Source organism: Podarcis muralis, chromosome 8 (genome assembly GCF_964188315.1).
Source record: "Podarcis muralis chromosome 8, rPodMur119.hap1.1, whole genome shotgun sequence".
In the NCBI taxonomy this organism is placed as follows: Eukaryota; Metazoa; Chordata; class Lepidosauria; order Squamata; family Lacertidae; genus Podarcis; species Podarcis muralis.
The window spans coordinates 88,126,762-88,370,554 of record NC_135662.1 but is presented as its reverse complement, the minus strand read 5'-3'; the positions used below and the strand labels follow the sequence as shown (position 1 = coordinate 88,370,554).

At 43.7% G+C, this 243,793-nt stretch overlaps 7 protein-coding genes and 2 long non-coding RNA genes across 34 annotated transcripts; 5 read left to right on the top strand and 4 right to left on the bottom strand.

The window, feature by feature from the left end:
* Positions 1 to 3,537: 3,537 nt before the first annotated feature.
* Positions 3,538 to 8,442, bottom strand: TADA2B (transcriptional adaptor 2B). The gene is made up of 2 exons (XM_028738319.2): positions 8,111 to 8,442; positions 3,538 to 7,094 (listed from the first exon to the last, which is right to left on the bottom strand). The coding sequence occupies exons 1-2, from the start codon at positions 8,378 to 8,380 to the stop codon at positions 6,102 to 6,104; spliced, it is 1,263 nt and encodes a 420-aa protein (XP_028594152.1). The 5' UTR covers positions 8,381 to 8,442; the 3' UTR covers positions 3,538 to 6,101.
* CFAP184 (cilia and flagella associated protein 184) lies at positions 8,386 to 12,390 on the top strand. The gene is made up of 2 exons (XM_028738625.2): positions 8,386 to 9,929; positions 11,304 to 12,390. Exons 1-2 carry the CDS (start codon positions 8,757 to 8,759, stop codon positions 11,847 to 11,849), a joined length of 1,719 nt encoding a protein of 572 aa, XP_028594458.2. The 5' UTR covers positions 8,386 to 8,756; the 3' UTR covers positions 11,850 to 12,390.
* Positions 12,391 to 14,733: 2,343 nt separating this feature from the next.
* On the bottom strand, positions 14,734 to 66,302 carry KIAA0232 (KIAA0232 ortholog). Of its 12 annotated transcripts, none has more exons than XM_077933531.1 (14): positions 66,155 to 66,301; positions 62,555 to 62,665; positions 51,773 to 51,814; positions 50,056 to 50,137; positions 40,001 to 40,138; positions 35,025 to 35,091; positions 33,263 to 33,347; positions 28,581 to 31,851; positions 26,993 to 27,101; positions 24,869 to 24,973; positions 22,976 to 23,038; positions 22,652 to 22,750; positions 21,531 to 21,628; positions 14,734 to 17,238 (listed from the first exon to the last, which is right to left on the bottom strand). In XM_077933531.1, exons 5-14 carry the CDS (start codon positions 40,046 to 40,048, stop codon positions 17,062 to 17,064), a joined length of 4,122 nt encoding a protein of 1,373 aa, XP_077789657.1. In that variant the 5' UTR covers positions 40,049 to 40,138; positions 50,056 to 50,137; positions 51,773 to 51,814; positions 62,555 to 62,665; positions 66,155 to 66,301; the 3' UTR covers positions 14,734 to 17,061. The 12 variants fall into 12 exon arrangements, with proteins under 12 accessions (XP_077789657.1, XP_028594143.2, XP_028594145.2 ...); XM_028738310.2 differs by lacking the exon at positions 50,056 to 50,137 and adding an exon at positions 63,036 to 63,164 and having other exon boundaries at positions 51,305 to 51,814; positions 66,155 to 66,294; XM_028738312.2 differs by lacking the exons at positions 50,056 to 50,137; positions 66,155 to 66,301 and adding exons at positions 63,036 to 63,164; positions 64,317 to 65,598 and having other exon boundaries at positions 51,305 to 51,814.
* A 3,013-nt stretch (positions 66,303 to 69,315) lies between these two features.
* Positions 69,316 to 119,899, top strand: FAM193A (family with sequence similarity 193 member A). Of its 12 annotated transcripts, none has more exons than XM_028738280.2 (16): positions 69,316 to 70,766; positions 78,742 to 78,828; positions 82,674 to 82,748; positions 90,242 to 90,354; positions 90,893 to 91,141; positions 92,920 to 93,070; positions 93,219 to 93,401; positions 95,518 to 95,772; positions 98,129 to 98,315; positions 99,603 to 99,878; positions 102,524 to 102,800; positions 108,679 to 108,865; positions 111,967 to 112,197; positions 113,122 to 113,911; positions 115,016 to 115,097; positions 119,133 to 119,899. In XM_028738280.2, the coding sequence occupies exons 2-16, from the start codon at positions 78,763 to 78,765 to the stop codon at positions 119,224 to 119,226; spliced, it is 3,216 nt and encodes a 1,071-aa protein (XP_028594113.2). In that variant the 5' UTR covers positions 69,316 to 70,766; positions 78,742 to 78,762; the 3' UTR covers positions 119,227 to 119,899. The 12 variants fall into 12 exon arrangements, with proteins under 12 accessions (XP_028594113.2, XP_028594112.2, XP_028594110.2 ...); XM_028738279.2 differs by having other exon boundaries at positions 78,689 to 78,828; XM_028738277.2 differs by having other exon boundaries at positions 78,684 to 78,828.
* Positions 116,942 to 137,708, bottom strand: ECSCR (endothelial cell surface expressed chemotaxis and apoptosis regulator). Its single transcript, XM_028738298.2, has 8 exons — positions 137,576 to 137,708; positions 131,533 to 131,701; positions 130,087 to 130,134; positions 128,931 to 129,056; positions 126,593 to 126,691; positions 125,262 to 125,298; positions 123,597 to 123,679; positions 116,942 to 121,283 (listed from the first exon to the last, which is right to left on the bottom strand). Exons 2-8 carry the CDS (start codon positions 131,588 to 131,590, stop codon positions 121,252 to 121,254), a joined length of 483 nt encoding a protein of 160 aa, XP_028594131.2. The 5' UTR covers positions 131,591 to 131,701; positions 137,576 to 137,708; the 3' UTR covers positions 116,942 to 121,251.
* Positions 137,593 to 141,773, top strand: LOC144328763 (uncharacterized). Its single transcript, XR_013394072.1, has 2 exons — positions 137,593 to 137,728; positions 139,635 to 141,773. It is a non-coding gene; the product is annotated as an uncharacterized LOC144328763 (long non-coding RNA).
* Positions 141,774 to 143,382: 1,609 nt separating this feature from the next.
* Positions 143,383 to 149,391, top strand: LOC144328764 (uncharacterized). Its single transcript, XR_013394073.1, has 2 exons — positions 143,383 to 143,691; positions 143,835 to 149,391. It is a non-coding gene; the product is annotated as an uncharacterized LOC144328764 (long non-coding RNA).
* On the bottom strand, positions 143,835 to 158,771 carry STING1 (stimulator of interferon response cGAMP interactor 1). 2 transcript variants are annotated; one of them, XM_028738292.2, is made up of 7 exons: positions 155,258 to 155,752; positions 152,535 to 152,784; positions 150,076 to 150,259; positions 149,500 to 149,608; positions 148,139 to 148,377; positions 146,609 to 146,795; positions 143,835 to 144,147 (listed from the first exon to the last, which is right to left on the bottom strand). In XM_028738292.2, the coding sequence occupies exons 2-7, from the start codon at positions 152,780 to 152,782 to the stop codon at positions 143,960 to 143,962; spliced, it is 1,155 nt and encodes a 384-aa protein (XP_028594125.2). In that variant the 5' UTR covers positions 152,783 to 152,784; positions 155,258 to 155,752; the 3' UTR covers positions 143,835 to 143,959. The 2 variants fall into 2 exon arrangements, with proteins under 2 accessions (XP_028594125.2, XP_077789654.1); XM_077933528.1 differs by having other exon boundaries at positions 152,535 to 158,771.
* A 5,763-nt stretch (positions 158,772 to 164,534) lies between these two features.
* UBE2D2 (ubiquitin conjugating enzyme E2 D2) lies at positions 164,535 to 188,491 on the top strand. Of its 3 annotated transcripts, none has more exons than XM_077933529.1 (7): positions 164,535 to 164,801; positions 180,399 to 180,462; positions 181,316 to 181,347; positions 181,428 to 181,505; positions 181,595 to 181,700; positions 186,276 to 186,327; positions 187,634 to 188,491. In XM_077933529.1, exons 1-7 carry the CDS (start codon positions 164,778 to 164,780, stop codon positions 187,677 to 187,679), a joined length of 402 nt encoding a protein of 133 aa, XP_077789655.1. In that variant the 5' UTR covers positions 164,535 to 164,777; the 3' UTR covers positions 187,680 to 188,491. The 3 variants fall into 3 exon arrangements, with proteins under 3 accessions (XP_077789655.1, XP_028594129.1, XP_028594128.2); XM_028738296.2 differs by having other exon boundaries at positions 164,555 to 164,801; positions 186,234 to 186,327; XM_028738295.2 differs by lacking the exon at positions 164,535 to 164,801 and adding an exon at positions 165,234 to 165,361 and having other exon boundaries at positions 186,234 to 186,327.
* The last annotated feature ends 55,302 nt before the right edge of the window (positions 188,492 to 243,793 follow it).

The following is a 243,793-nucleotide window of genomic DNA, read 5'->3' as shown; positions in this document are numbered from 1 at the left end:
AACCTGAAGCACCACTTTAGCTAATGGGGCCTCCCGCTGCTGCTGCGCCACCGGAGCACGATTTCTGTTCTCATCCTGAAGCTAAATTCTTAACCCGAGGTACTATTTCTGGCTTAGAAGAGTCTGTAACCTGAAGCGTATGTAACCTGAAGCATATGTAACCCGAGGTACCACTGTAATCATATTGCTAAAAACTTGCAAAACAAACCACAGTTTTTAAAAAATGCATCAGAAGCAAGAAACCAGCTAGGGAGGTGTTTAGACCTTTGGATAACAAGAGAGTAAAAAGTGCTGAAGGAGAAAAAGGAGACTACAGAGAAGCTGAATGAAATATTTGCATCTGTTTTCAGAGAGATGTAGGGCAGACAAACCAAGGAAAATGATTACAAGATGCTTACGTTTTAAGCCTTATTAACAAATGAAAAATAAAAACAAATCACCAGGTGATCTAGTTCACATTGTGTACTTCGGACTTTTAAAAGCTTTTGCCAAAGTTCCTCACCAGTAAGTTTAGCAGTCATGGAATAGGAAGGGTTATATTATGGATCAGTAACTAGTTAAGAAACAGGAAGCACGCTAGGAATCAATGGGTAGTTCTTCCAGTGGAGGAATGTAGAAAGTGAAGTCTCCCCGCCCCCAAAGATCAGTGTTGAGACATTTGCTTTTTAACTTGTTCATGTGTGATCTGGAGGTTGGGATGAGCAGTGCGGGAGCCAAATTTACTAATGATACTGAATTGTTCAAGAAGGCTAAAACAAAAAGAGATTGTGAGGAGCTCTGAAACCAGGTGAAAGACAGTTACGGTATATGGCAAATCCAGTTAAGTGTAAGCAAGTTTAAAGTGATGCACAATGGGGCAAAAATAAAATCCTAATTTTGCATATATGAGGTTGAGGTCTGAACTGGCAGTGACTAACTAGGAAAGAGATCTTGGCGTTGCAACAGATAGCTCATTGAACTCAATTTGTGGCGGCTGTGAAATGAATTCAGTCTTGGGCATCTTTAGGAAAGGGACTGCCAATATAATAATTTATGAGGTGACCACATTTAGAGTACTGTGTGCAATTCTTACTGCCTCACCTAAAAGAGGACAGTGCAGAGCTAGAAAAGGGCAACCAAAATGATCAACTGCCCATCCTTTGAGGAAATGTTATGACATCTGGGGGTTTTTAGTAAGAAAAGGCAAGTAAGAGTGAGGGTATGACAGAGGTGTGTGAGATTGTGCATCACCCAGAGAAAGTGGATCAGGAGAGGATTTTCTTCCTCTTTCTATATCCAGGGTCATCTAATGAAGCTGAATCAGTTAACCAAAACTAAAAGCCAAGTCAAGCTTACCTGACATACACATCAGGGATTCAGGGCAGACAAAAGTACTTCTTCACAACAGCTTAGTTATTTGCAGTTTGCTGCCACAAGATATAGTGATGGTCACCAACTTGGATGGCTTTAAAACAGGACTAGACAAATCCATGGAAGATGGAGCTATCAATTGCTACTAGCCTTGATGGCTATGTATGATCATCGTTGAATGCGGTATGCTTCTATACCGGTTGCTGGGAACCACAAAGTCGGGAAAGTGCATGACCTGATTGGTCGCTCTGAAAACAGCATCCTGAACTAGATGGGCCTTTGGTCTGACTCAGCAGGGCTCTTGTCTTAATTAGCTGTTGTTGTTTTTTAAATAACAGAACTCAGATTTGTGCGTTGATGGGCCTTTTAAATGTCAGATTAGATATTGCCATGCTTTTAATTTGTCCTTTAGTTGACACTCGTGTCGTACTCTACTCCCAGATGCACCTGCAAAAATTCCTCATACAGCCAACTGGTTTCCAAAGTTCTGCTGAACTCCAAACATTCAAATACATGCTTGAAACTGTTGTGAAACCCTCTTGAAGCTGCTCGCTATTGTTATATGCTACTTGTTCTTTATAATAACTTTTGCACATTATGATGATCACAAAGACTGAATGTGTCTTTGTATATGAATAGGAATGCCCATCTAGGGCTAGCTGTAGTATGTGATAGATCACCCGCAACAATAATGGAGCATAGCCTCTACTTTTAAACATGAAAACATACAGCCCCAAATGATGATACAGGAAGGGAGATGTGTATGGACTTCTAGCTTTTCCAGCTGCTTGGAGTTCCTAGCAAGTGCAAAAACAAGTAGACATACCTCCCTCCTCCCCACAAGTCACAACTGCACAGCCAGAATATAGGCTTCTTCTCAGCTATGTGGAGCATGAAGATTACCATTCCTCCTGCATTGGTCAGAAGCCTGGGAATTGTGCTCTCTAGAAACTGGCTCAGCACTTCCCATGGTGAATGAAATTATGGAGTCTGCCAACATCATGTATGGACAAGGAAATATATAGTATAGAGTAATAGTACCTGGGTAGTAGTATATATTGCTTAAAAATGATTTGCCTCTCATGTGTACAGATACTTTATGCTACATCTGATTAGAAAAGAGAGTGGCAAGAAATGAATTGATAGTTTTAACATCCTTCCCCTTCAAATTGTGAACTGGGCTAAGAGTGTTAACTTGACACATGCCTGTGAAAAGTATGTCTGATGTCTTCCCCGAACTATTTCTGTCAGAGCACTTTTTCCATGGGTTACATTCCCTTGTGGGTGATATTCAGGGAAGCACATGCTAATAGTAGGTACAGCCAGAGCCAAAATGTAGGTATAGTCCAAGGTAGAAATGGTTAGAACAGCCTTTGTATTATAGGCTGCATTCTAAGCCATGAAAAGGGATTTTATCCTGCAAAGTTGTACCATTAGTTAAAGGCTTGTTCTGCACAATAGGACTCCTTCCTCTCCTCAGCAGATTTGGAGGCCCATGGGGAAAGGAAATCTCATTGGATAGGTGGAAGTCCTTGTGCTAATAGGATACGTTCGCTGGATATAGCATCCACCTCTTCTGGCTTGCAAGAGGCATAGTCCAAGTTCAAAAACACATTCCACCTAGATAAAAGCACAAGGGTGTATAGTATAATTTTGGCGAGGTGTAGCCTGGGCAGTCTTGAGACCTGAATGTGAAGGCCTGGAGTTGCATTTGGCCCCTGCAGCTGAGGTTTCCACCCACAATAAGCATTAAAATCTCAATGTTTCTTTTAACTGTTAAAAGCTAATAAATAATTATGTGTTCCTTAAAGGTACCCCTGACTGGGGTTGCGCGCTCATCTTGTTCTATAGGCCGAGGGAGCCAGTGTTTGTTCGCAGACATGTGGCCAGCATGACTAAGCCGCTTCTGGCAAACCAGAGCAGCGCACGGAAACGCTGTTTACCTTCCCACCAGGGTGGTACCTATTTATCTACTTGCACTTCGACGTGCTTTCAAACTGCTAGGTGGGCAGGAGCTGGGACCGAACAACGGGAGCTCACCCTGTCGCAGGGATTTAAACCACCAACCTTCTGATTGGCAAGCCCTAGGTTCTGTGGTTTAGACCACAGCGCCACTGTGGTTCCTTACATGCCCATATTTCTCTATTAGATGTCAGTCACCCTTAAATAATTTTAATGAAACATTAGTTATATTAAAGTATTTATTCACTATAGTTTTGCTAAGAGGCTTTGCATGAATGTGAAAATGCCACACTGTAAAGACCTTTGCAGAAGTGTAATAAATATTAACACATTTAAAAATTGTTCAGATTATCAAATAAGTTATATTTAGCACCAGTTGCTCCTCTTAAGCAACATTAAAAGGGCTGCCAATGAAATATAAGGCTTACATCAACCTTGTCTAGCAGATGTATTGATTAACATTCAGGAAACTACAGTTATGGCACTAGAGCTAAATAAATACATTTAGATAGTGGCACTCATGTTTACAAAGTTTACCAATTTTTTGAAGGGCAGGAATAACAAAACATGTCTGTCATTACTTAGGGTTAGTTGTGCTTCAGTCCTATTGGACTGACCTCTGGATGGAACAGTGCATTGACCATAAAACACTGCATAGTTTCTGACCAGAGTAGACTTATTGTCAAAAACAAAGTATCATAATTAAAGCCACATATAAAATGAGAAAAAACCTTTGCTTTGTCAATCAGAAGAGAACACAAACTGAAAAAGAACACTATTGTTTCCTCAGGGACCTTTGTGCTATTTCTAGTCCATTAGTGGCCGGAAAGTGGAATGTGCAAGAGCTGCTGAGCTACCCATGTATTCAGCTGAAAAAGAGTAGGGGTTAAACACCAGCACATGCAACAGCAGATAAATGGATCTATAGGTGCAGTAGAACGAGATGGCAAATGGCATGTCCTTTCTGAACACTGGATGTGTAAGGAGCCACGTATCAGTGACAGGTTTGTGCTATGCCTCCCTCTGATGTGTTATTCATTGCACTAGGGGGAGGTGACACATTTAAAATTGAATCCACCAGCTGGTGTGGTTTATAAAGTGGGAGAATTCAGAATTTTGTGTAAGGTGTATATCAACTCTGAATTCACAGGAGTTTGAGGAATAATCTGTAATCCTGAATAGTTAAGATTCTGTAACTGTGTTAGTAAACCCCAGTCATCAAGGAAGCTGGTGGTGAAACCTACTTATGGTAGAGCTGCACATGAAGATCAGTGTTTTCAAGGCCCAGAGATGGTTTAGCAGGCCAGAAGCATCCCTTTAGCCCTAGGCATTATCACCACAAGCCAATGAAGCCTTTGATGTGGACAGGAGAGCTTGTAGAAGTGCTTTAAAAAAAAACTTTTTCCATCTACACCATACAGGAAGCTGTTCTTTAGCCACAGCCCCACTTCATAAGTTTGTATAAAGGACAAGGCCCCTGGGCACACAGTCAACTGCCCTAGAATTGGAGAACTGAGAGAGACCATGAAGGTCATCTAATTCCACCCCCTGCAGTGCAGGAATCTTTTGCCCAAAATGAGGCAAATGAGGAGTTTCATGCTCTCCAGACTGAGCTATCCCAGACTGGATTGTGGTAACAGCAAAGTTATACTTTGTCCCAACAACTGATAAATGAGCATTTGCATTTGACACGACCCTTTTCGAGCTTACTCTTTTGATAACTATGCTACCTGCTGCATTAAGAGGCAATCAGGCCTAAATCAGGCCTGCCTGCATAATTTGTAATCCAGGCAGCAGCTTAGAAAGCCTCAATATTTTTGCTTCTTGCCCAACACTGAAAAACCAAGGAACCTGTTAAGATCCCACCCACCTGTCATAGTTTCAAGTGGTGCAAACTTCCCATAAGCACATATTGTGACAGTGGATTCTACTGAGCCAGGTAGTGCATGTAACGGATGTGTGTGTATGAGATTTCTACATGCATCCAGAGAAAACCTTTGTGCATGCAAAGATTCTTCACTCTGTGTCTTTAGTCACAGAAATAGTGTCATGTAGACGCCAGAGCTGCTGGCTAACCACTACATTCAGAACCACAATGCCAGTTACTTGCCAAAGACAAGTCATGGGTTTATATTCAGCTAGCTGGTGGAGCCAGTCTAAAAATTGCCATGTGTACACTCAAGCAAGTGAGCAGATACCCTTTAATGCCCTCTTGCGTTCATTATGCTCTTCTACTGTTGCAGCAAAATATATTGTTTTGGCAATGAACCATAGCTTATAGCTAAGGATCTTCACAAAAAATCTTAATTTCTCTGTGCTTTTGAAGTTTAGTACCCAGGATTTAGTAAAAAGACACATGCGCCCTAATCCTATTCAAGTTTACTCAACAGCAAGTTCCTCTGAATTCAGTCAGATTTACTCCCCAAGTAAGTGTACAGAGGACTGCAGCCTCACTCTGCACTATGTCCGTAAGAAGCTGAAGGTCTCCCCCTCTCCACACAAATAGCTTCTACAGTAGAGGTGGATCTCAGTAACTACTGCCACATTTGCTATACTAGTCAAAGATAAGTGAGTCACATATCCCACAATTATTTTAAAAGCAATTTCCTCCTCTCAAGGAAGCTGTCTGGGTCGCAAAGTACGATCTAGCATTTGCATGATTCAATACAGAAGAATCCAGTTCAGTTTAGGATTTTAAGCTTTTACAAGAGAACCCTAGGTTTTAAGAAAAGGATAAGCAAGTGAAGTGACTATGAGTTCATCCTATTTCAAGGGAGAAAGAACAAGATTCAAGAGGCATCCCTGGATATCCAACCACTTTCAGTTAAGAAGTTCAAAATCCTTTTCTTTAGTACCTTATCCAGGTAACTAGGAAGGCGACTTTTTGATGGAATGCCCTGCCTTTTTTGGAGATGATCTTTAATGATAATAGTTTTAACAGTCACGTAACGTGCTGGACTCAGATTAATAGAGCTACAAAGCACTTTCTCTCGGTCAGATAACAGTTCAAAGCCAGGTAAGTTTTCAATTGCTGCAAATTCCCCCTCTTTCCCATCTTCTTTCCCCCTCTTTGAAGTACCAATATTTTTATTTTCCTTCCTTTTCTCTCGTTTGTGTCTAGCTGCTTCATATTCTGCAGATTCTTCCATTTTTGTTATACCATTCCGCCGATATCGTTGTAGTTCCCTAATCTTGGTTCGAAGTACTTTCTCTTTGTGTAAGTTTTCAAAGAAATCATCAAACTCCTTGCAAGACATAAACTGATAGAGAGACCTTAATTTTAACCGCAGCTCTTTTTCTTCTTTTGTGATTTTGCGTTTTGAAGGTTTTTCTTTATCTCTTCTGTCTTTGCCTAAGAAAGCAGGGACCAAGTTGTAGTCACGGGCAATGTTCTTTCGTCTCTGTCTCTCCTTCAGTTTTCTTACATACATGTCCACATGAGCTCTTTTTAATTCTATTTCAACATCATCATCATCATAGTTTACTGAAAGGCCACTGATTAGAGTCTCTGCATCTTGGTCATATTCAATCTCATAATCGTCTCGAAGTGGCATATATCCCAGCTGCTGCTGTTCAGCCACAGATATATCTAGAGGTGGCAGAGGCATGGTCAGGCTAGGTGAAAGTGGGCCACCAGTTGGGCAGGTGTGATCAGTCACTCTGTTGGGAATAACATCAGGGATGCAGGCCTTCCCAAGGTTACCATGTATATACATGCTTACATAGTGTTCCATCACTTCCTGAGGCGTTCGTGATGCTCCAACATGAGCAGCCATATCTTCCTAGAATAAAATTAAAATTAAATATATGAAGACCTTTAAAATTATAAGATTATCCCATATACAGTATGTAAGGTAAAGGTAAAGGGACCCCTGACCATTAGGTCCAGTCGTGACCAACTCTGGGGTTGCGGCACTCATCTTGCTTTATTGGCCGAGGGAGCCGGCGTACAGTTTCTGGGTCATGTGGCCAGCATGACTAAGCCGCTTCTGGCGAACCAGAGCAGCGCACGAAAACGCCGTTTACCTTCCCGCTGGAGCGGTACCTATTTATCTACTTGCACTTTGATGTGCTTTCGAACTACTAGGTGGGCAGGAGCTGGGACCAAGCAACGGAAGCTCACCCTGTAGTGGGGATTCGAATCACTGACCTTCTGATCAGAGTCCTAGGCTCTGTGGTTTAACCCACAGCACCACCCACATCCCTATACTGTATGTACTAAATGTCAATTTCTAAATAAGAGCAGTGGCATTCCTTCATAAAACTAGAGAGTAATATTTCACATTATAATACTTTTAAATAGTGTTAATGAATGCTAGGGCTTGTTCATACCAAGGATTTACCCCAAACAGGAATGCTAGTTTGTTATATGCACACACCAAGATCAAGTAGTCCCTAACTGGAGCTGTTATATCCATGCCTTTTCCCACTAATTCACATCTTGATACATACACATTAAACTGAAGCTCTCTAAAAGAAGAGTATTAAATGTATCCAATGGTGGCTTTTTTCTTGGGTTCTCAAACTGCCGCCAGGACCCTCTTGAGATGTCTGAAAATTACTCAGCCCACCAGTCACAACAGAGTGACAGATGAAGTCCTAATCAGCTGATAAGTAATGGCATTTTCTAATGATCTTTAACCCATCTTTTTTAATTCTTGCCCACAGTTCATTCGGAAAGCATCGCAAAGGGACGCGAATGAGGCCGGGGGGGGGGCGCCCAGGGCACGCGAGAAGAGCCCCTCCCGCGCCGCGTGGGGCGGGCCGAAGCCCGAGGCGGGAGCGCCCTCTCCCTCACCCAGTTGCCGAAGCCGAACTGCTCGATGGCGTCCAGCAGGAGCTGCTCTTCGCGGCTGCTCCAGCCGCCCTCGGCCTCGGCGCCCCAGAGCGTGAAGCGCCCGCCGTCCACCAGCTGGTAGCCGTGCCAGCGCCGGTGAGGCCCGATCTCCGCGCCCGCCGAGAAGCACTCCGGGCACAGCTCGATGTCGGCGCACTCGGTGCAGCGGAAGCGCAGGGAGCTCACTTCGGCCAGGCAATACACGCAGTACTTCTTGCCCAGCTCCGCCATCTTGGTTCCCCCCGCCCTCAGGAAAACAAAAAGGGGGGAGGGAGACCGGCGCACAGCTGACGTCGAGAGACTGCGCCGGGGAAGAGGCTGGGCAGGCCCCGCCCCCGCCTCGCCACCTCCGCCTATCGGCGCCCGAGGCCGGCGCGGCCAATAGAGCTTCGAGGCTCGGCGTCGCGCTTCCTCTCGCGCCGCCGGTTGAGCGGCTCTCCCCTTCGCCTATCAGCAGCTCCGAGAGGTCCGTGGGCGTGGCCCAGGCTAGCGTGGCCAATCGCGTTTCGCAGCTCTGGTCCGCGTTTCCCCTAGCAACCGCCGTGCCCGCCCACCGAGCGGTTACTGTGGAGACGCGGAGACGCCGCTGCGCGGAGCCGGGGAAGCCATGGAGGAGACGGAGAACATGGAGGCGGCGGGCGGGGACGCGGCTGCCGAAGCCCCGCTCCCCCCGCCCGAGCCCCCGGAGGCGCCCCCTGAACCCGCGGAGGCGCCCCCGGGGGAGGCCGAGGGCCCGGGGGAAGCGCCCGCCTCGGGCCCCGAGGAGCCTTCGCCGGCGGACAGGGCCGAGGCCGAGCCGGGGGCTGAGGAGCCGGGCGCGGAGGAGGCGGGGGCGGCGGCGGAGGCTGAGGCGGCGGGCGAAGGAGAGCCGCAGGAGCCGGTCTCCGAAGAGGCCCCCGGCCCGGAGGAAGCGAGCGAGGCCGCGGGGGCGGAGCAGCAGGGCGCGGGCTCCGTGGAAGGCGGGCTGGAGAAGGAGGAGGAGGAGAAGGAGGGCGGCGAGGGGGAGGAGGAGGCGGAGGAAGGGGCCCCGCCTGACGGCGCCCCCGTCCTGGAGATCCAGGAGGCCGTGGAGCCGCGCGAGGCGCCCTCCGTGTCGGTGGCGCTGCCCAGCGAGGTCTCCTTCGCGGCGGGAGAGCTGCTGGAGCCGCCTCCGCTGCAGACGGGCGTGGACCTGGGGCGCCGCATCAGCCTGAGCCTGCGGGACCTGGAGCTGCGGCGCCACAGCGGGCTGTCGCTGGAGGTGGGCAGCAGCGCCGCCAGCTCCTCGGAGGCCGAGGAGGAGGCGGCGGTGGCCGTGGAGACGGAGGAGCAGCGCGAGCAGCGCCTGGCCGAGGAGCAGCTCCGGCGGCAGGAGCTGGCCGAGCAGTACCGGCAGCTGCTGCTGGAGCGGGCGCGCCTGCAGCACTACAACGCCAAGCTGCAGAGCAAGCTGAGCGAGCTGCTGAACAAAGCCAAGAGCAAGGAGCGCGTCCGGCAGGAGCTGGAACAGCACATCTCCGACAAGGAGCAGCGCTACAGCCGCTACCTGGCCATGCTGGAGGAGCTGCGCACCCAGCAGGCCGACGAGGCCGCCTGGTTCCAGAAGCAGATCGACGACGCCCGCCTCTCCTGCAGCCAGAAGCTGGCCAAGGTCGAGAGCGCCTGGAAGGCCCACCAGGCCCTCAAGATGGAGGTGGCCGTGTACACCGTGGGGCGCCGGCTGGGGAGCAAGCAAGCCGCTATCGACAGAGTGGGCCAGATCCAGGCCAGGGAGCAGAGCAAGGAAAGGGAGATGACCGAGGTGAGACCTGCCCAGAGAAGCCTGCCCAGACAGTCCAGCGATGGATTAGACCTGCTTCTCCCCCTCACCCATCAACGAAAAAACAAACAAACTCCTCGGCCCCCTCTAACCACCTCACTGGCAGGAGACTGGTGCAGCTAGTTAATTCTCCCCTGGAAGTTACGGTCTTATCAGCTTAGGCAGTTTATTATTTCAGGTGTGATGCACAGTTAATATTTGCCCTCCCCTTCCATGCTTTACAACTGCTTCTGCATTCCTGTTCCAGTGGAGGAGGGATAAGGCAATATGGTGTCCTCTCAGCAGCCTCAGGCAGCATAACCAACGGTTTGGGCTGATGGGAGTCATAGTCCATCAACATGTGGACAGCACAACATTGGCTACCCATGTTAGAGCAACGATACCAAAACCAAGTTGTAAACCCTGATAGTAATAGTACAGTGGTATCTCGGTTTATGAGCAGCCCTTTAATGAACTATTTGGTTTACAAACTCCGCAAAACCAGAAGTAGTGTTCCGGTTTGCAAACTTTACCTTGGTCTACAAACAGAAGCCGAACGGTAGCAGGGCACCGGCGGCAGGAGGCCTCATTAGGGAAAGCGCGCCTCGGTTTAAGAATGGATTTGGTTTAAGAACGGACTTCATGAAGAGATTAGTTCGTAAACCGAGGTACCATTGTAGTCAATAATAGGGCCACGGGTAAACAAGGAAAGCCTATGTAGTTATTTCCATCACATGTGCTTAGGCTTATTATAGATAGAAACTTATGGTGATAAAAAAAGTAAGAGGCAACTTCCTGAGCATCTTGTAGTCCGAACTATTTTAAAAGTCAATTTTATTGAGGTTTATTCATAGGTGTTACGGCTGGTAAAGACTGATCCAGAGTTCACATAAGCTCCCGACAGTTCCTATTCCAACCCCAATCACCTCCCATAATAGTTTCTCACCTGGAAGAGTTTCATCCCAAGTCAACTGTTCCACATACAGTCAATAGGGGAGTTGTGGCTGCTTCTATTCCATTCCTCGAGTTTTTCAAATCTGCTTTGAGTTAAATCCTTTGGGTTGTACTCTAAGTAGCACTAAGTCTATGATTCCATCCCAGCAAGGGTTTTGTCTCTTTTTGTAGGAAATGTATATTTGTGCATGTTGTAATTTCCATTTTTAACATTTTAACTTTCCACCATGCCTCTCCTACCTGCTCTGGGGTTTCCTTAAATTCCCTGGAACAGATTTGGGGGAAATGAGACCTGTATGTGGAGGAGACAGGGGTGGGGGAAGTCGTGTGGTAGAGGTGATCCTTGCATTTGCACAACTGTTTAGTTGAATACCAGCCTTGGGTAGGATATCTGTAGACTCACTTCAGTTTTTATCATGCTAGGTTCGACTGGAAAATATAAAGCTGAAACACAGAATCCAAAAGCTTGATGCAAGTTTAAAAGCCATGGAAGAGTTAGCAGAAGGTCTGCACTTAATAGATTTTGAGCAACTGAAAATAGAGAACCAAACCTACAATGAAAAGATTGAAGAGCGCAATGAGGAGCTTATGAAGCTCCGGAAAAAGATAACCAACACAGTGCAAATTCTTACTCAAGTGAAGGAAAAACTGCAGTTTGTGGAAGCAGAGAATCATGGCCAAAGGTCTCAACTAATGGCAGTTGAGGCTTTAGTGGCCCAAAGGAGAGAGATTCTAACAAAGACTAAACAGGCTAGGGACAAATTGCGAATGGACAATCAGAGGCTTTACCAGAAGTGCGGCTTACTTGGGAATACACTGCTGTTAAGGGACTTTGAAGATAAGGTAACTGCTGCTGAAATGCTGAATGAAAGGCTGGAGGTACTGAAACGCCATCATGCTGCGATCTCCCTTACTTGCAAAGGGGTAAAGAAGAAAATCAGAGGGGTGACATCTTTTCTACCGCTCTAAACTTTATTTTAATTGTCAAAAAGAGCAAAGTAGAGTGTGCACTATAAAATATTACATTAAATAGCAATTAGTTGTTTGTCCTTAGAATCTTTGTTCCAGATATTGTTCCTATTTCCAGAAGATAACAGTGGTTTAAAACCAAATCAATTTGTCCAACTGGCTTCCAACTGTCAGTTAAAAGTTTTCACCAACTGATAGTTGTGCTTAGTTTAATTACTTTCAAAAAGTAACAACTTGAAACTATCAGTGCCTTGATGTGAACATATTTTCAATCAACTCTTTAGATTCTCCACATCCTCTTTCTGGGCCAACTGCTGCCTTCTGCACAAGCAGCGTGGTGGGTAACAAACCTTTGCGGTGGGTACAGGACCAAAGGGGGGAAAGGCCCACTGGTGGGATTTTGCAAGGGTTCCTTATCTTTGGACACATGGGTGGGCTTGGGATTTTGATGATGTGTTGGTGTGCTACCACAAAATGGCTGTCCTTCAGCAGCAATCCTACACAAATTTGCATAGCAATAAATTCTTTTGTGTGACATTGATTAAGAGGTCAATATTTATTTGTAAGTTGCTGTAGGAGTCTGTCTTGGCTAAAGAATAGGATAAAAACATTGATAATGCTAATAGCAGCAAGTCATCCAGTGCCTGCCTTGGTACACAACAGGTCAAGTGCATGGAAGGGAGAGCCAGATGCTTGGTTAAAAAAAACTTTTTAAAAAGTCTTTAGAAAAATCTATCTTGGTGTGGGTAGAGAGCTTCATGGATGCTAGGCCTATTGCTCAGGTGTGTAAGGTTTCTGAGGGTTGTGTGTGTTGTGCCTGAAAGATGTTGAGCGATTACACTCAGAATGCAGAAGGTTCTTAGTGACCAAGTAAATCAGTGTTTCCCAATTGGGGGCCACATGGTCCCATGGTGCCCCCCAGGATATTCCAAGGGCCCCCAAGGTATAACCACATAAATGGGGGGGGGGGAGGGGACAGAACCAGGCTAGGGGGCTACAGAGGAAAATGAGAAGTGAAGGGGGAATCATCTTTTTAAATTTTTTATGTAATTCCCCCCCCCCCCCAATTTCTACAATTTACAAAAAACAACCCCCATCCCCATTCACAAAAACTTTTCAAAACCTTATCTTTGAGGTTCTTTAGACCTCATGACTTCCCTCCATTCCCTCTTATGGTTCCTCCTTCTGCATTTCCATACACATACTTCATCAATTCTTCTTGTAGTGTTATCCAACTTTTTGCTGATCGTAAGTGTGCTGTATAAGCCTGCCAATGTATCAATTTATTTACATTATTTTACACATATACAATAAGTGTTTCCCATTCTTTTTCTTAACTTTGGCATATTTAAATTTCACTGGAAGGAGGCTATCAGTTAAATCAGATTTAAAATCCTGCTCACCTTCCTCAGAGTCTCCTTTTAAGTCTTGGAGGCTGTAATTTCTGCCTCATTTCAGCCACCAAGGCATTCCCAAATATTTCCTGCCTACCACCCCATGCCCCATGGCAGCCATTTTGTGAGTGGTGCCCAGAGCGCTCTCAAAATTTAACATGTGTCCACTGGTCTAAAATGTTTGGTGACCTCTGGGTCCACAGTGCGGCAATCATTCTTCCTCCTGGTACTCTTGTTCTTCCTCCTGATCATCTTCTTTGTTGATCATCTTACAACTTTCAGGTAGCTCCTTTAAATTTGATGCAGTGTGCCACTTTTTTGGATCATCAATTTAAAGGGGTGTAAATGATTTATTTTTCCGCCAGTTTGATGGCCACTAGTTTCAGTTCTTGATGATGCTTCAGGGTTTCAGGTGACAGGTTTTGCAAAACAAGCACTGGTTGACCATTGTCAGTTCATGTATGCTTCACAGGTGCCACATTATATCCCCTTTCTACACGTAACATGCAAAATTGATCACTACGTCTTGAGCAAGTGTTTTATCTTGTGACTCGGGAACAACCCTGTGCACATGCTATACTTGTGATATAGCTTAGTGATATACTGTAATGTTGAAAACCAGATAGAGGCCACCCCTACTCAAAAGGTTTCAGAAATTTTTGTCCCATTTGGCTGTTGACTTCTTGGTAAGCTGTTAGAATTCCTTAGTAAATTCTTGTACAGTGGTACCTCGGGTTACAGACGCTTCAGGTTACAGACGCCGCTAACCCAGAAATATTGCTTCAGGTTAAGAACTTTGCTTCAGGATGAGAACAGAAATTGTGCTCTGGTGGTGCTTCAGGTTAAGAACAGTTTCTGGTTAAGAACAGACCTCCGGAACGAATTAAGTTCTTAACCTGAGGTACCACTGTATACTTAAAGGTCTTGTTCCTCTGTTGGCCTGGGCATTTTGGGAAGAGAAGCAGGCACCATTTTTGAGTGCTGTATTCAGCTCTGTGTCTAGGTTATCCTAAGACAGGGGCCAGTGACCTTTTTCAGCCGTGAGCCAGTCCACTGTGCCTCAGACCTTGCGGGGGGCCGGACAATATTTTTTTTGGGGGAAATGAACCAATTCCTATGCCCCACAAATAACGCAGAGATGCATTTTAAATAAAAGCACAAATTCTACTCATGTAAAAACACGCTGATTCCTGGACCGTCCGTGGGCCAGATTTAGAAGGCAATTGGGCCGCATCCAGCCCCTGGGCCTTAGGTTGTCTCCCCTGTCCGAAGACTTTGTTTCAACATAGGCTGTTAAGAGTTATCTCTTTGGGTGGGAGGGTCATGCCTGCATCCTTTGTCTCACCTTCAAGAAAATTGTTGCAGTCTGACCACAGGGATATGTCCCACCACAGACAAGCCCAGGAGCTCTCAACCTATGTAACCTTGCTTCTCATAGTGAGTGGGAATTTTGTACATTGATTATAACAACAGACAAACCAACAAAGCAGTCCTTTTATCTTTTTATTTGGTGTTAAGTAACTCCACAAAAAACAAATTCAGTTACTCTGGTGTATGTGAAATCAGAACAATACAACCACTTGAAGCAAAAAAGTAGAAACAAATTCAGCCCAGGAATGAAAAAACTGATCCTTCAGTGCTATGGATATGCAATGCGCCTCAGACCACAGTGCATTTCAGCATCTCCACTTTTAAATTATCCTTGCAAAAAAACAAAACACAAACTCACACGTCAACCTCCTCCCTGGAAAGCTTCAGAATTTTCTCCATTCAATTATGGAACAAATAAATATTATTTGTTATTGCCCACACATGAAACATGTACATTTTCAAAGGTGTTAAAATATTAAATCATAATGTAACCAACAACCCTTTCACTGAGATCTACCTAAATAAGCTGAGTTTTAAAAAGTGTGGGTTCTTCTCGCCCACTGCAATATTTCCATTTGGTCATTTCTTATTGTAATAATGACTTACTAGTTTAGTTAATCATTATGATTTATCAGTCTCACTCTTTTTGCTTTCATGTTGACAGACAATATTCTCAGTGCATGTGCTATACAACTTTTTTTAAGGAAGCTCCAGAAGAAAGTAAATATATAAAAACTTATCCCGAATCTCAAATAAGAAAAAAAACCCAAACACTCTAAAGATTTGTTGTATGAATGCTAAAATAATGTAGCTTAAAAGCAGTTATTAATAACATTTCCCTGGAAAGTACAAACCAAGCCAATGGAGTAAGTTTCAACAGAAAGGATACATGCAATCTTACAAGGTGTTGATACCCTAGATCTTAAGTCATGTACTATCAATTAAGAAAAGGCAACAAAACTCAAATTTAGTTCAGCTCACTAGCACAGAATAAAAATTTCAAAGCCAGTTCAGCTTAATATTTGAAACAACTATAATTGTTAGGAGTTTCTTGCCTATCAAAATTAATGGCTTAGCATTTTCAAGTCAATAGTAAACTTTCTGCACTTTCTGATGTCTTAAACATGCTGCTATTGTATAGATCTTTTTTTTAAAACTATGAAATGGTACAAACCAATATTGCTCCTCCTGGCTCTTATGATTTGCATAATACGTTAGTAGCACAAGGAGTTGATAGTCTTGCACAGTTACAACTTGACAGATGCATTGACTATGTTAAAATAAACTTTAAGAGCAGGTCACATAAAGCAACAATCACTACTGCAATCACACATGTAAGTCGTCATCACGTTCCCCACTCCCACCCACAACACACAACTTACTCCTAACATTCTCTCAGGACACAAAGATCGCTACAAGATTTACTAAATTAGAACCACAATAGTAGCCAACTGCAGGAGCCACAGGATTTGTTTTGAGTGACACACTAATCCTTCGCCTATAAATTACCAAACACTGAATTCCAAGATTATTTTAGTTATTCAAGCAAAATCTTTGCAGCTTGTGACAAAGCTCATCATCCATTAAATTTATCCATTGGGTTTAACAGTGCAACCCAAACTACACTTACACCTAAGTACCATTGAAGTAAGTGTGCTTGGGAATCAAGACATAGGGTCATTTTGTTTTTAATCATCTACTTTACAGTACTGAGCCCTGAAAGAGATGAACAGAGAAGAAATGAGGGGGAAGGAAGAAGGGGGGGGGGAATAGTGTTTCTTTCCCAGGCCTGAAAAAATCCTTGGCTTCTTCAGTTAGCAAGAACAAACAATAGTTTCAACTGTGTTAGTTTATATGCGAGTTAAGAGGAGAGATCCTAGAATAGAAAACACAGTTTCTGAAAGTCTCTAAAGCACAGCCCTAGTTTTCCTACTCCAAAGTTAGAAGATCTTAAAGACTGGACAAGCCACACATGTTGTCCTCTCACATTCAGAAAGGCACTGATAGATTACAGTGTTAAGTATTTATCTCCCAAATCTTAAAAGCCAAAAGATAAAATATCTGAATAGCTGTGGAAACTGCAATGCTAGTTAGATAGTAATACTGATAAGGCTACAGTTAAAAATAAAAATAACTGCAGCTAAGATGCAAAAGAGCAGTGATACTACCATGACAAATCACATGCACATCCATTCTTGATTTGACAACACAATCTAATCTAGGTCCAAATGGCTAAGGAACTAACAGTTTGGAGGGAGAGAAAAAAAGCCTTCAATGGGACAATGTTCCCAACTATTGAAAATAAAATATCAAGAAGAGAAAGATAAATACACTTCTGAATCCATTAACCCAAAGGGAAAATCAATTCATTGCTGAGTCACAGACCTTCAGGAAGAGTTTTCCATCTCATGCTATTCTTAAACCATACTTTTTTTACTCTGCAGTTTTTATAGCTGAGTTCGAGAGAAAAGCTCTTCACAAGGATCTGCCCATCCATTTCCACCTTCTGATGCTGTGCCTTCAGAGCTGGGGCTGTCACTGGAGTATAGCTTTTTCCTAATGCCATTTGATTTTGTTTCAGAACTTCTGGGATCTGCACACCTTGCTTCATGTACAGAAGAAACCTATAGATTTAAGAAATTAAAATGTAGAATACAGCTTTGCAAAAGAGAATATAAAATTTCCCTTAGTAAATAAACATTCAAACATTGTAGAGTGGAACCTTGGTTCTTGAACGCCTTGGTACTCAAACATTTCGGCTCCCGAAAGCCAAAAACCCAGAAGTAAGTGTTCCACTTTTCGAACCTTTTTGTTGTTGTTTTTTTATAATATTTTTTATTGTGTTTCTTTTCATAATTTTGTACATTCCAAACAATACAGAACAAATCAAATACAAGAAACAATTTTCTGATTTTTTTAACAAAAGAAAAAAAGAAAAAAAAAAAACACCATTGTGCTTCCCCACACCTTCCGGATCTGCATTCTTTGTAACAATAATATCAGCAATTTGTTACCTTATTTCAAACCTTGTTACCACTTTCAATTATTATGTATCCGTATTCAATGTATTATGTCTCAAATTTGATACCTTTAAAATAAACATAATATGTTTGATTCACTTTATCTTCTTTTCTCTTTTATCACTTATTTTGCCATTTGCTTAATCATATTTGCTAAAGCATAACATTTCCAGTAACATGCACTATCTTAGGGTTCATACAACTTATAATATTTTTGCAAATAGTCTTTAAATTTTTTCCAGTCCGCCTCAACCAATTCCTCATCCAAATCTCGGATTCTGCCGGTCATTTCAGCTAATTCCATGTAGTCCATCAACTGCGTCTGCCATTCCTCCAACGTGGGTAAATCTTGTGTCTTCCAGTTCTTTGCGATAAGTATTCTTGCTGCTGTACTGGCATACATAAACAACGTTCTGTCTTTCTTTAACACTTTCTGGTCCACCATGCCCAGCAGGAAGGCCTCTGGTTTCTTAGGGAAGGTATACCTAAATACCTTTTTCAGTTCATTATAAATCATTTCCCAGAAAGCCTTCACTTTTGGGCAGGTCCACCAGAGATGAAAGAATGTCCCTTCTGCCTCCTTACATTTCCAACATTTATTGTCAGACAGGTGATATATCTTAGCTAGCTTGACTGGGGTCATGTACCACCGGTATATCATTTTCAAAATATTTTCTTTCAGGGCACTACATGCCGTGAATTTTATTCCGGTGTTCCATAACCTTTCCCAGTCTTCAAACAAAATGTTATGTCCAACATCCTGTGCCCATTTTATCATGGCAGATTTAACTGTCTCATCCTGTGTATTCCATTTAAGCAGCAAGTTATACATTCTAGAAAGTATCTTAGTCTTTGGTTCTAACAGTTCCATCTCTAATTTCGATTTTTCCACTTGGAAACCAACCTTTTTATCCATTTTAAAAACCTCTTGAATTTGAGCATAATGTAACCAGTCTCTCACCTTATTTTTTAGTTTGTCCTGGCTCTGCAGCTTCCAGTTATCTCCAATTTTTTCAATTATTTCCCAATATTTTGGCCAGTAGGCCTCCATATTGGGCCTTTTTCGAGCCTTGGCCTCCATCGGTGATAGCCACCTCGGGGTTTTACTCTCTAATAAGTCTTTATATTTCATCCAGACTGCAAAAATTGCTTTCCTGACAATATGGTTTTTGAACAATTTGTGAACTTTAACCTTGTCATACTATAAATATGCATGCCAACCAAAAGCATTATCAAAACCCTCCAGATCTAGGACATCAGTATTTTCTAGCAAGAACCAATCCTTCAACCAGCAGAAGGCTGCAGCTTCATAATATAACCTCAAGTCCGGCAGGGCAAACCCTCCTCTTTCTTTCGAGTCAGTTAGTATTTTAAACTTTATTCGAGGCTTTTTGCCCTGCCAGACAAACCTAGATATTTCCTTCTGCCATTTTCCGAAACATTCCACTCTGTCCACGATCTGTAGGGTTTGGAACAAAAATAACATTTTCGGCAATACATTCATCTTTATAGCTGCAATTCTACCTAACAAGGAAAGTTTCAGTCTTGACCAAATTTCTAAATCCTTTTTGATTTCCAACCAACATTTTTCATAGTTATCTCTAAATAAATTCAAGTTTTTGGAAGACAAATAAATCCCTAGGTATTTCACTTTTTTAACCACATTTAATTCTTTTCTCTCTGGAACCCCTCTGTTTCTGTGGATGTCAAGTTCTTGGTCAGAACCTTAGTCTTTTGTTTGTTCAACTTAAATCCCGCCACCCGACCAAACTCTGCTATAAGTTCTAGAACTCTTTTTGTACTGGGTTCTGGCTCCTGTAATGTCAAAACTAAGTCATCTGCAAAAGCTTTCAATTTATATTGTTTCACTCCGACCTCTATCCCTTGTACCAACCGGTCCTCCCTAATCATGTTCAATAGCACCTCCAGGACTGATATAAATAAAAGAGGGGATAGAGGGCACCCTTGTCGTGTCCCTTTTTCAATTTTGAATTCCTCTGTCACCACATTGTTCACTATTAATTTAGCTTTCTGTTCTGAGTAAATTGCTTCTATTCCATTTTCGAACCCCCGTCCCACTCCCATCCCTTCTAAGTTTTTCTTCATAAACATCCAAGATATATTGTCAAATGCTTTCTCCGCATCAATAAAGATTAACACCGCCCTTGTGTTCCTGTTGGTTTGCAAGAGTTCTAAGATGTCAATGATGTTTCTGGTGTTTTCATATAAATGTCTACCAGGGAGAAAGCCTGCTTGGTCCTTGTGAATTACTTCATTTAAGACCTTTTTAAGTCTACTTGCCAAAATGTCTGCAAATATTTTGTAATCCACATTCAGGAGTGAGATGGGACGGTAGTTCTTTAGCTGGGTCTTTTCAGATTCTGTCTTAGGTATCAATGTGATGAAAGCTTCTTTCCACGTTTCTGGTGCCCTCTTCCCATCCATGATCTGGTTGCATACCTCCATCAAAGGTTGTATCAAGTAGTCCTTCAAAGTCTTATAGTATTTGGAGGTAAGCCCATCCGGGCCTGGAGATTTGCCTGGTTGCATGCTCTGAATGGCACCTTCAATTTCCTGTGAAGTTATTTTAGTGTTCAAGATTACTCTTTTGTCTTGAGTAATTTTTGATAATCCATTTGTCTTTAAGAATTGGTCTATCTCAAATTGATTCTGTGGCCCCTGTGCATACAGTTCTTTAAAATATCTGTGGAAGCACTTCCTAATTTCTTCTGGTTTCTGAACCATTCTTCCTTCAATCTCTAGATTTGTGACTGTGTTTAACTTTTGTCTTTTTTTCAGCTGCCAAGCTAGCAGCTTTCCACATTTATTTGCTGATTCAAATGATCTTTGTTTCATCTGTTTAATTTTCCATTCGATTTCTTGATTTATCAATTTAGAATATTGTGCTTGATGGAATTTGATTTCTCTCAGCACTTCTTTTGACTTTGGGTTGGTTCTCAATTTTTTCTCTCCCTGATGAATCTTCTCCATTATTTTGTCTTTCTTTCCATTCCAGAGCTTTTTCTTGATTGAATTTTGTTGTATGAGAAACCCTCTCATGACCGCTTTGCTAGCGTCCCAAATCGTTCTTTTTTCTACTGTAGTGTTCAAATTTATCTCAAAGTAGTCCTTTAACGTTTTTTGGGCCTTTTTCACGATCTCTTGATCTCTTAAAAGGGTGTCATTCATCCTCCATCTGAAGGAACCGGTTTGAGTAAGTCTGAATTCTAATTTCAAGGCGTTGTGGTCGGAGCATGTTTTTGGGCAGATTTCCACCTTTCTGGTCTTGGGTGCCAGCCCTCTAGACGTCCAAATTTGGTCGATCCTTTTCGAACCTTTTTGGAAGCCAAACATCTGACGCGGTTGTCGGCTATTGTTTCTGGGGTGCCTGCGCCAATCAGAAGCTGCGCCTTGGTTTTCAAATGTTTCGAAAGTCGAACGGACTTCTGGAACGGATTACGTTTGAGAACCAAGGTACCACTGTATGGTAATCCTATATACAGAAAAGCTAAATCTCAGTGTTACTGCACTATGATCACACATTTTGACTGAGATCCAAAGAGAGTTACATGCACACAATAGGGACTTTCATGCTCCCCACTTCTCACTGCACCCTCTGGGGCCCATCACATCTATAAGAGGATTCAACATGATGTGAAAAGCTGTGTCTGAAAAGGAAAGTCAGCAACTGCTCCTCTGCAACCTCCAGTGCCTGCTCTCTTCAGGCACTCTACTCATATGAACACTTCTGCAAGCCTTATTTCTCCCTGCCCCTCTCCACAAACTGAGAGGCAAACTCTGAAACGGGGAATCTCCTCTACTCACTGGGGTTCCACATGTGACTTAGAACTGATTTCCAGTTGCGCTGGCTATTGCAAAATATTTGCCAAGCTTACCATATTAAAATCTAGAAGATGTTCTTCACACTGCGATATTTCTTCCACATCTGCAAATTCTCCAATACTGTCCTCTCTCTTGACATTTGTACAGCATTCTTCCAAAGTTGTATTTCAGATAAGGGGGAGAGAGAAAAACAGAATTCCATTAAAAAAGGTTTTATGTTTTTGTTAAAGTTACCTTTCAGTGGCATAGTGTCTTTATTATGTTTTAAACAAAAGTATCCAGTTTGGTTAATTAAGATGTCAAAAGACAAGCAGAACTGCAACAGAGGCTAGTGAAGGAAACAGAGGTATCTCTCATCAGTTCAATTGGTCAAGTGACTAAACAGAACCATGGTTTTAAAATGTTTTATTTCTTACATCTTATTTTAATACAGTGGACCCTATAGTTTCATACCGCTCTGGATACATAACTTTTGGGTTACAAACGTGGTGAACCTGGAAGTGTATACTTCCAGGTTTCGCCATGCACAGAAGTGCTCTGCACGCTTGACATGTGCACAGAAGCGCTCAATTGCACCATGCGCATGCGCAGAAGCAGCACCTCTGCCTACAGACTTTTCGGGTTGCGGATGGACCCCCAGAACTAATTTAATTTGTATCCAGAGGGTCCACTGTATCTTACAGTGTAGTATCAGTTCTTCTGGCTTCTTGTGCAGGCCAGTTTTATGATCCTGCTCATGATGTCCACCAATTAATGACACACAGAAGGCACAAACATAGGCAAGATACAGACATTCAACCCAGGTGGGCTGTTGTGGATAATCCCTTCCATTGTATGTCCTCTAAAGACATCTGAGGTGATCAAGAAGGGGAAAGGCTTCCCTAACTGCTTAGCCACCATAAGAAAAGCAATTCAGTCACAGATTTTGTGGAACAATACCAGTTGTGGAGTGAGGCCTGACAGTACCACACAGTGGGGGTTGCCATATTTTTGTTTCCACAGGAGTCCTCTGCCTTCGAAAACATTGTTAACAGCCAGAGGGGTTCACTGGTGCAGACTTCCCCGAGTGCGGTTGCACCTGTTTGCCACACTGCCTGTCATTCAGCTTTCAAAGGCACAAAACCCTGTAGGAATAAAATGGTAGCAACTCTAGAGAAAAAAGCTGCTTTCTCACTGGCGGTTGCTGAAGCTGTAGACATCCCTTGTGGTCTGCATGTCATGTTCTGCGAAGAGCATTCTTGCTTCTGTGTATGCAGGATGGTTGCTGGATTGCCTGAGGAGACAAGAGAAACATAGGCAAGGTGTTACAAGACATTAGCTGTGACCCAGGTAATGAGTAAATGAAAAACGGTGCCAACACTTAAGAGTCTTTTTATTCTAGATGCCACTGCCTATGTCCTTTTTCTTCAAACAAGAATGCTCTCACCTCTTAGCTCTGCTGGCATCAGTATTTGGAAAGACCCATTGGAGTTAACATTGTTCTGGGCAAAGTACTTACTCATCAAATGTAGAGTGTCTCTCTCCTGCGACGGTTCTGCTTCAATGTAACCTGGTTCTGATCCTGCAAAGAAGAGCACATTACAAGTTTTGCTAGCATTAAGAAAAGGTGGAGTGGATTTTTGGCTTTTATTGAAGTTGGTTGCACTTCCCTTTGTGGGGCAGGTGGGTGTGGACCAGGTGTGCAGCCTGGGAGTCATTCTGAACTCACAGCTGTCCATGGAAGAACAGGTTAATTCTGTGTCCAGTGCAGTTGTCTACCAGCTCCATCCGACATGCTGGCTGAGACACTACTCACCCGCGGACTGTCTCGCCAGAGTGATGCATTCTCTGGTTATCTCCCACTTGGACTACTGCAATGAGTTCTATGTGGGGCTATCTTTGAAGGTGACTCAGAAACTACAACTAATCCAGAATGTGGCAGCTAGACTGGTGATTGAGAGTAGCCACTGGGACCATATAACACCAGTCCTAAAGGTCCTACACTGGCTTCTAGTACGTTTCCAAGCACTATTCATAGTGTTGTTGCGGACCTTTAAAGCCCTAAACGGCCTCGGTCCAGTATACCTGAAGGAGCATCTCTGCCCCCATCATTCAGCCAGGACACTGAGGTCTTCCTCCGAAGGTCTTCTGGCGGTTCCCTCATTGCGAGAAGCAAAGCTACAGGGAACCAGGCAGAGGGCCTTCTCGGTGTATGACAGTGCCTCCAGCTCCCAGCCCCTGAAGACGGTCCAGAAGGATGTTATGGTCGATGGTATCAAACGCCGCTGAGAGATCCAACAGAACTAGGAAACAGCTCTCACCTTTGTCCCTAGCCCGCCGGAGATCATCAACCAGTGCGACCAAGGCAGTTTCAGTCCCATGATGAGGCCTGAATCCCGACTGGAAGGGATCCAAATGGTCCGCTTCTTCCAGGCGTGCCTGGAGTTGTTCGGCAACCGCTCGCTCAATCACCTTGCCCAAGAATGGAAGATTTGAGACTGGGCGATAGTTGGCCATCGTGGCCGCATCTAAAGATGGTTTTTTAAGAAGCGGTTTAATAACCGCCTCTTTCAGCGGGTCTGGGAAGGCTCCCTCACGGAGGGAAGCATTCACCACCCCACGAAGCCCATCGCCCAGTCCTTCCCGGCTAGCTTTTATAAGCCAGGATGGGCAAGGATCAAGGAGACAGGTGGTTGGTTTCACTCGTGACTCTCAAGGTCTAAAATGTCTGTTCTTTCCAGTGTTATCCAATCTTTCATCCAGATTAGACATTCCGTCTAGGGCAGTGGTTTTCAACCACTGTGCTAGAGCACCCTGGGGTACCTTGAATGATGGTCAGGGGTGCCATGGGCAACACTGGCCTCTGCCCCTCTCTCCTCTGGTGCCCTCTCATATCTCTGCCTCCCAAAGGCTTCTACAGCTGTTTGTTGCAGCAGCTCTGGCTACAAACTCCCCAGGTGAACGGTGCCTCTGGGGCTTGCCAGGGGGTGCTTCCCAGGCCTCTGTGGGACAGTGTGAGGAGGCCCCTCTCCTTTGGGCAGGGGGATCAACTGCGGCTGCCCAGAGGACTCCCAAGGAGAGGGGAGAAGAGGAGGCTGAGGGAACACTCCACAAGGGAGGGTGTTCGAATACGGGTGAGGGGCTACCAGCTCTGCAGGCAAGGGGTGACATAACTGGGCTTCTGAGTCTCACAGGGGTGCCGCAGAAATAATGTTGTTGGTCAAGGGAACCATGGACCTAAAAAGGTTGAAAAACTCTGTTCTAGGGTAGGAGAGGAAAACCTTCTGGCCATGGGTGCACGTACTCTGCACATTTTGGGATGCTTATAAGGAACAGATGGAGGATGCTCAGAAGTCGTAGTTTAAGGAATGGACCACCACATCCCTGGTTACCCACCACCCACCCAGATTACCTATGTAGGGTGGCTTCTCCTTCAGCTTCCAGTTGCTGCAGTGGATTTGGGATTCCTGGTGCATGTGTGTGTCTGGAGTTCGGAAGCAGAGTACCTGTAAAGGGTCTGAGAGCACAAGAGTTATCCATCTACCCTTCCTATCTTCCTTGGTGGTTTGTTGTTTGTGATGTGTTGCAATTGGCTGCCAAACTGGAATCTTATTCTGAGATTTGGGAAAGACAGAGGCAGCAGCCATCTGAAGTGCTCCACTAAGAAAGTGTTTGAATTCTTGTTAACACCTTTTTCATAGGTGTAACACCAGGGGCAAGATCAAGTCCTATGTGAGCAAAGGATTCCAACTCGGCTCCATTCCTCTTCAATCATTCCCCCCATCCCTCGGCCTGCTTGTTCGACAGATGTCTTAACAATGGTTTTATGGTCCCCAGTTGTAGCCCCTCTGCACCCCAATTAGGGTGAAAACTTGGCTTCAAGAGAAGCCTAATTGGTGTGCGTGCGTGGGGCAGGTCTTCCTCAAGCAGCTGGGGAGGGAAAATTAATCACTCTTCAGGAGGATCACTCCTACCTCCCAAATCAGGTTTGGAAAGAGCTAAAATGCTTTTTCTAATCTTAATTGTGAGGGCACTTGTGTGGTTGTGATGTGTGAGTGGTTGTGGTGTACACTAGGCCTGGGCGTTGTATCAATACATGCGCTAGGACCGGTATGAGGGACAGAGAGTAATGGCTGCTTCACCTGCAATAAACACTGGGTAAAACCGCAATCGAGCTCTGGCCCTCATATCCCAGAAGGACTGCATAGGAAGGAGGCTTCTTTATATTGCTCCGCTGAAGGGTGTGCGGCTGCCATGCCTCAGTGGAGGAGTTTAATGAAGCCCCCGCTGAGGGACACTCAAGCTGGAGGCAGGGGGCTTGATCAGCTGAGAAGCGGGCTTTCTTGAACCACCCACTTCTCAGCTGAACAAGCCCCCCGCCCTTCAGCTTGCGTGAGCCGGAGCTTGTGTGAGCCGGAGTGGGAGCTTCTTTAAACTGCTCCACTGATGGGCATAATTTTCTCTTTTGGCCTGTAAAACTTACAATGGCACAGAGAGAACAAAAAAGACCCAAGTGAGGAATCAAACAGAGGCTAGATATTTCTATCATTTTCTTGGATTAGCAGGAAGCTAGTTTAAATGGTAACATTCCTTTGTAAGATTGTTCATTTTTAATTAAAAGCTAAAAGTTGCATTTCAGCTGACTGAAGCACAAGTGTTAGTTAAAGCTCAGTATGTCTTGCATGTAGAACCTATGTAGAAGGAAGTAAAGCACGGTTACATTCCATAGCACTTACTCCCAGGTAGGTATTCTGCATAAGATGGTAGTCATGACACAAAATAATTTGGTCTCTAAGGTGCCATACAACTCCGTGAAATACTGGGGCATTCGTACATATTAAAAATTAAAAAGCCAAAATCCAAAATTCCCCATATTTTGATGCTTATACTAGAAATAACATTCACTTTACTATTTTTAAAACATTTTTTAACACATTCGAGTATACGGTCTTTGACATATGAAGGAGAACAAACTGTAAAAAGCAGTGCAGCTATTCAGAAGTCAAGAGGTTTTTTTTTAAAGCATGTGTTCATCAACCTACAAAAAACCTTAGCTATACAACTTCAGTTTTTAATCAGACAATACAGTGCTAATAAAAAACAGTGTTGTTAAAATGTTTATAATATTGTTGTGTTCTCCTGGGGAGACTGGACTTCACAGCCAGCTATAATTTGTAGACCCTGTCTGAAACATCCCAGTTTCCCCTTAGCATGCAGACATCCCTCATGTTTTTCATTAGTCTCATTGTAGCTTCATTTCTGTCAGCACTCGCCACTTCAGTTGTGAGATAGTAGCTAAGATTAAATATAAATGACCATTCTTAATATGTCAGAAACTACTTTGTAAGCTCACAACACTATTGCAGTGATAAGAATGCATGGGAAGTAGGTGAGTGGCAATTTCCCTCCAAATGTATGTTTGGCATATGGTACTTAATGGTTACAAGTTGGTACACGCTCAACTGCATTCACCTTCTATTTCTGCTCAGATATAAAGTGTTCAATTCATTTTAAGTAAGTTAAAAGATGCTGCTACCTTCAAACTGTGATGCAGGAAAGAGTGGTGTATAAAGAGCTTTCTCCCACCAGCACTGCTTCGCTTGATTGTAGCTTATTTTCTGAATATCATTATTCAATACAGGAAACTGTTTTGAGAATAACTGTATTTTAGTTTAAGAGATAAAACACTGCACTAAACTGCACTTCTGCTTACTGATTAATCTGTAGCAAAAATACGTTTAAATGTTGTTTAAAAGTTACAGTTGCAAAGTTTGTGTTTTTTGATAAGAGTGACTATATAGCACCAGTTACACTCATGCAGCATTGACTGAGAGGTCAGTCCCTGTGAAGCTTATTCCCAGATTCAAAGCAGTCTGTTTCCCAAGAAACAGAAGAGAATAGCAGAAGGTATTTGTGCTCAGCCTTGAGATCAACACCTATGTTTGAATTGGATCCCAGTTCACATTTAATCCCTGTTTGGGGATGACAGGTAGAAAGTAATTGTGTGCTGCATTCATTCAGCTGCTCTGTATTTCTCTGGCTTGGGGCCCTCAAAAACCCTCATATTGATAAGAGCAGCCATTTTTTAAAACCTCAAACAGCTAATAATTCATGCTTTAAATTTTAATTTTAAAATATACCGTATATACTCGAGTATAAACCGACCCAAATATAAGCCAAGACTCCTAATTTTACCACAAAAAACTGGGGAAACCTATTGGCTCAAGTATAAGCTCCACACCACAAACCTCCTCGTGGGCTGGAGTGTGTGTGTGTGTGCACGCGCATGTGCACATAGCAGAGGGGGGGCTTCTCTCTCCCCCCAGCCCCTCCCGTCCCCCTGCCTACCTAGGGTGCTGCCGAGAGGCAGAGGCTGGTGGCGGCAGCGGTGGAGGAAGAACTAGCAGCCCAAAAGGGCTGCTTTCAGGCTGCTCATTCCGCCACCGCCAACAGCAGCAAAGGCAGAGGAGGAGGAGGAAGGAGCAGCCCGAAAGGACCCTCACTCGAGTATAAGTCGAGGGGGGCTTTTTCAGCATAAAAAATGTGCTGAAAAAGTCGGCTTATACTCGAGTATATACGGTACTTTAAAGTCACAAATTCAAGCCAGCCTTTCAGTTGCTAGATTATATAGCATGCCTGGAGGATAAATTCTGAAATCTTTTACCCTTCATAAAAAAATTAATCATAACAGTTGCATCAGGACTATACATTTTAGACAGGTTGTCAAATTCTTCCAACAAGCAGGATAATACAAGAATAGAACAATCATTTTAGAACACCTTGGAATATTCACACAGGTTCTTAATATAGTGCAACAGCTATACCCTGCCCAACAGGGTTAGACAGCAGGTTGCAAGAAAATGGTATTGTATTTGCTCACTGAGAGAGGTTTGTTCTCTTAGCAGTCTGGATGCCAACCCTGTCTCTCATGTTCCTCTACTGCTTTCTTGAGTATCTTTGAGTTTACATGTGTGAACAATGTTGAGCACAACCTATTTAACACATTAATGTAATTCATAGCCAACATGCCTTTTGTGATGGCATTAAGGTTCCATTTTTCTGAAATATGTTAGATCTTTGAATTATACAAAAAAATGTACAGAATACATCTCTCAAGAACATACCTCTTTCAGCTGTGCTGAAGTAACAAGATTATCTTCATATGAATTATCTCCACAACTGCAAGACTTGTCTTCCTCTTCTTGTGGTTCTACAACATTGCAACTAGTGCTAGGGTTTTCCACAGCCACCACGTCTTGCAGGTCTTTTATACCACATTCTAAGCAAGAACTCTCGTTTTCCAACAGCAATATTCCAGATGATTCTTCCTGGGAATCCAGAGATGTCTGTGCACTCTTTTCCATTCCACACTTCTTTAATCTAGGAAGGAACTTTCCAGACTCAAGTTCCAATTTGCCATAATAATGCCCTTCTTTTTCTGCATCTTCTTCCAGTGGTTTAAGATCTGCTTGTGGATCATCAAACACTTCAGTCTGTGAAGGGGCAGGGATACTCCCCTCATCTTTCTCTGATTCAAAGTCAGATTCACTTCCACCACATGGAGAAAGTTCAGATGCAGAAATGGGGCGAAAGTGAGTTCTAGGAGAAATTCGTATAGCTCTGTATTGTGTTCTCCCAGCACCACATATTCTAGGACGAAAAACCTCCCTATCAGAATCAGAGCAAAGAATAGATTTGGGTTTAAAGCAAGGGCTGAAGGATGCAATTCCTTCTGGTTCAAATGTACATTCTACATGAAGAACTTGTGAAAATGGATTATTCAAATCAAAGGAAGAGAATGAATATTCAAGACCAGACTCTTCACCTTGAAAATTACCACAAGCTTCTAACAAGTCTTCATGGAAGATAAATGAAAAACCCCTATTTAATCCACGATCACCACACTTCAACTGCTCACTCTGTTCAAATGATACCAAAGGTCGCCATAGCTGTCTGTGACCAGGGGCAAAGCTGTTTCCTGGAGTCATGAAAACATCTGTACCAGCTATTGTAACTACATCAGAAGTTGCACACTGTAGTAAGTTTCCTTTTGGATGGTTAGGCGGCACCACTGCCCACTCTCCATCACTGTTAAAGGTTTTGAGCTCCCCATACACACCACCAAGAATAAATGAACTTTCTTTATCTTGGTTAATATCCCATGGTTTGGAGGGTGTAGTATAATCCCCACAATCCACTTCTGATAAATTGTTTGAAGCAAAAGCTCTTTTCTCCAAATTCTCTTTCTGTCCTTCCCACAGATGATATTCTGATCTTTGCACTGCTTTGTTAGGGTCCTGAAGAATTTCTACCTTTGTGTCATTTAAGCAACAGCAATAATGATTTACATCAGTTGAAAACAGCTCCTCTTCTACACCATCTATTTCTATAATCGCTGCAGAATTTCTGTCTGTCATATTTGTCCAGATGTCTTTAATAACCCCTGAGCCATAGTCATCTTCATGTGGACTGCTGTCACTACACACTTGTGTAGATTCATATTCTTTATCTTCGGCTTTTTGTTCTAATTGTATACCACATATAGATTCTAGTTTTGATTTTTTTGTAAAAACTAAGGTAGGCATTTCTCCTAAAGGTCTAGTCTGTTCCGGGCAGGTTTCCTCCTGCAAAAAATCTACAATTTCTTCATCTATGTAACTTGAAGATACTCTGGGAACTACATAATTTATCTCATCCGAGTTAAATTGAGGGGATTCTTCAAATGGAATATTTAAAGTCTCATTGTCTGAACGTGTTTCTTCAGAGTATGACCATGGACTACAAGTTCTTGTTGATAAATTAGAACAGTGTTCGTTTTCATCAAAGGCACTATTTTTGGTCCATATTAACAATCTAGACTGTGTTTTCCCAAACATACCAACATTGCTACTAGAATCTGTATTTTCATTTCCCAAACTGAATTTTTCTAAAGGAAATGGTAAGACAGAATTACTGCATTGCACTTCAAACACTGAAAAAGAATTTAAACCAGACCCTTCATTAGTATCTGAAAACAGCTCTTGATTGCCTGCAAGCATGTGAGAATTAAGCATTGTGCTGTCTAAAGTAGGAGAAAGTCTAATAGGAGAATCTCCTCCAAAGCTTTCCCCATCTGCATCACCAGAGCTAGAAGACGAACAGCACTCCCAAAATTGAGCTAAATTACTAAGATCTTGTAAGAACCACCCTTCAGCACCAGAGGTGGCTGAATCTGCCCATATTGCACTTTCCCCTTGCAACTCCATTCCATCAAACACTATGCAACATTCTGCCTCAAAATTAGTCCCCTCTTTACTTTTCTGCCGAATCATATTCAAAATCCGACTCTCTCCTTCCATCTTGCCTGAGGCACCAGAATCCAACATGGATTGGTCAATATCCACTTCATAGAAGTGCGTTAGTTCTGACAGATGAACGCCATCTGAGTGTGTATCGTCCTCTGGTTGAGAACACTTTGAGGTCCTACTGAGGCCAATGTCCTCATTTAGAACTGCAGGCATTTCCACAAAATGGCCATCAATGAAAGTACCTGCTGCGAGGTATGTTTTATTAATATTATTGTTGCTAATGCAGAGACCTTGCACCGATTCAGCTAATTCTTCCACAGCCTCCGAAGTTGCATCACATCCATCTTGCCTATTGCGGTACGTCGTCTCCAGCTTGCTTTTTCTACTCAGGGGAACAAAGTATTCAGTAATTGGCTCAGTATACCATAAGGGCTCTTCCTTATATTCCTTCTCATTTCTGCTATCAAAATATAGCTCTTTTCTCTCGTAGTTCCCAGTTTCTTTCCTTCTAATTTCTTTTAATGGCCGTTTACCTCTTTTACAGAGTTGTTTGATAGATCCATTACTGCTGCTGCCACCATGAATTTTTCTTTCAGACTTCTCACCAAATTTTGCCAAATGCCTGCTTTGTCCATTGCGTCCTTTTTTACTCCGAACCTCCCTTGTTTTATGCCTGACTTTAACACATTTTGTGGTTGCCTTTAGTTCACCTTGATTACCACTAGAATTTGAACCTTCTTCACTGGAGCCAGAAGACCAGGATCGCGGGCGTATCTTTCCCTCAGATTTATGTCGGACTTGCTTTTTATATAAAACAGATTTATCTTCAACACTGCTACTTCCAAACTTATTCTCTTTTTCATCTTTATCCTTTTTCTGTGTGGTTCTCTCATGGACAGTGGCATGCACTTTGTTACCATTTCTCTCTTTGGAAATTTCACTTTCACTAATACAATCCTTTGGAGATGATGTATCTGTGCTGGTTGCTGGGGCAGTAGAAGAAGATGAGGAGCTGGAGTAAGAACAAATTTTGGATTTATTCCACACTGTCATAATTTCTTGCAGGCAAACAGGTTTCTTGGAAAGAGGTGGGAATGCTTCATAATACCTGAATGGAGAAACGAAAAAATAAATAAAACAGGAAGAAATTTTATATGCAGGACTTACTGTAGATATGGATTTGACACTCAATCCTTCTCTCATAGCTTGCTAGATGAAAGGGGGATGACGACAGACAAGGGTTCCCTTTATATGAAGGGGCAATTGGAATGTCTCAGACACTCCCATACCTGTATTGCTTGGGGTTTGTGGGCATCACGGGAATGATTACTCATTGTGCCCAGACATCCTGGCTCACTGTACATGCACATGAGTGTCCAAAGTCTCTCTGCAGGAATAGGTGGGCCCTTTCTGCCACCTCTGAAAAGCAGTGCAAAGAGGGAGGCAGAAGGAAAGGTTCCACCCAGTGCTTTTTTCTAGGGGGATGCAGGGGTACGCATACCACTAAACATTTTGTGAATCTTAAGCTTGGCCTCATTGAGGGGCAGTATTTCAATATGAGTAGGAATATGAGAGTACCCCTAAACACTTTTTTTGGGCGGGGGGGGGGAGCACTGGTTCCATCCATGTCAGGAGGGGCACAGAAACACAGATCTCTAGAGTCCCTGGTGCCCAATGTTGTCATCAAGCATGAAGAGGCAAAGAAGCCTCCTCTTCTTGTAAATTCATCTTGTAAATTCATGTTATTTTCCTCAACAGGTTGTTCACTATACCGCAGATCATGAAAAATAAAAAAGTGTCACTGAAGACACCATTTCTGACACAACAAAACTAACTTCTCCAGCAAGGTGAAAGGTAAAGGACCCCTGCATGGTTAAGTCCAGTCAAATTTGACTATGGGGTGTGGCACTCATCTCCGCTTTCAGGCCAAGGGAGCCAGCGTTTGTCCAGACAGCTTTTCCGGGTCACGTGGCCAGCATGACTAAACTGCATGGAACACTGTGACAAGTGCAGAGTGCACAGAAATGCAGTTAACCTTCCCGTTGTAGCAGTACCTATTTATCTACTTGTGCTGAACTGCTAGATTGCCAGGAGCTGGGACAAAGCTCATCCCGTCATGTGGATTCAAACTGCTGACCTTATGATTGGCAACCCCAAGAAGTTCGGTGGTTTAGACCACAGCCACCTGTGATTCATCAAATCAATAGCTTTTCCCTGTTTATTTTTCTCATTCTTAGCACCTTGTTTGGTAGGACTGATAAACTGGGGAAGCCTTGCTGAGGATGAAAACCAATATTATCCTTTGTCAAAGGAAAATATAACTTTCTCATGTATATATTTTTTAAAAATCTTATTTTATGATTACAATGCAGAAGTAAACATTTTAATAGAAAACAAAAGACTGAAACCCTTATATTAACACCTGTATATGTTTAACTGTCTATTTAAAATAGCATTTGGCTTTTACATCAACATACACAGGAAAACACAATACTTCATTTTAAAAGAGGGATACCTACATTTCCACCTGATCCTTTGCTGCAGGAGAGAAATCAACTTCAGGAGGCAAAGAGCCCTCAAGTTTTTTGTGAATCTTCTCCTCTGCTAAGAAATAAAATAAAAACAGTCTTCTGAAAATTTGATATCATACTTTCCCTACCATGCTATATCTTATAATAAGAAACATGCATCATATTAAGTAATTGTATTTACAGTAGTATTATTGCATAGTTTAATGGTTTAAGCACTTTATTTTAAACCTTTCATCAAGTGAATTTTGTCCTCTAAAATTCATCAAATATTATTTGAACACAATCAGGGTAGCCTTATATACATTTGGGATTTAACTAATTTTAATAATTTTCTAAAACATACTCATAAGTTATTGAAGCCATTAAAATATATAAAATTTGTTAATACAGCCTTTATATCATGCAGGGGTGTAATTCAAATCATCTGCTCAAATAACCCACATTTCAAAAAAATAATAACCCACATTTCTTTTACAATATAGTATTCTGTTTGGAGACAAGTGGGGAGCAGTTATGAAAGTAATGGATTAATTAATTTCAAGGAGGCCAGGAAAATACATTTACCTAAGCTTTCCAAAAGCACCAGCTACAGATGCAGATAAAAATGTGTTGATGTTCAGCTGTTTGGTAGATGAGAGTAAAACGTTCGGGGTTTGAGACCGGAACTAAGATGAGAACTCAGTGAGTTAAGAGTATGAGATCACCCAGATATTTCTGGTGAACGACATTAATGAGACACAATGTGTTATTTTTTGAAGCCAAGGGATGGATCCAAGTGGGGTAATGGCTTGCTTTTGTCTGCTCCCTCGTATCAATCCCACAATTGTAAATCTGTATGTATTACTGCAGGTAAAAGTCTAGCTTAAAATGCAATCTAAAACAAGGTCAAGTGTAGGCTTTAACCTCTGAACCTAACTCAAGTGACTTAATAGATCCTTTGCTATGAAAAGAGAGAATGATGATGACCATCAACTTAAATCTCATTGATTTCAAAGGGACTAAAGTGACAATTTATTCTGGCTTGCCTTCCCAAGCTAAATATTTAAGTGTGTTACTGTTATAAGTATTGTATTTTCTTAGTTTCAATATAAACTTTTTCAAGTGCATCTTCAGACTTTTATCAACCCATTAACAACTCTAGAAAGCTGGTCATTGACTGGGGTAGCCAAGATAGACAGGGATGTTCCAAATTGTAATCCTGCAACACCAAGCTGGTCTCCCACGGATTACATTCTCTTGTTATGGCTTCACAATGTTCCTTATATATAGTGGGACGGATCTTAATATATTAAGAAATGTCGCACATCATGACCCAATATTACAACTACAGTCCTTGAAGAACTTCGGTGCAGTTATCATAAAGAGCCAATAAAGTGGATTGTACTATTTCAGGCTGCATTGGAGGCTCACATGACTGAATGCTCCATCACAATAAAAGTATTCCTGTGCTCAGCAAACCAGATAAAAGGCTTGACTTCAATGTCTAAGACTGGGGTAAAGGGTGAAGCACTCTTAAACATGCGAGTTCTCACTAGCAGCCTGAAATGGCAGACACCTTACAATTTGAGAGACCTGGGTTTTGTTCTAGCCTAACTGAAACCATCGAACTGTGTAAGGTACTGACCTAATGCATCTAAGAATGGTCTAGCCCCACTGCCTTGTGATATTTTATATGAAAGTGTGGTTTATAAATACTTAAATAAAAATAACAAATAACTCTGAAGATATGTAGTCCAAATGTTTTTCTCACCTTGTTCACTCTGGAGATCTTTCAACCTGCAGCAGAGCTCCTCCACTAAAGTCTCAATCCCAGAGCTCTGTGTAATAATAAAAAAGCTTACAATGACCACTTGGCATTTACTTAATACATTTCAAGTACTGAAAGTGCTTCATATATATTGTCTCCGTAAGAGTCTCAGCGCGTATCCCCCACTCCAAGGTAATGCTGGCAAAGAGAATAGTGGCTTGTATCTAAGCCAACTAGTTAATTTTTGGTTGCAGTGTGAGTAAGCAAATTTCCCCATCTTTGCTCAAATTTGGAGCCACTGGAGCTGCTTTTAAGGAACTAACTGGAATCTTCAGCCAGGAATCTCAGTGGAATGTGTAAAGATAGGTGTCAAACTAAAATGAAATGGAGCGGAGGGCCATGTTACCTATCCAAAAGATCCCCAAAGAACTCTAATTTTAAAACCAAAAAAGGTCACTTCAATAGCTACACCAGATCTTATCCCAAGTAATATAACAACAACAACAACAACAACAACAACAACAACAACAACTTATTTGTACCCTGTGCATCTGGCTGGGTCTCCCCAGCCACTCTGGGCGGCTTCCAACGAAGATTAAAAATACATTAAACTGTCACACATTAAAACTTCCCTAAACAGGGCTGCCTTCAGGTGTCTTCCAAATGTCAGGTAGTTGTTTATCTCTTTGACATCTGATGGGAGGGCGTTCCACAGGGCGGGCGCCACCACCAAGAAGGCCCTCTGCCTGGTGCCCTGTAGCTTTGCTACTCGCAATGAGGGAACCGCCAGAAGGCCCTCGGAGCTGGACCTCAGCGTCCGGGCAGAATGATGGTGGTGGAGACGCTCCTTCAGGTATACTGGGCCGAGGCTGTTTAGGGCTTTACAGGTCAGCACCAACACTTTGAATTGTGCTTGGAAACATACTGGGAGCCAATGTCAAAAGGCAATCCCAACAAATCTCTAATTTTTGAAATATTAGTGTTATTCAGAACTATAGATACGGAAGTACAGTGAGGGATAGTGGCCAACCAGCTGCATTTCACTTGATCCTTACACCTTGTCACCTACTGCTTATTTTCATTAATTGTTAGTCTACCAGCTGAAATGTATTTTCAATCATTTATTCAACCCAATGCTCCAGCACATGTCTAGCCTTTGGCACAACACTCAATGTCCCATGCTCTACTACTATGGTGAGAAACCACGGGCCCATGCGCCTAAACAGGAACACATACCCCAGATGGCCTGCAAGACGGCCACTGGCCAAACAACATCCAGCTGTCACTCACCTGACATCAGGTGAAGGGCAAGTAAAGCCACAGCTGCATAAGAACAACCAGGAGCCTTAGAGCAGTGTTTCCCAACCTTGTGCCTCCAGCTGTTTTTGGACTACAATTCCCATCATCCCTTGCCACTGGTCTTGCTAGTCAGGGATGATGGGAGTTGTAGTTCAAAAACAGCTGGAGGCACAAGGTTGGGAAACACTGCCTTAGAGAATGCTCCTGATGGTTTCTTTGCACCATGACTTCAAATGATTCAATTTGGCTCTGAATGTAAACTGCACAACTTTTGAGCAGATCATGGAGCTACCCAAGAGCTCTGATCATCACCTCTGTCTTACTGAAACTCAGATTGTAACTATGCCCATCATATACAACCTATTTACCCTCCCCTCCCCTTGGCCTGCTGCAGTCAAATGGCAGCTTGATTTCAAGTTTCCAGCACCCTCGGGAATGATTTTGCTTTGAATGACTGCAAAATCACTCTTCTTCACCTTTCTCAGCACACCTCCTGAAAGGTAATGCTGCAGGAGTTGCATGGCCTGAAAGGTAAGCTAGCAAGGCTTGACTGGTAGGAACCTGTAGCTCCTGATTACTCAGAGCTCTCAGAAGAAGCTTGTGAGGAAAAAATGGCTCCAGGGCCTAAAAGCAAAAGGCAGGAAACCTCGTAGCAGCTTAGATAATAAAAAAAGACAGAGGGGGTGTATTCATAAAATAAGACAGACTTTAGCAACAGACTGAGCAGCTGCTTTGAAAGCAAGATTGATATGTTATCTAATCAAATAGCTAATGTAGCATAAACAGCAAACGAGACCCTCAATACCAGCTTAAGCACCCAAACAAAACTGAAAGCACTTAAGGTAAAATGGCAAATGAATATTTAGATTTAAAATTTGCTTCTCAGCTGGATAGAGAAAAATTTGAAAAAATTTAAACTACATGGGATTCTGGAAAAAGAGGAGGGGGAGATATGACTGATTGGATTTTAAGTTGGTTAGACAGTTTGAATATATAACCCCCCATCACTCTCCATGACATTGAAAGGGGACACAGAGTGGGTGCACTAAGAGCAAGTAACTCAGAGGCACCAAGAGATATTGTTGTCTGCTTTGAACGCTACCAAACTAAAACTCTTATTTTAAATGCCCTACGCAACTATCCAGAACTTAAATACAACTCATTCAGTGTAGGGGCATTTCCAGATTTATGCCAGAAACTGGCTCAACAGAGATAATTCAGATGTCACACCACTGAGTTGAAGGCTGCAGGGATTTCCTACTGATGGGGGGTTCCCATTGAAGTTGTTGGTGCAAGTCAATGGCAAACACATTGCTGCCTCTGATAAACTGCCTCTACAAAATATTATCCATGAACGTAAAATTGCAATCCCCAAAGTGGCTGCAAGGAGTGGAACTAACCTCCCCTCCTCTTCCTCATAGTTCACGCACAGAGAGAAAAAGAAAATGCAAAGCTCTGCAGCAGACTCTTCGTTCACACCATGGCTCTTAGGCCTTTGTAAAGCACAAACGATTAAACCAAGCACTTAGCCATCAGGCTTATTATGACTAACTCCCAGAGGAGGAGAGGGTGTGGAGCAAAAGATCTTTCTCTGCCTCAGCCCCCCTTCTGTTCCTTGGTGTGCTAGCATAATGCTCTCCACAGCTTCCCCTATTCCAGCCACAGATAGCTGGATGCACCTTGAACAGTTTGCTATGTTAAAAGTTGAAGTTTTCTGTTCTTATTTTTCTCTCCCGTTGAGAGTTTATTGTACAGTGCAATCAACCCTCAAGCATACTGCTGTGTTCTTTCTTCCGCCTTCGACATATTGGATAAGCACCATTTGTTCTCAACCATGGTTATAGCACCAGCCACTGTAAAGGTAATTTCATTAAATGCTAAAGGTTTAGGCTCTGCTGTGAGGTGCTCCAGAGTAGAAACGCTCCTGAAAAAGGAACATCCAGATATAATTTTGATACAAGAGACACACCAAAAGAAAAACAGCAAAACAACTACAGGGGTGTGGCCATAATGACTGCAAAAATAAATAAATGCCCATTCACTATTCAGGACTCCATAGCGGACCCAAAAGACAGATACCTCACTAGGGTCTGAGAAAGTTTAGTTCCCTAAAGCCTGATGAAGCCTTCACTAAACTTTTGCATGCCAATAATTTCTGCAACCTCTGGCACTGCCGCCCCACTGACAGGGAATTTACATTTCACTCGTACATGTATGGCCCATTTGGACTGTATCTTCATATCCAAAGATATTTGGTAGATCTCTGGTATAAAGTGACAAAAACAGATATAGGAATCATCCCAGTCTCAGATGATGCCCCAAATTCTATCTCTATAGCAGTGGACTCTCTAAGCCCAAGTTCATTTCGCTGACATTTGATTCTCTCCTACTAACCAACAAATTGGCTAAAGAAAGTCTTCATCAAGCGCTAAAGTTTTATTTCCTATAAAATGCCATCCCGGACACTAAAATATCGAGCCTATGGGATGCCATGAAACCCATCATCAGAGGGCAAAGCCAAAGCTAATCTAGAAGAAAAATAAATAAAGGGAACTTGCTTCTTCCAGACCACACAAGGAAATACGGCACTTGGAAATCTTGGAGTAGCAGAGTTGTCAGACTTTATCATCCCAGGACCCAAGGAGGTCTCGGGGTCCCATGTCTTAGGCTATGCTATGAGGTTTTTCAATTAAAGCATATTGTGCACATTATTAATGGTTCATTCTCAGGGGCTACAATTAGTATGGGAGAGTGATCTGGGTCTCTGGATAGAGCAACAAGTATGGGAAACAATGTAGTCCAAAACCCCACTTAAAACAATTTCTGTAAGAATACAGAAAGCCACACTGAAAACAGTGTTAAGATGGCATTGGACTCCACTCCACCTGCCTAGAATTGGCAAAGGGTACTCTGATTTATGATGGCGGGGTTGTGGTCGCATTGGAACACTGCTCCATATGTGGTGGGATCGCTTCATAGTTCAGAGATTCTGGACCCAAATTTTTGAAACTATCTCCACCATCACTCCTATCCTTGGAGCCTGGTACCAATTCACCCATCATGCACAAATCTCTTGTGTCTGTGGCCTCCCACTGGAAATCTGACTCACCTCCTTTCCGAGAGGAGTGGCCAGCAAAAGTATGGGACATTGGGACATTGGAGAACACCTGACACATAAATGGAGAGTCATTAATTGTTCACCAAAAATAGACCACTTTTTCTCCTATGTTAACTTGTCCACACAGCCCACTAAACCCCCTGCTCCACAGATAAATAGGTGGAGAGGCTTTGACTCACCTTTTTCTTTTGACTCACCTTTTTCTTTTTATATGTGATAAATATATACAGCATTGCACTCTCAGTTGTTTCCCAGTTTTCCCCTCACCTCTGTATTTTCATTTCATTTTTCTATTTGTATTTTTACATTCATTATTCTTACTGCGTTTTATATGTGCATTTTGCATGAAAATGGCAATAACAATAACAATAATAATAATAATGAAGTTTCTTGTTTTTTTAAAAAAGATTAAACTTAAGATTTCATATTCAACTAGGATATTTTGAAGGGAAGCTTTCTATAACTGAAATTTACCAACATCACAAAACTAAAATTTATCCACCCCAATACCACATTAAGAACGAGAAGTTACATAGAATTAAACAAGGATGCTAATTCTTACTTCATCAGAAGCAGAGCGAAGACACTGAACAGCAGCCTGTTTTTTCATTTCTTCTAGTGTTAGATCAGAGCATTTTTTCTTACTCTTTCCCCATTTCTTGTAAGCTCCTTTTTCCCAACCCAGGAAGATGTCATTCTCCTAAAAATAAATTAAAGCGAAGAATAAAAGTTAACAGCAGTATTTGGCTCCATGTTGTTTGCAAGACGCTTAAGACTTTTGTACAAGGATGGCACAAATACCGTGGTGAGGAGCAGAAGCACAATAACTATGTACACGAGATCCATGATCCCATTACTTGCCCTCCTGACTCTTAGCTTTAATTACAGTAGATCCAACCAACTAAATTTTCCAAATACAGCTTTACAATAAAGATTTAAAAACACAAGAGAATAAAATGTATGCATCAAATAACATAAGCAACACTTACAACAGCGCATGATAGAGCAGCACAAAAACTTAGGCAACACTTATTCCGCTAAATTGCCTCGGAGTGTAAGCACCTAGGTGTCCTAAAAGCATGCACGACGAAAGCCTCACTGAGGAAAGTATTCCAGAACTGGATTGCCACCACAGAGAAATCCATTGCCTGGTCACTACTTGACATAGTTGTGAAAACAGAGGTACCCAAAAGAAGGTTCCCTAAAGATGAACTACACAGGTTGACTCAAAAGGAGACAGGTGGTCTATCAGATACCCTGGCTGTAAGCAGTGAAGGGCATTAAAAAGAAACAGATTAGGAGCTAGTGCAGAGATCAGTACCATCAGTGCCCCCAAGGCCTGGTCCCAGTTGGCACACTCAGTTGGATTTTGCACTAAATGTAATTTTTCAATTGCCTTCAAAAGGCAACCAAGCATATACAGTGGTACCTCGGGTTAAGTACTTAATTTGTTCCGGAGGTCCGTACTTAACCTGAAACTGTTCTTAACCTGAAGCACCACTTTAGCGAATGGGGCCTCCCGCTGCTGCCGCACCACCGGAGCACGATTTCTGTTCTCATCCTGAAGCAAAGTACTTAACCTGAAGCACTATTTATGGATTAGCTGAGTCTGTAACCTGAAGCGTATGTAACCCAAGGTACCACTGTAATGCATTAAGGTAAAGGTAAAGGGACCCCTGACAATTAAGTCCAGTCGCGAACGACTCTGGGGTTGCAGCGCTCATCTCGCTTTAAAGGCTGAGGGAGCCAGCGTTTGTCTGCTTAAGCAGACAGTTTTTACAGGTCATGTGGCCAGCATGCCAGAGCAGCACAAGGAAACACCGTTTACCTTCCCGCTGGAGCGGTACCTATTTATCTACTTGCACTGTGTGCTTTTGAACTGCTAGGTTGGCAGGAGCTGGGGACCGGACAACGGGAGCTCACCCCGTCGCGGGGATTCGAACTGCCGACCTTTCAATTGGCAAGCCCAAGCAGCACAGTGGTTTAACCCACAGCGCTACCCGCGTCCCCATATAACGCATTACAGTAGTCTAATCTCTAGGTCAGCAAAGCAGAGATAACTAAAAGTAGGCTCTGTCCCAGGAGCTGGCACACCATCCAAACTGATAAATGGCACCTCATGCCACAGAGGCTACTTGTGCCTCCAGCAACAAAGCTAGATCTAGAGCACCAACTGATAAACCTGCTTCTTTATGGGAAGTACAACTCAAAGTGTTGCCTACCAGTACTGACAAGTCACCCACCAACAGCTCTTGTCTTATCTGAATCAAATTTCAGTGTATTGACCGTCACCCAGTCCATTACTGGGCCCAGTTACTGATTCAACATTTCTACCACCTTATATGAATCTAATGTAAATAGATTCACTCTCAGGGGTCCTCTCTAGTACTGGACATCACATGAATGGATACTTAACTGCAAGTGGTTGAAATCTTGCTCCAAAGTTGACTGAACACCTGTAGTCGTGTTTACCACACGGCGGTGAAGGCAGCAAAGTCATAATTCACCATGTCCATCACACCCTTGATAAGTGAGCTGGCAGAGTTGTTCCGTGTAGTCCAGAGACTAGTTAGCCCAAATTCAAGGAGTGGACTCCTAGAACACATGGTAACTAGCAGCTACTATCTTGCAAGGCACTTTATCCCTGATATATGTAGCTCAGTCAATAGAGCATGAGACTCTTAATCTCAGGGTCATAGGTCCATGCCCCACGTTAACCAAAAGATTCCTGCAACGCAGGGGGTTTGACTAAATGACCCTTCTGGTCCCTTCCAACTGTACAATTCTGTGATTCTATACTTCAAGGACAAAATCTCTAAACTTCATAATGACATGGATGTTATTATTATAGCAAATCCAATCAGGGTTCCAATGCAGCGTCTGGCCCATTGTTATGGGAGCATTTCTAGTTGATGTGGCCTGAAGATGTGGACAGATACTTGGAGAAATTGAGCCAAGCATACGCCCTCTGGACATTTGCCCTTTCTGGCTCCGCTTCCCCCTCCTCCAGCCCCGCAAGCTCCCAGAGCGATGCCAAAGCTGCACGCAGCTTCGGCATCGCTCTGGGTCCTGTTCTGGGGGCTGGCGTCGGGGGAAGCCCGAGCTTCCCCAGCCCCGCGCCTGGGAGGGGGAAAATAATTTTCCCCCCTTTATTCCCCCCCCCCCCCCAAATCTAGGTGCGTCCTATGGGCCGGTGCGTCCTATAGGGCAAAAAATACGGTGATAGAGGGCCAGGGGAGTGTGGCCCTGTTACTCTTATGAACTTTGATACCAATGATAATAGTAACCTCCCAGATTCATTGTGTGGGACTGGAACTGGTGGCACTGTATTACAGTTTTTCCATTCCTATTTGTGCAGTCAAATCCAGAAATAAACACTGAAGGAATGCTCTTTGACCCCCTGGCACCAGCGTTAGAAACTGGTATAGAAAAGCTAGGAGTCAAATGGCTTTTGGGACCTGGGCTGTGGGCACCAAAACAGAATGTCTTGTCATTAGTGGGGTGTGTGTGTTGACAACCATTTTTTGTTATTATTTTGCTAAGTATGAATTAATACGCAATTCACATTGTTAATATCCCAATTTTAGCAGAAATTGTTAATACATTTTTAATTTGGCGTTGACAATAAAAATATTGGTACCATACTTCAGTTTTCAAAACATTCTACTCTTTATTGTTAAACGCCTTAACGTATTGTCTATCCTTAACATATACTTGGAGCACATACATTTCAGTAGTCCTTGAGTGTCAGCAGGCACAAAAATGGCACCCAGACTTTTTGAGCTCACAAATGGAGAATTTAGGCACAAAATGCGCCTGGCGCCCTGCTAATTTTGAACCCTGCCTGCAACTTGTGCTGTGGGGTTCTAGATGGCACAATTTTGCCCCCAATGTTATTTAACCTCAGGACTAGATTGCTGCAATGTGCTCTATGTTCTTGGGCCTGGTCTAAAAATTCCAGCTATTGCAGAATGCTGATGGAGGAAGGCAGTCAACATTTGCACTGCTGCCCAAATGCTACTGGGACAGATTCAAGGCACTTGGTGTTGATATACAAAGCCCTGAACAACTTGGGTTCACAGCACCATAAGCAGCTGAGCATTTATACCCCAGCTGGATCACTGAGATCATCTATAGATGCACTGCTAGTCGTTCTCATGTTACGGAGGTCTGACTGTCCTCAGCTAGAATGTGGGCATTTAGTGTTGCCAGTCACATACTGCAGAACACTCTTCCACCCTTTAAAGCCTTGAAGACTTTTTATGCCAACAGAACTATGCAGCTGTTTAAAACACCATAATGATTATTGTGTACTCTTTTTAATGGAGTGTTGCTTTTTCTCATTATACACTGCCCTGCTGTTCTATGATGTATGTGTGTGTGTGTGTGTGTGTGTGTGTGCATGCTAACCCAGGCTTCCTCAAACTCGGCCCTCCAGATGTTTTTGCCCTATAACTCCCATGATCCCTAGCTAGCAGGACCAGTGGTCAGGGATGATTTGAGAAAAGGTTCTTAAGTCCATGTCAAATAAATGATCAACATCTTAACTGAACAAGGAAATCCATTTGAAGAAACTGATTTGGTGTCAATTGGGGGCTCAAAAGTAATTCTAAGTGTCGAAGCTGTCAAGTGTGTTAGAGAGGCATTTACAATAGGACTGAAAAAGTGTGAAGAATATGTCATGCTTCGTCTTGATCAAGTTCAAAATACAATTCATGAAGTTATTCCAAGGAGCAACCTTCACATTTTTAATAGAACAAAAAGCACCAGTAAAACAAAGTCCAAGATTACTAACTTGCGAAAAGACTCCAACTGGTTCTGCAGAGCATATGCCATATCTGAAGTACGGGATGGTGACATTGACGCTTTCTTTTCCTATGAAAAGCAATTGTACCCACCCTCCATTTCAGATGATGGAAAACTCTGAAAACCAACCAACAAGTCTGAAATTATAGACTGTATTCAATCAAAATGTGATGACAACTTTAATCACAGCAAACCAAATGTAATAGTTAAAATATTTGATGGCGCAGCTGTAATCCACAAACGTAATCTGGGCAATGTCAAAACATTTTCAGAATACTATGAAAGTGTTTTTAAATCATATTTCAATAATCAACTGAAGGATATTTCACGACTAGATATGGTGTTTGATAGATACTCTAGTAACAGTGTGAAGGCAGATACTTGAGAATCAAGAGGAAGTGACATCAGTATTCAAGTCAAAAACTACAATTCCAATGCAATTTAAGCAATTCCTACGTGTTAATGAAAACAAGCAACAGTTGTTCCAGTTGCTAGCCAAGAGAATGGTGTATAATGAGCGTCCAGGAAAACTTATTGAGCTTTTTGTTCATCTTTGATGCTGTTAAACTGAGTAAGAGGGTGATGAAGATTTTATAGTCATACAGTGGTACCTTGGGTTACATACACTTCAGGTTACATACGCTTCAGCTTACAGACTCCGCTAACCCAGAAATAGTGCTTCAGGTTAAGAACAGAAATCGGGCTCCGGTGGCGCGGTGGCAGCGGGAGGCCCCATTAGCTAAAGTGGTGCTTCAGGTTAAGAACAGTTTCAGGTTAAGAACGGACCTCCGGAACGAATTAAGTACTTAGCCCAAGGTGCCACTGTATTTGCAGGGCATGGGCTTGATGATCCTTGAGGTCCCTTCCAACTCTACAATTCTACGATGGGGGGGGGGGGTAATCCTGATGTCTATTTTGCTTTAGGAGGCTTAAAAGGTAAAGGTAAAGGTACCCCTGCCTGTACGGGCCAGTCGTGTCCGACTCTGGGGTTGTGCGCCCATCTCACTCAAGAGGCCGGGGGCCTGCGCTGTCCGAAGACACTTCCAGGTCACGTGGCCAGTGTGACATCGCTGCTCTGGTGAGCCAGAGCCGCACACGGAAACGCCGTTTACCTTCCCGCTAGTAAGCGGTCCCTATTTATCTACTTGCACCCGGGGGTGCTTTCGAACTGCTAGGTTGGCAGGCGCTGGGACCGAACGACGGGAGCGCACCCTGCCGTGGGGATTCGAACCACCAACCATGCAATCGGCAAGTCCTAGGCGCTGAGGTTTTACCCACAGCGCCACCCGTGTCCCCTTAGGAGGCTTAGTTTGGTCAAAATTGAATATAAGTTTTGAGAGCTAATGCAAAATACATTACTTCTGGCAAATGAGCCACCTTACCCGCTAGAGGGTCATGAACATTTGTGTCCCGGGCTTCTTAGACTCGTCTACCCATGTACTTACTATCTGAAACCAAAGCAGCACATTGGTTGCCAGATGTAATTTGTTTTTCAGCTTTCCCACCCCAGTAGGTAGAACCCAGTGGAGCTCCACAGCATAGAGGCCATGGAGGTTAACAGTACTTCCCTAGCACCACTGCTTAGAATTGACCACCCAGAGAAGAATGGAACCACCATAATACATTGCCCCCAATTCCCAGAACAAACAGGCTTTCAGAAGGATACTATGTTTAACTGTACAGTTGTACCTTGGTTGGTTAACATAATCCGTTCCGGGAGTCCGTTTGACTCCTGAAATGCAGGAACTTCCTGCACTCAATTGGAAGCCATAGAAGCAACGTTGGACATTTGGCTCCCGAAAAATATTCGCAAACCGGAACATTAACTTCTGGGTTTGCGGCGTTCAGGAGCCAAAACATCCGAGTACGAAGGCGTCTGATAACCAAGATACGACTGTACTGAAAGTGGCTCAGAGGTACAGGAGAATAAGCATGGTCACACACCCTCCTTGTTTGTTTCTCAGCATTAGTCATCCATCAAGACAAAGCAAGTGGTGTTTGTGCCAAAACTATATCTGAATTCATTTCAATCAGATTTCAGGTCACCAGTCTCATCCAAGAGTATCTGGAACTCCATAACAACCTTGCTCAGGAAGGGAATACAGTGGTACCTCGGGTTAAGAACTTAATTCGTTCTGGAGGTCTGTTCTTAACCTGAAACTGTTCTTAACCTGAGGTACCACTTTAGCTAATGGGGCCTCCCGCAGCCGTCGTGCGATTTCTGTTCTCATCCTGAAGCAAAGTTCTTACCCCAAGGTACTATTTCTGGGTTAGTGGCGTCTGTAACCTGAAGCGTCTGTAACCCAAGGTACCATTGTACTAGCAATTGGCTGGTGGTGGTTAACTTCTTGATCCACAAAAGCTTCTTTAGGTGAAGTTTTATAGTTACTTCCTTCAAAGACAGAAGCACTCCTCCACAAAGTGAGGCATTCGTCTCGTCTTTTACCTAGCTGGCCAATCCCTCCCTCCTTGATATAAAACAAGGGGGAAAGATCAAGCATACAATAAATTGGTCGCCCTGTCCAAAGAATCTTGTCTACACCCCAACAGCTGAAACTCATCTGAAAATACTTTGATTCAAATAAGTGCTGGACACATTTATAATCTGTACTCATCAACAGCAGCAGCAAAGTCATGGAAGATATGAACAATTTCTGCCTCAATGCACTTTGTATGCACATCACAGCATATCAAAGGTTGTCATCCCCTCTGACATTATCTTCCACACCAACATTTCAGTCTACTTAAGTTCCTCCCTCACCACATTCATACACACCACTAGCTGCCATACCCTCTTCTGACTCATTCTGCTCCTCTACCTACTGTCTAATTTCCCTCCTTCCCTCTGAACAGTTATCTCAACTTCTGGCTGCTCTCCACTGATATGGTACACTGTATGTATACTCCTCAACTTCTCTGCTGTCTTCTATACCATCAACCACTTTCTCCACTGCAACTTCCTTCATTCCTTTTTTTAAAAAACATATTGTTCTCAGCTGGCTCTCCTCAAGGGATTGCTTGATCGAAGTCTTCCCTGTGGGAGGAAGTTTCTCTTGACACAGTCGATGAATACCTTCAAATTTTATGGCTTTTCAGGGGCTCTTAATCTCAGGGTCATGGGTTCAACTCCCATCTTGGGTAAAAGGTTCCTGCATTGCAAGGGTTTGAACTAGATGGCTCTCGTGGTCCCTTCCAACTCAATTCTTTGAGGTTATCTATATGATGATGGCACACAGCTCTTCTTTTCTACCTATGATCCTTCTTCCATCCCATTCCACATATGACTGCCCATCTGTTTTTTTTTACTAACTGCTATCTTTTTACTTACTTACATCTAACTGCCATCTCAAACTTTGTATACAAGAATACGATTGTCTTACATCCAAAATTGCTGTCTGTATCCACTGGCATCAACATTCACCCTGTTAAACAGGCATAAGCCTCATCTTTGATCACTAAACATGATGAACAAAAAGCAGACGATTCTATTTGTGTTAAAGTGCTTCTCTCTACATAATGCAAAGCAAAAATTCATCCTATCCTCTTCACTCTAGTCCAAATAGTTGCAGGCTTCTCTCTGAACCTTCTGGTCACATATTAGCCCTCTATCAAAAACTTCAAAGTGGAAGAGATTTGCCCCTCTTATTGCTCAAAATACATGATACCCCTTCTCCATTTACTACACTGCAATCCCATCCCTTTTCACAACATACACACACATGTATCTACCACATCTTTAGTTTTACAAACTTCCCTGAGTCTTCCATTCTATCCTTGTTCCCACTTACATCCCTACTGGGACCTCTACACTCCAACTCTGCCAGCAAGGACTCCATTGGTGGCTGCCATATTTTCTCCCCAGATATCCCCATGGAATGATGCTAGATTAGAATACCCAATTATATTCTGGGATGAAAAAATTGTGGCTATCTGCCACTAGAAGCAGCTGTGCCATGGACAAAAATGAATGGGGAGAAGGGCATCCCAGTGTTATCAGGGTGGCATTTAGACTATTGCTTAAGGAATTGCTGGTTGCGTTCACATCAGCACTAACATTCTCAGAAGTGTTACTTCATAATCTGTAAAAAGGTAAAGGACCCCTGATGGTTAGGTCCAGTCGCAGACGACTCTGGGGTTGCGGTGCTCATCTTGCTCTATAGGCCAAGGGAGCCGGCATTGGTCTGCAGGCAGCTTCCGGGTCATGTGGTCAGTATGACCAAGCCACTTCTGGCGAACCAGAGCAGTGCACGGAAATGCCATTTACCTTCCCGCCGGAGCAGTACCTATTTATCTACTTGCACTTTGACGTGCTTTCGAACTTTTACGTTGGCAGGAGCTGGGACAGAGCAACAGGAGCTCACCCCATCGCGGGGATTCGAACTGCCAACCTTCAGATCAGCAAGCCCAAGAGGCTCAGTGGTTTAGACCACAGCGCCACCTGTGTCCCCATATTATATTATAGCCATCTTCAAATATATATAGGGCTATCACACAGAGAATGAAGCAAGCTTATTTTCTCCAATGGATTCAAGTTACAAGAAAGGAGATTCTGACTAAAAACAGGAAAAGGCTGGCTGTAAGAGCTGTTTGACAGTGGAACAGACTCCTATGAGAGGTGGTGGACTCTCTTTCCTTGGAGGTTTTTAAGCAGAGGTTGTATGGCCATCTGAAATGCATGATCTAGTTGAGATGCCTGCACTGCAGGGGGCTGGACTAGATGACCCTTGGGGTTCCTTCCAACACTACAATTCTATGATTCTACAAGGATTACACGTGGGGTGAATTTTAATAAACAGAAATATATGTGATCAAGCACTGGAAACTCAAGTTTCCATCAATGGAGAAATTTAATTTGTTTTAAATATGGAACTTAGAATGGCTTTCCAGTATATTATTTTTTTTTCTCGCTGTCTTTTGCAAATTGTGGTAAGAAAACTATAATTAAAAAGAACTGGCCAACAGTCAGGCAAAATGCAAGTTTTAGTCCCGCAACATCTTTCCCACTCTGGAAACCTGTTACTTTTGGTTTTGAAATATACTACAAAAACAGTATAGCATAAGCATATTAAAATAGATTTTTTTGACAAACAAAAATCAGTAAAATAGCAACAGATGATAAAAACAATTTAATAGTTTTGAGAAAGTTTTAACCAAGTGAAAGAAAGTGGATACCTTAACAAACCATAGGTCTTAAGAGGTTTGCACGCAAGAGTGAGACTGGATGGGGTCTAGTTGTTAGTGTTCAGTCTCTCTCAACTCTACAGGAGTGTTTATGCTATCCAGGTGCAATACAGGGGACCCAGAGGCATGGAGACGAGGCTGGAAAAAGTGTTCCTCAAGCAGCTTTGTCTGTCAACTTTGCCATGTTGGCCCTGAGCAAAGCAACACAAGTCCTAGCTCAGAGGTCACGGCAATGGCCTTAACTTTTGTTTTCCTTTAATGTTATTAAGCTCCACTGTAGGAGACCTATATTACTTTTGAGCACCAGGCTCTGCAAATACAAGCTTGCAGAGTTGAGAGACTAGGTGCCAGCTCCTAGACCAATAGTGGAACCTTGTGGTTCATACTCCTGTGTGCAAACCTCTTAAGATTTATGCTTTGTTCAGGTAGAAAACGGGCAACCAGCCACATTCTTATCATCTAACCGGAGACCATTTATAAATCACATTTTCAAAATGCATTATTATTCATTCATTCATTCTCTCTCTCTCTCTCTCTCTCTCTCTCTCTCTCTCACACACACACACACACACACACAATAACTACTAACGTAGGCGACTATTACTCCCATACTGAATATGCCACACTTGCCTACATTCTGGCTCTGGCCTGTCAAGTGTCCATTTGCTGCCACTGCTGGTATCTCCCACACCATGAAGGAAGAAATTGTGATCTATTTGGTAAAACAGTGCCAACATTTTACTTGAGGCTAGCAACATACAGCACCAGTCTTAAGGAACAAATAAAAGGCATGAGGAAAGAACGGCATACGGATTGTGCCAAAACAACTGCCAGCCAAACTGTTATCCAGGGCCTTTTTTTTGGTAAATAGACTGGCACAATCCTGGCCAAACTGGTAAAAGTTCTATTTCGGAACAGTATGGCCTGCACCAACTGACTGCCATGTTAGTAATGCCTGCCTGCTATTCCTGCTGCATTTGCTGGTGCCATTGCAGGAGCATTTAAATCCTGGTGCCCAGGATGCGCCCTCTTCCTTTCCATCATCACCACTGCTCATGTAATGCCCTTGTAAGTTCTCCTTTTTCAAGTTGTAGAACAAGTTTAAGTTTGTACATGCAATTGGGTTATGTAGATAGACACATGGACCTCTCCTATATTCTTCCACTGACTGCCAAGTAATGGGTTCAAGGAATACACGAGTCAATTTTCAAAAAGCTGCAAATTAAAGCTGCAAGTAACAATGAGCCTTTTCTGGACAACTCTAACACCACAAATTCAATGAACACCTCATGCCAAACAGCAACTAAGAAAGTTTAAACATGGCTTAATGTATAAATTTGAAAATAATAAATATGAAAAGAAAAAAGGGGAAGCGAATTGGGACACAAAAGGAAATTAAGGAAGGGACTAGGCAACAAGAATTTGAGTAAAAAACAAACAAGCTCCAGCCTTTGTAGACAGCACCTAAAGGCTTCATCTATCGATTAGGACTTAAGCAGATGATCCACCCTTTGCAGATATTTTTGGGGGGAGGGGTGCATTTGTAATGTGGCTATGCAATCAAGGTGGGGAGAGCTTGAGAAGCACCTCTGCTACTACAGAGACAGGGATATGTGGTTCCAGATCAGGGACAGCCTTGGTTAAAAAAAAGGTTGTTCAGAATGGTTAAAATCTGCCCTTTCTTATCCCTCCTCCATCTGTAAGATTTGGGTTGCCAGTCAATCAAACCTCAAGTCTAGTGTAACCACTCTGTACCCAATATTTGCTATTCAAATGGGAATCTAAAATCAGTTAACACATCTAGAATTTCAAACACGTGTCACACAATGAAAACATGCATTCGTTTTTCACTCAAACAATATCCAAAATATGCAAATACCTGTTCCTGCAGGTCGTAGTCATAACTATCATGCAGTAGAAGACTGAGGACATAGCGAGTATAAATCATGGCATCAATGCCACATTTTTCTAGCTCTTGTCCCAGCCAGGTCTGCACGGGGCCCAAAGCATGAAGCAGAGACATTTCAGAAACAGGTACAGAGCCCAGACAGGAGCTTGAGGAGCTTTCAGATGGCAAACCATCCACAACAACTGTATAGATTGGGTGCATGAATCTAGGTGACTGTCATCCTTAGAACGTGATGCATTTTCTGTAGATGATATTCCGTAGGAACCTGGAGATGGTTATTTTTTTCACTCCAGCAAGGAGGAGAGAAGCTTGACTTCTAGGATAATCATTTATATTTCCTGGCAGTTATCAGTCTAAAGACAAGACCCACTCTTCAGGCATAACCACTGAGTACACTAAATCTTAACAGGAAACACATGTTTATGTGCATTTTTCTACCTTAATTTCACATTGACGCCAGATGTAAATCCCCAGCAGGACCTATAAATAAGAGGAAAAAAGAGGCTGTGATGCATATGAAGAAAAAAATCACAATTTAAGCAAAATGCATGAATGTATAAAGGGAACAGAAATGTACACTTATGAAAAAAACAAAGCCTTGTTATAAAAAGGAACTGAACTGAAGTGATCATTACAGGCTTGAAAACTAAAAAAATAAGTTTTGGGGAGCACTTTCAGCTGAGAAAGGGGAACCTTGTCTCCCTTTCCCTCGCTCTAGGCAAATCTTCCGTTGATCTTGATAAAGCAATTCTTTGCTCAGGGGCAATTAAATATTTTGAAATGCAATCCACCTGTAAAACTTACTCAGCCTCTGAGCACTACTTTCCTGCTCTAAAAAAGGAGTGGTAAACTTTGAGTGATTTTGTATTTCATTTTTAACCTTCCCTCTTACTGGATTCCAATCCCACAAGAGCCAAGCTTGTCATACATTACTAAATTAGCATATCTGTTTTGGTAATTATGACTTTTCCTGCTATTCAGTTTTGTTAAAATTTTTATTATTAACTTGCTTTTGGAAATACTTGGGCAGTCATAAGTGGGCAATAATAAAATATTTACATTGAGAATTCTGCAATACACTGAATTCAAAGGACTGGTTTGTTCCTTGCAACACCTGTAGTACTTAAGGCAACAGACTACAATATTAAAATAAGAAATATATCACACATTTTGATGGCTCAGTTGGTTAAAGCATGGTGCTGATCATACCAAGGTCGCAGGTTCTATCCCCATACAGGACAGCTGCCTATTCCTGCACTGCAGGGGGCTGAATAGATACCGTAATCTGTAGGGTCCCTTCCAACTCTACAATTCTTTTTTTATATATAATTTTATTTTTTATTTTGACAAGGTAATAATAATAAATAAATAACAATAAAAATGTGCACCCCACCCCTGAGACCATCCACTGTAACTACCCAAACTCCCAAAATTCCAACACCTCTTGCAATGGTTTGACCCCATTGCATTTTAACAGTACAAATTCTACAAATACCTTCCAAAGCTCCTCCAAATCATTTCTCCTGCATATTCCCCATCTTACCTTAATAGCGCATGTTAATTTATCATTTATCCCACACCTCTTTATACCATTCTTCCATTTTATAATCACCTTGCCCCTTGTGCAGCTGTCAAATTTGTACCTTCCACCCCATCGTAAACTGATAATAATGCTACCTTGGGACTTTCGGTCAGTTTTAACCCAGTGATTTCTGTTATGTCCTTAAACACACTTTGCCAAAAAATTGTACATATTTGCACCCTCACCACATGTGAACATAAGTCCTGGCATCCCCTCTAACATAACACTGAATATTCCTTGTTTATTTGATTTAATCTGACTGGTGTTAAATAACATCTCCAAATTAATTTATAATAATTTTCTTTTATCCTTATAGACAACATTTTCAAAGTGTGTTTTCCCCAGCTTTGACTATTTATCTGCCCTGTTGTCTCCTTATCCCCATTACAAAATTTTACTTGTTATATTTATTCCTAGATACTTTATTACATTTCTTAATTTTATATCTATTTTTATTTCCTTCAAGAATTTTCATTTTTCATCATCACAGATGAAGGCTTCTCCTCAGATTGTACAAATCTTTCACCTTTTACAACTCTACAATTCTATGATTCTATGATCAGCTCTTCCTCCATTATACAGTAAGATGAGAGTAACAGAACAAGTTGATACGATATGGATATAAAAACAGTCACTTCTAAGAGACACAAATACAGTAGATAGATTTAATCAGGAGATTGTGTTGTTTTTTTCACATTAATATCATTTCAGGAGCACAATATGAGAAACCTTTAAATGTTTCCATACAGGATTATATCTGCTTCAGGCTTTAGAAGCCAGAAAACAAATAAAATGAGAGGCAACATTATATAAAAAATGAAAAATGTAAGGAATTTGTTAAGGAGAAAGAACAGAAGGCATTAAAAATACTCCAAGAGCAATTAAAGGTACTTGAGATTGGTGAAGAAGTCTCACCTTTGGCTTTCTTGAGACAAGGGGTTTTTTTTGGCTTTGGACAACAAAACAGGAATTTGTCGGCTCATGTAGATAATTAAACAAATGTGTTAATACTAGCAATAAAAGCTTTAGCTGGAATGATGTATACTTTTGTATACATCAAGTAATCCAGTCAGACAGGCATTTAAACAGTTAAGCCAAATATTATATAGAAAATTGTCTAATTCAAAATCTTTTAGAAGTCACATCATTGCTTAAAAATAAACTATATTTAATTATTTCAATTTTCCCACTCACCCACAGAATAGACTAAAAGTTTATCTGAGGTTCTATGGCACATAATTGCCCCCCGATGCCCGATGAATCCACAAACTTTCCTGCAGTGGGAAAGAAAAATCCCTGAGCCCCAACTCTGGAATGCAGAAGTCTTATTAAAAGGGCTCCAGCGTGCAGAGTACACACAGAACGCTCTCCTCCTTTCTTCTAGCCTTTAAACTACTGCTCTCTGAAAAGAACATATAGTCTTGTCTACAGCTCCCAACCACAATTTCTTCCTCTGTTCCTCTAGAAAAAGAACAGAAAGGGAGAATACAGATGCTAGCAACTGCTTGGGATGCCCTGCTGTGCCCACAAGCGAAGGGTCCTGGCAGGGTCCCTGGTCCCCCTGCCCAAGTGATTCTAGCCTAGAGAGAGACACGGAGCCTAGTAGTTGCTCAAGTGCCGTGCTACACTAGCAGTTTTCCCTATCCTCTCTCAACAGGAGTGTGGGGCAAGGACAGCTGCAAAGGACATGATCTGGCACTAAGGCACCTGCTAGCCAATTGGTACATTTAGGTTAAGGCTAAAAGGCATGATCTCCATGTCCTTCAGAGGCCAGCAGCTGCCTAAGTGCTCAGCCATGTGCTCTACAGCTGTCCTTGCCCGCTTCCATCTCTCAACAGCAAAGGAAGAAGGACAGCTGCAGGGCGCATGGCGACTGCTAGCCTGAGGGGACTGGGGCTGAATTGTGCAGCATTTCACAGAGGAATCCGCTTTTCTTGTCATCCCCACAGATTTGCCTTTGACTCCATCTCCTACAAGCCCGTGAAAGTTATATGGCAGTAGATCTAATGGAGGAAGAGCATAAGTAATGCCATCTTTCTTACATGGCTTCACAAGAGTAAGAAAATAACTGTATAAATGTATAAATTTTGTGGTAAATATATATATATATTCTTTTAGTAAAGGGTTTTCTTATCGAAAGAAGCCATAAGCAGAGAAAGTCAGGGCTAGTGGTAAACTGTGTAAAGCAACTTTTAGTATTTTATTTTACATCTATCTGGCACAAGGGTGGGGAATTAGACTTGGTGAGTGAGCCAGATCATTATCTCCCACATAATGATCTCCTGATGTCACAATAACAGAAAGTGATCCATGTTTGCCCAGGCAGAGGATTGCTGGAGTTTGAATAGCTCTCTGTGATGCATAGCTCCCTGCGATGAAGTGAACAGGTTCATTTATTTATAAAAATAGTTGTAAGCCTCTATATTATAAAAAATATATCAAAGCAATAAAAATGCAATCTGGACACCCCCTTGTTGTTCTTTTTATGTTGAGACCTGGATGCGCTCCAGACCCAAGAGTTAACACATAAATAACACAAAAGTCATTTTAATCCATCAAAAAGGGAATTAACGTGCTGTCTCTAAGGGAAATTAGCATATTTACTAAATATACTGAACAAAATCAATGGGCAGCACACTAACAAAGGGCTTAGTTTAGAAGTCTTGTTCCTAAAGCATGCCTGAAAATACAAAGGGTATACTAGAAAGAGGGGAAATTGGCTGAGGGAATGAAGCTGGTACCAGGAGAGTTTAGCAGTAGGGAGAGAAGAGGCGGCTGTTGGAGGAATAAGGAAGGTTTAGGCAGTGGAGCTTTGGAAAAGTTTTTAGGCGAAAAATGGAAAAAAGCAGGTGACAGATTTTGGGTTAATGGCTGAAAGTGAAAGATTCATTTTTGCAGTAGTTGGTTAGAGAAAGGAGACATAATACCTGTCCAGGTTCAGTGTGTTGAAGTTGAATGTCCCTTTTCTGGCAGGAAAAGGGAGAAGGAAAAGCAGGGGAAGAAATCTGCAGGAAAGTTCCTGAGAACAGATGTGGGGTGCTGAAGTAAAAAGCAAAGTCTCTTATGTTCAAGCAGGGCTTGAAAACTAGCATAAAGAACACATTTCCTATCTCCCTGAAGAAGGTATCTGAAGAAGTGTGCATGCACACGAAAGCTCATACCAAGAACTAACTTAGTTGGTCTTTAAGGTGCTACTGGAAGGAATTTTTTTTGTTTTGACTATGGCAGACCAACACGGCTACCTATCTGTAACTGGAACTATGGAAGGCACCTATCTTCCTGGTAATTAATGGGTGTTAAAATATTTTGAGGCGGTGCCAGCCTAGAAGATCTTGGTCTAAAATGTTTGATAAATGGCTTCTAAAGATTTCTTCAGGTGAGTAGGGGGCAAGAAATAAACATATATTTTGGGCTCTACTAGAAGAAGCCTCAGGTCATTTAAAGTCAGGTCATCTGTGACATCAGGTGTAGGCCAGGTGGACACGGCATTGTCAAAACAGCCTCCTGAACGAAATGGGAGGACCTAATTAGGCCCATAGTCCAGAGGCTCCTCACCGCTGATCTTGAGAATACCAAAACCTAGTTAGTAGCATCTGTACCAACATTTGTTCTCTAGCAAATATACTGTTTGCTTACTTACATTGGTGATATAACTAATATTTCCCAATTATTTCTACCCTATCTCAAAGACTCATAATGGACTACAGTAAATACACAAGGGGGCCATCTCGCCCTCAGGGTTCTGGGTTCCCACCACCACAACACGGATATGTGATGTCACATGCACACACCTGCACATAGTGCATGATATCAAATGTACTATGTGCAGGCGTGTGCATATGTCATGGCAACTCCGCACTGTGGAAGCCGGCAGTGGTGACTCTTCTTCCTCCTACTATCTGCAGCTAGCAAGTCATCCTTTTACATGGGGAGGGGCTCGGACACAGAGGTAGAGAGACACTGCATCTGAGCCTCACCCCCCCCCCCCTGCAGAAAGGGGGTGCCTCACTCTCTGGCTGTGGAGGGAGGAGCTGAACTGCTGCCTGCTGGCTCTTTCCATTGACACTGTGGGTGCCCAAGCACCCACGATCCCCTGGAATTGGCTCCTATGTAAATGCACATTTACAACAATCTTGCCAAATAGGTTTCAGCCCAGTGCAAAGCGTATTTACTTAAAACATTCTAAAATAAATTTAATAATAATTGCTTCTAAGTTATATTCTCATAAACTAAGCAAGTATTGCAAATAACAATTATTTGTACAAGTAGGATTAAAGCTATCCAGCCCAAACCACATATTTATGAACAAATAAATTCCACTCCAGCAAAAACAGGGCCAACTTGCCTAGACTGCACTCTTAGAATGAGAAAAGGAGTAATTTCATCTAATTTATCCATGCTCCGTATCACAGGGTTCTCAATATCCTAACCTAATGTATTGATACACATTTCTTTACACAATATTGGAAAAATAAGCTCTTGCGCTAGGCAACATTGCAATTCTAGCTAAATGTGGTCCTGAAAACCATGCACTCAAAGCTGGCAGCTTTGTCCATAAGTAGAAAAGCATTGTATCAGAGTTTCCTGTTCAATAACTGGTTGCAGGCACCTATGCACAGGTCCCAACTATCCACTCACTTCTTATGTGAAAAATCATTTACCAAAACATAAAGAATTATGCCCAAATCTCACACTACAGATTCAGATATACAAACAGTTAAGAGTTTGCCCACTTCCTTACTTCTTTGTGTTTGTGTTCCAGATACCAGGAACCAAAAAGTCCAACTGTCTGGCAGAAAAATGGCAACTAGGCATTCTGTTCTGCAGGTGTAACCCTGGTTTAAGGAGCCATTTGGTGTACCTCCAGATCTGTGTTAGAAACTCAGATATATAAGCTAAGTGCCAAATGGCTCCTTAAACCAGGGTTACAGCTGCCAAAATGGAATGTCTAGTTGCCATTTTGGGACAAGATGGCTCTAAGGTCTTATTTTTCAAAAGATTGACTGACTGTGATTATCAGTTAAACATCTGGCGAGGTTAAGAGCTTTGAGAACTTAAAGAAGAAATCACAGTTAGTCCATCATTTGAAAAGTAAGATTTTAAGGCCATCTTGCCCAAAAATGACAACCAGGTATTCCGTTTTGGTGACTGCAGCCTTGGAATAAGGAACCATTTGGCGTCCAGCTTATATGCAAAATGTGCCTGGTGAATTTTGAATGCTGGTCAGAGGCAGCCATTTTCAGGCAGAAACCATGCAAGGAGGGAGTAAGGAAGATAAGACTGGACAAATCAGAGAGCAGGAGAGATCGGACAAATCAGTTCTGCTGGTTAGCTACAGCCATTTCAGGAAGAAACCATGGAAGAGGGGGAAGATTGGAGAAATAATGGATTAGAAATGTCCCCATAGCAATCAATTGAAATTGTAGAATCACTTTGCAAACGCTCACCTAACAAATGATTTCCAGGGAACGCATTGCGTTTGATAAGCGGGACCTGTGTGTATAAAGTTCTATAAAGGTTCCAGACACAAACTGATTATGCTCCACATAGCTCTTAAAGATTTTTCAGAGTGTGTGAATGAGAACTACAATCAGCATTTTCACAGGAGAAAGAAGCTTCCACCTTAGTTTAGTAGTTGTTAGTAGTGGTTTCAATGCAAACTGTGCCTGCTCTCTTGGTTAACACCCAAAACGAACATCCCAATTTTTTTCCACTACCAAGCATTGAACAGAAACTTGAAGGAGAGAGCAATTTCAGATCCTTCTTTAAGTGACATTTTGTTTTCCCCATATTTATTTACCTACTTAATTTATAGAGCTGCCCCACAACAGAAGTACTCTAGGAAGCATTTGGGATGTAGTGGTTAGATTGTTGGACTAGGACCTGGGAAATCAGGGTTCAAATCTCCACTCAGTTATGAAGCTCCCTGGGTGACCCTGGGCCAGTCACAGTCTCTTAACCTACCTCACAGGGTCGTTGTAGGTATTAACTGATGAGGGGGGTGAACCATGTATTCCTTGAAGAAAATATGGGACATACATGCAATAAATAAGCTCTACTACTTAAGAAAGCTGGACAGGCCAGCCAGATGGAGATGTCAGTCGCCAACCTGGCATCCAGAGATCTCCATAAGGTGACAATTGGACATGCGTCAGTCACAAAATGCCGTTGTCGACTGGAGGGATTTCTAACACTGCTTACCAGTACAGAAATCAACCTTCTCTGATTTTCAGTGAGGAAGTGTTCTAGATTTGGTGCAAACCCATTTTAGAGATCTCACACAAGGCCATATTCTCAAGTTATATTCATTGTGCTAATTGCTGAGTGTCAGAGAGATCAATATAAAAGCTTAACTACAAGTTAAAATCACATCACTAACCAATTACTATTTTCTGTGGTGGAATTAGCTAATCAGATGAGCCACAAGAGCACACACGAGAAAAAGAGCAAACTGAGAACCATGCAGTCATTGAGCAACCAGCTGAGTAGGAGCTACCTGTGACTAACGCACAGAGGGCTGCTTGACTTAGGAATACAAGGAAAATACACTGTGTGCAGCCTCCAAGGAACATAGTTAAAGCCAAACACATATTGGGAGGAGGATGGCAGAACACATATATGAGCTAGATAAAATAGGGAATCAGAGTGGCAACGTTAGGGTCTTCAGGTTGCTATGTAGTCAAGTTGCTTCTACTTCTAGAATTGGGGAGCATTGCAAGTTCATGACTGAAGCCACATCAGCTATGAAAGAATCTAATGTTGCCTTTGAGAGGCCAATGTCACTGCAGTTTCTGGAGAAAACAGGAGAAGCAGTGCATGTCAAGCCAGTCGCACAACCACAAATGTAGCAGCATATGCGTTACCTGGGACACCAGAACTTACAAGACAACTATCAGGGCCTTCATCCACCCCTGCTTCCACTACAGCCTATTTAGTAAGTGTATCTGGTAAGATCCTCAAGATCTAATCTCCCTGGTAAACTTGCAGAGGAGTAAATGGGGTGGAGGAGGAAAGACAACCCAAAGGATTGGAGGAAAGCCACTTTTCAAAAGGTTTGGGTTTTTTCATTACAACTATGTATAAGTTAGAGAAAGAAAGATACTAGTGAAAACTATGGTTGAAAAGTTACCTAAAACTGGAATGTAAAAAAGCTAAAATCGATAAAATAACTGTTACCCAGTCAAACACTTGAATTTTTACACTTAATATTAAGATATTTACTGTTAATACCAGGGGAGACTGTTAAAATACTTATGCTATGGAGAAAATTGCTCTCTAACAGGAGTCAGAGAACTATCATTAATCAGTAGGAAAAGCAAAAAGTTCCCTTATTTAGGTCATTTTCATTAAATCTTTCGGAAGCACATGGATCAGATTACTACAATTACAATTTCTAAAGCATGATTCTGCACGCAGTGGTGGACACAAAAGGAAAGTTGTTTGTTTGTTTGTTTATAGGAGACTAAGTCTTTGCTTGCCTGCCCTCCCTCCCTTTAATAAAAAGGGAGAGATTGGTGGGGTGGAGTTTTTTGGGGGAGGGGGCTTCTGTGTCGGGGGAAATGGAGGGGAGAAGATTTAACTGGTTGCCTTCTGCTGAAATGAGAAGTTGGGTACTGTGTGAGAATGGTATGGCGGGTGTTTGCTGATAAGCAAATGCATGTCTACTCACAAGCAAGCTCTACTGGATTCAATGAGGCTTACTACCAGGAAAGTAGAAGTTTAGATGAACTCAGTGGGGCTTATGCATGCATAGATTCCGCTTAGACCTCCAAGTGGGGAAGTAGATGCAACTTGCCTTGTAAATCAGCTGAACTATTCTTAAATTAGCTGAAAAAAATATTTAAAATATTATATGGAAGTTTATTAATATTTTTATGAAATCTCACACCTCCTTACACTATAAAGCCCTCAGCTGCCATGGGGAGGTGCAGCAAAGCTCTCCGCCACCCCAGGGAAGCGCAGTGCACCCACTGCCATCTCAGAAAGGCACGACGGTGGCCCTCAACTACTGTGGGGATGCCCGGTGAGGCCCTCCTCCGTCACGGGGATGCCTGCAAAGTCCTCTGCTTCCACAGGGAGGTGTGGTGAGGCCCTCCGCCGCCATGAATAGGCATGGTGAGGCCCTCCTCTGTCACGGGGATGGCCAGCAAAGACCCCCACTTCCATGCGGAGGCGCCCTTCTCCCTGCGGCGAGGTCCGGCAAGGCCCTCCGCTGCCGCAGATATACCATGATATATCAAGATATTGTGATGTTTAGTTGGCAATATATTGTGATATTGAAAACCAGATATCGCGCAGCCCTAATGGCGTGTAATGCACATCTCTGCTTTCAGGCCGAGGGAGCTGGGGTTTGTTCACAGACAGCTTTTCTGGGTTATGTGGCCAGCATGACTAAACGTCTTCTAAACTTCTGGCACACAGAACATCATGACAAGTGCTTACAAATAAAGACTTTGCTTGAATGATTTTTACAAAATGTAGTTGGCTATTGATATTTACCTATCAAATTTTTAAAAAGAATGTAGTATTTTTCATATATATTCATATATTGGGTTTGTTTCCTTTACACATTCTTGTCCCTTTTCCCCCTTCTTTTCGTCCCTTTTTCTTTGTACCACTTTATTTCTTTATAATTGAAAGCTTTTCAATAAAATATTAATACTAAAAAGCCCTTCATCTTCTGAGTAAGGCTGGCAGTCATAGTTCATAATCAGTAAGAAGCAAATGAACTTTAAAAACTATGTGCTAGCTATTTCATCATAGGAGGTGGGTGGAATTAGAAGTCTGCTTATGCCAAATATTCCTGAGCAAAACTTCCGCCTGGATATCAGATATATGCAGGCATATGACTTTGTGGAACATTCTATGTGCTCAGAGATCTTCTTTTTAAAAAAATACAGGTTTATTATTTTTTGAAACAGGCTCTGGATCAAAGTCTGATTAAGGGGGAAATCACATTCATATTTTTAAGAACTTAATATCACTTCACTTAATACACATTACTACTCTTCACTTTTCCAGCTTTGAAATATTCTATCACAATGCCCCTTCCAGCTAGCACAAGAGAAAACACTTCTACACTATGTGTGGTATTTGACTAATTTAGGACTATTTATTTCAGTGGGTGTACTCTGAATATGACTTAAGTTGGATACTACAGTAATCTATTCTGGATACTGGACCACACTGCCCTGCATAGAATCATAGAGTTGGAATAGACCACAAGGGCCATCGAGTCCAACCCCCTGCCAAGCAGGAAACACCATCAGAGCACTCCTGACATATGGTTGTCAAGCCTCTGCTTAAAGACCTCCAAAGAAGGAGACTGCAACTAGACTTGAATGCAATTCCATCACAACATGATTGGTGCTGGCTTCACTGTAAGCCTAGAAGTATGAAGGGCTCTTTTCTTCATTGCTTGCTTATCTGCTCCATTACCTTTTCTTCCTTCGTCTCTGATGTTCAGTGACACTGACATGGCTGAGGGCTTGGGAATGATGTGCTTTATTTCAGTTGTGGCATTCTCTTTCTTCCCTCCTTCAAAAGGGTGTTTCATATATGTAAGTAGCAGCTCATATACATGGGCTTTCTGAAGGAAACATACTATAAAGTTCTGTGAAATTGACACAGCTACCCACCTAACTTGCCAGTTCCATCAGAGTGAAGAGACAAAGCAGCAACCAATCACATGGCAGTTGACCACAATCATAAGGAAGCAGCAGGAAGCAGGTAAGGGAGCAACATCAATCCTGTCAATATTGATCAAATATTAACTTCCCTACATGAAGTAGACATTTAAAAGATGAGAAGCACTATTTTCAAACATGGATATAAAGAAAGTGGCAGACAGAGGATTAAAAATGCATCTATTTACATTCACTAAGTTTTACAGTGTAACACAGTAAGGCTGAAATACAATCCTAAATCCTTCTTACTATATGGACAACAATCATTTAGAAAATGTTATATAACTTCATGTTAAGTCCTATTTCTGTCTTTCACAAATGAATACCAGTAGCGCAAGAAAAAAAATCAAATGTGCTTTTTTAAATGGGCTCATTTAAACCCCAATGACAGTAGTAGAAATTATCAGCATTCAGCTTGCAAATACAGGCGTACTTCATTTTACTGAGCTCCTTAGGAGGACCTGGGTGCAGCTGCAGGCAGCCTGTCTGCTTCCAGGAGAAGGAAGTCCTCTCTCTGCTGCCACCACCCCTCTTCTGGCCACAGGAGTGGCACTGGCTAGGGCTGGAGCAGAAAAGGAAAAAATGCACTTTATTGTGATACGTATTTGTTTTATTGTGGTGGTCTGCAACTGAACCCACAATATCTCCAAGGTGTGCCTGTACTGCTGTACTGTTCTGCACCGAGTTAGGAACTTCTCTAGGGAAAGGGAAATTTTCTAATCCTTGGAATTTAGTGAAATATAAAAATATAAATTTATAACTTTTTTAGATCCTATATTCCTTTTACAACCACAGGTTTCTTTTCACTTGTTTCTAATGGAAGTCTCAAATTGTAAGATACAGAACAAAATATGCATTACTTCCTGTTCAGAGATTTATTACTCTGATGTAGTAGGATATTCTGCATATGCTCAGGAAAAAAGTGCTTAATTCCTAAAAGAGAGACAAACATCAGGGCTCCAGAGTGCCTGAAACCTATGCCATCCATCCGGAAATGCTGCTCCTCGACTTAATTTGGTATGTTGGGACATAATGCAGTTGACTACTTGGCCTCTTAAGGCTAAGTCCCTGGTGCATACTCATCATAGATCTATTAATCACCTTCTTATCAATCATTTCCATGTGATTTACACATAAAATGGGGGGGGGGGATCCAACAAAAAACAGTAAATTCATTTAAAAGAAGACTAAAACTATACTGCTTCAATATCAGAGCTTGAATCCTGGAATATATGGAAACAGATTCCAAGACTGAATCCTAGAACAAGTTAATCTATCAGAGGTAAGCCTATTATTTTACACTAGCATTTAGGGCTAAGCAAGTTCTGGTTCAGTTTGGGATAGGGATGGTCTCCTCACTACAATACCCTAATCCAGAGGTTTTCAACCTTTTTGAGTCCATGGCTCCCTTGACACACTTTCTGTGGCTTCCCTGTGGGGAAACACACTCTAAGCCTCAGAAATCCAGTTATGTCAACCCTTGCTTGCAGAGCTGGGAACCCTTCGCCCCTTTTTGAACACCCCCTCTTGTGGAGTGTTCCCTCAGCTTCCTCTCCTCTCCCCTCTTCTTCAGAGTTCTCTGGGCAGTGGCTGACGCTGCCATCCCCACCCCCCCACCCCAAAGAGAGATGCCTCCTGGGAAGAAGATGCCTCCAGCCTTAGCGGCCAGATGGAGACTGGCTGAAGGTGAACATGAGGCCACCATCTTACTCACGTTGGGAGGCAGCAGTGGGCACCGCTGGGCCTGCATGGTGAAAATGCTCCCCTTCAGTGCTGGGCACTCAGCTCCCAGGCAGGCACTGCACACAGCAAGCGCAAGAAAGGCCAGCACAGCACCTGCCTGCCTGCCCAGCCTCCCACTTGCTCATCCATTCCTAGCAGCAAGGACTGGCGGGCTGGGTCCCCTCACCCACTTGCCTGCTTATTCCAAGGCCGCCCCAGCACCCCTTCCCTTCAGGGATACCAAGAAAAACTCCTCCTTTGAAATCTCAGAGCAGAAAGGAAATACCAAGTATTTTTAACTTTTCTTTTCAATCCCATATAGTCTCAGAATCAATTACGTTCTCCTTTAAATTATAAGATTAAAGTGTTTTCAAAAATATTCCCATAAGCCTCTTCACCCTCTTCTGCAGAGCAGCCGCTGCTGCCCTCTCAACTTCCTCATATGAATGCCGAAGGAGCTCTACCACAAAAAGCAGCAGCACTTTTTACAGCATACATTTTCATCAACTCAAGTCATATGCTGCTCATTTCACCCATACTTTTATGTTTAAGTATGCCAACCATTTGGGTGTATGACCTGCAATTTAGCATTTGCAACTTTAACTTTTTCAAGCCACTGACGATGCCTGTTCACTCAGAACTGAGCCTTGCTCACAGTTACTCCCCAGTAAGTATGCCTAGGAGTGGCAGCCTACAGATAGGTTTGCAAGGGCAGGTGAACTACTAATACAGTTGTGGATTTGTTTAAAGGGCCAGACTAAACACATGCTTGATTTAAACTATCGGTAAAAAACGCTATCGGCTCAAATCTCGTTTTGAAAACCAATATACCGGTAACCCAAGCCATACATTAACCAGAGTTTGAAACCAAAATGGCTCTGGCGGCCTTTCAATCAACTCCTAAAGAAACTCAGTAACGGAAAGGTGGGAAAGTTGGCAAGGACATTAAGCTTCAGAAAAGCTTTGGAAATTTTACATTCAAGCCGGTGAGGACCTTGTTTGTGGCCCGAAGCGGAAGTCTATTTAGAAGAAGGTAAACTCAAACAGGGCAAGTCCGTCCGGCCCTTGGCGAGACCCCCCAGCCGACACCGCCCTCCCGGCCCCGGGGTAAGGCTGCCCGGCTACCCTGCTTATACGCCTGTCCTCCTCTCCGGTTTACTTGGCACGAGAGCACAATAATATAAGCGCAGCAAACGTAGCGGCAGGTACAGCCGAGCAGCGACGAAGTAACTTGAAAGTACTTTTTCCAGCAGCCCCAAGCAAGGTCTGCAAGATCAGCACGAGCGGGGGGGGGGGGAGAGCAGTCAAAATGGGCCTCTGGAGCCTCCGCCCCCGTCGCCCAGTTCGACTCCGCAGTGCTAAACCGGGAGGGAGGAGGAGGAGGAGCGCCTGAACAAACTCCACAGGGGCGTCGCGGGAAGCGCGCAGGAAGCCCTCCGCTCCGGCGGAGCAGCCGGCCAACATGGACGAGTCGCCGCCCGCCCGCCCTCTCGCCCCCCCCCCGCCCCACTCCGGCCTCTCGCCCCGCGAGCAGAGAGGGCAGGCCCGGCTGCCCGGCCGTCCACCCTCCCGACGCCGCTCGCCCGGCGGCCCGGCCCTCCCGCCTGCCCTTGGAGCGGCGCCCGCGCCAGACCGCCTGCGGGAGCCGGCGCGGCCCCGGAGCCCTGCCCAGCAGAGGCCTCCGGATCAAGTCGCGAGGCCCGGCCAGGCCGGTCCCCCCCCCCCCCGCGCCGCGCCGCAGGCCTCGGCCCGGGCCCCGGGGAAAGCGCGGGGGGGGGAGCGGGGAGCGTCGCCCCCGCCGAGGCGCCCCTGGCCCAAGGTCGCGCTTACCTGCCAGGGCCTCTGGCGCCCGTGCCGAGTCAGGCGGCGGGACCGAGCCGGAATTTGCCCGGAGAGGCGTTACGTAAACCGGCGCCGGCCCCGCCGAGGGGAGGGACAGGGAGGGCTGGGGCGGAGCGCCCTCTCCTCCCACTGCGCAAGCGGGAGGCGGTCAGCTGACGCGACGTCAGGATCCTTCCGCCGGCGCAGTTCGGGAGCGGGGGGGGGGGACGGACTCTTCCTCCTTTACCAGAGAATAACATTCCCAGAATGTGTTTGGTTTTGGGGGGGGGGGTCACAGCGACACGCTGTTATAAAATATTTGGCTTTAAGACTTAAAACATTTACGGTTCACCATGAAGCGTGCCTCTGTGTCACATAAGAAATAAATACATTTTATACTCCTGTACTGTATATTCTACTCTCCTTGCACTCCCACTTTCCTTAATTTTTTTCAGCCCCAATCCTCTTCCTTTGCAGGTTGGATTATTGATCGAATAATTATTTAAAATGGTTTATGAACTACTTAATAGTTTAAAAAAGATATTCATGTGATGAACAATATTTAAAAAACCAGTGTCAGTGAAACAAAAATACCACCTAAAGCCACTAAAACAGCAGTATAGAAGCAAATTAAACAAAATTTTGAGAGATTCAAGTGCATAAAGCAGAATCCAATCACATGAGTTAGGAAAAGCTTGGGTAAAAATATAGGTATTTACAAGAAATGTGAAGCATTTCATATGTTCCTGCTATATTTTAGGGCTGAGGGAGGCATTCCATAGAGTAGGGGCAACAGCAGAAAATGCCTATTTTTGGAGTCACCATCTTATGTTTTTCTGTAGGGTGTGCTGCCACAAGTGGAATTTATACTGATTAGCTAAGTGATCTTCCAAGTTTATATAGGGGCAGGTGATATTTCAGGAAAACTGGTTCTGAGTTGTTCAGGGCTATATATGGTATATGTTAAGATCTTGAGCATGGCCTGGCAACTTACTGGTAGCCAGCACAGTTCCCTCAGCACAGGTGTCATCTATGTGCAACTCAAGAACCTGTCCACAGCATTCTACAACTTTGTCACAGATAACTTGGTTCTGCTCCCCACCCAACATAAAACCTGCCCACCCTAAAATAAATCATGGCCATCTGGGCGTAGCCAGAATTTATGGGGGGGAGGGGCAGGCTTTATGTTGGGGGGAGCAGAACAAATTTATCTATGATGCTATTGGTCAGTTAGTTAAGTATTTTTATTTACGTACTTGATTTGTAAGCCCATGCTATCTGCCTTCAAATCATGTGTGGATGACTCACATCAAGGAGCTGAGTATCCTATACTTGGCAACTACATTTGCATGTGTTAATGTTTAGGTCAGGTGTGAATAGGTCAGGATATGCCTGAAGGCCTTACAGGAGAGAAGGCTGGAATCAGGCTTGTCATCAAGGTTCATAATGGTGGGTTTCCTGTCATATTAGCCTTTTTATTATGTCAACCTTTTTATTAACACCTATAACAGAGTAAGAAAATGCATGAGCCAGGTTCCTTGGCAAACCTCATGGTTAGCTAACGGAAGTAGAATCTTGATCCTGTGTTTTGGGTTTGTCAGGGTGGGGTTAGGGTTAGGACTATTTTTACCTTTGTTGATTGACTGACTTTTCCCTGGACTTGAAACACTCTGCTTGCTTATTCTTTCCCACACATTGCAGTAGATGTTCTGCATCAATCACTACACTAGTAGGGCAGTATTTTCCAACTCTGGTGAGCTGTGTTCCGCGTGGTGAGCTGTTCTTTTCTATTCTGTGTTCCATGTATTTGCTTATTTTCCCCTATTTTCTTTTTGTGTCTTCCCACCTTCCAATTGTAAGCCTATGGACAGGTCCTGTACTTTTTTTTACTGATCTTCATTGCCACTTGGGAAGCCTTTTTTGCCTAAAAAGTTAGATATTTAAATAAATAAAATTGAATGATTACTAGAGTTCTGGAATAATTTTGAACTATTTGATTTATTTTCTAGTTCTAATCTACAACACCTCACCCACACAGTGGCAGAGGAACCCTCTCTGGCACCTGGGGCGGGATACCGAGGGGTGGGGCGAACCACCCAGCTGTGCACACGCGGCATGCCGTACGGACTGTGCACGCATGGCAGCTCGTATGATCCCTGTGCAAGAGGCAGCCCATATGGACACTCGCGAGCAGCAGTCCGTACGGATACCACATGAGCGGCGCCCATACTAAATGCATGCATGCCCTCAGCTGCTCTACAGCTGGGGGGGCAGTGGGTCATCTTGTCACACCGTCCCCCCAGAGTGGTGCTCAGGGCAGCCCACCCCCCTCCTTCATACGCCCCTGCACCCACAGCAATAAATGCTTAGGTGGTTTTGGGGGAGGGGATGAGATTTATGGGGAAAGTTCAGCTACTGTCCCATCTGTTGCGTGGGAGCCAACAGGCAGCACGCTTGGCTAACAGCCGAGAGAAACCAGGGACGCAGTGAGCTTCTTTATCAGTTCATTTATTTAGTATCAATGCAGAGTACTCCTTCAAAGCTGAGCTGTTGCCCAGAGACCCCTCCTACTTATGGTGGCTGCCAAGGGGCTCCCTCTACCTGTTTGGTTTTCAGCTCTATGCACTGGATAAAACGCCTGGTTCTGCTAGCTTGCTCCTGTTATAAGAATTTTAAGGTCTTATATATATATAAAGTAAATGTTCATAAATGTACCAAGCAAGCATATACATAAATGTATAGACCACATGTCTGAGACCCACAGAAAAAGTCCTGAAACCATTTGTCTCTTCCAAATGACCTCAAATATTTCTCTGCAAGGTTGAAGGAAATGGGAAGCCTCCCCATTGCCTCTTTGCTCACAAATCCTATCTCAAGGGCACATTTAAGATATGAATAGGGTGAGCCTGTGACCTGTATTCAGGGATTGGGTAGTTATCATAACAAAAGTGTGGCCAGGATGCCCAGGTAATCCAATCAGGTAACCTGGCAGGCAGGATAAAAACAAAGCACTCAGATTTCTGTAGTCCGCCCCTTTTCTGATTTACGTATGATGTATTGGAGGGTGGTTTGGGCTACACCCCTTCTGTGATGTACGTATAATATATGGAGGGGTGGGCTGTTCAAAAGTCTATATAAGGGCTTGCACACCTTTGTCCTGGGTCCCTCCTGCCTCCTGTGTGGCAGTGAGCACCTTGTTGCAGCAGTTAATAAAGATCAGGCTTATAGCTGCTTTGCTTTTGTATATCCTGGTCTGGTCTGTGTTCATTTCCTGACCGGTTTGAGCCTTAAAAGATACACTCTCTCCGAAGGTCCAATCTTCCTTAAGAGGCTGAACCCCTTGAAGGGACCCCTCAATATTCTTGTTTCACTCCAACTCCTGGACGCATCTTGGGGTGCCCCTCACCTCCTCATCTGACCAGTCCCTGACAGCGGCTTATTCATTTCAAGCATTTTTAAATTAAAGTTTTCCATATTTGCATGGAGCTGCTGCCCCCCCCCCATGTCTTTTAAGCATGACAACCATTTTGTGCTCACAGCAGCCATCGTGTCACCGGCGCCCAAAGACTCTCAGGATCCCAAAAGTGCCCACAGGCCCCAAACACGTTGGCGGCCACTGTCTGAACTCTCTTTTGGAGACCAGGCTCGAAAGTCTGTTGTGATCTTGAAAGAATTAATATTCAGAGCAACTTGAGCACAACAAAACGTACTTTTGCAACACCTGGAGGAAGTTTTCTCCCCTTTCCTGCCCACTTTTCGTTTCCTTGGCCTATGTTAACTTGCGCTAAAAAATCATCCAAACCCATTAAGCCAGTGGTGTCCAATCTGTTTTCAGAGACGGCCAAATTTGATGAAGTGAAGGGCTGACCAAAGTTGACCTTTTTTAGGTATTGAAGTTGTTGAGGTTTTTAGGATTTTACCCCAGGAAATAAGCTGCCACAGGAATGGGATTAAACTGACTGGCGGGCCGAATTAGGCCCCTGAAACGGACTTTGGACATGCCTGCATTAAACCGTGTGTCCTTGCAGTTTGGTGTCCAGTCATGTTGTCCAATATCTTTGGTTCTAGTAGGGTCATTTATTAAAAGTCCATAAAAGAGATTTGGCGGGGAATGGCGGTAAGTAATCATCATCGTCGTCATCATCATCATCATGATAGTCATCACACCTAAGTCTCTAGGCGCGGGAACTCTAGTTGACCGTTAAGAGTAGCTATTACGGTTTGACTTCGTTTTCACACGAGAGGGGGGGGGCCCTCCTTCCTGCGAAGCCCCTCTCGGGCTCCCTGCCCAAGCCCGCTTCCTGGCGAGCCGCGCGGCGGGGTCGGTTGGGGCCGGTTTTGAATGGGGCGATGCGGGCGTCGGGAGCAGCCAGCCTCGGCCAGCCCGCGGACACATGAAAGCGAACGGTTCCCTGTGTCTTGGCTTGGTTAGCAGCGGAGAAATCCTTCCCGGGGCGGCAACGCGGCCGGAGAGCCCCCGGAGGAGGAGGAGGAGGAGGGTAGCAGCCTCCAGCGGAGCCGGCAGGAATTGCGCCGCCCTCCCCGCCTTCGTCGCAGTCCCTCGCCGGGCTTTCTGGCCTAGTGGCGCGCGGCCGCTGGAAGGCAACCCCTGCTGACTGAGGTGAGCTCGGCGGGGCGCGGGGCGCCGGCGGGCGGGGGGAGGCTCCCGCTGCTCGTCACGGGGCGCGGCGCCCGCTTTAGGGCGCGGCCTGCACCATCTTCTTTGTGTCAGCCTCCGTTTCCCCCTCGCAGCTTGGCGGAGCCGAGGCGGCTTGCGAGCGGCCTGGCGTAGCTGTCTCCCTCCCTCCCTCCCATAGGCCGCCCTTGACTTTGGGCCTCCGAGGCCTCGCCTTTGTCTCCTGCCGGGGTTGAGGGGCAGCGGCGGGGAGGGCGCCGTCGCCTTGTACCCGGCGCGCCCGGTCGCCGCCTTCTCGGGGCGGGAGAGCGGCCTTCGGAGCCGCCTTCCTGAAACCCCGCTGCTGGGGCTTTAGCGCCGAAGGGGCGCGAAGGAGGCCGCGGCGCTTGCGGGGTCTTCGGACTGGGCTCGGTCCCTTGGCTGCCCCTGAGGAGGGTCGCTCGCTTCCCGAGGCGGTGCGTTTATTTGAAGGGGCCTCTTGCTTCGCCCGGCATCGGCACCGCTAAAAACCAGGTAAAAACTTCCTCGAATCCCAGAGGAAGAGACCCGCGGCTCCCTTTGCCACAAAACAAGTCTTGAGGTTCGGAAAACCTTATGGTCGAAAGACTCGCTTTGGGGTAAAATCTTCCAGCTGGCAGAGGCACCGGCTCCTCTAAAATCGGGAGTAAAATAGGGAAGTATGTAAAGCCCGTACTTAGAAAAGAACGCGGGAGCGGCCTATTTTCCCTTTGCTCAAATTATTTTTCATCTCTCATTCTTGGTGGGCAGGTACTTTCCCCCTTACGTTATCAGTAACTGTTACTTAGATAAATTAAACTTACATGCTTACATATGGAAAGTAGGAAAGGAAGTATTCTGTCCTGAGAAGACCGTATCTGTGCAGGCCTGGATTTATTTGTTTTTGTTTTTATTTTTGGTGGATGAGGAACGCCTGCCTGTCATTCAGAGCAGAAACTCCCAAAGGGTTGTGAGATAAAGGCTTCTGTGAACCTCCCCCAAGGGGTGCTGCCTGGTATATCCCTGCCTGGCTTGGCTGTGTTTGCCCCCTTTCAGTCAGTGTCCTCTGGACAAGTAGTTTTTTCTGAGTCTATATCCACAGAATGCAATTCAGTCAGTCTTGACATGGACACAGCAAAATTGCATGATTAACAATCTTCTACTTATCTGCATGAGAATTGGGTTATCTGCATTTTTCAGTTTTTTTCTTCTACTAATCAGATGATGGTCAGAGCAGTGATTTCTAGAAACAAGGTGAAAGCTTCTCTTGGAGCGCAGAATTCATAGCTAAGGGGAAACCTTTTTACATATTAGAGTGAAACATGTTTCCAATATTAATTCAGATAACTGCTTCAGCCGTCAAAAAGTCTAAAATATTGATCTTGCATTTTGGCAGGTTTCCCCCTTTATGCTAGAGAGGGGTGAGAATGCAGTTTGCAGTGTATAGACCAGTGAGCAAGCTTTGGGAAAGATGGTCTGAGCTCAGTGGCTAAACTGCTGACAATTTGGAAGTGCTTTCAGCAGGTAGAAGTGAAATTGCTGGTGGCTGGCAAGCACAGGGATACTTCATGAGAGACAGTACGTTCTGCTTCCAAAGTTTCCCAGGTCTCTTTTCCTATATGCATATAGAAAAAGTGTTACTCTGAATGCTATATGCACGTGCATTGAAGAGTGTAACTTTCTTCTGTTCATATTACTACTAAATTGGAAATCAAAGTGTGGGTTACTTATATCACCACTCAAGGCTCTAAAATTAGGGAATAGACTAGCATAGCGATGAGGGGCAGTGATAGAAACAGTGGTTTGGAGCATGAAATGCTTTGTTGTTTCCAGATCTATTAAGTTTTCTTCTAAGGACATCTAGGATGCTGATTACAGATGTACAGTATTCAACAAATAGTAGTATCTTTACATCTGCCATATCATGGCAACAGTTCACATGAATTTTTACAATGAAGTGTTCATGTGCCTAGATCCTCTCATGCCCCTCTTTTTATCCATATCTCTAAAAGAGTGCAGGTGCTTCATATGTGGTAGTTGTCCTAATGTGTTCTTGTTTTTGTGAACACGTGTTGCAATGAAATATGTGTATTATCCCTTTCAGTTTCCATATGCCCTAGAAAAATGTTCCAGAAAAAATGCTCACATTTTGTGACATTGCAAGCAGTATAGGGCATATTTCAACCAAAGTAACTAACTATAAACATATTCTCTATCTGTTTAACATCAACAATAAAAATGGGTTTTTGGATAACTAAACTGCCTCCACAAGAGCCCTGACATCATCTTCAAATGCTTTTTATGCACTTGGATTTGGTCGTGACTGTCTATGTCTTTCTTCTCACTTTGATGCTGTACATCCTTGAGTTCTTCTAGCATTCTTGCAGTGTAGGTGGCATTCAACATCTAAGGATTGATGGATCTTCAACCAGTCTGACCACTTCTCTCCACAGAAGGCTGAGAATGTTTGCTTTCCCTTTTGTATTGTGAATTTTCCAGCATTAGATGCCAGTGAAACATCTGAATGCTTTTTAAAAAAAGGTTTTTATTAAATATTTTCATTGGTTACGAAATTACGTACATCATCTCAATCTTCAGATCATAATGTACTTTCTACAGATTAGTCATATTTGATGTGAGACTTTAATGTTGTATGCAGTATAAGGTTGGGGGAAGAGAGGGGGTAGTAAACTTTCATTCTTATACATAGTATATGTGTGAGGTTTCTGTGTCAGCTTTGTTTGGGTAGGTTATTTTTATTCATTTATTGGTTTTCACTGGCATTGAGAGAGGTTGGGGGGCCCAGGGCATGGATGGTTGCCTTCAGTTGGCTGCAGTGAGTTTTGTTTGCATGTATGGGGGGCGCGCAGAGAGGAATTGTTGGGTAAAGTTAGCCATATTGTTTTGTATGCTGTCAGTGAGTTCTTCTTGTTGCCTTGTTGGGCTGTGTGTGTAATAAAGGGGAGCCACACCGGGCTGAAGGTGTCCTCTTTTATTTGTCCCCAGGTCAATTTCAGTTTGTTGGTTAGCTTTTCTAGTAAGGCTGATTTCCATACAGTTTGGTACCAGTGGTTCATGTTCAGATCCTTCTCTAGGTGACATTTCGCTTTCCCCATATTTATGTACTTCCTTAATTCATATAGCTGCCCCATGGCTGAAGTACTCTAGGAAGCCAGTGTGGTGCAATGTTAAAAACTGGGATGGAAAAGCTATTTGCCACATGGCTTCTGGAACCTGGATTACAGGTGCAAAAACTGAATGGCTAGTTGCCCCCCCCCCCTTCAGTGCAATGACACTTTCTAATTCTTTTTTCATAGAGAATTTATTTGGTTCTTTTTGCAATTTATGGTACTTGGAGGATTGTAACCAGCCATAGCAAAACAGGTCATATAGAGAGCACAGTGTAACTTAAATTTAGGCATGTATAGGAAGTAATACCCAGTGAACTTCATGGCTGAGTGGGGATTTGAACTCTGGTCTCCCAGGTCCTATTCTTCCAGACACTCTAACCATTACACCACACTGGATCTCACTGGAGAAAACCTTTTCTTTCAGTTTGCAAAATCACAGCTTCTCTGATAGGTGGAGCTACCAGTGAGGGACATTGTCTCATTCTGTCCATTCATGCCTACACAGCGTGATTACCGGTATTTTCAAGGTTCTAAGGTTTTTATTTCTGTAAAGAAAAGTACTTCCCTTAAATGGTGCAGGAACACTCATGCAAATCTTTAAAAAATAATAATAAGGTGATGCACTACCATTTCTAAAAATAAATAAATCCTGCATTATGATATCCTTTAAGACAGGCGCGTCCAACTCCCAAGAGACTGTGATCTGTGAGCTTTTGGGGAGGGGGCAGAGAGAACTAACAATAGATGCAACGGAGGAGGGCGGGGCAGATAATTTTTTTCCCCTACAGTTTTTTTCCCCCTACAGTTTTTTAAAACACAGGATCAAAAAGCATCCCTGTGGATCTACCTGTCGATCACGGTCAACCGGTTGGACATCGCTGCTTTAAGAGATGTGGTGACCACAATTGCACACAGTATTCCGAGTTCAGCTGCCATGTCCTTCTTTTTTCCGGTTCTGTTTTCAATCCTTTCCCTAATGATCCCTAAAATATAATTCCTCCATTTTACTGCTGCCACAACCTTGCTCAGCGTCTTAATTGAGCTATCCACTCAAGATCCCTTAGATCTTGGTTCTTGGTCAGTCACCATCAGCTCAGACCACAATAGCATATATGTAGTGTTAGGATATTTTGCCCCAGCATATTTCACTTTACACTTTTTAACACTGAATCATATTTATCATTTTAATGCTCATTCACCCCTTTTGGAGTGCTTCACAGCAACTTTTAGTTAAAAACTACCCTGAACAACTTGGTGTCATCAGCAAAGGGCTAGAAAGATGCTCTGTCTCATGCTGCAGACACGGGTTCAAAAAGCAGACAACACACATCCAGTAAATCTCACTCACTATCACAAATGGGCAGGACCGAAAGTAAGAACTAGACCAGAATGGTTATCTTATATATTTCAAGATATAAGAATATTTATTCTATTTACACTTCTCCCTCCATACCAAACACACCATTAGATACACAAAATCAAACTTCAGAATGGGCAGCTACACAGGAAGGGGACTGCTTTCCCCACCCATTCCCCATTCTTGTAGCTAAATTGTAGATGACTTTCAGTAGATTTTCTTATTGTAGTATTTTCATATGAATTCATATGAATTTGCATGTTCCAAAAGTGGCAATATTGGCCACTGGAAAGGTGAGATCTTGACCAGTTCAGAGGTACAGTACAGTCGTATCTTGGTTTTCGAACAGCTTAGTTCTCGAATGTTTTGGCTCCCAAACACCACAAACCTGGAAGTGACTGTTCTATTTTGCGAGCTATTTTTGGAAGCCAAACTTCCAATGCGGCTTCCGATTGAGTGCAGGAAGCTCCTGCAGCCAATCAGAAGCCGCACCTTGGTTGTTGAATGTTTTCGGAAGTCGAATAGGCTTCCGGAACGGATTCTGTTCGAGAGCCAAGGTTTGGCTGTAGTATTGTGATAGTCGTCTAGTTATCCTAACACTTTGCACAACTAAGCATTGTGCCACCACCTTCCATGCTTTTATCTATGTGAGGTGTGCTACATTAGAGATGCCTGATTCAGTGAAATAGTTGGCTGATTCTGTTGAGCTGCTATTGTAGTGAAGATACCACTGTATAAGTCTAGGCAGATGGAGATCACACACAGCATTGCCCATCTTAGAGGAGAGACAAAACACACTATTTATATGAAATGTTGTGTCCAAAATGAGAACTTGAAGACAAATTCTCTTACTTGTTTTGTATCATGTAGCATCAACCCAATGTAAATTGGACATGGTGTGTCATGGTTGATTCTATGTCTGACAGACTGGGTTTCAGTTTGAATTCACCTGTCCGTGTGGTTAATCTCCCAAGAGCTGAACTAATGTCAGTATTGAAGATACAGTTAGTTGACAGGGTTGATCCTTAATGTTAAGGCACTCAATTTTATTGTCCGTTTAGGAAGGCAGTTAATATAACTGAAAGAGTCTCCTCTTGACATTCTATTAATGTTCCATCAAGATTTGATTTTTTAAAGCATACTTCTATGCAACACATAGAAGGCAAACTGCATCATCACCACTCAGTGTTTGATATTAGCCAGGAGCCAGGTGTGTTTTGTGACTGGGAATTGTCTGATTGTGAGCAATTTGAGAAGTCTTGTCGCCATGTATATGACTGAGATTCAGTGTTAAAATTGCTGGTGCTGTGGGCGCAGGAGGAGAAATGCCTCCCTGCCCGACTCTAGAGTAGGAGAGATTGCTGCTGCCTTCTGCATGCCGCTTTGCCACCCCACCCAAACATGTAAGTTCAAATCTAGTACAATACTTTAAATAACATATATTATATCTATATCTATACATTGTAAATACTATTTTTTCAAATGACTTAAGATTTTCACCCTTATTGCAGGAGCTGAGTCCTATTTATGTTTGTGGTGTCCAATTAAGAATTGCTTTTAAAAATGTGGTATTAACAATGTGTCACTTATATGAACTGTGTATTATTTCATGTGTTTCGAAAAAATAAACAGAAAGTGCAACTGAAGTGGACAGGGAGGGGAATTGTGACTAGACATTCTGTAAGCTAGGTAACAAATGGCTCCTTAAACCGAGGTTACAGTTGCCAAAATGGAAAGTCTTGTTTTTCAAATGGACTGGTTATGATTGATTATCAGTTAAACATCTGGCTAGGTCAGATGACAACCTTGAGCTACATTAAGAACTTTGAGAACTTAAAGAAGAAAAGTTACTTTATCCAGGGACAGTCTATGTATATTTTCTTAATGGTGACCCAGATCATTCATAGCATAAGAGTATTCTTCACAACTGTGAGCAGGGCAGTGGGGTAGGGTAAGTGAAGACAAACTACAACAATTAACTATAATGTTCACTGTTCCTGCTCAGGCTGCACAGAAAAAGCATTTTGGTCCCTGAAATTCATTCTGATTGCAGATAAAATATATCTGAAAGAATTTTACAGGATGATATTTGTGGGTAAAAACAGTCAAGATCTAATGATCCCCAGATGATGGAGATGTCAGATGCTACCCAGGCATCTTCACTTAGTCGCAAGTGGCTAATACTCAGATGCAAAATGCACCTGGCCAATTTTAAATACAGTGGTACCTTGGTTTTTGAACAGCTTAGTTCTTGAACGTTTTGGCTCCCAAACACCACAGACCCGGAAGTGACTGTTCTGGTTTGCAAACTATTTTTGGAAGGCAAACGTCCAATGTGGCTTCCAATTGAGTGCAGGAAACTCCTGCACTTGGTTTTTGAAACCAACTCTCTTGTTCTGAAGAGGTGCAAATAATTTCTTTCTGTGAGCAGTCATGATACATGCACCATTTTGCATTCCATAATAATGATGGTGATGGTGATGTTAAAAAATAATATTTATACCCCACCCTTCTGGCTGGGTTTCCCCAGCCACATTTCTGCTCTCTTAGATGCGGCACTCACACAACCACTATTTTGTGTTAATGCCATGCCCCCACTATAGCTGCCATTTTGTGTTATGCCAAATACCTCAGAGCCATCATATTTTGACAGGCACCCATAGTACTTCCTCAAAATTCCAAATGTGCCCACTGGTCCAAAAGGGTTGGCAACCCCTGCTGTGGCCACTTGTATTTCCTTTCTTTAACATCAAGAGAATGTCTGATGTGACAAATTACATTAATGTTGCCCAAAGGGCACAAAATAAAGGTAGAATTGATGTCAAGAATACATTAAGTTTTGGGTCTGAAGGTGAAGGCAGTGCAAAAATATACCCTTGAAACAATATATAATACTTCTGATCTAGCTCATTTAATAGTTCTATCAGCACCCTAGCTTGTAAAGCAATGCAAGATAGAAAATATGAAATAGGGAAGACAAAACAACTTCTTAGTCTAGTTTAAATCCATCAGTTAATTTTATTGGAAAATAGCATAAAATGGGAATTAATTATATATTTATTGTTATTATTTGTTTAAACCATTTACATCTTAATTTATGCCAGGACAGGATACGTCATTAGATCTCAAAAGTGAGGCTTGCAAAGTTTCCCCATCTTTTTATGACCCATTTCTTGGATTTGGCTAAATTATTTCTCATTTGTCCTTTAATAATTACTCAAGATGTTTAATCTTTCCATGAGAAAAATGCCAATTCCGAGAAAGGACCAATAAACAAGATTTATTATTTGGATTTGTTGGTATGATAAGTTTCTGGAATATAGTAAAAATGCTAGTTGATAGAACAAAATGCTTTAATATATTTTAGTTAAGGCTGTTTACATAAGACTATACACTTACTGTTATCTTAATTGTTAGGCTAGGAGTAACACATGATTCCTGTAGCGAAGATACATATAGTAACTTGCTTCAACAGTATCACCAATTGGAACAGGAGATGGGTCAAGTTGCTGAAACATGGCTTGAATATCAGAAAAGAATAGATGATTATGTTGATGAACAGGTAAGCAAATAATATATATTTTTATATATATATATATAATCTTAATCAGAAAGTTCAGGTGTTAAAACAAATTGTATACAGGTATATGTAAAGAGATGCAGATAATTGTTAACACTGTGTATAGGTGTACTATATTAATATGTTTGTGTATGTGCACAAATCATTTTATTTTAGTCATTTGCCTAATATATATTTGCTTTTGAAGAAGATGACAGGGAGCAAGGAAAGCCAGCAACTGGCTTCCAAAAAACTGGAGGAATTGGAGATGCAAGTTATCACTTTGTGGCTTGGGGTTGAAACTTTTCTGCTATCAACTGTTCTCATGAAGTGTTAAGTGAAAGTTGTGTTTGTGGCACGGGGAATATTTGTACATGTGGTTTTTGCTGGGTAGCCATGCAGGTATATTATTGCTCCCAGATTAGCAGGACTTGCTACATGTCATAAAACTGCACCTTAAAATTTTTATAGTGGCAGCCCACTTACTCTTTGTGTTGCCTGCCATGGTTGCTGCAGACAGCAGCATCTTGTAGAACTGTGATGTGTAATACACCCCTCTGCCTTTTTACATGTATATGGAAAGTTTGTTTGTGTTACCATGAAGCATTTTCTATGAAAAAGTTGATAATGAGAGTTTTACACATATATGACTCTTGAGATTGTGTTTTAAAGGGGTCTCTGTGTGTGTGTGTTTAGCTTTGTTTATTAACCGCCCTATTCTTTTATGGAAAAGGCCCTTAGGAAGCCCTGTTTCGGCCAGTGCATATTGAGCATTAATAAAAAAAATGCATTGCTTTTCAACATCTTTGAAACTGTTTCCCCTACACGTTCTTTCTGTTGGATTCTTTGTTTATCACATGTGCTGTAATAGGAAATGACAGATCTGAGATGGATTAAAGCATTTTTGTTTTTAATTTGTACACTTATTTTTACCAAATTAATTTAAGTGTTACATACTGTGTTTTAATAATCCGTACATGATACCTGTATTGAGTCTTCAGTATTGTGTGATAAATAGAACTTTTAAATAAAATACAAATTTTTGAATCTGAGAAAGAAGTGTTACAGGTGTGTAAATAAAATAAATACCTGAACTTCACAGTTGACCTAGGTCTCATTTGCAAGAAGAACAAGTTGCAAGATGTTTTTTAGCTATTGAATTAAGTTTAATATACTAGTGGAGTATATTACACCAGAACCAATAAAGAAGAGAGTTAGTATGGTTAGAATGCTAGACTAAGGTGCAAGAGACACAACTTCAAAATCCATGTAATTTCTATTCGGTTAGGCTAAAATCAACAGCAATATGGAATGTTCTCTGAGATTTTATAGTCTAGAATTCTTTCCAAAGAGCTCTTAAAATCTTCTAGTAAGATTTGTTTGAGCTAAGAGCATATAGGGCTAAGCTACTCATGATGGGATGGATCTGTCTCAGGCATTTGACTTACCGTAGATTCCGGCGTATAAGACGACCTTTTAACCCCGGAAAATCCTCTAAAAAGTTGGGGGTATGGGTTCAGTGGGCGCCGAGCTCCGCGCCGGGAGGAAGCTGCCTGGTGAAGTGGCCCAGGAATGCTAAGCTGGCTTCACTGGGCGACTTCCTCCCGGCGCGGAGCCCGCTGCCCACTGCCGCTGCCCAGCGAAGCTGCCGCAGCAGCAGTAAATGGCGGCCTCTCTTCCACGCTGGGAGGAAGCTGACTGGCAAAGCTGCCCAGCGATGCTGCCCAGCAATGCTAAGCTGGCTTCGCTGGGCGGCTTCCTCCTCGCGCAGAGCCCACCGCCCACTGCTGCTGCCCAGCGAAGCTGCCGCGTATATATCTTCTAGCTTCACAGTATCCACAGTAATTCATTTATATTGTGTTAAAGTTCAGAAATACAGGTTTTTAAATACTTGATTAAACTGTTTAAAGCATGCATTTTTCATAGTTTCCTCAAACAGATCTTTTATGTATGCATACTCTAAATACCTCAATTTATAGTACCTAGCAATTTGACATTAACATAAAACTATTATCTTTTAGTGAATAAGTTCGGATAGTTTCAGAGAAGCTTAAAAAGACTAATAACAAAAGTTTTTATGTGGATTTAAGCTATTTTGAAGGATACAGAGCTCTGCAAAAACACTTCTGGTCTAAAGCTTTATGACCTGAATAAGGTTATAATAAGAATACAGAGTCAGGCCATTGGCCTATTTATCTCTTTACTGTCTCTATACCAGCGGTGGGTAGTCTCTAGCCTGCAGGCCTCTTTATTATCAATTTATTTAGTCGATTTATATCTCCCTTTCCAGTCAGAGTCCTCAAAGTGGAACAGTGTTTATAAAGCACAACCGATACACCAAGAATCACATGCTCATAAAACAACTATCAGTCCTACTGAAGCAGAAGTTGGCATCAGGTGTTCCTTCCTATAGGACAGATGGGCCTGGGGTTGTTGAGAGGAGGGAGTACTCTGACTGGAGCAGGCCCTGACATTGTCTTTGACCACCTGCCTCCCTATCTTCTTCCCTCCCACTGGGCAGGTGGTTCTTGTGAGGGGCAGGGGGGGGGCGAATTCAGCCCATCAAGCTTCCCCATGATATTGTTTTGCCCAAGTCATGCCTGCCTGTAGCCATATGAAGTTGGGTAGAGAACAGGTAAAGCAGCAGCTGTAAAAAGCATGGGCTCCAAAAGGAAGAATCAGGAATGCATGACTCTGATTTTTCTTTTGTACTTGGGATTTGAATTTTGTGCTTTTTGATTCAGGTGCCTTATTTTCTCTCTCTTTTCAGAATGGCAGAAAAAGGTGCCATGTTATAACTTCAGTTTGCAGCTTCAGATGAAAAATTGGGAGTGATGCACTCCTGGTACATATTTTTAGCCACAGATTTAAGTTACAGTCACCTGACGCTATATGCAGTTGGGTCATTGCCAAGTGGGTGGCCACCTGTCAAAGTGGCCCATATGGGGTTGGCCACTTGTGCTCTACACTGACTGGCACAAGAGTCTGGAGATGCTGCGTATTGAACCTAGGATCTTAAGGTTTAATTTATATATTGCTAACAGGATATCGATTCCAGACAGCTTACAAAACCACAGATTTTAAAATGTCATATAATCAGCATTCATATATCTATTAGCTTCATTGTTCAGATGTGGACTAAGAAGTGGAGGGTTTTTGACATTCCTTTTGCTTAAAAACATGTGTCAGAATGATCTCCGCTTTCCCCAATCCCAACATTCCCCAGTGTGATAGATTGGCAGTTTCTTTGAATACTGCTTTCATTCTGCTGGTGAATTTCCTCAGAATATTCAAGCCCAAGCCTGAAGAGAGAGGGGGTTTTAATGGATTGAGGGATGGGGTAGTTACTGCCACTGACTTCCCTTCAGCCAAGGAAAATAACAATGCTGATGGTTCTGTGGCTCAGGGTTGAGCGAGCAAGAAGCAATAATTTAGTGGGTGTATGTTGGATTTGTTAGGATGTGTACCATCTGAGCCCTAGCCATCCACTTTGATCTTATAAAACACTGTTTATATTTTATTATAAGTGTTCTATCTAATTGTGCTAGCCATGTAATTGTTTGTATAGGATATTTGTTGCCAGCTTTTCAATTTTAAGTTTAGCCTTGTGTGAGCTTGAAAGCAGGTTTCTACATTAGAAAAGGTAGGAACCAGCTCAATTCAATGTAATTCAATAGATCACCTCCATTTTTTCTGCATCTACGTACCATAACTTTTGTTGATACAAATCTTATGGCTTTAAGCTGCTATATTAGTCAATAATCGGGATATAAGCATGTATGTTCTGAGTTGGGTAAAGTAGAAATCAAGCAGTGTTAATCAGTGAACTTAGCTTAATTTTGTTCCAGGTGACAGTGAAAACAAAAGAACCCTTTCTGAAAGAAGACTGGGAAGCTTTTAGGAAGAGGCATTTCATAGAACAGGTAAAACTATATACTTCCATCTAACACAGCTCAATTCAATGCATGTTTACTCAGAAGTAAATTTCACTGTGTTTGGTGAATCTTGCTTCTAGTAAAATGTGAATAGGATTGCTGCCGTAATTGTATATAAAGAATTGGAAGAGCCTTTCTGTGCTTTTCAGCAGTATTAATTTTTCTTCAAGTCTGCATATTGTATGTGTACTATGCAAACAGCCACCACTGAAAGTGTACTTAGAGCATAACTGTCCTCCTTAATTTGTTGTCCATTATTTTAAATAAACTGAAAATGCACAGATTCCCATTAACCTATTACAGTGGTACCTTGGGTTAAGTACTCAATTCGTTCCGGAGGTCCATTCTTAACCTGAAACTGTTCTTAACCTGAGACACCACTTTAGCTACTGGGGCCTCCCGCTGCCGCTGTGCACGATTTCTGTTCTCATCATGAAGCAAAGTTCTTAACCTGAGGTACTGTTTCTGAGTTAGTGGAGTCTGTAACCTGAAGCGTCTGTAACCCGAGGTACCACTGTACAGTAACAGATTCACTTAAATGAGTTGTATCCTCTTGACAAAAACTTCAGAATGGTTATCTGACTTGTAACTTGACAACAGAGAGCACTCGGGTGGGTTCTCCCAATAAGCAAAATTCCTAACGATACTCCTCATATTTCTATTGAATCTGAATCCATAATTACTAGCCTCAAATTAAATAAAATTTTTGCTTAGGATACTGAAGTAATTCATTTAAAGATAATAGTTTGGCAAGCATTGTTTTCTTAACAAACAAAAATGAGAAATGCATGTTGAGGTCCAGTGAGTCTTTTTCCCCATTTGCTGCTGTAGCCCTTTGTGATCATCCTCTTGTAATGCTACTTTTTGTTTTTCCTCTTGTATTTTCCATCTTATTTCTTCCATAACTGAATCTGTTTCAGTCTCCTCATAGATTGCAGTCCTCAGCGTACATTTCCAGAAATAGGCTTCATTTGAGCAGAGTAGGACTTGCTTCTGAGTAGACTTGCATAGGATTGGGCATTTATCACCTGTGGAGATGAATATCCTCTCAGAACGGCTTACAACCACCCCAGTCTATAATCTGTATCTCTTGCTCATTAACCACCCCAACTGTCATTTGTGTGTCAAATCACCAGCATATTATAGACCTCCTTGGTGCCAGGTAGGGCCATTCTTTATTCAGTCCTTTAACCACATAAGAAAGCAGTGATTGATTGAAGTTATTGTTTTGTAGTGCTTTCAGAAGTGATCTGGTCTGTGATAAGCTGCATCAGAAATATTGAACTGTAATCCTTACTCTTCAATGTTAAATCTTTTCTCTTGATCCAAAATCTCAATAGGTGGTGAAATAGTTATGGGAGTATGGCATCAATTCATTAAGATGTTATACTGTATTTTTCACAAAACATGGAGAGAAAGTTGCCCAAACATGCAAATCTCCAAAGAGATGAAGAAAAAACATTCCATTTTCACAAAACCACAGGAATCACTTGTCACAAACCTTTCTAAGTGCCTTAACAGTATGGATTTATCATACTTGTTCATCAAATTAATAATAGGGCACAAAGCAACTGATAAGGGAGTTGGTGAATCTGAGTGCACAGGCCTTTGCCCCTTTTTTTCTTTCAAGTGTACTGTAAAGGATTCTCCCAATTAGATCTCCAGGGATTTTCTGTTAAAAATCTTTTTTTCTTTGTCTTCTCACATCCTAAAGCAAATGGAAACATCACTTACAAGCAAGTTTCTTAAATCTATCAGCATCTACTGCTCAGCAATTTTCTTTAGCATTCAGGGAGAGAACCCTGGTTGTCATCCTAGCGTCCTTTCCAGAATTCATAATAATGGGGTGTTTTTTGTTTTACTGTCACAAAAGGAATTGCATGCGCTTTGTGCAATCAGACATTTGTCCTCATGTTCTTTGATGCTCTTTGATGAGGTTGAAAGCTCTCCTTTGTAAAACAACAACAACACACCCAAACAAAACCAAGCTGGTGAAACAGTAGGCACGTTCTGATGTAATGACTTGAGCCCACCATTCTGTTATTGAAATGAAGTTAGTAAATGCTTTAGCCTGCTTACTGCAAGAACATAGACTTCTAGTCAAAACACCAGGGCTCAGCTAAACTGCTTAACTTCCATGATCTTCAGATTGCAAAGGAATACATGTGGAATTCAGTTTTGACTCCTGAATGAAATTCCTGCATTTTCAGAAAGTTGCTGTGGAATTACACCAACCAGCTTGCATAGTTATGAATACAAAGGACAGAAAGCCTCAGTGGACAGTAGTAGGTCAAAGCCTCTTTTTTGCTTCTTGAAAGAAATGTAAGAATTTTTTGTAAACCATCCAGTACCTCGCTTTGTCTTCAACTGAACACCTTCTTCAGTTGCCTTGCAGAACTCTTCATACCTGACAAGAATTTCATGTGGTACTGAAGAGTGTTCACTCAGTACATTGAGTGTACTCAATGCATCAAGAAAAGCTGCCAGTTCTCTGAAAACCATATCAGGTATGGGGGTCTCTGCTCTGTGAGTAACTTTCTGAAATGCAAGATTTCAAGCTGACAGGATTTGGTGCCAATGTTTGCATCAGCTGAAATACATATTTGGAATAAATTATTTCAGTGCTCCTGCAACCTGTATTCTAGTTTCCATGATTGCATGGATCTTCTATATTCTTCAAGATAATTCTGCAAAGCTTTAAGGCTATTTGGATATGAAATTCTGTAAGGTGGATGAAAATTACATGTATATAAAAATGCATGGGTGCATTTTGCAGTCGCAAAGCCACATGACTTTTATAGGTCTGATCACACCCACCTGTAGTGTACCTTTAATTTGTAATTGTTACTGTCTGAGAGGTTTCTTTACTCACAGTGATTCAGTAAGCCTGGTGTGGCTGGATATTTGAACAAAGAATAAACCACAACATTAAAATGCAATACAATTAAAATTCAACAATAAAAATGGTAAAATGCAGCCTAAAAGCTTTCTAGAAGCAGAAAAATGAAACCAATTAGTTCATTTTAAAAGACGTTTAAAATATTTTTGGCTCATTTTGTCCCTGGCAAGCTGGGAACGTAAGACCTATCTGCCTAGTTGGGATTGAAAGTTTGTTTGGTGCTTGAACCCAGTTTTGTTGCCAATGCTCAGAAGAGTTTTCAGTCATGTTCTTGAAGATGAACAAAAGGCTGCTTATGTGAAATGACATATAATTGAGGGTACCCACATAAAATATTGTCAGACTTCATATTTTTATGTTAAATTACCTCATCAGTTGGTTTCCACCATATACCTTCTGACAAACAGAATATATTTTAGTGTGAAGGCAACTTTTAAATAATTACATTGGAGTTCATATTTTATGTATTACAACACATTTCTTCACAAAGGGACCAAACTTCCAGCCATTTGTGTTATAATGTATAGTGGTATACCTTATATCCTAGGGACACTTACTATGAAGTAAGTGCTATTGAACTCAGTGACTGGGTAGTAGATTCCTGCCTTGTTGCTTCACAGTAAAAGTATGTTTCATTTACAAAAGCCCATCTGCTGCTGTGGTTGGGAAAATAGGTGTCATAGGTGGACAAAACGTATGGGTTGTTCTGTTCTTGAGGAAGCTAAACCCTGGACTCTAAAAGTGATTCTGAACTCTCAGATTTTAAGCTTCTATCATTATCTTAATCTAGTCCTGTAATTGGTTGTTTTTACCAGACCCTCTTTGGTATCTTTTTATGCTAATTTTTAAAATTCATTTTCAATAACAATCTTCCAATTAATGACAGATTAAATCAAATCAATCCAAATTACAATAATAACAATACCACCATTTATATATTTCAATTATTAATTATTATTTTTTGGTGGGGGGACTTCCCATGTTCCAGATGTCTAGAGATAATCGTCCTTATTCTCAGTCTAATTAGTCATTGTTCCTGTGGTTCACATCTTCTGTAGCAAATTTTTGTATTGTTAACACACAGGAGGCATTTTTTATTCATCTTATTCTCTGTCCAATTATTTTGGTGTTAAGTCCTCTTATCTCTCCTTTGTTCGTCAAGTTCTCATTAAAGGCACCGGGCTTTGTTCCAAAAATAGAGTTTATAAATGGCAAGTCAACAAGTTCTCTCTAATGTCTCTTAATGAGCTGGTGTCCATATATGTCTGTACAGCGGTACCTCGGGTTAAGAACTTAATTCGTTCTGGAGGTCCGTTCTTAACCTGAAACTGTTCTTAACCTGAAGCACCACTTTAGCTAATGGGACCTCCTGCTGCCGCTGTGCCGCCACCGCGTGATTTCTGTTCTCATCCTGAAGTAAAGTTCTTAACCTGAGGTACTATTTCTGGGTTAGCGGAATCTGTAACCTGAAGCGTCTGTAACCTGAAGGGTCTGTAACCTGAGGTACCACTGTATATAATGCTGTATTGTAGGGCATGCTTCCCGGCTGTATATTATGTGAGAATTATTTAAATTCCTCCAAGAATAAAAGGACCTCCCCCCCCCAGCTCCTCCAGGCCCTAGAAGAGTTGGCAGGGATCCAGCGCTCTCCATCCTTCTGTCCACAATTTCTGTCCACAATCATGTATAAAAATAATCCATACAAGCAGATGTATTTTAGAATGAAGTACACCCCAAGTTCAAAGGAGCTCTTTTCCATTAGAATTCCCCCCTTTTTTTGTAACTGTGCAATAATGATCGCCATTTTCTTTCCATCTTCAGCCTGAGCCACCATATCTGATCTTATTTTGCCAGCTCTAATTCTAATTAGAGTTCTCCGTTGACGGCTGTGCATCATGCATTCAATTAAAATTTTCACCTCTTGTGTTTCGTTCAAGTAATTAAATTCTTTCTGGATGAGCTTCGCCAAATTGTGATGTAATATAACAAGTACGGAAAGAGCGGTTGCTCACCTCCTTAGTCCACGTTTCAAGATGAGAGTCCGTTTAAAGTCCAAAGTTCTGCATTCAACGACTGCATAATTTGACAGTTTTTTCCTTTAATCTCTCCATCTGGAACATGCCTGTTTTTTGTCCAAATCTTATTATTTTAGAAAACAGGTGACTCCTGCATGCAGGAGTGGCTCTGGAGAGTGCCAGCCATACCGTGCTTTTAGACCCAGCGTCCCTGTCGCTCGCACCTTGATGCAAGCCAACAGATCACGGACAATTTGTGGGTCTGTGAGACAGTCCTCCCTCACCTTGGAGAATCTGCCATGGCTAATTACCCTCAAATCAGCCCTGAATTACTGGCACGGCTTGGGTCCATTCATGTGGGAGGCAGCCATTTCCCGCAGCAGGAAACCAGAAGTCCGGGTATCTTTAAGTAGAAGGATTCTGGCATCACCTCACATGGGCACTAGAGGGCTACAAAGCTTGTGTTGTATTTAATGTTACATGCGGCTCTAGAAACATTCTGCTTTATCAGGGGCATGGCAGATATTATTGTCGTGATTAGATCATTGTTTACACGAGCACAAGTTGCTGCTCTTGAGACTGATTAGATTGCCCTCATAGTCCCTTCCAGCTGTACAATCTTATGATTAGATTGGTCCACTTATAAAAAAAAATGTATTGAGCAGATATGACAACTTCATGATGGACAGCAAGCACAGGACTGAATTCCTTAGCACCTGATTTCCAAAACTAGGAAGGTCACAGCTGTTGTGATAATATCCTGAATTGAACTGTTTGCTGTTGATTCCTCTGACCGGCAGCCCTGATGGAGTCGGGGATCAATGCTTGACTTGCAAAACTGTTGGCTCAAACTCTGCATTTCTGATACTGTGTGATCACACTGTATGTTGTCTGGCAGACATGTAGAACAGTGGATTATCAGAGACTATTGATTCCTAAATGCCATTAGCAGAAAAGGGTGACACCCATTTTCGGTACGTACACTAGTGGCCAAAATTGTGGAAACCTTTTGGAGAAAGTGTGTTTCCGAGGTTTGATGGCTCATAACGCGACCTCTTTTTTGGGGGGGGAGTAATACCATAAAATTATATATCAATGGAAAGATGATTTAATGAAGAATGTAATGCAACAAAGTCTGTTTAATTATCTGTACTCTATCAAAAGTTATAACCAAATAACCAGAAAAAGGAGTGTTTAGAGAGACAATCAGGTGTCCTCTTATTTTGGCAATGATGGCTCATAACACTACTTTTTTTTTTTTTAAGTAATGCCATAAAATTACATATCAATGGAAAAATAATTTAATGAAGAATGTAATGCATGTTTTCCAAAAGATTTCCACAATTTTGGCCACTACTGTATCTTTTCTCTGTCTGCTTCATGTAGTGAAAAAAGCTTGGATTGATATGAATTAAGAGCTTTGGCCTCTGTACAGTTTAACTAAAAACAACCTATATACAGCTACAATATTGAGTTTTATTTAGTGTTTGTTTAATATGAGAGCAGCCTTTTAAACATGTCCACAATAGTTAGTGGGCCACAACTTTTTTAAATAACCTCTTTGCCCATACATGTGTGGAATGGAGATATAGATATGGGGGATTCTATTGAAGAAGTATCATTTTATATACTCTATAGATCTCCTCCTTCAATAGTATCCCTTTTGCTGTAGCCATTCATGGATTAGAGGATTAAGAAAAAGTATGAATGATGGTCTCCTAAAAATATTTTTGTCATGAGTTAACTTTGGAGAAACAATTCTCTTTTCCTCCTACCTTCCCTGACCCAATAAAATACCAAAAAACAAACAAACAAACAAAAAAACTAACAGACTTAGACTGACACATACAGCCTAATCCTGTATTTACTCAGGAGAAATTCTGTTGTGCATACTGGGACTTACTCTCAGGTAAACGTGCCTAGGACCTCAACTACATATGCTTGGAAATTAGCTCCTTTGATCTCAGACTTAGTTCCAAGTAAAGTGTCAGTCTCTTTCTTAGTAAGAGATCAGCAGCTGCACCTTCTTTTAAATACAAATAACGGCTTGCCTAACAAATTCAAACATATCAGTTTCAGGACATGCTGAATGTAAATAATCTAGTACAAGTAATCAAGTGGACAATTTTAGAGGCACAATTGACTACAAAATGCAGCTGCAATATAGCGTTGTTTATGAAACATGCCAAATTGAACATATTATTCAGTTATGCATTGGTACTGAATCCTTACTAAGTGCTGAACTGAACATGTGTAATGGATTTTGATTTTTTTTTAAAGCAGGCTCATATTTCACCTAACTGCAGACATGAGTCTTGATTAGTCCTTGTTACCTGAGGACAATTTCTACAGTACTTGCCCCAGGTGACCAGGAGAGTAGTAATTTGCAAGCCTCAGAAAGAGGCATTAGTACAGTTACTTGATGGAGTGTGTATATTATCAGATTGTGCTTTATCAGGTTATTAATTTCATTTTGAATTTATGGTTTTAAAATGATTTTTTGTCAACAGCAATTGAAATGTTACTGAAAATTGCTCACAGTTTTTATATATCCTTGCTAATTCTAGTTAAATGGCAGTAAAGCAATATCTGGAGAAAATAACTTCACAGACACAATGAGACATCTGTTGTCATCAAGACTGAGTATTTCTGACTGTCCTAATTGCAATTTCAGGCACAGGTGAGTAGATAATATTTAATAGCTATAGTAGTAAAATATTATTTCATAATAAAATCTTAACTGAGAGCTTTCCAAGTTGTGTGTCGTGACACATTAGACTGTTGGCTGCAGTGTGTTGCATGAACACTCCCCACACTCCTTCCGGTGCTGGAAAAGGGTTAGTTTAACCTCTGGTTTGCTAGTAAAACTGAATTAATGTGTTGCAAAATGATTCATGTCTAAAAGGTGTGTCACCAACATGAAAAGTTTGGAAAGCTCTGTCTTAACCCTTTGGTGAACCAGTTCCATCTTCCACAAAGGTCTGCCTTCGCCTCTGCACTGGAACAGCTAGTCACCATATCTGTGCTGCAGCTCTGTGTCTCTGGCCTTGCTTCATGTCGCCTGGGGGAAACACTGCAAATCTTCCTGGCTTTTGAACTCTGTCCAAACTTCTCACAGGAAAAATTTTCCACTGGTTGTTTTATGTGTGAATATTTAATTTAATGAAATTGAACAAAATATTGGTGTTGATAATATTCTATTTTGAATTCATGAACAGATGTACTTGTGATGACTGCAGCCTTTCGCATATTCTGATGTGTGGAATCATGGATTCACCAGCTACAGACGATGTCCATAGTAACCAGCTTCCCCTTCAAATTGATTCTGCTCCCGATTATCTCTCTCAAATGCACTTACGAAGTATATCATCAGGAAGCTCAGGGTCTAGTTCCAGTTCTCCTTTTACTGACCAGCAGTTAGACAGACAAAGACTCATCCTTGCAGATAATAGCTCTGGATCACCTTTGTAAGTGTGGCCTTGTTGTTCTTTTGATCATAGTAAAATGTGAAATTTTGAGAACAGAATCTAACAGTAGTGAAAAGAATTTCTTTGTGTGCAGTGGATTTTCTGGGTCCTTACTGCTTTTCCAGTGGCAGTTCCATGTGCTGGTGTTGAAGAGGGTGAGCAGCACTTGGTACAGGGCATAGAATGCAAGTTAGAAGACAAAGAAGATGAGACCCTGCTGTAAATATAGAAGCACTTACACATACAATTGAGGCTCTTGTGGACCCCAGCTTTAGAAATACTGTATATTTTTAAACTTGTGATGATAATAATAGCACCTTTATTGTCAATGTACAACCTGTGTACAATGAAATTAACCAAGCCTCCCCCCTCCCACAAACACTCAATCTCATTGCGCTCTGTGTGCTTGTTGCATAACACACCAACCCTGAAAGTCAGTTGCACTTTTTCCATTCAGCAGCCTAACAGCCCACGGATAGAAACTGTTTTTTAGTCTGTTGGTACGACTGATTATACTTCTATATCTCCTGCCCGAGTGGAGAAGATTAAAGAGGTGCTGGCTGGGGTGTGAATCGTCCCTGAGAATTTTTCTCGCTCTCCTAAGGCAACGATCCCTTGCGACGTCATCTAGCGGGCTCAGGGGACAGCCCATGATATCATGTACTGTGTTCACCACCCTCTGTAAAGACTTTCTGTCCGTGGCTGTCAAGCCAATGTACCACGCTGTGATACAATATGAGAGGACACTTTCTATTGTGGACCGGTAGAAGGAGGTCATCAGTTGTTGTTTAACGTTGTTCTTTTGCAAGACCTTGAGGAAATGGTGTCTCTGTTGGGCCTTCCTAACCGCCTGAGTTATATTGTTTTTCCAAGTGAGGTCTTCACTAAGGTAAACTCCCAGGAATTTAAAGGAAGAGACTCTCTCTACACAACCCCCCCGATATACAGGGGACTAGTTCCCCTCTCTTCCTCTGAAAGTCCAACACCATCTCCTTTGTCGTGCTAATATTTAGGTGCAAGTTATTCTCTAAGCACCATGTAGATTCTTTTGAACCTCCCCCCGTACGCCGATTCATTTCCACCTGTAATTAGACCCATTATGATCAGCCTGTTCCCAAAAACTGGAACTATCCTCGATTCATGAAATTTGAAACATAGGCTATACTTCTGGCATAATTAAGTGGCGGGCAGAATGGCAGATTTACTCCTGAGCTACTTTAGTTTTTTGGGAGCTGAAACATACTGATCTTTAGGCAAAGTATGGAGAAGCCCCATTCATTATTAACATACAAGAGCAAGCCTTCAGACACTGGACTACCGATAGTGACAAGGGGTTTGAGCATACCTTGTCCATTCACTTGTGATGGAAGTCCTCTGCCGTAGCATAGAAATTTGCTTCACTGGCACTCAAGTACAAGGGGAGTGACAATGATGATATCAGAATTAACCCTTTTTACCACAAAGCTATCCATTATGCTTTTAGGATGTATCATGTCTTTGAATCAATGCTTTTAGGGCTAAAATGCAGTATGGCATCTTTTTAAAATGAAAAATCTGGAAATGCCTTACATGTCGTCTATATTTGGATTTGCACCCAGAGCTTTTATTTCTGTTACAAATTCCAGTGAAATGGTATTAAAATAACAAACACCCAACCCCTATTTCTAGAAGAAAATTACAAATTCAAAACCAGTGGAAATTGCATTTTACTTTCTTTTCAAAGTTCTCTATTGCTTGACCTACTTAGCATGTACAAAAACCCCCACTTTTCTTCACAGTAATACCGAAAATGAAGATATTTCAGCAGTATCAGAAAAACCTGATATTTATTGTATTAATCACTACGATAATGCTGAGGCTGTCAGAAACATGAATGGGATCCACAGACTGTTAACTGATGGAGTCAAAAACATGGCATTAAAGGCTGAGGTACTGTAATTTTGAAATACATTTTATACATCTATTATTTACATTTATATACCACTGTTCATCTTGTGGGGTGGTGGACACATATAGCAGAATCATAAAGCAATTCAGATGTAATTTAAAATCATATTCACCCTGAACTATTTATCAGTCTCCCCAGCAGAGTAGTAACACTAGTAGCAGTTCATCAGTAGCAGATGCTGAAGAAGCAGATGAAGAGAATGGTGGTAATTTACCAAGGGCTCAAGAAGGGGATTTAATACTTGGAACTAATGTGCGAAGGAAGGATGAAGCGAAAACAGACAGTTCTTTGTCATCATACTCTATTCAGCAGGTAAAACACATTTAGTTCTTAAGAGTAATGTATATGAACCCTGAAACAATGTTCTTCTGGATTTCTTTTTAGTTAGCCAATGATAAATTGTTCAAAAAAAGAGAGAAATCACAGCAGTACTAATAAATAATATCACATTACAAAATAGTGAAATGCTGCACATAACTGTATATTTATAATTCAATTTGATATTTTCATCCAAAGTTAGCAATCACTCATTTTCTGGCTCCTCCACCCCTGTTCCCACTCCAGACTTTCAGTGTTTTAAATCATTGTGGTAGTCAGACATATGAAATTTAGCCCGTTCCTTTTTAATAGACAGAACTGCAACTAGGAATCTGGCTAGATAAAATATGATCCTATGGTGTCTGGTTTTTGAGCAGAAAGACCAGCCTGTCCTCTACCCCGCTGTCCCACTTCACTATGGACATGGACAACATGGTGTGTTCCAGGGTTTCCACAGCTGGCTGTCAATATCAACATCTGTGCTGCCCCAGTTCCTCCTTTGAACTGTCCTAATGTAGTTGCAGAAGGATTCCTTTTCATATATTATAGCAGACCAATCTCTGGTTTTGATGTAATCATAATCCATGCACCCTTAATATTTGCCTTTCTATTTCTTACACCCTCTTGAAGTATTTGTACAATCATTATCCATGTAGTGTTAGAGTTATAATAGGGTTGTGCTGATATGACTGTATCACACCAGTACTATTTCATCTGGACTGGCTGTCATTTTGTTTCTTGGCCTGTTTAAAGTGTTGTATTAACATTTAAAACCTAAAAGAGCTTACAACCTGTTACTTGGAAGGTTCACTTCCTCCTGTATATACCTCTTTGGATCTTCCTCAGAGCACATTCTTGTTGGTTGAGAAAGAAAAAGTAGGTAAAATAAAAAGAATTCCTGGATGCCTAGAACCAGGTTTGGCAAGAGAACCACAGCAGAGCATTAAAAACACAAAATGTGTGGCACTGTAAAGTTTGGAAATTTAGGCTGTTAGACCATTAAAACATCCCCATCTAAGTTGCTTCCAAAATTCCCCACCTCCCTTAGCATAGAAAGAGATCGTACATTAGTAAGTTTAAACTTTTATAAGTTTAAAATGCTTTACTTACAAATTTTTCAAAGATCAGATTCATGTGCTTTTTCATACAGCACTTAGAAAAGACAGACAGTAAAACTCAGGTTCCAAAGTGGTAAATGTTTCTAAATTATTTGTATAGAAACACTAAGATAGCTCCTTAAGCCATGTGATCTTGGCTTGGAGCAACTAGTCCAGACCTCCTTCCTGGTAGGGTTCACATGGTAGAATGTGAGAAAGTGGGAGAAAAAAGAGCTTGACAACCCTTCTTCCCAAGGTAAGCAGGAGTGACCTCACTAAGCCTGGCAGAACAGCTTACTCTTATGGTCTTAAGCTCTTCATGCATTAATTAGACTTCAGCATGTTGGTTATGTGAGACTGATTATCCCACACTTTCTTGGGCATCCCCACCCAGTAAGGGGAAGCAACTAGACAGAAGTTTAGAAGTAAAGGTTGTCTAGTTGCACCAACATCCTCTACTCCCCCCACCTGATGTTATTGATATCTAGAAGAATTAATGCTGTAAAGCTCAAGAATGGAATTCCAAGCCTATGTTATTTAATACCAGTAACGCCTTAGGTTTCAATCCTAAATTAATGGGAGGGCCATTGAACTCAATGGGAGATACTTCAGGGTAAGCATTGGACCATAGCATTAATGTAATTTTCAGGTAAGGAAGTGGACTGCCAGGCTCTGAAAGTAAGATGTATTTCAAGTGCTAGAAGGTATAAGGAAGGCTTTTTTCTAGATAAAGTGGTGACGGAACAGTTTCGGTGAGTTCCGGCTGAAAAAAACACCCTGGTACAAGTCAGTACATGAATACACTGGACACACAGTTTATAACAGAAACAATTAAGGTGGTTTTAAGCTTGTTATTGTTAAGCTTATTGTATTTTATATATTTGAGAGGTGTCATTATTGTCATTTTCTAAAACAATAGATTGCATCTAAGATAATTGTTTCCAAAAAATAAAAGAAATGTTTCTCTAATTTTGCTGTGTGGTTTACATTGTGTGCCCTCCTTTCATTTATAGCAGATTGATCAAGAACCAGCTTGTTGTGAGTGCCATGTCTGTAAACAGGAAATCTCAGGCCCCTCTTCTTCAGACACTGAAGTGAAATGTCTTCCTGCTGGGCATCAATTTAGGATGCCAGAAAAACCTGCCCATCCTGCTCTTCATCTTTATCCTCATATCCATGGACAAATACCACTTCATACTATTCCTCACTTACCTCCTCCACTAATCCATCCTTCTTTATACACTGCTTCCCCCTTTGCACAAAATAAGGTAAGTCTGTCAAAGTGGCAATCTTCCGGGTTCCAGGATATTTCATGCATCTGTTAAAAATAATTTGCCAGTTCAGAGGTTTTCCACCTTTACTGAGTCCACAGCTCCATTGACCAACTACATTCATTCTGTGGCAGCCCTGTGGGGCTCAGGAGCCCAGTTATGTGATCACTTGCCTGTAGAGCTGGCAGCCTCTCATCTTTTTTCAAACACTCTCCCTTGTGGAGTCTTCCTTCAGCCTCCTCTCCCTCTGGGCAGCCACTGCTGCTGCCTCTGGTCTCTGAGTTTCTGCCACCCCCCAAAGAGTGGTGCCTCCTCACACTGCCCCACAGGGGCCTGGGAAAAAGGTGCCCCCAGGCTTGGTGGCCCAACGGAGACTGGCCAAAGTTGAACATGAGGACAGCACCTTAGCATGGGAGGCAACAGTGGGCACTACTGGGCCAGCACCGAGCACTCAACTCCCACAGACCTTGCACACAGCAAGCACAAGAAAGGTCAGTGCAGTGCCTGCCTGCCTGGCCTCCCACTCCTGGCCTGTCCACTCCAAAGAAAGGGCTGTCGGACTGGGTGAGTGGGCTCCCTCTCATGCCTGCTTGCTTACTCCAAGGCTGCCTCAGCTCCTGGTAACCAGTACCCCCTGGCCAGCCCCAGAGACACGTTTTTCCAGGGAAGCCTGTAGCCAGGACTGCTGCAACAAAGAGCTGTGCAAGACAGAGGCCAGTGTTGCCTGCAGCATCCCCAACCATCTTTCATGGTACGCCCGGGTACCGCGACACACTGGTTGAAAACCACTGTGCTAAGTCTTTGAACTGGTGTTATCAAATGTCACTACCAAGGAAACAGTAGCCATTAGATGATAAATTGTCAGTTTTACAAAAATTAGGTACTTGAAGTTTTTTAATCCCAGAGACACATTCACATGAATAACTAAAACATTAAGAAATTAATAAAACATTAGTTTTATATTAAGCTTACCATTACTATTTAAGAGTGCTACAATTATATTTCCCTTACAAAATATTCTTTTAAAAATGCATTCACGCCTGCATATACAATACAATACAATACACACATGTAGCCAACTGAAAATCATATAGAAAGATGGGGAAAGTAGGTGATCCTTTTGTCTGTGAGAACATTGTGATCCTGGGGATATCCCATCATTGATCATTCCTTGCTCTCTCTAGCCCAGGTGCATGTGTGTGTCACTAACATTTTCATGCCACGTTTCACATTTCCAAAAGCACCATGGATATCAGTCACAAAACAGCTGCCATATCTAAAAGAGCAGAAAAAGATACATAGCCACAAAAAGCATGGGTGTGCCCCCATTTTTTAAAAAGGCACCTACAGCAGCCATTACTGTTATTTGCCATAGAAATAAGAGCTTTCTATCTCCTCTGTTCAGCATTAGCCTTCCGTTAAGTGTGGGCATGTTCAATGTATGAGAGGCCAAGTCGGTTCAAAGAGGAAGTGAGTAAGAAGAGCAAACAGTCTCTCCTGCATTGTGGATTTTTAAGGGCTGGACCTTCTGTGGGCACCATAAGAGGTACAGTGGGCACACTGGGTCCTGCAGGCACCACATTGGTCACCACTGTGCTAGCCTATTTGAATGGAACAGACAGTCTTATCCAATGGTAATTGGTGCCATCATTACATGTCCCCTAGGAATCTGCTTAGCAGGTTTTCTTCGCTTGGTCTTCTTTGCAGCTGGTAGGACTCCAGCTCCGCAATCCTGCTGTTAAATTCCTTCATTATCAACCACAGGTGCTAATTTGAATCCCTGGGGCCACCAAACAGAAAGTTATACATGACAGCTGAAGCTCTTGTTCAACACCTCAGAGTACATTCCAACATTGTAGAATCAGTTCAGCACACCCATCACTTTATCTGTATTTGATGAAAAGAAGATACAGAGCTGAGCCTCATCAGTTCCACCTCACTCAGGTGACCTTATTCTGTGTTTTCCTTCCATCTTTAGCTACAAGTGGGCTGCAGCTATGGCCCTGTGCTCTACTGACTATATAGAGATTGAACTGAAATGTAACAGTAAATCATGGTAATGAGGAAGACCTTAGGCTATGAAACAAGAAACTGAAGTTAAGCAAGCAAGCAAGCAAATGCTTTCAAACACCTTGTTGTCATGCTAGAGGGAAGGCTCATGAGCCCAAGGACTGCATAGGCTCATTCTGGTCATTATAAACCGTGGCTTACCATGATGTCTGAATGCAGCTGTTGTATAATGGTATTTTCAGAGCAACATGACTCAGTGCATCATTTTCCCTTGTATGTGCCTAATAATTTTGGAGTGGATGTAAACAAGCAGAAGACTAATTAGAAAGTGCTCTTGTTGTAGGCGCTGGTTCAGAATAACGGAAACAATCAGCAAGCACTCAGTACACCATTCCAAGATAATATCTATCCAAATGGTTTTGAAAGTACCACAGACTGGAAGAGTTCTAAATTTTTAAGCATCTGGGAATCGGAAGTCATGAATGAGAAAAACTGGAATGCCTCCACCTCTTTACAAGAGGAACTTCCTGGTGAGAGTATAATTCTGCTTTACTCTGAAAAGCGGCAGTTTGATTCTGGATGTTCTAGAAAGGCCCTTGACTGAATTAGATTTACTGTCTGATTCCAATTGGGGCAATAGGGAAAGAGGGATCAAATACAGGTACCCATTTGATTTGTGATATTTACAAGTGCACTAGTATTGTCAGAAATCTTTGGGCTTCAGCAATCACTCTTTGGGCGTGATTGCTAACGTGTGGGTCCTTGTTGACCCAGAAGTAATGGGGGGGGGGGCAGGACAGGGTGCACTCCATTACTGCTTGCAGGGGCCGGAAACAGAACCCCCATGTGAAATTGTCGCTGCTTGTATAGTAAAACTAGTGGACCTGCAAAATGTTGTATTGTAGCTCCTGTATTCCACCCCTCTTCTGTTCCCGTTCCCCAGTCAGCCATCATTCTATGGCCACTGAGCATGCTCAGTTCTCATTGGGCTGCTGGGGTTTCTTTGTCCTAAAATATTTTTGTAGTTCTGCACACGTTAAGGTTTCCCTAAGCCTGTTGATTCCTCTCTTTTGTGCATGGGTTCTGCTGTTTTAACTGCATAAGCAACAGAACTTATAGCCTGAACTTCTTTGTTTTTTTGAGAAGAACTCAGGCTCCGCATCAAAATGCAATATATTCCTAATGTGTTTGTTTTACCTGCACTTCTGGCTGAAGGTGTTGAATAAAACAAACCAGCATCAAAGACAGGGGTTCCGGCTATAGTTTGCTTCTTACCTCATGTACATTTAAAAAAAAGTTCTTTAACATATAAATATGTTGCATCATGGTTCTTTAATAAGAATAGCACAGCCCTCCAATAAATGCTCTGCTATCATATTTTTAAATGTTTTAGTGCTTTATAGATTGTAGTTTAATGGTTTATGGTATAATGAATTTTATTACTGCCTTGGGATGGTTTACACGGTGCTTGTAAATACCAAGAGAGGTTTTGGATAGTGGTTCTGTGTATAAAACTATTAACCTGAAATTGCTCTTGAGATTACAATGAATTATTACATTACTTAAAGTTTTAAACGGAATAATACCAATTCTAAACATATTTCTGATTATACATATCTGTTTTACAGCTGATAGCATAAGAAGTCTTTAGCTTTCATTCATTCCAGACATACTCTGTGAACCACCCTGAGACTGCTGGGTTTAGAGCGGTATTTAAAGTGTGTGTGTGTGTCGCCCTATACCCATCTAGGTGACATTAATGCAATGTTAATAATGCTAAACAACTGAACTAGTTTGTCTCTTTCTTCAATTTAAAGGAAGTGCTGCAGCAGCAGCAGCTCTTTCAGAACTGATACCTAATGTACTTCCCGTAACATCTAGAAATGAAGGAATGGTAATAACTGAGAGCAAAAAGAGGGAAAATATTTTAAAGAAAAAATGTCTGTATCATTGTCAAGATGCGTCTTTTATGGACACTAAAAAAGTAGTGATGGCAACATCTTCAGCAACCTCTTCAGTTTCATGCACTGCTACCACAGTACAGTCAAGCAACAACCAGTTTAAAGTTTCATCTAAAAGATCATCATCACTAGGTAAATATTAAATACACTTGTTATCCTGCTTATTAGCCAACAGAGTTCCCAAAGCAGCTTACATAAACCTTTTTAAGCAGTTACAAGTCATAGAATCATAGAGTTGTCTAGTCCAACCACCTGCAATGCAGGAATCTCAGCTAAAGCATCCAAGACATTTGGCCATCCAATCTCTGCTTTAAAACCTCAAAGGGAAGACTGCCCACCACCTCCCAAGGGAGACAATTCCCCTATGACGAGGAGAGTGCTGCTGTGCTAAGGTTCCCATAAGCATCTGCTTGGCCACTGTGTGAAGACAATGCTGGACTTTGGGCCTTAGAACTGATCCGACTGGTTCTTATTTTCTAACATTTAAATCTCACACAAGAGCTAGCAGAGGAAAAAAGGAAGAGGGCAAACATAGGTAACAAGAAACCTAGAACTGACAGCCAAAGGGGGAAAAATGGACAAGAGCAAACCAAAATAAAAGCAGAGCTAAAACAAAAGAAACAATTTCAGTTGAACCCAGAAGTTGTTGGAAAGATCTGGTGCTTGACTTTGCATCTAGATCTGACTTTAGTGGGCCTCTCTTGGGAGGGTATGCTAAAGGTTGGCCCCACAACTGAAAAGTCCCTGTTTCTAGTAAATGTCTGCCAATATGAGTCTTCTTTTACAACAACAAATGGAAACATAAGACCCAATCACATCTGAAAACAATACTTGTACTGTGCTCTCAAATATCAGTGCATGAAATAGTTAATAACCAAACATACAGATAAACTTTTACAATGTTCTAAACAGAGTACTAGTGAAAGTGCTTTTCACCTACACCCAGGGTTGTTGTTTTTTTAAAGTTTTATGTGTAATTAATTTCTGGTTAGGACGCGGGTGGCGCTGTGGGTAAAAGCCTCAGCGCCTAGGGCTTGCTGATCGAAAGGTCGGCGGTTCGAATCCCCGCGGCGGGGTGCGCTCCCGTTGCTCGGTCCCAGCGCCTGCCAACCTAGCAGTTCGAAAGCACCCCCGGGTGCAAGTAGATAAATAGGGACCGCTTACTAGCGGGAAGGTAAACAGCATTTCCGTGTGCTGCGCTGGCTCGCCAGAGCAGCGATGTCACGCTGGCAACGTGACCCGGAAGTGTCTCCGGACAGCGCTGGCCCCCGGCCTCTAGAGTGAGATGGGCGCACAACCCTAGAGTCTGTCAAGACTGGCCCGTACGGGCAGGGGTACCTTTACCTTTAATTTCTGGTTCTTTGGTATATTTTCTGTGTGAATTCCATATTAAGTTGATGATAAGGGAAATGCCTCCTGCTACAACTCCATAACAAACTTTCTACAAAACACATTACTACTCGCATACCATTACACCAACTTACAGTCTTAACTTTTTATAAATAAAAAAGGAACCATTTAAGTGACAAACAAATATGTAATATGACAAGGCCATCTACACGGCTCGCCAGCTTATCTTTCACCAGCCCAAAGACTGGATGGCTACCACTTCAGGCTATGCTTGCGTTCATATCATCTGCAACAATCACATCCTTAAAATAATAATCACTTTTAAGAGATAGCCTGTAACTAAAAACAGATGCTATAAAAGTGCCAGCAGATCAAAAGTTTCATGCAGCTCATTAGGGGTTACAGTTTGTAAAGTAAAAATCCAATAGGCTTCTTGCTAACAGAGTAAAATGTGAGGACTTTGCACTTTTTAAGTAGAAGTAATTTGTTCAGTCACTAGAAACCTTGCATTTTCAGGAAAATTATTTTCCAGAAAATGTGTTAGAAGAGTCTCAATAGTTTAGTTCTGATCTTTCTTCTCTAACCTGTAATCTGAGGATTTCTTTATCTGTCCTATGTTTACAAAAGAGGAATGACACTAAATTGCATAAATTACATTGACTTGCAGTAAAATCTCAATGTAAAACTTTACCATCATTAGGATTTGTAAATGGTTGAAATGTGGGAATGGAGACAAAAGGAATTTTCTCTGGTGTTCACTCATAGAGCCAAGCATACATAAGTCACAGTATTTGATAGACAGCCTGTCAGATAATTCTGCTTACATGTTCCATTACCATGTGAAATGAAGTATGCCTAAGACCAAACTTTCTTCCCAAGTTCCTTTCTACGTATATTTCTTATACAGGTTCCTGTTTGCTCCCAAACTCAGAATAAAATAACCCTTTCAGCATCCTCCATAGCCTTTCCCTCTGCTTCTCTGCTCTCAACTGTATGTCAGTCTCCTGTCCCTGCCCAAATGACTCTGCCCCTTGCTGCATCATATGTCTTATAAGATAGCTTTGTAATGTCACCCTCTCTCTCTCTTCAAACTTGGAATATAGAATTGTGCCCAGAATACTCATATAAGTGAAGTTCATTTCAGTTATCTCTGTGCTGAGAGATACCATCCAACAGGCATGCAAACAAGTGAATTGATTGCGTGAGGCTTTGGCTTTAAGATGCCATTTGGCAATTATTTTAAATTACAAATATTTATTAAATTGCCTCTTTTAAAAACCAACTGATTGCGAAATATTTTATCCATGGTTGCATTTTTTAAAAAAACTAGATTATAAATTCTATTCAGATTTCAGAAATGACTGCCAATGAAATGAAGACATTGTTAACGTTGAGAATATGAGGTAACTTTTCTTTCTTGTATTTAGGTGATGTATTCCACAATATCAGTTCAGAGGATCACAGATGTTCTGCATTGGCTGCACCTCAAAATCCCACAAATTTTGTGCCACTTCCTTTCCTTTCTCCTGTTGTGCTTCCTCCAGCTTCTGCTCCCCATCTGCCAAGTCCTAATGCTTCATCTTTCTCCAGAGTTACCACAACTGCACCCAGCTTTGTGGATTCCCATTCAGGTCTTTATCCCATGACAGTTCCACCTCTTTCAACCACAGAGAGCTTAATTAGTGCTCCATCAAGTGTTTGCAGGTGAGATTTTGTTTGTCTTTACATTTTTATTTAAAAATAGAAATTTAAAAACCACAACATGGCCGAAAGATGTGATTAATACATGGACGCCGAGACCATATAACACTGGTCCTGAAAGACCTACATTGGCTCCCAGTACGTTTCCGAGCACAGTGAGGTTACAGGGAACCAGGCAGAGGGCCTTCTTGGTGGTGGTGCCCGCCCTGTGGAATCCCCTCCCACCAGATGTCAAGGAAATACAGTGGTACCTCGGGTTACATACGCTTCAGGTTACAGACGCTTCAGGTTACAGACTCTGCTAACCCAGAAATAGTGCTTCAGGTTAAGAACTTTGCTTCAGGATGAGAACAGAAATCGTGCAGCGGCAGCGGCAGGAGGCCCCATTAGCTAAAGTGGTGCTTCAGGTTAAGAACGGACCTCCAGAACGAATTAAGTACTTAACCCAAGGTACCACTGTAAACAACTATCTGACTTTTAGAAGACATCTGAAAGCAGCCCTGTTTAGGGAGGTTTTTAATGTTTGATGTTTTATTGTGCTTTTAATTCTGTTGGGAGCTGCCCAGAGTGGTTGAGGAAACCCAGCCAGATGGGCAGCGTATAAATAATAAATTGTTATTGTTATTGTTATTATTCTCGGTGCCTTTAGAATTTATTTGCTTGTTAATTCATTGGTTTTTTCAAAAAATATTTTTTTATTAGTTTTCCAATATTATTCCAATAATAGCCACATTATAACAATACCAATTCATATCCAATTAATACAGTTATTAATACAAATTATTCAAATCCCAAATTATACATTTTAATTAAAGTGCCCCCCACGTGCTAGATTTGATGGCTTCCTGATTTTATTTTATTTTATGTGTTCCAAAATCTCACTAATTTCAGTTACATTCCAGTTATAACGATAAACCCTTATAAAACAGCTGCAGTCTTAATGATTTCTATTCATATTGTTACATTAAATAATTTATAAAACTGCAAGTGAGGAACTTGTAAGTGTTGTCATTGTTCTTTCCTGCATGTGGCAATTACTTTGTCCAGTATCTTTCTTCTTGTCCATATATGATGCTATGTCTTTCTTTCCTCCAACTGTTGCTGTTACCCATCATGATTTGGGTGGAGCTGTTGTTCCATTGTTTTCCAAAAGTCTCTGCATTGCTATTTGTTGCTTTGCACAGAGAACACAAACAGCAGCTTCCTGGAGCCTCTCTGTCCCAGTAAATAAACTGTTCTCGCCATTTTTTTCTCAGCTTGGGAAGAGTGGTATATGATTCCTTACAGCTGATAATTTATGGCTAATTATCCTTCAAAGTTACATTAAATCCAAGTCCTCTCAGTCTTTTTTCCACTTTCCTTTGTAGCTAGTAGAAGGTGGGTGGGGTTGGCTTTATATTTCCAACATAGTCCTTCCTTTTGTTTCAGGTCACACACAGTTTCCATTTTTGTTGTTAAATTCCATTTTAATAATCCAGTTTCTTCCAACCTCACTTGTACATTTATATTTTTACTTGCATTCTGAGGAGGGTTGCCAAATCATAAATATATATAATTTTTCTTTTAATAAGCCAACCATGGGCTCCCCTCCTTCCACCATCTCTGGCACCAAATGAAATATTAGCTGCTCAGTTCATACCTTTAATCCATGCAGCTGGGTTGTCCTACAGTTTGTAAACTCATCTCTTCTAGCACACGCCTTTACTTTAATCTCCAATTAACATTCAATTAGCAGGCTAACCTCTGCTTCCAGGAATGGAGTCAGGGGGTTTCGGTGTTGCAGAAAACTTGCAGCTGAGGTTCTTCCTTGGATGAGCAGCCAAAATCTCTACCAGGAAAGAGGAGTCAGGACAAAATGGATAGGTACAACACCTAATTTATTTCAGCTGAAATAGCCAGTCCTCTCTGGTTCACACCACAAAGAGAGACTGACAATTGAGCAAACAGCAAAGCAAATTCTTAAAGGGTCTGCAAAACAAGCTGCAATCATCAAGAGGGTTGACCAAGAGGAAACATTTGTTGCTTGCAAAGGGTACCTTCTTCAAAATTGGCAAAAACAAGTCTTGTGGTTTCTTGCTAGTGAAGCTTGCTAAAGAAACAGTTTCAACTGTCATCTATTTTTAAATAAAAACTTGCTTAATGTTGTGAAACTAACAGGGTCACTCAGAAGAGTAAAATGGATTTTAGAAATACATTATGACTGTTCTTATGCCAAGCAAGCTTTGTTATATAAAAGCTGAAGGCAAGGTTAATTCTCAGTTAGCATTTATGTCTTACTTCTCTAACATCGACAGATGGAGTGCTCCTGCACCCAGTGCCTTTGCCTGCCTTCGCATTGCCTGGGGAAGTGAGTGCCAGACCACAGGGCAAACTGCAGGTGAAAAAAGCCCGTTCCTCCCAAACCCTGAGAGGAATGCAGAGAACAGTTTAACCCCCACCATTCTCTTTCATCTTCATCTGCGACTCCCATGATGTTGAGGAAGGATCTATTCCTGGCGCAGAATGGAAATGGAAGCCATTAATTCATTGTTATTATTGTTAATTATAATTTAATAACAACATCATCCTATGATTCTCAAATCAGTTAAAGCCACAGTGTTAGTACAAGTAACCATATAACATTTGTTCTTTGCCTTAATTAAAAAGCAAGATAAATGTGTCAGAGCTGCTGCTATGGTATGGAATTGCTGATCTATATATTGATTCATTCCTTATGTTCTTTATATTTTTATCCCACAATTTTTCTTAGAAAAGCATCACGGTAGCTAAAAATACAGAACCCTAATCAAATAAACCCATTCCAACATTGCTAAAAGTCATGTAAAATTAATAAGACCAGCCAAAATATGTAGTAGTGTTGCACCCAAAAAGTGGTTGAAATCCGTATTATTATTATTATTTTTCTGTCCATTTGCATTCCTTTTTTCTTTATCTTGAGGCATATCCCTAATATCTGGGTACGAATGTCTGAGTCCCTAATGGACTCTGCATTCTTCACGCCGTATCTGCTGTTGGGTACAAAAGACTTGCCTTCCAGCTGTTAGCAAGCTTACTCAGGAAATGTGTGTAAACACATCTGCAGGCTATTTCAAGGAATAAGCTCTTGTGAACATGAATGCTTAGAGGAATTTGCTCAAATAGGGGAATACTGTTCTCAATGCATCCCTGGTCATATTCCAGACTGATGTCAGTCTGGTGGAGTATGGTCCTGCTAACATACAAAAAGAATTCCAAGGATCCAGTGGCATGGGTAACATTTAGAATATTTAGTCTGGGGAAGTGATGTGCCCTTGTAAGGTACCCAGGGAGAAACAGAAACGAGTCCACAAATAAACTTCTTTAGAAAAATTGAAACTACTTAAACAGCAATTATGAGGCTCTCACAGAAAGTGGGGTGGGTGGGAGAAGGAGGGATAGTGAGGTCAGTTGGTGCCACTGCTGTGCAGTTCAGCTTTGACTTGGACAAAATGGGAATAGTTGCAGTACCGTTCCTGACACTGGACAGTTCGGATAGATAAGGGTTCTGCTGGGTTACTGCCCACCTCACTGAGCTGACAGACCTGGTCTCAGAGGTGGTGTGGATGACTCCCAGACGGCTGGTTCTGAGAGACATCAGCATCCATGCTGAGGCGACTAGCTGTGGGGTGGCTCAGGACTTCATGGCTGCCATGATGACAGTGGGACTGGCCCAACATGTCACTGGCCCAACACATGGCAGGCCGCACTCTGGAACTTGTATTCTCAACGGGGCAGGAAGAGGGTGATATGAAAGTGGGCGATATTGACATCAATCCCTTGCCATGGTGAGATCACTTTCTGTTGAGATTTAGCTTTCAGCACCTTTTCTCTGCAGAGGCAGAGGGACCTATTAGGATGCTCTGACCTTGAGGGATGATGGATCCATTGGGTTTCCATACAGTTCGGGGTTTTTTCCAGCTGATATGATTGGTGCCGTGGTTGACCCCTGGAACATACAAATGGCTCAGGCCATTGATACGATTATCTCTGAGCACCCTCTCCCACTTGATTCTTTGGTATATTCCAGAGCATAGAACAAGGAAACAAGCTGGGAAGCAGCTTGAACATGTGTGGAGGAAAGATCTGATTGAATGCAATCTAACGCTGGTGAGGGCTAATCACTGAGCTAACCTAGTGGCAGAGAAGGCAGCAAAGAAGGCAGACTTGGTTTCCTCCATTGCATCCTCATTGTGCCATCTGGCGGAGCTTTTCTGGCTAGTGCAGGGCCACTTACAGTCTGACCCAAAGGAGGTGGCAGAACTGAGGGCAGCTTGCTGTAACTTGTTTACAAAGTATTTGGAGGATAAAACCCCTTGTATCCACTATGACCTTGACTATGCTGTTACAACGAATCTCAAAGGCTGTCCAGGGCACTGTCTGGTCTTGTTGTGCCGGATGAGTTTCAGTTAGTAAGACTGAAGGATGTGGACAAGTGGTTCATGCTCTGGACCATTGCCCCTCCTGCCTGATAAAAACTAGCAGGGAGGGGACAGCTGGGTAGGCCAGGGAGGTGAGTAATGCCTCCCTGCAAGAGGAGGTAGCCCCTGCCTGCAGTGGTGAAACCATTCCTCAAGAAACCCTCCCTGGATTCGGAAAATTAAGTGACTACTGACCGGTTGGTCTTCGTTTTGTATTTTTCTGTTGTGATCCGCCCTGTGATCTTTGAATGAAGGGCACTGTACAAATAGGGTTTGAGGAGAAGGAGATTATTTGCTTATCCTTTCACTTGCACGTTGATGGAATGTGAGAGAAAGGACCATGATTTCAGGATGCAAGACACACAGTTCAGGGAAGGGATTTGGGACTGGTGGAAAGCAGCAGTACAACTTGGGAACAAAGAGAGAGCAGTGTGTCTCTCTGGGGTCAAGCATTTATAGACATATTGTAACAAAAGGTATTGTGAAATCAGGGGTGCCGACTTGGGTCCCAGATTATGGGTGCCCAATGGCACCCGCAGTATAATGTGACATCATGACGTCATGTTATGACTCCGACGCCACAGCTGTGCTTGCAGGGCCTTGAAGGTCACACGAGGCCTTGTGAGATCTCTGACACAACCTCCGGTTTATACTGGAAGTCGTGTTCAGAGACCTGGCAGAGCCTTAGATGTTGCTTCTGAGACCTCACAGGGCCTCACGACTTCTGGTTTCTTTTCTTTTTTTATTATTTTATTTATAATTTTCATTATTACTTTGGCAAAATCACATTCAAATATACATTTCCACTGTTAATATCTTTCTTTTAATAAAAACATTAAATGACTTCTCTTCTTCCCCTTCCCTGGTTCCTTTTATTCTTCCCACCATTCCTGCATATTCTTATATATCCATCTAGTTCACTTCCTCTCCTTATTCTTCCTTTATTATATATTATACTGTTGAATTTACCTTAATCCTGCTAGCATTTTCACTTGTTTACAGTTATTTTCCAAATTCTCCACACAAAAATTCAACAACTCTTTGTATGCTAGATCTTCTTGCTCTCTTATTTTACTTGTTAGACCTGCTAACTCTGAATATTCTATCATTTTTAATTGCCAATTCTCCTTATCAGGGACTTTATTAGTCGCTTCCAAGGCTTCACGGGGTCTTGTACATCACTTCAGAGGTCGCTACAGGCCTCCAACACGACTTCTGGTAGAAACCGGAAGTTGCATCAGAGCTGCGCGATGGGGGTGCTCAGCACCCTCAAAAAATTGTGGGTGCCCTGGCACCCAGAGCCCCCTAGAGTTGGCACCAGTATATAGAATAGGACCCACCTCATCATATGCATGTAGTGTTATACTTGGTTGATTGTTTTCCTGTTGCTTTCTAGACTGATTTAAGAAACTGGATTAAAATATCAGTTTTCTGCTTTATTGTAGTGATCCTGACTGTGAAGGCCATCATTGTGAGAACAGCCGTGTATATAACCATCCACAGTATGATGGTGAGGAGAGCCAAGATGAAGATAGCTGCTCAGAGCATAGCTCTAGTACCTCAACATCCACAAACCAAAAAGAAGGAAAATACTGTGACTGTTGCTACTGTGAATTCTTTGGTCATGGAGGAGTAAGTAATCCACCACAGATTTTATTTTTAGGTGCTGCCACTTGTATTTCACTCTACTGTTGTTTTGGCTTTGTAAAACGTACTGAATTAACTGCTGTTGCCAGACTTAATTAACTACCATATTTTTCCGTGTATAAGATGACCCCTATTTTTTGAGCCCAAAATTCAGAAATAAATAATTGCAACATTCCGTGTATAAGACGACCCCCAATTTTAAACTTTAAATTTTTTGGGGGGAAATACAGTCTTATACACGGAAAAATACAGTAATTCCCACTTCATGTCAGGCATTGTGGAGAGTCAACAGCAGGGGGAGAGACTCACTGCTTCTGAGCAGAAGGTCTGAGTCTGAATTCTTGGTTTCTCCAGAGAGGACTAGGACAAGCTCCTGTCTCCAACCCTGAAGAGCCACTGCCAGTCAGTGTAGACAGTACTGAGCTAGATGGGCCAGTGGTCTGACTGGGTATAAGACGTCTTCCTGTGTTCCAAAGTCTGATGGATAAATGGATGGGTTTTATCTGCATCAAAAGACTTGGTCCTTTCCTTAGCTTAGCTTAATGATTCTCTGATGGTGAAGAGAGGAAATGAGGCTCTGGGGTGGGAGGGGGACTTAAAATCTACATCTCTGTAGATGTACATGCATATGCTTGCTGAAAAACATTTAATTATTTAGAATACTTCGTACAGAGTTCTACAATATTTGGCTGGCCTTGTTTTGTTCACTTTTAACTTGGAGTCGGGCACCTCCAACCAACAGCAAAGGAAGTCCACATGCACACACAGCCTTTCTTCTTCAGAAAGGCAGGCAGGGAGCCTTCTGGCTTCAACTGATATTTGGCAAAAGGGCACTGAGCCCCTCTGCAGAGCGGCAAGCGAAAAAGGCCACCCGTGTCTCTTTTTGCAGTGTTCCCACCCCCGAGTCGCTCTCGTTCACTGGAGAGGAATAGATGGGTGAGCAGCTTACTGGTTTGGCTGTGGTCTCAATGCACTTCAGGTCCCTTGGGCATGCAGTGGCCAAACCATCCCAAGCCAGAAAGTAGAAACCCAACCTTGCATCAGGGAAAGGGGCAGGGATCACTGCCCACCTTCAGTGGAATAAGCTCCTCCAACTGAAAAAGTTCTTACATGTTCTTGCAATCATTTTGAAAGCTTCAGGACTTATTGTGAGCCGTGTTAAATTAACTTAAAGACACATTGAATCTCTTTGGGCCAGGCTAGGCATTTTTGTGCAGAGAGCAGTGTGCCTGTGCCCAGTGGCTTCTGCAGCAGACTTATTTGTTGCATCAAGTCTACATCTCCAGACATTAAAAGGATTTTAACAATGGCAGATGCCTTGTAATTGTGACCTGCCAGGGAGCGAGACTGAGGGAGCACTCATACCCTAGTGCTACTCTTTTCCCAGTGCTCAGGAAAGAGGTCTACTGCTCCACTCAAGTTGGACAGGGGATTCATTATGCTGTGATAGCACTGATAGACCAGTGTGTTGCTGTTCAGGTAGCTGCAGTGAGGGAATGAAGGAGAAAAACAGGTACTTGTCCTTCTGTCTCCCAGTATGCAATTACAGTCCTGTGTTGTGAAATATTTTACTAATGAATCTGCTATAGGAAGTATACTACCACCAACTGACACTGTGTTTGGCATATAGGAAGCTGCCTTGCAGCCAATCAGACTTTGTCTATCTCGTTCAGTATTATCTATTCTGAATGACAGTGGTTTTCTAGGGTTCCTGCCCAGGTGTCCCTGTCACTTACTCCCGGACAATACCAGAGATTGAACCTGGGCCCATCTGCATGTACTCTGACTGACTTAGCTACTGCCGCTTCCCAAATATATGCAATTATATCTGTTTTATAGGTAGCTATTTTTATGTTTAAATTCAAAATTAGAAATACAACAAAGACATAACTTTAAATTTAAAGTTTTGAAAATTACAGGAGTACCTTAGTTCTCAAACATTTTGGCTCCCAAACACTGCAAACCCAGAAGTGGCTGTTCCAGTCCTGCAGCAAATCAGAAGCCGTGCTTTCGTTTCTGATCATTTTGGAAGTCGAACGGACTTCTGGAATGGATTCCGTTCAACTTCCAAGGTTCAACTGTAGTTGTAAATACATGTTTGAATTATATGTTTAGTTATTTATCTACTTGCACCCAGGAGTGCTTTCGAACTGCTAGGTTGGCAGGCGCTGGGACCGAACAACGGGAGCGCACCCTGCCGCGGGGATTCGAACCGCTGACCTTTCGATCGGCAAGCCCTAGGCGCTGAGGCTTTTACCCACAGCGCCACCCGCGTCCCGAAATGCATTACTAGGGCAGCATAAATTTCTGTTACATACATTTTGACGTTCCAACAATTGAATCTTAGCATATGTAAATTTACATGGAGCTTAATGTCTGGCCTGAAGTATTTTCTTACAACACTTGTGATTATTATGCTAGAGTCCTCTTCAGGCATGAATGATCACCTTCAGAGGCAACATGAGTAGAGGAAGCCTGCAGGGCACACAATTTCTTCCAGCCCCTTGTATGAGTAAAATAAACTTACGTAGTTGAGAAGCCTCGCTTATCTGTGAATGCTCCTCACACAGTTGAGAGCCCTAAATGATCAGGCTTGTCGGGGTGGTGTTTTGCCAATTACCACTGCAGGTTTTTAAAGGATCTTTGATAGACAATATATGAGGGGAAATATAAAAACCCTTTTACACCAAGAAATAATCCCAATTCCAAATAAACAATTTCCCCACCAGACCTTCACCCAGATTTAGCACCAAATTCAGCCATAGGAAGCCTCAGCAGCGTTTGGTCCTCCTCGACTGTGTCGCCCTGCCCCATTTGTACCTGCCTCAGCCAGGCAGGGCTGGATGTCTCTACAGCTGCCACCTGTGCTGATTAGAGCTCCTAACCTGGGTAGTCCAGCTACGCTGGGTTGCCCTCAAGGGCCTGGAAGGAGTTGTGCAGCTCTGCCCATGTTGCCTCTTAAGCCTGATTATTTGTGTTTTGCAAAGTTCTTCTATGTGGACATCTTTTTAACTGCCTTTGTTTTTGAATGCTAAAATTCAAGTGATTTTTCAGTATTTACCATGAGTTTATAAATTTTCTGTTAGCCACCAGCAGCACCAACTAGTAGGAATTATGCTGAAATGAGAGAAAAACTTCGCTTACGTTTAACAAAGAAGAAAGAGGGACAACCCAGGCAACCAGAGCTGATACAAGATAGGGAAAGTGTTGTTGATCATCGAAAAGTAGAGGACTTGCTGCAGTTTATAAACAGCCCTGAGACTAAGCCAGTAAGCAGCTCACGGACAGCCAAAAGAGCAAGGCATAAGCAAAAAAAGGTAAGCCTAGACTTGTATTTGAGGTAGCCATTTATTGAAAGGCATGAAAATGAGCTACTCAAGGTGTTTCAGTGGTGATAATACTATTTTTAAGATGTTTCACAAAATTATTTTCAGAGATGACTTTTGGGTGTTAAGTTTTTAACTTTTGTTGCGTTGTTACTTTTTGTTTTTGTTTTTATTAGTAGATTGTTTAAACTGTTGTTGTTGCTGTTGTTGTTGCTGTTAAAAGCCACTTTGGACTCTTTTTGGAGAGCAAACTCCGTTCAAATGCTTTAATATCTAAGTAAAGGTAAAGGTACCCCTGACCGTAAAGTCCAGTCATGGACAACTCTGGGGTTGCGCGCTCATCTCGCTCTATAGGCCAAGGGAGCCAGTGTACAGCTTCCGGGTCATGTGGCCAGCATGACTAAGCCGCTTCTCGCGAACCAGAGCAGCACACGGAAATGCTGTGTACCTTCCCACCGGAGCAGTACCTATTTATCTATTTGCACTTTGACGTGCTTTCGAACTGCTAGGTGGGCAGGAATATCTGAGTAGACTAATTGAAATTAATGAACATAACTAAGTTAGGTCCATTAATGTCAGTGGTTCTACTCTCAGTAAAATTTAGTTGAATTGCAGCCAGTGTGTGCTATATGAGCTATATCAAAACTATATTTCTGTATCTCCAGGAAGAATTAAATACAGCGCTAAGCAGATTTCCTGATGGAAAATGTTTGCTCCATGTGCTGCTTTGAGGGCTTTCCCACCCAACCAGAGACAATTGGGGGAGGGGGAGGGGGAGAAGGTCCCCTTGCACTAGTTGAAGTCCTTGCATGGGCTTCTGCTGGTGTGATCAGTTAGTTGAATCCAGCCCTACATCAACATACGTTTTTGGAATCTTCATGCCATTGTAAGAAAGGTAAACTGTTGTCTTCCCAGTTAAAAGAAAAGGCCCACACTGAAACCAAAGCTAGAGGAAAGGACCATCATCAGCTGCTAGAACAGCGACAGCCAGAAGATAGAGGGGCACAACAACTACAAGAGTTACAAGACATTAAGAAAAAGAAGAAAGAGAGGACCAGCACAAACTGCCAACAAGTACAGGTGCATACTCAGAATTGTCAAGTAAGGACGAAGCCTTCCCCTGACATCCCAGAAAACATTCAGAATGAATTCCTTGATGAAATAGAAACATCATCTGAATCACTGTCTAAACATGCAGATCATGTTGAACAGGGGCAAGTTTATGAAAAGTGCTTTGACCCATCCAAGCCAATAAATGGTAGAGACTCAAAATTGCTTTTCAATACAGAGATGACTGTGAAATCACATGAACCCCTTTCTTTGCTTCTTAACATAATGCATCACCACACAGAAGATAACAACAAAGAGCAGATAACACAAATAAATGATCTGTTTTCTCAACGACTGAAAAAGTCTTCCAAAGCAACTGATATACAGACTCCACCTAAAATAAAAAACAAAATAAATTCTAAAATAAAAGTGGCAGAACTTCAGTCACTTGCTGTCTCCAAAAAAGAGGAGAAAAAAGTAAGCACAAATAAAGCAAAGCCAATTAATCCTGTGACAAAGTCACCTTTTGTGAGAGGCTCCTTATTTCCAAATGAACAGCTGCATAATAAGCTTCTACTACAAGAATCTCCACAGCCGAAAGGCAAGAGCAAGAAAAATAAGAAAAAGAAAAGTGACAAAGGGAACTCCTCAATTGGTAAGCCTCTATTTCATTAGCTAGTTGTGTATTTTAAATAGTTTAATGCTTCCAAAACATCTCCGGTCACATTGAGGACTATCTGAAATAATACTGAAACTGAGAAGTCACCTTCTGTGCTTAGTTGAGAAGTGTTGTAGCTCAGGGGTAGAGTACATGATTTGCATGGGAAAGATCCCTGCTTCAACCCCTGTCCTCTCCAGGTGGGGCTGAGAAAGGCCTCTCTCTCACACCACAAGGATCCTCAGCCAGTCAGTGCAGGCAATACTAAGCTAGATGGACCTGATGGTCTGACTCATTACAAGGCAGTGTCATAGGTGTACAGCAGTCTTTTTATGAAATTATATCTTGTGCAACACACAAGCACACCCCCAGTGCATAGGCACCAACTTTTAAAAAAGAACAACACAATCTGGCTTCCCTCCTCTCTCAGTCATACTCCATTCAGCAACTAAGCTTGAAAAAAGCATGTGAGAATTTCTTTTCCTCGCCCTAAATGCTGGTGGATGGGGCTGTGATTTTCATGGAGATTGCAGCTGGGGCAAGGGAAAGGTAATTTCTCTCTCCAGGTGCGATCTTCATGCAGATTCCCACTCACCCCATTCTTGAAAACAGCCTTCCATTGACATTAATAGAAAGCTGTTTTCAAGCTTATTTGTCACCCGGGGGTGGGGTGATTTTTGGTGGGAAAATTGTAGCACATGAGGAAAGAGGAGTCAGCCTTCCCCTCCAGCACAGCAGTTGCATTTGAAGGTAGGTTAAGAACCAATAGTTTTCTGTTGGCCCTAACAGAAGATTCCTGCTGTGGCGGAGAATACCTGGCAAAATGGAAGACTCCGCACACCAGAGTTACCTAATAGGTTGGTGGCTCCCCACCTCTGCCTTAGGGTCCCTCTTGCTGGCCCTCTTTCAGTGGTCACTGGTCACGTTGCAGAAGTCCCCAACTTAAACTTAAGAATGTGGCTAAGTTCTAAAGACCAAAGTTCTTAAATATCCTATACCAGATTAAAAGGCTTAATTACTTCAGGTTGCATGTTTCCATTTGTTTCCTTGGGAAAAGAGGTAATTGAAAATAATCTTGTTTTTACAATGTGTTTTTTGCAGATGATGTGTTTTTGCCCAAAGATGTTGACCTAGACAGTGTGGAAATGGATGAAACTGAGCGGGAAGTTGAACATTTTAAAAGGTAAGTAAGCGCCATATGTCTGGCTTGTTGCTATTATGGCCCAAATAAAAACTCGCAACTGGTTTCAGGCATAGCTAAATAGCATCTTCTAGGGTTGCATTCTGTTGAGGTATGGTTGTGCCCAGGCAACACTCTCTACTGGTGGAACAGAGTATTCAGGGCATTGATACTGAGATCAACTAAGAAGTGCGCTAGACAGGCAACAAAGGGAAGTGGTAGATTGAGCTTCTGGGGGCCTGGATCACAAGTTGTGTTGACGTGCCTTAAAAAAAGACAAGCATCCTTACAACAGAAGGTAGGTTAAGAACTTCAGCTAGATCTCTGGGCCGTTTGAAGTAGATCAGCTAAGCTTTGTGATTCTCAAATGTCTAAAATAGCAGCAACTAAGAAGCTCCCTTCACCTTGCAAAAGAAAAAAAAAGAGGTTTGCTGGGAAATAATGCCTTGGTGGGTGGGAACAGGAGTGGATTTTTTTCCATAAAATAACTTGTGGCCTTTATTGTGGCACTGATAACAAATTTCTGGGCAGAACTTGCAGGCTGAAGTCTCCATGTTGATTCTTAGCAGCTTAGGCAAGTGAACACATACTGTTTTGTACCAGTTGGTGACTCTTGGGGTTGTAGTACAGTGGTACCTTGGTTCTCAAACTTAATCCATTCTGGAAGTCTATTCTAAAACCAAAGCGTTCCAAAACCAAGGCACACTTTCCCATAGAAAGTAATGCAAAACAGATTGATCCGTTCTAGACTTTTAAAAACAACCCCTAAAACAGAAATTTAACATGAATTTTACTATCTAACAAGACCATTGATCCATAAAATGAAAGCAGTAATCGATGTTCTATACTATAAAATAAATAAGACAGATGTAGATGATAAATATTAAAATTCTTTTCCTTACCTGCACATGATAGTCATTGTTTGGATGGAGGGCTTTTATCCATTTCCGCAATTACACAATCAATTAATCATAAAACGAAAAACAAGCCACAGTCACAAAAATGAAAAAGCCACAAAAACGCCAAAAATAGCAAAAACAAAAGCACCAAATATCACCTCAGAACACTGCAATCAGAAATGAAGGCTTTAATTGCAATGGGGGACACACCCAAATGAGTGGCGCAAGGGCAGACGTGAGAAGAAAAAAGGCTTAATTACTATGCAGGGGACTGATATTTTCTGTGCAACAGTAAAAATGGAAGCTCAGGAGCACATTTGGCTTCCGGGGCAAAGTTCGAAAACCGGAACACCTACTTCCGGGTTTGCAGCATTTGGGTTCTGAATTGTTCCAGAACTAAGCTGTTCGAAAACCAAGGTACTACTGTATTTAAAACACAGTAGATCCTGCAAGCCTGAGATCTGTGCCTTACAGTTTCAACTGAGGCGTTCTCATCATAAATCTTGGGAAGGCTCAACGTTTTTCTCTGCCCAAACTGGCAAGATGCTCTAAGACTATTTCATATTCTTGTAACAGGGGAAACACTAGCTTCCTCCTTTCAGAGGTTCTAGGTCAGTGGGTGAATGTGGTGTACAAAACATCATTTTGGTAATACCCACCCAGAGACAGCAGGGGGCAGGATCCTTGCATTGTAGGGGGCTGGACTAGATGACCCTTGGGTGCCTTTCAACTCTGCAGTTCTATGATTCCATGTCATACTCCATCCATCAGTGTAGCCATTCCTCTTATTCATGCATCCATGAGGCCCATCTCTTCACCGTCCAGCCCCCACCACCTCTCAGCCACCCACACATGGGTACATGAATACATGCATGCAACACACCCTTCTAATATATAAATAGACACTTGCTTCCCATACAAAAACAGACATTAAATGCTTGACCAGTAAAGAGTTTGAAGTCAATTTTATTATTCATTTATTTTATTTTATTTATGAATCACTTTCCATGAAACATCCTCAATCGATTTAACAATAAAAACATATATAGAAATCAAGTTGAAGGCCAAAATAGATACAGACTGACATCAAAATCCCCACTTTTTTTTAAAAAAAGCACAGTGTCTCTTTTTTAACATCTGAGATGCCACAAGCTGTTATAGTCGTCTCAGACCTTATTTCAATTTAGATTATTCTAATTCACTTAGAATTAGGCTAAAAATATTGTTCAATATATTGAAAGTTTTCCCTTCTGACTTTCAACAGATTAAGACTTCTCATTATAATACATACCCACCATTGCTGAGTGCTTTCTTTTTATTTTCATCTGTTATTTTGTTAGTAGCATTTAGTAGCATTTTTTTATTTTAAAAAGTGGGTCAGTATCTCTTAGGAATCTTCCCAGATTTGCTGCCACTGATGAAACTCTGCACAAGTTTCCAGTGTAGCAGCCTTCTTTTCTAAGCAGCTAGAAGGACTCATATTAGGGACGCGGGTGGCGCTGTGGGTAAAAGCCTCAGCGCCTAGGGCTTGCCGATCGAAAGGTCGGCGGTTCGAATCCCCGCGGCGGGGTGCGCTCCCGCTGCTCGGTCCCAGCGCCTGCCAACCTAGCAGTTCGAAAGCACCTCCAAGTGCAAGTAGATAAATAGGGACCGCTTACTAGCGGGAAGGTAAACGGCGTTTCCGTGTGCAGCTCTGGCTTGCCAGAGCAGCGATGTCACGCTGGCCACGTGACCCGGAAGTGTCTCCGGACAGCGCTGGCCCCCGGCCTCTTGAGTGAGATGGGCGCACAACCCTAGAGTCTGTCAAGACTGGCCCGTACGGGCAGGGGTACCTTTACCTTTACCTTTAGAAGGACTCATAAAATAAAAATGCTCCCCTTCTTACTTTCTGTGAAAGGCTTATGGGTTCAGCTCCATTTAGTACATGTGAATACTTTGCTTTTTAACTACAAAGCACACTTTATTCACAAGTAGCCCATAACTTCAGTTCTCTGCACTGTTATACAACACCTCTGCAGAAACAGAGAATGGACCAACTAAAACTCACAAAGCAGAAACCTACCCTAGTAACTACTTTTATATATTACAGCAGATGAGAGGGTGGCTGCCCACTGCTGTATTGTTCAGTCTTTCCATTTCTGTAATACTAAATCTGGTTGAACGAAAAATACAAATATGTTTATCCCACATGTGTAACACCATGCACCTTCTTGATATATGTTTTTTTCACAACACATTTATGAGGTAGGTATACTGAAAGCATGTTTTGTCCAAGCAGAAAGCAGAGTAGGGATTTGAAGTTGTACCCAAATAGTACTGCATCTAAAAGAACATTGTAAGCTTAATTATTGGGACTGAGGCATCGAACTCTGCTCCATATATAAAAATGCATGCATAGTTGCATCAATGTTTAGGTTCCAAAGACTTTAAAATGAGCACTGGGCAGCAGGCACTGTTAGCAGGGTTAATGAAGTCAGCAGTAGAACTGAGATCATATTCCAATATGGGGGGGGGGTCATCATTTTCACATTAGTGCCACCCTTGGGGCCTCTTAGCCCAGGCATTGGGAAACCCGTGGCTCTCCACATGTGGCTGGAGTTCAACTCCCACTTGCTTTGCTAGCAGGGGCTGATCGGAGCAAGTGCAGCAACGTCTGGAGGGCCACAAGTTCCCCATTCCTGTTTTAGCACAATCAAATGAGATTAAACGTTGGCTCATAGCCTCTAGGTCTCAGTCAGCAACACATTTTAATAGCAGCTGTTAGGGGGCCAGAAGCATTGGTTCTGCTTACTGACTTGCCACATTGGCTCATTGCAAAATGCAGACAAAGGTATTTGTAAATCTTACCCCACTGTGAATAGCAATTTTGACTTTAAAAGAAGTCTTTACTATATATATATAAAATACAACATTAGTTAGCATGTCAAATCATTCAGCCTTCTTCCACCCTAGGGTGGGTGTTAATGCACTCTCTTTTAGCTGAAGTTTAAGCAACTCTACTCAAGTATTAACAGGTTGCATTTTATATAGCTAGTAATTAGAAATCTAATAATTATCAAAGGAAATTGTAATGTAGACATGATGATATATACTTCCTTGGTGTGTATTAGATTTCCTTTACACATATTTTTCTTTACAGATTCTGCTTGGATTCTGCCAGACAGACAAGGCAAAGACTTTCCATCAATTGGTCCAACTTTAGCTTGAAGAAAGCTACCTTTGCTGTCCACTAAAGGACACAACATGGATATGAATGTTGTGGGATCTAATTACTAACTGTACTCCCTGTGCTGAGAACTGCTGTGGCCTTGAGACAAATACCTTCATTAGCAGTGCTGTGTGGATCTTCACTGGTCATCTAGCCTTTCCCCTGGTTATGCTAGAAGGCTGAAGAATTGCTGCTTTCTAACTACATATGTTAGTTTCTGTGATTGAAGTCTGTGAATGAGACTTATCTGACTATAGTCTGCAGTTGCTGGAATTGGAACAACAGCATGTTTCCAGTTTCTGGAGATACCTTGGCTTTTCCCATTTTGCTATGACTTGTCCTTTAAACAGAGCAATGAATCCAACTAGTTTTGCTCTTTCCTTATAGACTTCTTTAAAGAAATTGTCATAGAGAAAATTCCTCTTTTGGGACAAGCATTTACTTTTGTTTTTCACAATCTACTGTTGAGAATGTACAAGTTAAGCAATTTGTGTTTTGATTCCCAATTTGTAGCCAGCTTGTGTAAAAATACTTGCAAGAGGAAGTTTAGCAAATGAGTACTTGCATATCAAATCAGTAAAACTGTATAACTGTATTAACGCTGAAGCCTATTGGCTGATTTTTTAACATATTGTTAAATAATATTAAGATCATGCCTTTCTTGTTGAAAGATGGAATACATTAGTAATCACAAAAGACTCATGCTCTGTTTTGTGTTTCATTGCTGCCGTGGTAGATGGTGGTGGGAAGTTGGCATATTATAGATGAGGGAGGGTTCATGTAGTTTTTGTTTTTATGTGTTTGGACAGCTACCCTGGGGAAAACATTGTGCAAAAATCGCTAACAAATAACAGCTGTGACAAATGTTAGCTGTTATGATTAGGTTGTTGAACTGCAACTGCAACAGAGACAGCAATTCAGAAGCAAATAATGTAATTGGTATAATACCTGAATTAATTTATAATCCTAGAAACAGTGTGAACCCATCTCATACCTGCTGTAGTTGTCACATCTCTGTGTGCTGGTTGAGCACAGCACTCTGCTGGTGGAGCAATATATTTATACATCTAATATAAGCCTTCTAGCACAGTGGAGGAAAGGAAGCTAGACAGGATGCGATGCTCACTCAGAGGGTTGGTCCTGCCCACAACTATGGTGTGATGTTACCTTTGGAAAGAAAGTTAATGGAGATCCCCTCCCTCCAAACCCTTCTCCAGCTGCATTTGAAGACAGGATTCTTTGCAACTGTTAGAAATGCATGACCAGGAGTATAAAAAACCTAGCCAGGGAACTTTGCTCTCAGACATTAAGACATCACTTCGCCACCAATTCAAGAATACTCAAGAGGGGACTTTGATGATGGGGACCTCTGCATAAAAAGGCAACTCAACAGCCACGATAAACACAAATAATAAAGGGCAGATAGGTGATGTTTATCTTTTCAGATTCCCCTTTCAGATACTCTGCCCAGGATTTCAAACACAAGCATCTGCCAGGAACTTCAAGCTCACTTCTGCAGCTGGGGATGCAAGGAGAAGGCTTCCAGGTAAGCAAATGAGAAGCTGCTTGTGCATTAAAATGTGGCTGTCTGCACCCTCCTTCCTTCTCCTGAGAAATATATGTTGTGTGCTCCATTGAAATTAAAATATGCCAAATTAACAATGACCACAATGAAATGAACTTAGAGTAAGGCAACAGTGACTGGTTATCCCCCCCCCCCAATCAATATGAGTACTTTTCAAAGAAAAAATAGAGGTTTCTTGGCCAGTTGAAAAACACAGCTGGGAAGGACCAGACTTCAATAGTACAGTGCATGTTTTGCATTTAGGAGACAACAGTTCCAGGTAAAATATCCAGTATTTGCATTTAAAGGATCAGATACGTTGGAGAGTCACCATAAGTCAAGAGTATACAATATTGGGTTAGATTAATCATTGGTCTGATTTACAAAGCGGCTTCATGTGTTTATATCCCAAAGAGAAAAACAAATACCTTACAGCATTCCCCCACATTGATTAAAAATAAAGTTACACATTTTAAAAATGTTTCTTCAATTTTCATGTGTAATACATTTTGCAGCACCTGGAAAAACCAACATGGCAAAATTAGAAGGCCTCCGAGCTCTAGGTACAGAATGTAAAATAAACCTTACTCTTTGGGTTCTGTTCCTAGATCAGTGTTTAAACAAAGTAATTACCCCTCTCTCCCCCCAAAAAACAACTTTATCTAAAGCACAATCCTTCTGCTGTCTGTATGGGACAATTATCAAAAGGGAATCATGTATAGTCCATGTATAGCAGGGGTGTCAAACTCAAATTCATCGGGGGCCGCACCATCAGTTTGGTCACCCTCAAAGGGCCGGTTGTATCTGTAGGACTATGTGTCCACTCTTTATTATCATAAATTATTGTCACTGCATTCAATTATTACTTTTTTGTAATAATGTGGACGGTCCACTTTACATTTATTTTAAGGGTGTTTGGAGTGCGTGTGCGCGCCTCTCTCTCTCTTCCACTCACACCCCCCCCAGCCACCCCATATTTCCAAAGAACAACTTGATCACCGGCACCGTCGGTCCTGGAAAGGCTGGCTGTGCAAAGATGGAGAGGGAGGCGAAATGAAGAGGAAGGGAAGCCCCGGGCTGGTGAGATCCAGCCCGGAGGAGAAGAGGACGCCTCCCGCAGGGCGAGTTTGCACGCTGGGAAGGATCGGGAAGCAATAGCAGGACGTGCGAGGAGAGAGGGGCTTTCGAAGCCACCCGCTCCTTTAAAAATAAATAAATGATGACGATGGATTCTTAACATCTGGTGGGAATTTTATTTTCTCTCTCTTCCTGCTTTCTCCTCCTCCCGCCACCAAGCTCGCCTCCGCCGCCACCATCAGCATCTCTTTGCATTTGATGTGCAATTCTGGGGGCGGGGGGGGGGGGGAATGCAGAGGAGTTGGAGGCAAGGCGAATGGATATAATAACGCGGAGAGTTTGGTGAGGAGAAGACGCGGGTGCTCCGGTTTGCTGGCTTGCTCCTGGCTGAAATCAGAAATCCGATTGCGCACTGGGTTGTGATTGAAAATCTAATCAAATCCTGGGATCGGCAAGGGGGGAGAGTGTGAGAGCAGCGGGGGGGGGGGGCAGAGAGGGAGAGAAGAAAAGAAGAGCCCCAAAGTTGGCGTTTCTGAGAAAATAATTTCAGATGTTGCAAGGGGACGCGCCTCGGTGGAGGGCGGAGGGGGAGACACGGGAAGCGCGGCCGTGGGAAAGCCCCATGTAACGTGGACACACATGGATCCGCTCGCAGAGAAGGAGCCGCTTGGCCGGAGCTGAGCAGACGTAACAAAATCGTGTTATTAAACCAAACAGCGGCCGTTTCAGACAGACGGGGCTGCTGCTGCTGCTGCTGCTGGTGGCGGCAGCAAGGGAAACCTTCCGCAGAAACCAAAAACGCTTCTCTCCCACCAAGAGGGATTCCAAGGTGGCTGAGGATTGGAAGAAAAGGGGAGTTTGGGGGCGGGCGGGGAGGATCCAGCATCCCCGGAGAAGAGCCAAGGCTGGAATAAAAAAGTTTCTCCGAGGAGAAAGACTCCCCCTCCGCGGCACGGAGAGACCTGACCTTCCGCTTGCTCTTTTTGAGCAGTGAGCGGGAGAGAGAAGCCAGCTGCCCGCCTCGCTTTGGCCCCCGACGACGAAGGCGCAAGTTGAGGGACGCGGGGACATTTGAAGCAGCAGCCACGTCCTTAAGAGCGACGGGGGGAGGCGAGTAGGGAGCCGCACCATGTAAACTTTATTGTGTAAAAAAAAAAAAAAGCGGGAATAAAAGGTGAAGGCTGGCAGCCGGCGGCGGCTACACGGGCCACATGAGGAGGTCTGGCGGGCCGGATTTGGCCCGCGGGCCTTGTGTTTGACACCCGTGATGTATAGTCTTGGTCAAGAAGACCATGTATAGTCTTCTTGAATCTGAACTCACAGGGAGTTAAGTCTTTTGCATCATGTCTTTTACATTGTAAATCTCTATACAGTACATGTTTTGTCTTCATTTAATGTGTACAATGCTTAGTAAATTCTAGGTACTATACAAATGATAAATAGCTTGCTACAATTAAACATAAGCTACAAGGTTCAAGGCACGCACTTGTGTGGCCATATGCGCAGAAGTCTTAGGACAGGTTTAATAGGAATCTAATGCCTTGCTATAATTCTTTTAAGTCAGTTATCATCATAAAGTATAACCCCCAAAATAATCTAAGAGTCACAGCAAATAATTGTGTCTTATCCCTGGGGAATAGTCACTTACAATACTTTTTTGCTTTTATAAATCGTGGGGTTCTAATTAGTCACTCCCACTAAGACTTGCTTATCAAATAGAAAACCTTTGAGTTTCCCCAACCCTTACACCTTACCTTGGCTGTTGCTTATGTTTAAGTCTTTCATGGAGACCAGCATGACATTTTTCTTGCCAACTGCAGCTTCAGCATCAGAGCAGCTGCCCAAAAATAGAGGATGCATCCAATGTTACTTTATCTGGCTACCTCATGAGAAAATGTGTTTTTCCTTGCAGGTGACTAACACTGAAGAGCTAGACATCTCAGTGGATTAGGAAGCACCGATATGTAGCTTGTTCTTTACTTTCATTCTGCCAATGCTATGAACAAAAGCCACAGCATGTTTTGCTCAGTAAAGACTTTAATCCTTCTGTCCATTTATGGAGTTTCAACTTAAGAAGCTTCATCCAAATCTGAAATCTATTGCTTTGGATTTAGAAATGTTTTAATGTAGTGGGACATCTTGTAATGTTTATGCAGGATGTGCTTTTATTGGTGTTAGTATCATTTCTTGCCATCTCTCTTTTACTTAACCAAGCAGCCAGGCAGACTCTCATTGCTGTGTGTGATGTTTCTCTGCTGCTAGGAAGGTAGATCATCAAACTTTGATTGTACAAGTCCCTTCTTCCTCAATCCCCACACTTGATTAATAAGAAATGTGATTTTACAGTATAGTCGTACCTCAGAAGTTGAATGGAATCCATTTGGAAGTCTGTTCGACTTCCAAAACGTTCATAAACCAAGGTGCGGCTCCTGCAGCCAATCAGAAGTTGTGTCGGACGTTCGGCTTCCAAAGAACATTAGCAAGCCAGAACACTCACTTCCGGGTTTGTGGCGTTTGGGAGCCAAAGCGTTCGACTTCCGAGGTACAACTGTGCTACCATATAATTAAACATAGCTCCATTACTTTAGTGCCATAATAATCAACAGCTGAGGGCAATAGGGATCAATGAAGCAATCATTTTCTCTGTCTTCAAAGCACATGACTATAAAGTCATCTCTAAATGAAATTATAGTGACTATTTGAGAAGCATTGCCATGTTGGTGGCTGCCCTGGGCAACTACACTAGTTGCCATCACCCCAGACCAGATCACTTTATCCCTCCGTATCCTATGAATGTACCTAAACATTTGGCTCAGCCATAACCTCCATACGGTCATCCTAGGCAAGCTGCTGTGGGTTACATCAAAGTTAGTAGCATAGGAGTGATACCTGCACACCCTTACGACAGTGTTGTAATTAATGCTGAGATTATGCTTTGAAAACCACTCCATAAATAATAAGGCTGCAGTTCTAAATACCTTCACTAAAGAGTCAGTCTGATCGAACTTAGTGACACTTGTGTAAATGTGTGGTGATAGGGTTGTTTAATCTGATGTGTAACTTTACTCTTGCTGTGCCACTCTGAACTGTTCCTGCGTTTTGGATTGTTTCTGATTGTTATTCTTTGCCGTCCCTCTCTGCAGCCACACATTCCTAAGGGTTAAGCAGAAACCAGAGCCTCCAGGACAGCAGGGCCCCAGACATGCAGTACTTTGGCTGTAGCTGTTCCACTGTTGACCATGTCCCTTTCCATGCATTAAAACCCAAAACTGTATTACAGCTCACATAAAGGTTCTGACCAACCTGATTTAATCAACAAGGATCACAGCCACTCTGAAAGTTAGTAGCTGAAAAACAAAACTAGCTGCAGCTTGACAGCAACTAGTAAGAAGGAAAAACTCTTAAACATATTTTTTTACCTGTAAGATACAATCGGATGTTGAGGTTTCTGTTTATCTACAAAGAGAAAAATCCATTAATAATACGCACTAAAAGATGTCTACAAATAATATACTGCCTTTAATTTACTCCTCATTTATCATTAAAATAAAAGCATATCTTGGAAGAGGCAGAAAGAATGTCCAGAGGACCCAGCTAGATGTATTAACATGCTTATTTTTGCAATTAATGTGCATGTTTAAAAAAATGCAAATAGCAGTCACTGGTGTGTGCATCCATGATAAGGATCACAGCGGGCAGGAAAGGAGGAGTGTTTAACCTTTTCCTCCCCTGCAGCAGTCATGATGCAAACTGCTCCTCCAAAGCTGCTATTTGCTCCTGTTGGTGCTAGCTGGAATTGTAAAGTTCCAGAGGACAAGGGTAAGTTAAAATATGACACATGGAATAACGGATGAGAAGGAATTATATCAGTAAAACAAGTAGGTGGTCAAGCTGAAAGATGAGCATATAGATTAGAAGTGATTAGAACTGGGTTTAAAATCAGAAATGTGAAGAAGTTCTGTCAGAAGAGTAAGAAGAAAGTGGATAGAATACAATTTAATCAAGGAGAAATGTTCACACATTTGGGGTATGGGAAAGAGAGCACATTAAAAAACAAATATGCTTAGTGAGGGAGGACATAATAAGGTGGGACCAAACATGAACTTGAATCAACTGTGGAGCAGGCTTACACCTTGGCTTTTCACGACATGGATGCAGAGCCAGTGCAGTGTAGCTGTTAGAGTGTTGGACCAGGGCCTGGGAGACCTGGGTTCAAATCCCCATTCAGCCATGAAGCTCATTGTGCTAGTCACAGTCTCTCAGCCTAACCTGCCTCACAGGGTTGTTGTGAGGCACAATGTAAGTCATCTTGAGCTCCTTGGCAGTAAGGTGGGACATAAATAAAGTATACAAGCTGAAGGAAATTGAGTGAAGGCAGTGAATAAAGAAGAGTGTTCAAGTGGCATCATCAAGAACCTGAGAAGTGAATAAGGTTAAAAGTGAAGAAAGGAAGGGAAAAACCCAGGAAGCTTGAGACTATAGATTACAACCGGCCTGCAAACCGGAAAGTGGGGAATTATGGAATTATCTTGAGCAAAATGTTTGTAAGAAGAAGGGTTGGACAAGAAGCATTTCACCCAAGAAAGAACACAGAACAAGAGCTAAGCAGAGAGTCAAAGTCAAGAAATGTGGATAGTGAACCAAGTCCATGGCAGACAATTGCAAGGAGGATATTAAGTGGATAAAATGGACTCAGATACAATATAACCACTTCAGGGCTATTAAAACAATGACGCACACTGTTTAATACCTTCCACATTTTTGCAGTGATGACACCTGAATCTTAGGCTGACCACACAGACCAGGATAATTACAATCACCACCAGAATGGCAATGAAGCTGATAACACCTGGATAACGAGGAAAACAAGACCCATAATGGCAGCCATTGGTAGTTTTCCATTCAACATCTGTTAGAATCAGTGACAACAAATAGGGTTGACGGTGCTGCCAATCACTACTTAAAACCCAAACTTGCCAAAGTAGTTAAAAATGGGCAGGAGCACAATCAAGGACCGCCAACAAGAGCATCCCAATACAACAATTGATGTGATTGTCTAGTGTCTAAAGGTAAAGGGACCCCCGACCATTAGGTCCAGTCATGGCCAACTCTGGGGTTGCGGCGTTTATCTCGCTTTATTGGCCGAGGGAGCCAGCGTACAGCTTCCGGGTCATGTGGCCAGCCACATGACCTGCAAACCAGAGCAGCACACAGAAACGCCGTTTATCTTCCCGCCGGAGCGGTACCTATTTATCTACTTGCACTTTGACGTGCTTTCAAACTTCTAGGTTGGCAGGAGCAGGGACCGAGCAATGGGAGCCCACCCCATTGCGGGGATTCGAACCACCGACCTTCTGATCGGCAAGTCCTAGGCTCTGTGGTTTAACCCACAGTGCCACCCACGTCCCTTGTCTAGTGTCTAGGAGGGTATAAATTTCTGTAAATCCAGGTGGGAGCAGAGACAAGTGCAGCAAGTCATAATGTTTCAAAAATGTAGAGTCTGCATATTTTTTAATCTCCTGTATCTGAACATCAAATGGAGTTATTGAATAACCAGAAATTCTCTTAAGCCTATTAACAAATGCCCCAGAAGAAATTTCACTGGCAGCCCTGTGACAGCTGGAATGTACCAGTGCACTGCAGTGACAAATTCTTTACTACTGCCAAGTGCCAGCATTGTGGCAATAGGCTGGTGTGTGTTCTTTCAGGAAGAGCTATCGGTACTGGACAGCACAGCAGCATTGTGCAAAGTGGTAACGTGGCAGAGATTTGGATGGCCTTGTGTGTTCATTAGTGATTGCTCTGTCAGCCCTGTCCACCAATTTCCATGCATTCAATGTGACATTTATAAAGGACAGCCTATTCACACATGCTCTCTGCAGTCTGAAAACCCAGTACTTTCCTAGCTGAGTGGGCAGCCTGCATATGCACATTTGTGTGCAAACAGGCTCCCTTGAAACCGTGCAAATCAGGCTCTCTCCATGTTTTAAGTGTATATGTGGAATGGAATAACTGAAAAGACTTGATGTACCTTTGAGACAGTGTACCCAGAGAATAGTTTGTGGGGCACCTAATGTATAAGGTGTCTGCAGCTATGCAGATCTCAGTCTGGCCATTACTTCAATGCAAGCACACCTCACCCACACTGCTTTTGAGGTCCTTTCAGAACGGGTAGAACAAAAAAGTGGCAGTCAACCATTTGTACTCAACTCCTCTATTTGTGTTCTGTCCTTCCTCCAGATAATTTATAATTTTATTCTAGATATGCTTATGTTCTTTACTCCCAGGTAAGTGTTCATAGGAGCTCATACATTCTTGGGACACTTTGCAGGAAGTTAAATTAGGCAATACAGGCACTCTAAGTACATTTGAGAATGAATCTGACAAAATTAAAATTAACAAATACTATGGGTTCTATGCAAAACAGTGTTCCCCCATCCCTCTGGATAGTAGCATTGCATCCTTTATTAGCACCCGGTGTGTGTGTGCGCACCAGGCAGGACCAGGGGCTAGGTGCAGAGGGTGAACAAAACCTGCCACTCCACCGCCAAGCAGGTGCGGGGACGCATTGCGCTGCTTGCCCACCTGTGCGGGGGAGCCCTTGGTGAGGGGGCCGGGGGTGCAGTGGCAAGACTGGGCTCTGGGAGCCAGAGACCTCTGGCAGCAGGCAGGGCGGAAATCCCTGTGGGGGGGCCCTGACTCACACCCCCTGAAAACCATGTGCCCTGAGCTATGACCCCCCCCCCCCCGGCCCTCCCCACACTACACCCCTGCCTCTGGAGACATTTTTGGGACAGTGCAGGGCATGTGTGGGGCAAGAAGGATGTCCTGTTGTGCTACTGCAATTTTGTAGTTGAATGCCGCTTTGTGAATCCTGACTTCTTTTTTGCTAAGCTCTACAAACTACTACTGATAAGGTGTTCTTTGGGGGCAAGAGTGTGGAGGTATAATCAGAATACTGATTTCCGTAAGAGATAAATATTTTTAAAATACTTGGAAAAATATTTAATGCTGGCACCCTTTAAACACATCTGTCATATTACTTTCTGTCCAAAATTGTGACACCTCATCTTAATGTCTTTACTCACCAGTTGCTGCCACTGTTAGTGCTGCTGATTTTTCTTCTGTAGGGGAAGGGATAGTGAGAAAATCTGTATATACGTACAGGAGACCTTTCGTGGGAGAGGTGGCCCCGTTATATATACCTGTGGAAACTAAGAAATAGGAAGGTATAGAGACATTGAGAGGCGGATTAAAATGAAGAGGCAATGGATTGGGGTAAGACCCTGCATCTACTACCACCTTTGTTACTGACGGTTTTTTCCTGACTCAAAACAGCATTGCATTCCCAAGGTTGTTTGTTTGTTTTTTTTAAAAAAAGATTAGACTATGATAGATTTCTTGAAAAACTATAGATTAACTGCCTTTTTGATTGGATAGCACGTTTTGTGATTTATACTGTAATGGTCATTGGCTATAAACAATGAAATGGGATGAATGGACTCGAGTGCTGCAGGCGGCTGGCTGGAGAGGGAGGACCCAACTGCCTCAGCACAGCATGGCTTCTCCTCCCCAGCTTCCTTGCTGTCCAGCATCAGCATCCTTTGCCTCAGCTGCCAAACAAGCAGGGCTGCCCCTAGTATATGGAGGACAAAGGAGACTCAGGGCACAGCCAGTGTGCTCACGCCAACTTCTTTCCTGTCTCAGTACCCTTACATGTGTTCTGCATAAATATTCACAGTAAAATATCCAAGAACCAGTCAGGGTTAGGAAAATACCGCTCTCTTCTCTGAGAAAGGAAATGGCGATGCAGAACAAGAACAAGACGAGGCATAAAATCCACTGACCATCCAAAATTTGGCCACTATGAATTTAGCTGTATGGAACTGCATCTGACCTAGCAAAAATAGGTTTACATTCCCTTTCTCACCTAAATCAAGTAACCATCAGTTTTGTAATATAAGAACATTCATTACCACAAGATGCTGAGAGCTACTTGTTTATAATGCATAATAGTAGCATGTTGAAATGAGAAGTGGTGGTCTGGCATTTTCCTGCCAAAGGATCTGCCCACTGTAAGTAATCCTGAGTGGGTGTTAGAGATGAAAGGGAGGATAAAGAGCCATCACGGATATTTTGCCCTTGCCCTCCATCAGGATCACACAAAGGGTTCCCTCATCGCTTTACTGGAACTCATTGAAAAGGTAAAGCCTTTTAATAGCAGGGTAATCGTAGAGTGTCTACCTGCTGAGGGTGGCTGGATGAAGCTTCCATTTTTCTTGGGCACAGACTCTACAGGCAAATCGGAAAATAGGAGAGCAGTTAGGATATATATCTTCTGTGGGGACATTTTGGTTTCGCTATATTATCTGACATCCAAAACAAAGGCTATATGGCCAATTTTACCTCCAAGTGACCCATTTGTTGCTAATGCCTATTCCCCCCCCCCCCACGTTAGCTAAATATGTTAAATATCTGAATTCAGTTCAGTAAACGCTATCCTTATGTCAGGCAGACAGAAAGCTCAGCATCTCAATTCACATGTACTGATCTCCTTCAAGTCTACATACTGACATTAGATGGCCAAAACAGGCCCTCAAAATTCCCTCCATACTAATCAGAGCATGTTAATAATAATCCAGGGTTAGGGATTAGGTTCTGGTCCCTGCAGCACCCACAGGGGCGGGGGGGGGGCCCACACAGGAGCCGCCTTGCGCAAGTGGAAGCCTTTCTGCAGGGCTTTTGCTAATGGGTCTCATTTGTTGAATCCTGCCCATTGCATCTGCTCTCTGACAATGTAGGCCCTCCACAAGGACTCTTCTTATGCAATGAGGCTTTTCCCTGCCTCCTCTTCTCTGTGCCCCTGCGCTCAGACTGGCTCTGGGGGCTCCCCCAGAACAGCGCATGTGGGCAGGAGAGCAGGGATCTTTCTATCTGGCAAACCACACTCCTTGCATAGCTGGAACAATTGGAAGAGAATGACATGGAATTCCCTCTGTATTTTAGTCATCAGCACATCCTCGCTTTATCCATCAATGTATCCTGCGTTCACTCAGTATAATTTAACCCCCCAAAATGGTGAAGAATTGTGTTGTTTTCCACATCATATTTTCATTCAGCTTTTGTTTTAATTAGCAGTTCCATCAGCTTTTCTTCAACAAAGCAGGCACCATTGTCCTTTTGGTGAAACAGCCACACCTTTGTTACAGAAATTGTGCATTAAAGGTCCTAATCAATCTGTAATCCTTAATCTCTGAAATATATGTATTGCACAACAGGAATGCAGTTTTTTAGAGCCAGATTTGTTAAAAGATCTGCACTTCTTTCAGCCAAAGGAACTAGAGTTGCATGAATACTGAGTGAGAACTGCTTTACTTTGCTCCCTGATGAATTGATAAATCTGTGTTATATTGAATTAGAACATGGATTCATCTTACTCAGCATTGTGTACACTGACTGAAAGCAGCTCCCCAGAGTTTCAGGCAGAGAGAAATCTGTTGCAGCCCTGCAGCCTGAGATTTTAACTGTAGATGCCAAGGACTGGAATTTATCCATTCAAAACACAAACTCACCCTTGCCCTCCATTTGAACAGGATTAAGGTGGGAACCATAAACACAACAACTTGGGAGTAAGCACCATTGGGACTTTCCCCTCAGACTTGCATAGAACTGGGCAATAAAGTATCTTACCTTGAAGAAGAACAGAGTCAGATAACCAGAAAAACATCAAGAAATGTAAAGCTATCATTATGTCTTCCACTCCTCAGAAACCTGCCGCTCTGTCCATTCTGCCGCCTGGGAGAACAAAAAACAAGCAGGAGAGAAGTTTGTCTGCATGTGCTGATTGTCGAAGAGCTTCCTGTTAAAGAATAGAAGGAAGCGGACTGAGTCCACAAGGGGATTGACGCTGTGGAATACTTCTCTTGCCCATTATGGTTCCAAAGGAAATGAAACAGAATTTACCGGCCACAAAAGAAATTTCAGTATTGTTGTTGTGAGGAGTCTCTACGCTTACGAGAAATTTGTGGGGAATGAAAATGAATGAAAACAAGTAGACAGGAATATTTAACCTTACTGCTAGTCTCTGTTTTGAAAGGACTATGGGCCTGTGTGCAGAGTTTAGCAGTCTGGTGCTTTTGAAATATAATCATTCTGTTCAAAGTGTTTGCTGCCTCTCCCTGTCCAGTCCTCAAAACTCTCCATTTGAGGCAAATGAACTATGAACCCCGTAATTTGGAATCTCCTCCAAACCTGTGCCAAAGTTTTTGCAGTTCTTTTGCAGCAAAACCGCTGCATTTTGCAGCACCCCACCAGTGGAGCAATTACTATATTCAAACTGGGGGTCATTGCTATTACTCTAGAACCCAGCATTGTGTGATTCAGGATGGAGAGAGAGGACCTTCGAGAAACTTCAAGGTTCACTTCCGCCCCAAGTCACAGTGGGAGACGACATCCGCTGGGAAGTGAAAGAAACAACACCATTTATGGTCGGAAGGAATCTCCATGGGCATAACAGTTTTCATGCGCAGGACAGAACAAATATAGTACAGTCATGCCACATGTTACGGACGCTTCAGTTTATGTGTTTTCGGCTTGCGGACTGCGGGAAACCTGGAAGTACCGGAACAGGTTACTTCCGGGTTTCGCCGCTCGTGCATACACAGAAGCCCCAAGTCGCGCCTGCGCAGACGCGCCACTTCAGGATGTGAACGCTGCGGGTTGCGGACATGCCTCCATCAAGGATTACATCCACAACCCGAGGTTCCACTGTGGTTTGAGTTCCTCACTTGAAGTTTTATAAATTTATATAACAACACGAATGGAAATCATTAATTATGCAGCCATTGATTAAGGGATTGTTATTATAACTGAAATTAATAAGATTATGGAATGCAGTGATATAAGATCGGAAATGCATCCAATCGGGCAGCCACTTTAATTAAAATGTATTAATTGGAAGTTGATTGGTATTTGAATAATTGTATTAATTGGGAATGAATTGATAGTGTTATAATTTGGCTATTATTGGGGGAATATTGAAAAACTAATAAAAACTTGTTTTTAAAAAAAAAAAACCACATTGTGTGATTTACTCTAAAGCAGTGCCAAAGTGTGGCAACAATTTTGCAGCAAAACCCTTCATTTTGCAGCACCCCACAAATTGATTGATTCCTCAGTAATGGCAGAAGCATAATGTGTGATGAGTGAATGAAAACAGAACAGTCTGGGGAATGTGTGAGCTTTATGTGCACAGATTTCATCTTTTAAGGCTTGTAAGATTAAAACACAATTTATAAATTGTAATGTGTTGTAAAATTGAGTCTTTGGGAAGATAGCAATGCAGTAGTTTTGTGCTTTCATTAACAGAGTTCCTTCCCTAATTCTCCCCTCTCCCGTATTACAAATTTGGGGTTGTAAGAATATGCTCCTACTGAATGATGGCTAAGGCTGGTGATCCTTTGTCAAATTGTCTGAGAGATAAATAGCTTAATGGCATCCATTCAGGAGTTACTCAAATTTTAAAGGCTGCAATACTGAAATATCTGTAATCTTTACAGAGGTAAGTATTAGGGTGGGAGAGCTGAAAATAATGCCAACATATTTCACATCTGGCAACCAACGTGCCACTTTGGTTTCAGTACGTGGGTAGACAAGGTTATGAAGCCCAGGACACAAATTTTCACGGCCCTAGCAGCTTTGGTGGCTCATTCACTAGTATTCTGGCCAAACTAAGCCTCCTAAAGCAAAATATACATCAGGATTAACCCCCCCAACCCCCCCCATAGAATCATAGAATTGAAGACTTGGGAGGGATACCCAAAGGTCATCCAGTCCACCCCACTGCAAATATGACCATAAAACCTTCATCCTCCAATTTCAATCTAACAGCATCAAACGTGAAAGAAAAGAAAATGCTCAGAGTGTACTTCATGTTTCAGAGAAACACTCCTCGCACTGTATATAGGTCTCAAGATTCACACTGTCACGCAAGAAAATATATATAAATTGTCTCATTTGGGTCTGAGTGTTATATATAATCATGTGCAAGAAGTATCAGCCACAGTAACAAATGTATTGTGTAAACAATACATGGAAAATTGTACTCTAGGCGGCTTCCAGCACATACAGTATAAAAACATAATAAAACATCAAACATCAAAAACTTCCTGGCCAGGGCTGCACCAACACTTTGAATTGGTCTCAGAAACATACTGTGAGCCAATGTAGATCCTTTAGGACAGGTGTTATGTGGTGCTGGTGGCTGCTCTCAGTCACCAGTCTAGCTGCCGCATTCTGGATTTAGTTGTAGTTTCGGTGTCCCCTTCAAAGGTAGCCTCACACAGAGTGCACTGCAAAAGTCCAAGCAGGAGATAACCAGGGCATGTACCACTCTGGTGAGACAGAGCGCAGGCAGGGAGGATCTCAGGCGGTGTACCAGATGGAGCTAGTAGATGGCTGCCCTGGGCACAGAATTAACCTGTGCTTCCTTGGACAGCTGTAAATCCAAAATGTCTCCCAAGCTGTGCACCTGGTCCTTCAGGCACACAGTTATTCCATTCAGGACCAGGGAGTCCCCCACACCTGCCTGGGGATGAAGGTTTTATGGCCATATTTGCAGTGGGGGGCACTAGATGACCTTTGGGGTCCCCTCCAAGTCTTCAATTCTATGATTCTATGGGGGTTTTTTTTTTGGGGGGGGGGGTAATCCTGATGCATATTTTGCTTTAGGAGGCTAAAATTGGTCAGAATCCAGTGTACACTTCCAGAATTAATGTTAAATACATTACTTCTGGTAAATGAGCCACCATAACCGCTAGAAGGCTGGGCAAATTTGTGTCATGCGCTTTTTAGACTTGTCTACCCATGTGCTATCTGTGATTCCTGGCCCCCCCCCAGCTCTCCCACCCCACTAAAGAGGAATTCAGTGTAGTTCCTGAATACCTACAGGAAATTTTTTTGTGACTGTGGAACCAGAAATCAAGAAAGCTGCTCATGAAAGGTCACCTGTAGGATTTGAATTATAAAATTAAATGGAGAGGGGAGCCATTACCAAGAATTCGGATTTACAGTGGTGCCTCGCAAGACGAAATTAATTCGTTCCGCGATTTTTGTCGTCTTGCGATTTTTTCCGCCTTGCGAAGCATGGTGTCGGGAAAGTTTTGGAAAAGCTTCAAAAATCACCAAAGTCTTTAAAAACCTCAAAAAAGGCTACCACACCGCGTTCTATGAGTTGCTCCTCGAAGTCAAGTCGCAACTGTATTAACGGTGTTAAGGAAAAGGAAACAAACTTGCAAGACATTTCCATCTTGCGAAGCAAGCCCATAGGGAAAATCGTCTTGCGAAGCAGCTCAAAAAACAAAAAACCCTTTCGTCTTGCGAGTTTTTTGTCTTGCGAGGCATTCGTCTTGCGAGGTACCACTGTACCAGACATATTTGAAAGTAGTGACTTGCAAGTTCTCTTTCCCATGAAGAGCCCTTTGGGGCATCTTCAACATATGTGTGCTTTAAACTTATCATACAATAAAAAATGGAGTTTTTCTTTTTTACCAAGAATGTGTTTGTACACCAGTCTGCATCTCAGTCAGGCACCAGTTTGGAGTGAATCGGATAACACCAGGTTTGTAGCAATTGCTCAGTTTGTGGAGTGCTGCAAAATGTGGGGTTTTCACTGCGAAACGCTACAAAACAGCAGCAAAAGTTTGACATCAGTTTGGAGGGGGTTCCAAATTTTGGGTTTTGTAGTAAATGCTTAGTATGAACCCCATGTTTGATGTATAAATTACCAAGTTTGTGGGACACTGCAAAATGCAGGCTTTTCACTACAAAACACTGCAAAAAAAGGCAAAACTTTGGCACAGGATTGGAGTTCTCTGTCTCTTTCTGAAGACTTCACGGACACAATGAGTCAGAAACAGGCTACACAACAAAACGCTTCCTTCTCCGTCCAACATGTGCAATCTATTTTCCAGGGACAATCTGGAATTTACAGAAGCCATACTGGTTTCTGATTTGATCCAGCAATGTCCTGCTCCTCCCAGGACGTCCCTGTTTTAATCAGAGAAATGTTGGAGGATATGGAGTTATCTGACCCCTGAGTCATCTGAAGGCAGCCCTGTACAGGGAAGCTTTTTATGTTTAATGTTTTTATATATGTTGGAAGCCGCCCAGAGTGGCTGGGGCAACCCAGTCAGATGGGTGGGGTTTAAATAGTAAAATTATTGTTATTATGGAATAGGACGTACCTATTTTCATCAAAGAAAATAGAAGGGTTGAAGGGTATGCAAGTCCAGTGGGCAATACTGCATGAAGGAATTATTTTTAGCTTCTTGATCTTCAGAAAAACAGCTGCTGTTCAAAGTGCTTGTTGCCAGCTAATTTGGCAGTGGTGTGAGTTTAGTATCAGCCCCACTGCATTGCATTGGCCATATCAAGGCGGTCAAAATCCACAAAACCGGGGGGGGGGGGGCGGGGGCTGCTGGCAGTCACTGGGCCAGGGCGCAGGGCGCTTGCCTGGAGGGCACCGGGAGAAGGACGCAACAGCTGCCAGCACCAATCCCGAAAGCAGTGTGGGGCTCGCCAGGACACCAGTGGGCAGGGGTCGCTCCCGTGGGGCACCCCGCGCACGGCCCTGTCCCCTGGGTGCGTCCAAATACAGGACCGGGGAGCAGTAGAACATTATTGAGTTTACAGATGGTAAACTCACAGATGGAAGCTTAATCTTTAGGTTTCTGGATTAAGGTTTTACTCTGATTGAAGGACAAATTCCCAGTCACCGCCAATCACAAATGCAGCCAAATCTCTTCATCATTAAGCCCGTTAGCCGAAAAGAAGCAGATATTCTTTCAGCTTCAGCTTTCTCATATGTATAAAAATATTCATTATATTTAGCAACCCTCAGTATCACTGCCAATCTCCTTGGAAGGCAAGCTGAAGGTAAGGAATGAGGCAGGGGTGTAGCATGGAAGGGGTCTAAAAGGATGGCTGGATAGTCATAAAATCATAGAATTGTAGGGTTGGAAGGGACCATCTAGTCGAACCCCCTGCAAAGCAGGAATCTTTTGCTCAATGTGGGGTTCAAACTCCCAGCCCTGAAATTAAGACGCTCATGCTCTACTGTGCTACCCCAGGTTCATTTACAAGCTACTTCCTTAGGATATTTACATTCCAGAATAAAACTGGTTATTTTAGATTTAAATTAAAGCTGAATTCAACCTTGACAGTTTCTGTATAGATATGTAATTGGAATATGATTTGAGACATACATAAAATTACATGTATGTTCCCCTTTAAAAGCAGGAGAGAGTGAAGAATTCTGTGTTGCAATATACCATTGCCATATTTGCTGGCAGTCAGACCTTCCCTATATATTTCAGGAAAGCTGGAACCACAGAAGGTTGATTGGCATGAGCATGGTCTAGTAAACGGGGGGAATTTACAATATAGACTTTATACTATTTGCTTCATTTGCAAACACGTAAGCAGAATGACTGGAAGCAAACAGGCACTCCTCTAAGCAAATATAACCACTGTGTGTCAGATTCCGAGAGAGGAACGTCTACGGTAGCTTCAAAGCGACATCCCAGCTTAGCTAACTGCAGTCCAGCTCAACTCTCAACACTCTCTTTCTCATCTGTTGCTGATAGCGTTCCTGACTTGCTGGGGATTGAAATAACTACCTCCCAGGTTCCGATTGACCCCTATTCCTCTCTCTGCCTAGCTATCAGTCTCTTACCATCTCTGCCGCTAAGAGGAAGGAGCGGGTTGAGGCAAAAAGGCTTTGTCCTGACCGTCACCTTTACACCTGCGCTGGGGATGGGCCGGTTGCGCCAGGCTGAGTTGGCACTTCTACAGGACTCCAGGTAAAGGGCATCCCCTTTCAATGCCGGTGAGTATGGGGCTTGATAGACCATGCTGTGATGTGAATGAGGACCAGATGTCCATCAGGCACTCTGCCGCTTCCCATCACACAGAAGGATATCTGTTGATCTCCCATATGGGCCATGATGTAGAGATCAGCCTATGCTGTTGTTAACAACATGCAGCACAAACAGAAGTTGCAGTTATATCCTTGTTTAACAAAACCTTTCTCACTCGCTGAATGAAATCAGCCCTGCCCACTTGCTGACGGAGCCAGTCTCTTTTGCATGTTTGGATGAGCAGACGTTCCTGGGTCTGTTCCTTTAACGTGGATTTCGTCTGTCTCAAGTTGCACTCTTTCTGAATTCCAGATTAACTAGGAGAATGTCTTAGATTGCAGAATCAGACTATTCATAGATTGCCATGGCTTTCCACTCCTTCAGTCCATTTTTTATGTATTGCCAATGTTTGTATGAGCACTGATAAAATGATGCACAAACCAGTTTTGATTTAATGGTGCATATTGCTGCACATACACAATATGGATATTGCTTGCAATAGCTTATCAGTATGTATACATGCACAGATAAAATGCTACCAAAAAAAGACAAAGAGCCTTCATGCAATCATAAGTAAAAACATGTCAAAGTGGTTTGTTTGCACATTAATGTGGATGTGCACATAAGAAACAGGATGGGAGATGAACAGGATGGATGAACATATGAAATTCATACTGAAACAAACAGCATTAAGTGGTGTCTTTGTATAAATTTGGAAATAAGAAACAGAACAATGGAGGATTTCTAATGTATTGGTTCCACTTTGGAAATATGACCAGATTATTCAGAACTGGAAACTCTGTGGGGTGGAGGGAAACAGATGAGGGAGGGGACAAATTTTGGAAGTGTCTCTGTTGATTTTCCTTGTCAAACTGGTGGCTATATTTCATGAAGGGCTAGTTACTTAATGAAGATTCCATCCATATGAATGGGAGCTCTGCAAGGTCTCAGTGATTTGCATGGAAAAAGAAAGGGTTGTATGTCAGTGGCAGAGCTGGTTATTTGGAACCTGAGATCAAGGGAGAATTTTGTATGGGGAGGATTTTGTAAGCATTTTACTATAAATATGTTAAAACACTGAAAAATCAAATAAACGAGACTACAGAACGGATGGATAAATTTTACAGAAGGGAGACTCACTTACTTTTATAGAAGTTTTCAGTGGAAGGTCTTGGGGCCAAACCTCTCTCTTTGATGACTACATTCACCCCCTACCTCCACTTGCCAAGACAAAAAGGGGTGAAGGGAATAGTTCCTGTGATAAGAGGACTTGCTTGTGGTCATTTGGGGGGCTTGATTTTGTTGCTCTGGACTGTCATCCCATCCTTGGTGCTTGTATATTAAACTGCTTCATTGCCTTGGGCTTTCTTATTGCTGCTATGATGATGATGATGTTTGCTGTATGATGAATACAGCTGTCAAGAATTGACCCCCTTTTGTAAAGAAGTCATGGTTAAGGGTTTTCTTGGGTCTGTAGCCCAAATGTAACTTAAAAGCTCACATACTGTTAGTCACAGTGTCCCCTGAATCATACAACTCTTGTTTCCATCAGTTACGAAACTTTGATTTAAGGCAGAGTTTAACAAGTTATGGCAATCATAACAGAAAGTTGAAAAAGGAAAGAAGCTCAATCTGCTCCTGAAATGTATTTAACTCTTTCTGATGCAGCCTTTACCAACCGGCTGGGCTGGCTGGAGTTACAGTCCAGAACATCTGGAGGGTGTCAGGTTGACAAAGGCTGAGGCATGAGCAGCTGGATGTTTCACCGAAACATGACAGGGAATAAAGCAGCACAACATGCAACTCGTCTGTCAGATACAGTTAACTGAAGCAACCTGCTATAATGCGTTTTAAGACTGTTTTTCTTTGTCCCAGGTGAATACACTTCCTTTCTAATGCTCAGCAATGAATTTTTCTGTTGCAAACAATCATCTGAGGCAACGCGATGACCAGGATTTTGTTGACTTCACCCAGGGATCTGTCGTAACAAGAAAAGGGGATGGCCTTACCATGATCTCCATCATTGTTGCTGTATTTGTCCTCTTGGCGATTATAATCATTGTGACTGTACATTATGGTCCAAAACTACGTACTGTCCAAATCACTCTGTACCATGAGCCCATGCCCCAAGACATGGATAATGGAGTCCAATTAAAAGACTGGAAGAAACTTGGTTCCCACAGAAAAAGCAGCATGCAATCTGCTCTGACATTGGAGAACAGCAATGCTTCTGGTCTGAACACTCAGTGTGAAAGTGGAGAGCAAAATGTTATAGAGATTACTTACTTGTGAAAAGGCCTCTGGTGTTTCCTGGCAGCCCCCAGGGAGTTTCATCTGACATGGCAAAGCCCTGGTTGGTTTCTGGTGTACAGAGATAGGCAGTTGGCATGTTCCCTCCTGGCCTACTGGCCCATTGGCTCCCTTGTTTATTGGCGAATTTAGGTGATGGAACAAGAGGGACAACAGCTAAGGTGCAGAAAAGCTCAGGGTGAGCATTGGGGCCTCTTTGTGGCAGTGATAGCAATGAAGAAAAAATACTTATCTGCTATCATTGTGTCCCTGCAGTGTCGTCCAGTGACTAGAGACATTTTCCATTTGCATCCCCAAGATGGATTTCCAGAGCCATTGGTGGCCTACTGTAACTCATTTGGGAAACATTTCACAGATAATACCACTCAGAGCCCTACTAACTTGGATGACAACATTATGGGCAGTGCAGATGAAAGTACGCTGCGGAAAGTGTGGCACAGGCCCCATATATTCAATTTTTGCCCATTATGTTTAATAACATCTACATGATTTGGAATGGTTAGCGGAATTCATTATACTTGATAACGGTGCCTTGAGAGAAGCATGATCCTAGCATCTTCGAAGGTGGCAGCTGTGGGACCCCTCTTCAAAAAGTCCTCCTTGGACTTAGGTGATTTTTCTACGTTTATGTTAAACCCTACCCCCCCCCCCCCCCCGCTTCTTGGGCAAGTGCTCAAGCAGCTGGTAGCTGCCCAATTCCAGGAATTCTTGGAAGGAAGGGATTATCTGGGCCCTTTCTATTCCAGATGAAACAGTGGACATTCTGAACAGGTGCTGGGATGGGAGTTTGTAATAGTTTGATAGTAGAAAATAAAGTGAAGCTGAATCTGGACAATACTGTACTACCTTGAAATTCTATACCCTATGAGAGATCTATTAATTAGGCTTAGGCATTCTTATGTTGATACCTAATTCTCCATAGGATGTGACACTTAAACCAGCCTTCCTCAACCTGTTCCCTTCTGCTTGTGTGTCACCTGCATCCCTTCCTAAGCCACTTTTTGCCATGTTTTGATGCAACTCAAGTCAGCAGTGGGTAACGTACAGCATGTGCACCTGATTAGGCCTCCAAGGTCTCCCCATCTGGCCTGTAAGGTAGATTTTGGGGGGGACGACGCTTACCTGTGCATCACCTGACATCATATGATAGCAGGTGTTGGAGTGGTGAAGCCATAGCACCAGACTCCAGTGCACTCCACAAATGCCCCCAATCCTTCCTTTCCAGCCATTGCTTATTTTGGTACATTTTTCTGTTGCCTGAGTGCTGAGAAAGAGGAGTACCAAATTTAAAAAGTGCCAAATTGAAGCTAGAAAAGACAAATCAGGGTCACACACTCTGGATTTTTCCTTTGCAGTTGCAATTTGAATTCAAGCTGTGGCTGCAAAGGAAGAAAGACTCAGATGTGCACATCCACACCTGCAGTCCAAGTAATAGTATCTCAATGCATTATATACCAGGTTGGGGAAGGAGGAGACAGATTGTGTCACTAAGGATATTAGCGAGATGCCTGAGATGATGTCAGTTGACAACTGCATATAGACTTTCTTTTGTACAGCCGGCAGGGTCAAAATGAAAATACATGTTCATGTAAAATATGGCTTGTTCCATTTGTAATATCTGCTGCTGTACTTTGGAGTTCCATATATCGATCTGTAATCAACACACAATTTCCACACCCAGTAAACTGATTGCCCTCTTGGTGATTGTTGTCATAGATATAGATGAATATAATGTATTGACTTACAATGTCCATAGTATTTCTTACCAGAGGTATCTGGAGACATTATTTTCACTAGTTTCCAACCGAAAACAGCTTTGCAGTTATTGGTAAATTATTCACAAATATATAGTCTATTTCTTAACCATTGAGAAGTGAGAGAAGTACAGGGGAGGAGGTGGGGAGACTTCCCCTGGTTTACACTTTCTTTCCACCCCCGTTCCCCTTTTATGTACAGATGTTTTCTCACCTCTGGAATTGTCATCCTTTCTTCACTCACTTGCCATGCAGTGTAGAGAAATATTGCTGTCAAATTGCCAGTGTTTCTATGTTATCCTGTGTTTTTCAGACTGGATTTGTGGTAAAAATTTTGCAAGTTCACTGTCTGCAGTGGCTTTTAACATACAATTCTCTGAAGCATCTCAAAGTACCGGTACATCCCTGCTTTTGTTCAGGGTGTTTTCAACCCAAGGCTTACATTATCTTCTTGTAGGAATGGATTTAGACACCAGGAGAGGATATATAGTTTAGTTATTATCCTTCCTTGCTCACGTTAGTGAGATCAGCAGGGCACCATCCTTTGCAGCTTGGATGCTAAGACTAGGTGGATTTAACCTTCTAGAAACAATAATCCAGGATGCTTTAAGGCAGACTGGATTTTTCTTGGTATTACTCCATTTCTCCCTCTTAAAAACAACAATCACACACACATTGTTTTGTGAAGAAATAAAAGTAGTATTTACTTACAGTCTAGGTCTTGAAGCAGCAGTTACAGCAGCAAAATGAAGGCAGGTTTAGAACTACTAACTAAGTTACAAAAGTACAAAAATATAAGTTTCAAAAATGGTGTCTGAGCTGCCTAGACAGGAAGGAAGTATGTAGTATTACAGCTTCCTGCCAAGGCAGACAAAGGAAGTGATCTCACAGAATTTTCTCTAGCAAATATTACAATAAAGCTCTAAACATGTCAAGTGGGGGAACAAAAACAGGAATAGAAACTGACACTGGGGCAATCTGAGAAAATATTCAAGGGGTAATTAAGAGGCTATTCATCACTCATTCCTCAACTGGAAACAACAGGAAGCCAGGGTAGGCTTTTATTCATTGCCAGATATATTTGCTGAATTAAACTTACTTTGCAGCAAGCATTATAAAAGCGTCTTAGCCATGAGAACAGGCACTGCCACATCTTAAAGCCACAAATGCAAGCATTTCCTCAGCCTATCTAGTGGCTCTACGGTGTGCATCCAGCCTCTTACACCACACCCACCTGTTTTCTCCTACACAAATACTCAGCCCCCCCTCACACATAGCTACTAGCTTCTGATTAGCCAGCAAACAGAGAGGAGAGAGGAAACTGTTCTAATGGATACTACCAGCAGAAGAGGAGACTGGCCCTCTCTTCTCTATTCTGGCAGGCTCTCATTGGATTCTACCAGTAGAGAGAAGAGAAGACAGCATTGATCACTGGTACTTTCACAAAGAGCATGATCCATGTAGAGGCAAAGCCACACAGACTCTCATCCTCTGGATTACTATTTTGGTAACCTTAATGATTCAAAACAATAATTGGTTGCTAGGAGAGAAACAAACAAACAAAACCTGGACATATCTTTTTAGTAGCTTTTAGGTATGAAGTCCTCACAGATTTCATGGTATCTTAGAAAAATAGGCCTTGATATTAAGTCAGGGCGGAAGCTGTTTCCTTCTCTCATCACCTTTGTCCATAATATTTGGAACAACTTTGAAGAGGCAGAAGGGAGAAAGGCATCAAAGGAAGCCACACATTCATATGAAAGAACAATCCATAAATGTTTGTCTTATTCCAACATATCTCCATGCCCACAAAGTCTCAGAGGAGGCCCTGCCTCAATTTTTACCAACATCTTCATGCTTTCTAAAAGGTAGGTAGCCGTGTTGGTCTGCCATAGTCAAAACAAAAAAAAATTCCTTCCAGTAGCACCTTAAAGACCAACTAAGTTGTACTTAGTACTTAGTTGGTCTTTAAGGTGCTACTGGAAGGATTTTTTTTTGTTCTTTCTAAAAGGGTTTTAGGTCTTGTTGGGGTCAGTCTGCATGTATTAAAATTTGGTACTATTAGGTTTCGTCTGGAAGCAATCCTGATGATTTCCACAAGAAGAGCCGTGGAGCTGTGAGATGGGGGCCATTATTTCAGTAGCCATAACTATGCAAAGACATGGGATGATCAGTGCCACTAATCAGGAGCTCAGTCCCTTTTGATTCAGCATTATGTATGCTGCCTTCATACTTTTCATCCATGGTATACTCCTCTTGGTGCTCCTGTTCCATGTGTCTTAGGATAGCCTTGGACAGGAAGTGCTTGTCATTTTCTTCTGAATCTGGGAAAACAAAACCAGTTGTGACTGCACTGGTCTTTTCATAGGAAAATGTGAAGCCCTGCAGCTAACTGCTAGAAGAGCACTCTCAGTTGCATCAAGACAGATAGCTGTGTTATCTTTTCAAGTCTATCTATTACTACCCTGATTTGATTTGATTTTGCCTCAGAAACTTTAGGTAGAGTATGTGGTAAAGATCTATGTATCAACAGCACCATCCTGGTGGAGCTGCAGCCCTTGAATTGCCAACTACACCAACAATCATTCCCAGGAGCTGCATAGATCTCTAAGGTGGATCTATAACATGATGAAGATCTCACAATACGCTTGCAGGAAGCCTGAGTGCAGAACTCGCATGTTAGAAAAGCCTCATTAATCTGCAGCAGGTGGTCTCAAAATTTTGTCACAGCACGCAATCCCTAATCTAGAAAACAATGATGTTGACTTCCGCCTGTGTGTTTCAAGTGCAATCTTTTCCACTCCTTTACAAAGTTAAAAACCAAAGTGCTAGAATGGTACATTATATTCATGCTTAATTTTTAACTGCCACTGCCTCAATGGAGGATATCCAACAAGGAGTCTTTCTTTCTAGGAGGTTTTCTATCTTGCCCAAACACTGTATAGGTTATTTCTTATCACATGATTGAGAAATCCCTTGTGCACTTTCGTTTTGTCATAGCATAGGTAAGCCTGCCATCCTTCCGCTTAGTTTTTCTTGGAAATCACCAACAGATTCTCCTCATGCAGCTCTGTGCCACTTCAGGTTACGTTTCCTTTCTTATCCAATTATTTTCTTTAGTTGTCAAGTCTTTTTCTCAGGTTTCTTTAGTTCCCCCCCTTCAGTCTCGACCTGGGTCTTTGTTTCCAGGGGTGCTGCTGCTACTCGAGTCACGTCCAGGGCTTTCTGTCACGGAAGGAGTTTGGGCCCCTTGCGCTCGGTTTCTACCCTCTCCGGCCCCTTTCCAAATTGTCAGGGGTCTGGTAGGGAGACCAGGCAGCACTGTGGGGTGCTTTTAGAGGCTCCGGTTTATCTCCAGAGCTTTTGGGGAGGTGTGGAGCCCACACTTTACTCCTCTCTCCCTCTGCAGTAGCCTGATCTCGCTCAGAGCAAGCGTAATGAGCTGTGATCTCTTTGTGTGGTAGACCGGAAGTCTGAGTTTTTGATATATGTTATCTCATAAAAAAAGATGTCTTGTTCTTATTAAGGGAAATTCAAAAGGCAAAAATGAAATATGCCGGAATATACAGCTGAATATTTAAAAAACCTTTCATCACATACAGTAGATACATTCAAGGGGGGGCGGGAGGTAAAGATAAAAGACCCCTGGATGGTTAAGTCCAGTCAAAGGTGACTATGGGGTTGTGGCACTCATCTCACTTTTCAGGCCAAGGGAGCCAGCATTTGTCTACAGACAGCTTTCTGGATCATGTGGCCAGCATGACTAAACCACTTCTGGTGTGACGGAACACCATGACGGAAGCCAGAGCGCAAAGAAACGCAGCTTACCTTCCTGCTGCAGCAGTACCTATTTATCTACTTACAGTGGTGTGCTTTCAAACTGCTAGGTTGGTAGGAGCTGGGACAGAGCAATGGGAGCTCACCCTGACGCGGGGATTCGAACCGCCGACCTTCCGATCAGGAAGCCCAAGAGGCTCAGTGGTTTAGACCACAGCGCCACGCGCTCCCGAGATTCACGGAAAGCAGTAGCATTGAGTAGTGATTTCATCACTGTTTATGACTCACTGAGTCACTGCTCTAAGGGAATGTACATTTATTTGCAAAAGTATTCATGTATCTCACTAAAGCACAAGATTGTATGAAAATGTATCTATGTGGTACACAAAATCTTAATTAAAACCAAAACCACATAACAAATACCACTCCAATATCAAAGGTAGAAATTATATATTCTCTTTTCAGAAAATGAGCTTTCTCACTCGGTAATCAAAATTTTGATTACAAAAATGTTTTGCAGAATTCACCTGAGAAAACAAAGGTGAATCCATTCTGTGTGCAAGCCATCCCCACACATCTTCCTTATTAGGTGAGGCAAGACAGAGGGAGTTCAACTGGCTACAGGTACCCAGGACAAAGATCTCATGACCATAGTTCACTAAAAAATCAATTAGATTAAGATGCTTTCCAATGCGCTAGATCTTTATGTGCATTTATATTCCTATAGCCTTGCTGCTGCACATTAAGCTCTCTGGATCTAGGCAGAAATCCAGCCTGAGATGAGAAGAGAATAATAAATCTATGACCTTCTAAAACCACAGGCAGAAGACATAAGAACAGAGAGGAAGCTCTTTCTGAGTTCCCAAAGCACACTGAGATCAGGTCTTTTCTGGTGTAGAAAGAAAGGCTCTACCTGCCACAGGATCCCTTCCTGGAACTAAGTTTGCAGCCTCCTCCTTGCCCCCACCACTCCAAAACAAATAGCCAGACTGTCATCCCATTTCTTACCATCATATACAATGAGCCGGTAGCAGCCAGAACAATATTTAGATCTCTGTAAGATTTCTTCCAGTGCTCTGCAGAAAAGCTTGGCTTGTTCCAAACGGTCTTGACAGCTGAAGGCAGCACTTTCATCTTGGGACATGGCAAAGAGGGACCGCAGAGGAGTGGCATACTCCATAACACAAAAATGTTTCTAGAGGAATGGGGAGAAGGGCAATCCCAGTGTTATCAGGGTGGCATTTAGACTGTTGCTTGAGGAATTGCTGGTTGCTTTCACATCAGCACTAACATTCTCAGAAGTCAAAACAAAAAAAAATTCCTTCCAGTAACACCTTAAAGACCAACTAAGTTAGTTCTTGGTATGAGCTTTCGTGTGCATGCACACTTCTTCAGATACACCATTTTTTTTGTTTTGACTATGGCAGACCAACACTGCTACCTATCTGTAACATTCTCAGAAGTGTTACTTCATAATCTGTAAAAAGGTAAAGGACCGCTGATGGTTCGGTCCAGTCGCGGACGACTCTGGGGTTGCGGCGCTCATCTTGCTCTATAGGCCAAGGGAGCCGGCGTTTGTCCGCAGTCAGGTTCCGGGTCATGTGGCCAGCATGACTAAGCTGCTTCTGGTGAACCAGAGCAGCGCACAGAAATGCTGTTTACCTTCCAGCCAGAGCGGTACCTATTTATCTACTTGCACTTTGATGTGCTTTTGAACTGTTAGGTTGGCAGGAGCAGGGATCAAGCAATGGGAGCTCACCCCGTCGCGGGGATTCAAACCACCGACCTTCTGATCAGCAAGCCCTAGGCTCTGTGGTTTAGACCACAGTGCCACCCGTGTCGCTTCATAATCTGTACCAGAATCTAAAAACCTGCATAGGAGGTGAAGATGCCTTGGTCAACCTTCACTGGAAGATAACTATAGGGAGTGTGATCATGTCAGTTCTCCTAGACTTCTTTGTAGTTTTGGATACTAGCAACTATGCTCTGCTTCTGAACTGATTAGTTGGCTTGAGAGTGAGGACTCTATTTGGGGAATCCCACTCCTATCTGACTAGATGTCTCCAGAAGGTGGTGCTGGAGGACGGAAGTGATGTCTAGAGAGAATTATTCAGAGGGATTCATGAAAAGTTTCATCTTGTCTCCCATGTTATTTATAATCTGCATATAACTAATGGCAGAAGTTGTTGAGTTTCAGGCAAACTTCCTTTTTAGGTAAAGGTAAAGGTACCCCTGCCGGTACGGGCCAGTCGTGTCCGACTCTAGGGTTGTGCGCCCATCTCACTTAAAAGGCCGGGGGCCAGCGCTGTCCGGAGACACTTCCGGGTCACGTGGCCAGCGTGACGAAGCTGCTCTGGCGAGCCAGCGCAGCACACGGAAACGCCGTTTACCTTCCCACTATAAAGCGGTACCTATTTATCTACTTGCACTTAAGAGTGCTTTCGAACTGCTAGGTGGGCAGGAGAACTTCCTTTTTAAAATATGATAAATTCAACACCTATTCTCACTCTAAGACATTTTTTAAGTACAGAAGCATACCTCTTTGTTTTCACTCAATATCCCATAGATACTATTTTTGTAGCTTCTTTTTTTAATGCCAGCAACATCCACGTTCAATTCTGGGAGATTCTTTATGAAGTGAATATGACTGTCAACCGTCTGCAGGTCATCACACATATCGCAGCTCAGGGGAATCAATATGTGCAATTTCCAAGTCTTCTCGCAATTCAGCAAATGGTTGTTGCTTCGGTTGAACTCTCTAATCCGATCTTTGAGGCCTTCAAAACAAAACCGCATTAAGGAAAGACAGCTGGATGGAGACAGTAAGATTACATTAGTACTTTAAGAAGCTCCTCACTTTCTCTATAGCCAGGGATGGGAATTTGCAGAGCATCTGTACACATGGAATGGAATTCTGTACTGTTTGTCAGATTCTCCCATTTTTGGCTACAAAGCCAAAAATGGGAGAATCTGACAAATGGTACAGAATTCCTACACTTGTGGGAAAACACAAGTATGCAGAAGTTCCTTGTATGAGTTCTATCTGCCTGAGCATATACTCATGACCAGTGCTTTTTCTTTTCCCTACTCATATTGAGGCCAAACCTAAGATTCACAAAATGTTTAGGGGGGTTTGCGTACCCCCAGAAAAAAGCACTGCTCAAGACACTGCACTCTACAGAAAACAGGCATTTTCTGCTGTTGCCTCTGTGCTGTGGACCACTCTTCTCTATGCGAAGCAACAACCACCAGTTGTTTGTCTTGGGAAAACTTCCCTTCACCCATAAGATTGCGCCATGTTTCATGTGTTTGGAGTCCTCTGAATTTCTGTTTTTAAATAAATAAATAAAGCATGTGTATTGCACTGATTATCTGCAAAAGGCTTCAGTGCTTTTGGAATGAAGCTTCTGCGCTCTGTATGACTACACGCCCTTTCTTCCGAACCACATATCACTTTTCCAAAATACAGTGATGCACACCATTTACCCATATCTGTCTTCATATTCCACTCTTCTTTGTGTACAAGAGGGGAGCCCCAGCTGATGAAGTAACTTGATCCCAGGGACAAAGCACCATGGTAACTGCTGAGTGATTTTATTCTACTGAACCTTTTCGCATTTTTTTCTATTTTTTGCTCTTCCATCGGATCAGAACAGGACATTGTATGGAGATTTGGAAATATAATACAGTAACTGCTACCTTAGACTTAGTAGCTAATGTAACTAACTGCTTTTGTGGCGGGAATCCACCATAATACCAAAATAAATAATAAAAATTCATGATATAACCTACTAGTGTATACACGTTGAATTTGAATTTCTTTGGTGCAGAATTCTGGACATTATAATTCATTTTACATCACTGGCTAATGGAGAAGGCCACTCACAATGGATACTCACCAGGCAAAATGAATTTTAAATACCCAACGTAATATGACCAGGCAAGTCCTTGTGCTACATTGCAGTTGTTTCTCTCATACATTTCAGAAATCTCAGCAGCTGATGGATGCTGCAGATGGAAAGGAAAAAGCTGTAATCATACGTTACCACGTGCAAAGCACAGCTCTCATCCCACCTCAATTAACTTCTGTTATAAAGCAGAACCTAGATCTGGGACAGCAACTTACTGCACAAGTATGAGGCATGATAAGATGCAGTAGGCCATACAAACACATGTTAAAAAGCCACTTCCCAACATTCTGCCACTCTAGTCACGTGACTACTCAGTTGTAGAGTGGACTCATATTGAGATGGACCACCTTTAAGGTTCAGAGGCCTTGCAAAGATTGATAGGCTAAGACTTGCACCTAGGACAGGCCCCACATATTATAGGCTTCCTGAGAAGTGTAACTTGATTCATTTATTTAGATACATTTAATACAGCTTTCCCACAAAGCTCAAAGCAGCTTACATGAAACAGCAGGGAATCAACTATTAAATGAATTAAAAGATTGCTTAATGACCCATGACTGCTACCTGAAGGTCAAAGACAAAGTTTAAAAGTTGGCAGAAGCACACAATGATCAGGTTCCGACACACTGGAAGGCCAGATTCTTTGAGGAGATGCAGATAGGCTACTCCACACAGCAGGAGAAACAGGAAAGAACGTTTGCGTAGCTCTAGGCAAGCATTCAGGGCCCTTAAGTAGCTCCCTTGGTACCTATGGGAAAGAAATGGATGAGGTGATATGATGTGACGGAACACCACAAAGTGCCCTCCTTCCTGAGACCACTCTTTTGCACGGATGAGCCAAACATCCTATTACAACCTCCCTTGACCCCAAGTATTTCAGTATTCTGTGTGATTACTCTCCACACAAGAAGCATTCACAACTGAAAAGGTCTACAAATCCTTGCAAACGGCAGGCAGGCATGCTACCACATCTGGTGTCAGAGTGTGGGGTACCTAATGTAATGGACCAGAAAACCAGTGCTCATCCATGGAGATGTAGACCCAGAGGACAGCACTGAAGTGAAAACAATGTGGCTTCAGAGGTGAAAGTGATGATCTGTCAGAACTGCGCTGAGTGATAAAAATGGTCTCTTCCTTGGAACTCTGTTGCAACCCAGTTTTATCACTCCAGGTGTTTGGTGCATATATAGAAGGGGGGGGGGGATTCCTGGATGCCAAGTTTGGGATAAGTACTTTTTGGTGAGAGAACCCCAGCAGAGATTTAAAGTGTGGGATTATAGGCTATTAGACTTTTTAAAATATGTGCCCTTCCAAGTGAGTTCTAAAATGTCCCCTTAAAAGTTCCTTAAAAGGTTTCCCTCTTTCCCCAGCATAGGAAAAGACCAGACATTTGGTAAGTTAAAAAATGGTTTACTTACAAACTCTTCAAAGGTCAGGTTCATGTGCTTCAAAGAAAACTTGGCTTAGTTGCAAAGTGGTGAAAGTCGTGGGGGTGGGGAGAGATTTCAGTCAGAAGACGGGGGGGGGGGCGTCGTTCCAGCACCTTTTAAAATTAATTATCCCCCCCCCCTTCTGCTTACCCAGTAAAGGAAGTCCCCAGACTGATTGATCTGCCCAATCACCATTGGAGTCCCTTTCCTGTGATTCTGTGAAGGAAATCCCACCCACTCTTCCTTCCTGCCCAGTGCTCCTTTTGCTCAGATTCAAAATGCTGCCTGGTGCCTGAGCGAACTGCTGCAGCTTGCACGGGTCAGCTGCCCGGCACTGGGGGTGCAGGAAGAGAAATGCCTCCTCGCACAATCTGGAGTACAGCTGCTGCCTTCCAACACTCCCTCTCTGTCCTGTGTCGCTTCCTCCTCTCCTGCGTCTGCTGCAGTTGGAAAGAGCAAGGGAGGGATGGAGCAGCCGTAGCAAGCAGCTCAGGCACCTGGGGCAGGCATGGGGCGGGGTGATCCAGGGCAGGGTGCACTGCTGGAACTGTCCCTCCCAGCGGGCCCTCCCGTTGGAGGGCCACTGAGCAGGGCGCAGTGTGCTTGGCTGGCCCAGCATTGTCCACAAAAGCAGCACAGGGCCAGGGCCTGAACCGCCAGGTTCCTGCAGGGCACCTTGCAGCTGGTGGCTGAGAAGGCGGCGGTCAGACGTCAGCCCCATGCTGCCTTCACCTGCAGGTGCCCCATCCACCACATCACTCCCAGGAGAGACCCGAGGCTTGGGTGTGCTGCAGGCGGGGTAGTTGCACCCCTTCCAGCTGCCCTCAGGCTGGGGAATGCAGCCGCCCAGCGCGCTGGGAGCTGAGCCCTGGGCCATGCTGATTTGGGGCTGAGCTTCTCATGTAGACTGGGAGGTGAACAATAGGCTTAGTTAACTATATCCTCCCAAGGTATGGGAAGTGGACATAGCTAAGCCTGGCAAGACAGCTTACTCTATGGCTTTAACCCCTTCATTAAGCAGGTTATATGAGGCTGGTAATCCCACACCATAGTCTACTAGGTATCCAAGTTCTCATGGGTCTGATGTGGTTCAAACTACCAGAGAGAAAATACTTTAGCGTGAGAAGGCAGGATTCACCTTCGGAGTACCCTCAGTGCAATGAGTACTTCCACTTGCACAACTGGGCTCTCCCTCCTTCCCTGGGCCGCCTGGTGCGTCTAAAATCAGGAGGACCCCCCCAAACAAGTGCACAAGGGGAGGAGAGGAGGAATCTGGTAAGCTGCAACGCTTGGGGGCGAGGCCAAATTCAGCATCCTAAAACTAAAAGCAATATATGTCTCACTATCCATCCTCTTATATATTCAGCTCCCCCCCTGCCTTTCTTCCTTATCAGATCTTTGCTGCTACCAAGCAAGGACCAAGCCTCATTGGGTGAGTCTTCACCTCAAGGCTTATCATGCCTCCATTTCTCTTTTGTCTGTCCTGCTACTGCCAATCAGCTGGCTTTTGGTGTCCTTGAACAACAACTGTCATCCCCACACCATCATGCAAACATCCATCAGTATGTCCCATTATTTCCGCAGCTTTATCACCTGGATGTCACATGACGCAACTCTTCTGCGAAGTTGCAGGCCCCCTGACACAGCGCTCCAACCTGTAGGGCTGTGAAATGGATGACAATGCAATGGAAGACAAGGTCTAGGCTCTGCTCAGTGAGGCACAGGAAACAGACACACAGGGCAATGAAGAGGTAGCTCACATGGCGAGCTCGATTTCCCCGAGGTCTGGGGATAAGAGAGGCAGATATGCCGCTAGGTTGTTCCTCCTCATAAGGCATCATACCTGCAACACATACAAAAGCACAAATTGGCCTTCTTATCAAGTGGATGCTCAGCAGACAGCTCCCATCTCTAGCTCCTCAAAGTGAGATAACCAAGTAAATAGCCTAGAGCAGTGATTCTCAACCAGTGTGTTGTGGCACCCTGGGGTGCCTTGAATGATGGTCAGGGGTGCTGTGGGCAACACTGGCCTCTGTCCCTCTTTCCTTCCCTCCCTTCTCTGGTGCCCTCTCACTTCTCTTCCTCCCAAAGGGTTGCACGACTGTTTGTTGCAGCAGCTGCCCTGGCTACAAGCTCAGCAGCTGAATGGTGCCTCTGGGGCTGGCCAGGGGGTGCTTCCCAGGCCCCTGTGGGGCAGTGTGAGGAGGCACCTTTCTTTGGGGCAGGGGGAGCTACTCAGAGACCAGGAGCAGCAGCTGCGGCTGCCCAGAGGACTCCCATGGAGAGGGGAGAGGAGGCTGAGGGAACACTTCACAAGGGAGGGTGAAAAAAGGTGAGAGGTTGCCAGCTCTGCAAGTAAGGGATGAGGTAACTGGGCCCCTGAGCCCCGCAGGGGTGCCACAGACAGAATGCAGTTTGTCAAGGGAGCCGTGGACCCAAAAAGGTTGAAAACCTCTGGCCAAGAGATTCTGAGCCAGAAATATGTTCCTCAAACGCTGGAGTAACAGTCAGTGGGAGAATCACAAGTCGTTCCCCTTCCCTTTCTTAACAATGCAGCAGGGCTAGGAGGGCAATAATGGTCTAGCCAGGGCCCATCTGCTCTTGGGGTTGGTTCTCTTCATCCTGCTGTCTTTTCCCCAGCTCTGCCTCTTAGTTCCTTATCCTTTTGAAACCCTCCTGCTCCCGCTTATTAGGGACAGCTGAAACCGCCACCAGAAGTACTGCATAAAGTGGACTTCAGGTGTGAATCTAATGTTGAATTTGAAGGTCCAATAGAATTTACTTATAAGTGTACGGCATAGGCAAGATTTGGGAGATCATAGGTAACCCTCCCCCCCAAAGACATTATGGGAGGCCAGCTTTTGTTTGGGGGACCGGCTTCTGCTGGGTGGTGGTGGTGGCAGAACCTGTTAATTGAGTATTTTCAATGCCACACTTTTAATATTTTGCGGGGGAAGTACCCTTCAGTACTCCCACAAAGAAGCACTGGTTGTGGCTTGTTTCCACTGATGTTTTAGGTATATCTGTTGTTTCCTCCCCGCCCCACCTGAGCTCATTTGGCATAGAATTTGGTATCTGTTTTCCTTGATAAGGCTTTCCCCTTATGCAGGGCCTTGCTCTGATGCTGAGTTGGTAGATTGCCTGCTGTGGATTAATGGACGTATGGTTGGAGATGGCTTGCTGTAAATGTGCATTTTGCTACATTTTAATTTTTCTGATTATATTTTACGTTTTTGGTTTTTTTACTGTTTCTGTAGCCTGCCCTGGGATCATGTAATTTAAGGATGCAATATAAGTGCAATAAATATTCTGATGACATTCATAAACAAGTGTGATTGCCTCTAACAGTAAAGTCTCGCCCCAAATAGGACTGTTTTGTTTGAATGATTCATTGACTTGAAAGCAGAGGTTCTGTATGTTCTATTGTTACCCAAGGAATTGTTAATAAAAGCATTATTAAAAATACAATACAATAAAGTGCCACCAGAAAAGCAAATAGATAGATAGATAGATAAACAAATAAATAAATGTGATAATAAGTTTGTTTGTTTGTTTGTTTAAAAGTATACACTGCTTGATTGTAAAAAAGTCCAAGCAGTTTACAAAAGATAAAACATTAAAACCAGAAATATTCACAGCCCTACTTTAAAACATACAAAAGTTAAAATACTAAAATAGATTAAAATCACCTCAACTTTCTAAGCATCTGGATAGGTTGGTCTAAACAGGAATGTTTTTAGCATAATAATAATAATAATCCATAATAATAACAATAATACAGTAATGACTTGCCTCCTGCACTGCTATTTCATTCACACAGCAGACTTTCACTTTCACACTGGAACTTTCCTCTCCTCTTCAGCCCCCACCCCCACCTCAAAATCTGCTCTAGGGGGTTGGGGGATCCTCCAGAGCTGATTTTGGGAACATAGATGATGAGGAAAAGAGGCAGAAGTCCTGCTGCACAAGCAGAAATCCATCCCTGCAGCATCTGATACAACCGAATAATATTGGTGGCATTGGCCTTTCTCCAAACCCAGCTACTCCTAAATAGAGCCCCTCACAAATAACTCGTCCAGGTTGCCATTTCAGCAGCAAGTTAACTGGCAGCCTCCCTGTAAGCAGATCTGCTTGAAAGGCTGGGCTCCATCAGCCCATGCTTCTAGGCTGGAACCTGAAAGCAGCTTTTGGTTTCATTAGTTTTACTCAGGAGAAATGTTCAGCTCATTTTGCAGCCCAGAACCAACACTAGCAAATAATCAGTAGCCATTCTCCCCTGCCCAGAAGAGGTGGGAACTCCATTCAGCCACACTCACCAGTCTGTTGAAGCAGCGTTGTGAGGAGGGTCTCACTTCCTGATGTTTCACTCTGCTTCTGTTCTGCGGCTGTGGGTGGGTACTGGGCTTTGTTTTTTTACAAAATTTCAGCTTAGGCAATTTGAGGTAGAAAAAGAGCTCTGATTCACCAGCTGAGAAATGTACGAATCAGTAAGAAGACACAAAAATGAGGAAGGGTGGGGTTTGTTGTAATGAATAATTTTATTTGAAGAGAATGGTTTTGACGATAATGAAAGTAAAACTAGCAAATGGAACCTGTCCAATCCCAGAGCCTCATCATAAGAACTCCAGAAATGAGAGATCTAGCTAACTGCATTGTGCTCCCTCATCAAAAAGACTAGATGTACTAGCAGATGTACAAAAAGACTAGATGTCCTTAGATGTACAAAAAGACTAGATGTCCTTAAAAAGACTAGATGTACTAGCAAGGCCTGTTCAGTCCACCCTACACTGTGTTCATTTATTTATTTATTTAAATAATTTTTATTAAGTTTTCAATAAAAAGGTAAAGGACCCCTGACCGTTAAGTCCATTTGCAGATGACTCTGGGGTTGCGGCACTCATCTCGCTTTACTGGCCGAGGGAGCCGATGTTTGTCCGCAGACAGTTGTTTTTCTGGGTCGTGTGGCCAGCATGACTAAGCTGCTTCTGATGCAACCAGAGCAGTGCATGGAAACGCCGTTTACCTTCCCACTGGAGCAGTACCTATTTATCTACTTGCAATTTTTTGGCGTGCTTTCGAACTGCTAGGTTGGCAGGAGCTGGGAGTGAGCAACGGGAGCTCACCCTGTCACAGGGATTCGAACCACCGACCTTTTGATCAAGCAACCCAAGGCTCAGTTGTTTAGACCACAGTGCCACCTGTGTCTCTACAAGTTTTCAATATAACCATTCAAATCAGTTTTCCACTTTTACATTAATCAAAAATTATTTACTCTGTTGAATTTATCTTAGTGCTGCTAGCGTTTTCAGCTGTATACAGTACAGCTATTTTCCATATATTCAATAAATGTTTACTACTCTTCTTTAAATATATGTTCTTCTTGTTCTCTTATTCTATGTGTTAAATCCGCAAGTTCTGCATATCCTGTCAACTTAAGTTGTCAATCCTCTTTCGTTGGAAGGATTGCATATTTATGCATGCAACAATTGCGGCCCCAAAATGGAAACGGAGCGAGGTCCCAACACCCTGTGCTCTTTTAGACCTGCAGGACAGAGTGGGGAAGCGCAGCTGCAGCCCCACCACCTGGAAGGCCAGTCCACCATCTTGGAGTGCCTAGAACTGTAAAGCAGGGTTCCCTTGGGAAAATACTTTGTTGTCAATAGAGTCATAAGTTACATTCTACTGCACCATGAGTTCTCCAGTATACTTAGTGCAGAAACCAACTGATATTGACTAGTTCATAGCTATTTTTAAAATGTTTATTCCATTGATAGGCCAACTTTAAAGTAGTAAAAAAGAAATTCTGAGGCAGGTATATGTTGCCTAGGTTACATGTACACGATGCATGTAAAGCACATTGAAAGCAGAGTATTTCCCCAAAGAATCCTGGGAAGTGGTTTGTTAAAGGTGCTGAAAATTGTAGCTCAGTGAGGGGTAAACTATAGTTCTAGGATTCTTCGAGTGCTTTCAATGTACAGTGTGGACTCACGTCTAGTCATCTCTCCTTCTCAGGTTCTGGGGAAGTTAACCCACCCGTCATGGCAAGGGATCCCAGGGTGGGTTACAATAACTCAATTTGAAAATAACGTCCATCGGTACAATAATTTAAAAATAACATCTGTCAGCACAGTAATATAAGAACCTATAAAGGCACAATGAGACTACCTTTTAAAACTACTAAAACCATTACATCCCACATCTTAGAATCAACAGCTAGCCTCATACAAATGCCTGAGCAAATATACATGTTTTGCTTGGTGCTGGAATGTAGAGAGAAAGTGTCACCTGTACCTCAGAAGGAAGGTGAGAGAAGGCATCAGAGGCCATTCTGTCACGGAAACAAGTATTTTCATTTATTGGTCTTTGATCCCCTGCCAATCAATTTAATTGAGTGAATGTCAAAGCTAGTTTATGGAAAGAGTGAGAGAGAAAAAGATATCTCTGCCCGCATCATTCAGAAATGTATAAACCTCTGTTATGCCGCCTGGTTTCTGTTGAACTAGTACAGAAACCTCCAGTCTCAAATCCATATAAGACAACTACACAATCTAGCATTTTGTAGATTTATATTGTTACTCTCATTCTAATCTTATTTTCTTATATATGCTTAGTTTCCTGTTTATTGTTTGTTTACTATTCGATAAATATATTTATTGCAAAATATATTCTTTCATGAGCCAGCCTGCTGAGTTGAGACCACTATAAGGCTCCCAAAAGTGGTGTTCTGGGGGGGAGGACCAGAGAGGGACTTTGGCTGGATCGTAAGCTTGTTCAGCTCAGGCATGTAGCCTGGCAGCTTGGCATAGAACACTATTTTAAAGGGTTGTTTTCCCTCTGCTGGGCTTAGACAGAGCAGCTGCCCCACTGCTGATCAGGGTTTGGATCTGGTGTAACTTTACACCAGCTTAATTTACATGGGCTTGGGCTTACTTTATACCAACCTCTTGGGCATAGGATTGCTCTGTGTGTGTGGTATTCTTGACTGGTGTGACAATATAATTGAATAAAATATTTGGTACTGCTCAGTCTCATTCTTCTGCAGTAATAAGTCTCACCTTACAGAGTTTTTGCAAAGCTTACAAGAAGAGAACTTGAAGTGTTATAGAAATGTGTTGTTTCTGTCATCGGCATAGTTTTGTAAACCCATGACTAATTTTTGTAGATGCTGTATGGATTGAGCAACTAACAAAACGTAGAGAATCAAAATAGGGCTTTAGAACATAATCTCACTTTTTGCACGGAAGCAACATGCTGACCACATGCTGACGAGGAAAGATTCGGTTCCTTAAACCTGTTTAGATCAAACTTAATCTGTTCATTCATGTCAAGTTGCGTTAGTGCAGGTTCCATTCTTGGGCAATGTCAAGGGTAGCACTCCCAAGATTCTGAGCCCCCACAAACCTCCAAAGTCTTTCTCCTATCACCAACAGTCATTATCAATATTGTTGCATGCCATCCCAATCTCTGAGCAGTGTGAAATGTCAAAGGTTCCCGGCACTTACCCACGGTTCGTGTTTCCTTTTGGAATGAGGTACAGTGGAGACTGTGGGGTCTTTATGATATATGGTTTACTTACAATATATACATCCTGACACTATGATGGAGGCATCCACGACATTAAGACCCCAAGAGGGTCTGCTCCTCCCATAGCCACAGTCATGGGTGTAGCTAGGATTTATTGGGGGGGCATTATTTTTGGGAGGGCATAACTGAGTTATCTGTGATGCAATTGGTCAGTTAGTTAAGTATTTTTATTTATTTACTTGATTTAGAGGGGGCAGCTGTCCCCTGGCTAGGCCCATGGTCACAGCCTTGGATTCAAACAAAAATCAAGCCCCCCCCCCCCCCCCGGCTTCTGCTTGCTTCTTCTCCAGTTTCTAACTTACACACCCACCCACCCTCAACTCTGGCCTTTTGTCTTTCTAACTACCAGTGGGTTGAGGAAGGGGTCCCACCCCTTTGCCATCCCACACAAATCCACTTCCTTTGCTCCCCTTAATAGCCCATCATCTCACCTAGGAGCTAGTTTGGCGATTCCAAGAATTAGAAGGGGGCACAGACATTCAGACTAACCACATTACCCAAAAACTAACACTATCTTTCTTCTAACTGAGTGGCTCCTAGACGCTTCTGCCCATCTCATCTGATTAGCCAATCAAAATAATCATTACCAGTAGGTCCCACTTCTGCCTCCAGCATCTCTCTTCCACAGAAATGGCCTTGTTGGGGCAGTGGATTATTTTGCTCATTCCCCTCGTGTTTTCTCTCTGTAAGAAAGCAATTACAGTGGTGCCTCTGTTTACGAACTTAATTCGTTCCAGAGGTTCGTACTTAACCTGAAACCGTTCTTATCCTGAAACCTGGCGCGCAATTTCCATTCTCATCCTGGGGCAAAGTTCGCAAGCAGGAGCATCTACTTCTGGGTTGGCGGAGCTCATAACCTGAAGTGTTCATAACCAGAAGCTTTTGTAACCAGAGGTACCACTGTATACAAAAAGGGGTTAAATGCAGTATTCACTATAGAACATAATCCAAAACTGCATTCAAAAAAACATGGTAAAGTCTTGGCTTGTTTATTTGCAGGTGTGGGGTATGTTACGACTTCCCCTTGCTCTGTCACAAGTTCCCCGACTTATGTTTCGATTCTTCTTCACAAGCAGTTGTCTCTAACAATTACACACACACACACACACACACTTCTATCTTGTCTTGTTATCAAGCCAAGATAAAGTTTAGAACTTTCTGACAGTAAGAGCTGTTCAACTGTGGAACGGACTCCCTCAGCAGATGGTGGACTCTTCTTCCTTGGAAGTTTTTTAACAGACGTTGGGTGGCCATCTCTCATGGATGCTTTAGTTGAGATTCCCGCATTGCAAGGGGTTGGACTGGATGACACTCATGGTCCCAACTCCACCGTTCTATGATTCTATAAGGAGGTGGGGGAGGGGTGGGATCCCAGCCACCTAATGTAAATCAATCAGCCCACACGAAGTCAATCAGAACTATGCATTCTCCCTGTGGGTGTTCATCTTTCATCTTGCTCCTGTTCCTCACCCTCCATTATTTCCCAGATCTTTTCTTCATCTTCAAGGGTGTGTTCTGTCTCAAACCACCATGATCCTGGATCCATGCTATCTCCATTTGCCTCCTGCCTAGAAGCCTCCTGGGGTAGAGGTCTCCACCACTCCACCTCATCTGGCCAGTCCCTGACAATGCCCTTCCTATAGAGCAGGGATGAGAACCTGTGGTCTTCCAATTGTTTGACTGTAACTTCCTTCAGATTCAGGAAGAATAGCCAATGATCAGGGAAGAGGGGAATTGGAATCAGTGGAGCACCAGGTTTATATAGAGCTTATATCAAAAAATGGTGCTCCCCACCAGGTTTTGGTTATTTTCACAATATTAGAGTGCTCTCTTTTTATTAGAAAACAAGAACACCAGCTCATCCAGCTTGGCACAGACTTCTAGGATTAACATATAAAAACCTATAAAATAGATTATGTCTCTCCAAAGGTCTCCAATCTGTTCTTTTTCCTTATGGTTCTTTGGCCTGTTTGACTATCATGTCCTCCTACACGTTCATTGCCTACTCCTTTGGTGTGTGCTTTCTTTCAACAGCTGAGGCAGATCTATCCAACTGTTAAAATTTTAAAGATACTGAAGGAGAACACTTAGCCCCCTTTCAACTATTGCTGTCTTTCTCTATGGTGATCTATAGCTGAAAATGAAAAAGCAGCGTCTGAGCAGAACAACCTTTTCGTAGTTTATACTGCCATCTCATGGATTTTGAGAAAATGTGCATATAATTCCAAAGTACATAAATTAAATTAAATTAAAATGGCAGCTGCCACTGTGGGCACAACACTTTGCTTCATAGGGCAGATATCAGCGCCCCAATGTCCACTCCTTCTTCCAGGTAGGCAGTCAGGTGCCTTGACCCTGAAAGGCCATGAGGGGCAGATGAGAGAAGAACAGTACAACCACCCAGAAAAGTTAAAAACAAAGCAAAACCCCAAACCCTTGGGCCCGCAGTACTGCTGCAGAGCACTGGGGTGAACTGGCATGGGCCCTTCAGAAAGTACCTTGCCTGCCCCTCCTTAACCTAGCAGTGCCTCTGAAGGTAATGAACTTGAAAGAGGTGAAGAACAGGATGAACAACTGTGTAAGGGCAAAGGTAGGGAGTCAGAAGTATAGCAAGTAGGTGGCCTGAAAGGAGGAATGGCAGCCTTTGTGTAAGGCAATTGCAGCTGGGTTTCAGAGCTTTTATCACTCATGCTGACCACTGCAGAAAGGCAAGTTTCTCCTTCATGTGGATCATATAGCTCTGGTCACCATGGAATAACTCATCCTCAGTTGGTCGATTCAGGTGCCCCTGGAACAATCTAAACTATAGCTGGCCTTGTCTAGACTGCAGCTGTCTAAGGTGCTTGAAGATCTTTGTAAGTGTATCTATGGCTGTTCTCAATTCCCCAGGACCTGATTCTGGCCACCAAGAGCCAATTTGCAGGTATTACATGCCCTTTCTCATTCAGCAGAAGTGGTCTGCAGTGTCCAGAATTCAGGATTCCTAGAGGATTAACATTGGCTTCTACAGCCTTTGCTTTAGAAGTGACAGGACACATTTAGTAAAGATACATGTAGCCCATCAACACATTAGACAGCCTGTGACACCTGAAGCTCTGACCTGCCAACCTATGCAGTACCTGTTGACCACAGGGACATTTTGCCATCCCTCCACAAATGTCCACCTTTGAACCTGTTTCAAGAGAGTATTGTTTATTATTAATTTTTACCATGGAATTAGATCCCTGATGGTTTACAGAGAGACACCCACTCCTTCTAACACTATCACTGTCAGGCATTCAGTGCTGCACAGTGGAGGCTAGGACAGTTGGGTTCAGCCCAGTCTGTCTGCAGCTGGTGCCCAACTTACCCATTCAGGCTAGAACCAGAAGAACATTAGCTTCACAAACTTGCAAAGGAGGGAAAACTTGCAAAGGAGGGAATTAACGATTGTAAACCTGTATTAGGGATTCTAGGAATACTCAGCCTTGCAGCCAGTCACTAAAGTAGGATGTCATGATGATGTATTATTGGATGTGAATGTCTCTGACATTTTATGCTGCCATACCACTGGTTGGCTTCATACAGTGCTGAAAGCACCTCTATATTCTTTCCTCATTAAATATTCTATTATTAATTCTATTATTATTTATATTCAGTGGTACCTCGGTTTATGAACTTAATCCATTCCGGAAGTCTGTTCTTAAACCAAAAGCATTCTTAAACCGAGGCACACTTTCCCTAATGAGGCCTCCCGCCGCTGGTGCCCTTCCACCGTTCAGATTCCATTCTTAGACCGAGGTAAAGTTCTCAAACTGGGACACTATTTCCGGTTTTGCGGAGTTTGTAAACTGAATTGTTCTTAAATTGGACTTTTCTTAAACTGAGGTACCACTGTACAACCATTTATCAAAAGATCATTAAAAACATTTTATGGAGCATAATAATAAAACCATAAAACAAAGCATAGTAATAGACAACAAAATAATAAAAAATAATCATAACAACAGTCCCCCTACCATTAGCCCAAAATGCTCACCAGTCTCGAGTCCTTTGTGTATAGGTCAATGATTACTAAGCCTGGTTGACAGCCAATATGTATCTGCTTTAGATGCCAGCTTTGCATCAAGGATAACCTATGTTATAGCATACTAATAAAGTACTCTTAGAGCACCTCTGATTCTGACATCTGTTTGAGCATCTGTTGCTTGTGTCAACTATCTCTCAGAGCTTGAGAGAATTATCTACCAGATCTACCTGTGTTGCTTCTAACTGAACATACAATGAAAACATAAAATGAGCCATGCAGGATTAGACCAAACGCTTATCTAGCTTAGCGTCCGATTTTCTATAGTGGCCAACACTGGGGCTATTGTGTTCATACAACATAAATAACTGGTGTTCAACTTCAGAGGCATATCAGCTCTGATAATGAAAGTACCAGTAATGCTGCTTGTGCCAGTGCAATGGCAACTACCTTAACTAGATCCTAGGATTCAGCAACCTATGAAACACATTCATGAGGATTTTTTATTTAGCTTTTTAAAAACCGTCTAGCTCTCAAGAGTCCTTTACTTCCAGGTACTTTTCCCCCCAGGAACTGCTCTCTCTAAAGAAAAGGTTCCATGGATCCCAGTGCTATAGCTCAGAACTGTAGAGCTGGAAGGGACCAGCCTTTCTCAGTCTTGGGTCTCCACAGATGTTTTTGGCCTACAACTCCCATGATCCCTAGCTCACAGGACCTGACATATGTCCCATTAGTGCACGATATCACCATTAAAGAATCAGATATAATGAAATGGTTAGAATTCTAATTTTGAATGTTTGTTTCAACTTTAAATACCAGCTCGTTTTCTGCACTGAGATACCTGAAGGAGAGCTGGCATGTGCACAGAGATTTCAAGTTTGAGGAGAACTTGACACTCATATCTATTCGTGAGGGGATCAAAAAAGCTGTGAAACATATTGCATGCCTTGAATGTCAACAAATCACCAAATATAAGCCCAGTGTGCACATTGACTAAATAACTGGCTGAATAAAGAGATGCTTAAAAATGGGGTCTGGCATCTTCTTTCTTGGAAAACTCTTGAAGACGGCCCAAATTACACAAGACAATAATTTAAAGTTCAAATACCACTCCTTAAGGGTCGTCATCATATCCGTTTTCAATGAAGCAAAAGAAAGCGCAGCTTTGCAAGTGCCAATGATACGTGAGCAGGTGGAGATGCTGAAATACAATAGCGCTTTCCTCCTAATAGCAGCTCATTCAGTAATAGCTCATTCTACAATTGTGTGTAGTTAATCCGGTTCACCGTCCGCCCCACCCCTTTTATTTTTAAACAAAGAGGTTCCCCCTAAGTCAGGCATGTCCAGAGTCTGTTTCAGGGGCCTAATCCGGCCCGCCGGTCAGTTTAATCCGGCCCCTGTGGCAGTTTATTTCCTGAGGTAAAATCCTAAAAAAACCTCAACAACTTTGGTTGGCCCTCCACTTCATCAACTCTGGCCCTCTTTGAAACTGATTTAAGGTGGGCGGGGGAGGGGGGGTCCCACAAGCGCCAGTGAACCGAGAGAGGAAGGCCGTTCCAGGCCGCGACACCGGATGCTCTTCCCCCTCCTCCTCCTCCACGTCCTTCCGGCAGTCCACTTCCGGGAGCCTCTTCCGACAAGTCTCTTCTCGCGAGAACAGCGTGAAACTTCGCCCGCTGAGCGCCTCCCAAGGGAGGGATCCCCGCCTGCCGACCTGCTCCTTGTCTCTCCTCCCCGCGCCTGCCAGCTGCCCGCCTCCGCCGCCGCCTCCTCCCGGCCAGCCTGTCACGCCGTTTCCCGCCCGCATTACTCCTAGCCCACCCGAGTGAAACTGCGCATGCGCCGCTGGGCCCTGCACAGCGGAGGAATCCCGTTGACCTCCGACGCTGCCGGCGTCATAAAAGAACTCCGTGCGGGTGATGCGGCCCGGGCAGCCGCTTGCCTGAAGGGGCGGGAGTCGGGGCGCGCACGCGCGCGGGGGGCGGGGGAAGGCCGAGGCCGCCGCCGCCGCCTTCGCAGGGGAGCGGGCCAACAGCGCCGCCAGAGGAGCGACGAGGCCGGCAGGGCTGCCAGGAAGGAGGACGGGGCAGAGCGGCCCCCTCGCGCGCCCCCGCCTGGCCCGCTTCCGCCGAACCGCCCTCCGCGCTCCCTCCGCGGCCGGAAAGTAGTCCCCCTCCTTCCTCCCTCCCTCCCTCCTCCCTCCTCGCGCGCCGCCCTCAACAGGCTCCGCCGCCGCCGCCGCCGCGATGGCGCTGAAGAGAATCCACAAGGTAAGGCGCCAGCGCGGCCCGGAGGCGGCCCGGAAGACTCCGCTCCTCCCCGGGCCCGGGCTCCCTCCCGCCCTCGGCAGGGCTGGGCGGCCGTGAGGGGCTCCGCTGCCTCCGCTTTGCTGGGCCTGCCCGGGCCGGCCGGCCTCCCGCGCTCTCGGGGCAGCTTCCCGCCGCGTTCGGGCCGCGGCATCCAGGCCGGCCGGCGGGGGCGCCTCCGGGGAGGGGGCGCTCCATCCCCAGCGCCGGCCGGGATCGGTGCCTTCGCTGGCCTCTCGAACGAGCCTTTCTTTGTTCGGAGGCGCCCCGATCCTTCCCCGAGCCTCTGCCGTCCTTGCGGCCTCCCCGGAGGCAGCGCAGCGCCATCCATAGCTTTCCCTGCCTTCCTCCTCCGATGCAGTTTTGATGCTACTCTTGCAAAACAAACACCAGTCTGGTGGCCACCCCTGGGAGAGGCGCCTCGAAGCAGGATCCTGGCCCCGGCTTGAAGGCCCTGGAGGGGAACAAACGTGCGAACCCCGCTTAGACTAGGATGTGCTAAAATCAGCCGCATGTGGCTACAGGTGTGTGTGTGTGCCCCCTCCTCCCAAGTAGCTCCCTGGGCTGCAGGTGCTCCCTTTTGCTCCGTAGAAATCCTGTACCACGGTAGGTAATGGAGGTGGGGGCCAAAGCCTAATTTCTTTCCTTTCAAAATCCGTGGAGTGAGTTACTCCGTTGAGTTTTACGTGGACGGCGAGAAAACGTCTGCCTGCAGTGAGCTGAGCCGGTGGTGGTGTCGCACACTGGCTTTGGCCGTCTTCATTCCCGGGGCCATGCTCCTCACTTCTCCTGCTACACCTCCACCTATATCTTCAGTCACTCCTTCTAGTGCCTGTGTCTCAGGGGCTACAGAATTCTTTGCTTCACCTTCAGAAACGTGGCTTAAAGGTTCATTTTGTTTCTGGAAGGAACATTCAAGCTGCAGTGCAGGCTGCATTGAACTGAGTTGGATTTACTGCCAAGTAAACATGAGTAGGATTTACTTATATTGCTTTTTGGATCCTTATTTTTCAACTGGTTAACATTAGCCAGTATTCTATTTGGGAGTAAAACCAGTCAAAGACAAAGGTGAGGAAGTCAATATGAAAATCTCCCTCTTGTGCACATAGCTTTTAAGAAGACCTGAAACCTTTGTGGATAAATTCCTTTTCTCCAGGCCTACTGAAGTCATTAGTCCTAAAAACATGGACATTATGTAAGGGCTCTTGTGTTTCAGTTGTTATTAGGGCTAAGGCATAGTTCTGACATTTCGTATTATTTGGTTGGTATCAGGAGATGTGAATAATATGGGAAACTTGATGGTATTGCCCTGACAATATTGATCATGAGGTCAAATGTTGCTGGCTGGTGGTACCTAATATCACGTGTGTATGCACATGCACATATAAGGGAAGGGTTAGCTTCCAGCTAGTTCCTGCAGCAAGAGTATAGGTGGTGGCTTCATTTGCCTCCACTTAAAATCCTCCCATAGGAGATTCCTGGGGCTTTTTGGTTGCTATGGTTGACAGGTAATAGTCCCAGGTGATTTAGCAGTAGCATAAATTATGCTGTCTTTTATTGTAACATACGTGACTATGGTATAGACTTTGTAACAGTATGCCTTTTGCATCAAACAGTAACTTTAAGATTTATGAAAATGGAATATGTCTGTTGTGTGTTGTCATGTTTTATATACAGTACAGTATATACTCTACATGTTTTGGGTTGTTCAGTTACTGAATTCAAAAATATTAGCAGTATATATGAGTATTCAGCTTCTTGTTAAGGTGCCATATGCAGTGTTAGAAACACAAGATCTATAAGCCAGGCGCCAAATGGATCCTTAAATCAAGGTTACAGTCGCCAAAATGGAATTTCTAGTTACCATTTTGGGGCAAGACTGCTTTAAATGATGCACTGACTGATTGATTCTTTGTTAAATATCTGGCTAGTTCAGATGACAACCTTGAGGTTTGAGAACGTAAAAGAAGAAAAGTCACTTGATCCAGGGACAGTCCACATATATATTCTCCTGTTCCAACTTCTTTTTCTTAATGGAGAGTGCACCTGCTCAGGCTGCAACAGAAAAAGCATTTGGGTTCCAGAAATTCATTTCGATTGTACAGCTAAAATATAACTGATAGAATTCGACAAGATGGGGTATTAGTGTGTGAAAACAGTCCAGCTCCAATGATCCCCAGATGGTGGAGATGTCGGGTGCCATCCTGGCTCCCAGGCATCTTGGTCACAAGTGATCAAATGCCAGGTCCAAAATGCGCCTGGCTAATTTTGAACATTGTACCATGGGTGTCCATGGGAGACGTGTGTGTGGTTACCCCCCTCCCCAATCATTCATGATGTCCAGATCCCCAGCTTTCATTTTTTTAAAAGCTTCTAGTATTTGTAGAACCTAAGATATGAGACAAAATGTTCAGGCATTATTCTTCTCATTTTCTTGTGAGAAACTAGCTTGCAGATTCTGCTTTCAGTGTCTGTCTTTGCCATTGCCTCCCTGAAAAATTCCTGCAGGTGCCTATGCTTTTTCTCTTTTATGAACTTTACTAATTCACTGTATTGGTAGAGGTGAAGAATCTCTTGCATATAAATAGATTACAGTAGACGAGCTGCAATATCTGTCCTTTGGAAGTTTGCTGAATTCAGCTGGGATGCAGGACATCATTTTTAATGTGCATTTAGGTTTTGCATAGTACTTGGGGTTGGGTCATCATCTGGTGAATCAGTCTGACATTGGCTGCTGACTGATTCTTGACTGAGAAATTAAATATGAAGCTGTAAGGATGTATGTTAACTGTATTGTGAAAATTGCAAGGGTGGGATCTAAATTTAATAATTAAAATTAATGAAAATTAATATTCTCATGCACCAAAGGCACCTTGCTCACCACCTTTACAGTAACTGTGGACATGCACACTCATTTAGGAATCTGCACCTCTGTTTTGCAACTCTCTTTTGCCATCTCCCATCCCAGTTAAGCCCACATGGTTTGGTTTCTCCTGTTGGCCATGTGCTTCTAACTGCAGTCATCTCTGAACTGGGAGAGAGGTCATGAGGAGACATGAATCATGCACATAAGTAGTCACTGTAGGGCCATGCCACTTAGTATTTGGCAGCCAACTAAGATTTGCCATTGTGTTTGACATGAAGCAGCAGCCAATAATGACAGAGTGTCTGTTGATACATACATTTCTGAATATGAACAACAACCGTTTTAGGCATGTCCAACTGACACGCAATCATGCATGTGTGCATTGCACCCACTCCAGAAGTGGCTAGAAAAGGGGGTAGGGTGGAGCAGGCTCACAACCTATTATTCAGTTTTAGTCACACATTCAAATTGTGACTGCAAAAAACCCACTAGATAAAGCTCAAAACTGGCAGATACCTTCCCGAGGCTTTGCTTGCCAGGATCTTGGTATGGACATGCAAGGCCACTGTGCTATCTCATAGGAACATCACAAGATCTTTCAGGAAACTGCAGCTGTGCAACCCTGGAATGTGAAGCTTTGATGGGGGCAGCAAGGGGAAGGGCACATGTGCAGGGTGGCACCTTTCTGTTTTGCCTCAGATGGCAAAACTGGCTGGGTCAGCCCCAATTGGGTGTTTTTGGGCCAGTTGTGTGTGCTCAGCCTAATCTATGTTGCAGGGCTGTTTTGAAAGTAAAATGGCTGGACAGAATGAACCATGAGTATGTAATGCATCTATTACATATACATGAAATAAAGTAAAAGCCATACATGAAATCCTGAGTTATTCTAGTCTTTCTCTTCACTCATTTTGCAAATCTCTCATATGTTTGCTTTCAAACTCCCTTCAAATATCATGATGGTGCAAAAATGCATGTGCATTCCATCAGATATATACAGGTTCCAGCAAATTCAGTTGCCAAAGCCTCTGAAGACTGGTGGAGCAGCTTTCCTCCCAGGTTTGAAGAACTTTGAAGTGGGTGTAGGCTGTTGCTGAGATTGTTTGGCAGCTGTGTTGACAAAACTTCTGCAGAGCTTTGACCACATGAGGCTACTGGAAACGACTTCCTTTCTCTTTTGGATGGTGGAACTGGCAAGTGTTGTCACCATGGAGTGCCTTTAGACTCTGACACCCAGCAGTACAATCTTCCCAGCAAGAAAAGGGATGGTGGTCACAGCACTATGGTTTGGCTTTGCCAGCAAGAACTTTGAAAACTTTGGCTCTTAGAGATGTAGAAAACGAGTCTGAAAGTCACTGTCCCCTTAAAATACACCCAAGCAGGGCTGCTCCACCCTTTCCCACTCACTGCTTACATGCATTTAAAAGGTTAAATAGGTGATTATACATGCACGTGCCCTATCATCATCATTAAATTTATTTATACCCTACCTTTTCCTCAGTCCGGACTCAAGGCAGCTTATAGATAAAATCAGGGACCACTAAAAACATAGCAGTTTACAGGCAGCAACCACTTTACATGCGTCCAGTTGACACGTTGATCACACACACGCTTGTTACTGCTGACCTGGAAGTGGTCCGGAAATGGGATGGGCTTATGCATGTTCCACCGATACACAGGGGGGTCAGGAACAGAACCAAATCTTTGCCGCCTGTATCTGCCACTTGTCAGATTCATAAATATTTTATATCTGTATTGTACCTCGGGCCAGTCAGATTCAAAGCATTGCCTAAGAAGCAGTTTTCAGACATCACCTTCCATATGAACTTTCAAAGCCTCCATGAACTGGGCCAAATTTCTCCTGCCCATCTTTTCCCATACTGAATACGAAAATATCATGTACAGGCAACCCCGATTTACATGTAAGTCTGATGTTTATGCCCTGCTAAGCCCCCTTTTCTGGCCACTTCTGGGTTGCAGCAATGCATGTGTGCCATGATCGCACGTGCATTGAACTAGCGTAAAATGGTTGTTGCCTGTAGTATATTCATAGAATCATAGAATTGTAGAGTTGAAAGGGACACTGAGGGTCATCTAGTTCAACCCCCTGCAATGCAGGATTCTCAACTAAAGCAGCCATGGCAGATGGCCATTCAACCTCTGCTTAATAACCTCCCAGGAAGTAGAGTCCACAACCTCCCGAGGGTCTTACTGTCAGAAAGTTCTTACTGCTCTTACTGTCAGAAAGTTTTTCCTGATGTTTAGTCGGAATCTCGTTTCTTGTAACTAGAAGCCATTGATTTGAGTCCTTACCCTCCAAAGCAGGAGACAACAAGCTTGTTCCCTTTGCCATGTGACAGCCCTTAAGATATTTCAATATGGCTATCGTATCTCCTTTCAATCTCGTCTTTTCCAGGCTAAACATACCCAGCTCCTTCAAGTGCTCCTCCAGACCCTTTATCATCTTGATTGCCCTCCTCTGCACACGTTCCAGCCTGACAACATACTTCTTAAATTGTGGTGCCCAGAATTGGACACAGGCAGAATAGAGGGGTTCTATTACTTCCCTTGATCTGGACACTATACTTCTGTTGATGCAGCCTAGAATAACATTAGCTTTTTTGCTGCTGCATCACACTGTTGACTCATGTTAAGCTTGTGGTCTACCCCTAGATCCTTTTCGCATGTACTGCTAGTAAGCCAGGTTTCTGCTATCTTATATTTGTGCATCTGGTTATTCCTGCCTAAGAGCAGAACCTTACATTTGTCCCTGTTGACATTCATTTTGTGAGCTTGGGCCCAGTTCTCCAATCTGTTAAGATAATTTTGAATTCTGATTCTGTCTTCTGCAGCATTAGCCATCCCTACCAGTTTGGTGTCACCTGCAAATTTGATCAGCGTCCTCACAATTGCTTCATCCAAGTCGTTTATGAAGACATTGAATGACAACAGGATCAGGACAGAATCCCACTACAGTGGTACCTCAGGTTAAGTACTTAATTCATTCCGGAGGTCTGTTCTTAACCTGAAGCACCACTTTAGTGCTAATGGGGCCTCCAGCTGCCGACACACGATTTCTGTTCTCATCCTGAAGCGTATGTAACTTGAAGTGCCTGTAACCCGAGGTACCACTGTATTAGACTAGTGGAGTGTGAAGTTCAGTTGCTGGAGTTGCCAACCAACTTGCCTGCCCAGGAGATAGTTTAAAAAGAAGCTTCAACATAGTTTCTGAATGTTGACGTTCCCTCTGTGTGTTTATGCCTTGCCTTGCTAACAAATGGTAAACAACCTTGCAAGATAGCTTTCTGGTTGAGTTACCAAGTAAATCGCATATTCTTAGCAACAATTCTTAGGTTAGATGGGAGGTGAGGGCCAAAGCCTAGTTTATTTAATTTCAAAATGGCATGTTGTCAAATTCCATTGCTGCAGGAAAAAGTCTCTTTTTCCTACTGAGATTTGCAAGTGATACCAAATTCAGACAGGATACTATGGGACAAATCTGACAAGGAATTTGTTTGCTTTTGGCATCTTTTCTGGAGTGGGAAGACCATATTACCAAAGTGTAATATTTTTTCTTGGCAATTCAAGAGGACATTGATATGAATTCCTGTTGGTTGACAAAGTTCATCTAAAGCAGGCTTCCTCAAACTTGGCCCTCCAGATGTTTTGAGACTACAATTCCCATCATCCCTGACCACTGGTACTGCTAGCTAGGGGTCATGGGAGTTGTAGGCCAAAAACATCTGGAGGGCCGAGATTGAGGAAGCCTGATCTAGAGTAGTCATGTACTAACCTTAGCTTTAACAATTAATCCTGCTCTAATTTTTATGTAAACTCTTACCTGGAGTATATGGTGATACTTCTGTTTGTGCTTTAAATGATACTAGCTTTGTCATTAATTTGCAATAAATGCTTCTCTGAGAGCCAGTGTGGTCTCCGCTCCTCCACCTGCAGCTGCTGGGTGACTTTGGGCTAGTTACACTTCTTTAAAGTCTCTCAGCCCCACTCACCTCACAGAGTGTTTGTTGTGGGGGAGGAAGGGAAAGGAGAATGTTAGCCACTTCAGGTAGTGATAAAGCGGGATAGCAAATCCAGACTTCTTCTCAGGAATGAGCAGTACAGAAGATAGTTTGTAAGCTAGCTGTCCATCTGAATTGTTTCCTTGTCATTACTGCTAATTGACAAGACAAGCCTTGGAAAAAGTTGTCTCAAACTGTAAGAGAGAAAAGTTTAAATAACAAGGAATGCTTCTCATAAGATGCTCAGCCTGTTTGCATAAGTGTAGGTGTCAGAAATCCATTGCCTAAGGCAGTGCCTGTGTCTTCCCACTGCTGAAAAGGACACCCACCAGCATGCTCTGTATTCAGATTTTCTCATTAGAACCCAGTGGATCAGCTGGTAAAGTAACCAGTGGCAAAAACCACAGACTCAGGCTTGTAACTGAAATTAATCAATTGGTTTATTGTTAGTAAAAATTGCATTTAAAGAAAAATACTTCCCCTATAAAATAATATTGGAAAAATGCATTGCAGTGTTGATGAAAGCAACTTAACTTGTCTTCCTCCTCCTTTGTTCCCCTGCACCCCTATCAGGTTTGGGAGTAAGAGGAGAGAGAGAAAATTATGTTGCTCTTGAGGAAGTTGTTCTGCATGCACAGTTGGCTAAAACTGTTAGACACAAATACAATCGTATTAGTTAACAGGCTTTTTGCTCCCTGTGAGAGTAATACAAAAGGTTTGCTCATTCAGTGCAATTGTGTATTTAATGGGCTTCTGTCTTGAGGATTGTCCATTCAGAGTCCTAGTGTGAGTACTTGTACAGCTCTGTGGGTTGATAAAGACTGATCAGATATTGTGCTAATCCATAATCTGGGCTATACAAATGAGTTTAGAGGATGCTCCCTGATCCTCCATTACAACTCCATTCTTGTTTTATTGGTTAGTTTACATGGTTTTATTATTTTACTGGTTTGTTTGTTTATTGATAATTTATTTATTGTTCATTGTGATTGGTGTAAAATTAAACTCCTGTACTTTGCAGCCTCCATTGCATCCTTACTATGCCGTCTGGCAGAGCTTTTCCGGGTAGTGTAGAGCCGTCTGGCAGAGCTTTTCTGGGTAGTGTAGAGCCTTGCAGAACCAATGGTAGCTCGCTGTGAGTTTTTTGCTAAGCATTTTGAGGATAAAATCACTTGTATCCATCGGGACCTTGACTCTACTGTTATAGCGGTTAAACATTGAGAGATGTCCAGAGCACTGTCTAATCCTGTTTTGTTAAATGAATTTCAGATGTTTCGGCTTGAGGATTTTGACAAGGTGCATGGATCGCTCTGGACCCTTGCCCCTCTTGGCTGATAAAATCCAGCAGGGAGGAGACAGCTGCATGAGCTAGAGAGGTGGTCAGTGCCTCTTTACGAGAGGGGGTGGTTCCTGCTTGTTTGAAGGAGGCAGTGATAAGACTGCTTCATAAGAAGCCATTCCTAGATCCTGAGAACCTTAGTAATTACCAGCCATTCGCCAACCTTTCCTTTCTTGGGCTGGGTTCTTGAGCAGGTGGTCACTGACCAGATCCAGATGCTCTTGGAGGAGTCTGATTTTCTAGATCCATTTCAATTGTGGTTTCAGCCTGGCCTTGGCACAGAAGCTACCTTGGTTGCCTTATATGATAATCTGTGTTTTGATACCACTGACCACTGTATCCTCCTGGAGGCTATCTAAGTTGAGGGTGGGTGGCACTGCTCTGCAGTGGTTCCTGTCCTACTTGGATGGTCCTTTTCAGTTGTTGATGCTTGGGGACTGTGTTTCAGCATCATGAAACCTTCAATATGGTGTCCCTCAGGGCTCAATTATATACCCCATGTTGTTTAATATCTGTATGAAGCCTCTGAGTGGACCCATCCAGAATTTTGGCATGCATTGGCAGCAGTACAGTGGTACCTCTGGTTAAGAACTTAATTCGTTCCGGAGGCCCGTTCTTAACCTGAAACTGTTCTTAGCCTGAGATACCACTTTAGCTAATGGGACCTCCCGCTGCTGCCACGCCACCGCCACGCAATTTCTGTTCTCATTCTGAAGCAAAGTTCTTAACCCGCAGTACTACTTCCGGGTTAGCGGAATCTGTAACTTGAAGCGTTTGTAACCTGAAGCGTTTTTAACCCGAGGTACCGGTATGCTGTGTCTTTTAACCCGAGGTATGCTGTGTCTGAAGCTGCTCTAGCTTCAGTGGGCCTTACTCCCAGGTATGCATGGAAGGAGGGCTATAGTGTTTTGTAGACAGGGCTCCGCCGGATAACAAAATCTTTTTGTACCAGGTCATTGAGGACCCCTTGCTTTTTAAAATTCTCCCATATATACAGAACCCCCTGTGCGCCTCTTGGACTGTATCTGTAGATTTCCCTCTCTGTGTCAATTAACTTGGGTCAAATAAGTGTTGCTTACTTTTTATAATACATGGGAGATGGATCTCCCTCGGGAGGTTCTGGACTCTCCTTCCTTGGAGGTTTCTAAGCAAAGGTGGGATGGTCATCTGTCATGGATGCTTTAGCTGAGTTTCATTGCAGGGGGTTGTACTAAAAAGGACCCTTGGGGTCTCTTCCAGCTCCATGATTTTATGTTTTTTCTGCTTCAACAATATTTCATTATGTTCCTATCATTTTATGTAATTATATTTTGTATAAACTATGAAAATTATAAAGAAGCATGTTCTATATACAAACAAAACATTTAAATAGCTACCGTTCTACAAGTAGGATGGGGGGCCTGGGTGTAGCCAGGACTTTTGTTGAGGGGGGCAGGCTTTTGTTAGCAGGGGGCAGAACCTCTGATTTGTATTGATTATTACCGTATTTTTCTGTGTATAAGACAAGCTTTTTGACCCCAAAATGAGGTTCAAAATTGAGGCTCGTCTTATACACGGGTAGTGCTGTTGGGGGCTGTGCTCCGGCTAGAGAGGCCACGCTCTCTGCCCCGACGGGCTGCTGGAGGTAGCAGCTTCCCTGGAAATGGCACAACTGCTGGAGACCTGCAGCAGCCCGTCGGGGCAGAGCGCGTGGCCGCAGAGGGGCTGCACCGGCTTCCCACGACTGGAAGCCCAACCGGCCGACGGATCCCGGCAAAGGGAGGTGGCTGATCAGGCCCGGAGAGAGAGCGCAAAACAGCCAGCCACCACCTTGCCAGGCACTCTCCTCCTTAAAGGGACAGTGCCCCGCCTGTCCTGGGCAGGGCAAAGGAGCCTGCTTACAGCCACTGTATTGTTCAGGCTTGTGTCTTCCTTCCAAACTTTCGCCTCTCCGCAGGGAGCGCTTGCAAATTGCCGAGGGTCTCTGTCGGGGAATGTGGAGAACCAGTCAATGAATCGCTCTCCACCACAACCTTTTGGTTCCCCATGCATCGTAGAAATCACCTATCATATCCCCGCCCGATCGCCGCCAGCGTGATTAATGGCAGTGATCAGGCAGCTGCAGTGCGAGCGGATGTGTGCTATGTTCTGGTGGGTGAGTGATTTTCAGGATTGCCCCCCACAAAAATCGATCGGCCAATACCAAAAATCGCTCACCCGCCAGAATGAAGCGCGAGCCTGAGTTTTTAAGTGGCAAATGGCCGCTTGATTTGGGGGGGGGGGTGCCGAAAACCGCTCACTTGAGCCCGAAATTGTAAGGGGCGGGAGCGGTTGTGTGCTGCATTCTGGTGGGTGAGTGATTTCGGCATTTCCCCCCCCCCCCAATCCTCCCCAAAAGTTTAGTCCCCCTATTTTCTAAATTCTGAGGCCTCCAAAATAGGGGGCGTCTACGGAAAAATACGGCCCTTATTGGTGGCACCTGTCCCCCGCCCCCCTTGGCTACACCCATGGTGGGACTACAGGAAGGAAAGAAGGTTGGGAGCTCCTAGAGAGCATTCTCTGACACTGCTGGACTCTTCAGAACCCGAATCTTTTTAAATCTCAAAAAATAAAAGTAAAATCTTTGAGAGAAGAATCCAGGTGGATACTTCTGTTTTTTTCTTTGGGCCTCCTATTTAGACGCTTGAGGTACGAACACTTCTTTGTGAGATTGTTTGCCTTTCTAATTAAAAGCTAAAGGTTGCACTTAAACTGGCAGAGAAAGAACCGTTAAACAAATGCTCAGTGTGCTTTACAAGTTGAATCTTTACAGGTTTACTCAGAAGTACGGTTGAATGCTTGGCTGCTTGCTTCCAGTTAAGTATGCGTAGGAATCAGTATGTGATGGGGCAGTTGATATGGCAGTGTTTCATAATTAGAATACAAAAGAACTCTTCTATCCACCTGCCTTTTACCCTCCAACTTATTGTTGAAATAACTTGTTATAGTATTATTAGGTGGAATTTACATGCATTGTTCGTTTGTTAAGTGCTATATCTTCTCAGGTTTTGAATTTTCTCTCTAGGTGACATTTCCTTAGTGGCATACGATTGTGATTGGCTCAGATCATTTGTTATGGAAATGGTTAAGCAATCCATAATTGTGAGGGTCTTAAATGAAGGAGCTTAATGTCTAAAAAAATTTCTTGGACAGAAGAATTAAACGTACATAAAGCCCAGCTTCAGTATCAGTGTTGATGAATTTGTATGCTATTGTTGTGGAACTAGACTTCATAGCTGCTTCATAGAAGCTTCTGCTTAGTTACCAGGCCCAGCCATAATTTGTAGACCCTTGACATATGGGGTGTAGATCTAGGTTTCTGTTCATAGAATCATAGAATCATAGAGTTGGAAGAGACCACAAGGGCCATCGAGTCCAACCCCCTGCCAAGCAGGAAACACCATCAGAGCACTCCTGACATATGGTTGTCAAGCCTCTGCTTAAAGACCTCCAAAGAAGGAGACTCCACCACACTCCTTGGCAGCAAATTCCACTGTCGAACAGCTCTTACTGTCAGGAAGTTCTTCCTAATGTTTAGGTGGAATCTTCTTTCTTGTAGTTTGGATCCATTGCTCCGTGTCCGCTTCTCTGGAGCAGCAGAAAACAGCCTTTCTCCCTCCTCTATGTGACATCCTTTTATATATTTGAACATGGCTATCATATCACCCCTTAACCTCCTCTTCTCCAGGCTAAACATGCCCAGCTCCCTTAGCCGTTCCTCATAAGGCATCATTTCCAGGCCTTTGACCATTTTGGTTGCCCTCCTCTGGACACGTTCCAGTTTGTCAGTGTCCTTCTTGAACTGTGGTGCCCAGAACTGGACACAGTACTCCAGGTGAGGTCTGACCAGAGCAGAATACAGTGGCACTATTACTTCCCTTGATCTAGATGCTATACTCCTATTGATGAGGCCCAGAATTGCATTGGCTTTTTTAGCTGCCGCGTCACACTGTTGGCTTCAATGTAGCTTTTATAATCCGACTTCAAATCTACTACTTCCTTAAATTTTAAATATGCCCACAAAACTCCATAGAAGAGTAATATATTCCCCAGAAATCTTTAATGGTTTAGTTGAAGCAGAGTTGCTGAGTTCCGCACAGCATTGGGGTGGCTCATTGCATGTGCATGACATCACACATGCAACACGCTTGTTGGGAGCAGGTTGCGAGGCCCAGGGAGGGCTTCTGCCACCATGGGTAAACCCAATGTGGCCCTCCACTGCCATGGGGAGACGAAAGGGGGCCCTCTGCAGCCATAGGGAAGCATGCTATCAGACATTATGACATATCAAAATATCATTATGTTTAGCTGGTGATATATTGCGATATTGAAAACCAGATATCACCCAGCCCTACGTACATGTATAAATGCGTCTTCCTGGAGTAAAATATAACAGAATAAACAAGGCTTCAAACCAAGTGGTTTCAGCTTATCTGAACCAGCATTGACTGGCTTTGCTTTGTATGGACAAGCTGTGGCTTGTTGTACAGGGTTCAGTGTGAGTTGAGACTCAGCCTTACCTCAGCTCTTGTGTTGATCAGTTTGTATTGTTGTGCTCCAGTTTAGTGTTAGAAACTGAGATATGAAGGTTGGGAGCTAGATGGCACCTTAAACCTAGGTTATGGGTGCAACAACAGAATGTCTAGGCATTCTTTTTTAATAACAAGAATACAAAGCTGAAAATGAATGAACTGCAGTTAAAATATTATGTTCATTTTTCCCATGGTATAGTCCAGGGGTCCCCAAACTAAGCTCCGCGGGCCGGATAAGGCCCGAGGGACTCGTTTATCCGGCCTGCGGCAACCCCCACTGCTGCCATCCACTCTTACCGGCACTGCGCTGTGCGGCTGCCCACTTCTGGGTCGGAGGAGCACTGGAAATAGCTTATGCGCATGCATTATTTGTGCATGCACGAGCATTATTTCTGGTGCACATCTGGGTCAGAGGAGGCCCGTGCACATGCGCACAAGCTATTTCTGGTGCTCCTCCGATCTGGAAGTGCGCCGGCCTGCCACGCAATCGGCGCTGGAGACACCAGCCTAAGTTTGCTGACCCCTGGTCTAGTTCTTCCCCTGCCCCTGCCCCAATGTTCTTAAGAGGGTCTCTTCTCCAGTCTTCAGAAAATAGCTGGAAGTGGGGAGGCAGGAAAAGGTCCTTCTTTCCTTCCACTCTGCAGTTTTAATCTGAAATCAGGTGCAGTCCTGGGCCCACAGCTCAGAAACAGCTTGTGCTAAGGAAATTCCCTGTTGCAAAATGAGTCTAGAACAATGGGAATTTCGAACTGGAATTCCAGTTATTTTATTGTCATACTGATGGGAATACACATGTTAAGTATTTTACGAACTTTTTGGTGAATCTGACATGTGCAAATATATTTCCACTAAAGACTGGCTGAAAAGGAAAAAAGGGGCATGTAAAATGTGATATATTGCTGTAATCTTTTTAGTAAAATTGGTGGCTAGCATCATCATTTCTTGACCCATCTAGTCGGGATATACTTAAGGTAGGGTGAGCACTAGTTCTAACAAGGACTGAACCAAGGCCTGCAACTGGCCAAACTTGCATATCGGCAAATACTATATTTTTAGGGCGGTTCACAAAAATGAAACGTCATGTGCAACAGTGTTTTCAGACTTGTTTAATGTGTAAGTTTATTTTTTTTCAGAATTTTGTTTGATACAGATTTTGTTGTAATAATCATGAAATGAAGTACTAACAAGAATTCTTTCAAAGCATTAATTCTATCATGCAACAGCAAGTTACCACTCTTCTTTGGAAAACTTTTTAAAAGGAATGCCTGACTAGCTTTTCAGATACTGTTTAATTGAATAACTTTTTGAAGAAATGCCTGAAGTAACTGATACTATATTTGAAGTCTTGTTTATTCTGTTACACTTTACTCCATGAAGACTCATTTATCCTAAATAGAACCCAATAAGCCCAACATGTATGTACAGAATATGTTTTTTAATGTGGTCCCATTGAGATACCGGGATGAAATTTTGCTGGAAGCTCTTAGAAATATGAAATAACTAATACAATTTGGGGGGAGTTTTTAAATCATTTTTAATCACTTAAAAATTAAATTATGTAACTTTAAAATTTAAAATAAGTCCATCATGTACCATATCATATTAAAGCCCAAGTTCTGAAGAGATTGGTATTTTTAGTTTTGAAATATCTCAATTCTGGGCTGAGGTTTTAAGGTTTTTGTGTAGTCCAGCAAGGCCAAAATTGTCAATTTTTTGAAATTTCAAACCCTCATAACTCAGAAACAGGATGAGATAAGAATTTTTTTTAATTTGAACTTAGTTCTGATCATTCAACAAGTGTACAAAACTTTAAGAAAATTGGACGACACGAGGTAAAAGATCCATTAAAAATTGGACCAATTTATATGGAATGACCCAAAGGTTTTCCACAATGTATATTATGAGTATTGATAATATCAGAGTAAATATCTTTTTCATTATCACAAATGTAAAAGATAATTGGAAATGTATTTGGAAGGAAAATCACATGAATTGTGTGTGTGACTCTTAATAATCTAAAGAAAAGTAAGCGAAATAGCCATCCATTATGTTGGAAGTGTACATTGCACATTGGTACACTTAACTTCATTTATGATGGAGTTAGCAAATGAGTCTTGGAGAAAATATGGGATAGGGAATCCAACTAATATTCTTCTATGTTTCTTGCCTGAAGCTAGAATTCAGCATAAGGTGTTAATTCCATCCGTCAGTGGCCATGGCACCCTGGGTTGCCTTGAATGATGGCCGGGGTGCCGTGAACAGCACTGGCCTCTGTCCCTCTTTCCTTCCCTCCCTTCCTCTGATGTCCTCTCACGTTTCTGCTGGCTCTGCAGGCAAGGGGTGACATAACTGGGCCGTGAGCCCCACTGGGGTGCCGCAGAAAGAATGTAGTTGGTCAAGGGAGCCGTGGAACCAAAAAGGTTGAAAACCTCTGCCATACATGATTGTGTGAAACATATATTTAATGCAGGAAACAAGATAAAACTAAATTAGAAGCAAATGGTCTAGCAAGTTATAGAACTATGCCTCCTTAATGTTAACAACGTTCATTTGAAGCACTGAAAGAAAGTTGTTGTGCTTCACCAAAATCAGGTTGCTTCATATATTAGCATTTTGTTTTATAACAGAACTTAAATATAGGTATTAATGTTGATATTTTCTCAGTTTTTCTGTAAGTTTTTAATTAGCATTTAAAAATAATAAAAAAGCTATAGTAGAGTGTTGTTTGCTACGACTGGTGTGTGGAAATAAAATTACTGTATTTTGAGTCAATTGTGTGTTTGTTTTTAGGAATTGAATGATCTGGCACGTGATCCTCCAGCACAGTGTTCAGCAGGGCCTGTTGGAGATGATAGTAAGTACCTATAATTGAGAAAGGGCCTTCAAAAGAGCACTATCTCAGGCAGAGAGGAAAACTGACCTGCACAGATACAATTGAGGTTAAACAAAGTTCACACTGGAGACTACCTGCCCAAACTTCTCCAAAGGCAACATGCCCTTTATTTCAGCTTAAAATAAATTGGCGATGTCTCACTCTTTTTAAAAGTAGCTTTTGTTTACTTGACCATATGATAGAATCTTTAATGTTTTTCTTGAACAATTTTTTGTTGTTTATTTCTTTATAACTTTTTGTTGCAGGAAATTATCTATGCATTCAATAAACTAAGCTTATAAATTTACTTGTAAGGCTGTCTCTCCAGTAAATTACTTAATGGAAAATAAATATGTGTTAAATGAAGCATTTAGTGACTAATTTGAACAAACTTTGATAGGTCTATTACAAGAAGTAAGTTGTGTGTTGTAGTAATGAGGCAACTCTTCCACCTTTCTAAGTAGTTATCTGTATTAAAATACTCAATACGAAAAATGCCTTTCTTCCAAATAGATGAAGGGGTGAACAGAACACACATCTACTTCCACTGAACAATTAACTTCATTTGAGACCTTGACTGTTGTTGCAGGAGTCATTCTGTACATGGCATGCTTTGTTGGGTTTCCTGCATGTTGCCCATACCCTGCTTATGTCATGACATTTGACAAAGTTGAGCGTGTAAGCCAGACAGTAAGCTTGAAATACTGACTCCCTAGTTGAGCTAAGAGTGAAATATGGGTGACAGGGATCTACTTTTGCTGCACCATATTCAACGCATTCTATTTGCACTGATCGCTGCAAGTAAGGTCATATCTTGTTTTCCTTCCTCTTCCAGTGTTCCATTGGCAAGCGACAATAATGGGACCAGTAAGTATCTTTCAAACCTGAAATAGCATTTATAAACTTAACTTTAAACTTTCTTCTAATAGTTTTTCTTTTCTTTTCAGAATGACAGTCCTTATCAGGGTGGGGTGTTCTTCTTGACGATTCACTTCCCAACAGATTATCCCTTCAAACCACCTAAGGTGGGTTTCTTGTTTACATCCTAACAGTGCTGGTGTAGTATCTGCTTTAGTAAATAAAAGCTATATGAAAGAATGTCCTTATCTTACAGGTTGCATTTACAACAAGAATTTACCATCCAAATATCAACAGTAATGGCAGTATTTGTCTTGATATTCTACGGTCACAGTGGTCTCCCGCATTAACTATTTCAAAAGGTAAGCATCGTGGCTCTGAGCCTAAATGAATGGTAAGTGATTTCTAATGTTAGTGTAAAATGTATTGCATATTTCCCAAGGTGATTTATGATGCATCTCTTTAAATGGCACACACCCTTACTGCCCAGTTTCTTGATTATACCTAATTAAGTATTTAGGGCTATGTATGGTGCATTTTACAAAAGCTTCCTCTGCCCAGCTAGGTTACTGAATTTGATCTGGCTAGTCTGCCAATATTTAACAGTTAAAAGGTAAAGGTACCCCTGCCCGTAGGGGCCAGTCTTGACAGACTCTAGGGTTGTGCGCTCATCTCACTCAAGAGGCCGGGAGCCAGCGCTGTCCGCAGACACTTCCGGGTCACGTGGCCAGTGTGACGAAGCTACTCTGGTGAGCCAGAGCCGCACACGGAAACGCCGTTTACCTTCCCGCTAGTAAGCGGTCCCTATTTATCTACTTGCACCCGGGAGTGCTTTCGAACTGCTAGGTTGGCAGGTGCTGGGACCGAGCAGCAGGAGCGCACCCCACCGCGGGGATTCGAACCGCCGACCATGCGATCGGCAAGCCCTAGGCGCTGAGGTTTTACCCACAGCGCCACCCGCGTCCCAATTTAACAGTTAGGAGGACCCTATTTCAAGCATGTACTATGGTTGAGAGGGCGAAGTAGCATCTTGACATGTGTGCAACATTCACCAGAAGATGCCTGTATCACAGATGAAGGAGATACTTGCTGCTTTCTAAGCATAACAAAGGTCAGTGTGGAGTACTGAAGGGATATATAAAATAAGGGACAAAACAGCGTCTGGAAACTAGCAATCAAGCAAAAGATATGACAACCAGAGGTGACGGTTTCTGGAAAATTTTGAATCTGAAAATTTTCTGATGTTCCAGGTAGATTGGGATCTGATTCGGTTTGTTTGATTTGTATTTAGTAAGCACAACACACACGCGCACACACACACACACACGTGTGAAAATAGGTATTGTGTGGTGATCATTAGCCTAAATGGTTCTAAAAGAGGTTATTATGTGAATCCATAGTGTAGCTTCCTTACTAGCTAGTTACCAAAACTTGTCTCCATTTTGGTTTGTGTGTTTGTTTGTAATTAAGTGGTATATAAATTGCTGAAATGAAATAAACAAATAAACAATCATCTATAAGCAGCATACAGAAACTCAATACGGTTTTTGCGGTTTAGCACTGTTGCACATAAGCTGAGGTAGAACAGATAATTGTTATGTGAGCCTCCTTGGGGAGAGTATTCTACAACTTGAGGGCTATTATTGAAAACATGAAACTAGCTGCATAGTCAGAATATGCTTTTAGGTACATTGAGTAATGCATTGAGTAATGAGAGTAATGAGAGGGACATTGAGCATGCCCAGGCAGCTTTCCCCTTTTACCACGGCTGCTACATGCATCTGATACCTGGAGCCTTTGCCCCCCACCCCCCACCCCTTTTGCTGTTTTTCTTGCTTGATGAGCCTGTGCACACAAACTCCCAATTATCTTGTGGATACACCACTGCCGTAAATAGCCCACCAAATTGCTGCAGCCAGTCGTCAGCAGGCCTTGCCGCAGCAACCAATCACACGCCCAATCACCGCTGCCAATCTCCTGCTGCCTGGTCTTACCGTATATTCCACTGAGTGTGTTTGCAGCCTTTGTAGGCATGTGCTAGGCTTGGAAGACTTCAGCTGAGTGGTGAGATACAAGTATGTCTTCAAACGTGCCATTGAAATCATTTTAAATTAGGTGGAGTTAAATTTGAAATTCAATTCAGATTTCATCCAAACTAGTTTCCCCCCTCCCCAAAGGCTATCTGCTCTGCTAGCCTCCCCTTAGAACATGGTGCTGATAACACCAAGGTTGTACGTTTGATCCCCAGAAGGGACAGCTGCATATTCCTGCATTGCAGGAGAGTGGACTAGATCAGGCTTCCTCCACCTCAGCCCTCCAGTTGCTTTGAGATTACAATTCCCAGCATCCCTGACCACTGGTGCTGCTAGCTAGGGATCATGGGAGTTGTAGGCCAAAAACATCTGGAGGCCCGAAGTTGAGGAAGCCTAGACTAGATGATCCTATGGGTCCCTCCCAATTCTGATCTATGATTCTGTTTGATAATCTGGTTCCCACTTCATGTAAGCAGCCCCTGACCTCATTTTGACCCTGTTTTGTCAGTCTCATTTTACATGTAAACTAATTGAATAGGTGACACATGATGTGTTCTGTTCAGCACCTAACATCTGATGTTAAGTATCTAGATCTTTGGAAGATGCTAGTTAAAAAGTATTTGGAAGGGGGTGAGGCAACAGCAGGTATGTTGCATAGTGGTGACAAGGAAGATAGCCCTGTCAGTCACAATTTTAAGTCCCTTTGTGATTAATTATTTCAGTTTAACTAGTGGTACATGTGTGCTGTCACTCCATCCCCAGTAACTGTTCTGTACAGGCAGAGTGATGTTTTAAGAGGGATCTGCCAAACCACACACACTGGCCACACACAAAGTTTAAAAGGTCAAAGATTGTTTAATTAGCTAAAGGCTTGGAAGAAGAAGAATGTTTTTGCTTGGGACCTAAAGATATGCAGTGTGGGTGTCTAGGGAGAGTGTTCCCCAAATGGGGAGCCTCTGCAGAAAAGGCCTGTTCTTGTGTTGCCATCTTCTAGACCTCCTGTGGATGAGACACATGAAGAAGGGCCTCAGATGATGATCACAGGGTGTGGGTTGGTTCATATGGGAAGAGGTGGTTCTTGAAGTACTGCTGTCCTGAGCTGTTTAGGGCTTTATAGGTCAAAACCAGCTCTTTGAATTGGGCCAGGACACTAATTGTCATCCAGTGCGGTCAAGCCAGGATTGGTGTAATATGTTCAAACCATCTTGCCCTGGTGCGCAGCCTGGCTGCCGAATTCCTGCACAAGCTGAAGTTTCCAAACTTCAGAGGCAGCCCCACATTGCAGTAATCTAACCTAGAGGTTGCTAAAGCATAGATGACAGAAGCGTGGCTTTCCCTGTCCAGATAGCTGGGCCACCAGCCAAAACTGATGGAAGGCACAAAGTACCTCCGAGGCCACCTGAGTCTGAAGTAGCAGCCAAGAATCTAGAAGTTCCCCCAAGCTGTATACCTGCTCCTTCAGATGGCATGTAGCCCCATCAAGAGCAGGCAACCTCCCATCCATCTGGTCTACAGAACCCCAACCACTAAGAGTGTCTCATTCTCATTCCACTTCTTGAGGAGTGATTTTTCCACTGCCTCTTTCAAGCAGGCAGGGAGCTCCCTGATCTTGCAGGGAGGCATTAATCACACCCCTGGTCCAGCCAGCCTTCCTTCCTCTCCCTTCTAGTTTTTATTAGCTAAGAGGGGCAAGGGTCCAAACTGGGAGCAGCCAGCCTGACTGATCCAAGCACTTTTTCCACATCTTTGAGCTGAAACTTACCAAGCTAGTGATGTGAGATGGGGAAACTATCCATAGAAAAAGCTTTCCACTTCCCAAAAAATATTGTTCCATTAAAAAAAAAAAGAACCAACACCAACCCAACTGAGCAAAGCTGTTTTTAACCCCCCCCCTTGCCCCTTGTTGTTTTTTTAAACAAACCCTCTGTTCAAATCAAATATTTCTGATTGCTTGGGGGGAGGGACTTCAAATTATGATCAGTTCAGGGCAGCCTTCTCCACCTGGTAGTTTTCAACTGTGCCCCAGGCAGCATAGCTGGAGCTGATGGGAACAGCTGGAAAGGCTTGTTGCAGTTAATACAATTATCCAATATTACAGCAAATTGTTGTGTTTGAAGCCTTTTTGGTTTCATTGCCACATAGGATGTTGAGTGTTATTCCTTGGCTATTGCAGTAAGTAGCTTTCAATGTATATGAATTCTGTACAAGTGAGTGCTGTTCCATGATGGACCTTGTTTTATCAGCCATAATTAGTACCAGAAGTGTCAATTAAGTGTCAACCTCATAGAGGAAGTATCAATGTATTTGAAAGAAAATCCCAGGAAATCTGAGATTTTTAGCTTTATACACAAACTATGGAACATCTAAACCAGCAGGGACCATCATGTTTCTAGTTTTTGTTATTCTTTATGTATTTTTAGTGTAGAAGAGTCTTTGTTTTCCTTAAAAATAAAAAAGTCCTTTAGGATTGCAGGTGAGGTAGGAAGGAACATACATCCCCAGTGCCTTAAATTGGACTCTTGTGCCAGTTCTGTTCTCATGCTTCCCAGGCTCCAGTATTTAAACTCCAACTGGCAATGTGGCTGCTGTTTCCCTACATTAGTCAGGAAAGGCATAGTTTCTTATTCTGCGACCAGCCCCAATGTGTAGAGTAGGGAAGATGTGTCAGATGGGAAGGTGCTTGAACCACACCCGTGTTTTTAAGCCATGTGGAAGGAGAGCAGTTTCAACCTACACCTCAATGCTAGATTATAAAATTACAGAAAGGCGGGATGGAGGCTAAATGAAGAATAGAATGAACTTGCTTCTTGCCTGTATTCAGCTGTACTTAAAAATTCTAATGTAGTGTGTTCTTCCCTCTAGTACTTTTGTCCATCTGTTCTCTGTTGTGTGATCCCAATCCAGATGATCCCTTAGTGCCTGAGATTGCACGGATCTACAAAACAGATAGAGAAAAGTGAGTATGGAAGGTTTTTTTTAAAGCTGAAAACCTGAGAATGGACAAACAGTTTGAAGACTTTGTCAACTAACTCTTTGACTAACTCTGTGCCATTGGCACTATTCTTTCTTTTTACAGGGTGTCATCTGCTTCTGTCAGCTGCCTTGTATTTTTATTTCCAGCTTTAAAGTATTTGATCTCAGTCAGTAATTAGGGTTATTTTTCCAATTGGGCTGCTTAATCCAATAAAATTTCAGTTAGTGTCCTCTGCACCTTTATACATGACTGTTTTGCAGTTGCCTCTCTTCGTCCTTGCAGTTTCTGCTTTTAGGCTACAGAGGGAGAAGCAACTTAAACTTCTGCCACAAGACAACCTGATTCTGGTGGTGGTAGGTGAAAAAGAAATACATGAGTGGCTTCCTGAGTAGCTGCAGGGATAATAATGGACAGATATTGCTAATTGTAGTGAAAAATTCTTGAGGTTCAATGGATTCGTTTTAATTATATATTTTTCCAGTCAATTACTACTATGAATAGTTCAGCTTGAGGCAATTCTATTACAACATTGAACTAAAACTTCCTTTAACAGTGTAAAAAGCACTTAGTGAAGCTTGAGCACAATGAAAGTCCACACTCTGAAATGCAGCATCTTTCAAGACCCGACATCAAGATAATTGTAAAAGTGACAAGTCAGGACTAAAAACAAGAACCTGGAATTGGTTCTTAACATTTGAGCATCTAAAAGTGCAAACTTGAATAACAGGTGATTGCTGCGTAAAATGTTTCTTAAATTCTTCCAGTTATAGTTGCTGATATTAAACTGAAAATCTACTGATTTGTTCAGATGGCAAGAGCAAGTGGAAACAAAGATTCAAAATTTAGAAGATATTGCAAGACTGTTGCCCATGTTGTTGTTTTAATGGTTTTCATTAATGAACTGCAAGGTTTTCTGAAGTTTTTCTTGAATATTTTGTACTGCTTAAGAACTCAAACATTTCAAATGCCTTTTAAGCTCTGTGTGGTATGTGTATGTGGTTACTGTTTTTGTTTGTTACTATGTATGGTATGTCTTTTTACATTGTAAACTATCCTTTGATCCTCAGATAAAGGGCAGTATAGAATTATTATTAGTAGTAGTATTAGTATTAGTATTATTAACTGTACTCTGATTGCAATGTTATGGAGACTTTTAAAGTTACTTTGCCTAGTGCTTTAGCTTGATTGGGTGCTAGAAATAACTTATGGTTAATATGATCTTAGCAAAGGGCTTCTACGGGTTGGTGCAGTTTGCACTTCAGTAATCATCCTCTTTTTATACATACAGGTACAACAGAATAGCTCGAGAATGGACTCAGAAGTATGCGATGTAATTAAAGAAATTATTGGATAACCTCTACAAATAAAGATAGGGGAACTCTGAAAGAGAAAGTCCTTTTGATTTCCATTTGACTGCTTTCTATGAGCCCACGCCTCATCTTCCCCTGTGCACATGTTTACCTGATACAGCAGTGCTGCGTGTTGTACATACTTGGAACAATGAAATACTGTATTCCATACCAACATTGACTCCTAGCAAAGAAATGTGTGTGAAAAGCCAGTTCTTCAAAGTCTAGTTGTGAGCATAAAAGCATTCCTAAAATATTTAAATTGGGCATAAACCAAAGGTAGGGGGAGGGGGCAGAGAGTAAAAGGCTTTCAGTGATTGAAAAGGAGAATTTTGTTTAAGTGGAATCCTTTTAAACTCATAACAGTTATGAAAAGCGTATGTGAAGAACTTGAAGCTGTTTCTGTATTTTTATTCTGAAGGACCTACTTAGGTAAATGTATGACCAACAAGATCAAACTGTACCCACATCCTGTGTTTAAAGGTCTAAGTTTAACTGGTCAGCATTTAAATGCATTGGAGCTATTAGTGCATCAAGTGACGTTGATTTTGTTTCAGCTCCTCTCCCCCTCCCCCCTTCCCTTCATAATTTTGGTTTGTATGTGTTTTCTCAGTTAACATAGCTAATAGCTCTTATTTTCTTAAGTTTTTAACTGCTTAGGTCTTTCTGGATGTAAGGGTAAAAATTCATTTGACAGACTTGTGTATATTTAAAGACCCAAATGCTCCTTTGGAGCTTGTACGTTCAAGAATGATTAATCTGTGTAATAAACTGATTACTACAGTCATTACATATAACTGTGTGAATAGGCTTAATTTTTTTATGGGCTAAGATTTAAAGTCTATAGTTCTTGTTTTTTAGGAAGTTGCATTTGAGAATAATCAGTCTTTAAGCTTCATCATAGAATAAGCAAGTCAGTGAGACAAACTTCAAGTAGGTTGTGAAAACACCAACGTCCATGATAAACTGGAATCTGGAAATCTGAATGCCTGTATGTCAGAGCTTGACTGTTAAGCCAGATAAGCAACTTGCTAATTGAACAACATTTCAGAAAGTTCTGTTTAACATGGGACTAAACCTGTGCCTGTGTGCTGTAGCGAAGGGATTCCTTGTGTAATTTTTAAGAATGGGTGTAAAAGGGCAAGGTGGGATTTTTTTTACAGAGGCATCAGCACAGACTAACACAAAATATAGCTTTTAAAGACTGTTGCACTAAATCACTTGGAAATGTTCACTGTACATGAAATATCTTTGGATGGCATTCATTTGAAAAATAGTAAAAATGTAGTTTAAAGTTTACTTGTTAAACGAGTGTCTCTCTCTCCCCCCACCCCAACCTTAAATGTGAATAAGTATAATCTGCAGTGGAGAGGTGCTGGGCTCTATCTCATTCAGCCACAGTGCTCTTCCTTGTCTATTTTCAAATACCCTTGCACAGTTAAGGAATAAATGTCCACTACTTGTTATATATTTTTTCCATGGGTTCTCTCTTAATGTTCCTTGCTTGTGGATCTGATCTGTTGGAGGTTCCTACCTGTTCTTTGAAAAAAAAAGTGTGTCGTTAAATTTTCAGTTTCCAAGAATAAGTCAGGCAGCCTACAACTTTGTGATAATATTACAGTTTTTATATCTTGCCTTTCAGACCCACCAGGGATTCTTTATACTTGTATAGCAAATATTTAAAGTTTACATTTAAAATGCTTGGAGTTTCATAAAATTATCTCAATCCTCTCAGCAACCCAGCTAGAGAATCCAGTATTATTATCAAATTGCTGTTGAAGAAAGATGCGTGATGAGGGACACCCAATGAGCTGATGGTTGGACTGAGACTCAAATAAGAGCTCTGCACTTGCAACTAATTCTCTTCAGTCACAATACAACTAATGGCCTACTGAATCCTTCTGTGCACAGGTTTCTGGTCATAATGAGTAGCTGTAGATTTGGATAGTAGTATAACCTCGTCTATGAGTAAGACAGAACAGTGCCTAAACATTTCTCCACATGACTACTTATGTGCTATATGGGCAGAACTAATTTGTTTTTGTTTTTCTGGCCTATTGGAGATTAGGTTGTGTGTTTATTCAGCCTACATTATTCTGGTTGAATTTTTATCCAAGCTGCTCTTCAGCTTCAGTGAGAACAGGAAACAACTTACAAATACTTAGCTTGAAAAGTAGAATGAATGGAAGGCTGAATGTGGTAAAAAGAAAAAGTGCTATGGTTGAGAGGCAAAGACAATGCAAGGACAAAGCCCTTCAGACTGCAGTTCAGAGTGACGGGGGGAACAAGGGGAGAGAAAGGGAGGGGTGGTGGAAGGCTTGGCTACTCAGGAGAATTGGTCTAAACAGGATTAAATATTTTACATAGAAACAACCAATCTATGTACATGGTACTTTTGAAACAAGGAGTAACTGGGTCCCTTAAAAATCTAAAACAGACCAAAGGGACTGCAGAAGAGAGACTGAAATAGTGGGGAAACAATTACAGTCATACCTTGGTTGTTGAATGCCCTGGAACTCGTCCATTTTGGCTCCCGAACGCCACAAACCTAGAAGTGACTGTTCTGGTTTGCAAACTATTTTTGGAAGCCGAACGCTCGACAGGGCTTCCACAGCTTCTGATTGGCTGCAGGAACTTCCTGCAGCCAAGAAGAAGCCATGCTTTGGTTTCTGAACGTTTTGGAAGTCAAACTGACTTCTGGAAGGGATTCCATTCAACTTCCAAGGTACGAGTGTATTTGAGTTGCTCACTTAGGTATAGTTGGATAGGGTATATGGACAATGCTAATTAGCAGTGCTAATATTGTCCTGTTACCAAGTTTCCCACCTGTGCCAACAGTGGTGAGTAGGGGCTGCAAATCGTAGAACGCTGGTAAGTGGCCCTGTGAATTGCAAGAGCCTGCTTGCTTTTGCAGCAGTATGCCATTCTTGCCCATAAAGTGCCACTAGCAACATACTTCATTATTAGTGGCACTTTATGCAAGTAAACTTGGATATGGAAAAGGTGGAGGAAGAGGAGATATGAACTAGGCTGTTGGCTCAGCTTGCAGATCTAGCATTTAGGTATGAGGAAAAATGGGTATATGAAGTGGGGGAGAAATACTGCCTTATGTGTGAACCTTTTGAATCTCTTCATCTTATTTCCCAGATGCTAAACGTACACTAAACCTTATTTTGATTTTTCCTATGATCACTCTGGTTTCTGAGATTCCTGCACACATATTTTCAAGCATGTTTTTGCAGTCACAAAAGCTTTAGAGTTGTGCAAAAGACAACCAAATGCCACATGCTAAAGAAACCAAACTGCACATTTTCTGTGTTTCAGAATTTGACACAAATGCAACCTTCTAATCAGGTTTGTGGTGTAAAGTATTTAAAAACTAAGGTAAACTAAAGTTCAGCTCTTCTAGGAAACAGAACATGTTTATATACTACCAAGTATTTGATAGTTGCGCCTTAGTGTAGACTATTTCACACTCCGAAATGTTTTTAAAGGAATAAATTATTTGAACTCCCATGTATTTTTCTGCTCCATTTCACGAACAGTTAAGCAGCTAACCTCATAAAACACTCCTGGCAAAAAAGCATTACTCTGAAAAGTTCTGAAGCCTGAATTTATCCAGTGCACTTGCCAAAGTAGGCATTGTGTTTTGTTGCATTGCAGAGTTGTGATGTGGCAGCCCTGCCACCACCAGCCTTTTTTGCTGCTCTTCTTGAGGGAATGGGGTGCCTGCAGGCAGGGCTTCCCTCGCCTTGCTCCCTTCATCAGACTCTGTTGCAATGAGCTTGGCCACCTGGCTGTATCCAGTGTATCCTCTTCCCCGCCTTTTATCTCCCCCTCTCCCTTCTCTAATGCTAATCTGATAGGGATGCAGACAGATTTAGGCAGGTATTGTTCTCTGGTTCACCCTTATTAGTCCTGAAATGCAGCTACAGGTCAGCCTAGTTTTGAAATCAGGTCCCAACCAGGGCCAGCCCACCCATGTGGCAAAGTGAGGCAACCGCCTCAGGCCGCCTTCCCTGGCAGGGAGGGTGGGCACCATTTTGTGGTTCAGTTCTGGTGCGAAAATGTCCTGGGCTGGCCCTGGTCCCAACTCTTAATTAAGAGAATACAATATGTGTTTTAATTGTGGCATTAGGATATAGGTCCAGCATAACAGCCATTTCTGCTTTCAGGAAGGATAAGCATCATAATTCAGACTGACTCAAGAAAAAACTTGCATTGGCTTTGGTTCAAGATATCCATAAAACTACACAGTCCCCATCCAATGTGTCTTTGCTACGCTGCACTGTCCTTTTCTACATATCAAGAGAAGAGGGGTGGTTGTCTGTTGGATCATGCTGTTAGGGGCTTGGAGTCATACCTTTCAACCCTAGCCCATCACTTGGGGCAGACAGGCTAAATTTCTTTATTTCCTTTTATATTCCTGAGCATTTGAAGAGCCTTGAAGTGCCTTCCCCAAGAGACAAATCACCAAGCTTTGTGAACTAGTTGCTTACTGAAAGGGAAGTATTCACAACAGATCCCACCCACCCCCCCATTGTCAAAAGACATTTTAAAATTCTTATTTTTTCTAGTGAGAGTCCAAAACAACTGAGTGTCCTGAAGTTTAAAATATCTGAAGCCTAGCTTTCTCATAAGCAGTGCAAAGTTGTTTTTACTGGCTTGGAAAAGTAGCTACCCAGATCAATGTAATCAGGCTGGTGTATTACTTCTATTATGATATTCAGAGAATAATTGTCTTTTTTCCCTTGTAAGCCTACTATGGAGACACGGGTGGCACTGTGGTCTAAACCACAGAGCCTAGGGCTTGCCAATCAGAAGGTCGGCGGTTCGAATCCCCACGATGGGGTGAGCTACCGTTGCTCAGTCCCAGCTCCTGCCCACGTAGCAGTTCGAAGGCACGTCAAAGTGCAAGTAGATAAATAGGTACCATTCTGGCGGGAAGGTAAACGGCGTTTCCGTGCGCTGCTCTGGTTTTGCCAGAAGCGGCTTAGTCATGCTGGCCACATGACCCGGAAGGTGTCTGTGGACAAATGCCAGCTCCCTTGGCCTATAGAGTGAGATGAGCGCTGCAACCCCAGAGTCGTCCGCGACTGGACCTAATGGTCAAGGGTCCCTTTACCTTTTAAGCCTACTATGGAAGCCACTTGAGTAATAAAATGCCATTCAACCATCTTTTACAATAGTCAATCTTTGTCCAGCCATAGACGCTACACTTGGATCAGTTGGAAAGATATCAATTGAAAATGGAATAGAAGCAGGAACTTCAGTCTAGAAATTGACAAATGAAAACATCCATGTTGAAACCTTAATTGAGAAGAACATGAGTACCAGCAGAAGGGGGTTGGTCACAAGTGACTTTCCTGCCCAGCAACCCCCCAACTTCTCCTGAGGGTTGGTGGACCCTCCTAGATGGAATGCCTTATGGCTGGGGGTGGGGTTTGAAGTGAAAGGGCACATTGCCAAACAAACAAAAGTGTGGCATCTTTCATGGAAAAAAGCAGAACTTTGTGTACAAGTTGCCTTCCATCTGATCATGATGAACTAATATCAATTGAAGGACTGTCTGCTTCCAGGGCTGTCTCCATCTGCATCAGAGGAAGAGGTTGAGACAACAAGGCCCTCTCCATCAGCTGGGCTGTGAGCAGCTTCCATTTAGTTCCTTTCCTCCAAGGTGATGGCACAGCTTCAGGGGTTCTTAGATGAAGCAATTTTTCTTGGACCTATTTCAGGCCTCATTCTGAGACCGACAACTTTGTTTGATGGTCTACACTGAGAACTGCGTCACTGTTACTCTTCTGGCTCTCTTTGTGGCTTGACTTTGTCACCCTTTTCGATCGCCTGTCCAGAGTGGGTTTTGGAGGCACTCTTTTGCAATGGTTCTAGTACTTCTTGGTGGGCTCCTTCCCAAAGGAGGTGATAGAATCTTGTTTTTTGACTTATATGGTGCCTTTAAGGTTCCATCTTGTGCCCCATGCTTTTTAGTCATGGGGATTTGGAGTCCATTGTTAGCAATATGTGGCTGACACATTGCTCTTTCTCCTTTCTGTCTGATTCTAATAAAGTTGCCGGAGTTCTGAATCAGTGCTTGGAGGTGGCAATGGGCAAGATGAGGGTTTAAAAATGTGAAGCTTAATCCAGGCAAGACAAAGGGTGCTCCTTGTTAAGAAAGCAGCTAGTCTGGGAATAGCGTTCAGCCTGCTTTGGACAGGGTGACTGGTCTGGTTTTGGCAGTGGAGCAGTGACTTCCCTTCCCTGGAATATTTTTTGAATATGTCTTGGACAAGTTCAAGAAATGAAGCGATTTAGATGCAGCTGTTTGTGTGATTATAGTCAAATATAAGTTAAATCTTTTAAAAAATGATAATGGTTGTGATTTTTTAAAAATTACTTTCAAGTCTCACCCCCCCACCCCATTTCTGCCCAGGGCAAGGAGTCTCACCCCTTCCTCCTGCCTTCCTTCCATTTCAATTCCCAAGGAAAAACTCCAGTTAAGCAGTTTTTCAATATCTGACGTAAAATAATGTACCTCTTATTAGGCTGGGCATATGTAACAGTATAAAAAATGCAGGTGTCATACTTTAAAACAGTGTTTCCCAACCGGTGTTCCGCGGCACACTAGTGTGCCGCGAGACGTTGCCTGGTGTGCCGTGGGAGGGAGGCGGGCGAGTCGGGCGGCGAGAGGCAGGGCGGCGGCGGCGAGGAGAGGCCGCCCAGCGCGGGGCTCTCGCCGCCTGGCTGCCTGCGTGGCGCTGACGTCACGGAGCTGTAACGTGCCCCACATAGGCACACGCGGGGCGGCAAGCGAGCTCCCTCCCACATCCCATTGCCGACTCTGCACCAGGCGGTAGAGCTCGGCGAAGTCGCCGCGCTGGAAGGCCAGCAGCGCGCACGCCTTGGCCAGGCTCTCGCCCGCCTGCGCCTCCAGGCACGGCGCCTCGGCGTCGGGCGGCAGCGAGCCCAGGAAGCGGCCCAGCCGGCCGGGGTCGCCCGCCTGCAGCAGCCGCACGAGACCTGCTCCGCCGAGAAGCGCGGCGAGCGCGGAGGATCGGGCGCGGCGGAGGCCAGCCCCGCGCTTGGAGAGGACGCAGCAGCCGCCGCCAAACCCGATCCTCCTCCTCCTGCTCCGCCGCCGTCCTCTGGCTCTCGGCCGGGAGGAGCCTGCGGCGACGGGGCGGGCGCCGAAGTTGGCAGAAGTTGGCGCGCCTCCTCGGCAGCGCCTTCGTCCTCCTCCTCCTGCCTCTGCTCTCCTCCGGCGGCGGGGGCGCGCCGCCCTCCCCGGCCGGGGGGCTTGGCGGGGCCCGCGGGGAAGGAGGCCATGTTCGCGGCGCACGGGATTGCGGCCCGCCTCCGGCCCGCTCCCCTCCCCCTGCGCGCTGCCCTAGCCGTGCGGGTCTCCTCCCCCTGCGCCGCCGTCCCCTTTCCACATCCTAGGAGCCGCGGTCCGCCTACCGCCCCCAGGCCGCGGCGCGGCTCCCAGCCCGGGCTGGCCTCCGCCTCCTGGGACGCGCGCCCACCCCCGCGGCCCCCCAAACTTCGGAGCAACTCTCCAGACGCTTCTCCCCCGCCTCGGTCTCCCTCCTTTCCACTTCTCTTCCCCCCTTCCTTCCCTCTTTCTTTCTCTTTCTCTCCCACCCGCCTTTCCTTCTATTAACTTTCCTTTCCCCTCCCTTCGTCCTTCCTACTTTTACTCCTGGGCTCCTCCCCCCTTTGCGCAGCCACAAATCAATCTCTCTCTCTTTTTTCCCCTCTCTCTCTTCTTTGCTCAGACGCAAAAAAGCACCGCTTTTTGGAAATCCGGACTGCTGTCCCCGCTGAAACGATACTTTAAAAAAGGAAGAACCCACTGGCTCTTATTTCTGTTTAAAGCTGTAGATCCCGAACTCTTTTGGCCCACTGCCCCCTTGGTTCCACATCCCCCAGTGTCCCCTATGCTTACTCTATAGAAAGCATTACAGGGGTTAACGCGGCTCGCTAAGGAAGATATTAATAGAATTCTGCATTTGGGGGGAGACCCTAACAGTCATCTACCATTACCTTCTATGCTGTTACTATTTTTTTATTTTTTATTTTACATAAGTAAAAAGTGACCTTTCCCCATCTGGCATGGTGGTGTGCCTCGAGATTTTTTTCATGAAACAAGTGTGCCTTTGCCCAAAAAAGGTTGGGAAACACTGCTTTAAAATATGTATATTCAGGTTCAGGTCCCCACTCATTTAGTTTGAGGAATCTGGCCTTGTAAGATGCTCCTGGGCTATTGAATGGCCCCAAGTCTCCCTTGTTTAAACCACCTTCTCTAAAAGATTAAATCAATGGAAAATATCCTCAATATTCTCCATCTATTTTAATTTGGAACATTGTATCACTTTTTCAAAAGAAGACAATGACGTTTCCATTTCTCCCGTCCCGCCTGTCCCGTCCCTGGCAAATGTGTAGCAAGGGCTATAGCAACTCCATGAATCTTAGATGTTTCCAGGGCATCAAAGTGCTACTCACAGTATAGAAGCATAGAATAATAGAATTGCAGAGTTGGAAGGGACCCTGAGGATCATCTAGTCCAACCCCCTGCAATACATGCTGCTTCCTAAATCCCCTCGTGTTTTAGGTGAGTATATTTGAAAAACAAGCAGGGCTGGAACTGAATGTTCAACAGGAGTCCTGTGTCCTCGGTTCCTTTCCTTGGCGAAGGAAAACCTATGATGTGGCATCACTATGCCCTGAGTTTCCCTGCCCTTCTCTGCTTCACTGCTTGCCACTTTTAGCTGCAGCAGAAAGTCCAAGCTATGCAACCTCTGTGTATATCCTCAGTATCTGAGTTACCTTTGCTTGGCAGTCCAGTTACTAGGTTCATCACTGGTGTATTTATTTTATTTATAAAAATATATACTGCTGTATCATAAAAATGGAAGGGACGTGGGTGGCGTTGTGGTCTAAACCACTGAGCCTAGGGCTTGCTAATCAGAAGGTCGGCAGTTCGAATCCCCGCAACGGGGTGAGCTCCCGTTGCTTGCTTCCTGCTCCTGCCCGCCTAGCAGTTCAAAAGCACACCAAAGTGCAAGTAGATAAATAGGTACCGCTCTGGCGGGAAGGCAAACGCCGTTTCCGTGCACTGCTCTGGTTCGACAGAAGCTGCTTAGTTTTGCTGGCCACACGACCCGGAAAAAACTTTCTGCGGACAAACGCCGGCTCCCTCAGCCAGTAAAGTGAGATGAGCGCTGCAACCCCAGAGTCATCTGCGACTGGACCTTATGGTCAGGGGTCCCTTTACCTTTATCATAAAAATACATCACAGCGGTTTACAACAATATAAAAACACAAAACCAGGCAATAAAATAAAAAATTTTAAAAACAAGATAAAAGCATCAGACCATTGTGGGAGGTGTACTCCTAATTGCCTACATAGGCCCTGGCTCAACAGAAAACTTCAGCAGGTATTTAAAAATTGGCACAGAAGGTGCCCGCTGAATATCTGTTGGCAGGGCCAATGACAATGAAAGCTCAATTTCTCATTGTTGTCAAAACAATATCAACAATGTCATTGTCAAACCAACTTGGGGAATGACCATAAATGTTCATGCAGTTGATCTCAGCGGTTGAGTTGGAATATTAGGGTTAGGGTCAGGGTTAGGGCGAAGGTTAGGATTTGGTTTAGTGTTGGGGTTAAGGTCTCGGTTTGGGCTCAGGTTAGGTCTCCCTGCGATGGGGTCCGTTGCTCCCCTGCAACCTCCTGCCGCATGATGTCACATGTGTGTGTGCCATGCACCCCTAAAGTTGGGCAGAACCCGATGCCTGTGACCTGAAGTATCCTGGACTCAGGTTGTTCAGGGCTTTCTAAATCAATAGACCCTGCAGGGGTGTTTCCAGCACTCTTTAAAGGCTGGGCAGGCTGAAGAACGGCTGCAATAGGTACAAAGTACAGCAATCTTCCATTGCTGGGGCTCAACATCACAGAAAATACAGAAAAGTTGCTGATTACTGCTGCTGTGTATGATCAATACACTTTATTTTGTATAGATTTTGGCTTGCATAGAAATGCCACAAACGGTATTTTGTGAGTTCTGTAGCCTTTGGCTTCCATGAGCTCACATTTGCCTTTGGTCTTTCAGCCCCAATCCTTTTATGCGGTGGCTCAGTGCAACACTGAAGCTCAGGACCCCAGTCATTGGGGTATTGAAAGGTTGACCTCAGCTGTGCTGCAGTGGTTGCACATCTGGCATTTTGAGGAAGTACCATGAGTGCCAGTCACAAAATGGCTGCCATGGAGCGTGTGTGACATAACACAAAATGGCTGCCACATCTAAAATAGCAGAATGAGAGGCAAGGCCAAAAAATGTTGCAGGCATGTCCGTCCATTCCCCCCATTCCCATCACCTACCCAAGCAATGGAGGGAAAGGCACCTACATTAGCTACTGCTACACTTGGTCACAGAGAGTATTATATCTGCCAGTTTAGAATATGTGTCACTCCTCCAAGGACGTGTGGGCTCATGCCGCAAAATGTCCTTAAGGTTTCACAAGATGGTAGAAAGACGGTGCTAAAGTGATCACAACAGGAAAGGCACAGAAAAAACATATGCCTTTAAAATTCTCAACAGAAAAGAAAAATGGATCTTGTAGATATTATTATTACTATTATTATTATTAAAAATAATAAAATTTCTATATCCTTCATGCAAGGATCACAGGGCGGTTTGTAATATAGAAGCACAAAAATACATGCCATACTAAGAAACAAAAACAGTTACCCCCCACCAGTTTAAAAGCCCTTAGACTGTTCCATTATTGTTCCTTGCCCTGATATTTTTAAGGCACATGACAGCATATTCATTGAAAAATGAATGAAGTAATATTGGATAACTGCAGTAGCTAAAAGCAGGGCAATGTTTTAGAACAATGTATTATTATTATTTTATTTTGCATTTGTATCCCACCTTTTGCTTCAATGAATTCAAAGTGGCATACATGGTTCTCCCCTTCCCCATTTAATGCCCCACAACAACCCTGTGAGGTCGGTTAGGCTGAAAGACAGCGAGGGCCCAAGGTTACCCAGGGAGCTTCATGGCCTAGTGGGGATTTGAACTCTGGTCTCCCAGGTCCTAGTCTGACACTGTAATCACTATGCTCAGTGTTACTGGGGCATATAATACTTATATTCATGCTAATAAAATAATCAGTAGTTACTGCACATATAATAATGCCTGTGAAATACACAGGAAAACCGTACACCTAAATGCCATACCTACGTATATATGGGCTGGTTTTTGTTATCTAGAGCAGTGGTTCCCAATTAGCTAATTACTGAGAACCCCCTATTTTTCAAAAGCCAAGCCATGGACTCCCTACTTTTGAAAACTTTTGATAACTCTATGCACTAGCGTAGCTAGGGGGTGGGGTGGGCACCCCGGGCAGTACTTATGCTGGGGGTGGCAAGCTGGAGCCCAAGGGGACATGCAAGTCTAGGCGCCCCAGAACCGGTGCGCCGCTCCCGAAACCAGCGTGGTCCAGGGCTGGGCTCTTAGTGTGCTGAGCTGCTGCTTCCCCGCCAGAGGGCGGCTGAGAAGGATGCAACTGGCACACACTGGCCCTGCGAGTGGCGCTGGACCTGCACCACGCCCAAGCCACGGCATCTCCCTCTTAGCGGCCTTCATTTTCAACATCGTGATACATCAGCAGCTAAACATTACAATATTCCGATATATCACAATGTCTGAAATTGTAGATCAGGCGTGGGGATGAGGGGAGCAGCAGCCCCATAGATCAGATGGGGGGGGGGGAGGCGAGGAAGGGGAGTCACCTCCACTGTATGGTTTGAGTGGGATGAGATAGGGATGGGGGGTGCATCAAGTCACGATCAGCGGGGCTGCCAGTGAAGATGCCCTGCTGACTGAGAAAAGCCGCTCTGCCTCAGTGCCAGGGGAAGGTAGTGCCACAGTTCCTTGGAGTGAGGGCGATCAGCTGCCCTGTTCTCCGTCAGCGTGAGGGAAGGCAGCTCAGATCAGCAGTGTTATCGGCTGAGATCATCATGTGATATTGACGACACCTTGAAATGGGCTGCTCTGCTCTCTCTCATGCGAGGAGTGATATATAGCTGCGTATTGCCTGGTCAAAATTGTTATTGTGGTGTGATTTCAAAACCGATTTGGGCCTATACATTGAAAAATTGCAAAGCGCTAGAACAGATCATAAATTTGTGGTATTACCATGCAAAAATGACAAAAAATTATTTGGGGAGGAGGCAAGGGATGGGGCTGCGAACCTCCTGGGTGTGTTCTGTAGACCCCAGGTGTCCCCCGGACCCCTAATTGGGAACCACTGATCTAGAGGGAGAACTTTCATTATCGCAGCACCAGTGAACTGTTCTGTTAGTATTGAGACAACGGCAAAACCCCCTTAATAGAAGTGTAATCATAAGGAAATGTATTTGGATCCTTGGTAACAGGTGTGAAGGAAGTGCACACTCATTGCACAAAAGTGCCTGTCTAGAAAAGATTCTTCATGTTAAGTCTTCATTTTTTGCTTTCAGGTGTGTTTGTCTTTCATGCCAGGCAGACAACAATGTACAGACATCTCAGAAAAGTTGCTGGTCCGCCTGTGAGGATCCCCATTTTTGTAAAAAATCTGGCTGAGGATGTTCTCGCTTCTCTTGACTATGGATCGGTGTGGACAGCTGCGGCGTCCCTGTGGGCAGGACTGGCAACTCCCTTCCTCTGCAGAAGAGCACACAGCAGGATTTGACCCTAGACGGTTGGAGCTGCCTGCTGCCAAGCCTCACCTCTGCAGTTGCATTAACAGGGTCTTGTAAGCCATGGCTAATAATAGCTCGGCTCGCCCTCCAGGACGGGGAGTTCAGCCGAGTGCAGTCAAGCAGCGCTACTATGCAGCATTCATGCTGACATTCAGGAGGAGCGTGCGTGCGTGCGGCGAGAGGGAGACACGGGGCAGGCTTGGTGACTGAGCTGGCAAAAACACACCCCATCTTTGGGGTAAGGAAGCTGGCAAATTGGAGCCGGTGTGCTGTAGGAGAGCCAGTGTGGTGCAATGGACCCGGGACACCAGGGTTCAAATCCCCACTCCGCCACGGAGCTCACCTTGGGCCAGTCATGGCCTTTCTTCATTAACCTGCACCACAGAGTTGTGGTGAAGATAAAATATGGGGGGGGGGAGCCTGGAGCTCCTTGGAGGAAGGGTGGGGTATAAATGAAACAGATTGATTGATTGATTGATTGATTGGGGATAAATGGTTATGTGTGAAGGTGATCTTTTCTAGGTTTTTGGCTGGCAGATAAGTCTTTTAATCCCTTAGTTTTGGGTTTTTCAAAAACGAGCACAAGACTTTTATTTTGTAGTAATACATATTTTATATGTGCAATGTTGCAACTGTATCAGTAATAAATGACATTGATGATATTTTTTATAGCTCAACATGGTGTATTTATAAAATTTATCATCAGTACTGTGTCCAGTTCTGGGCACCACAGTTCAAGAAGGACACTGACAAACTGGAACGTGTCCAGAGGAGGGCAACCAAAATGGTCAAAGGCCTGGAAACGATGCCTTATGAGGAACGGCTAAGGGAGCTGGGCATGTTTAGCCTGGAGAAGAGGAGGTTAAGGGGTGATATGATAGCCATGTTCAAATATATAAAAGGATGTCACATAGAGGAGGGAGAAAGGCTGTTTTCTGCTGCTCCAGAGAAGCGGACACGGAGCAATGGATCCAAACTACAAGAAAGAAGATTCCACCTAAACATTAGGAAGAACTTCCTGACAGTAAGAGCTGTTCGACAGTGGAATTTGCTGCCAAGGAGTGTGGTGGAGTCTCCTTCTTTGGAGGTCTTTAAGCAGAGGCTTGACAACCATATGTCAGGAGTGCTCTGATGGTGTTTCCTGCTTGGCAGGGGGTTGGACTCGATGGCCCTTGTGGTCTCTTCCAACTCTATGATTCTATGATTCTATGATTCTATGATTTATCACAATACACTTTGCCCACAGATGCTCCTATTTTGGGCTAAGAAAACACTTTTTACAGTGCATGAGCCCTGTCCCATGATGGTATCCATGCTCAATCACTGAGATCTTCAGGGGAGCGCCACGGCTTGTATCCAGAAAGCATTGTGTGTTCCCTATTGTGGGCCCGATTTTGAGGAACTCCTTCCAGCTGAGGTCAAGACAGCCCCGCGCCCCTGTTGAACTTCCATCTCTTACTGAAGACTTTCTTATTGAAGGAGGCTTTTCAACTGAATTATGATTTTATAGTTTAAACTCATTTTTATAGTCTTCTTGCACTGGATCTCTTGAACACAGCTTAGAGAAGACTGTGATTAAGCATTATGCAAATTGTTTAAATCAATAAATTAATAGGACAGCCTGGTCTCAAAGAGCCATTCTAATGCAGGTGTGGGGCAGGTAAGGGCAGAGCTTGGCTGAAGGGGACTTTGCCCCTACTTCCCAAGACCCTAAGTACCAGCTGATCAATGGGCATTTGGAGAGCACTGTGCTCAGAGCTCCCCAAATGCCAGGCACCAGGCAGATTCCTTTGGTGGGGGAAAAATGCTCTGATCTTAAAAGGAATTTTCTTTTTCTTCCTAAAAGAAGCAATTTGTATTCAAAGTGCTGGGGGAGGTGCTTTGAATGCAGACTTTTTACTTCTAGTTTCACAAACATTTTACTCTCTCCAGAGACTTCAAAGGGGCTCTCTCTAACTGACCAGCAGGTTAAAGGGAGCCTCTTTGATGTATCTTTGAAGCAGTTGCTCTAGTGATCTCTTTTGAACTTTGACAGGTGTCAATCACCCAGTCCCACCCACCTGCCCAAGTTGGCCTACAGTAGGTGAAGAAGATAGAGATCTGGCCCACCAGGCCAAAGAAGGATCTCACGGCAGGTACAAACAAGGGAAGAATAATTCTGGAAGGTGAAGAGAGTAGGCAAGGACAATGGAAGGCCAAGGGAGAAAGGGTGTTACAGCTGAGACAAGAGGTGATCGGAGCAGGAGCCAGAGTCTTAGCCAAGGGGATGCAGAGAAATAGGCATATATTCTTTTCGCAGAGTTTGAATGTGGAAAGCAAAGGAGCAGCTGGTTTTGATGCCTGGTCAATATAGCAGATGGCGACATAGTCAATAGACAGGGAGAACAGTCAAGAAGATAAGGCTCTGAAAAGAAAAACGAGCTGTTCTTTCTTGGTCACGCTAAATTTGAGACCTCAACTGGACATCCATGTAAAAATATCAGAAATGCAGTTAGGGTGTGGGGCTGGCAGAAGGACTAAGGCCCTAAGCAGAGGTCCCATGTGCTGGTGACAGTCTTATGGTGGCCCTGCTGTGCCCCTGTCTGGACAGGGATAACCTCACTTCTGTCCTCTGTCCTCTAGGTTAGATTACTGCAACATGTTATACATGGGGCTGCCTCAAAGACGGCTCAGAAACCTCCACTGGTGCAGATTTCAGTGGTCAGGTTGCTCACTGGGGTAAGACAGTTTGAGCATATACTGCACTGGCTGCCAGTTAGCTTCTGGGCCCGATTCAGAGTGCTGGTTTTGACCTATAAAGCCTCAAAGAACTCAGGACCGCAATGCCTCAAGGACTGCATCTCGCCATATGAACTGACCCAGACCTTGCATTCATCATCTGAAGCTGCCTTCATGTGCCGCCTCCATGAGAGGTCCAGAGGATGTTAAGATGAGAACGGATCTTTGATGCAGTGGTTCCCCATCTGGGGAAGGCTCTCCCCAGAGAGGTTCATCTGGCACCTTAATTCCATGTCTTTAGATACCAGGCAAAAACGTTTCTCTACAACCAAGCAAGCCTTTGGCCGATTGAACACATAGCCTTTTAAATGTGTTTCTGGGAGGGGGGCTATTGGTTTGTTCCTTGTTCTATTATGTATTTTGTGTTCTCATTTTGTGTTTTTATGTTGTGAACAATCTTTGGATAAATAATAATAAAATGTATATATTTATTAAATTTCTACACTGCCCTTCATCAGGGCGGTTCCAAATATAAGAACACAAAAATACACACCGTGGTATGTAGTGATCACCGCCATCCTCTCGCTCCGCGTGTTGTTGTGATCCAAACAAAACCACCAGGTGGCGCTGTTGCTGCGTGCAAGCCCCCGTCCTTGGTCTTCGCAGGCTGCAGCAACGAGGTTTCGCCTCTGCAAGGCATTGTTAGTTTTGCAAGCACGTGGGGGGGGGGGGCGGGGTCTGGCGCAAACCCCAGAAGGGTTTTTATCTCTCACCTTAAATTCTCTAAGACTGAGAGAATCTAAAGCAACGATAGCAATCTGGTGCAGCCACGATGCCTTCGAAAAGAGATTGCCTGGATGCGAAGCAGGGTAATGTGTCAGACAAGGGTGTTGCCCTGAAGAGTCCGAAATTTGCAAAACTGGAAATGGCACTCCTCACTTAAGGGTCTCCTTGTGACCGCCTTCTTGTAAGAAGTCCTCTCCTCTCCTGACAGCCTGCAGGTGCTGATGGAAATGATGTCTTCTGAGCCAAAAGTTTTTCCAAGGAAAACTTTGGTGCAATATTTTGGGGATCAAAACTGTTGGATTATTATTTTTTTAGTGCCACCCCCTGTTTTGTGGCAGTGGCCCTTGCAGTGGTCAGTGGCTGGCTGATCTCACCCCTCCCCACTTGGAATGCCCCTCAAAATAACATTGTTTTTCTGAAGTGGGGAGGGGGAATCATGTTGGTTCCCAGGTAGAACACCACTGAAAAGTTCCCTTTTCACCACTGTATTCCCACGCCGCCACCAAAAACCACCCAGATCACCATCTTGTTCCGATTTATTGTACAAAATGGGGGTGGGGGCCATTTTGGGTCACATTAACCCCACTTAATGCATTGGCTCCTTCCCTCCCCCAGGGTGGGGGATGTATTTGAATGGTCCACCCCAGAGAGTGGTGGGATCTGAGCGATTTCTGCACTCTCAAACAGCTTCCTGTTGGCATGGTGAGCATTTCTGACAGAGCCCCAGTCACACTGCAGGACGCAGGCATGACTCAGGCAGCTGACATAATCACTTCTAAATGTCCTCTCCCTCTGAGCAGAGACTGTTCATCCCCTTAGGAGCAATGAAGCGGTTCGTGAAATGGCTGGAAGTCAAGTGAAGAATCCCGCTAAACACAGGGGAGAGTGTAGAGGCGGCATCATCAGGGGTCTGTCAAGGAGGTGTCCGGATCCGGCCTCTGAGGAACGCACCACAGCTGCTGCTGCCACTGTGGTAGCAGCAGCAGTGGGTGCTTCATTCATTGGAGACCAGAACTGCTGCCCCTGTGGATCCTGCCACTTGAGGCAGTTGCCTCACCTTGCCTCATGGCTGGGCCGGCCCTAAAGCCTTATGCGATACAGGACTTGGATACCTGAAATATTGCCTACAGCCCAACACCCCAGCATGCACCGTAAGGCCATCGTTGGAGGCCCTCCTCTGGACTCCCTCGCTTTCTGAGGGGGAGAAGTGTCTTTGCTGGGGTGTCCTGCTTCTGGAATCCCTTCCCCTAGCAGGCCTGTCTTGGTATCCACTCTCGTGTCCTTTCACTGCCAGGCAAAATACTTTTTTGGTTTCCCGGGCCTTTTGAAAGTTAGCTGAACACATTCTTATTTTGTTGTGATGTTGATGGTTCTTTGCTTTCTCTGCTGCTCTATAGATTTTTGATTTTAATTAATTAAATTAATTCTTCCATGGTTTGTTAGCTGACCAGAAAGCTATGCTAATAAGGTGAGAAAGAAAATTTAAAAATATATATAATTGATGCACCATAATGGAGCCTCCATGTTTTAGAGCCACCAGTGACTTCTGAAATGGGTTTTGAGATCTAGTCATCTACGAACTACAGCAGGAAATCTTCACTGAAGCTGGTTCTTTCCTCGTTCTAGATGTGGAACTGACATGGTAACAAAACACTTTCTAGGGATATATTTACTTCTCCTTTGGCAGAAACCCTGTTCCCCTTTATAGGACAGCTATTTATAGGAGTAAATGTATCTGGAAGAGGTTCTTGGTGCAAACTCTCCTGTTGCTAGGTCTGGCTTAGAGTAGATGAAGGCGTCCTAGGAGACTCAAAGATCCTCCCCTGTCAAGTCTCCTAACTATTGGGGGGGGGGCAGAGCAGGGTATCTCTTCAGTGAGAATATAGTTTTGTTTGATCAAGTGGAGGATTTCTGGCTTATACCGTGATTTAACAATGTCCCAAGCACATGGATAAAGAATTTAGAAAGGTGCCAGTGTGACTCCATGATCGATGGCACAGCACAGATTGGCAACCTTGTGAAGTCAAGAGTTTACTTACTTGGGCTAAGTAAAGTCCTTCAGATTTATGGGGTTATGAAGATTATGCTTCCCAGTATTCTAGAGGTTGCATGTACTTTATGAAAGCTTAGCGTATACCATGTGGTTGTATTTTAGACCCTTTACTTGAATCATTCTTATATTAAGCAGGTTCTGCTAGACTTTCTATATTCTGCACAAGTTATACTTTTCTTTGCATTATTTGTTTGTTTGTGTCAGCCTGTTCAGTTTTATTATTTAAAGAAGTGATTTGACACAATCCTTACTTATTGACACTGGTGGTGTTCACATTAAAGTGCTTTATGGAAGTTTTCCCCCAGGTTATATAACCTTTTGTTTTTATCCCTCAGAGTGACCAAGGCAGTTTCCGTGCCAAAACTAATCCTGCAAACCAGACTGAAATGGTTCCTGAAAATCAGTTTCATCAAAAGTGACTGAAATTGCATGGAAGTCACACTACTGAGCACCATTCCAAAAAAGCGGTATTTGTTTTAATCCTTGGAGTCCAAAGTGAGCTTCTTTAAGATCAGCCTCACAACCATTATTTCCAAGTTGGCTTAAGTTGTTCTCTGCTACAAATAAGCATTGATGGTCTCCTGGACCCAACCAGTCAATCCTCTTTAGCCAGGTGTTAAAAACCAAAAAGGGTTAAGGGTCAAAAGGGCAAGTGGCTAGATGCACCCCACCAAGCACCATGTCCACATTCTCATGCTCAACAATTGAAAATAATTCAGCAGAGACAGACATCCATAGACTGAACTGTCCTACTGGTAGCATCTCAGCTGAGGCTAATGCAAGTGATTTTACCCTTGAAGTATTTTGCAGACAGATCACAGTGGACCACTACTGCTCTTTTGACTCTCCCTGAGGTCTTAGCTGGAGAAGACTCCAAACCATTTGGAAATGCTCTGCTGGACAGCACTCTGAGGATGCAATGATGAAGTATTTTTTTTTTCTTGGATGCCACGGCCACCACACGATTCCCTGAGGACCTTTAGCCTCTTGGATTCTAGTCATCTCCCTAAATGTTTCATTGCCCCCAGGTCTCTGGTCAACCAGAAGGCAAACAGGATCTGTTTAGCAAATGAAGGTGCCTACGGGCAGTAGTGAAAACCACCTGAGTCATCTCCGTATCCCACAGAGTCACAGGGGCTTTGACAGAAGCACCAGCCACATCAACTGGAAAGTTTCAGGGGACTATCAGGAATCCAAAATGATCCACCAGCTTTCTGGGGTGGGTCATCCTAATTGGTCTACCATCTTGTAGAGGGAATTGTCACAGAAAAGCTGAACATCAGCAGAAAGTGACCAGATCATGATAAAGATATAAAATTCCCAGTACATTATTCTGGCCAGCCAAGAGCATCAGGTCCTGTGGATGACTTGCCCCAGTGAGGTGGTTGTCATGGTGCTAATGGAAGGCCTGTCAAGGCAGCCTCAGCATAGATGCTGAGATCCCCCAAGAACTAAAAGCTTGGGAATCCTCAGTATCATGTACTGTGTCCAGTTTTGGGTGCCACAATTTAAGAAGGATATTAAAAAGTTGGAACATCTGCAGAGAAGGGCGACCAAGATGGTCAAGAGTCTGGAAACCAAGCCTTAGGAGGAATGGTTGAGGGAGTTGGGTGTATTTAGCCGGGTAAAGAGGAGACTAAGAGGAGATCTCTTCACCTATCTCAAGGGCTGTCACATAGAGGGAGGCAGCTTGTTTTCTCCTGCTCCTGAGGAGAGAACTCAAACCAATGGATTCAAGTTACAAGAAGAGAGATTCCAGCTGAACATCAAGAAGAACTTTCTGATGGTAGGTGGAACAGACTCCCATGAGAGGTGGTGGACTCTCCTTCCTTGGAGGTTTGTAAGCAGAGGTTGGGTGGCCATCTAGTTGAGATTCCTGCATTGCAGTGGGTTGGACTAGATGACCTTCAGGATCCCTTCCAATTCTATAATTCTAAGATTCTATGCCTAAGGCTGCCTCTGCAGGGAGTCTCTTAGGTGGTGGGAGGTGTGTGGTGCATGAGGAGAATAACCATTCTCTTCCTAGTGTTCAATACTGTGTACAAATACTTAAACCCAGGACTCATCCAATTAGGAAATCTGGAGAGGGAGATTATTTTTATAGACCACAGTGACACACACACACACACACACACACACACAGATGCCCTACTGAACTCTCAAGTGATGTGTCAAAACGCAGGCGGACAGAGCTCAGATAGATCGCCACCTCTAAGCTTGTCCTTTCTCTGTGTGTGTTGGCATGGGACTGAAACTGCCTTGGTCGCGCTGGTTGATGATCTCCGGCGGGCTAGGGACAAAGGTGAGAGCTGTTTCCTAGTTCTGCTGGATGTCTCAGCGGCCTTTGACACCATCGACCATAACATCCTTCTGGACCGTCTAGAGGGGCTGGGAGCTGGGGGCACTGTTATACGGTGGTTCCGCTCCTTTCTCCTGGGCCGTGTCCAGAAAGTGGTGGGGGGGGATGAGTGTTCAGACCCCTGGGCTCTCACTTGTGGGGTGCCTCAGGGTTCTGTCCTCTCCCCCATGCTTTTCAACATTTACATGCAGCCGCTGGGAGAGATCATCAGGAGGTTTGGGCTGGGTGTTCATCAATATGCAGATGACACCTAGCTCTACCTCTCCTTTAAATCAGAACCAGTGAAGGTGGTGAAGGTCCTGTGTGAGTGCCTGGAAGCGGTTGGAGGATGGATGGCAGCTAACAGATTGAGGTTGAATCCTGACAAGACAGAAGTACTGTTTTTGGGGGACAGGGAGCGGGTGGGTGTGGGGGATTCCCTGGTCCTGAACGGGGTAACTGTGCCCCTGAAGGACCAGGTGCGCAGCCTGGGAGTCATTTTAGACTCACAGCTGTCCATGGAGGCGCAGGTTAACTCTGTGTCCAGGGCAGCTGTCTACCAGCTCCATCTGGTACACAGGATGAGACCCTACCTGCCTGCGGACTGTCTTGCCAGAGTAGTGCATGCTCTAGTTATCTCCCGCTTGGACTACTGCAACGCGCTCTACGTGGGGCTACCTTTGAAGGTGACCCAAAAACTGCAATTAATCCAGAATGCGGCAGCTAGACTGGTGACTGGGAGTGGCCGCCGGGACCACATAACACCGGTTCTGAGAGATCTGCATTGGCTCCCAGTACGTTTCCGAGCACGATTCAAAGTGTTGTTGCTGACCTTTAAAGCCCTAAACGGCCTCAGTCCTGTATACCTGAAGGAGCGTCTCCACCCCCATCGTTCAGCCCGGACACTGAGATCCAGCGCTGAGGGCCTTCTGGCGGTTCCCTCATTGCGAGAAGTGAGGCTACAGGGAACCAGACAGAGGGCCTTCTCGGTAGTGGCGCCCGCCATGTGGAACGCCCTCCCATCAGATGTCAAAGAGATAAACAACTACCTGACATTCAGAAGACATCTTAAGGCAGCCCTGTTCAGGGAAGTTTTTAATATGTAACGCTGTACTGTTTTTAACACTTGATTGGAAGCCGCCCAGAGTGGCTGGGGAAACTCAGCCAGATGGGCGGGGTATAAATAATAAATTATTATTATTATTATTACATGCACACACAATGTGTGCCCATATGTGCACATGCATTCATGTGACCAGCTTCCTGCGGGGTCAAAATGTACTCATGTACATATTCCCCCTCCTTCCCTCCCCCACCCCTGCCAAAAGAAGCTTGATGTGGGTCAGCTTGTTTTCTCCCGCTTTGCCCTCCCACCTGCTACCCCCAGGCTGGCGAGGCTGGCTGTGGAATGCCATTCATGCCTTCCTGCTCGACTGGACAGGACAGCTGAGACGCCCACACAGTGTGCGCTTGGTGTGTGTGTGTGTGAGTGTGACAGGCAGCCTTTGAGCATAGGCCACAGGTGATCTAGAGGGACCCAGGAGAAGGGGGACGCGCTTTCCGCTCTTCCTTCGGCAGCGCTCTCTCCTTTCCAAAAGTAGTGAGGAATGAGTGGGTGGTGAGTGGCACACACACATTGCGCTTGGCTAACAGCTTCCCTCACCCCAGGAGGTGAGGAGAGATCTGGAGAGGAGCCCAGCACATTGCGGCGTCCCTGATGTGACCTATCACTGTGCTGTTGGGCGGATTCCACCACCGCCTGACAGCACGGCGCTTGGCATGTGGGGAGTCTTGGGCAGTTGCTATGGCGCCTTCTCCCTCCCTCCCCCCCCAACCCCAGCACGTCTCCTCTCCCCCCCCCTTCCATGCAGCTCTGCTGAAACATTTCAGGCTGCAACATCTGTGCTTCTCCAGTTTTGTCTCTCTCCCGGAACAGGCCCCGCCGTAAGAGCTGCCTAATTGTGCCACAGTTTAGTGAAGAGGAAAATGTCAGAGAATGGCTGGGCTGAGAGCGTGCCTGCACCCCCAAATTCAAAGCAAGGCCTGCTGGAATAGGAGGAGCCCTTGTGTCTGCTCTCTCCCTCTCCCCCTCCGCACACCCCACATGGCCACAGCACTCTTAAAATATTAACTATGCTCCAATCCTGCAGGGGGCTGAGTGCCTCCTGAAAGGAAGGAAGGCCTTGGAGGGGCTGGGAATCTGCCCTTTGGGGATAGAATCTCAGTGGGGAGTTCAGCATTTTATGTTCGCTAATTATGCTGTGGTTTTCTGCAGGGAGAATCTTGTCCCTCATAAATCAGCTGCAGTTTCTAGTACTGTGAAGCATGAAGGAAGGGGGAGTTTTATTTTTTGTCTTTATACTGCATTGGCCGGAAGAATGAAATCATCACTTTTCAAGGATGCTGGTGGGACTGGGGACAAAAAGGGGCTCAGGCAATGAAGGTCAGCGCATGTCTGAAGGAGTCTACGGGAGGATCTTGTTTTATTCTGGGTTGTCTTTTGGTGGCTGTTTTTGGCAGTCTCAAAGTGTGACGGGCCGACGGACAGGCCCAGAAGCTTTTTCAGCTGGCAAGATTGTCTTCGCTGTCCCTTGTTGAAACTGATTCATTTGTCCCCTTGAATAGCTTGAAATGTGTGAGTCCTTAATAAAGTGTTTCAGGTTAACTTTTAAGCTCTCCTTTTTAGTTCACGTCTCTCAGTCATAGAATCATAGCACTGTAGAGCTGGAAGGGTCATCTAGTCTGACCCCCTGCAGGGCAGACAAATGGGTTACAAAAATAGCACCCAGGTCCCATAGAATTGTGCAACTTTCTCTCCCGGGAGGCAGAGGGGAAGGTCTGCCCATGGAGGCCTCCTGGTTGCAGTTGCAGAAACCTCTGCCTTCCTCTGCCATCAAGAGTTCCGATGACAATGGTAGCAGGAGGGGAAAGGGGTGTGTGTAGATCAGGGAGGCTTCAGATCTGCTGGATCCAAAAGCCCTTCTGTTCTCTGACACCTACCCAGAGCAGGGGCCCTGGTGTACTCGTTTTCTGTCCTACTGGGAGCAATGGGAGGGACTTATTTTTAAAAAAGAAAGTTGAGGCAGGGTTGGGAGTGGACACACACGCTGCCTCCATTTTCTGCCCTGCCAGCAAGGCCTGGGCCTGGCAGGACTCAGGATTTGGAGATTCCTGCACCTTGGGTACTCTTTCCTCTGCTCGTTTTGGACTGCTCTGCCTAGGATTGATATTGTTATGGGTTTCTGGGGTACCAGAGTTTGTGGGTAAAGGTAAAGGGACCCCTGACCATTAGGTCCAGTCGTGACCAACTCTGGGGTTGCAGCCCTCATCTCGCTTTATTGGCCGAGGGAGCCGGTGTATAGCTTCCAGGTCATGTGGCCAGCATGACTAAGCCGCTTCTGGCGAACCAGAGCAGCGCACGGAAACGGCATTTACCTTCCCGCCGGAGCGGTACCTATTTATCTACTTGCACTTTGACGTGCTTTCAAACTGCTAGGTTGGCAGGAGCAGCAACGGGAGCTCACCCCGTCGTGGGGATTCAAACCGCCAACCTTCTGATCGGCAAGTTCTAGGTTCTGTGGTTTAACCCACAGCGCCACCTGCGTTTGTGGGTGGCAGACCTTTTAACCCCTGGACCCAGCAAATGTAAAACTGTAAGCCTGTCTGGCTTCCTGGAGAGGTGGGCTGCCAGCAGAAAACAAAGACAGGGTGATGACTCATCAAGAAAAGCACCAAGGAGGCCTGGGGCGCTACTCTGAGCTCTGAGGTAGCTAGAAAGACCACACCAGAGTATGGACGGAGCAGTGACAGGATTGCAGTTGGTGATGGCGTAAGCTGATGGAAAAAATAGCTGTGTTTTCAAGCAATTTTCAAGCTGGTGGAAGGGGAGTCACAACACAGTGTGGGCTGGAAGTTTTAAAACAATGTGGTCATGTTGGAAGTAACTGGACCCTCAGAGTGTAACGCCAGAAGCCCCTCCATCACAGCCTCTGGTTGTATGCAGGTGTAAATAAACCATATATCATAAAGACACCGCCATCTCCGCTGTGCCTCATTTTCAAAGGAACCCCTGGAATCTCTTGCTGCTGTGGAGATTGGGGGGCTGTGTAAGAGTGGGAGGCAAGGCGTTGATTGCTTTAGGCTCCGTTAAGATTAGCCATTAAACTTTCATGTCGGGAGGCTGCGTGCTGTTAAATGCCAGATGCTGGGAACAAGCAGGAGATGACCACGACCTTCATGCCTCTCTGGGTGGGAGGGCAGGGTGACTGCGGAGGCAGGAGGCTGGGAGAGATGCGCTTTGGTCTGGTGCAGCAAGACAGTGCTTCTGGTTTTATATAAACATCCAGAATGAAACCCTTTCAGCTTAATGCGTGTGAGGGGTTACAATACCCAGACCTGAGAGGGTGAGAGACGGGGCCAAAGGAAACGGATTTCATCCAGTTCTGTTAACAGCAGCCCTGCAGATCCTCCCCGATTCATATTGAACACCAATCCAGGGGAGAGGAGCAAGTGGGGAGGATCCTAGAGCAGGCTGCTGTCTCTGAAGGCAGACAATGCACCGCAATATATTTTGCATTCTTCCCCCTCACAAAACAAGTTCACTGTCTCCATCAGTGGCCATTCTGCCTGATTTGCGATTTGCTTGTTTTCCTCTTCCCTTCCCAATCCATTTCCTTTTTGCATTGCGCCTACTTGATTGTGAGCCTGTGGGTGAACACTCTTTTTCGTTCACATGCATCTCCCAAAAAACATTGAGTATATTACAACTGGTTCTGTTGTGACTACTCAATACAACAAACTAGCAATTTGGTGTTCATTTATTTCTTCTGAACATTTATATCCCACACTACCCTCCATAGAACTGTTGAACCTGAAATCCAGAATTAGGGATGCCAACTTACATAAAATAGTGGGGGTGGGGAGAAGATAAGTCCTGCCCCACATAACTGATTACATGACATGGCACACATACACCATTTGAATGGCAATGCCTATCAGCTTGTGGGGGGACGGGGACTCAGATATTTTATTGGTGGAGCTGAAGGGACCTTGGCCCCTAGGAGTTGGCTCCTATGTCCAGAATTATGCCCCCAACATCATTCCAGAGACGCTGGATTGGGCCTGCAGCTGTGGGAGGTGTGTCTTTTTGTTTTAAAAGCCTTTCCTTTGCATGCTTGAAATTGCCCTCCCGAATGCTTTGCTAACCAACAAATACCCATATTGTGCCTGGCCTTGGGTAAATGAGGTTTCTAAAATGCATTGTGTAACAAATGGCATATTTTCTATCTTGATCCTGGGAAGGAGGACGTCGCATGTGAAAAAAACCCAACTTTCTTCTTTGGTCTGTTTTTCTTACAAGCTTCTGTCTCCTTTATCTTTCCCCTCCTTTAATTCTTCCTCCTCCTTGTTTCCCCTTCCTTGTGCCTGGGCCCTCCATGGACAGACTTCTGAAAAACAAACTGGGCAGAGACAGCAGGTATGAAGAAACAGCCCAGCCCGGTTATTCAGAACAATGACAAAAGGGTAAATAACTGGGACCACAATCTAGTCCTCTTCCTAATATTTATTTATCACAGGTGTGTATGTATTGTCATAGATCTAGGGTACCAGCGTATGCTAGTGAATGGCAGAACTTAATAAACGGTAAAATTTAGATAATATTTGGGATATGAAGGGAAAATACAAGCTGCAGAACTGTGCTAGACAAGAAATTACTGGCTTAGCTTATGCAGACCAGCCTGGGCAGGCTAGCGAAGTCAGAGCCATTGAGAAACAAGGAAGAGCCAAGCCCTGGGCCATTGAGGGCCATTGGCAGGGCCGGATTTAGGTTTGATGAGGCCCTAAGCTTCTGAAGGTAATGGGGCCCTTTATATGTCCAGCTGTCCTTTGTCAACAGCAAATTGTCACTGTTTTTTGTGTGGAATATATGCTATGGTAATTTAAGGACCTAATAGGCATCTAAAGGCATTTGCCACTGTTGCCGTATGTAGGTTTTATTTTGTTTTTTTATCTTATATTTTGGAAATGTACATCCAGTGGTTTTTTTCCCTTCAATTTTTTTTGGGGCCCCCCAAGAGAGTGGGGCCCTCAGCTAGAGCTTGTTTATCTTATACTGGCCATTGGCAATGCAAATTCCTATCCTTCCCTGCTGCTTTGAGGAGTGGACAGAGACAGGAGATTTGGGAAGCTGCCAAATGTGTCCTTTTGAAATCTAAAGTTGTTCTGGGAGCAGGAAGGAGGAAGGGGGCAGAGCTCCATGCGGTACTGAGAGACTCCCTGCTACTTTGGACTCAAGTCCTGCAGCTATGAGGAGAAGGGCAACGAGAGAGGCTCTCGGGGTAATCATGTTCTGCACCCCCTCCATTAAAGACTCCAGGTGTAAATATGTGCAAAATAAATCATGTTTCTCAACAACTCTAGCCTCTGCTGCGCCTCAATATTCCCAATGGAAACACAGCCCTGAGTGAGTGCCTGGAACCCTTTGGAATCTTGCTACCACTCGGCAGAGATTGAAGGTGGTACCCAACCTTCATGACAGTATTTAAGCATTATAATCTTATTTATTTATTTATGATGGGTGGACAGCTTTTCTGCTGAAAGGCTGTAGCTCAGTGGTACTTTTGCCTGCAAAAGTTCCCAGGTTCAATTCCCAGGTGGGGCTGGGAATGGCCCTTGTCTGAAACTCTGGAGAGCTGTTGTCAGTCAGTGCTGGCAGTCATGAGCAAGATGGAAGAAGGGTCTTGAGGGTTAGAACTTTGTGTTCCTGGAGAACCTCCCAAAGCAGTTTCCATCAAAGTCCACTTCTTCTCCAACAATATGGATTGTTTATTGTGCTGAGTAGTAGTTGTAAAAACAGCTGCCTCTTTTGCTCAGGGTCAGAGAGGCATCTGAGGCCCTGGAAGGCAGAATAACTTCAGGAACTGTGACTTGTCCCTCCTTCTCCTCCTTTCTTTCCAACTTTAAGAAGAGTTGAGTCTCCAATCTGTAAAGGCCACAAAAACCTGAAATGTCCCTTTCTGATTCTGTAGGGTAGTTTCCCTTTAAAGAAGTCTCCGGTTTCAAATTTGTGAGTTGTGGTTCCTTTTTTTACAGTCTACATATACTGTTTACATTTATTTAGTTTGTCCTTAACTTGTGAATGAAGTGCGCATCAAAAGGTCTTTACTCCAGAGTGTTTGGTACAGGTATAGTCTTGTAAAGGCTTTATGTCCTCTTAACAGGTCAAAGCAACTCATGTAAAGTGTTCACGGTGCCAAGTGTCAATTAATAAACTATAGGTTCTCTTTTTTTAACATGGTCCTTCTGTTCACCAGGCTTTTAGGTCTTGGATGGTACAAGGAAATTGTCATAAACATTATGCCATTACTCTGGAGGTATTTCTGTAAGTTAACGGAAACAGACAGCAAATGCTATTCTAGGCTACACCAAGAGAAGTAACAGTACTGCCCTTGGAGTCCCATGTCCAATTCTGGGCACCACAATTTAAGAAGGATTCAAGTTACAAGAAAGGAGATTCCAACTAAACATCAGGAATAACTTTCAGACATTAAGAGCTGTTCAGCAGTGGAACAGACTCCCGCGAGAGGTGGTGGACTCTCCTTCCTTGGAGGTTTCTAAGCAGAGGTTGGGTGGCCATCTGTCATGGATGCTTTAGCTCAGATTCCTGCATTGGCAGGGGGTGGGACTAGATGGCTCTTGGGCTCCCTTCCAAGTCTACAATTCTTTTATTCTATGTTCCAATTTTTGCAACAAATGTCACTTCAGGTTATTTTAATTTTATTTAAAATATTTTAAAGGTTAGGGTTAGGCACATATTTCACAGCCAAAGAACAAAGACCACAGATTTTTCAAAAATGTATGCAGCCCCCAAATTACCAAACTATGCTTGGGTCGTCCTCTTCCTTTCCTCCCCCTGCAGCACCCTCATACCCCCCCCCAAATTTGCTCTGGAAATTGAGAGATTCTCTGGGGCACATGGGAGTGGGGACCGGGGGGGGGGGGTGGCGGTGGCAGAAATCTGAAGGGGGAAGGAGAGAAAGAGCAAGTCTCATTACATCCATTGAAATGATTTTGCCCTCTGTGACTTGTCTATGACATACTGTTTGTAATTACCTCAGCTTGTCTCCATCTGGCCACCACAGTCTTGTCAAAGTAGCTGTTTAGTTAGAATCATTCCCAAATTAAAAAAATCAAATATTTTATTTATTTATTAAATATATATACCACCCTTCACCTGTGGATCACAAAGTAGTTTACAGTATAAAAACACAAAAAATGCATAACATAATGATAAACAAAACAAGAACCAACACCACCCTGTAAGTTTGAGAAAACAACAAAATTATAATTATTCACTTACTACGTAGAAGTCCTGGAAAGCATGTTGACTATCTGTCAGTGTTCCAGTATCTTCGTCTTGGAAGGCCTTCTTTTAACTAAATGGGCCTTCACTGCTTGGTCTTTCCTTATGGGTGCTGCCCATCCTGAAACGGAAACCATCCCTCGCGTGTCTGTGTAATGACAACTTCTCCCTCATCATTAGATTTCACTTCATCCTCTAGTCTAGATGGGGTACAGGCAAGCGAGATAAGCAATCAGCAGTCACATTTGTGGCTCCAGGAAGACAGACAGTTTCAGAATCAAAGTCCATCAGCTTCACAGTTCATTTAGCAATTCTTGGGGTGGTCTTATTAGAACCTCTTGCGGTAAAGAGGACTGACAGAGCTTTATGGTCAGATCTGAGAATAAATTTTATATCCTGTAAGTAATTGCTTATCTACATTTACCTTTCCACTACATTGCACTTTCCAGGTATGTTCTGTACTTTAAAGCTCCAAGTGCTATCTTTTTTTTGTCCCAGAGCTTTCCCTGTGAAAAACTGCTCATTAAAGCAGAATCAGAGCTAACGGCAGTCTGCAAAAAAACGAATTGCCATTTGTTTCAGCTGTGAACCGCCCTGAGATCTCAGATGAAGGGAGATATGAAGGGCAGTATACAAATTTAATTAGTAGTAGTGGTGATGATGGTGGTGGTGGTAGTAGTTGTAGTAGAAGTAGTAGTAGTAGTAAGCCTGAAAAGAGTGGGGCAAAAGGTTAGTGTGGATAAGCCCCAAGTCCTGAAATGTCTCCCACCTCAGTCACATGGGATTCGGGGCCCACACACACTTCTCTTTCTGCCATGATTTCAACTCATGGGCCCAAGAGGGGTTTTTATTTGTCCTGCCGCTTTCCCCAGGAAAACCTGCTCTTTACTGCTGAATCGGAACAAATATTAATTGGGTTTTCTGCGGGGTGACGTTTGTTCTGATTCAGCGGCAAAGAGCGGGTTTTCTCAGGGAAAGTGGCAGGACAACCGCGCCCCCCCCTGGACCTGTGACTTGAAATAACTTGAAATCACAGGACGAGCAGAAGTGGGGATGGGCCCTCAGTCAGTGTTTGGGAGCAGCAGTGGAATGCTAAACTTTTGTGAAATGTTTTAGAATTTCCCACTCAATTTTTACACCCTTCTCACAGAGATAGCACAAAGGGGGCTATTTGTGCAGCATGTTGCTTTACACACTTTGAGCAGTGTTTGGAAAATCCAAGGAAAGACCAACAGTTGTCTTCATGGTCTGGCTCTGGAGCTTCATGACTCCTTTTTACTACACAGATTTTTACTAACCCTTTCTAAGTGCACAGTAGGAGCACCAGTGAATTGTTTGAATCGATATTTCTTATTGAGTAGCAGTTCACATTGCTGAATTTTTTCGGGGACATGTTTCAGGATAATGCCATCTTCAGATTAATTCTTGCCATATGCTAGGATACTGTCATGGAGGTATGTAATACCTGCAGCCTCTCAAAATACTGCATGGACAACATGCTGGAACACCGATGTGGCAGAAATCAAACTTTCTGGCATGTGTCCAGATATAAATAAGGCTTCTGGAGTGATAAAGGCAGCATGCATGTGGTATTTTTCTACCGAGGAACCTGGTGATAGTACAAGCATAGAGCAGCAGTTCCAAAAGCTTTCGCTTCTTTGAGAGTAAGCAAGCTCTCACCGATATGGGACAGAGAATGTCAGTCCATAACAGTGTTTGATTTGTGATTTGACTACAACCATGTGGCATACACATTCTGAGGCGTCAACAAGCTCAGTGATGTTAGCATTGTATAATTTGGGAATCCCTTGAGTGGCACCCTATGGCTGTGTACACACTATTACCTTTAAAGCCCATTTGAAGCACATTATTTCCCACAAAGAATTCTGGGTACTGTAGTTTGTTAAGGGTTGCTGGGAACAGTAACTCTGTGAGGAGTAAACTACAATGCCCAGAATTCTTTGAGGGAAAGAATGCACTTTGAAAGTGCTTTAAAGGTACAGTGTGTACACAACCATAGCTGCAATGGCACAGATTTTTTTCCCCGGCTGAATCTTGTATTTGAATTTTCTGGTGACCCCTGGAGTGTCTCTGAAGACTTCCAGAAATGCAGTGCATATTCCTGCATGGGAACTCTCTGCCATTTGTTTTTTTTATTATTATTATTATTATTATTATTATTATTATTATTATTTTATAAAATATTTTATTAAGGATTTTCTTGTTTTACAGAAGTGTAGTGTCTCGTTTTTTGTTTGTTTTTTCCATGTAACATTTTTACAAATCCATTTCATTTGTTGAGGCATTAGGGGGAGAAGAAAAAAGAAAGAGAGAAGAAAAGGGGGGGGGGTGGAGAGAGGGAAGATGGATGGGGTTGGGGTTGGGTGGCGGTGTTTCTATTATGTTTAATGTATGTAGAGTTTGTTGTCAGAGTGCTTGTGTTGTTCACTTGTGTTCCTTTGGTGGTGAGAGAGGTTGGGGTTGGCCCAGGGTGTGATTGTTTGCTTGTGATTGGCTGTGGTGATCTTTGTTTTCGTGTGTGAGTGAGGTGGGTGGGTGTTTTGGATCAGGTTAGCCATATTGATTTGTATGCTGTTGGTGGATTATTGTCATTGTCCTGTTGGGCTGTGTGTGTGATAAAGGGGAGCCATACCGGGGTGAAGGTGTCTTCTTCTGTTTGTCCCCGTGTCAGTTTCAGTTTATTAGTTAATTTTTCTAGTAGGGCTCTCTGCCATTTGTAGGACTGGTTCTATGCTGTTTGAAGTCTGAACCAATTTAAGAGCTCTTTGATGGTTCCATCCTAGTATGGTTATGCTATTTGGGGCCATATACACTTTTCTTGAGCAGTGTGACCTTTGTGTTCTGGACTCACAGTAAAAATGATAATGATGGGAGACTAACAATACCCTCTGAGATGTATGTCTGAAGGATGTAGAGAAGGAGAAGTAGCAACAAATCTCACAGAGTGCAGATGATCAGGAATAATGGTGTTTGGTGAGCTGGAATCTACTAGCATCCACAATGCATTGTCACTTAACTCACAATCAGCAATGAGAAAAGAATGGATTTCAGTAATATTGAGGACACTGGCAGAGTTGTTCAACACCATGGAAATTCTGATACATTATGATTTAGCAAAATGTTCTTTTAAAATTGTATTTCTTGCATGTTGTAGATTTTGCCAGGACACATGTAAACATCTGTGTTTAGGAGTTCCACACCAGTAATACTGATCAGCCAGTTTGCGATTACAAAGAGGCAGAAATTGAAGGCATTTTCTTTGGGGTTTTCTTGCTAATAGTCTGATGCTGTACTAAATATCTGGAGATAACAATCTAGCAAATAACTATTTAGAACAGTGAAGAGCACTTTTCACCTCCCGAGCAATTTCAGTTGTTTTGTCAAGACTCAGACCCTTTTCCATGAGGAACTTCTCATGGATTTTGGGATTATTTGTCTTAATTGCAGTTTGATCCTCTGTCATCTCATCTGCACAAAGAAGTACACAAGTTCCACTCAAGTCATGCAGCTGAGCTCTACACTGGTCAAAAGACTCCTGGGGTATGATTATATGAGAATGTAATTTAAGATGTTCTGATACATCACTCAACATGGAATTAAAATCTTCATCCAGGACCCATATGACTGCATTGTTGTGGGCTGCATCTTGCAGCCTTCGGGGCCAAGGCAATGTGTAAGCAGAGCCTTCTCTGTTCTGGAGAGAAGACATTAATTGCTGTAGCTAGTACATAATTACTGAAAGAGAAATACGACTTCCATTGTTCCCATGGGAGCCTGGGATCACCAGCAGTGAGCAGGAAGAAAATGGGGGTAAAATCTGTGACATGGTTGAAAATAGCACAAGACAGGCACTCATACTGCAGTTGTGGTTCCTAGATGAACAATAGAAACTGTGTCCACAGAGTGGCATTATTTTGCAAGCAGGATGTTCAGTTTGATTTTTTGCATTCACAATTTGCTTGCAAACACCCCCCACTCCTATTTCTCATTCACCATTGACCTTGCTGCTCCATCACTTACTGTCCACTTTAGTGGGTGAAGCCTGTTGGAAAAGAGCCCTGATTTGTTCCTCCCTTCAGTTCCTCCTCCACTCCCTTTTTACATTCTGGGCTCATATGCAGGTATTTCTGTACTTGGGTGTACACATTGCCTTTCTGAAGAAGAAAAAAGTCCCTAGAAATATGCAAGATCACAAAGGTAAATGCTTCACAATGGACAAACAAGTGGGTGGGAGGGCACTACCCAGTTTTTAAAAAACCTTGCTGCACAAGACTTAAATTTGCCTGAAACTCCACAACTGTGTGCAAGTTATCCCAATGTCCCCGGAAGCCGCATTGCTATCTCTTGAGACCTCTTTACCTTGTGATGTGTAACCACTCCAATCATTCTTCAGTGCGGATTATTTTATTTGCGGCCATAATTATATGCCCTCATGAAAATCCATATGCATTTAAGAGGGAATGTCTCCTAATATACATATTTTTGCAAAGCAGTTTCCCCAAATAGAATGCATTTTAATGTTTGTTCATTTTTACTAATATCTTGTTACAGATTTGCAGGGGGCAAGGATCCCCCAAGATTCCTGGGTGCCAGGTTCTACTCATAATGTCTGAAATTAGAAAATGTGGGGTCAAGCCAAGTGCCTGGGGAGCTAGGCTTACAGTCTGCCATCTAAGAACAAAGACAGGTGATAGCAGAGTCATTGCCCTGACAAAAGGTGAGACATTCAGCATTAGACAAGAAAGGATTACAGGGGGCATGGTGTCACCACAGGAAAAGGGTCTGGAAGTGGAAGGGGAGGAGTTGTTTTCTGTAAAGACTGCTGGGAAGAAGGTGGAAGAAAGCAGAGCTCCTTGTGACCCTCAATGGAGAAGGCTGTACAGTGGTACCTTGGGTTACATACACTTCAGGTTACATACGCTTCAGGTTACAGACTCCGCTAACCCGGAAATAGTGCTTCAGGTTAAGAACTTTGCTTCAGGATGAGAACAGAAATTGTGCTACGGCGGCAGCAGGAAGCCCATTAGCTAAAGTGGTGCTTCAGGTTAAGAACAGTTTCAGGTTAAGAACAGACCTCTGGAACAAATTAGATTGCAGTCTTGGACTTATTGGCTCTGGGACCGGAGGCAGCCAAGGCAAAGCAAGAGTAGTCATGCTTGACATGTGTAAAGCAGAAAGGAGGTCCCACCTGTCCTGAACATTTAAAGCAGTATCACTTTGATCTGTCATTGCTTCCCCCAAAGAATCCTGGGAAGTGTAACTTGTGAAGGGTGCTGAGAGTTACGAGACCAGGGCTGGCCCACCCATGAGGTGGAGTGAAGCAGCCACCTTGGGCAGTGGAAGTCCCCCTGGGCCCTCTGCTGCCTCCACCTCTGATTTCTGGTGAGATCTTGCCGAAAATCAGTGCTGAAGCAGGTGTGGTGGGTGACACATTGTGGAGAGGAGGGCGGGGCAGCAGGAGACCCTGTTTTCCTCACAGAAGTACAATTCCCAGAGTTTCCTGTGAAGAAGAATTGATTGTTAAAGCACTCCGGCAGACTCTTCCTCCATTCTCCCAAATGATGTGGTATGTATTTATTTAGAGTATTAATATCCTACCCTTCAGGATGACTTGCAATAAAATGGTTGACATAGTGCAGTTAAATTGCTGTCTATGTGTTTGGGTGGCAACATATACAGCATTTCTACCTATCTCCATTCTGCAATGATAGAGAAAGAAGTCAAATTGTTTTCCCAGACCAGTTGAGAAAGTTATGTCCAAGCCCATCACAGAGTTCTACATACTGTGGCAAAGGAGAGTGATTTCTAGACAAAGGGTGGTCAGAAGGTAAACTGTAATACACTGGTGGATCACTGACCAGTTTTTGGTGGATCACTGAATGCCTGCTGGTTCCTGGGATTCTTCTTGCAAGGAATAACCAAAAGTGCATTCTCAGGATCACAGAAATTAGACTCATTAAGTGTTACAAGATCCTGAGCATACACTTTTGCTTTATAATTTTAAAAGGGATCACAGGGCTTCTAGATTTTTGAAAATGGAAGTCAGCGTTTCCTGATGCCGTTTCAGGGGTAAAGAACAAGCTTAAATGCCAGTCCAGCAGTTGGATGTAGATGCTAGCAGCCTTGTCCCCTGAAGTGGAAGATGGGCTGTTCACATAAGCATCTTGAGTTGATTTTCAGGAATATGTTAGCAGTGATAATTGATTGCTACACATTCCACAACATTTTCAGGGCAAATGGTATTTCTTGTTACTGGAATGTAGTGACACTTGCTTTTGATAATATCGGCCCTCCACTATGCTGGTCCCTGAGAACAACTTTTAAATCCTACAAAAATCTCATCCGTGCCATTGGGGCGTATTACACCAGGCACCTTGCTTTGAATAGTTTATTATGAGCACAAGAGTGCTAGCAGAAGCTTCCTTTTGTCAAATCTCCCAAGTTATTTTGAACATTGTATATGAAAGTCGTCTGAGAAACTGTTTCCTTTCTTGTCCATCTTCACACACCTCTTTCCCCACCCCCACCCTGTGTTTCGGCAGGAAGGAAGCCAAAAACCAAAAAGCAGAAACCAATCCATAAATTGCAACAGGCCATCAAGGATTCTGGAACAATAGCCCAGTCTCCCTCCCACGGGTCTCCCCATATACTTGACACTCGTTTGCAAAACCAATTAAATCCCCAGTGCCACTGATGTGAGACGTGCCCAGTGAAGCAGAAAGGATGGGGATAAAGGCTGACAAGGAAGGAGAAGAGGGGCATGTTGCTAATTGTGCCCCACCCCCTACAATCATGCCTCTTTGCGAGAGCCGTCCTGATCAGAACCATGGGATGCATGTGGCTTTGATGTGTGTGTATTTGTTGTGGTGAAACAGCATTGGGAGATGTTTGGGGAAATAGTCACTTGCATTTGGAGTGGAGCTATGGGATGAAGATGAACGGTTGCTTGGGACAGTGCAAGTTGGTGTGTGCGCACGGATATGACAGTATGCAACTAGCCAGCTGAGATCAGATAGTATAAGAAGGTTGGTATCCAACACTCATCGAGGAGGTTGATTTCTCTCTTTTTCCATCATCATATGTCCATGAGTCCATGACTCATTTCTGAGAATCCAATAGCTTGTCTGTTTAGGACATGCAAGCCTAGGTTTTGGTGCTCCTGTTGCCACCTCCCAGTTGTCCAGTGGATCCAAGGCTGGGAAACAAAGAGCTAAACTGATGATAGGAAGCAAGCGATCAAGCAAGGATTGCGCCCTAAACTGGTCACAGGTCACTCTATAGAGAAACTGGAAAGGGAAGAGGTAGTGAGCAAGCAAGCAATGATTTGGAGGGAGCAATGGGAGAGCCATGTGAATAGAGAAACAATGGCAGACAATCACCACAAGATCTGTAGGGTCTAAGAAGTCTAGTGAAGGAAGTGCACTAAGTCCTATAGTTTATTTCGACCTCTCTGGGTAAAGTATATTCTTCACAGTTTTATCATCTCCATAGCATGGAGGTTTCATTGGGATGGTTCTGGTTATTCAGCCTATTTCACAAAACTATTTTTTAAAAAAAGAATAAAAGGCTAGAGAGCAACATTGTGGTTTGATCCTGCAGTGGAGTGCAAGCAATCAAAGTGATAGCAATAATGTCAGCCTACGTGTGACTCCTTAGAAGTAGGTCTCATTGTTTTCAATGAAGCTTGCTCTCAGGAAAATGTTCTTGGGTTACAGCCTTGTTGTAGCTTTGACTTCTAATGCCTTCTTAGTCTGATGGCAGTCTGAAAAGTGTCTGAAAGCTTCTGCAGTCACTAAGAGACTGGCATTTCTCACAGAGGGTGCTACACAAAACAGTTATTGGTCGTGTATGCATGCTCTCTTAATTTGCTTATCTGCAGGCAAGTTTAAAGTTGCTCATTAGTTTACATGCAGAGTAGTCCAAAGCAGACTGGGAGGATAAAAGGCAGATGTTTGGAAAGTTTTCTGGCCCAAATGAAATCAATGAATGTCTCAGATCCCAGGCAAATGTCCCAGATCTCCAGCAAACACCAGGAAAGTAGATCAACAGACCTAGATAGTCAACTTTCATTTAATAAAAAGTAAATTTCTATCCTTTATAGATACACCTAAAAACATTGGTTAGAATACTTTACTGCATAGCTATGACCATGCTGTGGATTCTGAATAACCTTCTCATGAAGCCTCTAGAGATTCTCAAGTATGATGTGCTATCAAAATTCTAGGTCTCACTGGAATTAAAATAAACTTTCAAAAGTGAAGACACTTCTTCAAAGAATAGTGTTATAAGTCTGAGGGTACCAGACTCCCCTAAATGTCTGGGTCCAGTAGGGGTTAGAATTTAATCAAGGCAAATCTAAAAATATAAGCCCACTCAGCTCCCTGACCAGGTAATCACCTAGGTGTTGAGCCATTTAGAGAACAAAGGGAAGGTAATGAGCCATTAGGAAAGCCAAAGAATTATAGAATTGTAGAGTTGGAAGGGATTCTGGAGATCATCTAGTTCAACCCCATGGAATGCAGGAATATGCAGCCGTCCCATACAGGGATTTAACCTGCATCCGTGGCGTTATCAGCTCTATGCTCTAACCAGACTGCAAATGGGCGGGATCCCTCTCTCAGCTTAGAGTTAGTTAGCAGGCAAAGGCAGGGTTTGAGTCTTAGAGTTGAATTTGTGTGGTGTAATCTAGAGGGGGGCAGGAAGGAAAGCAAGTTGGAGAGAGGGGCAGAACACAATGGCTGATATTTGTTTTTAACCCAGAGCTGTGTCTATGGGAAGCAAGACTTTCTTGGGGTGATTATGCTGTGAACCCCTCAGTCGTAAGCTCAGGTTGTATATATGTGAAAATAAACCATATGTCATAAAGTTGCCACAGTCTCAGCTGTGCCTCACTCCCAAAAGGAAACACGGACCCTGTGTAAACGTGCCTGGAACTCCTGGAATCTCGCACCACTGCTACAATATGTATTCTTTCCAGTCCAAGTACTGCGCCCAACTGGGAGAGCCAGGACATTGCCTCAACAATCTGGACTTGTAGAGTAGCTACCTTTAAGTCTAGATAGTCCATTGATTCATTCTGTCAATTTTCAAACTCAAATGTAAATGGAGCAAAGTGAGTTGGACACCAAGCCTTACAATAGTGGCATTGCCATTGGTATCTAATCAAGCCATTTAAATGGCTTCAGTGAAACAATATTTGATATAGTTAGAAATACCCAATGATCATTATAAGCCTTAATTATCTCCCACAGAAAATTCAGCTTTCAATGTCGGTATCAAAACATGGAAAAGAGCAATATACATTATCTTTCTACAAAACGATTATTTTTTGTTTTAGGTTTGGTTTTTGGGGTGGTAGCTTTTTTGGTCAATCATACATTTTTGAAACTTAAGGAATTGCTAATAAAATCCCATTTCTGAATAGGTTTCTTTCTTGACAAACTCAGGTTACTTCATTTAAAAAAACTTAATATGGACAAAGTTCCCAAAATATGAATCTGTAAAATTTATGAAGAAGTAGCACACGTTGAGTAAAACTCAAAATCAAAAATCAAAATAGTCCTGGGCTGGACAGAAAAGGCCTGTAGAGATCATAGGGCTCTCTGTGCTTATCCATTGATTGTTCTCAATAATAATAATAAATAAACTGCGAGAAGTGAGGTTATAGGGAACCAGGCAGAGGGCCTTCTCGGTAGTGGCACCTGCCCTGTGGAACGCCCTTCCGCTAGATGTCAAGGAAATAAACAACTATCCTACTTTTAGAAGAGATCTGAAGGCAGCCCTGTTTACGGAAGTTTTAAATGTTTGACCTTTTATTGTGTTTTTAATTTTGTTGGGAGCTGCCCAGAGTGTCTGGGGAAACGCAGCCAGATGGGCAGGGTAGAAATAAATTATTATTATTGGTATTATTACATTCCAAGGCTTGAGACTGAGGCCAATGGGCATGATATTGTTATTATTAATTAAATTTGTACACCACCCGTCCTCTATTAATAATAGTAGTAGTAGCAATAGCAGTAGATTTTGCCCTTCCTCCCAAGAGCTGGAGATGAAGCACATGATGTCACCCCTTTGATGCTCCCAATGACTCACTGCAGTGGCTGAGAGGACAGTGGCTGAGACTAGATAAGTGGCTGAGACTAGATAAACCAAAACTCTATTCAGGCAAGACAGAGATATGGATAGTAGGTGATTCATCTGATCTGAGAGCTAGTGTTCATAATCAGGGCTAGCCTACTCGTGAGGCAAGGTGAGGCGATCCCCTCAGGTGGCAGAATCCACAGGGGCAGCAGATCCAGCCTCCAAGGAATGCATTGTCCGCTTCTGCGGTGTCAGCTATGGCTGTGGTGGGCTCCCTGGAGGACACGTCTGCCTCCTCCTCAGCAGTCTCTTCTGAAGCCTCTTGGCAAATAGGAAGCACTGCTGGTCTCTCCCCCTAGGGAGGAAATGGCAGGGGCTGCCCTCTGGGGGTCTCCTGGACCCTGACCCTGCTTGGCATGATGCAGAGTGCCCCCCCCCCCACACATGACAGCCTTTGATTCTCACTTTTGTGAAATGTTGATTTGCTTTACACCTCTTGTTCCTGAGGTAGGTCTTCACTCGCCCCTTCTTCCCTGGCAGGGAGGATGCCATTTTGTGGTTCACCTTAGGTGCCAGAATGTCTTGGGCCGGCCCTGTTCATCATGTTCTGGGTGTAATTATATTTGATGGAATCAAGTTCACTGCTTTGGGTGCTGTCAGATTCAGCCCTGTTTTTGGGTGCCCAAGTGATGTCAGCAGCATGAAGCACCTCCCACCAACCTATGGCTGGTGCACCAGCTGTGACCATTCCTGGTCAGAGAGAACTTGGCCATTGACATTCAAATCTCAAGAATAGACTAGATTGTGAACACACTGAGGGCGGCGTTATCTTTGAAGATGGCTCTGAAGCTTCAGTTCATCCTGAATGGCAGCTGGTAGAGCTGGGACCAGTCAGACAAAACACATCACACTACTTATGAAAGAGCTTCTCTGGAACTGCTGGCCAGATTGTGATGGTAGAGATGTTGCAGATGCCCCTGACCGTCTGGACTGGCCTTCAGGTCAACCTACTTTTTCAGAAACTCAAGAAGAAAACAGCAACTAAAGGACCTGTGGCTATGCCATCACTTACCCCCAAATCTGCTGCTGTTTCCACCCAAAAGGAAGAGACTAGTTCAGACAGTGACTCAGGTGGGTACCTTACGCACAAACAAGCAAGCAAGTTCTCTGGATTCTTAATCATTGTGTCTTTTACTGAGGAAATGTTTGGATTTCCCATGATTGCTAAGCATACTCAGGAGTTTTTGGTGAGGCAACTGGATACCCCTCTCCACATGCATATTGACACTCTCAAGCACGCACACCAACTCCATGGGGCTGAGGCATCTATGGCTCCCACCATGTCTTCTGGGACAGGGCTCAGCCCCCCCCCCAATCCTGAGGGGGCAGAAGAGGTCTGGCAAGAAGTTGCCTTGGGCTATGCAACGTTGGGATGTGCTGCATGGACCAGCATGGCCTGGTGGGCGATTGTCGTATTAGGAGGAGGACTGATTGGCGTCTCCTGATGTGACAGTTGTCACACATGCAATGTGTGATGAGCATGACGTCATGTGCATATGCATTTTGCACATGACATCAGCCCCCCCCCCCATGTTGGGTGCAACTTGGTGCCTGTGCTCTCAAATCATTCTAAAATGTTAGTCAGACAAGGCTTGCCTTTGCAGAAGCCATGCTGATTCTTATTCAGCAAGACTTGTTCTTGATAATATTATATTTAGCTATGCTTTTTACCGGTTTACCCAGAAAGTACATTAGGCTGAGCAGCCTATAATTTCCTGGCTGTCCCCCTGGACCTCACTTTAAACACTGCTGTTACTTTGGCCACTTCCCAGTCCTCAAGGTAAGGAGGTCAGCCTTACAAATGAGCAGGCTCAGTAGCCCCAGGATATAGAGTGATAGTCGCAAAAGAAGAATGGAACCCTGGGTGAGGGGAAATGAAATGCCTTGTTTGGACAAAATGGCTGTCTGGAATCCAGAACATGAGCCTTCCATTTAGATGGGATATATTGCAACATTTTTTTCCAGGTCCCACTCATGAAATCATTTGCTGCATGACTGTAATGTACCTTTCACAAGATGAATCTGGCTACAATAAAAATAAATAAATAGACATAGTCCTTTTTTTAAATGAACAATTAATGAACTGCTCAGAATTAATGTTTGTCCCATTGTACACTAGATGTACTAAAATACAGGACAGATAATTATGTTCTATGAAGAGACATTCAGCTTTAAGGGGGGAACAAATCAGTTTGGTTGAGAACGTGATCTTGGATGTCCAAATTCATTTGCACCTTTTCTGTGGCCACTGGGAGATTTGAGCAGACTTGAAGTACACTCGAAAGACAAATAGTGCACGCTTGCCCTTTCAGACTGGAGTCGCCAGACGTGAGCCAGAGAAGCTGGTGGCTGTGAACAGTTAGAGCCATCCTATCATTACTAAATAATTCAAAGTCACTCTCTCTCTCTCTCTCTCTCTCTCTCTCTCTCTGTCATGGCACTTTCCTACATGAGAAGATTGTGATAGCAAGACAGACTTGGAGAAGACAGAGCAAAGAAGCTTGTGTTTTTGCGGCAGCAACCCTTCCTGCCTTTGCACAGGGTTTGTAAAACAACAGTGGTTCTCACTGAAGCCATTTCTCCCCCTCTGGTGCAGCCTCCGTTCCACCAGCAAAGGTCAACCCGTTCTCTGTTCAAAGCAAAAGCACACCCCCTGGTTATCAGATTTAGGAATTCTATAGGGAGGCTGCAGATGGAATATGTTTAAAACAGGAAGAATGCTGCAATTCTCCATGAAGAGAGGTTGTTGAGGTCAACACGTAAAAAATCGGAGAATGCTGACAAGCTGTGCGAGTACAAGGAGAGTGTGGTCAGTTTGGAGTGTAAAAAAAAGGAAGGCAGTCACTGTGTGTGGGAACCAGGGAGGGGGTGGGGGGTGTCAGGGGGCACAGAGCGAGGAAGAGAAACTCTGGGATCCAGGTGTGCTGATTAGCGAAGGAGAAATACGATTAGGAGGTAAGAAATCAAAGGCTGTGTGTGACTAATGGAGGCATATTATCATATGGGGTTTTTAAAAACTTAAATGCAGCTTTCACAATTACTCGGCTGGTCCATCTCCAGATAGTTTTAAGCATCGGGGAGGGGAAAGAGTCAGAATTGATTCTGATTCTCGGATAACAAACAGGAATCAAAGGTCGGACTTTCAGGTGCTGTTTTTGCTTTTTCATACCAGGAACCATAAACCCCAGTGTCTGCCAGCGCTGCCTCTCCAGATTGCAATTAAGAACACAAAGCTTGCATTCATAGTTGAGACCAAAAGCCCATCCAGTCCGGTCAGGGGCAGCCCATCCCATTTTGCCACCTGAGGTGCATGTGCACTGAGCACCATGTGCCATGCACCCCCTTGCCTCCCCACCAAAGCCTCACTTCGTGGGGTTGTGCAGCTGTGGTTTCTGGGTTCCTGTGAGATCTCTCAAGCCCTAGGAGATGTCATGAGAGCCCCCCCTGATTTAGTGGGGTTCTTGTAAGATCTCGCTGGAAGCTGCCACAGCTGCCCCTCCATACTTCTCCTGGGGCCGGACCGGCCCTCCTTCAATTTCAGTGCCTGAGGTGGCTGCCTTACTCTGCCTCCTGGACAGTCCCAGCCCTCAGCCTGGTCTTCTGCCCCATGTCTGGTGCTGGCACACAGAGCAAGCTGAGCTGGCCAGCTGAGATGCAGGGACAGTACCAGCATTGGGGAGTCTGGTGGCTCACTACTGGGATCTGATGGGAACCAGGAAAGGAACAGATAAATTTCTTCCCTACTGACCTGTATCCTTGGTTTCCAAGCAGGAGTTTATAGCATTGGATAAAAGCAAGGTGTGTTGACATGTTTGCCTTTGGTGTTTTGACACTTCAAAACGCATGCAAGCAGTTCCTGATCCTTTTGCTCTCACTTCTCCTATGCATTATATAAGAATTGTGGCCGGTGTCAAGACTTGAAATGGGATGATCCTAATTCAAGTCCTCCTGCAGCAATGGGTGACCTTGGGTCAGCCACTGGCTCTCAGTCTAACCTACCTCACAATGATCATTTCCATACATTACTTGGGAGAAAACCCAGGCTGGCCATTGTTTGTACATTTTCTCACTCCTGTAGTATGTGCTTGTCACATCCACGCCGCTGCATTTTTAGGCATACCACAAAATGTTATGTGTGAAGGGACCCTCTCTGCACCAGGCCTTTGTGTCTGACTGTTATTCCCCTTACATGTCATATTCCTTCTGGAAGGAGGGAGTCAGTGATCTCCATGACAAATGCACACTAAGCCATTTTTACATGGCATGCACCTTCTGCATAGAGAAGAGTTGCTTCTCAGACTTCTCTTTTCTCTTTCCCCCCAGCAATAGGAAAAGGCAATTTCAAAACAATTTCCCACTTTCTTCTTCTTCCTCTTTCTTCTTGGCATCCCCCCACTGTTTTATGCTTGCTGCCCCTGTTGTGCTGGTGCACACACAGCAGCTGTGCTCTTGGGAGTCAGCCTGTACTCCCTTTGCCCGGGCAAAAGAGACGGTGGCTTCTGAAGCAAGGAAGAACACCCTGCTTTGCCCCCGCTCTCTCCCTCTTGATGTCTGTGTGAGTTTGGAGCTGGTTTCCTTCCACTGGGAAAACACATTCTGGTGCTTCCAGGAGCTGAGCACTGCTCTCTAAAACGACGAAACCATCTCTTCCCCTGACAGAAGCTGTTATACGCTTGGGCCAAGATGCAAAGAAAGGAGGAGAAGAAAAGCTGGCTTTAAAGAGTGTGAAGCTGGGCAAGCTTGATAATTGACAGGCCAGTAGTTTATTCAGGGTGCTGGGAACTGTAGCTCTCTAAGGGGTAAACTGCAGTTCCCAAGATCCTTTGGGGAGAAGCCATGCACTTTAAATGTATGGTGTATAGACAAGCACACTGAAGGAAGCTCAGTGCAATCTATTCCAATTAGGGTTGTTTTTACGGAGTACTTGATTACATTTTGAAATGGGGAGGGGGGTTCTGTTCCCCACTTCCCCATCTGCCTTCGATTCCCCATCTCTGCTTCTTTCTCTCTTGGGCAGGGTTCATTGCAAAGAGTCTTCTCTGCCTTGTCACAGCCTTAGGCAGAATGGCCCCACCATTCAGCAGGCCATGGTCCCTGTTACCAGGAACAGGAAAACTGTTATTCAGAGCATCAGAAGTGGTAAAAGTGAAAATACTGGTTGTTGCTCTCCCTTCTGACCATGTAACTCTACCGGGTGTAGCCAAATAGTTTGGTCTGGCCAACATGACCAACATGAACAATAGTCAGGTATGATGGGAGTTGCAGTCCAAAATATCTGGATGGCAAGGAAAAGGTAAAGGACCCTTGTCCAGTCAAAGGCGACTATGGGGTGTGGCACTCATTTCACTTCAGGCTGATGGTTTGTCCACAGACAGCTTTTCTGGGTCATGTGGGTTCAGGTGCTACAGAACACCATGATGGAAGCCAGAGCGCATAGAAACACCGTTTACCTTCCCACCACAGTGGTACCTATTTATCTACTCATGCTGGTATGCTTTCAAACTACAAGGTTGGCAGGAGCTGGGACAAAGCAACGGGAGCTCACCCTGCCGTGCGGATTCGAACCACCGACCTTCTGATTGGCAAGTCCAAGAGGCTTGGTGGTTTAGACCACAGCGCCACCTGCTCCCTCCTATCTGGATGGCACTAGGTTGGGAAAGGCTGATGTAGACTATCACTATTGTAGCTTGGTGTGATGTGAGGATCCCAGGAACTCTCCTTTGCATAAGAACCCTGGTGTGTCTTTGGCTGCCAGAACAGTGGAGCTTGAAGTAGAGTCAGAAAAACAAAGCTGGAACTTCAAGTGTTGCCTGAAGTTCAGAAACGGAAGCTTTTCAACCCTTGTGCCTTAAGAAGTATCCATCTAATGAACAGTAGCCATGGAGAAAGAAGGAAGTTTATGAGTTAGAAAACAATGTGTTTCTTGCAAATGAATAACTTACATGCGAAACTAGAAGTGCCACAGCTGGGGTGCTGCAAAAAAGCAGGGGAAGGCAGGAGGGGGATAAGCTGAGCAATTTCTGAACCTGGCAAAGTCTCATTGTTTGTTGACTCAGCAAAGTTGCCTTTACCAACAGCTTCACTTCCTGAAGCTCAGGAATGAAATGTGGCTCTTGAAGTTGACTTTAGAACAATCTCCACTTGAACTCAAGTGCTCTGTGCATCGGGGAAGAGAAGCCGAGGCTGAAAGAGTGAGGGAGAGAAAGGAGAGGCCCTCAAGAGTGGAAGGAGAGGAGAAGGAGAAAGATGAAAAGTGCCATTTATCTCCAGGTTCCCTCCTTCATCCCTCTTTCTGCTTATGGCTTCCCTTTCTCTTTCAAGACCTTCCTGCTGCCAAGGGTGCTCCATGTGTTTGAGCAGTGAGGAGATTTCAGCTATAGAAAAAGATGGTCTGTCAGCAGCTGTGACATTATAAAACTGCCTTATACCAAGTCAAACTGTAGGCCCACCTGGTCTAGCACTGTCTGCCCACAGGCCTCTGGCAGAAGTTCCCCCTGGCCCTGCTGGCCCTGGGAGTGAGAGATTGAACCCAGAACCTTCCATGGGCAGAGTGTGGGCTCTGCCACTGACACATAACCTTTCCCAAAACAGATAGGTGAGCCTGACCTCCAGGCATGCCTGCTTTCACCGGTGTCACCAGGAAAGGAGTTTCACAGGTGAGGAAGGAAGACATTTCTCCCAGCAGTGGGAGTCAGGACATCTTTTCTTGCCAACTACCATTTTGGGGGTGACACACCATGAATCAGTCAGCAATATGACAACTTTCTCATGCGTCCAATGTCAATATTTGGCCACTTCAGCTTGTTAAGCATACTTTTGGGGTGACCACATTATCCCCCTGATTTGTTTTACTTTTTAAATGAATCCACATACTGAATGCATGCTCCATGCCATGGGACTCCATTTTGTGTTTAGATACTGGGCCTTGGGCCTCTGCTCTCCTGATAGCAATTTATATTCACTTATTCTTATTTGGTGGGAATCTGTCTCAGTCTTTTCTATTTAGTTTGGCTAAGGCATTGCATGGCCTTTCCATATAAGAAAGGGGTGTAAAACTTTGGCAGCTCGTGTATCAAGACTAGCTGTTGCTGCTTAATTCTTCATGTGCCCTGTTCTATCTATCTATCTATCTATCTATCTATCTATCTATCTATCTATCTATCTATCATCTATCTATCTATCTATCATCTATCTAATCTGTCTGTCTGTCTGTCTGTATCATTTGTATACCACCTTTTCCCTACAAAGAGCTCTGTGTGGTGTACCTGGTTCTCCTCCTTCCTATTTCATCCTCACAACAATCCTGTGAGGGAGTTTAGGCTGAAAGGCAGCGACTGGCCCAAGGTCACTCAGTGAGCTTCACAACTGAGTAGGGATTCAAACCCTGGTCTCCCAGGTCATAGTCTAACACTCCAACCATTATGTCACAATATGGAAGTGCCTTTGAGCATGGGAGATCAGCAAATATACTACCTAAGTAAGTGATAAATAGGATCTGCACTAAAGTAGTGATGGCCTAATGTAGGGTAGCAGTAACAATTTTGTGTTTGTGCCCTATAACCCCAAGAATGAATGTGAGTGTGGGTATCTATGCTGTGAAAGAATCACCGGTTCCATCTTTCCTCTGATTAAAAACAACAACTGTGTAACAGCATATGCTTTCTCTTACTGGAGAAAGGGAGTGTACAAACTAGAAACATATTTTGAAAGGCTCACAACATGGAAGGTGATGTTGATGGGGAGATAGTAGCCTTGCTGATACTTGAATGTTTATTTCATTTCATTAAAAAAACAACAACACCTGGACAGTGGGGAATGGTCAGCATTGAATGGTCAGGGGAGATTTAGTTTTTAAGTTTCAAAATTATGCAAGCAAGAATCACAAGCACAAACCAAAAATCACCGATGGCATTCACAGAACCACAATGCTGACAATGGGAACAGATGTATCAGTGGGAGAGGAGAGTCTGCTTGTGTATGACCCGGCAGTTTGAGTGGTGAGAAACTGTTTTCCTTACAACTGAAATGTTAGCTAGGGGAAGAAGGCATTTAGCTCATCCCACCACCAATTCATGAGCGAGAGGAAGGATGTCAATACCCCAACCCACTGTGTAATGAACGAATATCCATTCCTTGTGCAGAAAGACCTGCCATCTGCCTGTGAATGCTGCATTCTTTTCAGTAAGTGTAAGCTACATTTAGTTCGGTGGTTACCAAATTGTGTGCTGCAAGATGTGGAAGGTGCGAAAAATTAAGCCGCTGCATTGGGTGCATCAGGCCCCACACAAGGAGGCCCAGTGTGAAATAGACCCCCCACTTCTGCCAATATACAGGCAGTGAAGTGATAGTCAGAGGCAGGGAAGAGGGTCAGACCACAATTCCTTGAGGCTGTCCGTGTTACAGCTGGGAGGTACAAATGAATCTAGAAGTCCCATTCTGTCCCCCAACCCTGGCTGCCTGGGGAAAAGGAAGAGCAGGTTGCCTGGGGGTAATGTTAATACGCGGATTCTTATAGATGCAAAAAAGATGTTTGCTCACTGTTTTTGAAGTTCATCACCAACAACAAAGAATGGGTGGTATTCAGCAGAGTCTTACCAATTGTAGACCCACTGAAACTAATCGACCTTGCTTAAAAATGCTTATTAATTTCATTGGGCTTACTCTTAATACCACCGGTTGTACTTGAGCATAAGTGAAACACAGCTCCAGTTTCAATTCAGAAAAAAATCTGTTCCCCAGGCCCCTAAAGACTAGGGGCACTTTCAGATTCCTGCTACTTTGGGGTGGGATTCAATCACATACTGGCTAATTCAGGTTGCACAGTGAGCGCTGATTTGGCGTTCTTCCACAGCAAACTTGCTTCCCCGCAAAATAAAACAAACTAGAAAATCAAGGGGGAGTGCACTGGGAAGTGTGGGATAAGCAGCGTTTGACTCAGTGTTGTCTAACCTCTCTGTAAACAAATCAGACGAGTGCTTAATAAATAGTGACCTCGTCTAACCTCCGTGCAAGGTTGGCACAAACAAATCAAGATGAATATTCAATTAAAGAGTCAGTTGGAGCAAACAGCAATTTGGGTTTTCTCTGGATTGATATTTACTATGATTTAGCACTAAAGAGTGGGTTTCCCTGGGAGCAGAGCAGGGCAAGGGGACCCTTGGACCCGTGCTTTCTAGGCACAGAATAATTGGAAGTGCGGACAACCCCATTTCTCTCTCTCCCTCTGTGTGCCTCTCAATAGAGAGTATCCCATTTGTCATCTTGGTAGTTTTGACAATATGTCAGCATGCTTGCACTGGCAGTTGTTTCATTGGTGCAATGGAAGCAGCCTCATGCATAGTTCAAAAATCACACCAGCCAAACCCTTGCAGCATTGGCAGATTTATAAACATAATGGTGCAGCTGCACTGAGGCGGATGGACAGACAGATTTAACTCTGGTGGCTTGGCTATCACCAGTGGTACCCTTGCCCAGCTTAGACTGAGGTGCCAGCTGTTTCTGACCCTCGAGACTGGAAGATCTGGTCACAGTAAGTAGCCTGCTACAATGTGCTCTGCGTGGGGCTAGCTGCCTCTGAAATGCGTCCAGAAATGTCAATTGATCCATAATGTGTAAACTGTTTAGAGGTTTTTCATACAATCAAGCAGTATATAAATTTTGTTAAAGAAGAAGAAGAAGAAGAGTTTGGATTTGATATCCCGCCTTTCACTCCCTTTAAGGCGTCTCAAAGCGGCTAACAATCTCCTTTCCCTTCCTCCCCCACAACAAACACTCTGTGAGGTGAGTGGGGCTGAGAGACTTCAGAGAAGTGTGACTAGCCCAAGGTCACCCAGCAGCTGCAGGTGGAGGAGCGGGGAAGCGAACCCGGTTCCCCAGATTACGAGACTACCGCTGCAAGATCGCCTTACCACACGTCAACTCAACTACTTTGATCAGTGGAATTGGCACTGCTACGGGGGCCACGTAATACCTGTTCCACATTTGTTAGAACTAATTGTTTAGCGCTGCAGCACCTGCACTTGGGAACTCCCTGCCTATTGAGATCAAGGCTGTACTCTTTTCCGTGTTTGCTAAAAACATTCCTGTTTTGACAAACTTATCCAGATGCTTACAAAGTTGATAACTTTAATCTGTTTTAGTATTTAAACTTTCGTATGTTTTAAGGAAGGGTTGTGACTTTCCCCTCAATTTTATTGTTTTATCTCTTCACAAAAAACCTGAAATCGGTTTACAATCAAGCAGTGTATAATTTTTATGAAATAAATACAATAAAAATGATGTGGCCAGATGGCTAACTGGAGCAACTGATCCAAGGCACCCACAGAGGCCCTGCTGCAAACCCCAGCGCCCCCTGAAGCATGTCTGGCGTTGGGATCAGTGAGATGGCATTTTGGATGGCTTTCCTTTAGTTTTATTTATTACATTTCTCTTCCGCCTTTCCTCCAAGGAGCTCAAAGCAGCACACATGGTTCTTTTCCTCCCCTTATTCACTTCACAACAATCACCCTGTGAGAAACACGGACAGCCCTAAGGTCGCCCAATGAGCTTCATGAAGGCTTTTGGGTCTCAAATAGTCTTTAACCCTGCAGAAAGTGTGGTTGCTTTCAATGGGTGCTTTTAGTGCTGACTGCTATGTTCTAACTCTGCTGTTTTTCACTTTCTTGTAATTGAACTTGTTTTATTTTTTACTTTTCATGGTTTTTATTCTCCCTGGACTCTTTCTGTGGAAAGGTGAGCTAGAAATAGTATAAATAACCCTTCTCATAGAGGTTTGCCACTTTACGAAACTTAAAATAGCGTAAGCGAAACGTATCTTTCAGAATCAGGAACAAAACTGAGCCGACGTGGGGGTGGCATTCAAGGCCCAGGACCTCAGGAGCAGAAGGCAGGGCTGCTTCTCCAGCAACCACAGCTTGCAGTTTAAAGTGCCAGGAAATGGTGATTTCCATGCAACAAAAGGATTGCAAGTACTTGCTGGTTTCCTGGAAAACTACACCAAGTACATAATAATAAACGTTCCTCTTTAACCAGGCCTTTGATTGACTGACATCCGATGCCCTTTCAAAATGTGTTGTGGAAGGGGGGGGGGAGAGTATTGGGTTGTCTTTGTTTCTATTATGTGTTTTGTTTTTTTCATATTGTAATTATATGTTGTGAACCGCCCTGAAATCTACGGGTATAGCGTGGTATACAAATTTAATAAATAATAAATAAAAATAATAAAATAATGGGGGCTACGTTGAGGTTGGGAAGTTCTCCCAGAAGTTGTGCATAAATACTTAAATCCAAGTAACTGGTGGGATGTGGTGTGGGGTCCTGTTTTCTTTTCTATTCTTTTTTGGTCTTGTGCCCCCAGCAAACCACGTGTCGCATGAAACACCCCAATTTAAAAAAAATTAAAAGCAGCCTTAGTGAGCTGCAATTTGGAGCTATGGTGAGGGAAGGGCGCTTGGCCTTTTCCATACTGGCTGGGGTTGGGTGTCCCCCCCCCCCCGCCTTAAAATCCCACAGCTGCGTTTTTCCTTGTGGGACTGGCAAATGTGCACTTAGATCACCAAGGGAAAAGGGGAGGCTCTGAAGGGAGACTGAAAGAGGTTTAGCACTCGCTCTAAATCAAAGCCTTTGGAGGCCGTTTCTTTCCTTTTTTAATGTAAGGTGATTTGACACTTTGCCCTTTCGAGGAGACAAGCAGCGGCCGCTTGGGTACCTGTTTGCGCCCCGTGGAAGCCAGAGGCGGAAATGTGCTGGGGGGGGGGGCGGGGTGGAGAAGAAAGAAAGAAAGGGATTAAAACCAAGGAACCTCCCTGGCTTGTATTTTCACTCCCTCTCCTCTTTTTTTTTTACACTTAAAATGCATGATAATCGGTCCTTGGGTGTGGAATGCCGAGGTGGTTTCCGTGGCATTTAGAGGGAAATGTTTTGGCGTCCTTTGCAGCAGCAGCCACCTCTCCGGGGGCCTCTTGGGGGGGGGCGGCCTTTTCCTTTGCGCGAGACGCCTTTTATCTGCCTTCCTCTTTGGCAACCGGCGAGCGAGGCGGCTCAGCTGACCGGCCCTGGCGGAGAAGCATCCTGCGAAGCCGGCGCAGAATTAAGGAGCAATCAGGCAAGGATTATGGCAGAGCCCCGCGAATAAAGCGAGCGGCGGCTTCCCGCTCCTGCCACAACAACAAGCGCAGCAGTGTCAATCAGAAGCCGGGGCCCCGACAGCGCGTCCCTGGCCAGGCTGCGGCAGCCAATGCGCCGTCGCGAATGGCTCGGGGGGTTTAGGGGGCCCAAAAGCGACCCCAGAGGATCGCGTCTCTTGCCAAGGGCAGGCCAGCCGACAGAGAAAAGCGCCAAGGGCTGAGCAAGGCATTTCCTCGGAAGCAAAGCCGTCTGCATTCAAGGGAACCCCTTCCCGAGCTCGCATGTTCAGGATCGCAGCACGAGCTGCAACCAAAGTGTGTAGCTCGAGCTTCCTAACGGTGTTTACTCTCAAGGAAGCCGCCCCCGCCCGGCTATCCTCTTAACACCACCGTGCGCTGCTGAGAGCCGCTTTACTCGAAAGTAAGCCCCTCTTTGCGTTTGAGCCAGCGGCAGCTTCTGCTCGCCCGGCGCGCCGACGCCCTGCTGGGCTCACCGCCTCCTTCGGCGCGAGGAAAGCCGAGCAGAGCCGTCGAGAGCGCAGCTGCCGCCCCAGGCACAGCCGGAGGCCGATGCCTTCGGAAGCGTCGCCACTTATTCCCGAGGAAACGCATCCCGGGCTGCGTGTCCTGATATTCTCCCCCCACCCCCTCCTGTTTAAGTAGCCCGTCAGTCAGAACCTTCCAGCCGCCTTCCTGCTTTCCATCCCGGTGACCTCCTTCCCCGTCGGGTGGAGTTCCGCCCGCCCGCCTTGGGAGCAGCTCTCCAGCCCGGCCCTCCCCGACCTTCCTGGCCAGCGAGAGCAGCTCCTTCGCACGCACTGGGGCGCTGGACCGCGAAGGCAGCGCCCCTCGACGGCTGCAGAGAGCGCCTCCGGCTGCGCCCACGCTCCGACCCGCGGCTCTTTGGGGGTCGGGTGGTGGCCTTAGACGCGCCGCCTCTCAGTGCACAGGCTTTTGAGAACGTGAACCAAAAGTACAACCCAGCCCCCTCCGCACCCGCCCGTCGGAAGCGAAGGGGCGGGCAGCGTGCACGTGTGAGTGCGCCACAGCTGCAAAGTCCACTCGGGTTTCCGCGTGTTTTAAGCCCTCCATTGTGAGAGCAGCCCGGAACAAGGAAGGGGAGGGCCGTCTTTGCGCCCCCTCCTCGCCCCCTCTAACTTTTCTCGGCTTCCCGCAGCGTCCGGGGGAGGCTGAAGTATTATTTCCAAGAAGCCGAGCGCGAGGAGAGGAAGGGATGCGGGGGAAAGACTGAAACAGGAGGAGATTAGATTAAAATCTCTCCGTGTGCGTGTGTGTGACTGCTTGCTGGTGTTGCTGCGTTATTTCCCCAGCCCTGAGCCTCGTCTGAGCAGCTCGATCGATTCTCATTGATTGTCCCTGACGAGCTGCTCCACTTTCCAGCCAATGTCAGCCTGTCTGCATTCGGGAAAGAGAGAAATTAAGGAAAATCTCTGCCGCCCTGGCGGTGTCGTTTCCACACACTTCAGCTGGCAGGCTGCCAGGTGCTAGGCTGCAGCCAAGAGCTGGACCGAACTCTCCTGAGCCGGGGATCCGGAATCGCAGGGGAGGGGGGGGAATCACGAGAAAGAAGCCGCAGAAGTCGGCGAGGAGTTGCCCTGGGGCGGCTCCTCTTCCGGGGGGGGGGGGGGGACGAGGAGAAAACAGCACACAGCACGCTGCTGCATGAGGCTGGACACGGACAATATAGAGGTTTTATTTCCAATAAGAAGGGGGGCAGATTTTGTTAAATGCAAAATAAGTAGTAAATAAAGGCTAGAGCTGACCTGCAGGGGTCAGTGTGCACACCCATCCCACTCTTGCTCCTGAGAAACAAGGAGGGGGGGGGTGTTATTCAAAATTCCCCCAAACCTGCTCCGTCAGAAGTGATTGTGGAACAGAGGAAACACTATGTTCTGTAGCCGAGGAAGCCACAAAAACCTCTCATTGTTATTTGCATTCTTCCCAGAGTTAGAGGTGATTTTTGCAGAATGTGAGCGTAGGTGATATTTCTGAAAGTGACCTCTCTTGACAAGATGTTAGATGTCCCTGAACAAATTCATGCCATTGACCATGCGAGAGGGCCTCCATGTATGTGCCTTGGGAGAGTGCGGTAGAGACAGCACAAGGCTGTGCAGCCAGTTCAGTTTGTATGGAGGCCTCGACAGTGATTGTTTTGAAGGCAGCAGCTACTCCCATTCGCTGAATGTATGGGAGCTGCCTTCTCTACATGGGTCTTTGTAGGAACAGAAGAAGCTGCCATATACTGAGCATCTGCCTCTCTGTTTGCTCTGCTGGCTGCCCCCATCTCTCCAGGGTTTCAGACAGAGGACATTCCCTACCTGGAGTTGCCAAGGAGTAAACCTGGAATCTACCCCCCTTCTGTGGGAAGACTATAAAAGGCCATTGTTCCAGCAGCCTACTACTTGACCACAAGATTTTCATGGCATGTCAGGCACACAGAAACAAGTGCAACCCGAATTCCCACAGAATTTATTGGCGTGGTTCCAGAGGCAAACTGGTATCTCCCTTTCTCAGAGCTTTGGACTCTGATAAATATATCGGCTATCTATAATTGGTTTGTGTCACACAATGACCTGTTGACTCTGTGCAAAGCATCACCCCAGCCCTCCAGGGGCTACCCTGACTGTAGTATCTCACCTGATCCCTCCCACAAGGCCAGACAGTTTGCAATCCAATTATGTTAGCTCACTCCCCTTTCAAGCCAGCTGCCCTTTGTCTGAAGAGTCCTCAACTGGCTCCCCTGCTATGTAAAACCACGGTGACCATTTTTTGATGAATGTGTGAAGACACTGTGGGCAGTCAGGGCACAGACCCATCTTGGCCAGAACCACCTGCAGTCCACCAACTTGCAGCAGCTCTCCAAGGTTATTGGTACATTTTTCAAAGCATAGCACAAGTCAACAGATCACTCTTATTTGAGCAAACTAATGTTTAACATATCAGAAGCCTCACCATCTAATTAGTTGCAGTCTTCTTTGGGTGCAGCTATTTGAAATTGCAGGGGACGCGGGTGGTGCTGTGGGTAAAAGCCTCAGCGCCTAGGGCTTGCCGATCGAAAGGTCGGCGGTTCGAATCCCCGCGGCGGGGTGCGCTCCCGTTGCTCGGTCCCAGCACCTGCCAACCTAGCAGTTCGAAAGCACCCCCGGGTGCAAGTAGATAAATAGGGACCGCTTACTAGCGGGAAGGTAAACGGCGTTTCCGTGTGCTGCGCTGGCTCGCCAGAGCAGCGATGTCACGCTGGCCACGTGACCCGGAAGTGTCTCCAGACAACGCTGGCCCCCGGCCTCTTGAGTGAGATGGGCGCACAACCCTAGAGTCTGTCAAGACTGGCCCGTACGGGCAGGGGTACCTTTACCTTTTATTTGAAATTGCAACAACATACAGGTGACAATTGAGCTCCAGGCTGAAGGAATTTGTTCCACTTGGGAAGCAGCAGAAAAGATGCTGGCCAGGTTCAAGCCAGAGCATCACCCCTTTAAAAACTCTCAGGTAGGGGCCTGCCGCTGAATGTCAGAATAGACAAATACTGGGCTGTGTGGATCAACTGTCTGACTCAGTGCAAAGCAGCTCTCTGTATTCATAGAAACGGATGGTACTGCTGATGGCACATTGCAAGTGAACAGCCAAGTGGTCTTCAAACAAAGAGCAGCAGGCTTGAAAGGGGAACAGGCTAACCTAATTGGACTGCAAAGTGTCTGGCCTCCTGGGAGGTTCATGTTACACCTCTCTGAGCAAGGAGCTCAACATTTGAGCAGGAAAATAGGGGGGAATCACAGCACAAGCCAAGATGATCCAGTCAAGGTTGCTTTTCATGCTTTTATGGGTTGAGCTGAGAGAGAGCGTGATTGTTAGAGCTATAATGGGGATTCCGGTATTATGAGAGGGAAAAGGCAAGAAGACAAATGAGAATACATTTTGGGAGGAGTGGGTGTGAGTTTTACAGCATTTTCCCTAATTGTTCATGGTATTCATATACTTGGAATAGCCTTTACAAGAACCTTGCATTGGCCCCAAAATTAGAAACAACAAGTAAAACTGATAGTTGGTAAGCCAAGAACAAACCTTGGCTTCAGATCCTATGATTTGTTTTAGCAAAACCAAGCATGACCCTCAATTCAGATGCAACACTAAGCCAACATTTGCTGTTTATTGCTTCCCCCCTTGCTAGTGAGGAGCCCGCCCCATAGTAGAAGCAGTCGGAGCATTCATGGTAAACCATTAGCCATGACTTACCATAAAATGGGAATACAGCTTGTGAGTTCGTGGCTAAACTGAGAACTCCCTAGTTCACAGCTCATGCGATTAACTGTGAAGATGTGTGTGGTTTTTTACAAGATTTTAGTCCAAATTAGAAAATATTTGAAAAACTTGAAAACAAGTCATCTTTATGCTGTGCTATTTTTCAAAGCTGTTAAAATATATAAATGTTTTTGTAACTATGCACCCCTTTCATTGTGCCATTAGGACTTACTCGTCAGGCGTCATTGTGTTAACGTATCTATGTGTGTGTTATTTTGTATTTTTATGTTGTAAACTGCTCTGTGGTCTTTGGGTGGTATCTAAATTTAATAAATAATAATAAGACATAAATAATCTGCTGGGGGGGGGGGTCTCCATTCTGCATCTCAGCAGGAAGCTTGGCCAGCCTGGCTGTGAACCACTTTGAATGCAATGCTTACAGAAAGTGGTAGACAGATAAGGTGACTATGACGACATGATGAACTCTAGAACCCCTTCCTTTGGAAAGCTCATTGGGCCACATCTCTCTTTCTGCCATCTGCTGTTTG

Excerpts from the sequence above, each read along its gene's own strand:
- TADA2B (XM_028738319.2), bottom strand. The coding sequence starts at position 8,380 with ATGGCGGAGCTGGGCAAGAAGTACTGCGTGTATTGCCTGGCCGAAGTG. Across the intron at positions 7,095-8,110 it reads AGTTCGGCTTCGGCAACTGG|GAAGATATGGCTGCTCATGT; the intron begins GTGAGGGAGAGG and ends ATTTTATTCTAG.
- CFAP184 (XM_028738625.2), top strand. The coding sequence starts at position 8,757 with ATGGAGGAGACGGAGAACATGGAGGCGGCGGGCGGGGACGCGGCTGCC. Across the intron at positions 9,930-11,303 it reads AGGAAAGGGAGATGACCGAG|GTTCGACTGGAAAATATAAA; the intron begins GTGAGACCTGCC and ends TTATCATGCTAG.
- KIAA0232 (XM_028738308.2), bottom strand. The coding sequence starts at position 51,535 with ATGCACCCAATCTATACAGTTGTTGTGGATGGTTTGCCATCTGAAAGC. Across the intron at positions 35,092-40,000 it reads TTCGCTCTGCTTCTGATGAA|AGCTCTGGGATTGAGACTTT; the intron begins GTAAGAATTAGC and ends ATTATTACACAG. Across the intron at positions 24,974-26,992 it reads TCCTGCATCACAGTTTGAAG|ACCCTTTACAGGTACTCTGC; the intron begins GTAGCAGCATCT and ends TTGTGCTCTCAG.
- FAM193A (XM_028738276.2), top strand. Across the intron at positions 82,749-90,241 it reads AGAGGCATTTCATAGAACAG|TTAAATGGCAGTAAAGCAAT; the intron begins GTAAAACTATAT and ends TGCTAATTCTAG. Across the intron at positions 99,879-102,523 it reads TAAAAGATCATCATCACTAG|GTGATGTATTCCACAATATC; the intron begins GTAAATATTAAA and ends TCTTGTATTTAG.
- ECSCR (XM_028738298.2), bottom strand. The coding sequence starts at position 131,590 with ATGATAGCTTTACATTTCTTGATGTTTTTCTGGTTATCTGACTCTGTT. Across the intron at positions 130,135-131,532 it reads TGACTCTGTTCTTCTTCAAG|AGTCTGTGCCCAAGAAAAAT; the intron begins GTAAGATACTTT and ends ATTTGCCTGTAG. Across the intron at positions 121,284-123,596 it reads AAACATAAGCAACAGCCAAG|GTGCTGCAAAATGTATTACA; the intron begins GTAAGGTGTAAG and ends TGGTTTTTCCAG.
- STING1 (XM_077933528.1), bottom strand. The coding sequence starts at position 152,782 with ATGATGCCTTATGAGGAGGAACAACCTAGCGGCATATCTGCCTCTCTT. Across the intron at positions 148,378-149,499 it reads TTTAAAATTCATTTTGCCTG|GCCTCAAAGATCGGATTAGA; the intron begins GTGAGTATCCAT and ends TTTGTTTTGAAG. Across the intron at positions 144,148-146,608 it reads CCGGCTCATTGTATATGATG|ATTCAGAAGAAAATGACAAG; the intron begins GTAAGAAATGGG and ends TTGTTTTCCCAG.
- UBE2D2 (XM_028738296.2), top strand. The coding sequence starts at position 164,778 with ATGGCGCTGAAGAGAATCCACAAG. Across the intron at positions 181,506-181,594 it reads ATCCCTTCAAACCACCTAAG|GTTGCATTTACAACAAGAAT; the intron begins GTGGGTTTCTTG and ends CTTATCTTACAG. Across the intron at positions 181,701-186,233 it reads CGCATTAACTATTTCAAAAG|TACTTTTGTCCATCTGTTCT; the intron begins GTAAGCATCGTG and ends TCTTCCCTCTAG.